A 288,358-nucleotide genomic window follows, 5' to 3' on the forward strand; every position below is an offset into this window, starting at 1 on the left:
ACTTGATTCAAATATTCAAGTTCTTACTTATTTAGTTTGGGTTTTTTTCAACTTCTTCAGCAGTAGTCATACATTTTTGATCTGATGCAGAACAAAGCTTGCTCTTTCTGAGCTGAAGTATGATAATAAAAAAAATGATTAAAAAAAAATCTTTAAAAACCTACCTAATCACAGAATCCCTTGTATCTTTTACCCAGCAGTCAATCAAGCTTTCTTCTCGGCCAGGATTCATTAAGGCTGCTGTTTGCTGGGATTCAGCTTGCACTGCAGGGGACTAATAACTTAGACCAAAATCTTACAGGAAATTTAGAGAAGATAAATTGATATAATAGGTTCAACATTAGATTTTGATTAATATTTCTATTTGTGATGCTGTAAGTTACTCAAGGGTTTAGGTTATTGGTATATTAAATTATCTGTTTATCTAATTCATTCATAAAGCATTCATGCAAACTCTGAATTTACAACATAATTTTAATGAGGTTTTGTGAGTTGAAACTATATTATACTATATTAGTTATTTATGGACCTAACCAAAGTGTACAAAAGACAGAAAAAAAACATTTCGATAACACTCAAGAAGTTTGGCTGCCACGATAAAAGCCTTATTCTCATCAGGCAGCTGTATGATGCAATGTCAGAAGAAAAAGGCTCTGCAAGGATAAGAGAAGACGTCACCCTCTATTTCTCTTTTCCACTATTGCGTTCTTTCTCTGCCGTGATGTTCCCTGCAGCTCTGTGAAGTGGTTTGTCTTTGTTGATGTGATAAAGTTATACACAGATGTTGCAGGAGACGACTGAGACGAATTATAGAGTTACTGTGGGTGTCTTCTGTGGACGGAAAACGGCAAGAGCTATGAACAGAATCCCAATCATAACAAACCAAAACAAATATCCCTTCAATTGAAAGCTAATTATTTACTCTACTTAACTAATTAATATGAAAAAACTAATTTGGGCTGCTTCAAAGTATTTTAATATATTAAACCAAAACTACAAACTATCATGCATCCATCAATTGCAATGTAATTGAGTGCTATAACAATAAAAGATAAAGTGATCTTTGTAAATATCTTATATAAAACATGAAATGTGAATATATTTCATATGGGATTCATTTATCTGTTTTCTGCCAATTCATTTTCTTTCACATTTGACCAAATCATGCATATTAAACCAAAAACACTTCCCATGGTTCCTCTTTTTTGGGATTGTATAAAACACCAATTTTAGTGTTAAAACATATAAACTCCTGCATGTTACTGAGTTCTCACAGCTGTCAAAAGTATCATGGCAGAAGTAAGGTGACCTCCCAAAATGCAATACAGAATAAAAATATCATAAGACTCCTTACTCTCTATAGAAGTCACCGAAAGTAAATTAGACCCTCCAGAAAAATGCGGGCAAAAATCCTTGATTAGGCGGGCTAAAATCCTTGATTATGCGGGCTAAAATCTTTGACTATGCAATGAAATATGCAGGGTTTTTGTATGATTTTATGCAGTGAAATTGCGAAAGTTGCGAAATAGTTGCAAAATATGCGGAAAGTTGTGAAATGTGCGAAAAGTTACGAAATATGCATGTAATAAAGGTGATTGTTCCTGTTCTAACTGGGCTACTACTGAATAAAAGAGATTTTAGTGACTTCCTATAATAAACAAGCATGCTAGAAACCGGCTCTGTGAGGTCCCAACCCACTAAGAGGTTTAGCAATGAAGCTCCACAAAGATAATATAAATTGCGCAGGATGAATCCATCACATCATCACTGTAGGATACGCAGTAGTCGAGTTGTAGATAATTTGTGCTGATTACAAATAATATATTACAAATAATAGCAGTGACCAAAACACCTGCAGAAATACTGCAGGAATGACATAGCAGCAGTTAAATGCAGCCTTCTATAAGCTTTAAATATCCACTGGGCTTACATCAAATACATCAAAACACAACAATAAAAAACAGTTTTCTGAACTTATCAATATGACTCTGTCCTTCACAGGATAAGTAAAATGGATCACTGCAAAAACTCAAAATCTTAACAAGAATATTTGTCTTATTTCTAGTTAAAATGTCTCATTTTAGTAAAAAAATCTCATTACACTTAAAACAAGACTCATCACTGGAAAAAACAACAATTTTCACCTGTTTCAAGTAGATTTTCACTTAAAATAAGTAGAAAAATCTGCCAGTGGAACAAGATTTTTTTTGCTTGTAATAAGAAGATAAATCTTGTCCCACTGGCAGATTTTCCTACTTATTTCAAGTGAAAATTTACTTGAAACAGGTGAAAATTGTCAAATAAGTTATTTTTCTGGTAATGACTCTAAATGTTGAAATAGCAGTAAAACCACATTCATTGATGAAATGACATAAGGGATGGAAAGGAGGGGGGGGGGGGGGGGGTGGCAGTTTTACAGGGGGGATGATTTGGACCGTTTTTATTTCAGTGGGGATGCCATCCCCCCTCATCCCCCTTAAATACTGCCTATGTTAAATCGCTTCGTCCCATTCAGTTACACACAATTCAGTATTAATTGACATAATTGTAAAAGCATATATTTCAATCATGTATTATTTACATTCACGCACGCACGTGCTTAAAACCCTTTCAGGTCTGAGCAGCTTCCACTCACCTCGTTTCTTGCAGCCCTCGCAAGGGTTTTGGAGGTGGAAGCCGCTGAACGTGAGTTGTTTGGCTTTAATCCTTTTCATCAGCTGCAGAACACTTGTGTTTCATGCAAGCAAAGTGGTTTATCACCGTCGATCGAGCCTAAAAGGCTGATTTATGGTTCCGCGTTACACCAACGCAGGACCTACGCCGTACTCTACGTCCCCTACGCCGTAGGCTCTGCGTCGATTCAACGCGGTACCATAAATCAGGCTCGACTTTTGCGCTCCAACACACAGTTGCACGGGGTGCAGGATAGTTTCCCCAAAAATTTCGTGTAAGAGATAAGGATACTGGTTTGCCCGGCCTTTAGCAGAAATGCTTGTTGGTAAGTGAGATGGATTAGGTTTTTCCGTCATGTATCTGTTCCTCTGTCCACACGTTCATGCAAGACGCCACGGTGTTGTTTTATGCCGCGTTCCATTTGTCCTCGGAAGTGGGGATTTCTCAGTTCCCAGTCGGAATTTTCAACTGGCTGTGACATCATTCCCAGTTCCGACTTCCGAGGTAAATGGAACGCAGCCAAAGTTTGTAAATGTAAAGTAAATAAGGGGGCGGAGCTTTGGAACTCTGATGACGACGCGGCTCCTTTGATGATGACGTCAAAGGAGCCGTGTCCATGACGACCTGACAACAGAACATTCCATTTGTTCAGTCAGATGGTTGTAATCGTTCAGAACAGGCACATCTATCATTTTTGTGAGAGAAAAAGAAAAAGCACACAGCTGAAAAACACATTTGTTCAGACATAAAATAGTTTACTTTGAAAAATTACACGAAAATGTCACGTCGACCATCAAGATTACCGTACAGGAGGCACGGGAGGAATGAGCGAAATTGCCAAAATGGCCTGGCGGACAATAATCAAAGGCTCCATGAAGAAATTAACAGACTGGAGTCCGTACTTAACGCTGAGAGATCGCGATGCCAACAGGAGACGTCCAGAGCAAACCAACTATACTCTGATCTGGACCAAACGAGGGCCGAGTGGTCCAGACAGAAGTCCCTGAAGGAGATGTACATCAACAAAGGTAAAGAAACCCAGAGGCAAATAGAGAGACTGCAGAAGTTCGCTGATGGAGTCACTCTCAGCGTTGCTGAAGTATCTTCCCGGGTCCAAAGCTCCGTAAGACAAAAGAAGAAAAAGGTTCTGCAGAAAGACTACGAGCTACTAAAAGTAGCCCAAATCTGTGGCCAGGAAAAGTTCTCCCGTGAGCTCCAGACTGTTCAACAGAAAAACATCACTCTCCAGGAAGAGCTGGACAGAGCCAGGAGTTCACATGAGGAACTCAACATGAAATATGAAACCAATATCTTTACCATTCGCCAGAAGGTTGAGACTCTTAACAAAGAACTGGAAAGAGAAAAGGAGTCTCACGCAGCCCAAACGGCCCAAAACCAGCAGTTTATCAGGGACCTGAGGGCTGAGAAGGACACCATCCGTCTACAGATGGAGCAGGAGATCACCACCCTGCAGCAAACTTCAACACACACACAGATGCAGCTAAAGGCAGAGCTGGAACAGATGGAGCTCTCGTACAGAGACCTGAGCTCCAAGTATGAAACTGATCTTCTTACTTTCAGAAAACAGGCCGACTGTTTTCATGAGCAGCTGCATGGAGAAGTTCAGGCTCACGCACAAACTGTGAAGACGGATGTGGAACGATTTAACACGCCGAAAGCAGAGCAGGAAGCACTCCGACAAACGATGGCTCAGAAAATGGTTCTTTTAAGACAATCCACCGCTGAGAAAGAGAGAGGTTTTCAGACAGAGGTGGAGCGTCTACAAACTCAACTCAAGAGACAAATCTCCATCAACAACGAGCTTTCTGCAAAACTGGAGGACAGAGATGATTTCAGTCCTCCAAAAAGAAAAAGAGCCAGATATGAGGAGCCGGACCAAGAACAAGTGTTCATCCCTGTTTCTTTCCTTGAACCCATGAAGACGATTCAGCTGTGTGAAGAAAACGTCCCAGAGACGAGAAATAATGAACCTGAACCCATGATCATCCCTCAGTCGTCTGGAGAACTCGTCCCTGAGACGAAAGACGATGGACTGGAGACAGTGGATGTGACTCAAGACTCGGATGACGCCGTCGCACAGACGAGCACCAAGAAAGCTTCATTTTGGAAGAGGACACGTCACTTCCTGGGTTTGAGAAAACCAGAGGCATGGAAGAAAAAGAAAACACCTGAGAGTTCCTAAGATCAATTGTTAAGTTATGAATGATTTTGTGCCGGATCATGATGAATGTCAAATAAAATATCAACATAATTTACAGTATTATGTCCTAAAGTCCAGCTGTTTCCGTCATCGATCAGCTGTTTCCTGTTTACACGCTGCTCACACTGTTGTTAGCATTAGCTTACAACTTGACGTTTGAAGTTGCCATAATGCCACCAAAAGGGTCAAAGGTAGATACGAAAGCGGACGAGGAGTATGTATCACTCACTCAGGTATCTGAACTGATGAAGCAGCAGACGGACATGTTCTTGGCTTTACTCCAACAACAGCAGGAGAACTTCAAAGGCTTCGTCCAAATCATTGTGGATTCTACAAACTCCAGACTTGACAGAATAACAAAGGACTTACAAGAAATTAAAATCAGCCTGCAATTCACACAGAAGGATGTGGATGAGTTGAAAGCCGACAACAGCAAACAAGCGGAGCGATGCAACACCATGCAGTCGGATATTTTCAAAGTCTGACAGTAAGCAGACTGTCACAGACAAGATGGATTATCTGGAGGGACACACCAGACGCAACAACCTGGTATTCGACGGGATAGTCAAGACACCGGGAGCAACTTGGGCCGACACGGAAGAGAAAGTTAAAAAACCTCTGTCTGAGAAACTCCAGCTCCAGCGGGAGGTGGAAAGAGCGCACCGAGCAGGAAGGCCCGGGGGCGACAGACCGAGGCCCGTAGTGGTGAAGCTGCTGTTGGACCACCGTCATGTGATCATGTGAACTCTGAACTCTTATCAATGTTTACGAACACTTGTGAATTCGACTTTAAAGCTGGCTCAATTCCCAGTCTGAAATCAGTTTTGAATGGCTCTTAAAATGGCCGCCTTGAAAGATCTTCAAAGGGGGGCACGGTGGCGCAGCAGGTAGTGCAGACGTCTCACAGCAAGAAGGTCCTGGGTTCCATTCCCGCCGGGGACGCTGTGGGCGCTGAAGTGTGTGTTAGTTCCCCCATGACTTCAGCACCCACACCCTGGGTGGGGTTGGCGAAAGGATCTTTCTGTGTGGAGTTTGCATGTTCTCCCCGTGTTCCCCTGGGTAGCTAATGTGAGCTACCCTCACAAAAACATGCACACAGTCCTGGGCTATACATGCCCCCTCTGGCCAACCGGGGCGCCAGATGGGGTGGGGAGAATCCGGCCGGAGAAACCCCACCCTGTCTGGTGAAAAGAAGCGGCCTGCTCACTCCTCAGGTTAAGGAGGAGACCTGAGCTCAGTGTAGGGCCCTCCCGGTTCGTAGAGGATGGCAATGCCCAGGACTGTTAGGTAGGAGCACTGGGTGATAAAATGGGGAAAAAACCGAGATAAAAATATTTTGAAAAAAAAAAAGAAAGTGCTTCAAAGCCCAGCATGCTTTGGAGATGTGAAATAAGGGGGCGCCTGAAGCGGTGTGCATCGAATCACTGGCTGATGACGTCACCGCACCTCGGCGGACGAAACTCTGCGCTCCCCCTCAGCTCACTCTCTCTTTCCCAGCCAGGATAGACCTATCCTGCCGACCAGCGCTTCTGGACCACGTCTCCCCATTTTTCCCAAGAGCTGGGGGGGAAGAGAGCCGCTTCGGACCAGGATTGACCGGCCAAGCGTAAGATCTGATCCGAGTGCTCTCCTATTTATCTAACCTTTTTCCGTTCCGAGCCCTCTCCTGCACCAGGAACTGTGGCGTTCCGAGGACGACCGCCCGCGTGAGCCAGGATCCGCCGCAGAAGCTCCAGTCTTGGACTCGTGAAGCCCACGCAGCCCGGCGACACAGACGGACGAGCCGCAATTCCGACGGACGGAACCGGCCCCCGTGCGCAGCGAGACATCGTGAGAGGCCGTGGCCAGGCGTAAAGAGCCGGTGTGAGGCGCCACTGCAGCAACTGTCCTTTTTCTTTTCAAAGTTAGGAACAGGAGAGAGACCGAGCGGCCGCTCGCTACCGGAGGATCCCCGCCAGGAGCGATCGGCGGTGGGATCATCCCCGAGCCGAACCGAACCGAGGGGCCGTCTCGGACTGAAGAACCCCGGCGGAAATGCTATCAGCACCCGAAAGAGCCCGCAGCCTCCAGATCCAGAACCCGGAAGGCGTGAGGTTATGGTTTTGGGCAATCAGTTTTATTTAGAGCGGTTTAGAGCTAAATTTGTGTTTAATGTTAAGTTACTGTATGCATATTACTGTGTAACGCCGGCAACTACCGGCATTACTGTTGTTTGTTCATTTTGTGGCGCCGTTTCACCAGGGATTCACGGTTTAAACACCGCGACCGCCATTTCCCTTATTGCGCGTGGTGTGACGAGGGTGCCGCCATCTTTACTGAGCCGCGTTGTTTTGAGACACAGATGATAGGAAGATTTGTATCACGTGTTTATTGTTTTTGATTTCTTTTCCTTTATGTAGTTGTTGTTTTTTCTTCATGGTTAGTGTTTTATGTTTTTAATGTAGTGCCATCAGGATTTATCCGAGGTGTCGCTTTTCCACCTGCTTGACACCTACATGTAAATAAATTCTGGTTGATTTTAATGAGATTTGTTGTTTGTGTTGTTTTGCACATATTTTGTCACAATGGCTGATTTGACAGAGCTAGTGCCGAACTATCAACCCCTTTAACTGTTATTCTGTAGAAATATAGTAAATTTACTATTCTGTAGAATAAACCCATACTTTGAGACTGATTTTGCTGTTAAAGTTATCATTTTCCTGGTTAGAGCCCAGGTGGTGCCCCGTTTTGATTAAGTCATCTTGATTATTCAATTTGATAAATAATCTACTTTATTAATGAATAATAATTGTTGAAGGACAATTATTAATAACTCTTGATAACTGAAACAGCACCCCCTATGAGTTGCACAACACTGCTGAGATACAAGGACAGAGAAGCCATACTACAACGCACCAAGTCTCTCAAAGGATCAAATATATATATATATATATATATATATATAATAATATTATATATATAATACATCAATGAGGACTTCACGGACGCAGTAAGACGAAAGAGGAAGGAGCTGATGCCGGACTTGAGAGCTGCGAGAGGGAGGGGGGACGTCGCATATCTACGCCACAAAGAGTTAGGACAGAAGAGTCTATGGTTGCACTTAAAAACGATCTAATAACACATAATTGGGAATTAATATATAAAGAAAATGATATTGATAAAGCATATGATGAATTTTTAAGAACATTTAAATCACTATATGATAAAAATTGTCCAATTAAACAATATAGTAGAAAACTTAATTATAACGATAATCAATGGATGTCAAAGGGATTGCAAAATGCCTGCAAAAAGAAATATACATTATACAGATAATTCCTAGAAATATTCAACTATGGGTATGTATTTATAGGTATGTGTGTGAGTATAATTACAGTATATAACAACAACAATAATAATATTATGTTATTTAGCAGTGTGAGTACAGTGTGTGAGTATACGGGTTAAATGATTAGTGAATGGGGGTATGATTAAATAAGTTAACACTTCTTCCTACTCCTTTTTTGCACATGTAAATTAAGATATCAAGTGTTAAAGGATGAAATTCTTTGTTTTGTTTTCTTAAACTTCTCTTGAAGTGTGGTTTTTTTTTACATGTACAAAAAAAAAAATCAGATCAAAAATAAAATCAAAGTCTTTTCATATCACAGCAATCAAAGTTTTGTGTTTTCAAATGAATGTTAATGTTTGTGTTGTCAAATAAACTAAAAATGTCAATGCTGACATAGTTCATGGCAGATAAATAAAATTCACCTATTTCTGAGTTTATGTCATTCATATTTACTTGAATGACTTTACTCATTCATTCACTTAAACACATCACAGAGACGAGTCTCTTAAGTTTTGCCCAAATACTGAAGTTGCATGATGCGTTTGAAGCTCTACTCCAACTTCAGGGTTTATAAGATAGATAGATAGATAGATAGATAGATAGATGGATACTTTATTGATCCCCAAAGGGAAATTCAAGTTGATAAAGCAACCCTGTTTTTTGATAAATATGTATGAGGCTGTACATTACTTATAACCATTACTTATAGTCCCTTTAGCCTGTCCATAAGATGCATTACTGATAAGTGCTGCATAAAAATCACAAACATTTCAACTTCCAGGTTGAAGCTGCAGTTCCTCAACTGATCACTGGAGGGCTCTAGAAGCAAGTCAATCTCCCTTGATTTTAAAATGTCCAAATTTGCAGTAAAAATGCTTCACAAAACGGTTTTGGTCTCAATAGCTGGATTTAAAATCCATGACAATTACAATACTAATAAAGAGCGTGACTTCTTTCTCATACCGCATGTAAAATTAGAAAAGGAAAAGCTGTAGGTGTAATTAGGGGTGCTGTCTTTTGATTGGCGGCTATCAAAACCACTGATGTCGGCCTTTCGTAGTTGTTTTGTTCAGTTTTGATACTTGCCACTTTCGAGCTTGTAGCTTCTGAGCTGCCAAGAAAAACAGAGCATCATTATTCATATTAATGTTAACTGTACTAACAAACCACAGCGACTGGTTAGGGGTTGGCCATAACTTGTGCACTTGCAGCAGCAGTTAGTTCTGATGTCAACACCAAAATTGCATGTCAAAAAGGAGTTCCTGTTATAAATGTTTACCGGTAGCTGAAGGACCTAGAGGCCATGGTTGATCATTTCAGGAGCCTTCTACTGGAAGTCTGCAGGAACCTGAAATCAACCACCCTGCAGCCGTTTAGCACTCGGCAGATGTCAGTAGGATTGCTTGACTGCAGTTTTCAGTCTTGGCACCACTCCATTTGGATGTTATTTCAGTAGCAATAAAACAAGGATGTTTGAACAGATTTGGTCAAAACAAAAAGGTCATAAGAATTACATTTTTCCGCAAAGCAATAAGAAACCACAAACACAGACAAATGAGAAGAACAGGTTTTGTCTCACAATCAGAATTTTACTGTTTCATAACATACAACAGAAATCATATAAATACAAATACCAATATTGTTATATCTGTTACATGTGTTTACGTAAAAAAGGGGCAAGACAGACATTATTAAATTATAAGTCATATTATGACATCGGATCGCTTTCAGTTCAGTTTCTCAAACAATGCAACACATTTGTTGTAGGAGGGTTTTCTGTTCCCCCCAAGTTTTGTGCAGCTTTGAAAGAAACTGAGCTGAAAGTGAAATTAATCGAGCATCAAATATTGTACAGTAGCAAAATGTCATAAATAAATAAATAAATAAATGTGATTGCCAGTAAATGCAAAACCTTTCTCTATCAGGTGTCAGTGGTTCAAATTCCCATGTGAATCTTTTCATTTGGAAAAGAAAGCTCGGCAGTGCCTGCAAGCCAGTGTAAGAACTCCAAAACAAACACTGCAACCATTGAAGACAGGCACATGTAAGGATGTGCACATAAAAGCAATTTAGCAAAAGATAATCGACAAATAAGCCAACAAATATTCATTTAAATGAGCTTAAAGGACCATATTGAGTTTTTACACTGCCGCCTACAATCTCATAACACTGTCAGTTCAGTAATTGTTCAGGAGCTTTCTGTTCTCACAGTATCTGTCTTCCAGTTGTTCAAAATGAAGAAGACGAGGACTGAAAGCTGCAGGACAGCTTTTTTTATCTGATGTTCCCATAATCAATATATGTTAAATATATGTTAAAGCCACTCTATGTAGTTATACATCATCTGACCACATGGGGGCAAACAGCTGAGGTGGAAGAGGTGACACTTAATCGCATCTTACATCAGGGTCTGAAGTGAAATGCTGCCCCTGTGTGGTCAGTACTGGTACTGCTACAGAGAGCTGCTCAATGACACTTAAGAAAAAAAACCAAAGTATTGATCAAGTACTGTTCTGTGATTAATGTGAAAATTACCTTTACTGCTAAATCAAAAAAAGAAAAACGATTCTACATGGACCCTGTAATGATTTGATTTGGCATTTTCTTTTCTAATTATTTTTGTCTTTCTGGTCAAAAACAGAAACATTGTTCACAGTGATATAAAGCAATACTCGAGTCTCATTGTAGTTTTTAAAACACAACTGATTTGGCTACACTGAAAGGAACAAACTTTAAAGCCAGTCTATGTAGCAATACCGCTTCTGGCATAAGACACAATTCATCCACTAGAGGTGAATTGTGTCTTATGCCAGAAGCTGAGGAATGGTTTTTATTTATATATATTTTTTAAGATGTGCTGCCTCCATGTGTTCATAAGGTGTATTACTACATAGAGTGGCTTTAAAGTATGAATTTAGGGATGCAAAAACACTGGAATAATCCTTTTCACTAGAAAAGTCCTAAAGGGTACGCGTCTTTATTGCAGCTTGTGTTGTTAATTTTAGCCAAATGTAGTTGCGGAGATCTTTAGGAGGACAACAAAAGGAGATGCAGTAAAATTGTATATGATTGTGAGAAAATATATAATCAAGAAAAAAGAAAAGAACAAGAAACAAAACAACATCCGCACTGCTGGGTGCAGACAATTAAGTTAAGATGTCAATACCTCAAACAGTTGTAGGATAAATCTAAAGTTCACAGTGTGCATGGAGGAATGAACCAGCTGTGGTTCGGCGTATCTGGGGCGTAATCCCAGAGAGGACACTTCAGTTTTCTCTCTTTAGTCTTTTTCTACAGCATTCATTATTTACAGTTAAACCATTTCATAGATTTTGTGACATTCATTACAACTTCAGCTCCAGTGCCATGACGCTGCATTCATGCCACGTGGGACAGCTTAACGTTTCAGGGTCCTGGAGGATATTTCCTCTCCTTTCCTTTTTTGACAGCCTCACTTTTACTTTCCCACATGACACAAACGCAATCTCATTTAACTGGAAGTGTTTTCACTTTTCATGGAATAATACAGCTAAGTTTGGGAGTCATCTCATTCACAATCACACATGACAAGACGGACAGTCTGTGCACTGGGGTTTGTATGCTATTGTAGCAAAAATGCTTTTTGTGGCTTTATTCAGGCACAAAAAAAGAGTAAATGAACACTGAAATGTATACACGGAAAAAAAGTTCAGTTAACTGCCGAGTTTGAACTTTAGCATTAATACTATGTAGAAAAATGGCATCTTTTAACAGATGATTAAATCAAGGGTAGTGCAGCTTGTGGACAAGAAAATTGGTGGGTTAAAATCAGACAATTCTTAAAGGAGAACCAAATACTAGTCTTGTTTTTAATATGTTAGGTTGATTTGATTAAAAGTAACTTTTTGAAACTGACTATGCTCTTAAAGTAATTTGCAAGAATCCCCCATAAATGTCTGGAATCACTAAGAGCTTTAGTTTCGGTTATCATTGCCATCTACAGTTACCATGGTTACTAGTCTACACATGCTGGACTAACCTGGTCTGAAATACCCATTGACTTTGCACAAAATAGCTATCATAGCATAGTCATAGCGATTTCGACTGATACAGAACGTACCGGATCAATCACATCGGGGTGGGGTGGGGTTTTCCTGATGACTCATACAACGGTAACCAGGGGTTACCAGCTTCTCCTGCCTCTGGTATCCAGGGGAACCAGCCAGAGATGCTGCAGCACAGCAGAGAGGGACGTGGGGGAACCGGCAATTTCTGTTTTAAATGGGGATATTTGCCTGCTGCTTTTCTGCCTCTTTAAGAAGTGCTAGTTTCATTGATTTAGTAGCTGATCAGTTATTGAACTAATCCTTTATATAATACCCTCTTTTGTGTCTTACATTAAAAAAAAAGTTTAGCAGTGGAGTTAAAGGAAGATTATTTATATAGGCCAACATTTTCTTTTATTCTATTTTATAAAATATTTTGTTTGGAATAATAAGACCAAAAACTCCTATGATGTAAAATATTTGTACCTGTAAAAACTGTTAAATTGAAAAATGTGTTCAAAATTTGATTAAAAAAAAGGGAGGATGAAGGTTGGGGGATGCAAAATATCTTCCAATGACACTGTTGAGAACTCAAACTTTAACTGTCCGAATGTTGTCAGCCTGTGATTGTAAGCAGTGACAGCACACTTCCTGACCACTGAAGCTTCGGCTGGTTCAACAAGGAAGACGAGTATTCATCACGCTGAAGAGAAATGTCCGCACGTTGTTGAGAGGACCCGGCCGCGACCGCACGAGGGGAAGGAAACCCCTCAAACTCTTTAGTCCACTTTTCAAGAATCAACAACCACAGACTCTCTGTCCGGCGGACGATGGCCATGCAGTTCAGAAACTGTACAAATCACTGAATGAAATCCAGCACAAGAACGATGTAAACTTCAAGTCATTAATTAAAAAAGAAAAAAAGAAAAAGTAGACGGTACACCAAAAAACTGGAGATGTGAGGACTCCAAGTGAGCGACAGCAGCAATTATGAGAGCGCCTCTGTTTCACATGCTCCGTGGTCGGCCCCACAGTCACGGACACGTAGCGGAAGAGTTCGGCCCCTGACCCGAGCTCCATCGGGTTTCCATCAAACCCTCCTCGGAGTTAAGAGTCGGGGACAGAACTCGTCCCGACTACGTCTCCGGTCCGGCGGCATCACAAACAGACCACAGGAAAACAGCAGCGCTTACATTATAAATAGTAGAAATTAGAAGATAGAAATGAAAAGGAAAAGCAAACCGAGGGGTGCTGGATCCAGTTCATCCAGATGTTTCCCCTCCTGTGCCATCTGAAACATTGAATCAAGCAGCCCTGGGTCGGTTTAAGGATTTGAAAACGACTCTCAAACACACAGAGTTTATGTACATAATAAAAGTCGTGGGACAGCGAGCTAAAGGTTCTCCATTTTTATTTTTTTGCTGGTGTTATCATTGTTGTGTACGGTAGGTTATCGCACTGCAGACAGCAAAAACACAGCTGCAATCACCAAAAAAACAGCAAGGTTTGTCCAATTTTAGTACACTATTCTACTGCAGATGGATCTGCGTTATGAAAGACAAGCCGGGAATCAAGGCATTAATCATTTTGTCCAACTCGGAGGATATTTCCCACCAGATTTAAGCTCATAAGATGGATGAACAAAGAAAAACTGCTGTAAACTCACTTCAGTGCTGCAGTTGTAAACATCTGCACGAGGAACCATTTCTAATACTAACACTGCACTTATGATTTAAAATGTCTATCCATCACTTTTATGCAACACAGCAAATACTGAGGCTCTTGGATTTGATTTTTTTTAAGAGTTTGTTTCAAGATTGGCTTTAAAACAAAAAAATCTGCCGTGCTGACGTTACTGTGCTAATGAATGGGAACGGTACGGCACGACTTGTAATACCACTTTATACCACTAGAGGGGAACTTCAGAGGATGTCACATAGACTTTCTTACGATATGCTGCCCCCCTGTGGTCAGAAGTAATATTACTAGATAGATGGGTTTAAGAAAGTCCGACAGTCGGCGCAAATTATATCAATTATCTGATTTTAAAGAATAATTTAACTTTTTTACCTTACATACATAATATTAGCTTACACTTGTGAATGTCGATTATATTTACCTCAAATACAGTAAATATACATCTTACATCTTTTAGTATAGAGCCCATGCACGAATATTCAGCTAAACAGTAAGCTAGAGTTTTGGAGTTTAAATCTTCGTGCTTAACTCATATTTACATCACGACACTGACTCTATGATGCATTTTCACCACTGAAGTTTCAGTTAGCATTAAATCGAATGATCTGAAACGTGCAGGGTTTCATCTGAGCAGCAAAACTAGATATTTAAAAGGGAAACATTTTGAGAATTATCTTATATTCACTCTTATTAAAGTCTTAGGCTGATGGGAAATAAGCTAAATCGCAAAATGTTGGCGTATCCCTTTAAATAGAAGTTGACTTCAGTGGTTTTCTCTGGGATTTACAGCATGTTGATCTGTGCAGTGATAGCACTTATACAAATGTTGGAACCTTACAGAATTGCTGATGGTGTAGATAGAAAAGAAAAAAATTAATGTGAAAATGAATAAATAGCTAATTTCCTCCGACTATCATGATGAAATAGTGACACCATCGGTGTGGGCTTGTGTGGAGGCTGTAAGGTCGAGGTCCCACAGGGGTTTCAGTGCTGTGATTAGGACTGGATGTTTGATATCCGTCTCTACCCGTCAAATGACCCTCAAATCCTGCAGTTTGATTGCTGTCCACTTTTAGCTCCCTGTCCCATCACCTTTTCTTTTTTTCTTCACTGTTTTGACAGAGTTGGGGTTATTTTTTGCCGGTCAGAAGGAGAAGTACTGGGAGTACAGCTCCTCTTCTTTAGTGAAATATTCCTTGCGTTTGGCCTGCTCCGACCCCCTCGGGCGCGCCGGTGTCGCAGCGTTGGCTTCAGGAAGGCTGAGGAACCCAAGAAAAAAACAGGACATCTGTTAAACGGAGGAGGAGGGCGGGGCGGGGTGACAGAGAAACGAACAGGCTCGGGAGCTTGACGGTGAGGGAAATAACAGTGATAGCCTCGTGTGACGTAATCACAGACAGGACCGGTGGCAGAGTGAAGGGGATCCAGTGGGTGCACATTAAAATAAAAGAAAAGAAACCACTTTTTCTGTAGAAACCTTCCGATTTCAAGCCAACCTTTAGATTCGGCAGCAGTTTACGCCCTCCGGCATCTAACCTCCCGGTGATTTCTAACCAGCTGCTGCAGGGAGCAACGCCCCTTTAGTTTGCTGAGAGGACAAAGGCTGCAACTGTTTACCGTTTCCCCAGCTACGTTTTTCATTTAAAAGTTGCTGCAGTGCCGCTTTCTACCTTCGCTTTACCCTCAAGTTTCGGGGGTTAGCACCTTTTTTTTTTCCATTAGAAACCAAAAGCAGATGGAAATGACAACGAGGACGTGCAGTAAATGTGAGACTGACCTGTCTGCGACGGTGCGGCGGTGGCAAATGGAAAATGGACGTTATGCTGAAGCACAATGCATCAAAGGATCATATTTTCATTATTTTTGTGTGCTGACCCTGATCTAATGGAGTGGAGCTGCGGAGCTGTGTGAAATTAAGAGATCTGCGTTGGGCTCGGCGATGGCTTCGGGGCTAAATTAAAATTCCAATTTAAAATCCTTTGTGGTGCAGGGAATTTCGTTTTTTTCTGACAGGGAGGGGGTTGAGGATACAAGGAGGTGAAAGTAATAAGTGAGGTAATAGATACGGGGGGGTGTGGGCAGCAGAACCACACAGAACCAGCTCATAGAGCTTCTGAAGGGAAAGCAACTCACATTAGTCCTCACCTCCTAAACCTCTGCAGGCCCTGATGCTGCACGAGGGGGTCCTGGGGAGCATGAGGAAGAGCAAGGCTCGGCATGGGATGATGTGGAGGATGAGGTGGAGGAAGAGGAGGATGCTGAGGAAGAGGAGAAGGAGGAAGAGGTCTGAGCAGTGGCAGGCGGGGGAGGGACCTCTGGAGGGGGCAGTGAGGAGGCACAAAACGGCCTCCTGGTCCTACCTCCTCCACCTCCCGTCCCGCCTCTTCCTGGCCTTCGTGAGTCATGGTGGGAGGGCTGACGAAGCGGAGGGCTGAATGGCTAGGAAAGCTGTTGAGGCGGTGCTCTGATTGGCTGCCTGCTTTCGACTACAGACACACATAGAAAAGCGAGACATGAGTACGAGTAATCCGCTACTAAAACCTGATCACATGACGCAATGCAGACACTGGACTAATTCAGGATTCTGAACCTCCATAGTTCCTTAAGTCACGGTTTTGGTCGATCAGTTTCAGATTGACCAGATTTCATTTCGGGGTCCCTTTTTGCTTCCACCTGTCTGTATGGATGTCTGCCCCCCACCTTCTGACCACCTGCTGTACATCTGTTTATATAGTCATCCCTGCAGTGCACCAGTTAGCCATTGTGTCTGTGTCTCTCCTTTCTCTGTTCTTCATTCTCTCTGTCTGTTCTCTCTTTTAAAAAGGGGAGTATTTCTTGCCACTGTTTGGCTTAAGGTTTTTCTCCCACTAGTGGAGTTTTTACCTGTCACTGTTTATGTTTATGTAATAATTGCTCGGGGGTCATTGTGGCAGGGTGGAGAGGTTGATGGGACACACGCACCTGTGTCCCATCCGCCTGAGTGGCTGCCGCTCTCCACCCTGCCTGCCTTATAAGGCAGAGCTGGACAGCAGCGAGGGTTCCTGGTATGCTGATGTGCTTGTGCACGTGTTGGCGGTGATTTGGGTGAAATAAAAGGGTCTGCACTAAACTCCGTGTCCTCTCCATCCTGTCGGTCGGGCCCCGTGGCACTCACACTGCTACACTGGCGCCCAACGTGGGGCCCGATGGGATGGACAGAGGAGGACACGGAGTTTAGTGCAGAACCCTTTTATTCCCAAACACCGCCACACGTGCACAAGCACAGCTCCAGCAGCTTCAGCTTCAGTCTGACCCCCAGTCTCAGCAGCAGCTTCTCCTCTTATAAGGCTGGCAGGGTGGAGAGGTTGACGGGCCACACCTGTGTCCCGTCAGCCTGAGTGGCTGCAGCTCCTCCACTCTGCCACAGTCATGCTCTGGGTCTCTGGAAAGATCCTAGAGACAACTTCTGTTGTAATTGATGCTGTATAAATAACATTGAATGGAATAGAATTTAACTTTTCATCATTCTTTGCACAATTTTAAGGTTTATCAACTTATTTGTGGAGTGAGCTTTGTCCAACTTTGGAAAGATAGAAATGTATTCCTTTGCCTTTCAGCAAATGCTGAATGTTTAAAAGGGGAGTAAATTAGAGAGAAAACATCCGATGAGACAAAATATTATGAATGAGGTTGGAATATTTCCTCATTTATTAAAAGAACAAGCTGGTATAAAAGGAAGAGACGCGAGGACCATGAAGCACTAGACCACACAGAGGTACCACAGTGTTTGTGCCGAGCTCAACACGACTACAGCCCTAGACGCTAATGAACTTAGTTAATGAAGTGTTATTTGATCTTGCATGGAGCAATCAGCTCCTCATAGGGGGGGTAATTTCCTGCGCACCGAACATGTTCCATCAAACAGACACTTGCACCGTTTCAGTCGGCTGCACACACTTTTGTTCCTGTTTGCGTACGAAAGAAACCAATCAAACTGCTTTTGATAAGTTATCTCTTCCTGCAGCCTCGCGCATGCATGGCTGCTGGAAAACTATCTTTACCGACAGGGGAAAAAAATGCAGAAATTAGCCTAGAAATACTTCTGTGCGTTCCCCTGGGGGGGGAGTCGGGGGGAGGGAGCTGCCACCGCGGCTGTGTTTCCACAAGTTGCCAAAGTCGGGAGTTTTTCTAATCCTTCCCACTCAGCTTAAGGGTGTAATTGAGGGAAAGAAGGATGTATATGTTATGTAATATTGACAGCGCGCAGTGTGCGGCGCGGCAGCGTGGCAGCGTGGCACCGGGGAGGATGAGGGGAGAGGATGAGAAGCTGATGCTGCGATGCTGAAATGAAGCATTATTATTTCTGAGTGACATTCGCTGCAACAGCTGTACATGCATGAAGGAATGAAACTTGAGGTGGAAATATGTGCAGCGCTCACACTGATGGAGGTCTTCAGGCACGAAAGGATCGTTTTGCACATCGGAAATCGACTAAAATGTAATATGAGAAGCTTCATGGAAAGTTAAAACTAAGATGAGAAAAATTGTTTATTGCAGATTAATGTTTCGGTTGTGTTATCCTCGGCTACGGATCAATATAAATAAGGTACAAACACATAGCCAGGGAAGATAAATGATGATGCCAGTTCCCCTGGTTACCTTCAGTAATGATCAATGCTGGATAATTAGTAAAATACATGCAGGACCTCTGCAGAGTTTATGCTCTCTTTTATCACTTGTGTCCAGCTGTGATGGAACGTGTTTGTCTCCATCGATCTTTAGGTTGAAACTCCGTTTTTCAGGGAAAATGGGATCTTTAGATATTAAACTGGAGTCTTTTATATGAGAAGTGAAATTAAAAATGGTGTAAAAATGGATTTTTGTTATATGTGCATCATTTTATGTCATCTAATTTTTAGAAATGTGGTCTTTGAGGTCATGTTGTGCAGAAAATAGACCTCTGTTATTTTGTGGAAATGTGTGCTGGAAGAATTATTCGTGTTTATTATATTTTTACAATAATTCTGTAAATAAATAGCAGAAATTCTAAGTTTTGCTTCCCAAAATGTTTTTTTTTCCCCATTTAGCCCATTACATTACATCACATGAGTGTCTCTGATGCAGTATCCACGGTAGAGAGTTTTTCTTGTTGTAAACAAGATAATTGCCGTTTTATTGGTAATTTTCATCTCTTTCAATGTTGCTTGTGCAGTTTGTAGAACCTTCAGCCCTTCAGGACAGAGTTCACACTTTAACAGAGCTAGCTCTCCTGCCTCAACTGAAATGAGACAAGACTGGGATGGGGAGCGTCTCTGAATAACTTCATCATACAAATAATAAAACAACAACTGCCAGTGTGCACAACCACTGGACAGATGTGGACTGGAACCTGAAAAAAAGTCGTAAGCCTTCCTTTTGAATATGCACTAATATTGGGCTTGTTTAAACCCCAGAAGCAAAGCATCTGCTTGTCGTCCAACAAACACAACTGTTATCTTATCTGTCAGGGTTTCACCCTTCCGGTTTTATTTTGAAGCCCTGTCCTGGTGTTTCAGTTCTGTCTTGGCCTTCCTGTTTCCCATCTGCCCTGATCATCTGCACCGGTGTCTCGTCATCCCCTGTGTATATCTAGTCTTGTCTTTTCCCTGCTCCCTGCTGGTCCATACTGTTCGCTCCCTCCATGTCCTCCTCGTCAGGTTTTCCTAGTTTTCTTATTTACTGTATGTTCATGTTCCGTTTGTTGATCCTGCTCAGCAGCGTTTTTGGTTAAGTTTTTGTGAATAAATCTCCGTTTTTTGGAACTCCTGCCTCCTGCTCTCCTGCATCTGGGTCCTCATAGCTGGGAGGGAATTCATGAAAATCGTGCACTTGGTGACAAGTTTTTGATATTTGGCATGGTGTTAGGTATGGACATAAGGTTTTCAAAAACCACCGCAAACAAATTGGGACGGCCCCCTAGTGGCCGGTTTGCAGAAAACTCAAAATGAATCAATAAGTGAGGCGATAGAGGCAGCATTGTAGGTGTTAAGTGAGTTTAAATATGCACAGCTGATGTTTTTTGTTTGTTATTTTAATAAAATCCTACTCTTTCACTGTGACTTAGTTCTGAGGTTCTGTTCGTTAAGCCTGAATGAAGGCCACTGTTCTCACCCAATCAGATTATTGACACTACAGTGATAGTGACCTGTCCAATAAACAGAAAATTGCATTCCTTGGGGGTGAAAATAGCAGTCTAGAGCCCTAGAGTTTTTTTGGGCAAAGAAATTACCTTGAAAATTAAATTTGACCTTCAACATGACCTTGAAATAGGAAATTTATCTCAGAATTGAATTCCTAGCACCAAAAAAGTAGAAAAAGTGACAATATACAACAATCTAGGACAAAGAGAAGCTGAGATATGACCTTTGCTCTTTTCGGCGGGAGCCATTTTGAATTTTCTGCCAACCGGCCACTAGGGGGCCGTCCCAATTTGTTTGCGGTAGTTTTTGAAAACCTTATGTCCAAACCCTACATGCCAAATATCAAAAACACCAAGTGCACAATCTTCATGATTTTTGACATATTCCCTCCCAGCTATCACTAAAACCTTTCCTGACATTATCACACCAATAACTAATTTCTCTCTGTTTTGGTGTTATATATATAGACATATGTAGTATATAAACCATTCTTTACAGAAATTTAGGCAGCTGAAACAAGTTTTCTCCAAAGTTGGCTGGACTGGAAGCTTTGGGAGGAACTTGGAGCTTCTGCTTCCCCAAATCGAGAGCAGCTACGGTAGTTGAGGTGGTCTGAGCATCCTGGATGAGTTTGTCCCCTGAACACCTCCCTGAATACGTGTTTCAGGACGATCCAACCAAGTGTGCGCCTCAGGCCTCACACTTGGAGAAAAGATGTCTCCCTTCTCCCCGACATCTTTGTGGATATGTGAGGGATTTGTGTGACGTCACTTGTGTGAGTTTTGGTGACTAAGAACATTGAGTGTGCTACATTTCAGCGATGTCCTGGACATCCATGACGCTGGCACCGATGAGGGTTTTTGAGTGTCCTCACCTTGATGAGAGGGTTGATGACACCGACGTTGGCACTGGAATTGAAGACCTTGCTGAAGCCCGTCTCTCTGTTGACCAACTCCAGCTGGTAGAATTTCTTGTCATCCTGTACCGCCAACACAAACATAAAATAGGGATATTTCACCCCAGGTCTTCTGTTAAATGACATATAAACATGTAGGGAGCAATTAAGTGTTTATAAAATGTCTTTCTCTTTTTTTTTTGAGAACAAAAATATCCAGAGCTGATTCTCTGACACCACAGTACGACGGAGTATTAGGGCCAAACAAAAAAAAACAAAAAAAGGAAATTACAAGAATAAAGTCATAATGTAATGAGAATAAAGTCGTAAAATTACGAGAATAAAGTCATAATATTACAAGAATAAAGTCGTAAAATTACGAGAATAAAGTCATAATATTACGAGAATAAAGTCGTAAAATTACGAGAATAAAGTCGTAAAATTACGAGAATAAAGTCATAATATTACGAGAATAAAGTCATAATATTATGAGAATAAAGTCATAATATTACGAGAATAAAGTCGTAAAATTACGAGAATAAAGTCGTAAAATTACGAGAATAAAGTCGTAAAATTACGAGAATAAAGTCATAATATTACGAGAATAAAGTCGTAATATATTATAAATATATAAATATAACTTCACAAGATGCTCAATATTCCTCATTTTAACACAGGGAGAAGACTGCTCTTCCTGTTAGAGTTCTCATAAATTATATTCTCATAATATTACGACTTTATTCTCGCAACATTACGACTTTATTCTAGTAATGTTACGACTTTATTCTCGTAATTTTACGACTTTATTCTCGTAATATTACGACTTTATTCTCATAATATTACGACTTTATTCTATTATGACTTTATTCTCGTAATTTCCAATTTCTTTTGTCTTAGTTTGGCCCTAATACTCCGTCGTACCACAGAGCAACTTTTACTAAAATAACTCAGACATCCAGATGATAAGATCTGTGACGTCAGCCGATATTTACTCATCAGCAGTTGAAAGATTAGACTCACAGCTTGAGCCTCTGAGGTGTTAAAATTAACTTTGTCTTATTTTTCCAGCGGGGCTGAAGTTCGCCATCCAGTGAACTCACCACCAGTTTCTTGACCAGAGCTTCTCTTTCAGTCACCATCTCTCTGAGCTCTGCTATCAGATGCAGGTCTTCTGGTCGGCTCTCTCTGTTCCTTAACTTCTCCTCTGTCCCCTCCAACCTGGACGCAGATGTGAGACGAGCAGAAGGCAGTAAAATAAGGAAAGTTGTACCCAGTACTCGAGTTGTAAAAAAAAAAAATCAGGGGGGATGGTGGATTTTATCATATGGGGACAGATAATTTGTGCTGATTACAAATAATATAATATATTACAAATAATAGCAGTGACCAAAACAGCTGCAGAAATACTGCAGGAATGACATAGCAGCAGTTAAATGCAGCCTTCTGTAAGCTTTAAATATCCACTGGGCTTACATCTAATACATCAAAACACAATAAAAAACAGTTTTCTGAACTTATCAATATGACTCTGTCCTTCACAGGATAAGTAACATGGATCACTGCAAAAACTCAAAATCTTGACAAAAATATTTGTCTTATTTCTAGTTATAATGTCTGATTTTAGTAAAAAAAATTGCACTTAAAACAAGACTCATCAATGGAAAAAACAACAATTTTCACCTGTTTCAAGTAGATTTTCACTTGAAATAAGTAGAAACATCTGCCAGTGGAAAAAGATTTTTTTGCTTGTTATGAGAAGATAAATCCCACTGGCAGATTTTCCTTCATTTCAAGTGAAAATTTACTTGAAACAGGTGAAAATTGTCAAATAAGTCATTTTTCTGGTGTTATTTTTCTGGTGATGACTCTAAATGTTGAAATAGCAGTAAAACCACATTCATTGATGAAATGACATAAGGGATGGAAAGGGGGGATGGCAGTTTTACAGGGGGGATGATTTGGACCGTTTTTATTTCAGGGAGGGATGCCATCCCCCCTCATCCCCCCTCAACTCCAGTACGGCTTATACCAAAGCGTGTGATCAAGGAGAGTGATTACATTGGCCAGCAACTCAGAGTGTGAATAAGATGCTGAAAGCCCTACGGAGCCCCGGAGGAGACGGAGCCATGCATCTGTGTGACTTACAGTATCTGAAGAGCAGAGATCTTGTCCCTGAGCACCTCCTGGGCCTTGTTGAAGTCAGCCAGGATGATGTGCGTTTCTCTGTGATGAACAGCGTTCATCTCCCCCAGGTCCCTCTCATGCCTCTTCGTGAGGTCTTGTTCGTGGACTCTGCAGCAGAGACGGACAAAAAAAGGCAGCATGAGGACAACAGGTAACAAATGCTGGATGCATATTACCCTAAATCTCCAGGCACTGCACGTTTGCACTTTAATAAAAGGAACTTCTGAGCAATTAGGGGCTTTTAGTCTGCCTGAGCCACTTAACTTCCAGGTTGAGATGCAGGACACTGACACAACATGTCACTTAATTGCAGAGGAAGACAACAGCGAGGACGGAGAGTCCAGCTGATGCAGACGAGACGTGGTCCCTCGCTGCTTAACGATTGCTATCAATCGATTGGTCTGTGTGCTATCAAAGACAAAGTAACTTGGAAAGACTGTCGCACCCAAACACGGGCGGTGGATGACCTCAGCGTGCTCGTATCTGTGAAACTGAAGCTTCACGGAGGATTGATCCACCATAATAATGCTTTTACTGCAGGATCGGAGATAAATAACTCACGTCATTGTGATTTAAATCAATAAAGTCTAAGCTGGAGGCTCTGAGGATTGTCATAAACAGCACTTATTCCAAGCCGGGAAGTGGAGTTTAAATGTTGGCGTCTCGAGACGCTGAGGGTTAATTTGGTTTTGGGGAGTAGCTGTGACGCTTTGATTCTGATCATTCTTTATGAAATCTTTAAGTTGCGAGTCCTCCGTCATCACGAGTGGGCTGCACCTACCCAACACATTAAGGGCCTGTCCCAATACTTCCCCTCGCCCTCGTTTTCATCCCTCCCCCTAAATTTTGCGCGTTCCCGTGAGGGTAGTGGTGTCCCAATTCCTCTTTTCACCTAGGGGGAGTGGGCATAACGAGGGCGAGTGGTTATGAATCTGTCCCTTCAGAGCGAGGGATTTCAGATGCTGACTTGGCGACCGAGGGGCTATAAAAATTTCCCAGAATTCTTTTCGTCGTCATTTGCGGACTGAATCCAAAAAAAAAACATGCTGGACATTTCTTATTTTTTAGTGAATAAAATCAATATTTTGAGTTAGTTTCCGCATAAAAATGCGTTTTGATTACATTTCTAGCGAGAAATATATATTTTACTTTCATAATATTCACTCAGTGAATGTACATAATCACTCGTTGCCCGTTTTTTGCAACCTCGCCAGAATAAAGGCTGATTTATGGTTCCGCGTTACACCAACGCAGAGCCTACGGCATAGGTTACGCGGCGACGCGCACCATACGCCGTACCCTACGCCGTATGCTCTGCATCGATTTAACGCAGAACCATAAATCAGCTCACGAAGCCGGCAGGCAGACAGAAATCCCGAAATTTTCGGAGTAAATTTCTTAACGGGCGTAGCTTCAACTGTTAGATTTCATCTATTAAACCAACATTTATCTTCCTAAATGATTTATTTCAGCCAGCGGTAATTCTCCACAGAGCTGCAGGTTTCTCCCCGGGAAGACGGCGCAGGTTGACCTGGCGATCAATCCTGTACGTGAGCTGCTGCTGCGCCCCGGTCTCATCATCGCCAAAAACATCAGATCAAATTTCTTAACAGGCGTTATTTGGATAAACTGAGCCCAGGTTGGAGACCTTAACGGTTACTTTTATGCCTGAAAAAATATTAAAACTTAATAAAGTGCCATATTAACAGCGCTACAGCTGAAATTAAAACAGCTTTTGGCTCTCAGCTTCCTGATTAGGAGTAGGGATGAAAACGAGGGGTAAGGGGAGTATTGGGACAGGGCCCTGGGAAGATTTCAAGTGCCCTAAAATCTGTCCCTTCTTTTTTAGGGGTAGTGAAGAAAAGAAGGGCGAGTGAAAGAAAGTAGGGCTAGTGAAGAAAAGTAGGGGGTGTATTGGGATTGGGCCAAAATGTTGGCGTCTCGAGACACTGAGGGTTAATTTGGTTTTGGGGCATAGCTGTGACGCTTTGATTCTGATCATTCTTTATGAAATCTTTAAGTTGCGAGTCCTCCGTCATCACGAGTGGGCTGCACCTACCCAAACACATTAAGTCCCTGGGTTTCAAGGCATGAATGCTTCCCAGGATGTGTCTTTTAATCAGGGGTTCAGATGGTTGTCCCCATGGGGACTGAGTGTGGGATTAGTCGTCCGCTAACTGGGTCAGCAACTGCTGAGGTTCAGCGGGACGTTTCGTGTGTGAGATGTGAGTGTTTGAGGCTCTGGCGGTGGAATCTATGGCTGCTCCGCCGGCTCTACCTTATCTGATGGTTGGCTTCGCTGCGAACCCGCAGCACCTCTTTGCCCTTGAGCTCCAGCTCTCTGGTCAGAGTGTCGATAGTCTCATTAAGGGAGTGGATCTCGTGGTCCAGATTGGTGATGCGGCTGTTGCGGGAACACACCTCTGCTTCAAGGTCGGAGATGCGAACGAGGAGCTCTTGCTCCTAAAAAGACAAACCGTAAACGTTCAGAACATAGAAACCATTTTAGTGTGAACACTTCAGGGTTAAGTACCAGGGCGTGAGAGCTACCTTTTGGTGGCTGTGCTCCAACGCTTTCTCCAGCTCCCGCTTGGCTGTGCTGTTTTCTTTTATGTGGATCTGCTTCAGATGCTCTATGGCTGTAGCGTGGAGGTGGTTCAGTTCTGCACGAAGAGAAGCTGGCACCCACACACCATACGTTAAGTGAGAGAATGTCTTCAACACTGCAGCGTCAGATGTGGTAGCAATGAATGTATCACAGGAAAAATAACCAGTTCAATCAGTTTCCACCGCCAATAGTGCATGACTTATTTATTTACACATCTGTGTGCTGTTGCAGATGTTGTCTGTGCGCGTGAGAGGGAAGTACAGCGTGTTTACTATCATTTACCCAGCTTAGCTTTCCCCTCGTCCTCCAGCTCGAATCGTAGCGTCTGCAGCTCCTGCTCCGACTGCTGACGGAGGATTTCCAAGGTTCTCCTGTGGGCCTCCTTCAGAGCGTGAACCTCCTCCCTCTGCTCCTGCTTCAGACGCTCCTCCAGGGCCTGAGAGACGGCAGCAGGAGGCATGAAGGTCACAAAGAGCTGCAGGCCAGGTTTTGGTCAGATGGATACTGTTCTCCAGCAGCAAGGTCACTCAAAATACTTTTGTGACCACTTTTAAGATTGCAAGAAAAACAAAGTCTGAGCACAAATGAATACTGTAGCCAAAGCAGTGTCATGTCATGCCAGTAATAAGCAGTGGCGGGTGGTGCATTTTACACTTAAGCCTTCAGTGATGTCCAAATTAGTCAATAAATACCTTTCATTAAGCAGCATTTATAACAGCAGGACTGGAGAGTAGTTAGAAACACACTTAAGCACTACGAGGCATTGCATCACCTCAGTTGGTTACAACATGGGTTGTTATCCAGCGCATTTTAACAATCAACAAGCCCGCATCAGCAATTAAAACATATCTGGTATGTTAATGTCAAAACTTAAAAATAAAAGGGTCTTTAAAATTATCTTTAAAAAAATGAATGAAAACAAAGAATAGGCTTCTGGCCTGATGTTGCTGGTATAAAAAAAAAAAGTTTTATTAAAAGAGTCCACAAAGAGTATGAAAGATTTAACAAGATTGTACAATAAATTGCAGAATCGTAGTTAAAGGAGCTTGAGGCAGGATTTATGAAAAAAATGCGTATACGTTTTAAGTTTTCTAGTAATAATGTCAGATGAAGCGTTCCAAACCAACAAGAATGAGCCCTCTAGCGTATCTCTCCTTTGCCTTGAACAGGCTGTGTGCTGCAAAATGTGCTGCAATTGTGGGGCCGAATTTCCCGCGCTGGGCTGTGGATGTGACGTCACATGACGCTGCATGCACGTTCTCCCCGTTCTCCCGTGCCGGCTTCACTGTTGGCTGCAGTACCCCCAACGGCCGTCGTGGTGAAGGGTGGCGCTATCGAGTCTCATTTCTTCAAAGGAACCTCATGCTCATTTAAATATCAGAAAGACACTAACAAGTCGGCCATACTTTGGCCACAGCGACACAACATATTTTTTTGTGACAAAACTTTTTCATGTCGAGATTTTTTTGTTCCATTTTCAGTATATTTGTCAATCTAGTTCGTTATTATGAACTTCATGTGACGAAATAAATTAAAACATAAAAAAACGTAAAAAAAAACTAAAAACTTTTGCATTCATCAAAACGGCTGTGTCCCCCCCACTGTCGTGACTCAAACTAGTAAGTATCGATATCCAATCACAGGATACGTAAATGTCACGTTCAACGTAAGGCGAGCTAGAGCATAGACATATATACATAGACGCCGCATCCACTGTGGCTGGGCGTGCCTATAGGTCCGCCATCTTGGTACAGACCACTCGCCACGGCAATGCATTACATCTATGGAGGAGCGGCGTTTCTACACACACAAAAGTGATCATAAATGATGTTGTGAAGCTAATTTCACGTGATTTGTTTGTCAAACGTCACACATTACAGACAGACATAGATAAAACAAAAAGAAAAGAAAGAAAAGAACCCAGAAAATGTTCAATGTTCAGGTCTTTATTTACTATACAAGTATTTACTATATAATTGTTTCTATTGCCATTACTATTATTATTAATAAAAGTATACATTATATTTATTATAATCATCTAATGATGATAGTGATATAACAACAATAGAATAGCAATAGTAACAATAATAATTCAATGTTAATATAATGTTAATATATAATATAATATAATATATAATATATATGTATATATAATATATGTTAATATAATATAATATTAATAATAATAGTAATGGCAATAGAAACAATTATATACTAAATACTTGTATAGTAAATAAAGACCTCAACATTGAACGTTTTCTGGGTTCTTTTCTTTCTTTTCTTTTTGTTTTATCTATGTCTGTCTGTAATGTGTGACGTTTGACAAACAAATCACGCGAAATTAGCTTCACAACATCATTTATGATCACTTTTGTGTGCGTAGAAACGCCGCTCCTCCATAGATGTAATGCATTGCCGTGGCGAGTGGTCTGTACCAAGATGGCGGACCTATAGGCACGTCACTTCAGTGGGCGGCGGCATTCGATGCGGCGTCTACGTATATATGTCTATGAGCTAGAGGGCCTTACTGACAACCCGTGATCTGATTGGCTATCGCAACTATCCATCAACTGTATTTGCCCGTTACAGTGCACAGACGCCCGCATTGTTGATTCTGAAGACAGATTTCATACAGCCTGGAAACATTAGATAGCTGAATTCTGATTGGAGAAAAACTCTAACCTAAAAACAAAAAGGACTGGAAGGAGCATAATATGACACAAAGAGAATTATATATTTAATAATTAAATTAACCACTATCATAATTACGATCATGATTTGTGGTTGTTAGGCCAGCAGAGAAGGCCTTGCTGGCCCTGACGCCCCACCACTGGTAATAAGACTCTAAAATCAGACGTATTAGACAGTCTCATCGCTGGAAAGGATGACGAGGAGCTGAAATAACAAATGTCACCTGACACATGTTTAACCATTTTGCCTAATGGTGCGGTAAACGTCATGATGTTTCTGCTCCAGTGTAATTACACGAGCACTTACAACAGATCACAACAATAAACTGCAATCATGCCGATTCATTTTCAATATAATATAACAGGCGGTGAAGCTAAAGGAGCATAGACGAATGGTTCGGCAGGCCAGAACTTTAACGAACGATTTTACTGCTTATGGATTTGTTAACTCGTAATCCTGAAGCAGGATTACGAGGATCATTATCACAGAATCAACAACAGCCTCCTACAGGCTTTGGACTGTCGGAGTTTTAAAGCCCATCACTCACTGAGGCTCATTACTCCCATAATACTGCTCCTTCAAACTCTTTTGGTTGGAAGGAACCAAGTAATCATTAGCGTGCTGGAGATTAAATTGGGAAAAACTCATTTCAGTTGCAACACTGCAAACGGTGGGAGGCTTTCATTTCCTCTCGGGAGGAAGTGGCTTTCTCTTTTGTGTTGCTGATTCAGCCTGACCTCAATGCAGGGTATTCATTTGGATCTCATTATGTTTGAATCATTCGATTTTGAAATATTGGTGACACTTTTTTAGCTTCAGCGGTGACTGCAGCTGTCTGTTTTTTTAATTCATTTTACAAAACAGACAAATTAAGCAGTACAAAAACAAAACAAGAAAGTCAATGTTTTTGCTCATATTTCTTCTTATATGTGGGCGTGTATGGTGTGTATGAGTATGATGGTTTTCTAGAATGATGGTTATTTTAGGAGAGAGACAGCAGCCATAAAAAAAAGCTAAATAAATAAATAGGATAAAAAAAATAAAGTCAGTATTAACACAGGAAGAAATGAGAGAGAAAGGGATGAGGGTGGAGAGAGAAGAAAGGAAAGACAGAGAGAGAGAGAGACAAAGGGAAAAACAACCAAACAAGCAAAAAGTGACCATGGTCTTGGGGGGGCATGTAGCACCCTATAATGTAATAATTTCCTGAAAATGTAATAACGCCTGAAAATTTAATAAAATTTGCATTTAACTCAAAATGTAATAAAGTCCAATAATGTAATAACTTGACCAATAATGTAATAAAATATCCTGACGGATATTGTAATAACATTTTTACCGATAATGTAATACCTTATTACATTATTGGGAATTTATTAAATTTTCAGGTGGGTCTTTTTTTTTTTCCAAAATTGATAATGTAATAAATATGTTCATTTTCAGTCCAGAGTTCTACATTTTGTGTTTTAAGTATCTAAGAATGTTATATACGCTGGATTTGAAACACCAGAATGACTATTGGGTTAAATTGCAGACTTTGGGTACCATGTAATAAATTTCCAATAATGTAATAAGGTATTACATTATTGGAAAAATCTTTATTACAATGTCAGTCAGGATATTCTATTACATTATTGGGGAAGTTATTACATTATTGGGGAAGTTATTACATTATTGGGTTTTATTACATTTTCGATTGAGTTAAATGCAAATTTTATTGCATTTTCAGGCGTTATTACATTTTCAGGAAATTACTACATTATAGGGTGCTACAGGCATCTCCAGCTGTGTTTTGTTTTTGTTTTTTGTTTCTTTTTCCCCTTTAATTTGCTTTTTACTTTGGTATTTTCCTACCAGTCAAGGGCCCGGGACACACTCCCCCATTGACTTGAATGAGAAAGTGTGTCCAAATTCCCGACCGGAAGTGCACATATTTTCACATTTTCCTCTTTTCCTTTTTATTGTAAGTTCTCAATTTTTAAAATTCTTTCCCCCTCTCCTTCCTTCTAGCTTTCCCTTACTTTGGTCCGCCATCAGACCCGTAGGAGGTGGCCGGATGGAATCAGCTCCTCTGTAAACCAGATCCCTCACCTCTGGGCTGTAGAGCAGCTATTCAGGTTGGGGTTATAACTGCATTTAACTGCATAACTTAACAGCTGTCTGTTTTTAATATCAGAGGAAACATGTGAGGGTTTTTGGTTTTAATCCTGCAGATGCAGCGTGCATCTACACCCCTACGAAGGTGCATGTTGTGTGTGTGTGTGTCGTACTCTTATCTGGTGCTGTCTGGCCTCCTCCATGGTGCTGAGGGCGCAGCAGTGAGCCTCCTGTAATCGATGCTCCCTCCTCTGATGTTCCCTCTGCATCTCTGCAGACACAAGCAGAGATGTGATCGTGCACTGTGACACATCACAAGCAGACATGCTTTCACTCCCGTTAACGAGACAGACGATATGACAATCTGTTCCAGGCACAGCAGAGGGAAACAACGCCACTGAACACAATGTGACAACTCCATATTCAAGCCTTTGTGTGTGATCTGAATTGGTACTTTGCACTTGCTTCATAATTACATTTTTTTTAGCATCATGCTGGGAGCAGCCTTGGCGTGTGGGGTCACAACTGGCATCTAACAACTCAATCAATCTTTTTTTTCCCCATTCCTCTCTTGTAAACAACCATGACTATAAAAGAAGCATGTTTTCTTTTACCGCTGCATAACCACAAATGTTCACAACTGATAATCTGCTGCAGAGAGATGACCAGGGAGTTTAATTCAATCCCTAATAATTCCAGATATTTAGTGTAAACTGAAAATAATGGAGATCTATGGAGGATAACCATATTAAAGGAGGTTATTTTAGGTAAGATTCTCCCCGTTTCAGCCTCCCCGTAGAGGAAAAAGACCAGTTTACCTTTAAGCTGCTGGCTCAGCAGCTCCCTCTCCTGGTTGAACTGAGATTGCAGCTGCTGCAGAGCTGACTGGGACTGAGACAGCTGCAGCTCCAGGGACTGCTTCAGCAGAGATATCTGGAATGGGAGGAAACAAGATGCTTAGACCATAATGTGCAGAAACCGAGAGTTTGAACTGGGCAGGACAGGGAGCGAGGACTGTCATTACCCGATGTGAGTCGCTACCCGATTTGAGTCACACATGCGCAGTCGCGTCCAACTGCATAAAAATATAAGAGTGCACATCAAACATCAGATACATCCTGGCCTTTTTTCATTACCAAAACTTTTATAGGAAATCCAAATCCAGCTCTATGAATGTAAAATGATTGTAATGTGTTAGTTTATACCATTCCCAACTGAAAAAATATGAACATATCTATGCATCTCTCTCTATATATGATCATATCTAAACACACACACACTATATATATATATATATATATATATATATATATATATATATATATATATACACACACACACACATACATACATACATACATACATACATACATACTACTCACAATAAGTTAGGGATATTGTGAGAGACTATTTTTATTGTCTACATTTTTGGGGTAATATTAAACTAATGAAAATGGTGTTTCTTCTCATTCATCATTAGTAATATCAAAGGGAATTTTTACTTATTTCATTAAAATTCAGACCAAATAGGAAAAGCAATCATGTAAATAATAATATCCCTAACTTATTGTGAGTAGTGTATATCAAAACAAACTACGCAACTGCGCATGTGCGACTCACATCGGGTAATGACAAGGGCCGGGTTTCCCAGATCAGTTAAGTAGTTCTTAACAGCGAAAGACTTCTTTCAAACCTTCTTAAGGAGCCTGTGAAAGAAAATCGCGTTTCCCAGAGTCGCTCTTAGCTTAAGTATCTCTTTCATTAAGAAGGAAAAGAAAGATGCTGCTGACCCAGTCTTTACAACCATCTTAGTGAACAAAGACTCACAGATCCAGCCACGTCAGGCAAATCAATATTACACCAAGCAATGAGATATTAAAACAATGCACACCGCACAAATTTTGATCTATTTTATACTTTAGATTTATATTGTTTAGCATTTATTGGTGACAGCAAAGGGGGAAAAAAAAGAAAAATAAGGAATAACAAGTGTGTTCCTGTATATGCTTTATGCATTACGCACAAATAAAACGATCATCATGAATATCATTTATTTGATAATTTGGCTGCTATACAGCATGTTCTCGCTGCAAATCAACCGCGTCGCCGTGCGCGAAGCAGAACTGTTTTTATGAACGCATTGGTGCGTCAGCACTTCAGTCCCCTGGACGTGCTGTCGGACCGGGCTGTCAGGCAGCCGGGACACCGATCCTCCTGCCCGAGCCCGAGCCCGAGCACCTATATGTGTGATGACAGGGAAGCAGCAGCTGAACGGGATCCTTTGATGAATCGTTCATTACAGTCTCAAATATAATCAATGGTGTCGGTTTATATTAAAGAATCTTTTTGCCCAGAAGAAAAAAGAGCGAAGACAACGACCCATAACTATTTTCTTCTCTTGAAAAAACCCACCTGCACCGCGGGCTTTAGGATAAAAAGACGCTACAGAGTCGGGATGCAGCGGCATCAGAAGAGCAGTGGAATGCGTGCGTGGCGGGGATGATCTCTGCAATCTGAAGCCCTCTATAATTGTAAAAAGAATTTCACTTATCACAGGTTCTTTTTGGAACATAACCCCTGCGAAAAACGCGGGATTGCTGTAATTCCACGTTGCGATTTGCGAAACTCGCCTTCTCTTGGCTCATGTTTTTGAACACACACAAACGCCCACCCCGTTTCCTCCCGGTTTCTGCGTGTGGGGAAAAAAAGCCTCACTGTAGCCAGAAATAACGGAGTAACGCACCGTTTGGATGAAAAAGGGTCATTGAATTATATTTATCATCTTAATTTTTTATTATAACGCACAGGCAGCAGTGAATTAGTGCGTTAGGCAGCAGTGCTGCATGTGAAAATGCGCTGATAGTGATCGGTGATCGATTTGCCTGGCATCGATTGATTTGGTTTCAGAACCGGACAGCTGCTCCAAAGAGCTTCTGAAAGAGCGAAACTAAAGGACGGTGTTAAGAAGTCATCTGGGAAACACCCGTATCTTAGGATTCTCTCTTAGTTCAAACCTTCTTTGAACCTCTCTTAAATCCTTAAGAGAGGTTGGATCTGGGAAACCCGGCCAAGGACTCCAAATATGTACTCCACATCGGTGTGATCTTCTTTCCAGCAAACCTCCAGGAAACATAAGTCACTCAAAGGGCAGGTCTCTTAAATTATGTCAACTTCATCACTGTCTTTGTTATTCCTCATGCATATGTCTTCATACGACAGCTCGAGCCGGAGACGGCCTAGATTTTGTGACAACGACTCTCTGGTGGTGATACCGACACAGGGAGGGGAGCCAGACACCGAGGGCCGTCTGTGGAAGTTTCAAGGCTCTTCTCAGCGAGCTGACAGCCAGTCACCAACTGAGCGACAGCACAAGAAGCCAAATAACAGAACACCAGCCCGCATTAGTGCAATCAGCGCATACAAAACAGTTTTGTTTTGGGGAGATACTGAAGCTATTAGTGTGTGTGAGTGGCAGGACTCTCTCAAGGGAGCTGGCTCCGGGCCTTCAGCCGCCACTCTTCCTCCCCGTTAAATCCCCGGCAGGATTTGGAGCGGTGGAAGTACGACATTAGGAGCTGTAAGGTAAGATGGATTTAAAATGAGAAGATGAGCAGCAGGGCCGGGATGACGTTTGTGAGCTTTCTATATTGGATACGGATTGAAAAAAGAAAAAAAAGACAGGTGACCTGCTCAAGTTTATCCTCCCGTCCTGTCTGTTACAGCTAATCGTTGATTTTTTAAATATATTTACAGCATAACAGCTGGACACAGGAGACTCACAAAACACCTCAAGCAACCTCCAAGCATTAATTAACCACAACACACACCAGCAGCCGGGGGCTAGACTCTTATTTTGAAAATATCTTAATGAAAAAGTGATTAGATTGTAACGAGACGTCCACCTACGCAAACAGAACTGCACGCTATGTCGTCAAATTTGCATCTGTTTGTCATTTATACATTTTTTTGATGGAGCGCCACAGCACTTCATCGAACCCAACATTTCTTACACATGTTTCACACGAGGTAAACAATTAATTAGGCAAACTGGTCGACTCCAGAGCTTTTGAGGTCCGTCTACAAGTGATTAAATTAGCTGCCATTGGAGTTAATTAGTGATCTCCAACGGCGGTTCTGAGTGATGTTCTGCTGCCAAAGTGTATCTTAAACTGATTTTGTAAATACGCTGGGCAGAAAGCGTGATATGGATCAGAAAAATCAACGTTGGGCCTATTTCAGGTTCATCCACACATCCGTCCTCCAGCACCTCATGTGAGAGAGGCGATCGCTCCGGTGTGTCCTGGGACATAAAAACATCTCCCTAGAGAGGAATCCAGGGACCGGCCCACAGAAAGCCTTCCCTATTGGTTGAATCTCCCGCTCCATCCATCCCACACTTTTCCCACTGTGAACTAGGAATGAGTGATATTTTACCGTTCACTATATACAGTCAGAAAAATTCCTCACGATAAGAATTCGTCATCTTGCGGTAAAAATGATAAATTCCCGTTGAATATGTTTTTGTGTAAACTGATTTTTGGAAGGAAGGAAGGGAGAAAAGAGGACGGGAAGAAGGAAGGAGAGAGCAGGAGGAAAGAAGGAAGGCAGGGGAAAAAAGAAGGAAGGAAGGAAGGAAGGAAGGAAGGAAGGAAGGAAGGAAGGAAGGAAGGAAGGAAGGAAGGAAGGAAGGAAGGAAGGAGAAAAAAGAAGGAAGGAAGGAAAAGGAAGGAAGGAAGGAAAGAAAGGGGAGAAGGAAGGGAGAAAACAAGGAAAGGAGGAAGGAAGGGAGAAAAGAGGAAGGAAACAAGGAAGGAAGGAAGGAAGGAAAAAAAAGAAGGAAGGAAGGAAAAGGAAGGAAGGAAGGAAGGAAGGAAGGAAGAAAACAAGGAAAGGAGGAAGGAAGGGAGAAAGGGGAAGGAAGGAAGGAAGGAAGGAAGGAAGGAAGGAAGGAAGGAAGGAAGGAAGGAAGGAAGGAAGGAAGGAAGGAGAGAGCAGGAGGAAAGAAGGAAGGCAGGGGAAAAAAGAAGGAAGGAAGGAAGGAAGGAAGGAAGGAAGGAAGGAAGGAAGGAAGGAGAAAAAAGAAGGAAGGAAGGAAAAGGAAGGAAGGAAAGAAAGAAAGGGGAGAAGGAAGGGAGAAAACAAGGAAAGGAGGAAGGAAGGGAGAAAAGAGGAAGGAAACAAGGAAGGAAGGAAGGAAGGAAAAAAAAGAAGGAAGGAAGGAAGGAAAAGGAAGGAAGGAAGGAAGGAAGGAAGGAAGGAAGGAGAAAAAAGAAGGAAGGAAGGAAAAGGAAGGAAGGAAAGAAAGAAAGAAAGGGGAGAAGGAAGGGAGAAAACAAGGAAAGGAGGAAGGAAGGGAGAAAAGAGGAAGGAAACAAGGAAGGAAGGAAGGAAGGAAAAAAAAGAAGGAAGGAAGGAAGGAAAAGGAAGGAAGGAAGGAAGGAAGGAAGGAAGGAAGGAAGGAAGGAAGGAAGGAAGGAAGGAAGGAAGGGAGAAAACAAGGAAAGGAGGAAGGAAGGGAGAAAGGGGAAGGAAGGAAGGAAGGAAGGAAGGAAGGAAGGAGAGAGCAGGAGGAAAGAAGGAAGGAAGGGGAAAAAAGAAGGAAGGAAGGAAGGAAGGAGAAAAAAGAAGGAAGGAAGGAAGGAAGGAAGGAAGGAAGGAAGGAAGGAAGGAAGGAAGGAAGGAAGGAAAGAAAGGGGAGAAGGAAGGGAGAAAACAAGGAAAGGAGGAAGGAAGGGGGAAAAGAGGAAGGGAAGAAGGAAGGAGAGAGCAGAAGAAAGAAAGAAAGAAAGAAAGAAAGAAAGAAAGAAAGAAAGAAAGAAAGAAAGAAAGAAAGAAAGAAAGAAAGAAGGATAATTTCCCGTTGATACGTTTTTGTGTAACAAACCTGGCGGATCTGAGAGCGAGATATATTCATAGTTAAAAAGGTGGAGTTGAATTGGTATTTTTTTTAATCGTCATTTTTATCATTATCGGGATAAATAAATTATGGTGATACATTTTTTAGTCCATACCGCCCATCCCTACTGTGAACCCAGATCTCCGACGTGGAGGTGCTGATTTTCCTCCCTGCCGCTTCACATAATCCTCTCAGTTAAAAACTTCTCACGAGTCTTTTTGTCGTCACTTTGACGAATGTTACTTTGAATCACCAATCACCCGCGTCACGTCAGAGCTAGACGCCAAAGACACAACGTGCCATGTTATTTCTTTCCCTGTGCTCTGAGGAGTCTTTGAATCTGCAGTCCTGCTGGTGTTTCAGAGGAGCTGTAAGTAGGTCAATACATTGAAGATCACTGTACTAATACCTGCATCCAAGCACATGAATTATTTATTTCCTGCATATAAACGCGAGGTACAGTAAGTGCGTATGCTTGCGCTGCAGGTTCGACGAGCGCTGAGGGCTTGAAAACAGAAATGCTTCAAGCACAAATGAGCAGTTTTAGATCTCATTTTCTATACCTGTCCTTGTTGTCCTTTCTAGTCTCAAAGTATTTCTACTTGCACAGCAAAATATGACATCATGTGCCAGTTAACAGCATCTCTGTGAAGTAAGATCCTGCTGAGTAAGAAGCCAAAAAAAGTTCAATTTCACATCAGTCGGACGTGATTTTTGTAATAAAACTCCAGCTCTGTTGGGACTTTGTGCAGAAGTACACTGAGACTTTCTCCTTTATGGTTATGGCTGAAGAACGCCGTAAGGAATCAAACTTTCATGTCTTTTATCACAGTAAAATTCATCAGTGTCATACATCTCCACGTCTTTTCATCTTGTGGCGTTAGGACCCGCGGGGAGTGTTGTTGGAGCTACATGGTGGAGCTACATGGTTCCTGGCTCGGTCTCCCACAGAGAAGTTCCTTTAGGGAAGATTCAGACATGGAGACACTCGCCCCTTCATCATGGCTAGAGCGGAGAAGTAGCCGGCAAGCTTTAGAAGCTAAATCCAAACTGGACCTTCCTGGTCCAGAGCAGGGGTCTTAAGCAACGCCTGGTAAATGGCACGCAGAAGCAGTGGGGACTGGTTTCAGTAAGTGGAACTACATGGTAGACTTGTAGTCAAGACAAGACCTGCTAAACTGAGACACTACCAAGACCAGAGAGTATCAAGACCAAGTCAAGACCAAGACTAGTTCAGCTCAAACCCGAGACCAAAAAGAAACCTAGTTATTTCCTCATCTTGTGTGATTGTAGAACATCACCTCCATCCTGGTTCAGCTGCTTAGTTTCCATATGAGCTTGTATTCAACTGCAGCACGATAACACAGAGAAGTGGATGATGATGTTGAACTCACTATAAATGTTTTCATCAATCAGCTGAGATCAGATATGTGTGGCAACTGCACTACCGCTATTTCTACACTATTGGAGGATTGACTCGACTACTAACTAGTCCCAAAGTCATCTAACATAATAACCAGCCTCCAACATCCCCCTCCACCTCAGAAAAGGAATGAATAGTAAATGTTACTGATTTGAATTATACTTCATTTCTAAATGAAACGTGAATTTTAAATATTAAAGATACAACAATTATCGACTTGAAATTGCATTATTTACCATTATAGTAGCCACATTACACCGTAAATCAGCATCACTGAAATGGCATAGACCTCATTCTTAATCAATCACAACAATATGCAAATATTATTCAAAAACCAATGATGCCATATATTTATTCTAACAAGGCTGTTATAAACACAAAACTGTAATTAAATACAGACACACATGCAGATGCACCAAAACATTAAATCAAATGCAAAATACTAATAGTTTACAAAACTGTACATTAACAAGAGGAAGAACTGCTGATACAAGATTCTGTCACCTTGGTGTGCAACGGCATCTCAATTATCCGAGTCCGGGACATGGCGGGACCGAGAGAAGACCGAGACCAAATACTGTCGAGGCCATGACAACACTAAGGGCCTGATTTACTAAGATCCTAAATAAAGAGTACTAAATTGCGTGTGCACTGAAAAAGTTTGCACGTGCTGTTGTTGTGTGTTTTGCAGGTGATCAACTAAGAATGCTTGCGCAATTGATAACAGGTGCAAACAGCAGTATTTAAATGAGGTGTTGCGTGTCTTACGGTTTGCTCCATGGAGAGTTTGGATGGAAAGCAGGATAGTCGCAAGCGCAAAATGAAATTTGACGAGTTGGAGTTAGAGATATTAGTGGAAGAGGCAAATAAACACATTCATGAACTACAGCAAAGACATTTAAACATTACCAAAAGAAACGCAATATGGGAGAAAATCTGCGATAGAATAAATGCAGTTGGTAAGACAAAAGGAACAGCAGATGAGGTTAAAAGAAGGTGGCAAGATATAAGGCGAAGAACTAAACAAAAAGTGGCCTTTAATAAAACTTGTGCAACCATTTTTAAAATAGCATGCAGCAAAATAAAGACTCTCTCTCTGCTATTCTTTGATTTTGGATGTCGCCTCCTTGCCACAATAACAGCAGCAGCAGATTAGCACCTTCCTTTCGAACGTATTAAATACAGACGCAATCACAATACGCGCAATAACTTTCAGGCTTGGTAAATCTCATTGCGCGTGGTAAATGGACCAATTTGCATTTTCCCCTCCCAGTATTTAGCGCGTTCTGGTGGGTACGCCCCATATTCATTATTCATCAGGGCAAAAGTACTAAATGAACAGCGTGTGCTATTTTGCTCATTTGAGAGGCGCAGTCCTCTTTGCACGCTGTTAGTAGATCAGCTTGCACATTGGTTTGCGGGTGATGTCAAGTTTGCACACGTTTTTACACACGCAAACCTTTAGTAAATCAGGCCCTAAGACCTCAAAAAAGTGGTCTGGAGAACTACAATTCTACTACATGGTAGAAATCACTGGAAAAGCTTCAGTTCAGAGGGACAACCCAGATCCAAATCCAGTCTGTGCACAAGCAACACACTTTCAAACACGAGGTGGTCCATATGCACTATCAGTACCCTTGGTAAGTTAATGATTGCCTTTATGTGGCCTTACGCTCTCGACTCTTGAGGTGAGACGAGGAGAGTTTGAAACTCATCACCATCTGGCTGTGAGCGGGATCAGATGGCAGCCAAGACCCGGAGCACCCAAAGGAGTGCGTGAGGGTTGTTGGAAGAGGACTGTCTGACTTTTAAGAGTTTTTCCTGCGTCCCAAACGGGGAGAGGGGTGTGACGTTGAAGGGATTATATTTTCCATCTGTTACGGTTGTGAGGGATTGTTCTGGAGGAGCCGCGGGAGCTGCCGGCGTTGTCACTGCTTCGCTTGTTCATGAACCTGAATGTGACTGAAGTGTCAGTCCCTGAAAAGGTCTGCTCAAACACAATCACTCACCGGTACAAATATAAACAGATGCTTACACAATCAGCAAAGCTCTTTGAAGATAAAAAAAACCTTGCACACTTCCGAGTCACACACGGTGCTACATGTGCACGGCGAGAGTAAGCTGCTCAGACACATGACAACGCTAGATATATTTATTTTCAGCCTGTCTTCATATTCGGTTAAAAAAAGCCACATTTTTCACAGGGACTTAAATTTAATTGGCATCACTGACTAAAACAGTTACTAAATCTGCTATGTGATTGCTGAAAATGTTTAAAAAAAAAAGTATGGTACGTGTAAAAGCAAATCTCCAGCTTGCAGGTGAGTGATTGTTCTTGGGGGTCATTTTTCACTATTTTCTGACAGTTTTCCTAAAAAATTACTTGTAAAATTGGTCTGAAACCCAAACAACAGATGACTTTATTAACACTCCCTCACAGGTGACTAGTCAAAGACACGGAAGGCTGCAGGCTCGCAAGTGACAGAACATGATTAACTGAGGCCGCCGGCGGCTTGGCAACACTAAACCAGCCTCTAAAGAATTCGGGGGCTGATTTACGCAGAAGTATGTTCAGAAAAGAAACTATTTTGCCTGCTTTTCCTGCAGAGTTTTCAGTCCGGCCTGGGGAGGTCTAAGAGATCTACCTCAACTAATCTCCATTCCTCTTAGACAGAAAACTATACACTATCAATGTTTATGTGCAGCATATATATGGATATAAGGTCACAGGGCTGAGGAATATGTCTTAGCCGCTGGCCAACGCCAGAAAAACTTGGCATTTCATTCATTTCAGTGTTCCTGTGGGAAGGATGAGACGTTAAAGCTGTTTATGACATCAAACCTCATCACGTTCAATGAAACATTAACCACCGCCAAGTCTGTGGGAGGGGCTGTTAGAAGTGACTCTTCTGTCTTCTGAGAGAATATTTTGCCTTCAGCCTGTTTGCAGGCTTCAGAATCGAGTGGAGCTGTCACTCAAACAGGTTCCCAGAGTGGTAGTGGGGTCAGAGCCAATTCAATGTTTTCTCACATCCACAGAAGAGATAGAAAGAAAGAAAAATCTCTGTAATAACAGATGTTGAATGCGCCTAAAAAGGCTGCACTGCTGCTCTCTGCAAGATAATTATAATCATTATTATTACTAATGAAGTAATAACGTGATTATTTACCTCAATATCATCACAACAATTAATAATAGTGAGGCAAGTGCACTCTGGATGTTGAAAGTGAATGGGCGATATTTTACCGTTCACGATATACCGTCAAAAAAATTCCTCACGATCAGAATTTATCATCTCACGGTAAAAATGATAAATTCCCGTTGATGTTTTTGTGTAAACTGATTTTTGGAAGGAAGGAAGGAAGGAAGGAAGGAAGGAAGGAAGGAAGGAAGGAAGGAAGGAAGGAAGGAAGGAAGGAAGGAAGGAAGGAAGGGAGAAAACAAGGGAAGAAGGAAGGAAGGGGAAAAAGAAGGAAGAAAGGAAGGAAGGAAGGAAGGAAGGAAGGAAGGGAGGAAAGAAGGAAGGAGGGAAGGAAGGGAGAAAACAAGGAAAGAAGGAAGGAAGGGAGGAAGGAAGGAAGGAAAGGGGAGAAGGAAGGGAGAAAACAAGGAAAGGAGGAAGGAAGGGAAAAAAGAGGAAGGGAAGAAGGAAGGAAGGGGAAAAAAGAAGGAAGAAAGGAAGGAAGGAAAGAAGGAAGGAAGGAAGGAAGGAAGGAAGGAAGGGAGAAAACAAGGAAAGAAGGAAGGAAGGGAGGAAGGAAGGAAGGAAAGGGGAGAAGGAAGGGAGAAAACAAGGAAAGGAGGAAGGAAGGGAGAAAAGAGGAAGGGAAGAAGGAAGGAAAGAGCAGGAGGAAAGGAGGAAGGAAGGGAAAAAAGAAAGAAAGAAAGAAAGAAAGAAAGAAAGAAAGAAAGAAAGAAAGAAAGAAAGAAAGAAAGAAAGAAAGAAAGAAAGAAAGAAAGAAAGAAAGAAAGAAAGAAAGAAAGAAAAAAAGAAAGAAAGAAAGAAAGAAAGGAAGATAAATTCCCGTTGATGACAAACATGGCGGATCTGAGAGCGAGATAGATTCATAGTTAAAAAGGTGGAGTTGAATTGGTATTTTTTTTATCGTCATTTTTTCGTTATCGGGATAAATGCCAGAAATAATCATGATACATTGTGAGGTAAATCAACCTTTGAACTTGTTTTGTCATTGTGAAACTGTCACATGCGTGGCTAACAGAAGCCACATCAGCCACTTCCTGATCTACTAGGTTTTGAACTGACCTGGTGACAGCTCACTACTGTCCTGTGACAGTTGACCACTGTAATGTCAGGACTCAATCAAACGTTATCACTTCCACCCATTGTCCACTACCCAATGTCTACTGTCTACTGTTTACTATGCATTGTCCTTATATGATCAATTCCTGTCAAAGTTTCTTAATAAAAGCATCTTCTAGAGGGAGGATCTTGGGGGAAGCTCAGGAGTTCTCAATGAGGGCTACGTTGCTCTGCACTCCTGTTGCTCTCCCCCCTCCTGCAGGAGTGCGCTAAAAACCCATTCCAAGGTAGTCTTTGTGTCTTTCCTCATTATGAATTTATGTAATGTTGTTTTAAACCTAACAACATTTTTTAGTCCATACCGCCCATCCCTAGTTGAAAGCGTAGAGTACTTGGTACGTCCATGTTAAAGTTGACTGAACAGTCAGCGTTATACTCACGAGGGCTTCACTGCACCACTGCAACAGCGGACTTTTTAATCAACTCATGAAAAATCGGCTTTTTCTACTTCACTCGAGGGCAACGCTTCCATCTTCTCAGTGTGTGAGCAGAGCTACAGCATCATAAGTCCTTCTGGGGTCGGTTTTCTCATAACAACATGTTGTCTCATCGTAGAAGTTCATATATAGAAAACAAGGCTTGTGCCCTCCCGCCGCAGCGGCAGGTAGACGTGAAACTCCACCACTTTACTTTTTACCAGCGTGGAAATAAGTACACATGGAAACTATTGCAAGAAACTGATGTAAGACTACAGCAATCAATACAAAAGCACCTCTCATCCATCATTCTGTCCCTAACGGAAGCCACTCTGTCTCTAAATCTGATTTCTGCACATCCCTCTTTCAAAATGAGAGGACAGCAGAGGAATATCATCTCCTCATCTGTACTTTCTCCAGTCTCCTTACTGTCTCCATGGCGGCCGTTTCCTCCGGCGCCGACTGTCCTTGGACTTGGATGACTTAATCGCTTTGCATCTTTTTCACGTTTAAAAAGCTGTTTAAAAATATTACGACCATTCGGACAACTGACCTGTTCAGCGTTGGTTGTTGCTTTAAGTGTTTTTTCTTGTAAAATACTATTCAGACAGTGTGAGATACATGACCCGTCACAGCCCAACCCGTAGCTACTAACAGTGAATGAAGGCCTGGGAGAGGAAAGTTTGTATAGTGTTATTTTTTATTTCCTTATTTATTAAAGTGTCAGATTCCTCTGAGCAATTGAGCAGAAGACAAATGAACCTCCGCTGCTGTTTGTGTGATTATATTTATCCGTCTGCTGTAGTTCAGACTGGTTGATATTAATGAGCTACCGGGGCCGACCCAGTGAGAATGCCATCGCAATTATTCCCAGACGACAGCAGGACATACAGATGATACCGGGTTATGTGAAATTAACTTATTGTCACCATCCTTTAAAAAAGAAATTGTTGATTGATCACCGAAGGGAAATTAATTAAATCTCTCCTTAATGTTGTTAGGTGCTCCAGTTCAGCATTCATAAGTGGTTTACTAAAGTTTTACTGAATTTAAAGGTCATTCCTGTAAACTTTTTTAAACTTCATCAGTCTGATAGATCAGACCAACATCTAGAAAGATGTAAGGTCAAAGGGCCTCCCACCCAAGGGCCTTTTGTCTGGAAGAGTAAATTCAAACTTTTGCTGTTTTTGCAGCAAAACAGAAAAATACATCTACTTGTGAAGGGATGACTGGAGTTCCATCTTCCGTTCAATTTTGGAGCAGAAGTCAGCGTCTTTAACTATCGGTGCTAAAGCCGATTCAATAGCCTGTTAATCCTCGGCAAGGATAGACTGATTTGATTGGTTCCACATGACCTTTGGAGTTAATGAGCTTGTCGTACCTTCAAAACAAATTTACTAGCCCAACATCTAGATTTCTGGGCTACAGCTTTACAAAGACAGTTATAAATCTTCACTTGTCTATACATTACGAGGTTTAGATATTGACTAGGGGTGTCAAATTAACGCGTTAATTGCGATTAATTAATTATACGATATTTAGTGCATTATGTTTTTTAATCGCTTAATCTATTTTTTAATCTCTAATTTTACTTTTCTGTTTGCCTTTATTTTGAAATCTGTGTTTGTGCGGTGGGCTTGTTGTGCTTGAGTTGTGGGCGGAAAACAACGGCCACAATGGCCATAATGTAATGAATTTAAAGGAAAACACCTCAAGTTGAGGGTTTTTCTCAGCAATTTTTAGGTGAGATTAGGGCTGGGCGATATGGACCAAAAGTCATATCTCGATATTTTCTAGCTGAATGGCGATACTCGATATATATCGATATTTTTTCTGTGCCTTAATTGGGGTTTCCCCCAAAGCATTATAGCATAGCATCTCTGTTAGCTTCATTTTTTTCTGAGGCAAACCCTTAAAAAAACAGTCAGTTTTAATACAATGTCGTGCCAAATGTCACACAGGTTCCTTTATTAACAAAGGTCTGCACAATATCAAAATGTATAAAACAAATGAAATAAAAATAAACTGCCTGCATATATAGAATAAAAATGCTTCTTGAATGAAATAAAACAAATATCCCTTTCCTGCATAACAATTAAATTAAAATACACTGTGCAATTAATACAATGTAGACAGTAACAGGCAGACTTTTCCACTGAGGTTGACAGTTGTGCAAATAACCAAACATTTGTGCAAATCTCAAATAAAACATTCAAGTCAATTTGTCACAAAATAAGCTATATCAAAATCATAAAAAAAAAATATATATATATATATATTTTTGAAATCGATATAAACGATATTGTCTCGTACCATATCGCGTTTGAAAATATATCGATATATATTAAAATCTATATCTATCTATATCGCTCAGCCCTAGGTGATATTAAAAAAAGAGATCAATTAGATTCATTAATAACAGATCTTTTACACAATTTTTTTAAATCGCTTGTCAGCACTAATATTGATGTTTTATCCGATGTAACAACTTGATTGCAGCATGCTCGGCGCGGTGAGCATCATATCTGAGACTGGTTCTCACCTGTTCCAGCAGGTCTTCCACCTTCCTCTGCCAGCCCTCCCTCGCCGCCATCAGCTCCAGCTCCTTCTGCTGAGACACCTGAGTCAGGGCCGCCTGTTTGTCGGCTTCATACTCCTCCGTCAACTCCTCCTTCAGCAAGCGCACTTCTTCCCTACAGAAAAACAGGCACAGTTTCATAAAACCTGTGTGTGTGTGTGCTAAATATTTCATGCCTCCTAAGCTTTTTTTCAGATTTCTCTTTTGTTCTCTTTAATAACCATGAGCACTTCGGTAAAAAGTTGACTTGTACTGATAATAACAAGTGTGACTTTGAAGGGTGGGAGAGAGATGACAGACGAATACGATAACAAATACAAAAAGAAAAACAAAGGAAATGAAGCCGACAGCCTGACAAAAGAGGAGACGTGATGGCTTGTCTTTTTTCTCACCGCAGTGCTTCTCTCCATTTCTGATCCAAGTCATCTGCCATCTTGTCCATCTTCTGCTTCTCCTCCGTTCGGATGGCCATGACTCTGGCCTCATGCTGCTGCTTCTGGGTCTCAATCTCCTCCTACGAACACAAATGGATGCACTAATCTCAGCCATGTAGCGCATCATCCATCACTGCGCCTTCATTTCATCCTTTATTGTCTCTCAGAGAAAACGCAGCCTTGAGATGTAGTTTTAGAAACAACTTATTTAAATTCACTGACGTAGTTCCTGTGGACCGGTTAATTCAAAATTAACGTCTGTGTGACCTCATGGCAAATTTCAGTAGCTGCAGCTGAGTGAGTCATGCTGCTGAGCCCACCTACACATCATTCATCACCGAGGTGCTGCAGAACCTTTATGATGGGCTGGTTTGGAGACAACGCTCCTCAGGTCTGCAGTTTCCAGCAGCTGCAGAGGCTCACCTCTTTCTGTCCTGATGGCCTTGTTGCAAGAACTTAATATCTGTGACAAAATGCTGGCGTGAGTCGTAAAATCCAGACTCCACTGCTCGGGACCAGAGAAATTATGTTTAATAGTAGAAGAATAAACTTTTGAAGGAACATAAAAGAAGAGACGTAGCACAGAAGCTGTCTGACCTGGCACTGTTCAGCTTTTGCTCCTCGTTCTCACATTGTCTTAGGTGCAAGTCTAGATAACCATTATAATGGGTCAGTCAGCCCAGAAAGAACATACATTCTTCTGAAGAGGTACGGCTATCAGCAGACTGGGATGCGGTCTGTTTGCGGTGTGAAAGCTCCACGACCTTGATTCGCCCCAACTAGGAGGTGAACTCTGCATGTTTGAGCTACAAAGGCTCCCGTAGCCAGCTGCCTAGAGCACTGCAGGTTCTGAAGGAGTCCATAAACAAACATGGCAAAGGGAAGCAGCTGTGGAGAAGCCTGAAGCAGTACCAGTATCAAATCCAGATATTTCTTCATAATATTTGGGAAGTGCTCACTCATGTGCAACGTTACTGAAATGTGATCGCTCTGTGATGGCATCATAGTGCAGAACAGCACTGGTGCAAGTTTCTGACAAGTTCCTCTCGGCCTCAAACACTGGACGTGTGTCTATACTGTGTGCCGGTACGACCTGAGAGGCACTGATATATATATTAGAGCCAAAACTAGGATAAATACTAAAGAAAGATGCATATCGGTTTCAGGAGTTAAAATATGGAACAGCCTAAATAATGAATTAAAAAACTGTAGTTCAATAAATACCTTTAAAACGATGTATAAATCTAATATAATCGAAAGATACAGAACATTGGTGTGATACAGAACTATATATATATATATATATATATATATATATATATATATATATATATATATATATATATATATATACATACATTGTTGTTGTAATAATAATATCTATATACCAAAAAATGTAATTATTGGTCTTTGGTTTCCTCTAGTTTTCTGAGATCCGTCTTCTGTTTGGTTTTTTTTTACTAGTTTTTTCTGTCACATTTATATTTGTCTTCCTTCTTGTTTTGCATGTGTGTTTACTTTGCATTTTTTTTTTTGGTAGTACTATGAAGTAAACAAAGTTGAAAAGGGAAGGCACAATAAGCTTAGGCTTCAGCCTACACCTTTTAGTCAGTTTATTCCTTACTTCTTTTTTTATTATTTCTTTCCTACAAAAGGAAATGAAATGCTAAGTATTTATCAATGGAAACTGATCGACCAAATAAACTACTTCATCATCTTCATCATCTTCATCTACTTGTCCTGGTAGGTCTTACTGCTGCACCTCATCCACATTATCACTAAAATTAGAGAATATTGAATGTTTCCTCAGTTGTATGAGTCTTCCTCACAAACCAGTTAGTTGTGGAGTCCTGCAAGGTTCTGTGCTTGGACACTTCTCACTTCATTCAAGCTTCCTACTCTTTCAATTATTTAAGTAGATTATTTAAAACCAGATGAAATATCTTCATTTAGACAAAAGTCTTTTTGAACCAAAACAACTTAAAAACACAATATCTTACCTACTCTGGATGGTATAACGTGTTCTCCAGGACTACTTTGAGGAACCTTGTACTTATTTTTGACCAAGATTCATAATTTATGTCACAAATAGAACAAAAACCAAAAAAAGGATTGAAGTTTCCATCTCTTTCATCTCCATAAAAATTTAGATCCTCTTTATAGGCTCCTTGTTGAATTTACAGTAGAATTTAAAATTCATCTCCTCATATAAAACCCATGAGGCCCAAACTCCATCATGTCCTAAAATAGTTGCAGTTCCATTAGATCTTTCAAACGTACAATGGGATAGAAAGCCTTTGGATATCTTTAACTCGTCTTAAATGAATAACCACAACCACTATGTAGCTGCGAATTGATCAAAATAAAACATTTGAGGGCTTCTTATTGCTGTCCCTTCTGCCTGTGTATAATTTAGAAGCTTAAATCCCTGCAAAACGAGCTGCTCTAAATTTACTTAGAAGCTGGCCTCGGTTGGTTTCGGGCTTTTGTCTAAACTGCAAGCTGAGTGTGAATGCAAGGTACAATCCTATGTTCAGCTTGGCCTTTTTTAAAGTCCAAATCCCTTTTATTTATATAAATGCAGCAGGAGTGAGAAAGCAAAGCAGAAGACTGCAATTTCCTCTAATTATAGCTCTTCGTTCAACCTATTTATGCTTTTTCCCCCTCAAATTTTGTGCTCACTGTTTATTTTAACCTAAAATTGTGTCCATATTATATATGAACCGAGAATGAGAAAGTACTGTCATAAGGAAATCCTTTAAGTCCAAACATTACTATCATGCACAGATCCTGTTCAGGAGCAGAACAGCTCTTCCTGCCTCACTCATCACTGTCACAGCAGGCGGGTTTCTCCCAAACACAGGACCACTCAACTCATAACGACCTCATCAACATTACCTCGCAGCTGGCCTGCAGCACTGCGCTGGTTTCCCTCATTTCCTGCTCTCCTGCTTTCAAAATGCTCCTGGGGGCTCCTTTTATCTCCTTCTCTCACCTTCCTCCCTCACTTCTGTCCGTTACTATATTATCTGCAGACCCGGTGAACTTAGATTCGGTCCTACGACGGGACGACAGTCTATCAGCGGAAGTGTTCGAATTAAATCAAGTGAGTGGAAGAGAGTGCACCAAAGGAAAGACAGAATATGAGTTACATCATTTCACAAGCTGTCAAGCGATAACAGCCAGCTGATGCTGTTATATTTGAAGTGTGCTTTGATACTTGAACCACAGTTACAACTCAATTGATCCCGTTTCTCGTTATTTTTTAGGCTGGACATGACTTCAAACTGAGAGCTGCACATATTTAATGATGCCTGTGGTTTTTTAACTCTGGACTTCAGAACCTCTAAAACCATCTGTGAACTCCTACTGGATCTGAAATGAGGATATCTTGAATTTAGCAGAAATGGCATGTTAGCAAATTTCAGCTCAAGTCTACTGAATTGTTCAACATTTTCAAGCAACACAACGCTGTGCTCCTACTTCTGCATCAGCACCACGGTTACAGTCCAGAGATGAAGGAAACTCTGGAGTACACTTCCCCATGTCATTATTCAACAATATAACTACAATAACAATACATGTCTGAACAACTACAATAACAATACAAACTAGCTCCATAAAGCTTATGCAGATAGTTTTAGAGAGGTGAATCTTGGTTATTGGCGAAAGGTAGAAGCAGATTGGTGCAGTGGGAACGGGTTCATCCGGAGTTCAGCTGAGTGATGCTGTAGAGATAACCAGTAAATGCACACTGAGGTACCAAACCTTGCAACACAAAGTTGTAATATAAGTTGTTCAAAAGTCTAGCTCCCATCCTCTAAGGCAGAGGTTTTCAACTGGTTTTGTCCCAGGGACCACCATTATAACCAAGAAGCAACTCGGGGACCACTGCTTTTGGGGATGTTTGTTTTATTTTGCACCTTGATTTTAAATAAGAGTTTGGGCCTTTACAGGCTATTTATTTGCATCAGTGTCTATTTGTATTTGCACCTTTTGCTATAAAAAAAAAACAAAAAACAAAAAACAGTCAATGAAAAATGAACAATAGGAAGCCAAGAGCGCTTATAAAATTACAACGTTCAGTCTCACTTATTTGACATAGTTTGGATGGGTAAATTATTCACAAAAATGAATAGTACCGTAAATGGAAAATAAATTGAGTCTAAAAAATAAATATATATTTTTTGAATTATTATTGTTTTCCATTTACAATTTCACGGACCACCTGCAATACCGCCACGGACCACCAGGGGGCCGCGGACCACCGGTTGACAATCCCTGCTATAAAGGTGCTGTCCAGTCGCAGGCTTTCCTTAAAGGGATATTCCCGAGATAAAACAACCCGAGATCTATTATTAGATGATAAGGGGGGTAAACCTTCATTAGGAACCAAAACAAGAATCTCTAAACCATTTTGAGAATATGTGTTTCCTGCAAAATGTTAACACTTGGGGCAATTAAAGGAGCTTGAGGCTGTTTTTTTTATTTGCAAAATGTAATGCAAGTCGGTCCCGATTTTCCCGCGCTGGGCTGCGGATGTGACGTCACATGACGCTGCATGCACGTTCTCCCCGTTCTCCTGTGCCGGCTTCACTGTTGGCTGCAGTACCCCCAACGGCCGTCGTGGAAGGGTGGCGATAGAGAGTCTCATTTCTTAAAAGGAGCCGCAAGCTCCTTTAACCTACTTCAAGATTGCTGTTTTAAGTCTCTGACAACATTCAGAAAAAGTCCCTCAGCTGAAGTCATAGTGCAGATGGGGTCCATACGGGCAACGTGGAATCACACTATGTTAGTGTACAGACTGTGGTGGAGGTTAAGTTCCTGTCTAGACCGAAAACATGTGCAACACAATTGTTTTATTTCAGCACCTATCATGGCATCAGCTCAGTCTGCTGTCCAGGTGAACTCTGAGGTATATATACTCCTGCACCACCTCCACTTGCATCATGGGAGAAGAAGTGGAGGTGGTGAAGGGGTTTAAATACTTTGAGATGCAGCACTGATGCTTTTTAAGAAGGGACAGAGCAGACTACGTCTTGAGGAAGCTTATGTCCTTCAGCGTTTGCAGCAAGATGCTGAATATCTGAATATTTTCTAAAGGTCTGTAGTGGAAAGTGCATCACATCTGCAGTCGGCTGTTAGTGGAGCAGCATCAGAGCCAGTGACTTAAAACCTAACAAACTGCTGAAGGATGCTGCTTTTGTTCTGGAGCCCCTGGACATGATTGTGCAACAGAGGATACTTCTTAAACTGAAGACGATCGTGGACTAATCTGAGCATCCTGTTCACAACACAGTGATTCAGCAACAGTGTGTCTTCAGAGGTTTCTTCAGGTCTGCTGCAACACAAACTGCTGCAGTAGATCCTTCAGACCCATCACACCATTCAATCTCCTTATTTTGCGTCTGTTGACAGTAGGTTTTGCAACATTGGAAGACGACTGCAACAGATGTAGCAAAACCTTACATAAATGATCACATAAATGATAATGGTCCACCGTCTGACGTATCACCCACAACTTATCACCACGGTTCATCAGAGAGCTGATGGAGAACGTGATGGTTTTGGAAAAAGAGATGAAAGGAAACTGTTACGATAAGAAAATCAAGAAAGGGCGCGTGCTTGTGCCGAGGAGGACGTTTTTCAATAGATTAGCTTCACTGATCCAGTCATCTATGGTATAATGGTTGAAGGAGGCATCTAAAGAAGCGAATTGAAAGTGATTCATAAATGGAAATCACTTAGAAAACAAGAGATCATGACATCAGTGATCATTATCGCTGAAGCAGCAGTTTGGGAGAAGAAGTGTCTTTAAAAGTGGTTCCTCTGGTTATTATCAGACGAACTGGACTCTTGGCACCTACTTACTCACTTACTTAGGCCCATTGCTCCCAGCGGAGCATAGGCCACCAACCACTCTTCTCCATTTAACAACGTTTTGGCCTGTCCTTTCTGCCTCCCCCCAGCTGATTCCATGGCTCTTGAGTTCTGCCTCAGTGTCCCGTCTCCAGCTGTTTTTGGGCCGTCCTCTCCTTCCCTTCCCCTGGGGGTTCCAAGTCAGGGCCTGGCGTGTAGTAGTAGCTGCCGGTTTCCTCAGGGTGTGTCCGATCCATCCCCACTTTCGCATCAGTATTTGTTTCTCTACTGGCTCCTGTCTTCCTCTCTGCCACAGTTCCTAGTTTCTGATTTTGTCTGGCCACCTGATTCTGAAGATGCGCCTCAGACAGCAGTTGATGAAGGTTTGTATCTTCTGCAACGTCCTTTTTGTCCTTCTCCACGTCTCTGAACCGTAGAGAAGGATGCTTTTCACCTTGGAATTGAAGATACGCACTTTAGTTGTTGTGGTTATTTCTTTGGAGGACCAGATGTTTTTGACTGGGTTGTTGGTTGAGGTGTTTATCCTCATCAGGTTGGTCTTCTTATGGTTTATCCTTAACCCCGTCCCGAGGGATGTGGTTGATAGTTTGGTGGTCTTGTCCAGTGGTGGACAGTAACGGAGTAAATTTACTTGAGTACTGTACTTAAGTACATATCCAGAGGATTTGTACTTTACTTGAGTATTAGATTTCTTTGGTACTTATTACTCTTACTTGAATACATTTCCAAGACAAATATTTTTACTTTTACTCGAGTACATTTCTAGGAAGGCTGAAAAGTACTCGTTACTTTCAGGTCTGCTCTTTTTTCTTCTTCCCTAAAATCCTATTGGACACAAGCTGTTTTTGTCAAAGGAGGAGACCTATCACAGTGCACGCTCTCCACTGGGATGTACGTAAAGCGGAAATACGTCAAGCCTCCCCCTGAGGGGGATCCAGACTTAGTTGGATGGTGCAGGTTCATTTGGTTTCAGTTCATGATTGTTAATAAACTCTGCATCATCTGCTGTCCTCTTATGATCCCATTCATTTGATTTGTTTTTGGTGTTTCTGCAGGTTTTATATAACATTGTGGTTCTAAAAGCAGCACATCAGTGCAGCTGGTTTCAAAGAGTTAATTCTCAGAAACAAGAGTTAAAAGATGCTTAAATTAATTTAGAAAATATATAGTAATTTACTGATGTGGAAAATAAGAAATTTACTCTTACTCTTACTCTTACTTAAAGTAAATTTAAAAGCATTTACTTTTGGATACTTAAGTACCTTTAAAAGCAAGTACTTTTCTACTCTTACTCGAGTAATATTTTGACTGAGTTACTTTTACTTGTAACGGAGTAAATTTTGACCAGTAGTATTTGTACTCTTACTCAAGTACTGGGGTCGAGTACTCTGTCCACCTCTGGTCTTGTCCTGCATCTGGTTGTGGTTGTGCGACAGGAGAGCCAGGTCATCAGCAAAGTCAAGGTCATCGAGTTGTGTCCAGAGGTTCCAGTGTATGCCGTTTTTCCTTCCCGTTGTAGTGGTCTTCATGATCCAGTCAATGACTAGGAGGAGGACTAGGACTCTTGGCACGTACAGCACTCGCATATTTTTCACATAGTTCTGTAATCAATAAGTACTAGTAAAGTGTAGTGTTGCATGTTGTTGTATTCTCTTTGTCCTCTTGGCTTCTTCCTCACCTGTAGGTCGGTCAGAAGGTTGCTGGTTTCTCGGACCCGGGCTCTGGTCGCGTCCAGCTCTATCCGCAGTTTCTCCTGCGTGTCCTTCAGACAACTGATCTGATTCTGGGCCGAGCTCAGGTTCTGCTCCCCTTCTCTCACCAGCTCCTGGAGGTGGGACACCTGAGCAGATGACGACATGGTTGGTATGTATCTCAAACTGACAGACATTAAACATTAATCTTAATTCTCCAGAACCGTTTTGTAAGACTTGCATCTCGATCTGTCTGGGATGCTACAGCTGCTCCTTTATTTAAAAATCTACAGATCCTTACTATTTATGACATCAACAGTTACCAAATATGCATTTTTCTTTACAAAATATTTTCTTCAGAAGGAAATGTTCCTGAGCACTTTAGGTCATACTTTGCCACTAACTCTGAATTTCATTCCTACTCAACTCGGCAGGCCCTAGCCCTACATCCGCCTAAATGTCTGGAATCTAGAAGCCAATTTTTGTATAGATTTAGAGGTGTCAAAGTCTGGAATAGTTGGTACCATATTGCAAACAATTGTAGGTCCCTATCCATTTGCAAAAGTCGCTCAAGAGAGCATTTAATTCAACAATGTAGTCAAGAAAGCTCTTGCTTTTCCCACTGTTAATGTTTCTTTTGTACTTCATATTCTGTGTTGCCATTTGTTCAGCATAATACTCATATTTTCATGATCATGTCTACAGTCATTTTTTTTATTTTCTTTTTTTATTATTTTATTTTCATTCATGTTCTACATGCAATTTTTATGATATATTATTCATTTTTATTTTATGATTTTGTATCCTCATAACTATTTTGTTAAATGTTATTAGGTGGGGGCTCCTCATAAGCCTACTGGCTTGCTCGTTCCTCCCTGCACAGTTTCTTTTAACTGCACTTATTTGTGTAATGTTATTTTCTATGTTATGTGCTAAATAAAACTAAACTAAACTAGATTAAAGATGAGACAACAGAGTTTATAACGTCATACTTCCTGATTGGACATGTTGACTTTGGCCGAGAGCTCCTCTTTCAGGTTGTCCAGCTGCTGCTGCAGACGATCCCTCTGCTCCTCTAATGACAGACGTTTAATGTCGAACTCCTGACTCATTTTCTGTAGAGAAAGAGGGAAGAGAGAGAAGCAAGAAATGTGGACGATGACGGACATAAATATGAAAACATGCAGGCAGACCAAACATAAAACTGAATATTTATCCACCACTGATGCTTGAAATGATCAGCGTTTACAATTCCTGTGTCACATTTCCTCTGAAAGACACTAAAAATATAATCTCTGCTATAAAAGAACAGATTTGAAGAAGAAGAAACTGCATTATAAATCCCATTTATGCAGTCGTATGGAGTCCCAGCTGCCGAGTGTGATTGAGGGCTGCGCAAGAAGGACGGAAACGTGATTCATCATTTACACTTAAAAGGCCATCTCCTCAGACCCAACACTTTCTATAATCCTTCAAAACTAGAGCATCTAATCCTCGCTGGGCCACTCCGAATTTCTCTACAGAAAATCTCCTTTGCGTCTTTGTTCACTTTGTCTGCTGCTTAGACTCTTTTATGCATCCCTTATATCTCTACAGTACGTGCCGCTCTATAAAACCCCAATCCGCTGTTGTAGATACTGCGGCGGTAGTTTGTTGTAGGAACCTCACAGTCGCGTTTCAGGTCAGACCGAGTTCATTCTTCGTGGAAAACATATTGATTAAACTGCAGCTGAAGCTTGAAGTATTTAGCTCTGCGTGTCTCCTCACGACTACCTGTCTCAACAACCTCAGATCAATTTTAGATGCTGAAAATGTGTAATTATGATGCACATTTCGCTTTCCTGTCCATCCTGCAAAGAGTGATTCCAGTGTTGGATTTTTGAGATATATGGTTGCATCAGTTGCACAATTTTACAACTACAAAGTCTGTAATTTCATCCGGATTGCTATTGATTCAAAGCATCATTTGCAAACATTGTTTAGCTTCTAGTTCTCCGACGCAATGACACATAGAAGGTGTATCCAAGAGAACAGCCTGCCATTTAATCTTAACCACATGGGAGCTGAGCAGAGATCAATATCCTCTGTCTGTCACACAATGAACAGGAGAGCCGCTTCCTTCTGCTGCTTCCAGTTGATGCAGCAGCAAGTTTCGGAGGATTTTTGAGTAAACTATTGTACCTCATACGTGACAAACAAACAGAAAATACTGTACAAGTGGCATAAACTATAACTGCGACTGTGTTAATCTGACTTGATTTCATAAATCATTAAAAACTTGATGGCTTAGGTATCTCAAATATGCCATTTATACAGAATATTCTGGTGGTCACGCCCATGAAGGCTCTGTCTGGGTTAAAATTGGACCACTACAGCGTGGGCTTGTGCATGAAATGGTGATTGACGTCGACGTGAATATGATTGGTTCTAAATAGGAAGACTAAATGGGCTCTGATAACAGCAGCAGCAGAAATACTCACTAAATTTGATTTAAAAAAATAAGGGTGCTGGGATTTGTGAGTATACATGTTCATGCATCATCCCAAACAGAATTATTCTTCATTACTCTAACAGCCAACACAGGAAACTGCATCATACTGCCTTAAACTTCCTGGTTTGAGTCAGCAGGCAGAAAAAAACTGACAGGAGAGTTGTTGGACTGAACTATGACTGGTATCAGAGCGATACTCAAAGTAGGCCTTGGCGATAAACTGAAAATTTACTGTTACCGATATTCACTGCGATGACCGACGTCAATTTTCCCAGGTCGGTAAATTTGGTAGTTTGATTAAAAAAAAGAAAATAAACGTAAAAATAAACCCAAGAAAATGGCTGATGGTTCAAACCAAGAAGCGGCTGAAATAACAGGGCTGTCTAGTGTAAGACTTGTGCATTTCAACAACTTCACACACTCTCATACCACACATGGCATTTCTCATGCTGAGACATTAACTTCACCGCACAGTAACTCAGACAGACCATCTTCAGAGGTGGCAGTAACGAGTTACATTTACTCTGTTACATTTACTTGAGTAAGTTTTGAGAAATGTTGTACTTTTAGGAGTAGCTTTGAATCACTATACTTTTTACTTTTACTTGAGTAGATTTGTGAAGAAGAAACTGTTCCTCTTACTCCGCTACATTAGGCTACGTTGAGCTGTTACTTTTCTTTTATCCCTTTTATCCGCGTACGCGTCAATCTCATGACATCACTGGGTGATTCTTTGGGAAAAATGTTTGTTTTTGCATGTTTTGTCACATTTACACAGACTCAAACACACACACAGTTTCTATGAGTTCATGTTTGTTCTAGTTCTGCCGGGTTAAAAAAGAAAAGTACAAAGGCTTGAAATTTTGTGCTACTTGTGCTTAATTTATTTTTTTATTCTGTTTTTTATTTTATTTATTAAAGTACTTGACTTTACCTTAAGATTATTTTAATTTAAGCTATCTTTTATTTTTTATATTTTATTGATTTAATTTTCCTGAAGATGATTATTTTGTACTTTTGTCTGTTTGAATGGTTGTGTTAAAAAAAAAAATCAGATGTTACTCAACAGTTACTCAGTACTTGAGTTGTTTTTTCCCCAAGTACTTTTTTACTTTTACTCAAGTAATGATTTGGATGACTTTTTACTTCTACTTGAGTCATATTATTCTGAAGTAACAGTACTTTTACTTGAGTACAATTTTTGGCTACTCTACCCACCTCTGACCATCTTACAAACCAGTCACGGCACGCTACTGTGCGCTGAGTTACTGACCAATCAGCCGATCCGAAAATAGACGTTTTTTGTTGCCGGTGAAGGGTTATCGTACATTTATCATTATCGAGGTAAAACTGCCCAATTTATGGTGATATAGATTTGAGGTCATATCGCCCAGCCCAGCTCAAAGCCTGAGTAAAAGCGTCAGAATCAGAAAGTAACATCTCTAGATACAAGTGGACTAAATGGACAATTCAAAACCAGGCTGTGTATGTTTACAACTTGTGGTTTGAAGAAGAAAGAAAAGCTGCAGTTTCACGACTGACCACTAGGGTCTGACTCCACAAGCAAGTCCGTCTCTCTTGGACCCCATGTTCAAATGTCCAAAAATGAAGCCTACTGTTCAATTCCAGGAAACTGTGATGGATATTTTTCTTTAATAAACTCAAAACCAAAGAGATAATCCAAAAGAAATGAATGAAAAATGATCTGAACAGTAAACAACACTGAAATAATGTGTTATTGCATCTGCAGGATAAAACGAGCTGCAGAGAGATTAGAAATACAAATGAAACTACCGTCTCTTCCAGGCTTCAGTACATTGTGCTGATGACAAATTAATACAGAACATGTAATTTGTAGAATGAGTCATTCACTGCTTTGGTTGAGAAACTCATTAACATCTTGCTGACAGAGTTGAAGTTAGACGAGGGGAAAAAAAAACAATTCTTCTTCTTCGTCTTGTCTTTGTCTCGTCCCCAACTAAAAACAGACATTGATCTACACGTAACAAGGGAAAACACGGCCTTAGCTTACATAATATTTCCTCTCTCATCATCCTTTGGCTTTGTCTTTCAGGGAATCCATAAACACACGCCCACATGCTCACGAACGGCTGCTGTTTGGCTCGGAGGCAGGATTTAATGTCAGTGAAAATCAACCAATTAGCAGTCCGCTTCAAACAGCATCGCAAGTGTGTGCTCGTGAGGAGAATAAAAGAGAGGGACGTGATGAAATATAAGACAAAGTTCAAAATTATGTGAAGCTCTGGTAATGTTGATTCGGTTCAGAGGCAGAAAGAACATCTTAATCTATAATAACCTGCGATCGCGCGGTTATGAGTTTTCCATTCTGTTTCATTTTATACCCAAGCTGCTTTCGTGCCTTTGAGCTTATTCACTTTGACTGGATGTGAGGAAACGCTAACATAGATGGGATTCTCGGCTGAACTTGGACGCCGCATGCAGCTGGAGCCTCGTGAGAGTCATATGGCGGTGAAATGTACTGGAAACGACGCACACTAGAGAGACGTAAGCCGTCATTACAATGAGTGATTAGCCACTTAATGAACCTTTCTTGAATACTGAGATTACTGAGACGAACCGGAGCATTTTTGTTTATTTCGGTCCCTTATGTGCGAATGCAATAAGCAGTTGTGATGCTCCAGCCAGAACTGGAGGTCCTGCTGATGCAGAGGCGGAAGCTTTAATGGACTCTCATTGAAAATGGCTCAGCTTTTCCAGTGAAGGTCTATAACTGTTCCCTTTACACAGCTGTGCTGTCGTTAACTAGACAAACTCTTTTCCGTTCAGTGCGCTGGTGGTCAACTGGAAAAATAACAACACAATTGATCAGATATGAGGCCCACAAGAAAAGCAGCTTGGCTATGGAGCCAAATCAAGGCCAAAAGTTTTGCTAATTTGAAAATAAAATTTGAACCTGAAAATTGTTTTTTACAGTTTCAATTTTATTTTTTTCAGTATCAGATCTTTTTTTCAGTTTCAAATCTTTTTATTTCAGTTTCAAATCTTTTTTTCAGTTTCAAATCTTTTTTTTTCAGTTTCACGTCTTTTTTTTCAGTTTCACGTCTTTTTTTTTCAGTTTCAAATTTTTTGACAACATGGAGGCTCAAATCCTCCATGGCAGGACCCTTCCATACCGCATTCTCACCGACACAGACATACAATCACGCACCGTTTCCCCCTCCCCGGGGGGGTCCAGCACCACCAGAAGGCACCCCAGGCTGCACGGCGGGCCCCGCCAGGCCCGGGTAACCCGACCCACCCGTCCGAGGCCCAGGCCGGTGAGGGAACGCGGGTGATGTGGGACCCCCTCCCGCCCCTTGTGTTGAGTGCATGTGATTAATGCCATAAAAACAGGGAGGAGGGAGGGCCAAGTATCGATTGACACCGACCCCCCCCCCTCCCGAACTACGTGTCCTTGTCAAGTGTATTTATAAAGTGTTGAATGTGCAGTGTCTAATTTGCTGTTAAAACCGTGAGGCGGGGAGTGCCGGGCCACGCGGGACAGTGCCCCCCACGACCCGGACCCCCCGCCTTTCGCCTATGTGCGTATGAATCGTGTAGGGGGGGCAAGAGGGGGAGCGGAGGCCGAAGCCAGGAGGCAGGACCAGCAAAGCTGGCCCTGATAAGACACCCGCGTCCCCCCACCGGCCATCCAGTAGACGGGGGCCGGCCCCCCGAGCCGGGCCAGGGCCCCACCGTACCTCCACGGGCGCCCCCGGAGCCGCCGGAGCCCCCAGACGGAGGGGGAAACGGTCCAACATCCTCCCATTCATACTGACAACATAAGACATAGATACCTGGGAATGGCGCCACCCCGCCGCCGCGCCCGCCCGTGCACCCCCCGGTCAGGGGAGGCCCGATCTCCGGACCCGGCCCCACCCCCCCCCGAGGCCACCCCGGCGGACACCCCAAGGGTCACGGAGTCCCCACATCCGCAGGGGCACTTGTGACACATTTCTGCTTAAAAAGCTGTTTTAGACCGTACTTGGTAGTATGTGGGAGTGGGAAATGTCAAACTTTAAAGTGTGGCTGTTGAACTGTACAGTCTGGCATAGTTTATTGCTTTTATACTGCGATTTGTGTGGATACTAGTGACACATTTCTGTTTAAAAAGCTGTTTTAGACCGTACTTGGCAGATTTGAAACTGAAAAAAGATCTGATACTGAAAAAAATAAAATTGAAACTGTAAAAAACAATTTTCAGGTTCAAATTTTATTTTCAAATTAGCAAAACTTTTGGCCTTGATTTGGCTCCATACTTGGCATGGCTCCGCCTACATCACAGTTATACAGGATACCCCTCAACATTTATCTCAACGCCACAAACACAAGAGTAATTCTGGGTTTTGAAGAGGGAAAGAATTAGAGCGGTCAGGCTTGAACGCCAGTCATGACTGCGGCAATAACAGCTGGATCACGTTTGACAGAATAGCGCTTGATAGTCAGCTCATTTGAGCTAGTTTTTGCACCTGACAGCTCATCTTGTTGAAAAAGTCGAGCAGCTTTCACATTACAGACGGAACAGCTTGGTTATGTTTGTGTTGCATCATAATGCCTGCAACAAATTGATTTTCCGTTTTTGTAACTGCACACTTCTCTCTCACACCCTCTCTCCTTTACTTCTAAAAACATGAACACTACACATCATCTTATCATCGGATCTCTGATCATCAAAAAGATAAAAGTAGGTTCTATGTTGCTTTAAATGCTCAGACCCTAAGGTTGTGAATACTTTGGAATTCATGGTGCATTTCCTTTGGTATAGTCTGTGAGACGGAACTTACCGCTCCTCTCATGTCCACATACTGTTTTATATAACAGCTCTGCAGGTATTTGGTGAGAAACTAAGATATTGGACAAACATTGATCTGAACATGATGTCTGAATAAATGATGTGGATCACCACACAACTTTAGTATGAAAAGGAGAGACAACATTAACCAGATGCATGAAACTACAGTTTCATAACTAAACATTTACCAGATTTATGAAGCCATCCCCACATTTGGATGCCAGTCATCGTGGAACTGTGTTCAATGACACTGATTTTAACGCCCTATTTTAGCCACGAGTGCGTGGAGGCCCTCCCTATCCTAAAATCTGCATTAAAGCTACAATAGTCGGTCAACATAATCAGTGTGGTCAATTATGAACCTACAACCTTACAACCTGCATGTAGCTCACTGAAGTAAAAGAAAAACAACACATATATGGCGAGGGGTGTGGCTATCCGATATGACGGAACATTGATGAACATTCTGTTTACGCTTGAGGTTTTACGACTTTATGCCTCTATTGCAACCCAATTGGTTCTACACATTTGCAACTTCATAAATGACACATTTGTGATTAAAGAAGCTTATTACAAACAAATAAAATGAAAGTATGTGGCCAAATATTTATGCATATTGTGATGCTTAAATTTGAGTGATGAGAGAATATCATTTTCCCAACTCATTATATAAGCACAATTAATGCAGATATTTTGCTTAACATTTAGATTTAAAATCTGGTGTTTAAAAAAAAAAAGAAACACATACTTTTCTTGGGAACATAAACTTTTCTCTAAAAAAAAACTAACTTCTGCTGAAAAAGAGGCATCAATTACTCCGGCAGAAAGTCATGTTTTTATTGTGCATGCAAGAACGGATCGCGTGCACGATTTAAATTGAGTTAACAACAAAGGGCATCTGCTACACCCAAGTTTTCTCGTTATTGAGAACCAGAAAGTGCAGTTCCTTCAATGACCACTAGAGGCTGACTCCAAACATGAGTCAACTGACAATGATCGGTCAACCACCAAAATAATATTTGCAACCCTCATTTTCATATAAGATTGTTTGTTCTATAGTTAAACAAACACAATACTTAAAATAAATATAGCTGCACACACTCTCACCTTACATTTTTCCTTTATAAATTCTGGTTTGTCCACTGTAAAAGTAAGCCTGGTTTTTGTTTGTACCCATTGGTAAAGCATCGTATCCCGTGAACAGTTGCACCAGTACGGCAGCACCGACAGCCAGCCAGGTCTGATTTACTTTGTTCCACATGCACCTCCGCTTCTTATTTGAAAGAAGTAGGAGACGGCCAAGTGCATGCTGTTTTAAAGAATTGTTAGTAAAGGGTCACTGTTATGGTAAATGGATCAGGTTAAAATCATTTAACCTGTATAATGTGATCAGTTATCCCTCTTTCGGCCCCGAGGACATTTGTATTCCCTTCACGCAACCACTTTAAAATCTGAGATGGAGGGAGACGCATGTGGAGCACGAAAAAAAGACAAATTGGTGACAGAATGAAAGATGCAGAGGGAACACATTCAGAGCGGTGTTTTTTTTAGGCTAACTCTAATGTTGACCTAATTAAATGCTTGCAGTCAACTAAGGGTGCTGCTCATTTCTAACAGATACATATTTCTTTAATAACTCAGCCTGTTTTCTCTGTGGAGAAAATTTAATTGGTTCTTTTTTCTGTGCAGAGAGAGACAGATGAACGCCTTGAGAGCCAGCAGCCGTCTGTGTGGGTTCTATCTAATTAGTTCTTTAACCCCATTAGAACTTATTTCTCACTTGCTGGTGTTCAGTGTCTTATTAGTACACAAACAATGGTGGTTAAGAGGTCAATAAGCATTCAAACAAAGGACAACGTTAAATATTGTTAATATAATTAGTAAAAAGCCATCATAATGCTTTACTTTTACCTCTTCATTTTTACATTTCTTGTACTCATACTGGAGCGTTTTACCATTATTACTGCCAAACTGCACATTAGAAATGAATAAATGCAGTGTTTATAAGGTGACATTTTTCACATTTAAATAATAAAATAACAGCTTGAGGTGATGTTATGAATCACATGTTCTTGGGCGTTATAATAAATCATCACGAGCTCTCTTGGAAATCTACAACAGCTCAGATATTTTTGATTTGTTCAATTATCATCTAAAGAAAGTGTTCAACATGTTGTAAATGAGACTAAGAATGGAATGAAAACCCACTGTAATGAGCAGTTCCCTCTCCTCCTCCTTCTCCTGCTCGGCATCCTCCCTCATGGACCGATGCTTGTCCTCCAACTCCTCCAGCGCTCGGACCTGCGCCTCCCTGAAGCGAAGCGTCTCCTCCTCGTAGTGTGCTCTCAGCCTGGAGAGCTCCTTCTCGTAGCCTTGGTGCTCCTCCCGCAGGGACTGAGGGAGAGAGCAAACATTAGAGAAGCTACACGACCTCAGGACTTAGTAAGCTGGTGAGAGAAGTACCTGCTCCAGCTTGAGCACTTGCTGTTTGTGCTGGTCGTTGGCTGCCTGGCTCTGGTTGAGCAGAGCCTCCCTCTCCTCCTCCAGCCTGCCGATCTTCTCTTTAAGGCGATTCTGTTCCAGGTCCAGGTTTCTGATGGTGGCTTCGTGAGCCATCTGAGTGGCCTGCAAGGACCCGATCTGACCTGAAAGCAGCACAGTTAAAACCAGCAGTGTCTAAAACCGGCTCCATGGACAGATATCTGAACAGCTGGAACCAGTTAAACCGCATGAACTCAGCTCTTCATCACATACCGTATTTTCCGCACTAAGGCGCACCTTCAATGAATTACGTATTTTAAAATGTTTTCCGTATATAAGGCGCACCGCATTATAAGGCGCACTAAATATATGGTAAAATACCGTACTATAGTGGCTGGGGTTGAGTTGCATATCTACCTGATGGAGCTGTGCTACAGGAAATGCTACAAAATCCTACAGCAAATGCAAAAAAAAAAACAAGAAGAAAAGTACCGTATGTCAGACTTTATTAACAAAATAAAAACCAGCTTTGCTCCGTCTCGTCAAAGTCGCCATTATGCGAGTTAGTGTCACTGCTGTTGTCTTGAACGTCTGTGATGATTCCTGACATTTTTAGCGCCATTACTTCAGCGACAACAACTACATTACCCACAATCCCTCTGACTACAGTAACAGAAATTACCGTAATGATCATATATAAGGCGCACTACCGGTTTTTGAGAAAATTAGAGGCTTTTAGGTGCACCTTATAGTGCGGAAAATACGGTAGGATACAGGCTTTTAAAATCAACAAAAATTTGTAGTGGAGCCCCTCTAGGGTCCATTTCCGCCCCTTTATTTACAGTCAGTATGCTACTTCTAAGGCAAATCATGCTTGACCACACTGATTTCCATCGCTCTTTGACAATGTCAAACCTATGTGGTAAGGATGTTGACAGCTGCCTGGAAGACTCATCGATCCCATCAGCAAGGCACGGAGCCATTATGTATATGTCTCAGTTCAGAGGCATTGCCCTTCCTGATGTGGAGCGAAAGATTTTATTCAACGTGGTAGCAAAAAGCAGACCAACTATGTCCTGTCTAATAATTACATCGACTCTAATGGTCAGAAGACAGGTGTACAGGGGTATGCTGGTTATGTTGAACATTTAACTGACCTGGAAACAAATCCAGACAGCTAAACACGTCATGTAGCTTAGCTGGATCTGACAAATGCATATAGCTCTTCTACACCAGCTTCAACTTCTTTCACGTTAAAACCTGCATCCAGAACTTGATGTCCATCTACTTTGGCACTTTTATGTCGGTTTCACATCTCAAGAAGCCACATCTGACAGGCAGCGACTTCTAAAAAGGTGTAGCGATGGGTTGTTCAATCCAACCCATCCTTTTTATGGCAGCCTTTGAAATCAACTTGATCAGAAACAATTACGTCCAAAAAACGCTAAGTTTTCTCTTGTCTGTCTCAACACCAACACTCTTTAGAAGAAACACACTCCAGCTGCCAGTAAAATCACTGAACTTGTGCTACAAACAGGCAGCACTTGATGACACTCCGCTGGAAATGCTACCAGTGAGCATCAGAACTTGTGACAGCAGGATCAACTGGGACAGACGGCTCCAATTCTCTAATAAAACAAGCCCAATATCATCTACAAGAACAGTGATCGTGGACGTACTCACTGTTTCATGTGAACAAAGAATGGAAACCTCTTCTGAGAGGAAGACCAAAAAGCACTGAGAGCTATAATATCTGCTGCAGGAAAATCAATACAGCAACTCCTGAAGACTCTTGGAATAGTGATTCCAAACAGAGGAAGACTCTTAAAGTCTTCCTCTGTTCCTCTCTTAGAGGTCTGGCAGAGGAGGTGGAGCGAGGAAGATCTTGGCTTCGGCTCAGAAGAAACATCGCAAAGTGGCAAAAGGACCTTAGCGGCAGCTGCTGGGAGCAGTGGGGAGTCCCCGCTACCGCTGCCCCGCCACCCGCAGATGTTCTGGGATCAAAGGGGCAAAACATCTGCCAGCCGATGACCCTGCAGCTGACCAGACGAGACTGAAGAGCTGCGAGGGGCAGAAATGCCCTGCAGGTAGGCACACTTCTGCTTCAGACTGTTGTTAAAGCCTGAAATATCCTGTGCTGTGTCAATATAAGGAATTATATTGTTATAATTGCCCCCCTGTGCTCTTATATCTCTAGGTTTCTTATCAAATTATGACAGGAAAAAAGAACAATCACACAATATAGATGTTATTTGTGACTGTTACAACCAGGGCCGCCGCAAGGGGTGTGCGAACCGTGCGACCGCACGGGGCCTCGTGCTATGGGCCGGTTTTTTTTTTTCAAATTTTTTTCAAATTCTTTTTTTTTTTCCTTTTTTTTTCCTTTTTTCCCTTATAAATATCAACAGTCACATTCTATTACAGACCTAAATGTGTACTAGTCTGTGCATATCAATAAATATATGTGCAATGATGCGCGTGTCTGTTGTTCAATACAACTGCGACTGCAACTCAGACCAAGCGCAGACACAAGCTGCTCTGATCCAGACGGGTGGAGTGTGGAACAAACTGTCACATAATGTCGAGAGAACGAAACAGATTCAGGAAATTTCCATCAGGGGATGGAAAAAGAAAAAAACTAAAGAAAATGGAAGAGTTTAATGCCTCTCTGAAAAGCTCGTTTGATAAATTTGTTACAAAAGTCACCGAAAGAATCGACCGGGTCTCAAGCAGCCGTGGGGCCCCGCGTCGAGGCAAGCCGAGATGATGATAAGGCGGGGGAAGGTATCCAGTATTTTGCTAATTGGAGAATTAAAATTGCGTATATAGACACCCGATCCGACCCAATAAACCCAAAAATTTCACGCACGCTCGCTACGCTCACGCGCGAGGACCCGCCCCGGCCATTTCGCACATGGCCTTGCAAATCTCCCAGACGGCTCTGGTTACAACTGACAGCTTGTTTTTCGAGCTGATTAAAATGTCCTTAAAACCAAACATGGGACTAATTTTCATATGACGGTAATTTCTGATAACTTTTTATTCTCTTTTTATACATTATAATAAGAACAAGTAGAAGGTTTTCCCTCGACAGAGCACATGTAGAAGCGGGTCTTACTGGCTTTGTGGAGGATTTCCGTGGCCTGCTGCTGAACTCGCTCCCTGCTGCCCTCCAGCTCGTACTCCGTATCCTTCAGCTGCATCACCCAGATCTCCCCGTCCTGGATGGCTTCCTCCAGCTGCTTGTGAAGGTTCTGGAGCACATGTAAGCACAGCCACACCGCAGCAACGCAATGCAGGTCTATTAGCAAACAACACACAACCTTCCCCAGTACACTGGGATTCCTGCAAACAGATTTCACCCCCAGGCACTTTGCTCTCAAGAACTGTTTCTAATATACTTTAGCCCACTTGCTTCCCTTTTTGAAGTAAAAACAGACTTTTCATATTTGCACCTTTTAAGAAACACTGTAAATAAACATTGTGTGCAGTACGAGGCACAGCTAGCACGCTCAATAGAGTTCCTGCTCACTGAAATGAAGCATAAATCACTGCGTTTGAGTGTACGTCAGGTACAAACACACCTGAATGGTTCCCTCGGCGTTGGCCAGCGACGTCTGGAGTCTGTTGGTCTTGTCTCGATTCTCACGCGCCTCCTCCTGAGCTTTCTGAAGTTCACTCCTCAGCTTGGACAGTGAACGCTGCAGCGCTGCTTCCTGGGCCTGGAACTCTTTCCGCAGTTCCACCTTCACGTGAGCAGAAACACAAAGAGCTTCATGTTTTCTGGGTTTTGTTTCAGTGTAGGGCTGGGTGATATGGACCAAAAGTCATATCTCGATATTTAGCTGAATGGCGATACTCGATATATATCGATATTTTTTCTGTGCCATAATTCGGGTTTCCCCCAAAGCATTATAGCATAGCATCTCTGTTAGCATCTCTGTTAGCTTCATTTTTTTCTAAAGCAAACCCTTAAAAAAACAGTCAGTTTTAATACAAAGCCTCTGGCCAAATGTCTCACAGGTTCCTTTATTAACAGAGGTCTGCACAATATCAAAATGTATAAAACAAATGAAATAAAAATAAACTGCCTGCATATATAGAATAAAAATGCTTCTTGAAAAAAAAATAAAACAAATATCCCTTTCCTGCATAACAATTAAATTAAAATACACTGTGCAATTAATACAATGTAGACAGTAACAGGCAGACTTTTCCACTGAGGTTGACAGTTGTGCAAATAACAAAACATCTGTGCAAATCTCAAATAAAACATTCAAGTCAATGTGTAAGCTATATCAAAATCATAAAAAAAAAAAATTTTTAAATATATATATTTTTTTAAATCGATATAAACGATATTTTCTCGTACCATATCGCGTTTGAAAATATATCGATATATATCAAAATCTCGATATATCGCCCAGCCCTATTTCAGTGCTGTCAGGTGAAGCCCTAAAGCGGGACACGGAGCCCGACAGATCGTGGTTGCTCCGTCTTTGCTGGTACGGTCTGGAGGTTTTACCTCAGTCCTCTTCCAGGCCAGCAGGTTCTCAGTGGTGAGCTGGTGTGTTCTCCTCATGGCCTCCAGCTCTCTCTCGTAGTACTCCTGGGCCTTGGCCAGCTTGGCCTCGTACTCCTCCACCAAGCGGACCTTATCCTTCGTCAGCTCTTCCAGCCGGTCCATCAGAGCCTCCACCTGCGTAGAGACAGATATATGGACTGAACGTCTTTGCGTTGTTCCTCACAATGAAAGACATTCAAAGCTGCCAGGAATTATATTCGTATTACCGTATTGGCTCGAATATAAGACGGTGGTTTTTGCATTGAAATAAGACTGAAACAGTGGGGGTCGTCTTACATTCGGGGTCTAGACATTATACCCATTCACAACGCTAGATGGCGCCAGATATCTTTAAAGCGAATGCAAACTTAACTCCCCAGGCCAAAGCGAACCCCTGTCACGAAGAAGAAAAATAAAAATAGCGGTAAGAAAGAAAAGAGAAGAAAATAAGAGAAGAGATAACAGGAAATGGAGAAACGTAGCGACAATCTGGAGAAAAGTGGGTCGGAACCGGCAGCTGAGAATTTATGATGCAAACTTCAACATGAGGATTTGAATGAGGCCGAATAACATGCTTTTTCACTCGAATATATTGTTATAATAATTTGTTTCAGATGTACTGTAATTATTTTCTGTATACAAATTTAATTTGGTGTTCAAAAAAGTATTTTTTCAAACTTGAGTCTTGAAAAAGAGGGGGTCGTCTTATAATGAGGGTCGTCTTATATTCGGGCCAATACGGTATTAGTATTTAGGAAAGAAACCACTGACTTGGATATTACCAGTTTAGTCTTCACTATATTGTTGGATAATAGTTGAGTTGAAAGAAAGAAAAAAATGGTAGAAAATTAAGTTGATGACATGCAGGACATGCTATGGCCAGATTATTACCACTGAGTTTAATAATGCTCATAAAACCAACCGGACCCATAAAAAGCCTCCAAAACAGCAATTACCCCATTGAGTAACTTGCCGTGTGACCTTTTCACAAAAGCCCCTAAAAGACATGCAAACCAATCCAAAGTTTAGCTCTGCGGCAAAACACCTCTAGCGTCCTGTCCCTCGTACTTGGAGCCCACCTCTTGTCTATGAAGCTCTGCCATTTTCTCCTGGTCTTCACTGGAGTTGGCGCTGTGGTTCTGCTGGTTGTCGCGGAGTTCCTCCACCTCCTGGCGGTGGGTGGCCCTCAGCTCCTCCAGCGCCCGCCGTTTTTCTGCCTCAAACTGGGCCTGAGCCTGGCTGAACGCTCGCAGCTTCTCCTCAAAATCCCGACGCATCTCTTCCACCTATTGAAACCACCAAACATAATCTATTCTGTTGGAGCGTTCGGGTGTTATTGGAAACCTCGGTCTCTACCCGCCAAGTCAAATCCTGTCACAGATCAAGCTCAGATCAAGTTGGAAGAGAAACATCATTTATTCTAGAAACTCATCAGTACATGTTTGAGATGTTTTCCTCACGTCACAATAAAAATGGGCGACTCTTTCGCGACTTTTAATGATGCAAATGGCAACGACAGAATATACCGTTACATAAAGATATGTGAACATAGGGCTGGGCGATACATCGAGATTTTAATATATATCGATATATTTTCAAACGCGATATGGTACAAGACAATATCGTTTATATCGATTTAAAAAAATTAATAAATTAGGATTTTGATATAGCTTATTTTGTGACAAATTGACTTGAATGTTTTATTTGAGATTTGCACAAATGTTTTGTTATTTGCACAACTGTCAACCTCAGTGGAAAAGTCTGCCTGTTACTGTCTACATTGTATTAATTGCACAGTGTATTTTAAATTAATTGTTATGCAGGAAAGGGATATTTGTTTTATTTTATTCAAGAAGCATTTTTATTCTATATATGCAGGCATTATTATTATATTATTTTACCTCTGTTAACCTCTGTGTGACATTTGGCACGAGGCTTTGTATTAAAACTGACTGTTTTTTTAAGGGTTTGCCTCAGAAAAAAATGAAGCTAACAGAGATGCTAACAGAGATGCTAACAGAGATGCTAACAGAGATGCTATGCTATAATGCTTTGGAGGAAACCCCAATTATGGCACAGAAAAAATATCGATATATATCGAGTATCGCCATTCAGCTAGAAAATATCGAGATATGACTTTTGGTCCATATCGCCCAGCCCTATGTGAACATATAACATGGCGTGTGATGTCATGTGACCGCTCAGATTTACGAAGAGGAGAAATCTATTTGGTCACGCTGGAAGCAGACACTGGCAAAGCAGGGAATAAGAGGAAGACGAGGGACAAAACCTGTGCTAGATTAAACCAACCCCAACATGAAAAAGGTGACGCGCAGAGCTCGTTTCACCACATCTAAATATAGATCAGTTAAGGCCACTGTCGAAAAATGAGACGAAAAAATATGAGGTTGTGCCATGATAGTATGAATGACCCATGATATGATATGGAATATACATCTCCTGTTCACACTCTTCACCTAACTGGATGTGTGTAAAAGGATCTGGTCGAGGCAAAACTTTTACTTCCCCTTGCAAGTATTATAGAAAACACTCTCCCACCTTCTCTCCAGAACATTATGCAACTCCGTACGAGCAGCACTTCATTTTTTGGGGTCATATTAAGGAGGAACCCAGCTGTGAGGGATAAGAGATCAAAGCCAGCTGATGGTATCCAAACTTGTTTTTGGAACACGTTTCCACCGGCCTCTGGCACTTATATCCTAATTAAAACATTTCTGTAAGGACTACAGAAAGGACTGCAAGAACTTTGAGGGTATTCAAATGCATATATGTGTATATAATAATTACAAAGCATTAGGGGCAGGGTAATTATAAATCAAATTATACAATTTAAGTTGCATATTTATCAAAAAAAGATAGTGTGTCTGCACAAATGGACTAACTTTATCCTCTGTAACTGGATTAAGCTTGATTTGTAGCCAGAGATGCGGCAGAGGGAACATAAAACAGGGCGTCCACCTCAACACAACGAACCGTGCAGAACTGCAGGCGAGCGTTGACATGGATGCACTCAAAAAGCTAAAAAGTCCAGATGTCCCAGAAACAAAAAGAAGCTGATGTCAGGTTGCAGCTGTGTTGCTCTATTGAAGTCTCGGTCAATGAGAAAAGACTGGTAAATAAATCATGACCAGATCTAGCCTTCGTGCTACCTGGAGCGGAGAAAACTGTAGCTACATATTTCTCCACAGTCCAAGAGTAAAGCCTCAGACGAGCTACCAAAACAACATACTTTTTCATTTAATGTAATATACCAAGAGTATATTACTGCAATATAAAAAAATATGAAATTAATTAGGTGCACTGCACCACATATATTGCCTTTATTCACCAGAGGAGACTGTGTAGATCAGGGGTGTCAAATGTGCGGCCCGCGGGCCACATGTGGCCCGAGAGAGATTTTCATGCGGCCTGCGAGAAGTTTCCAACGCAAAAAACCAAAATGTTAATTTACTAAAAAGGAAGGCATAAATAATTGCCATGAATCGCAGCATATCCGATAATATATTTCTTTTACAAATCCATCGTTATTCCACAAATGGAGCAGTTTGACATTGTTTTTTAGTTTCCTAGAATGCATTTGCCGATTTTATTTCTTTGTAGACGGTCGTTTATTTTTATTAACTGACTACTATTATATATTTTCGCAGGAAAAATATCACTGCTAAAAAAGATGATAGAAGTTATTATTCTGAGAATTTCAGTTTTGAATACGAGGATAGTGACAAAGTAAAACAGTTAAAAAAGAAGTGCTGACTTTTTCGGCACACTGGCGTAAATATCCGCGCCAATTTTTAAAAATAAATACACTTAATTGTATTGGAAAAATCTCTAAATCACAAAGAAACACTCTCGGATGTAATAAGAAAGATTTTGCTTTTAATTAAATTTCCTATAAAAAAGCGAAATATAAAAAAAACATACTTGTTTCTGTTTATCTTTGTAAAAGTATCTTACATAATTTGAAAAAAAAAACGAGAAATTTCAAGAAAAGATCCTGAAGAAATATATTTTACACAATTAGAGTGTAAACAAAGTGCATATTTCCTTTAAAATTAACTAAACTGATATTGGATTAGATAACAATAGTAAAAAAAAAGAATTAGAACATTTTTTTTTTGCACCGTTCTTGTTATTTTGAGCGTACGGCCCGCGAGAAAAAAATTGGTTAAATCCGGCCCGCCAAGCAAAATGAGTTTGACACCCCTGGTGTAGATGCCCATATTGAAGCACTGGAGAGTTCCCACTGGGAAGGACCTGACCTGGAGCGCTAATACCCCTAATCAAGGATTTTACTGCCCGAGGAACCTCACAAAGAACTCTTTTAGAGCTGATTTTTCCCATTTCGCCTGCCAGCTGCAAAGAAAGCACCAGCTTTGAACTAGTGACAGCCCAGAACCAGGTTCAAGCTCATCAATACGGTGTGGGAAAGAGCATAAACTGCTCCAGGAGGTGATCAGCTGCCCTCTCTCCCACCTCTATACAGTCTCAAAGCAGCCAGTACCATCCTCAAACACACCTTCATACAACAAAAACGCTTTTAAACCAGAGCCATAGTTGAAATAAACACTGATCAAATTTGAATTTATATGTACGATACCCAGTATGTGTTATGACATAAGTGGAAAGAATAATGTTTTGAATAATCAGGTATAAATGTCCCACTTTTAGATGTTTTTTATTATTCTTTTGTACAAAAAGGAAATGCATTCAGTCTTTGGTTGTACATGCACGATACAGTGAGTGTTGTGAGTGCAGCCTCACCTCTCTGCTCATGGAAACCACTCTCTGCGTGTGCTGGGCCTCGGTGCAGAGCTGCGAGTCCTCCATTCTCTGTCTGTACATCTCGAATTCTGCTAAAGCCTGATGGTAACAAAACATCAGCTGCATTTACGCTGCAAGGTGATACGGTCAGGCAGAAGGTACAATTCATTCACTTTCTAAATGGGTTCTGGACAACTGCGAGGCAGAAGAAATTAGCATTAAGAAAAGAGAGAGAGCGTGTATAATTGTGCATTTGGGAGGTTTTTAAGTCCACCACCACCAAGGCCTTGCTGGTGCCAGAACCTCGCTGGATAAGCTGCAAGAAGCAGTAACGTCTTGAGCGAGGGGCGGGACTACCCACGAGCCCACGGTCAGTACTCGAGTTTTAAAAGAAAATCAGGGGGGATGGTGGATTTTATCATATGGGGACAGATAATTTGTGCTGATTACAAATAATAAAATATATATTACAAATGAGTCACTGACCAAAACACCTGCAGAAATACTGCAGGAATGACATAGCAGCAGTTAAATGCAGCCTTCTGTAAGCTTTAAATATCCACTGGGCTTACATCAAATACATCAAAACACAACAATAAAAAACACTTTTCTGAACTTATCAATATGACTCTGTCCTTCACAGGATAAGTAAAATGGATCACTGCAAAAACTCAAAATCTTAACAAGAATATATTTCTTATTTCTAGTTAAAATGTCTCATTTTAGTAAAAAAAATCTCATTACACTTAAAACAAGACTCATCACTGGAAAAAACAACAATTTTCACCTGTTTCAGGTAGATTTTCACTTTTTTTGCTTGTAATGAGAAGATAAATCTTGTCCCACTGGCAGATTTTCCTACTTATTTCAAGTGAAAATTTACTTGAAACAGGTGAAAATTGTCAAATAAGTTATTTTTCTGGTGTTATTTTTCTGGTGATGACTCTAAATGTTGAAACAGCAGTAAAACCACATTCATGAATGAAATGACATAAGGGATGGAAAGGGGGGTGGCAGTTTTACAGGAGGGATGATTTTGACTGTTTTTATTTCGCGGGGGATGCCATCCCCCCTCATCCCCCTCAACTCCAGTACTGCCCACGGTGCCCAGCAGCAGTGAACGACCTGTCTCTTCATGTGTTCGTGCAGCTCCACGGACTCCTCCAGGCTCGCCAGGCGCCGCCGCAGGTCCGCCTCGTCCGCCATCTTGCTCTTGTACTGCATGATCTTGTCCCTGGTTTCTGTCACGATGTGTTGCACCTGAGCGACATGAGACAAACCGGCCGCTATCTCAGACGAGGTAAACGTACTGAGGCAAAAAAACAAACTTCAAGCTCAGACTGAAGGATATAAGATAAATCAAACCGGGCATGAGCACAACGCTGCTGCCTCTAGGAAAAGCTGCCGGGGGAAAAAAGTCTTGAAAGAAGGATTAATTAATTCAACACATCTTCCATGGTGCAGTATTTTAAAGCTGCTCTATGAAAACAACCCAAATGACACTGACTACATTTAAGCCAGTTTCATAACACCTTAGTCCGTGTTTTATAGAAATAACAGCTTTTGATATGCCGCTGAAATAAAACCCTGCAGGCTTTATTTTACGGGGTATTAATGTGTGTCTGACCCTGTTTTCCAATTATCTGAGTGACTAAAGTGAACGAGCTAAAGGGACGTGTTAGCTGCGCGGCGGGCTCGGGCAGATTTCTTCCTCCTCCGCAGCGTCGTGTTTGAGGTAATCATCAACCAGATGATTCATCACACTTTGTCGGTGTTTACCACTCAAATTACAGACTGCAGATGGAGAGCATGCTCACCTGAGAGTCATTATGGAAAGAAGCTGAATTAATGATCAGGGAAGCATAATGAAGGTACACTCTTCTTTATACTGCGGTAAAGAAAACGAGTGAAGTACTTCTCATAACAAGTATGTGAGACTTGGCAGCGCTGTGGTTGATGGTGCTCTTCATGGTTGGGATTTATGGTGATCATCTCTTTACGGATTATCTGAAACATAATCAACTGATGCCATGAAAGAATCTGGAAAGGGAGCTGAATGCTGGAGCTGAAAAGCGTCATAGACCTCATCCCTTTAGATTAATGGCGTTATCTGAGTTTATCTGAGTTTTTTTGAGAAGAATTGTTTGGATTGACTGTATAAACTGGTCATTTTGGCAGATTTAGGCACATTTAGGCGTATCTGTGCCAGTGAGGCTTTTCAGTTACCAAACTACATTCAGTGTGGAAAGGTTTCCATCCATGTGAAGTTATTCTCTCCCGAAATATTCCTCTTCCTATTCCTGCTCTTATTAACTCTTCCGGACCAGCGCTACCACTTTTTACTCATATTTTTTATGTGTTGTGTGTTTTTTATATATCGTGTTTGATTGTTTGTTTCACTGTGATTATACAGGACTGTCTCAGAAAATTAGAATATTGTGATAAAGTCCTTTATTTTCTGTAATGCAAAAATGTCATACATTCTGGATTCATTACAAATCAACTGAAATATTGCAAGCCTTTTATTATTTTAATATTGCTGATCATGGCTTACAGCTTAAGAAAACTCAAATATCCTATCTCAAAAAATTAGAATATTCTGGGAATCTTAATCTTAAACTGTAAACCATAATCAGCAATATTAAAATAATAAAAGGCTTGCAATATTTCAGTTGATTTGTAATGAATCCAGAATGTATGACATTTTTGTTTTTTTAATTGCATTACAGAAAATAAAGAACTTTATCACAATATTCCAATTTTCTGAGACAGTCCTGTATGTGTTTGACTCTTTGTGCTGCCTCTAGCCCAGGTCGTCAATGTAAATGAGAAACTGTTCTCAACTGACTTACCTGGTTAAATAAAGGTTAAATAAAAATAAAAAATAAATATTCCTGATAACAGAGACAGATGCCAACAGCTGAGTCCCTGAACTACCTGAAACATGAACATTCAGAAATTCAGAATGAAATTCAGAGTTGGGTTGGTGAAGGCAAACTTGTTTTTCTGCTGTTCTTCGACAGCTGGCTCACTTTTTGTCACAGACTGTTGCAAACTTAGCTTCAAAATGATATACATGTAGCAGCTGGGCGCTACAAGTTTTTATGGCATGGCTTTTTCCTCGTTTGTTTGGTGTATCGTATTTTTATATTGCATCATTATTTATGAGACTAAAAATGGCTTGAATGATCTCCGTTGCATCTGCCCCGGGTACCGACAGAGCAGGTTAGGAGGAGATTAATGGGCCTGATATAGCGATGTTCATTCATTACCTTTTATATGATGGAGATGACCAGTATCACAAAACTGTCAAGCTCCTTCACCTGAAAAAGACACAAATCTGTATCCTGCTTGGAATAGTAGTTAAATACCTGGAAGATGCTAAACAAAAGGTCGCATTGACACATAAATGTCCCCCATCCCCCTCAATGTTGCTGGTATTTATTATAAATATAAGTTAACCGTTTATTATAAATATAAGTTAACGGTTAACTATAAATATTACTATATATATTGTTCCTGGATTTGCGCGCATTGTGGCCATGAAATGCATCTGCATTTCGCAGCCACAATGTGTGTGAATTTAGGTGAGGTGAACTGTAGAATCATTTTTATTATAATTTGATATAGGTCTTTTGTTCATTGTTTTGGTTCAAATGTTGAGACTTAAAAAAAAAAAATCTGTCAAGTTGTTAATGAGAAACAGGGGTGGGATTAATACGTTTTCTTCTTCCCACTCCCTTTCGAGTGTTAACGAGTTAATTTGTATTTTGAACCTGCACCTGATAAACCTGATAAAAGGTATTTGTTTAATTTTATGTTGCACCAGGTCACTTATGTTATGTTTTATTGCTCGAAATAAATATGAATTGATTGATTGATTGAATGTGGACACATCAGAGTACTGAAACATGGAGTATAGCCAAGTAGTGTTTCTATTCGTAGTGAAACTTCTGATACGCCAGTTACACCGCACTTGTATCCATGTAATTTCTAATGCTCTGTGGTGCCAGTACCTCGTCTTCGTGGGCCTCTTTCAGAGATTCAATTTCCTCCTCGTGCTCATCGTTCTTGGTGTTGAGAGCATAAATCACCTGGAGACAGGAGGAGATGACAGAATGAATAGAGGGGATGGAAAACAGCTCTTATTAACGGGTTCAATACAGGATCGAAAGTTATACGGTGAATTCAAACTGCTACAAAATCAATACCAGCAACAACAAAAGGTTTTGCACTATGATGAAAGTCAGACAACGCTTTGCATCAATCCCAACATAGAAAACTGAGCCTTAATTATCACTAACATACAAAGGGTAACAAAAAAGAGACTTTTCCATTTATCTGTAAACAGAAAAACAAATGATGTGCTGCTGTCGTCCAGTCCTGCATGAACCTGCGGTGTGGATCTACAGCAGGAGGGGCCTCTACCTCGTTGGTCATGCTTGCACTCTTGAAGGAATATAAACATGCTTTATAAGTGCTGGAGGTAAATCATATGCAGGAGCTTTAAATAGCTGAAGCTTCCACAAATTGAAGCTCCTGGTGAGCAGCTAATATTCAGTCATGGCCAATTGAACTCATATTTATATGGGACCCGGCCGTTTAGTCCATTTAAAAGGTGAGGTAACAAGGTTATACGCACACAAATGGCCTGTAACGGACATGGTGAATATTTTGCTTTATGCAGGAATTATTCTGTTTAGCAGTGGCTGCAAATCGGTTTTTCCTTGAAGGCCTCCTGCTTGTATCCACAAATGTACAGACTATTCAAAACTGTAAGTATTCGGATACAGTCACAATTTCAAAGAAGAATAACTCCTCGCCTACTTAGGGGCTTTGAATCACGCTTCAAACTCGCAGCTGCATTTTCTCTGAACCACTGCTGGGAAGCTCAAAGCTTTGGTGTGGGAAAAGTCACGTGACTGACGACACCTGAAGCAGTTCTCCTGTGTGAATCATTGTTCAAACCAGTCCACGACTCGCAAGATGCTTTATAACACAAGAGCATGTAGTTGTCTTTGTATTTACTTGTGAAGCAGTACCCTTACATCCCAGCCCCTGCTGTGCCGTGTGGGTGGGTGTTTTCAAAAGCTGGAAATAAACCAACTAATCCCCAAAACTGTGGAAAAAATATATTGTTGTTCAATAAAAATCTTCGAATCACCTTTCCCAGAGCAAAATCATATCCCAGTTACGCATCATCATACCAAACACCACCCCCCCATACGACATCGCTTCATTTACAAAATCAACCGGTTCATGATCTTTACAAAGAGATATTTATCGGATTCGCATACGTTTCAGTTACTTATTCTCATGATACGTCGTCGTGCTTTTTTCTCTTTCATCACTAGATGTAACTAAAGCGAAGCATTAAATAAACAAACCAATATTTGATATGCTTCATTTGAACATCGCTACTTTCTCCTCTTTGCTGACCTCACTTTTAAACTCTACCTCTGGAAATACAAAATTAAATACAAAACATTATTCCCCTTATAGTGTCAGTTAAATACAGTTAAATAAGTCTTTGAATGTTTCAATGTTAGGGATACAGAGCTTCACGTAATATTAGAGCTGCCGCCATTAGTCGACATAATCGACACATCGACATAATTGTCGATGTGTCGACAGCCTTTAATTTCATGGGGGTTACCAGTCTCAAACGGCTCATCTGTGTTCAGATAATTCACTTATTCCTGATTTTGCAACCAATACAACATCTGAAATGGAATAATCTGCTGTAAATATCCAATGTAGATATGTCTGTGTATCTTATGACTGGTATTAGAGTTGTGTCATACAACTCGCGTGGCCTGCGCTTGGACATGGGGCAGGGGACAAAGCGCAGCGAATTGTAATGGACAAGCTCTTGGAGAACACTGACATTTTGTGCATACAAGAAATGTTTCTAGCGAAGCAGGACCTAGATCAACTAAACTCTGTTAATAATGACTTCCATGGGGCAGGGGAGTCTACAACAGACCTTAGCATTGGTATCCTGAGGGCAGAATTCCTGGGGGAGTGGCCACACTTTGGCACAAGAAATACAATCCACTGATCTCAGTGATTAGGTTTGAGATATACTGGGGCATTGCCATCAAAGTGGTACATAATGATAAAGCTTCTGTTATTTTAAATGTGTATACTCCTTATGAATGTAATACAAATTAGGATGAATATATTAACAGGCTTGGTTTTATAAGCTCGTTTATTAAGGAAAATGCATGTACTTGTATATTTATTGTGGGCGACATAAATGCTGATATCTCAGACAAGAAATCCCTGTTTGGCCGACACTTAGTGCAATTCTGTGAAGATAGCAAGCTGGTTCTTTCCAGTAAGGTGCTCTTGCCTGTAGATAGCTACACATTCACAAGTGAAGCATGGCATACAGTACAACATCCTGGCTGGATCACTGTGTATGTACAGCTGACGTCATGACTGTTTAGAGATGGAAATAATGTATGAGATGGCTACAACTGATCACATACTGTACCTGTTTCTTTTATGTTAGATGTTGAGAGGCCACCTGAACTGTCCAGCTTGGATAGCCATGATCCAAGTGAGAAAATAGACTGGGCAAGGATGTCAGTAAAGGAGCTCTGGCATTACAAGTCATTGGCTGATAAGGGTCTTAGTAATATTGATATACCACCTGCTGTCCTATGTGATGACATTGACTTTAAGGACCAGAATCATGTGAGCATCATATGAGAAGATTGTAAACTGTCTTATCAGTAGTGGTAAGCTTTTTTGCAACAAAAGATGCTAACAACATAAAGTCAGACCAGGATGGAATGAATATAATGCTGAGCTCCGTGCAGACGCCAAAGAAGCTTTTAAAACCTGGGTGTTATCTGGGAGAGCTAGACATGGTCCTGAGGTTGAGCGTAAAAAACAGGCAAATGCACGATTCAAGTATGCTGTACGCTTCATCAAAAGAAACGAGCAGGCTATGAGGGCTAATGCCATGGCCAAAAAGCTTCAGCAGAATAATGCCAATGATTTCTGGAAGGAGTTAAGGTTATTAATAACAGTAAGACACCTTTGCCATCTAGTATTGCTGGGGTCACTGGACCTGAAAATATAGCAGAACATTATAGTAACATTTTTAATTGTTTTAAGAGTGATAAATGTTATGCAGGAAATGTTCCTTTTAACGACGGTGTGATTATTAGACCTGATGATGTGTACTATGCCATTGAGAAATTGTCCATGAACAAAGCATGTGGTCTTGATCAGATAAGAGCAGAACGTCTGAAACATGCCTGTCATAGATTACATGTCTTGCTTGCTATGTGTTTTACTGGGTTATTAATGCATGGCATGCTGCCCGACTCTATGCTGTCTGTACTGTTAGTGCCTGTGATTAAAGACAAAACTGGAAAAATCTCCAGCATAGATAACTACAGGCCTATTGCTCTAGCTAGCATCATTTCTAAAGTGTTAGAAAAACATATTTTAGACAGGCTTAGTGAGTATATGGGAACTACGGACAACCAGTTTGGTTTGAAAAGCAAGCTTGGGACAGATCAGTGTGTATATGCATTAAAAGAAATTATTAGTAAATACAGATGGCAGAATTCCACCATGTTTATGTGCTTCCTAGAGGCGTCAAAAGCATTTGATAGGGTCAACCATGGTAAACTGTTGTCCAAACTTCAAGAGCGTGGTGTCCCACTTTACCTGATAAGGATCCTGCAGTTCTGGTACAACAACAGACCATGCAGGTCATGCAGGTCTGTCCTCTTCAATATTTACATGGATAATCTTTCCATGAAGCTTAGTCAGTGCAAGACCGGATGTATGATAGGTGATAGTCTTATTAATCACCTCATATATGCTGATGACCTGGTCATCATGTCTCCATACAGTGCTGGGCTACAGAAACTGCTTAAAGTGCTCTAGCTATGAGTCCAGTATGACATTGTGTTTAACCCTAAGAAGACTGTTACTCTGATACTTAAAGCTAAGGAGGATCAGAAACAAAAGTTTCCCCCATTCTTACTGTCTGACCGCCCCTTAGATGTTGTTAAGAGAGTACGGTATTTGGGTCACATCATAAATGAGGATCTATGTGATGATGATGACGTCAGCGTCAGTGCTGTAAGCTCTATGCTCAGGCCAATATGCTGCCCGTAGATTCCATATGTGCACAGCTGTTAAAGTAAATCTATTCAGAGCCTATTGGTGTAATTATACCATCAAAGCCAAGCTAAAGAAGTTGCGTTATGATGCGTTCAGGATCTTCCTTAAGCTTCCAAGATGGACAAGTGCAAGCACTTTATTTGTTAATTGTTGTGCCCCCACCTTCCATGCTCCATGATGTTTAAATGTATGTGTCGACTCCATGAGTCAGAAAATGGTCTAATAACTGCACTCACTGACATCAAACCGAGTGATTCAAGGTATAAACATCTGGAATATGGAAACATTGGAACAGATGTTTGCATTTATTTTAATGTGTGACCTGTAATTTGTATGTATTTTATATGGAACCTTTTGAGTCTGTAATAACTGAAATATCGATAGTTCCGATACCAGATCTGCATGCTCTAAAATCAATTCTCAGATTAAAATATTGATACTTTTGTGGTAATGTATATCGTTAATAGGAATACGGTGGAAAGTAACTAATCTATTCAGGTTTTGTCTAAATGACACGCTGCTGGTAGGAACTACTTTTTTCTTTTTCATTTTTATAGTAGTTCTTATTTTTGTTTATTAGTCTCTTATTTATTTTAATGACTTTATTATTTTACTTGGGATTTTTTTTTGTTATGGAAACAACTTTTTCAAACACTCTTTTTTTTTGTTTTTCTGTTGTTGTAATTAGCTCAGCTACTTTGTGAATGAGACCAACCTCAGTATACCTCTGACTTTAAAATAAATAGCTAAATAAGTGACTCTGGTGTTTTTTTTATCCTTAAAGCTATCTAAAATACACCAATTTTTTTTTAGATTTTCCGGGCACATTAGGTATTAGGTATTTGCACAATGTAACTGTATCGAATCAGTATCGCCGACACCCGAATTTTATTCAATATCAGATGGGAAAGGAAATCGGTGGTATGGAACATCACTAAGTGGCAGCTCTGCAGCTATTTTGGAGGGGATTGGCTGAGGGTGCTGGTAGCCAGAGCTAACTTTGATTGATATACAGTACAGAGGGCGTGTTCCCATTGACTTCCTGGTCAACCAGACCACACAGGCTCCGCCCCAGCACAACTTAACCCCTAACCTCTGCTAGTTTTGATATTTCATTAAAACTTTACCGTAAACAGCAATAAATACCCCCAAAAAATGGAAATACCCCTTTAATTATCTCCCTAATTTTAATTATTAAGTGTAAATGATAATTTTGTTTACATAGAGCCTCCTTACTCCAGGGGTCTTGTCTTCATTAAAATGCAGTTTGAGTTTTATTCAAAGATAGTCTTTTAGATCAGTCTCAACAATGTGCTCTCAAGTTGCTCCATACGTATGCGCAGCAGAAAGAAATGTTGTCCCAGCTGGATCAAACAATTCTGCTTGTAACTTAGACCCCAGTAAATCACAACTATGAATTCAACTTAATCTGACAGCATCTTCCTTGCGTTTAAGCTGAGATAATGCCAGATTTAGTCTTAAAACACTACAGACCAGAAGAGAAAGTAAACGTTTTGGACGATGTGATGTTAGAGGAGATTAAAGCCAGGCTGCATGTTAATCTGTGGGCTAAAAAGTGGATTGACAATAAAGACCAAGTACTGCAGAGAGCAATGGCTGAAATTCTAACAAATGCCCTTACTCTAAATTATAAAGAGATCAATAAATAGTCATGCAAAGTCATGCATTAACTCAAAAGTATTGATGTGATTGGATTGGATCATCTTTAACATCCCCAAGGGCCCTTTTGGTTCATAATAGTTTTCAAAGTACACTTTCACAGATCAACAGTTACATCATAAATAAGTACACATACTTCATTTTCTTTCAGTTTTATCCCTTTGTTTAAACACAAACACAACATAACAAATGTGGTTTATCTCAGATACGTTTTCTTTCACAACACTGCAATCTGATCGTGAGCTGCATAAAAAGAACTGGACAAACCATCTGGGATGTCATTCAAATAAGATTTCTGAAGAGTCCGTATGAAGCCTTTTTTTCTGCGCCAAATTGGGAGAAGATGACTTCAACCGCCTCTGGTTAATCCAAATATAAGCTAACGGACTGAGAGATGAAACTTAGCAAATGGATGAAGCCAAGCGTCGACCATCTCACTTCCAGACTGGATCTCATATAGAACTGAGGGTGCTTTCACACCTGTCCCGTTTGGAGCAGTTGTTCCGAAACAGGGAGCGTTTCCCCCTAAAGATCGATTTGTTTGGTATATATGAACACAGCAATCGCGCTCGGATGCGGGACAAAACAAGCGAGCCGAGATCTCCTAGGAGAGGTGGTCTCGGCTCGATTCCATTCCAGACCTGGAGCCGTGCGTTTGTAGTGAGAACATAATCGACACAGCAACCGATACAACTCCATTCATTGTGTATGTGCGACCGCGGCACAAGGAGAAGAGTCGGCGCAGCTTCCACCACCTTTTCTCCTATTGGACACAACTTTCTCTCTTCTCCCTTCTCTTCTATTGGACGTGCCGCGATGTCATCACTTGAAATTAAAAAATGTTCAATCGGGCAGGCAGGCGCGGCACAAACGCCGCGGCAGGCGCCCTCTCCCGCGCCGCTGAGCTCGGCGACCGCGGTAGCACATACACATTGAATGGGATCTCAGGCAGTGGTCTGCCCTTTGCGCCCTCTCTGTGAAAGGGGCTTTATAACCATTGTTGTTTTTACCGGGGTACGGAAGAGGAAACTCCTTCCGCGGTTATTTCAGACCAATAAGATAACAGTTGCTTCGCGCATGGCATTTGTTAACAGCTTTGAAGCGCTACAGACGGTTGCCTTGTGAACACAAACGCCACAAATGAAAAACGAAACAACTGTATCGATTTAGCCCCTGAATCGGAACAAAACAAACGGGACACAGGTCTGAAAGCACCCTAAGATTCATTGCAGATTCTTCCAATCTCCACTGACCCCCATGTTAAAATGAGAGATAAAAATATTTACAGCCTGTTTTAAAAAAAAAACAAAAAAACATTCCATTCACGTGACCTACAGTAAAGGTTCGTCCATTGTTTTATACAGTCAATTGATGAAGCATGACCAGATGACCTAATTTTCTCCAAGCTTGCTATTTTAGCTCGGCTTAGATAACTAGTAGTAACCCTAACTAGTGTTAGTTTACATTCCTTCTAAACAAATCTGGCCATCCATCCTGTAAGATTGATAAATCTGGAAGGTTCCAGGTTTCAACTTTGAAGGTGGTTCAGCTGGATCAGCTACTGGTTCCAACCGCTGCCAGGGATGGCCTTGAGTTTGAAGCTCCAGGTAGCTTCAGAAGCAGCCTTCAGTGGTGTAGAAAGGTATAAAAGCAGCCTGTTTTTTATATGTGTGTGTATATACACTAACGGGCCACTTGATTAGGTACACCTGTCCAACTGCTCGTTAACGCAAATTTCTAACCAGCCAATCACATGGCAGCAACTCAATGCATGTAGGCATGTAGACGTGGTCAAGACGATCTGCTGCAGTTCAAACCAGCATCAGAGTGGGGAAGAAAGGTGATTTAAACAACTTTGAACTTGGCATGATTATTGGTAGCGGGCTGGTCTGAGTATTTCAGAAACTGCTGATCTACTGGGATTTTCACGCACAACCATCTCTAGGGTTTACAGAGAACGGTCCGAAAAAGAGAAAATATTCAGTGAGCAGTTCTGTGGGCGTAAATGCCTCGTTGATGCCAGAGGTCAGAGGACGATGGGCAGACTGGTTGGAGCTGATAGAAAGGCAACAGAAACTCAAACAACCACTGGTTACAACCGAGTTATGCAGAAGAGCATCAGCAGAAAATCACACGGGTGCCTTTCCTGTCAGCTAGGAACAGGAAACTGAGGCTACAATTCGCACAGGCTCACCAAAACTGGACAACATAAGATGGAAAAACGTTGCCTGGTCTGACGAGTCTCTATTTCTGCAGCGTCATTCAGATGGTAGGGTCAGAATTTGGTTTCAACAACATGAAAGCATGGATCCATCCTGCCTTGTATCAACGGTTCAGGCTGGTGGTGGTGATGAGATTGTGGGGGGGATATTTTCCTGGCACACTTTGGGTCCATTAGTACCAACTGAGCGTTGTGTCAACCCCACAGCCTACCTGAGTATTGGTGCTGACCATGTCCATCCCTTTATGACCACAGTGTACCATCTTCTGATGGCTTCTTCCAGCAGGATAACATGTCATAAAAAATCATCTCAAACTGGTTTCTTTAACAAAACAATGAGTTCACTACTCAAATGTCCTCCACAGTCACCAGATCTCAGCCCAATAGAGCACCTTTGGGATGTGGTGGGACGGGAGATTCTCATCATGGATGTGCAGCCGACAAATCTGCAACTGTGTGATGCTATCATGTCAATATGGACCAAACTCTCTGAGGAATGTTTCCAGAACCTTGTTGAATCTATGCCACGAAAGATTAAGGGAGTTCTGAAGGGAAAAGGGGGTCCAACCCGGTACTAGCAAGGTGTACCTAATAAAGTGGCTGGTGAGTGTATCTATCTATAGTTAATGGGCTGCCCCTAGTGGTCAGTCACGGACCAGCCTACTTCTGGAATTGTGTCAAACTACCGAGTCAGACATAACCCCAGTTAGTTCAAAAACCCGCCAGCTAATGAGACGAATAATCGCAAACATCTGTAAGACTTGGCTCGCTTAAGAAAAGTAGATCTCCTCCCCGAAGGCAGGAGACAGAACTCTGAAAGGAGTGGATGTTTAATGTCAGCCAAAGTGGCCTCTGTCTTTTAGTGTCTCATCTTGTTCATGTTGCTGGGCTGCGTACGCATCACTGGCTGCAAATCCCTGACACGGACCAGCGGGAAAATCATTTAGATCACATGCTTTTTTCATTTCTTTCTTTTTTTGCTCGGAGATAAGATCATCTCTACACGAAAGTGAAAATTTACAAGTAATAACTCGTTCCAGTTCCTCTGCTTGAATCACACAGTGTTTGATTTCTAAATTAATTGTGAATCAGTCAGCTCCATGCTAGTGACAATACACTAACATCTTTTTCTCTGTGGACGTTTCCGTCACAATGAGCCTCTTTAGTCACATCTCGGATGGCTTTGTTAGCAGTTTTTGATAGAAACATGTGAATATTATCTTTTGGAAAGAGGATCATAAAAGAACTTCTTCTTCGATGATGTCATGAATGAGATCCTGGAGCTCATTTGTGGACAGTTTTAGAGCTAATTGCAGCCCGATGGGAACAGAGTGGCACAATCAAGTCAGAGCTAAACCGATCTGGACTCCTAACCCTGGTAGGGAGACGGATTCTGATGGTTCTGTTTGCCTGGTGGAAATCACAACTTAGTAGCGCAGAGGAGACGGCTTTTCAGCCTTTCCGTGTACAGTAAAAGAACTGACGAGAAGGTCGCTTTTTTGGACTCTTCTCTCGTTGCATGCGAGCTTCGGTTCTTGGCATTAAACCCGCCATGGAAATGTTCTTTCAATTATACATGATTATTTTAATGATGCTGGTGTGCCTGCTGCTTTCATCTCCATCCCTCCACTCTCCCTTTGCTTTCATCCTTTTATCTCTCAGCTTTTTTTGTTCTTTATCTCATCTCCAGTCTCTCTTTCTACTTTGTTTCACCATCTCTGAGGAATTAAGATACCTCTCATTGCTATTTGGGGCAAAGTCAGCTTTCCATAAATAATCTTTCAAAGCTATTTCTTTCCATCTCAAAACAGTTCGCAATTAAATTGCGCACTAATAAAAATCTTTATTGATTATTAGATAGTATTACAGACTCCGGACAGTTAATTTATTAAATACTGGCTGACAAAAACTAATTAGTATTAATAATTTAAAACAGCCCAACAATCTCTGGTAACGAATGTAGATATTCACTAAAACTATTAGTCTTAAGCCAGATAATATTAGTAATATGAAGACACTACCTGGGCTTTGGGTAACTATGACAAGCTTTTTTTATTATTTTCCTACAAAGGCGGGTAGATGACAAAAATAATCCTTCATACTTCCAACCGGAAAGACTGACTCTTGCAGTTAAAGCAGAACAAAGGGGTATTTTCATGTAAAAATGTGTAGATTTTCTTGCAAATGAAATGGTAATTCTAGCCTGATAATTATATTGCGGTGTTTCTGCTGATAACACACAAAAGACTTAATGTTAAGGTATCAGTTTCAATTTCAATCGAAAGAATATTTGATTATTTTTAGCAGTTACCCATCCCTACCATCAGCAAAAACCAGCCAACATAACTATCTCTAGTTGTCTCTAGCAGCATATCACTTTATTTAATTATTTAAAACATCAACAACGATGAAACTCACAGAGCTACATTTGACATCACGGCAGAGGCAACAATGGGACGAGGGCTTCAAAATAAAAATAAGTTGCATTGTCATTGTAATAACATGAACATCAATGTCACATAAAACAAAGAATCATATGGGAATAAATGGTAGACTGTTATGCGAGGCATTTACATGCTGAATGTCAATAATATATTTGACCAGATGAAAACTCACTGTCTGAGTAAGCAGTTTAGATGCTAACAGTTGCGAGCATTGTATTGGCAGAAGATAAAAGACAAAAGGAAAACCTTGGGCAAAGAAATTAAGAGCTCAATTTTAGCTGCAAAGCAGAAAGACTCCAAATACTCAAGTAGTTTATATTACAAGTGATATTGCAATTTTGAAACTACGATATTGCATGTTTTTTTAATATTGTTCAGCACTGTAGCCGCAGACTCTCATGGCAGCATCAAGTTAACGCTCAACAGGAAGTACTTCCGAAGTAGCTTCATCATACCATAAGCAACCAAACAAATGTTTTTCTACTGGATTCACAAATAGGGTACATGCTTTGAAAGGGTCCCGGACCGGTCCCATGTACCATTTCACTGGCTAGCTTTAGCTGCATAGCTGTAATTTGATTGGCAGAGTACTTGCCACCGACGCATGAAAAGTAGGGGTGTGCAAACAAGGGAACCTCACGATTCGATTTCGATTATTGGAGCTTCGATTCTTCGATTATAACGATTGTCAATTCGATTATTGGTGCCACGATTCTTCGATTATTGTGATTTTTAATGCTTTTTTCCATACAAGATTGATTTTGTCTTCATCTGTGGCTACATTTGTAAATAAATAGCCAATCAATTAACTCAGTTCCTCTAACAACACTCATTAAGTAAATAACAAGGTTTTTTGAACATTTGACATGTATTTTTCAAAGACACAAAATAATTTATTTTATGACTATGTAAACATTTGATCTTTGACTTACTTAACTTTGACCAGGGAAAGCTGCACTTGCATGAGAGCGCCCTCTATTGGCAGAAAACACTGAAAACGGTCAAGCCCTGGATTTAATGAGTTCATTAATTCAAGTAAACAAGATATGTACTTAGTGTAAACATATCTGCCATATTTCAAGTGAACAATAAGAAATGTGCATTCTTGAAAATGAAATGATTCAGCAGCTTATTCAGTCTGGAATCTGGATAGGATAACTTAAAAAAAAAAAAAAAAAAAATGTAATGAATCGATTCCAAATCGTCACGTGACGCATCGCGATGCATCGACACATCGATGAATTGCACCCACCTCTAATGAAAAGTTTAAATTCTACAACTATTGATGGCAGCAACGCTGCTACTGCGACGTATGAACCCCAACATTCAGTCCGACAGCAACGCTTGATGTCACCCCATTCAAAGTGAGTGGAAAACACTTCCAGTATCTACATATGAACGGGATTAAGGCCCAATCCCATTTCTACCCCTAGGGCCTTCACTAAACCCAACTAATACCCCTTAAGACTAAAGACTAAAAATGTTCTAAGAAATGGTACAACTCTACAACTTTGTTTTACCTTTGTTTACAAAAAAATGAGTGACTGCAACCTCTAAAGCGCCAACTTTCACCTTGCTTGAACTGACTTGAATTTGTCAATAGGAAGATGTCAGAGGAGAATATGTATTTGATGCCTAGAAATACTGGCGGATTTGTTTATAGTGAGAGAACAACTAAATGGATAATATAGCATGCAGTCTTTTAATCAGGGTATTAACCCCAATCCCACAATGTACAATGGCCATTCTAGTCAACAAGCGTGACAACGGTCTCACAGACGGGGCCATGGAGCCGTTTAGAAGCGTCACAAGAGGGAGCGTCTGCTCTGCTCTTCCACAAATATGCATCAAGTCTGTCTCGGTGGTCAACCATGGACAAGCCACACACAGCAAGAGTCAGGCATTAAAATGGCACGATTAATTTGGGGAATTTTCAAAATAAAAGCCTCCCAAATACACTCCAACTTGTACAACGACATTAGATCAACCTGAGAGTTTTAGAAGAGATTTGAGTTTAGAAGTCAAAAAGCGAATTCTATTTGATACCGCTCATGCTTTTTATACCAATGATCCCAGAAAGAAGACAACCTGGTTAGATGTAGATCTTAAAACAAGGCGAAAACCTTGCAATTCTCATGTGATGTTCAAACCTTCATGAAAACCCAGAGCCTCACTCCTAGCCCCATGAAAATATGCAAGACTAGAAGATGTAAACCACAAAAACGCAATTTTAAGTAGAAAAAAAACTTGTTTCAAGAAATTAGAGGACTATTTTAGACTACTTTTCTAGTTTTAAGCATTCTAGTCAAAAGAAATGTTCTCAACCCATTCATATTTTTGGGGTATTTTGCTTTAAAAAAAAAAAAGACAATATTGACTAGATTAATGGAATATTATGCTTATTTCTAGAGGGGCTGTTTTGCAGTGTAATGTTGGTATTTCCAAACTAGGAGGCTCACCCACATAGACAAGACCAAATTTAACGTAAAATAATGATTTTCACAATATTATGAACTGTACTTGAAGTGTGGAAGCTACTCCGGTCGGAGGACTGTGCAGCCTATGGCGCTTGCCCTTCCCATTCATGCAAGAATGAACTGGGACTCCACGACACTTTATGTGAACTCTTAAAAAGGGCAGAGGTGAGCGTGAGAGCTATGTGGTTAGAAATGGGACTGGGGCTAAATGTGCATGAGTTGCTTTAAGGCATTCCTGAATAAATCCAACCTGAAGAAGTAAACGCCTGAGTAAATACTGGACTCATAACTTAAACAAAATGTAAATCTTTCTTTATTTTGTTGCTTGAATACGATAAAACAGGTGTGATGAGCGACTGCTCTGAGGTGCCACAAATTTAGACTTTAATCTGCAGCAACAGACTGTTCATTTACTTTGTTCCCCCTTTGGTTCAGAAACAGAATTGTGAAGTCTGACAAAAAACACTTCCAACAGCAAAAAATTAATAGGATGTGTACAATAACTGTGTTGTTCTGATTGAACACAGCACCTGGTCCGATCTGAAAGACTTTATTGTTATGCGTCAGACAGGTGAAACACGTCCAGCTGTGACAAGGTAATCCCAGTGGGAGGAAAGACGAGCATCCAGCCAAGATGAATCTAGCAAGGTCGTGTTTTTGTAGTGCATGAGAGTTGATGTCTATATGTTTAACCACATTTGGTGGCTGTCTGTACTTCTGGTGGGCTCCTGGAGCTACAACGCGAGTCTGTGCAACGGTATTTGTTCAGACTGAGCTCCCTTCCAGAGAGGAACACATGAAAGCCGAGCGGTGCGGGCACAGATCCACCGCCTGTTATGTCACGCTTTTCAATGGCAAAAAGCGTAAAGAGAGTGACAGCCAACAGTTTCTTCTCTCACAGGAAATGTTTGCAGTCTGCAGCTGCTGCTGTAACACAGTCCTTCAGTGCGGGCGGAACAACAGTAAGACATCGTGAAAACAGACTGTGCTTCTGCTCTCTTTTGCAAAAATCAAAACAACGTCTGCGTCAACAATAGAAGCAGATTGTGGGCTCTTATTTTTTTCATGCTTCGATGTGCTTTCTTGGCTGCTCCCAAGCAGCCAACAAAAGGGCAATTATGAGCCAGATTTACAGCACGAGTCCTTTAATCATCAAGATGTCAAATACAAAGCTGCTCCGTGAAGGACGAATGGGCAAAGATGGGAAAAATGACAATAGGGCAGCGAGGAGGGACATCGGGGAGGCTGAAGTCAATAGCCATCGATCGAGGTGCAGGAACAGAGCCACTAATCTCTGGAGGAGAACTGCCTCCTTTGACTCGGAACAAAATTTGTTGCTCTGCTCTCATTATTTTCAAAGGATTATAATATTCAGTAATTAAAGGATTAATGAAAGCCTGACTCTAAGAGGTGCTGAGGTCTTAATGGGATCCCTCGACGTTGGGAGCTTCTAGTCCCGCGTTGTTCTCCAGAACAGCCGTGACGTGTCGTCTCTGTTACCAGTGAGCAAAGCTCGCGCCGTGTTTACATCGACCTCTTTTAAAGGCGCTTTGTGTCGGTTCTTTGCTCTCTTTCAATGCTCCGCTGCTCCGGTGACACTCAGACCACACTCTCCTCCCTGAGCATCACTACATCACAAGCTCAGAAGCACAAAGAGCAAGAACAAGCGCACTCAAGAGTGACTCTGACAGAGAATAGCAAATAAATGGTTTCTATGATATTCATCAGGGTTCTTATCTGAGGACGAGTGTCCTTTGATTTGGAATAACAAAAACTGGATGGATCGCTGTCACAAAGGGCATGCAACAAGCTTCATCTCAACTCCTGTCTCAAGTGTCTTTGAGAAGTGCTGAAGTGTCTGACCCAGTATGCAGAACAGATACTGTACATGCATCATCAGTTCAGAAAAGGGATGTTTGCATGAAGTACTCAGAAATACCAGTGAACAGTAAATACATCATAATGACACTGTTGTCTTTGATGAGGAAGGTTTTTTCCAACTGTGACTTCAGGGTAAGTAACAGTAGAGAAAAACCTGTAGAGAAACAGCAAAATAAACTTAATCTGACACTTTATACCAGGAAAATAAAGTTAGTAGAGCCTGTAGCCCCTCTGATTCATTCCTATATTTGGCTGATTATTGTTCTCAGGAAGAAAATAGGAGTCTGGTGATGATGAGGATCATCATCAATCATCATCATCATCACTGGCAGTCAGCTGTGACCACAAAAGTATTCTTGCATCCACTCAAACAACCACAAGGCTGTCTGAGCATCAAAGACACAAACATGACAGTTGCGTCAGCAGATTTATCACTATTGTCTGATATTAAAGGCTTAAACAACTTCTTTTTCTGTTTGCAGCTTTGTCCTTTAGGAGGTCACCACTGTGGAGCCTTCGTTTCCATCTAATCCACCCTCATCTTCCTCCTCAGTTCTGTCCTTTTATCCTCTCTGCAGTCATGTTAATGCACCTTATCAGGTCTTTATTGTACTATTTGATGATTAAACTGAACTAGTTATTTGTTTACACCAACAAAAATGCTTTGAAATTATTATATTAACTACTCAGTTCCTCGTAGGGCTGCAAGAGCTTCCCAATCCAGGATTCCTGTATTTTAATTCTTCGTCTCATCAGCAACTCACCTTCTCGCCAGCAACCACCTCGCTAACGACGGCAGGGGGATGGAAGTGGTAAAAATGTATGCAAAGTGAAAAATGGAGCAGTTAAGATGGAGGTGAAATAACATAAAAATGGAGTTATAAATTGTCAAGTCATGTGAATTTAAAAGTGGCCCGATTAAAACTGTAATGGCGGGATAAAAAGGGAGCAGGGTTTTACGATTCTCCTCTCTCCTCCGTCTGGAAAGCCACAACAGAAAGTTGTCATTTCACCCCTCCGGGGTGCAAGTAGGGATAAACGATGAAAATATATCAGAGAGAATATGTGAAATATATGTATTATATGAAAGTATATGTGAATTGAAAAAGGAGATTTAATATATTGCAAAGCAACAATTCTGCCTACTGGTTTGAGGAAGCAGCTCTGGACCGACTCTGGAGGCAAACTCCTCCCAAGTTTATACAAGTCACTATAATGTTGTGGCTTGAGATGAAATGACAAAAGTTTATATATATATATATATATATATATATATATATATATATTGAAGGATCTTATGGACAGAAATCCAACATGGAGACACACGGAAATGGAAATGTTTTATTTTTTTGTTGTTCTTTTATTTTCATTAATGCATTTTTATATAAATGTTCCAACTACTATCATGAAATATTATAATTGTCAACAAGAAGAAGTAATTTTTTTGTTGTTTTCTTTTGTCACTGAAAACCCATTTTCTTAATGTTTTTTCGGACTTCACTGTAATTTCTGCCATGTTACTATAAAGTTATACAATACACAATCTAAGGCCAGTAGCAATCTTTAATGCATATTACTTGAATGAAAATAAACCTCTCTCGGGTCTTTTGTTTTTCATGATTAAATTGATCATGAGAAGACTGAATGAAATATAAGAGATAAGTGTTAATTTGTGTTTTGGGTTAATTTATGATGATATGAAATAAAGTGTTCAAATTAAGCATAATGAACTGTTGACTAGTCTACCAGCTCCATTTACTGAATAATCAAATAAAAGTCATCCTTTCCATCAGAAGACGATTAAATAATTGTTACTCTCAGAAAAATGAATAACAGTACCTCAGAGATTCTGGTTTTACCCAAAAACACAAATACGTTGAAATAAAGGTCAATCCCAACAACTAAGATAAACCTAAGGAGCCTTGAACAAGTACCTGTAGAAGATGGATGGATTTTATGTTTATAAATGACATTTACTGAAGAAAATCAGATTTTCTCTGGTGTTGATGGGAGGATGATCTTAGGAACTCTCAGGTGTTTTCTTTTTCTTCCATGCCTCTGGTTTTTTCAGACCCAGGAAGTGACGTGTCCTCTTCCAAAATGAAGGTTTCTTGGTGCTCGTCTGTAAGACGGCATCATCTGAGTCTTGAGTCACATCCATTATCTCCGGTTCTTTCATTTCAGGGACGAGTTCTCCAGACGACTGAGGGATGATCTTGGGTTCAGGTTTATTATTTCTCGTCTCTGGGACGTTTTCTTCAGACAGCTGAATCGTCTTCATGGGTTCAAGGAAAGAAACAGGGATAAACACTTGTTCCTGGTCCGGCTCCTCATATCTGGCTCTTTTTCTTTCTGGAGGACTGAAATCAGTTGATGGACATTTGTCTCTTGAGTTGAGTTTTTAGACGCTCCACCTCTGTCTGAAAACCTCTCTCTTTCTCAGCGGTGGATTGTCTTAAAAGAACCATTTTCTGAGCCATCGTTTGTCGGAGTGCTTCCTGCTCTGCTTTCGTCGTGTTAAATCGTTCCACATCCGTCTTCACAGTTTGCGCGTGAGCCTGAACTTCTCCGTGCAGCTGCTGATGAAAACAGTCGGCCTGTTTTCTGAAAGTAAGAAGATCAGTTTCATACTTGGAGCTCAGGTCTCTGTACGAGAGCTCCATCTGTTCCAGCTCTGCCTTTAGCTGCATCTGTGTGTGTGTTGAAGTTTGCTGCAGGGTGGTGATCTCCTGCTCCATCTGTAGACGGATGGTGTCCTTCTCAGCCCTCAGGTCCCTGATAAACTGCTGGTTTTGGGCCGTTTGGGCTGCGTGAGACTCCTTTTCTCTTTCCACTTCTTTGTTAAGAGTCTCAACCTTCTGGCGAATGGGAAAGATATTGGTTTCATATTTCATGTTGAGTTCCTCATGTGAACTCCTGGCTCTGTCCAGCTCTTCCTGGAGAGTGATGTTTTTCTGTTGAACAGTCTGGAGCTCACGGGAGAACTTTTCCTGGCCACAGATTTGGGCTACTTTTAGAAGCTCGTAGTCTTTCTGCAGAACCTTTTTCTTCTTTTGTCTTACGGAGCTTTGGACCCGGGAAGATACTTCAGCAACGCTGAGAGTGACTCCATCAGCGAACTTCTGCAGTCTCTCTATTTGCCTCTGGGTTTCTTTACCTTTGTTGATGTACATCTCCTTCAGGGACTTCTGTCTGGACCACTCGGCCCTTGTTTGGTCCAGATCAGAGTATAGGTTGATTGGTTTTTTTTATTTAATATTTTAATGAATTTTCCTAGAATTCCTGCAATTCTCAGAGAATCATAGGCTATAATTAACTTTTTTGTGGTAGTATCTTTATACCATTTAAATCAAATTATAGAGCCCATATTATTCTCAGTTATCAGTGCATGATAGTTTGGAGTTTGGAGTTTTAATATCCAAATTTCAATGTCATTTGAAGGAATATATGATAATAATACATTTTATTTGTAATGCACTTTTCATTAAAATAAATCTCAATAATTATAGAAAAATATGATTCATTTTAGGAACTGTTTAATAGCACTGGCAGTCGTCAGCCTGTTTTACCCGCAGTATCTCTAGACCTCCACATCATCGCCTGCAACAACTGTGTATCACTTTATGGCATTATGTCACACATCAGCAAAGAATCCGCTATATTACTCCATAAACTAACTGATATAACTCTTCACAACATCTGCTATTGTTTTCCTTTGCTACCTCAAAATTCTCAAAGCTGCAGGTCCGTCTTCCCTCCCCGAGCATACGTTCACCGTGATGCCTGGTGTGTGGTCATAAGAGGATGTTAACTTGAATGGGGATCACGATGCTGTTGTGTGGGTGGGGTGCCCACCTTTAATATATTTGGTGTTTTAATAAAAAAGAAAGTAAATGTCTTTTTGTCTGTTTTGACTGTGTGCTGATAGGCTAGTTTAATTCCCCTTTAAGACGGTGTACGTCTGTAATCACGTGACTCCACCCATCCAGCCTGAACGGGAAGGGAAACCCAAGAAAAATGGCTGATGGTTCAAACCAAGATGCGGCTGACATAACAGGGCTGTCTGGTGTGAGACTCCTGCATTTCAACAAGTTCACAAACTCTCACGCCACACGTGGCATTTCTTATGCTGAGAAATTAACTTAAGCGCACAGTAACTCAGGTACTCTATTGTACGCTGCGCTCTCAACTCAGAGCAGCCGTCTGGAGTTACCGACCAATTAGAAAATAGAATGTTTTGTTGCCGGGTGATGTCCATGAATGCGTAGCGGAGGTAACCTAAGGCCACGTTTACACATAGCTGGGTATTTACAAAAACGGATATTTCCCCCTCTACGTTTTGAAAAATACCATCATTTACATGAACCTGCATAAATACGCTGTTAAAGTGCTATGAGCATCCAAACCTACAGGGGGCAGTGTAAGAGAAGATAAAGTCATGTTAGCCAATCAGAATCCTGGAAAAAAACAACAAATGACACGAGTAACTTCCAGTTACTTCCAAGATGAACGAGAGTCTTTGGTTTGGAGTGACAGAGAAGTGGAGTTACTTTTAAGTGTGACTTTAGAATATAAAACAAATACAACACAAGAAAGTATTGACCGTGGCCAAACAAATTGTAAACACAGGTCGCACACATGAACGCTGGTTACGTTTCTGTTGCATAATGTGAAGTTCTGAAGCCTAAATCTCCGTTTCTCTCGGTTTAGACGCAAACGTGAAGACGGAGTTTTTAAAAATCTCCACTTTGGCCGGAGTTTTCAGAAATGATGGTTTTTGGTGACTTTGAGCTTCGTTTTCGTGTAAACGAACAGCCAAAACGCATGAAAACACCACCGTTTTTGCTACGTGTAAACGGGGCCTAAGTTACATGACAACACATGCATTTATCGTTAGAGATTAAACTGCCCAATCTATCGTGACATTGGTTTGAGGTCGTATCACTCAGCCCTGAATTGAACAAGATTCTTGTTACCTTATAACTCAATCAGTAAAATGGGCCCCAAATATATTTCTGATCTCTTTGCAGAACATGAACTGAGTAGGACTCAAAGATCCAACCCCAGCAACATTGGAAGGTGTGTACCTTTCAAACTTCGGCATTGATCATTGATTGATATTTGGTGCAAAGTGTCGTGTAGCAATTCACAGCCAAAAGGGAGTGCCAAGATTAGGAAGGATCTTTCCTGAAATCACATGAAACTCGTTGGCTGAGTGTTTACCATCCTTTTCTTTGAGAGGAGTTGTGTGAGAATTTGGTCCCTACGCCCTTTGAGCCAGTCTAGCAGAAGGGACAAAGTGGAGAGGGTGGACCATCTTTCCACACCATTGTGGAAGAATGTTACTGGGGTGTGACATTTTTAAATAGCCCGCAGCTTTAACAAAAGCTAACATTAACATCCAGATTAATTCAGTCACATTATGTACATAGAGCGGTAGAGCTGTATTTGCATGCAGCACGTTCACATGACTGCGTAGTGCAGCTAGAATTTCCCCGGCACTTCTGCTCTGCCTTACATCACCACTGGACCACAATCACTGAAGTGAAATATGCATGAATTTAACAAGGCAGCACAAGCTGTGAAGCCGAAACAACGTTTCTGTGGACAGGCATGTGTGCTACCATTAAGACCTCCACACAGAATAACACAATGTGTATTCAGGAGCAGGGATGTGGGATTTACTCATTCGGGGGGGAAAAAAATGTGAAAATTGACTAGAAATTCTAAGAAAAAAAAAACAACGAACAAACAGAAAGCTGCAGCCTGAAGATACAAACACATAAAAGCAAAACACAGATATAAAGCTGCCACCATGTTTACATTTTTAAAAAGCATCTCGATGCAGCACATAAAAAGTTATCTTCTCTATTTGTACAGCAGCAGAAATTGGATAAAATACAGTCAAATCATTGAAATCACATGTAAAGTTCATCTTTACAGTAAAAATCTGTAAATATAACTACATTTAACTGCCTGTAGAGTAAAATCTAGTTAAAGATAATCAGTTTGCATTGAGAAACTCATTAAAGCTTCACACTGGAGAAGCTGGTACTAAAAAAGTGTTAGTGAGCCAAAAGATGAAGGTATAATTGACATTACTGATTCAAAAATACACTGAAAAGGTCAGTGATACACATCCTTCCTCTAGGAAGCAGGAACAGTTGCAGTTCATCATCTGACCACTAGAGGCTGGCTCTAAAAGCAAGTCCATCCCCATTAACATCCAAGTTAAAATGTTCTAATTTGCAGCAGAAATAAACATATTGACAGGCCTGAATTAAAAACAATAAACGAAACAAACAAAAAAGGTGGAGGGGTCAGAGCTTAAAATAAACTAAATCAGCCAAGCTAAAATATGCACGTTCCAGTTAGCCTCCCAGAACTGGTCCATTTGCAACATGGTACTGCGCACTGCAAGTAAAAAAAGGCTTTGATGGGTGATGTCATGGAGGCTTTGTCCAGTATCATACGGTCTATGGATGCGCACATAATCTAATTCTATTTAATAAATAAAGCTTTAATATCTCGGGTTGATTTGTGAAGTGAGACACACCTGTCTTTGCAGTCGGTGAGGTAAAATTTTCATTTTCCTGAGGAGCAGGGATTGTGGCATTCAGCCCAATAACTAAAATGGAGTTTCCATAATGACCACAGTCCAGCAGGCCAGAGGAAATGACTCAGTCGTGGGAAAAACACACCGTTCCTTGGCACGCTACCTTAAATCTGTTGCCTTATACCTTCCAATTCGGGGTGCATCATCATATGTCTTGCCCAAATTTGGATAAAAAAAAACAAACATGAGCCTCAGTCAACGCAGTTTCGTGAGGAACATGCCACCATCAACACCACCAAAACAGGCTCAAAACTATAACATTTAAGTAAAAACAGACCATTTTTAGTGTATAACAGACTTCTCTTAATATGTCATTACATTTTATTGTGGCGGGGGAGAAAAACAGGACAGAAAGCTGGGAAAACAAATGCTTATACTGTCATCAGTGGCAGATCTCTTTGTTGTGAGTATTTTTGTGCCAATATGTTAATTCGTCGCTGAAACACAACACACTAATCCACAATTTCCATCTATCTTTGATATTTTGGTCACATTATCTTTAGCCTTTTCTAGAATAGTATCACTGATTATGTAAAATCGCCGGTCTTATACTCCTGCTTTTGTCTCCTAGTGTGCAGCATGACTGCCTTATTTACACATAATCCACCATTCCACTGGCACAGAAGCGTATAGCTGCTCTAGAAAAGGAGCTGCCACCTTAAATCTCTTACTACTGCACACAGTAGTACCCCTGTGCACTGGTGGCAGGTAGACTACAAAGAAGCAGCTCTGCTGAACCCCCTGCATCCCTCCAAGATTACATAATTTCTCCCGGTCCTTAAGGCCGTGGCAACTCGGCGTTTGGCAGAAAAACCACACAAAAAGGTTAAGCAGCGGGCTGGCTGAGGGTGACGAGACTCAAACAGATTCCTCGGGGGCATCTAGGAAAAACCCTTAATGTTAAGCGATCGCTCACGAATGCAGCCTGGCCACAGACTTTCCTGCAAAGCTGGAGCGTGATGTACTACCAGCATACAGGGAGCATCCCAGGAGAGGAGAACTCTTTCCGAGCAAACCCTGAAGAAGCACTGATTTATGACTCTCAGTGCCTGTTAGTACCAGGACTAAATAATTACCAGTGACCCCTGAACCCTGCAGCAAAATGAGCAATTTGCATCATTCAGTTGCATCAAATCTGCTGACCTGCATGAGAGTAAATGTAAACAATAATAATAACAATATAAAATGGGATGTTTACAAATGCCATCCCATGCTGCATGCAGCACTACTCCATCCCCTCCAGATGACAAAAACAAGCCCAGACCTTGGTCAGCTGGGCGATCTTCTTGCTCATCTTCAGATGCAGGTCCTGGGTGTATTCCAGCGTTAAGCTGCCGTCGTAAAACATGCTGGCCATGGAAGAGGGGGTGTATTTGGTGCTGCTGCTGCTGCTGGAGGAGCTGCTGTACGGAGGCTGCCAGCCGGCCCCCGTCGCCATCTTCGCCGGGAATAAACCCGAGCGCGGACCGCGGGGCGGAGGCGGAGGAAAATGGAGCAGGGGATTGCTACGCGTTCAGTCCTGCCATCGCTGGCTCGGTGGTTAATCTGCGGTGTGGGTGAAGAGAGAGACGGGATGAGGGTGGGGGGGTGTGAGGGGGATGAGGGGGGGCTGGGATCAGCAGCGGAGCAGCCACTACGGGAGGAGTGGGAGTGATGAGAGAGGCGGAGACGCGCAACAGACGCTCCTCCAATAGCGCTCTGGTCCAGCTGAGCCACGTTATGATGCAGAGTCTGTCCATCTATCTATACATCTATCCATCCATCCATCCATCCATCTATATATCCATCCATCCATCCATCTATATATCCATCCATCCATCCATCCATCTATATATCCACCCATCCATCCATCTATATATCCATCCATCCATCCATCCATCTATATATCCATCCATCCATCCATCTATCCATCTATCCATCCAACTATCTATCCATCTATCCATCCAACTATCTATCCATCCATCCATCCAACTATCTATCCATCCATCCATCCATATATCCATCCATCCATCCAACTATCTATCCATCCATCCATCCATATATCCATCCATCCATCCAACTATCTATCCATCCATCCATCCAACTATCTATCCATCCATCCATCCATATATCCATCCATCCATCCAACTATCTATCCATCCATCCATCCAACTATCTATCCATCCATCCATCCAACTATATATCCATCCATCCATCCAACTATATATCCATCCATCCATCCAACTATCTATCCATCCATCCATATATCCATCTATCCATCCATCCATCCATATATCCATCTATCCATCCAACTATCTATCCATCCATCCATTCATCCATCCATCCATCTATCCAGGGTCGTTTTTAGCTTTTTTAAGGTCCAGGGCAAGATTCTCTTTAGGGACCCCTATTTTATACGTTATAGTTTTATGGGGGCATGAAAATACCTTTTAATGCCTTTTAGATGTGACTGGACAATTAATCGTCTCAAACTAGGTTTTTTTTCTCCTATGTGTCATTGCACCAAGTCTTTTTTTTTATTTAGTTGAACATAACGTAAGAAGGATCTGATCTTAAACGCAGGCTTATTGTACGTAGAGACTTTCCTCAAGTCCTTTATGATAATCCCTGATGGTATATTAATATTAAGAAGAAAAAGGATCCGATCTTTGATTCAAAAGTTCAAAATTTAGATTGGGATTTTGAATCAGGAATCGCAAGTCCCAGTTCTCCGTTAACCTGGATCTTATGGGCCCTTTGACCCCTGCGAAATGAACAAGGCGAGTTAGCAGACTCGGTTTACTGACTCTGATGTATAAACTATCAACTTTGCGAGAAAACAAAAAACAGAAAATTGAGACTGAAACTCACAAATTTGAAAGAACAGAATAAGACATTCATATTTTTTGCATCCAATCTGTGCATCCACCCATGCTTACTACTTATTGGGGTTCACGGGGTTTGGTAGCACTGACACAAATTGTTTCTTATTCAGAAAGTTAGGAAACAGCTTACACTTTTCATTTTTATCATTACACATGGTTAGGGTTTGGGATTAAGAGAAAAAATGAAGGTACTTAAGTGTTTTTATTTAGGTAGGGACAAATGAAAAGGATATTGTGGCTTTGGCGCCCTCTAGTGGCTACGAGTGTCCAATGCAGCAATATGGTCTGAATACGGTAAAAAACTGTTTTGTTATTACCCATCTTTTAGACTTTTTATCTGCTAATACCAACCTACTTTTACATAAGTGATTTTTTTACAGCAGGGTGAGTATTTTAAAAGCCTGATCGTGTATCTTTGGCCAAAGTAAAATGTACAAATAGGCTGGTGTACTAGAAAAATAAAGGCCTTCTTACTGTATATCCTCAGCTGTTGCATCAGACAGTGCATCAAACCATTTGCATATTTAACTCGAAAGGCATTTTGACCAATAATAAATAAGACTGCTTAACATCGTGCAGCCACCACATACTTGGAAAACCTCTTGATTTCCTAAAATGTATTCAGGTGGGCTCATGAAAGGAAACATAATTCCCTGCAGTTTCCTCTAAGGTCATAAACTAGACAATGCAAGAGTTTTAGACAACATTGCTATCAATATTGGATACTTTTCCCATCATATTCTCAATTCAAATTCATATCTAAAAATTTAAAATGGTTTCTGTTCAGTTATTTTATGTTTTAATTGCTGAGTGACCGTTTCAGCAACAACGTATTTGTCACGTTATGCTGGAAATCACTGTGGAAAGACTGATCCTGTACTGACATCTAGTGGTGATCTGCCTTAACAACATAACTGTTATATTTCCATAAATACGTTTAAACACACACAGAGAAAACAAAGCATAGATAAATAAATTAGACACTTATTCAGCTGCATTGCTGACATTAATTTTTGATGGCAATTTTTCCACGGTGGGATCCAATCTATCAGTTTAATTGATCACAAGACAGAAATCACAGGTACAATGTTACATACCTGGGATTTGTGCTTTTCCTGCACTCAATGATGCATTACATATAAAATATTTCACGTTTTCCTCTATAAACACATCTAATTCGGACACTTTTAGACAACATTTGACAAAGTCATCTCTGGAATCTGGGCATTATTTTAACATTTTGTTATAAATTATCCACCAACAGGTCAGTTTGTTGACATTTTTAGAGTCCAAAGAAAGGAATCATCCCAAATAAGACATGTTTAAAAATGTGACAAAAACAAGTGAAATCGAACCCATTATTCAGTACTGTAGTCATGTGAAAGAGGTGCCGGTAAACAGCTTAAAGACATCATTTCACTTCATATTAATGCGAATACGGATTCTATTCTTACAGAAAATTGCTTCAATTCACGAAATTTGACACTTCTAACCATCTAATAATAGACTTAAGGTTATTTTAACCCTAGAATGGTCCGTTATGTCTTAGAAATAAGTAAGTCTCTTTAAATATCAAAGAACAGCAAGCCATCAAATGCAGGTAAACTGTCGATCGTTGTAGTCAAACTCAGTTTTCAGAAGAATATTATTTTTCTCCATTATTTTTTCTCAGCCAGTCAAGTTGTTTTAAGCTTTTTAGTCTACAAACCTACAATATTTGAAAACAGACCACAACTACAGGAGTTTGAAAACATGAGCTAATCGATAGGAAAGTGTTTATTTGTTACTCCGTCAGGTCCAGAGCATTAAACTAATAATTATTTTCAGTCAAGAAGAAAAAAGCAAAACAAGCTTAAATGGATTCTGAGAGCACATTTAACTTATATTTCATGTAATCTGCCTGTATGGTAGTCACGTGGTAAATCCAAGGTTTATCTAAATTAGATTTAAACTAATTCTGACAATGCTGTCATAAAAGTCCTGAAAAATGAATTGGAGCGACCTGACCACTCATATTTGTATTGTAATCTTGACTTTTGGTGGAGACTGCAGGATGAGTTTTCACATCGTTGATCAAGACATATCCGTCCAGAAACTCTCCACCGTGTAACTGGCTTTATTAAATCACAGCTTACTTTGAAGGCAGCCGTGAATTTCAAATGAGTGATATTACAGAGGGGGATGCTGGGTATTGCATCTGCTTGAGGATGTGTCAAGTCTTATTATCTCACTGATATCTGACTTGGCTCCAGCTGCGTTTAGGATTGAGACTAAATTGTCAGGAGCCAGCGAGGGCCAAGCCAGCAGGTCAGGGGTCAGATCGCTCCAAACAGAGGGCTGCAGGGTCCACCCACTCACACGGATAGTCTCTGCCAGAGCTCTGTTTGCAGATAAAGCAGCTTTAGATCTAAAAAAAAGAAAAAGAAAAAGATCCACTTCTGTCAGGGGAAAACATGCCCTGCTTTCTAGACGACGAGGAAAGAGATTCCTTAAACTCGAGGGTATGAAACCGCATGTACAGAGTCAAATTGTGCGGTGTGGTTGGCCAACAAAGATCACACGAAGAGCTAGATGTTTGAAAGTCTCGAAGGATCCCAGGGTTACTTCAAGGCCAATAAAGCTCACACTAACTAAGACTGTTATGACACCACTTTGCATGTGAACTCTGAAATGAAAACCATATTCTATCTGTGAAACACGGCGGTGGAGGTATCATAATTTGAGCCTGTTTTGCTGCATTTGAAGTAGGGTGGCCTGTCATTGATGGAACAATTCATTTTGAATTCTGCAAAGTTAAACAAGAGCATCTATTCTATGCAATTCAATTAAATTATATTTATGTAGCGTCTATTACTCAGAGGTGGACAGAGTACTCGACCCCAGTACTTGAGTAAGAGTACAAATACTACTTTTCAAAATTTACTCCGTTACAAGTAAAAGTAGCTCAGTCAAAATATTACTCGAGTAAGAGTAGAAAAGTACTTGCTTTTAAAGGTACTTAAGTATCCAAAAGTAAATGCTTTTAAATTTACTTTAAGTAAAAGTAAGAGTAAGAGTACATTTCTTATTTTCCACATCAGTAAATTACTATATTTTTTCTAAATTCATTTAAGTTGTAAAGTTTAAGTTGTAAATGTCTGTGGTTTTTCTGTGCCCTCGTTTTTTACTCGGTCGACTCAAACATTGAGTTAAGATACGGCCAACGATTTTGTGAAAGTCCCTGCTCCGAGTCCGGCTCATTATCAGACTCAGACGACTCAGCGGACTGTCTTTCTTCTCCTGACGCAGGCGTAGCCGTTGTTGCGGCTCTGTCTTGACTTGTTGCGGCTCTGTCTTGACAAACGCAGGCTACTTTGGCGGTATCGTTTTGAGGAGGCTTGACGTATTTCCGCTTTACGTACATCCCGGTGGAGAGCGTGCACTGTGATAGGTCTCCTCCTTTGACAAAAACAGCTTGTGTCCAATAGGATTTTAGGGAAGAAGAAAAAAGAGCAGACCTGAAAGTAACGAGTACTTTTCAGCCTTTCTAGAAATTTACTCGAGTAAAAGTAAAAATATTTGTCTTGGAAATGTATTCAAGTAAGAGTAATAAGTACCAAATAAATCTAATACTCAAGTAAAGTACAAATCCTCTGGATATGTACTTAAGTACAGTACTCAAGTAAATTTACTCCATTACTGTCCACCACTGCTATTACTACAGAATGTGTCTCTATGATTTTTCCAGAGACCCAGAACATGCTCCCCGAGCAACTATTACATAAACATAAAAAACAGTGGACAGAAAAACTCCCCTTTAGGAGTGAAGAAACCTGTACCAGGATCATAAGAGGGGACCCTCCTGCTGAAGACCAGCTGGGCAGAGCAGGAAAAGATAGAAGAGACAGAGAGAATGAAGAACAGAGAAAGGAGAGACACAGACACAATGGTTACCTGGTGCACTACAGGGATGACTATACAAATAGATTTATATATGAGGTGGTAAGAGGGGGGGGGGGTGGGGGGGGGGGGGGGGGGGGGGGACACTGCAGGTCAGCATGCAGCTCCTGAGGCTCTGGCCTGCAAACATGCACAGAACAAAAAGGGGGGGCGGGCAGACCAGCCCCAGACCAGCACAACAAACTACAAGAACAATGGAGAACAATGATGGCTATGAGATACCTATAATTAATTACTGAGAAAGGAAGAGAAGAAGAGGAGAGAAGCAATGGTTCCTGATATCAGAAGGCCCGTCCTCCAGATCTACATTTGGATCCTCTAGGAACTAGGAGTAAACCTGCACTCTGAGAACGGAGAGCTCTGTTAGGAACATAAGGTACTATCAGGTCTTGCAAATATCACAGAGCTAGGCCCTTTTGGATTTTATAAGCAAGTAATACAATTTTTAATTGGATTCTGAGTTTACGGGGAGCCAATGGAGTGAGACTAACACTGGAGGGACGTGATCTCTCGTTGATTCCTGTCAGCACTCGCTGATTCTGAATGACATCTGAATAATAAGGCTACCCTCTTCCAGAGATAATCAGTTCATTTCATAAACTCATGATAATGAGTTCACACCGTTTTCCATTAGATCTGTCCACCGTTGGGGAAAAAACAAACATGGCCTGTCAGCAATAAAAGCAGATCCCTGTAATTAATCATGTCTGGATTGATGACTCATCTCCAGGACATCTGCCAGGTTGATCCTGAATTCGCCCGTTTAAACTTAATTGAATTCCTCTTATTCAGAGAAAAGGATGCAAATCTTCAAATCTTAAACAAGGTTTAAGTGTGCAGCAGTTTCTACTTCCTTCAGTTGGGCCTGTTTTCCTGCAGATGTCACCATCTCCCTGTGGAAATGTCTCAGAGTTGTAATGTTCATGAACAGGACCCAAACATATACTAGTGCAGTCATGGTCTGATAAGGCAAAGCGATGGAGTCATTTTTTTGCTAGGACTGGGTAGAAGTCAATTTTCCTCACCACTGCTCCTCTCTCCACCTCACCCCTCATTTCTCCATCTCGTCTACCCTCATTTCAGAGTCATCTGCTGCTGCAGTGGCTCACCTCTACGCTCAGGGTGCCGTTATTTTGTGTGCCAGTGACTCCTCTGCCTTTGTCCTCGTGGGGATTTTGGACACTGGCAGGTGCAGATGGTCTGATTTAGCATCTCCAGACTTTAGTTCTGCGTTTCCTCCCCCCCTCCGTCTCCATCTTACCTTGTTAAAAGCACCAACATTGTGTAACGTGCAGCTCTTGACCTCATTCGATGTTTTTCTCTTCAAACCATCTGATTAAATTTTCATTTTTTAGTTTTTTTAAAGAGATTATTTTTTTATTTAACCAAAAAAGTACATTATGACTGAGTGCCTCAGTGTTCAAACTATTGTGGATAATTATTAAACATGCATTACTTTTTCATTTCAATCCCTGGGCTAGTGGAGCTGCAACAAACCGGCTCATTTCAGTGCATCACGGATCGATGGCTGATGTTTGGATATTCTGGTATTTGTTGCAAATTCCTCTTTGAGACGCATCAAAACTGAGTTTCTTGCACTTCATCCTGATCTGAGGACTCTTGAAGGCTATAGACCAGGGGTCGGCAACCCGCGGCTCCAGAGCCGCATGCAGCTCTTTAGCACCGCCCTAGTGGCTCCTGGAGCTTTTAAAAAAATGTTTGACCTTTTTTCCCTTTTTTTTCCTCTTTTTTACTTTTCTTTCTTCTTTTTTCTATTTTTTTCTTTTTTTCCTTTTTTTCTTACTTTTCCTTTCCTATTTAATCTCGATATTTCGACTTTTTAATCAAAATTTTGACTTTTTTTCTCGACATTTTGACTTTTTTTCTCGATATTTTGCCTTTTTTCTCGACATTTCGACTTTTGTCTCAAGATTGTACTTCAACATTAATCTTGACATTTCTACTTTTTTCTCGAAATTACGACTTTTTTCTCAATATTTTGACTTTTTTCTCAACATTTTGACTTTTTTCTCAACATTTCGACTTTTTTCTCGACATTTCGACTTTTGTCTCAAGCTTGTACTTCAACATTAATCTTGACATTTCGACTTTTTTCTTGAAATTTCGACTTTTTTCTCGACATTTCGACTTTTTTCTCGAAGTGCATAATGAAAAAAAAATCTCCCCCCAGTTATAATTAATATAGAAACATGCAGCATGTGTTGTCTTCATTCTAAGGTTTATACAAGACTTTTCATTTTTTGCAGCTCCAGACATATTTTGACATGTTTTTTGTTTTTGGTCCAACATGGCTCTTTCAATATTTTGGGTTGCCGACCCCTGCTATAGACGGTCACATGACTACCACATGGTTCACCCCTCAGCCTAAGTTTCAACCTGTTTTGTACTGTTTATGGGTTTCATACTTGCCATAGCCTCAGCCAGATTTAAGCACCCACCTTGGTAAAAGGTCTTGGTCCCCTTGTCTGAGGCACACTGAGGTTTGTGTGACATCATTCACTCATGTTCAGGTGAACTACATGAATAAAACAACCGTGCCAGGGTTACAATTGAACAAAACATGCCAAGAGCTTCTACTGTGGTTTTATCGAGATCAAAGATGATAAAAACAGAATTGGAGGAACTCTGCGGTGACGTCAGCCACAGGTTTCTGAAATGTGGTTTCAAAGGATAACCGTGTGAGCTGTACTGGGTGCCATCTTGGCAGGAGTTGAATTAACCATCCCTGGTTAATTAAAAAATTGGCAAACAGGTGGGATGAACAAGCCAACTGGTTGGAGCAAAGCCACCTTCCCTCACGTTGCTCCAACTTGATATTTAAGCTTCATTTTTGGCTCATGTTAACTACCATGGTAATAAATATTCATTTCTGACCGAATCCTTCCTTCCATCTATTCATTCAGATTTTGAAAGCAAAACATCTGAAATAAGGAGTGGTGCCATCTGAAAGGAGGATTACCAGCTTCACTGGAGCTCCACCTGGAGCTGCAGCTGAGCCTCCTCGCCCCCGGATCCCTCCAGGCCAACCTGGAGCCGGCGGTGGTGGTGGTCCGTTACAGCTGACTAACATAAAGTCATACATTATTCTCTCTGTAAAATAAGCCAATTATAGTCTGCTGGGTCTTTAATCAGAGCTCAGAAGTCCAGTTCAGTCCAGTAAAATTGCAAAGTAGCTGAAGTGCTGACAGAAGTCCTTCAAAAACACAGACTGCAATTCAAATGTCACTGGAAAAAGAATATAATTTAAATATATTTAGCTGTACAGTTCTGTTAAAAAGTAGTTGTCTCCTGAAAAATCCAGCAAAAACACCAGATATGGTTTAAGGCATCATTTTAAATGATAAATTGTACAAAAATATACCTGTGATGTGGTGGTCACGTATATGTAATCTAGCTGTTTTGCTTTTGCAAAACTAAGATTTGTTTTACGAGTTTTGAAGCTGGACATTTAACATGTAAACATAAAGTGTGTTTCCATTAGTGGGGATTCAGGATGAAACAGGAACCTTTCACAGAACCGACCACCTCCTCAGCCCGTCCCATCGACGTCTTTATGACACTTTAACACTGCAGCGCCACACACAAACTGTTGACTGAACAAATAACACTATTGACCAGTCAAATCAAGTTTATTTCTATTGCACGTTTCGAAACAACCTCAGTTCACCACAGCAAGTGAGATAAAAGGGGGGGTCTTTTCTTCGCTACATTGGTATATTATGCAACTCGTCACCCCATATGTTTTGTTTTTTTTGTTTCCTCCATCTTTATCAAATAGAGATCAGCAGAGACCCTCCACAATGTAGTTCCTCCAGGCCAATCTGAGTAATAATAATAACGATAATAATTTCTTGCACTTATATAGCGGCTTTCAAGGAACCCAATGTCGCTTTACAGGAAAAGAAAATAGGAAAAAAACAAACAAAACAAAAACACAACCGGGACAAAACAACAGGGGAGGGAACCACTTAAGGGGGAAAGGCCAGGGTGAAAAGGTGAGTTTTTTTTTACGGCAGGGAGAGAGTTCCAGAGGGGGCAGCAACACTGAAGGCTCTGTCCCCAAAGGTCAGTCTGGTCCGGGGGATGGAAAGCAGACCAGCGTCTGAAGACCGCAGGTTCCGGGAGGGAGAGTGGTGATGAAGAAGGTCAGACAGGTACTGGGGGGCCAAAGTGTGAAGGGATTTGTAGGTGAGAAGCAGGAGTTTGTACCGTATACGGAACTCAACAGGTAGCCAGTGGAGGTGGATGAGGGTGGGGGTGATGTGCTGCCAGGGCTTGGTGTGGGTGAACCCTGGCAGCTGAGTTCTGCACGTACTGGAGCCTGTCCAGGGTTTTACTGGGAACCCGGACAGGACTCCATTACAATAGTCCAGTCAGGAGGTGATGAAGACGTGAATGAGTGTTTCTGCCACAGAGTACCTGGAACGTTTTACTCCCCGTAAAGGTTCTTGAAGGCCGGGCCGCTCGGTGGCGCCGTGGGTTAAGCGGCGGCTCATATACTGAGGCTACAGTCCTCCTCCTGCAGCGGTCGCGGGTTCAAATCCAGCCCGCACACCTTTGCTGCGTGTCTTCCCCGTTCTCTCTCTCTACCCCTTTCCAGTCTGCATCTCAATAAAGGGCCACTAGAGCCCAAAAAAATCTTTAAAAAAAAAAAAGGTTCCTGAAGGCCACTGTTGTAGGGCTGTCCCTAGTAATGCAGAGACACATCAATGATCCACCTTAAAAATCTACCTGGAAAACACACCTATAGATTGACTCACTGTTGGAAACAATTCTAGTGGCCGTCCAAGGAACTGCACTTCCACGTTGGGTTGAAAAAGCCTCTAACCCCCCCCCCCCCCCCCCCCCAAAAAAAAAACCCGGAGTTTCATCCTTGGTATGAGCGCAAAATAATTAAAGTGTTAAGATTTGTTTTATCAAAACATTAAATATGCAAAGAGACATCCTGATGAAATTACTCAAACTGGCAGAGCTCCATGGATCAATAACCATAACGACTGATGCAAAACTGATGTAAGACCTTTTGAACTTGTAAAGTTTCTCAGAGAAGTCTACATTTTACTGACCCTCTGAAAAATGCCCATCCATCCATCCATCCATCCATCTCATAGTGACGCATGGCACAGTTTTTCTGAATTAATTTTGTGTAAACATTCACAGATGCTCAGCCACTTTTTATTTGGTAAATATTTCAAAACTTTATCAGGCTGCATCCATGAAAGATGATGGGATATGATTCACATGCTAATCACCATAATATTGACAGTGATAGATTTGTTTTTAATTCCCTTGCCTCTCCTGACTGAAGTATTCACTTCATCCGTGGAGTGACAGATTTAGCAGCTTCAGGTGTGCAAAAAGACCCATATTGCCGGTAATATTTTATGATAATAGATTTCGGTCTAATGCCCATCAAAAGAAGCCTTGGCCACTTTAATTTGCATGATTTAAAAAGGCATTCATCAGAACATCAAACGATGCGAGGGGAAGAGCCTGATGGGGTTTCAAAGAGAGAGGGAGAGAGAGAGAGAAGGAGTGGGGGGGGGGGGCTTTGACGGAGGGAAATGAGGAAAGACAGAAAGAAAAAAAAGTGTAAAAAAAATAAGTGTTTGGGTGAGAGAGGGAGAGAGAAAGAGCAGCAAAGAGGGGAGGAGAGAGGGATTGCATTGCAGCACATGCGTGCGTAATTGCGAGCATCCTCGCCGGTCTCTCCATCCTTCACCTGCCGTTCCTCCCCTCTCCTCTCTCCGGGACCACCTGCGCGGTGGTCGCTGCTAAGTTTGGGACCGTGGAGTCCCGGTTGTCCCGGCTCGGCGGCCTCCTCCAGGGGTTAGGGGGAGCGTCGGCCAGCACCACCAGGTTCCTGCCGGGCTTCGTGTCCACCGCGGCGGAGAGCCATGGCTCCGAGCGCCGGGAGAGACGCGGCTCGGCGCGCTCCCGCATGCCGGTGATGCGCGGGCTCATCGCGCCCCAGAACACCTTCCTGGACACCATCGCCACCCGCTTTGATGGGACCCGTGAGTACACTTGGTCTGCGTGTGGATTATTCCCACACCGTCGATATTCAACTGCGCAATTGTCCTTTGAACCATTTCGCTTACTTTGAGTTGTTATCTGAGTCAAGACAGTTTATTTTTGCAAAAACAATGTATGAACTATGCACTGTCCACTCCCAGCCCCCTCAGACGACTTGCAACATGGAAACTGATAATTTGATGAATGGATTATGATGAATGAATTATGATGAATGAAAGCCAGCGTCTTAAATATGCATGAAGCACCGAATCTGTTAAAGAATGAAGAGACATCACAGAGCCTCGTGACAGAAGGGTTTGTTTCACCACTCCCTCGTCTTATTTCATAAAAACATGAAAATGAAAAATGAGATGCACAAGATTTGTAAATAAAGATGTAATACGACAAAGGGATAAAATGGGTTCAGACATGTTACATGATCAAAATAAGACATAAATTGTTATAAAAGACACAAAACCGTTACATTTAGACATAATGTTTGACCCTTTTAAGATTTAAACAGATCAACCCAAGACATGAGGCAGAAAACCGTGATGATGATTCCCTCCTGCAAGATACAACACACACACACACACACACACACACACACACACACACACACACACACACACACACACACACACACACACACACACACACACACACACACACACACACACACACACACACACACACACACACACACACACACACACACACAGTATAACCTGTTCTCATAAACCACCCATTCACAAATGTATTGATTAAGGTAATCTTTAGATTTTAATTATATGCATTATTGTATTTTTCATTAGGCACCTATATATTTAATTCAGTTTGGAAAAAAAAATGGGTTTATCTCTTTTATGATGTGGTTTCCTGACGGAGGATAAGCTGTGCTGTATAATGTTCTGAATACCTGTGAATGGAGTGTTAATTAATGCAATGACTGAGTGTTCAAAGATTTTACTCTTTGGTGCCAGATTGCATCTAAAAATGGTTAATCAATTCAAAAAGGCACACTTCACTATCTAACAGCCTTTACTTTAGATTCAAATGTGTAATGCATCTCATCATGGCAGGATTAACCTGTTAAGAGGACCTCATTAACACATTGTTCCCCCACTTCCCACTTCACTGCAGGATGGAACACTGGCTTGTAATTAATTAAGATTATTGATAGGATGCAAACTTAGAAGTGGTTCCCATTCTTAAACGACTTTAAGATCAAATGAATCAGGAGTCAGATGATGGTCCTAATGTTGTCAATTGATTCATTGATTGTCCAAATCGATTTTGACTAATTGGCAGTTATAAACGAGCGACTGCAGCTGCACAGCACCTAAAGTGCCTCAACCTCTTTGGATATAAAACATTTCAACTTGTTACATCATCTGCTGAAGACAAAAGAGGTCTTTCCACTGAGCAAAGTGGTACCTGAGCTCCTTTGGTTTGGTTGGACGATTGGTTTTTTAACTTTTATCAATCGCCAAAAACAGCATTTTGATATATAGGAGAAAAACTAAAGATGAAGATTTTAGTTAGACAGAGGAGTATCTTCGCATCGTTCAACAGCGCTGTCTAACTTTAGCCAGACCTTTAATTATTACTCACCCGACTCACTGCAGAACCATACATCAGTCTAGAGAAGCTGCTGTCAATCAATACTTAAACTGCTATTATTACAGCTTGAGAGTGTTACATAACATAGTCGCATATTAGCAGCCATTCCGGGCACATGCAGGCACCGGGCAAGCAATCAGTGTGGGATCTGTCTATCTTCTGAAACAGAGCTATGCATTACATCTACAGGTTGCCGTTCCAGTTGCAAATACAGAATAACCTAAACATGATTATTGGCACCTGCATTCATGTGATGCTCTGGAAATGCAAACATTTCAAAGAGAATTTTATGTCGGCAGCTTTAAATTTGAGTGTGCAGGTTGCACTTCTGTGAATGATTGCTCCCTGTAATTGCTGGTGGCAAGCAGCGCTGGCAGGAAAAGGTCCATGCAGTGCAGAGTGTTTGAATAAGCGTGGATTTCACTCGCATCATAGAGCCCTGAGGAGTTGCTTCTCCTGCTTTTTTTCCTCTTTACTTTTCATGTTATTATGTAAAGCACCTTGAATTGCCTTTTTGCTTAAATGTGCTACACGGATAAACTTAGTATGCCTCGCCTTGCCTTTCATAGATGTAAAAGCAAAGAAGAAGGCCACTCAAAGGGTCCCTTTTAAGGCCAGTGTTGTCTCCTCCTCGTCTCCTCTTTATCCTTTATGTTTAAAAATAAATGGGATATGAGAATAAAATAAGCTGCAATGAGAAGTCCTCGTGTTTTTTTGTGGAATAAGTAACCGTTGACACAAATGATTGACAGGTGCCATCATTCTGTGAGGATATGAAAAAAAGTAATCCTAGTAGGACAGAGAAACGACAGAAGAAACAGCAGAAGAAAGAAAGTCAAAGGATAAAATAAGGCATATCTTTGTGATGTGGGGTGGATAAGGGAGTTTTTAAAAGTTTTTTTTTTCCTAATTTGTCCTGCTAGTTAGCTCAGGATGTATTTAAAATCAGCTGTAAAATTTACTTTGTGAAAGATGGCTCAAATAAAATTGGGAAAGACTGTTCTGTTCTCTGAACTGATGAATATCAGACCAGTTGTGGCAGATTTTAGCAGGTTGTTGTTGCTCAGACATCTGCTACGTCATCGTCTCGTGGAAGTTGTTCTTCAGATATTTTCCATTAAACTTTATGGGTTACATATTTTTTATGGGTTACATATTACTAATTTAATTAGCCTAGTACTGTATATGTTTTATAGAGCTCCAGTTAGAAGTGTACTCCTACTTTATCAATAACACTAGTTATTCATGAAGTGACTAATCATTTCATGCCTATTTTTGATTGTTTTAGACTATTGTGGCAGTAGATTTTTACTCCGAGTGGATTATTTAAAACAGAAGTGATACACAAGTCTACTACTACTAACCTGGTTGTACTTCGTTGTTGAAGTTTTCTTTAAAAATACAACATAACTGTCGTTGTTGGTGTTGGTTTGTTTACATTGTTATACTAGATGTATTTTCTTTTTTCCTTCTATTTTCATCTGGATCTTCAGTGCTCAGCCATATACTTGTGTGAACTGTAGTGTGCTTGCGTCTGTGTGTGTGTGTGTGTGTGTGTGTGTGTGTGTGTGTGTGTGTGTGTGTGTATGGGGGGGGGGCATTATTATTATTAAGTTTTATGTTTTATGTAAAGCGCTTTGCATGGCATTTTTTATTTGTATTAAAAGCGCTATACAAATAAAGATTGATTTGATTTATTGATGCTATGGCCAGACAAACGGTAATACATCCCAAACTCCATTATTATACTATAACAAGCTTTTTTAGCATTTATTGTTTGCACATTGATGCATAGCAACAGACTAATTAAATTTTGGTCGATCTCGAGCATGGCCCACTTAATTCACAAATTGTTTTGGTGTAACTCTCTGGGTGACAGCTTTTATTTTATGATTTGGTGATGACTAATAAAGCTGTCATTTAAAACATAATTTAAAACATAATTCAAAACCATATCATGAGAAGAAATCTGTTTAAATCCCATCATTTGAAAGTACAAGGCAAAGATGCATCTGTGAATTGTGATGGATCAAATTATAATATTTTCTCATGCTGTCATGCATCGTTGAGTTTTCATTCAAAATAACATGACTGAGGAATTGTGGGTCAGAGCAAAAATGGATGCAAAAGTTAGACCAATGCAAGGTTTATCCTAAGGTCTTCAAGGTGCTCACGGTAAATGCTATTTGTGAAAATGTTATTGAAATAATACCTTCATGTAGCTCATTTGTTAGTTTTTCTGTCTGTACTACGTTTAAAGTGTAAGGAAGTATTGTGTGATTTTGTAGTTTTTGTGGTTCTTGCTTTCAAAATTTACAGCAAGCTTTTTTAAAGACCCTCAATATCCATTTCATTTATTGACATGTAGAGTATTGATGTTTCTTCTATTATAATTTTTTTTCTACAGTTACTACAGTTACAGCTTGAGTGGCTCAACTCAAGATGTTTAATTTAAATATGTGAGGATATCATGGCTGCAGCCTGTTTTGCTTGTGAAGCGTATTGTGGCATGTCTGTGGCTCAGATCGGGAATCTCTGCATCGTAGGGGCCCCCAAATAGTTGTGCATAAGGTCCCCACTAAGCTAGAAACGGCACTGCAATGGGAAGGTTTTCTTCCCAACTGACTGACTACGTCCAGCTAACAGAAAAACTTGCACAACTCTAATAGGCAGTGGCTTTAAATCTGGGATGGTGTTTTGCTCCTTGATTTCCAAATTTGGAAACATCCCAAAGGGAAGAGGTGATAAGCTGTTTTGGAGCCCAATTTCCACCAAGAAAGCTTAGTTGTGACTCTGATTAAACAGTAATAAAGCCCCAGGTAAGCACCAGCACATGCTGGACAGAACAAGCTCCAGACTTCCAGCAGGAACGAGCAGAGGTTGCTGTTCCACAGCAAAGCTGTCCTTACTAAAGTCAGGGTCGACAGGTCGTCACAGCCTCCTGTCCCGTATCTGGGAATAGGTTTTACATACGTAGGAAAAGAGGGCTCCGCAGAATTATCTCCTGAATACTAATGATCACCCTCTTGCTCCCCTTTATCAACCCCTCACATTCTGCCGTCCCCACAAGTCTCTGAAAATGTTAAAATAATAAAAAGATAAAACCTGAGAAAGATGAGAGACTTTACAATATATTAGCAAGAGCCATAGGCTCTGCGTTGGTTTAACGCGGAACCATAAATCAGCCTTTAGTTCCCTGACCGCGTCACCTTGTCTTCACACAGGAAGATTTAATTGAATTTTAAACAGTTACACCACAGTTATTTACTCCAATTCCTCATCATTTCATTTCATATGTTACAAGACAAATGAATCATGTTAACTGTAAAGAAATCACAACACTGAATGTTAATAAATGGCAACTTTATTGTTAAAAAATAAAAACATAAGTTGTATATAAATAACATTTATGCACTACTGCTGGCTCAAGGAAGGGCTGCGTGTCTTCTGAAGGTGTCGTTGAAGCTTCAGGTGCTTGGAAGATCTGAAACCATGAACAGAAAAAAATGTATTACGGTACTAATAGAGCTCCGTAACACGGGGTAACACTGGAGCTAAGCTAAATACTTAGCCCATGCAAAGATCATACTTGTAAACAAATATAAATAATATAAAAAATTAACGTCACTTACCGCTGACTCGTGTGCAGTTGCCGGGTCCGTACTGTTGGTACTGATCCTTTTATGAGGGTAAATGTCGATGCAAAACCTAATGTCTAATGTCCCTCGTTGTGGAAACAGCCACCGCTTCTAAACAACGGCGGACACTCTGCCCGGCGGAGTTGGTTGTGGGCGTGGTTTCAGCAGCGGAGGAGACCGAGGCGTGGTTTGCATTTTGCTTACGTAACGAAAATGCACAAATCTGAACGGCTCGTAAAAGTCACATGACACTGGAAGGATCCTCCGGGCGGGGTGACCAGACCCTGCAGAATTTAGTTGCTTTCCTCAGATTCTGTGTTGGCAGGCTGAGGGGAGACCACTTTATATAGGTTAAAGCAAGAAAAAACATATTTTTCATAATAGGTCCCCTTTAAACAAGATCCGTCACTTTAACTACAAACAGGCTGAGAATAAAAACCTGAAAACAGAAACAGAAAAAACAAAAGTCCTTCATAACAATATCCTGAGCCATCACGGTTTCATGTGAGCTGAAGACATTGGTGGTCTCAGTTCAGCATTAGGAAGAGGGTAGGAGGGGGGGTCACTGAATGCCCTTTTGGTTCTTGAAGATGTTCCTCCTCCATAAGAGATTTATCAGTGAAGCTCTATAGCTTCTCAAAGTTGCTCCTCATCCTCTTTAGGTTCCGTTCTCTTCATTTTATTGGGCACTAACAGATTGGTCAGTACAGTAAATTAATTCAGTAAAACAAAGGATCAAACCATCAAAAAAAAAAAACCACACTTTCGGTTTTTGCTATTTAATTGAATCTGTAGTTTCTAATTTAAATCTGTAGTTGAGGACAGTTGTCAACATCCATATTGAACATCCTTCTGGTGTGTAATTGAAGCAGTGAGGTGACCAGCTGTTTTTAACTGTTTGAGTAAGAAATCACCAGTCACAGAAAATAAAATTAGCTTTGTTTACAGCTGATGATAAATGGTTTAGTATTTTTTTTTTAGTCTTTATTCACTTTTCCCATGAGAACACTCATCTAAAAGAAAACAAATACTCGTGAATTAATGTCACAAGCTTGTGTTTGCTTCATAAATGATGCCACCTCCTAAAGGACAGTGATGATAGCAGTTCATAGAGAGAATTTTAAAGGAAGACATCAAGTCCTGTTTAAAGATTGTAACCCAAATTGCCTAAAATTAGTTTCTCAGTCACAGTGAATGGATGCAAACAGAGATGAAGGAAGACCACCTGCCTGGCCGGCCGTCTGTGAGGGTCCGGCCTGATCTCCGTTATGAACTCTCCTCTCATGACTTTACTTTAGTGCCAAATGTCCACCAGCAGGGACATTTTAATGAAGGACGTCCTTACAAAGTTGCCTACGGGGTGCTGCAGAAAAAAAGTTAAGTCATTGAAGTTTAAAGATGTGAATTAATGAAATGACGGGAAAGAGCAGATTCAGTCAGTTCTCCAGTATTTACAAGTCAAACGCTGAGATTGCCTGTTCTCATTAGGTTAATGCAGCTAAGAAAGACAAAACATTACTTTGGTTTACTTTACCTACCTTTTAACCCAAAAGCTCAAGTAATTTCAGATAAACCTATGGGATCAAATGTTTACAATTTCTACTAAGTAGTTATTTCAGTTCCATCATGTTTGTTGTCTGCTTGACCTTCAGTGTCACCAGTTTATTTACAGTGGTTCGATTTGCCATTTTTTAGTGAAAAACAAACATTTTATTTGCATAGCGCTCCATCTTTTTCACTTTATAAATGACTCCCATTTCCCTCATGGAGGATTGTTTATTCAGTGTTCGTTTAATATGGCTGATGCTCAGATAAAGATGTGTTTGTCTAAAACAATGAACTATAAATTGGGTGTTTGCAGCGGCGATTAACGGGTCCTCTGCATGGGATTGTGGTGCAGATCATAAATAACTATTGTAATGTGGGTGTAAACGTGGGGAGAATACGAGGGGATAAAAACGATCAGATCAGCCTGCATGTCAGGCTCACGTTGGATTGGGATCTCAGCCAGGTGTGTGTGTCATCTCTCCTGTGTGACATCAGTCCCGGAAGTTCGAAGGTCATTATTTAGCATTTAACTAATGCTTCAAACAATATTAAAACCATTAAATATCCATTAAATGTCCTGTATAGAGAGCAGCTTCAGTCCCATTCAGCCTCACAGTCTTTGCATGCTCAAAGGCTGAGGTTCAGAGGTTGCTGGTCCCCACACCCCATCTAAAACTAGGGGAGTGTCCATTTCAAACAGTTGCACTTCAGAAGTTTTAACTGCCAGCTTTTGAAAGAAAAAATAAGAAAGAAAAATGTGACAATGAGGCTGATTAGTGATTTTAGTGGTGGAGTTTTCAATTTCAGTAAGTGAAACAGACTTTGGAAATAAAGCCACGGGCTGTAAGGTTGAGGAACAAAGTGAATGAAACTGTTTTCATTTTAAATCCACCAAATCCCCCAGAGAACAGCTAATTTAATTATTGTTTACCAGCATTCAATGTTATTTTTTATGCATGGGCTGTCACGTTCTCTATGGTATATGTTAGAAATGAGAGATGCAAGATAGCACAAGCCTTTTTTTTCTCAATAAAAAGGTGTATAAACAAAAGCGGTGTATGTTTGGCTTAAGCTCAGCCGGCTGGTGAATGTGTTGCGGCGGGCTGTCGCTGCCAGTGTTATCAGCAGCCAGATTTATCGGGGATCCCTAAGCCACTCAGGGGCTGATCCTGAGTGGTTGTGTTGTGCGTTGAGGATGCGCCGCGGCCAGCCTGGAGCCTGGGCAATGTGCAAAACAAAGGAAAATATGATTGCATAAAGCCAGAGGTAAAATGAGAGGAAATAGAACCAGATCCTTGTTTTGTGGGAACATGTCAGTGCAGCTGAGGTTGATGGCTGTGTGTGTAGAAGCAGAACAGGTTACACATTCAGGTGTAAAGATGAATATTATAATTGGAACTGTTCTATATATTGTTTGTTGCACAACCTATCATTAGTATAGACATAAGTAGAAAAATCTGTAAACTTGACCAATGTCATATGAATATTGGTTTATGGTGTCCCCATATGATCTGATGGTTTGGGCTCAGCTCGTTTGTTTCCATTTAATAAAACGTTCGGCTTTGAGAACTAAGCTGAAGGTTTTGACAGTGGTATCAGTAGCTCTAGTGCAGGGATCAGCAACCCGCAGCTCTTTAGCGCCGCCCTAGTGGCTCCTGGAGCTTTTTCAAAAATGTTTGACCTTTTTCTTCTTCTTTTTTTTCCTCCTTTTTTCCTTCTTTTTTTTCTTTTTTCCTTTTTCTTGCCTTATTTCCTCTTTTTCTTCCTTTTTCCTTTCCTTTTTCATCTCAACATTTCTACTTTTTCTTGAAATTTTGACTTTTTTCTCAACATTTCAACTTTTTCACGAAATTGCGACTATTTCCTCAACATTTCGACTTTTTTCCTTAACATTTCGACTTTTTTCTCGACATTTCGACTTTTTTCTCGAAGTGCATAATGAAAAAAAAATCTTCCCCCAGTTATAACTAATATAGAAACATGCAGCATGTGTTGTCTTCATTCTAAGGCTAATACAAGACTTTTCATTACATATTTGTTTTTTGTATTTTGGTCCAATACGGCTCTTTCAACATTTTGGGTGACCGACCGCTGCTCTAGTGCGTCTACTGCAGTTTCTGCATTAGTTGATGTTTGGTCCATCAAATGATTTAAGGTCAAAAGTAAAACCAAACAACCTAACCCCTTAGTCAAATCAGTGTGTTGGCAAGTACACCAAAGGCATTCTCATTCCCCTCCATGTCAACTACATAAATTTTATGATGCCACGTACAATACTGATAATGTCTAGAAGCTCTGAGGCCAGACGGTGTGTCATACTTTTAAGAACCCTGCTGGCAGAGACTCAAGGCAGCAAGTGGGGGAGTTCAGGTGGTGGATGATCATCCAGGTTCTTATGAGCGATTTTAAAACCAACCTCAAAACCCACTTTTACTCATTGGCTCTTAACCCAGTATGAGACCTAGCTCTGTTTTTAGTGGTTTTATGTAATTTTATTTGTTTATTTAATTGTTTTTATTGTCTTTTGCCGTTTGTCCTCTTATGTACAGCACTTTGTTTCAGCTGTGGTTGTTTTAAAGCGCTTTATAAATAAAGTTGAGTTGAGTTGATGGACAAAATTGTATCAAGGTTTCTGTCAGTGGACACACAGATCCTATAGCAGAGTAACACTGACTGACTTTTGTCGGGAAAGAAACTCCACAAAAGATGGTTTTGAAACATAAACAATCATATATAAGCAAACATCTTAGTTCTTTCACATCAGTGGTTGAGTTTTCTTTAGCGTTCATCTTAAGAGTATCCTTAACTATTTCTGCCTCCTATGAAAGCAGTGCCTGTTAAATATTAAAATATTCTTCCATTTTGCCAGTTAATCACCTTAAAAGAACCAAGCTTTTTTTTTTTTTCCAAGCGGAGTGATTAATCAAATCCTGTTATATTCTGTCACACTCCTTAAGTCAGCAGCTGCCGCATACTCGTGCTCAAAATCAGGAAGCGCCTTCCTTCGCTGCGTCTCACAGCAGCTGGAAGACTCAGCTGTTGTAACAGCTGTTTCTGAATCTGCCCAACACCTGGTAAGAAATGAAAACAAGAAGGAGATTCTGCTGTTGCTGATGTAAGAGAGCCTCACGTAGTGGCCTGTTGCTTTAGGCTCTCACTGTAGCTGTATTTGAAGGACCTGAGCAGCGAGAACAAGTTCCCAAAAAAGAATATTAACCTTGTCTTTAACATGCACTTTTATAGGGACAAAGAGCATTTTTCTCACACAGCAATAAAACGTCACCCACAATATCATCTTTTTTCTTTTTAACTGTTAATATGCGAGCTGGTGTGGAGACTGCAGGTAATCAGGTCATTTCAAACTTTTGCCTTCAGGCTGGTTAATGAGCTCGCTATTTACAATCTGTTCTCAGTGAAAAGAAAAAAGATCACGTGTGGCACAAACTATTTCATTATTTTGCCAAGAGTTATCCATTTTGGCGTTGTGCGAGGCCGGTCGAAGGTTAGTTCACCCTTCCAGATCAGGCGTGCCTCGAACAAGGGCTACATAAGTTTGATGCCAACTACAAAATGAGTTTAGTTGCAGTTCCTAGACTGACCACATGGGGGCTGACTCCAATAGTAACTCAATCCCATTGACACCCACGTTAACATGTACTCTTTTACAGCCTGGGGAGAAAAAGGTTCAGGTCTCCATGGCTAAATTTCTTATCCATGATAACTGTTTGGGGAGTTAATTTTTTGTGGCTAAAATTTTACAAGACACCAAAATGTATGTATAAGTATTGGCACAGAGTTTAGTATGTATTTATGTATGTATTTATATATTTAAATAAATATGTCTAGTTCTTTTCAGGGACATGTAGCAGTCCTACATCCTGACCATCTTCCCCAACCAATGGTGTATCATCTTCATAATGTACGCCTCTGTAAATACACCTCATTCCATTTCATATACATTAACAAACGAGTGAAAACCGAGTTGGATGCATCTGATTTGTCACATCATAACAGAGCTGGAAAACAATGGATTGTCAATCTGAGCCGCTCTTCTGCAGTATTATGCAGCATTTTCATGCATGCCGCCATAGACTGTAGTCTTTGTGTATATTCCTGACTAAATTTGGCACAAAAAATTGTTAAAAGGGCATTAGATAACTTTTACGCAGTTACCAGTGTACCTCACAAGTGAATCCCACATTACAATATGTGACCATAGCATTGGTCACAACAACGGTAGTAATATTTACTTCTGTCGTCCAAATCTGAAAGACCATCATGATTCCTGCAGCTTATCACAAATTACATAAACTTTAGGGCGCCTTGCTATGTACTAACCATAAACGCAGCATGCAGTGCCCACTGTTTACTGCGTAAAGGCAGCTCGGACTGCAGCACCTCTTTTCAAAATAGTCTACAGCATAATATATGATGAGTCAGTTTTCATTTGAAGTTATATTCAGCTAATTATGTATCCTGATATGTAAAACATGAAAACAGAGGACATGTTTTCTTTTCCGCTTGTCTGAGTTCAGTATTCTCTATTAATGTGCAAATCCTGAAATATAATTGTTCCCAGTTCATCTTCTTGCAGTTCCACATTTTACTGGCTCAACTAATCCGCTCTCCCGTTCTCTCTTTTATCGCCTGTTCTCTTGTCTTACATTGCTCGCATTTGTCAGAGTGAGTGCTCCAGTGCTTCATGTTTATTTTTATACAGACTTTAATGAAATCGTTGTAATGAACGTCTTGGCTGTGAGTCCCACCAATCATACCTGACTCAATTACAGTGTGGCTTCTTTGAGATGGTTCCTCGAGCTTTGTGTTCCTGTTTGTCAGCGCTGCAGCTCCCATCATCCCCTGACAATCAGCTTATGAATAAATACATGCGTGCTGTTTTTTCGCTTTGATTCACCAACTTCATGGACAGACAGGAAGGTCTTAATTCTGCTAATTAGTTTGTGTCGGAGTAACAGGACAGGTGAGAGGGTCAACATGCTGAACAGGCCAAGCAAGGGCTTTAAAGGTTCTTCTGTCACTAATTTCATTTTAGCAACCCACTTATTTGCTTTTTGAGCCAATTAAAGAGAATAATAACTAAATAAATAAATAAAACTCAAACTGTGTGTACGAGGTTTATAATTATTGTGTAAATTACACTTAATTTTGACTGATTCATCCTAAAATAAGATCCAGGGTATAATTAATCAAAATCAGAGATGCAATTTGTGATCAGTTATTTCACCCAACAACTTTAATTTCACATAAGTCAAAAAAATATTTCTTAGACCAATAATCAGAAACTTGAGTAATTTTCTTTCTTTATTTCATGTGTAATTGTTATTTTTTCTGTTTGCCAAGTTGATTACCCCCTGATTACCCCCCTGCTGTCCAGACCAGTTGTAATTAGTTATTACCGTCTCTCTCTTCTTCTGTTGTCTCAGTTCCTTTGTGACGAGCTCTTCAGCTGCTTGTTTTCATGAAACTGTGATGGCTGTTGGACTTTAGCTTTATCCCAGTTCTCGCCTCGCGTCTCATTTTTACCTGTACGGTGAAAACTTGCTTGTGCTTTGTATGCAGGTTCGCCTCATGGACTAATTACCTCTGCTTGACCTTTGCTCCATTTAATTAACCTATTTTTTAGATTTAAAATAAAGATAAGGGTCACAAATGTTGCATCTTGTTGAAAGATAAAATCTGCATCCCTGAGGACACAGACACAGCTCTTTTGATAAACTTAAAATACGGAGGTCCAATGCACTTCCAATTAAGAAGTTTCATCTTATCTCCTGAACAGCTGAGTAAGTGTATTTAGTATTTTTCCTATGGTTGAAGTCTCTCACTTATAGTTTCCTAATTAAAAAGCAATCAGGCTTCAGTGTATATTTGTATGTATATTTCTGCCCATTTTCACGTCAGCCTGTTAACTTCCAGCTCCAACATCTCATCCAAATCTAAATGCAGACTTAAGTCTTCCACACACGAGCTCACAGCCTGATGGCTTATGTCACGGTGGCTTCAAATCTAAGAGTCGCTAAATTATAGATGCAAGATTGAAGATAAATGACATCACCACTTTCAGTATCACTCCAATGTTTTTTGAGTGAGATGAATTTATCAGTTCTGTCAGGGTGGCAGAAAGTCTTACACCATATTATTTTTATCTAAACAATCTAAATAATTATACAACACTATCATTACTGATATAAATTATATTTATTTCTAAGAATTAATTTGGGGACTGAACAAAAGCTAAATATTTAGAAAATGATCAGTTTTAGAGAATAATGTTATCTTTCTGGAGCTAGACAGGGTTTATTTGCATCTTACAGTACGGTATGTCCCATTGGTATACAGTAAAAGATGCACATAGAAGGCACATTATTAGAGTGTAAACTTTGCAAAGCCGGATTAAAAGGGCTGATTTTGTCCTTAAGTAAATATGAAAGTAGCCTGAAGTAGCCTACAGCTACGTAAAATATGTTTCCATAGAGCCGACTTCTAAAACATCTCTTTCTAGAAGTCTTGTAGAACTGTGTTACTTTGATGCTAAACGATGTGGACAGGAACATATTTTTTGGTCTATCCACGTCTTTTTAAGTCAAGTATATTTACTGTATGTACCTCGAACTCACAATTACTTTTTTTTTTTTCCAAAAAAGCTGCTTTAGATCAAAGTATAACAGGAACTAGAAGCAGTGGGAGGGTGGGAGGGAGGACAGCGCATGTGATGAACAAAGAAAAAGATTTAATTATTTAAGGGGAACAATAGAAAGAAAAAAAACTATGCTAAGAAGTTCATTGAAACACAGCAAGCGTGTAAAATTGTCCCCTAGGACGTTTCCTCAGAGAGGAATTACTTTGTAGTGCGCTGAGCCAAAGTGGAGTGAAAGTGAACACCGTGTATAAATTATGAATTAACATCGGACCTTAAGGAAAGTGTAGGTCATGATCTCTTGCTTCTGCAACTGAGATCATCACAGAAGTCCTCCATTAAGGCTACAACTGCATCATGTTCTTCCAGCTGGCTTTGTTTCCCAACAACTAACGGACAAGCAAAGTCATCTTTTCTTAATGGATGTTTGTGATTCCTCCGACTTCTTAACATGTTTCCTAAGCTCCATCTGTTTCTCTCTCCCGTTTTTTTCCCCCGATCCTTCCTTCGCACAGACAGCAACTTTGTTCTGGGGAATGCTCAAGTCCAGTCCCTGTATCCCATAGTCTACTGCTCCGATGGCTTCTGCGAGCTGACGGGCTTCGCTCGGGGCGAGCTGATGCAGAAGAGCTGCATGTGTCACTTCTTGTATGGCAGCGAGACCAGTGAACGCCTCACCTCACAAATGCAAAAAGCTCTGGATGAACGCCGGGAGTTCAAGACGGAGATCGTTCTGTACAAGAAGACTGGTAGGACCGAGTTGCTTGAGGACGCTGTCAAAGTCAATCACGCTCATGACATAAATAGTAGTTAAGTAAAACTTGACATGTTTTTATTCTGTCCTCTCTGAAAAGGCTCCATGTTCTGGTGTCTGCTGGACATAGTTCCCATCAAGAATGAGAAGGGGGAGGTGGTTCTTTTCCTGGTCTCGCACAAGGATATCACAGAAAATAAGGACCTGGACCACGGCAATGAACCTGACGCTGGTGAGAACCAACACGAGGAAGAGGGTTGGACATCCAGCTTCTCTGTAATCAGGAGAAATGATTCAGTAGAGCCTCTGCAGAAGAGGTTTCATTCTTAGGAGTCTAAGTGCTGTAGTCAATCAAAAAAACCTTTTTCACTGTTTAGTACAATGTTCTCCAGACTAATATCATAAAATTAACCACTTGTAGGGCATTCAAAGGCTGAGTCATCTGTTTAAACCGTCCATCCAGCAGTAAGAGGGATGATAAAGTACAGATGATTGATTAAAAAGGAGGGAAAATGAGAACATTTACACTCATGAGGTTAATGCAGACTTCCATATTGTTCAGCGCTTTACGGATGGCTCGACAATTGAACGTCAACTCTCTCCTGTGGAGGCATCTGGGAGAGCCTGTTCTAGTTGTGTGTAATATGCACGGGGAGGAATTGCATAACTAAAAAAGAAGAAATAATGCATGGTGACAACTTAGTGAAGATACATGTAACCTGCTTTGTGGAATATTATGATAAAAGAAGCATGAATTTTTACTGTATTACACACAGTGGCAAACACTATATATTTAATACCCTGCAGAGGAAGAAGAACAATGCATAAACTCTCTACAATCCACTGCACAACTTAAAAACTATCCTCCGAAAAATAACACTGGCAAGAGGAGTTTTGCATCTGTACATGAGAGATCAGTCAAAATGAACACACTTGCATGTTGCATAAATGTACAGATAAAAACAAGGTGTCACATGAACTGCTGCAACCTACTAAATGAATTTGGTTTGGTAGTTTTTTGCACAAGCAATTGTACAAGGATTTAGAGATCCAGTTTTAGTATATAAATATTTAAGCTTATGGGAACAAAGTGTATTTGATGACAGCTCTGTACTAAACTACAAGCAGCTTTGCTTTGTTATTCTTCATAAACATAAACTCTGTCTCACTTGCAAATGGCAATGAAGAAACTGCACATACATGGAGTACTGTATGTCATCAGACCTGGCTGAATGTTTGCCGTCAGGTCTTTTCTTGACTATATGTGGTTGAGAGGACGGTAAAGCTGAGCTATGCCTATTATTACATTCACTGCATCAACATAACTCAGAACAGCAGGCTGGGCAGTCAAAGAAGATTTACTGTATGGCTCCAGGGATATAATGTTCTTGTAAATTTAGATTTCTTTTCTTTAGCATTGCCTCACGCTGCTATCAATGAATTTCTGCGGTTGCAGCATACAGCAGTGGTACAGCCGCTTGGTTATGATCCAGTACAAGGCTGACGGTTTTAGAAATACTTAGTAAAAACCTTCTGCCGACACTCAGCAGCAGAACGTTCCTCAGCATTCCTCAAAACTTTGATCGGCTTGCTACAGATGCTAAGACAAACACGCTCGGCTCAATATTTTGCATCATGAGTTTACAGATGAACATTTTAATAAACAACTCTACTTCAGTTTTCAATGATGGAAACATGGACTTATGAAGTTAAATTATAGCCTTTCAGACACAACATATGTATATTATGCAGGAAAATGACAGAGAATTTACTGAAAAGCTCAGATGTCCAACTGTTCACCATGAGGAGGAATCAGTCACATCTTAAACAACGGATGCCAGAACAGATTGTTTGAGCAGGTACGCCCAAACTTTTGCGTGGCAAATTAAAACATGAGGAAGATCAATATCAGTAAATATAGTCTTCAATTTGGCCTTTATTTATGACCTACGATAATATATACAGGACTGTCTCAGAAAATTAGAATATTGTGATTTTCTGTAATGCAATTACAAAAACGTCATACACTTTGGATTCATTACAAATAAACTGAAATATTGCAAGCCTTTTATTATTTTAATATTGCTGATTATGGCTTACAGTTTAAGATTCCCAGAATATTTTAATTTTTTTAGATAGGATATTTGAGTTTTCTTAAACTGTAAACCATGATCAGCAATATTAAAATAATAAAAGGCTTGCAATATTTCATTTGATTTGTAATGAATCCAGAATGTATGACATTTTTGTTTTTGTAATTGCATTATAGAAAATCACAATATTCTTATTTTCTGAGACAGTCCTGTACACACACATATACATATATATAAAATTATTTGATAGATGTAAGAATCTGGATTTGATGTGGGTAAGCGATGCTGAGAGACTCAAATGGATTTTTGATCATAAAGTATTTGCACTTGCTGACTATTTGGAGAAAGCGTGGGATAAACGAAGAAAAGTAACATATATTTAAAAATATCCATTCTGGTTTTTGATTTATTTATGTATTTTTGTTTTTCCGGTGTTCATTGTGCAGCTCCCAATTAAGTGTGTGTGATATTGTGTATTTGATGATTTTCTGTTTGTGGTGTCTTATAATCCCGTAAAGGGATGGGTCTTCGGACATGACACAAAAATAAAAATTCACACACACACACACACACACACACACACACACACACACACACACACACACACACACACACACACACACACACACACACACACACACACACACACACACACACACACACACACACACACACACACACACACACACACACACACACACACACACACACACACACACAGTTTCCATGGATCCGTTCTAGTTTCTCAGCTTCCCAGTGTTCTGTGTGTTTGTGGTTTCAGATGAGGAAAATGGTGTTGAGATCCAGCCGGTCAGTCGTCCTCCAGGGTGCAACATGGAGCGGCGGCGCAGTCGGGCCGTCCTCTACCAGTTGTCTGGACATCTCCAGAGACAGGACAAGAGCAAGAGCAAGCTAAAGCTCAACAACGTGAGACATGTTGGGACTTCTGAAGTGTCTAAGAAAGAAATGATCATTTTCTGTCCCACTCCCCTGATGGCTGTAACGCTCCTGTTTCCAGAGCGTTCTTGGAGCCAACGCCAACCCCGTCCCAGAGTATAAGGTGGCCGATGTCCAAAGGTCCCGCTTCATCCTCCTTCACTACGGTGCATTCAAGGCCGGCTGGGATTGGCTGATCCTGCTGGCCACCTTCTACGTAGCCATCACTGTTCCCTACAACGTCTGCTTCACTGCCGTGGAAACACGGGACGATGGCGACTCCACCGCTCGAAACCCTCCGAGTCACAGCGACATCTTGGTTGAGATACTTTTCATTATCGGTAAGACAACAGAAGATGTTTGTTTATCCCCTTTTTTTTGCTGGGTCTCAGAAAAAAATTCATTTATTTCTTGCCTGTTCTTCACATTTGGTCTTTGAGGGAGTTCTCGATATTTGAATTAAAAGAGCTTTAAAAACTCTTTGTCCCCTGATTGGATCTTTAAGCTGAACTGTGATCAGCATTCCCTGCAGCTGAAGCTGAACACCTCTATCTGTATCAGCTCTACTTTGGTAACCAAATCAAAGAAATCCCATGAACAGTATTAATTGAGGTATTAAAGAAATTGCTGTCATATTTCTGTATGTCAGTAGATTAGTGTAATCTAGTGTTCACTTTGAAAGAGTTATTTTCAACACTAATGAAACCTGAACAAAATATGCAAATAATACTTAATTTTCTTATTTGTACTGTTATTATTCTGTAGGAAATTGAACTTTATTTGCTGTTCACGCTTTGACTCGTTTAAGACGATACAGAATTTCTGTTCGCCTGAATTATTTCCCTCCTATTCAGTGTAATATGGGTACTTTTTATAATTACTTCTCTATAAGGACAAGAAATACAATGTAAAAAGTTTGTAGATGTTTACTCAGAGCAGCAGAAAGGAACTTTGGCAGCTCAGTGGATTTACTCTGGTTCGGTCTCTTTAGTCAGTTTTTCTCTCCAGTTAGATATCACTGCCTCAAAGTAGTTAAATATCCCCTCAAATCAAGCTGAAACTGACATTTACACATATAAAAATGGCTTTTAAAATCAGCTTTGTTACATGATTTGTGACCTCCATTTCTGGTCCACATTATCAACTGTCCTTGAATTTATATGACGTATGGACCCAAATAAGGCCCTTCTGTAAAGCCCCCCCTGTGTGTGACTTCTCATTTTCCTGTACGATTGTACTAACCAGGCCAGACTTGCATCCCTTCTGTAACAAAACCTGAGGCCTGGATGAAGTTTGTCCTTGTTTGTAGGTAATCGGGGTCGAGCCGAGTTCACTAAGCTCTTACAGCCTCATGATTGTCAGACAAGGTCATCCGAGCAACTGCATGTCCCAAGATGGAGTAACAAGTTCTCTGAAGTGCCAAAGTGAATGTCATCACTCAGATGTTCCTGTGTGTGTGCGCTAGATATTGTTTTGAACTTCCGGACGACCTACGTAAGCACATCTGGACAGGTGGTGTACGACGCCCGCTCTATATGCATTCACTACGTCACCTCCTGGCTGTTCGTGGACCTGATTGCTGCCTTGCCCTTTGACCTGCTCTACGCCTTCAATATCAGCGTGGTGAGTCCAACAGACACAACATTGAGTTTTGATTTTGTCAAGTTTCAACGTGCAAACATCTTGTATGAGTGCACGAATCCTTCATGCTCCACTCTTCCTGTACTTTTTGTGTACCGTAATCAGGAGTGACGCAAATTTAACAGACGTCATTCTTTTATCAGCCGTACTCTCCTGGTGTTCAACTCTCAACAGGAAACGATTTAATTAAGACCATAAAGAGCCAACAAATGCATGGCGGTCACCATAGCAACAGCCCTCTCGCATACACTTGAATGGACTGAAGATCACTTTTTGCTGCATATTTCATTGAAATCCTGCTCTTTGTCAGAGCAGTGTTTACTGTGGTGGCTGCAAGGGAGGAAAGCTCAGTCCTGGCTTCACTAAATAGCTCATTATTAGCTGGTAACTAGTAATTAAGTTGATGGGCATGATGAGTACAAAGTTTAAGAGCAGCAGTTTAGCAAGATGACGTGCAGGGCCTCCTGGCAGCTGATACGGATCGTGATGAGAATCATCATCACAACACGATAGGTGGTGCCTTTCATTGTTCTGAACTCTTGTTGCAGTCAAATTCAAGTTGTGATTTGGGCCCTCCTCACAGATAATGGTGCATGCAGATTTGTTTAACCACTTGAGGAGCAGTTTATCTGACAAAGAAGCTGGAGCTTGTGGAAGCAACAAAGACTAGGTGAAAGGAGCAGGTGGTGAAATCCCAGCTTTCAGTGCAGCAACATAGCTGTCATTAAGATTATGTGGCATATATCTACATCTAAACATGCTGTAATGGACTTGATTCTGGGTGTATGGGGTCTTTTTGGGTACTCTTTAAATTTTAACCTTGGTTTGCTTATGCTCTTGTTGTTTGGACTTCTGTTTTGCGTCTAGTTTTATTTTGAAAGCATTTCCCTGTGTCTGTGACTTCCTCTGTTCTCTTCTGTTGTAATTGAGCACACCTGTGTCTTAGGGCTGTGCGATTAATCGATTTTAAATCTAAATCGGATTTATTAATCACAATCGATGTTAAAAAAAGGAAAATCGGAAAATCGATTTTCCTTTTTTGCAGCTGGCTGCATGTGTCTAGTCATCTTTGTTTGGTCAAGAAAATTGTAAATGTTGTCACTTTACTAAACTCAAGGAGGATTTACAGTATATTTCAATTGCACTTAATTCCCAATAGGGACATTTGTTAGCTATTTTTCTTTAAAAATAAAGATAAAATATTTGAAACAACTTATTCCATTGTCTTTTGTAATTTTACCAAAAAAAAAGAAAATCGGGTTTTCAGAGAAAAAAAAAAAAATCGGGATTTTATTTTTGTCCAAAATCGCCCAGCCCTACTGTGTCTCTTTAGCTCTTTCATCACTTTTGGTTTTACTTTGTTCTGATTGCTCCCGTTTCCATGGTCTTGTGCATTTGGGACCTTCCCCTGCAACCCTGACACACATCTTCTCATAATAGCATCCAAAAACAATCAAAGAAAAGTCAGCAAGTAAATACCTGAACAACAACTATAAAATCTGAACCACATACTGATACAAAGACACATTGGTTATATTATTACTGCAAGCTGACACCAGGATGTCAAATAAAAAGGCCAAAATTACAAAGTTTATTGCCAGATCAAACCTTAACTTGCAAGTTAAGCAAGAAGATGGCGACGTCAGGGTCCATTTTGCACGTTTTTTACCAGAACGATCTGGGCTGGACCAGAGTTTGGTGTTTTGTAAATTATGAAGATGAAAAAGTTGTGTTGCTTCGAAATCTGTATTTTATAAAGTATTGCAATATAGAGAGCCAAGTGCATGGACTTCAGTGCATGTGATCATCTGTGCTGTGAGCTAAAGGTGTTGTAATGTGTTGTAATGGAGACTTCTGGTTGCTGTAAGCATTTGTTAGTCAGTTGTTGAATGCAGCAAAGCATGCATGTCTTATAACCGCAGCCCAAAGGGGCGGTGCTGTATTTCCCCACCTGAAAGATCGTACCTGTCTCACCTGGTTCTGAGCTGGAGTCTGACTTTAAAAATACCTACCAGCGCTACGTTATAGCAGTCAATTTGTAATATTACCACAATTTCAGCAGATCGTTGTGTTAAATCAGGGCAGAGTCACATATTATTGAGATAATTCTGTGCAGAATCACAGAATGATATCAGTAGAGGATGATAGTGGACTTCTTCTGTTTCCACCAGAATGTATTCATCTTTTTCTGATAAAGTGTAATTATTTTTAATAGTCTGCGTTCCCGGTGCCAGGAGGCACTCTCATGGTTTTCAGCATCAAGGAAAAAACTCCTGAGACGTTGCTTGTTATCAGGACGACTGATTAAATTCCTCAGTATCCATGGGCACTAATTCTAATTACTCAACTTATTTCACTGCAGAAACTTTCAAAAGTCACAGGAAATGCTCTCCACTACCTATCCAAGCGGTAACTAATCAAAGACTAATGAAGTGCAGTTCTGACATTTTCATGTGAGAAGTGTTCATACTCCATGTCCATCCCTCTCCCAGAACTTTGGGGTTCACATGCTGAAGACGGTGCGTCTGCTCCGCCTGCTGCGCCTGCTGCAGAAGCTGGATCGTTACTCCCAGTACAGCGCCGTGGTGCTCACGCTGCTCATGTCCACCTTCGCCCTGCTGGCACACTGGATGGCCTGTGTCTGGTACTTCATCGGCCGCAGCGAGATCGAAATTAATGACCCTGCGTCCTGGGATATAGGTTTGTGCTTCCAATTTAAATGTCTAAAATGATTTATTTAGTGAAAATCATAGATCCAGGACTGGTAAAGTAAAGCCCAGGTAGCTGGATATATAATTTCTATGACCGATTTCTCACTGGATGTTGAAATAGACACACCTGTAACGAAAACAAAACCATATATCTATAGAGATACAGAACAAAGCAAGAAGACATGACTTTATGAGCAATGTTTGCTTGTTTTTTCGCTGAGAAAACACTTCTAATTTCAGCGATCCATCCCCTCCCCTACTGTGCTCACTGGTGCCAACAACAACAATACTGGGAGGTGCGTGTGGTCGGTGGCATTTGTCCTGTTCAAGTGATTCTAAATCAGAAAAGTGGCAACGAAGGATGAAAATGAACAGAAAAGGTCTTCTTTATAAGGGTGGATGAGACCGTACACAGATAAAGGCTGTGGAGCAGGTGGAGGAACGGGTCGGCCAGTAATAGTCAGCTCGTAATTTAGCAGGAACAGACTGTGTCCAATAATCAGGGCAGCACTCGGTTGTTGATGGTTAATGAGTCCGTGAGCGAGGCTTTCAGACGATCTCTCATACTCGGCTTGAAATGCTTTTTATTAGTGTTGCTTATTTGCAGTCGCAAAGCAAATATCCTTTGCTGCTTTTCCACAGCTGCTTTCACACGTTACCCTGAAGGTGATGCAAAAGAAGACGAGTGCCACACTTAAAAAATACAAGATTTAAGAGCCAACTTCCTGACATGAGGACAAAAAGGACATCATCTTTCACTGCATCAAGAAATTTGTAAGAATACTTTTCAGAGGGCAATATTGAAGTGCATAAAAAAACAATCCATCCCAAAACACCAGAAACGGTCAAAACTACTTCTATATCATTTGTTTGCTTCCTCCTTATTTTGAGAGCAGAGCTGCAACAGATAAAACCAAGAGCTACAGATGATCCAAGTCCCTCACCAACACCTGAGCCTTCACATTTGTGGATGAGCTTTGATTCAAAGCTGTTTTTTTTCTGAACTTGACTTCAAAAATATCCGACAGCCACCTTTGAATCATAGCGAGCTTCTGCGAACCCAGGGAGCAGATGGCATTTATTTTTAAATTGAAATCCCTGTTCTGAACATGTTGAGGGTCCTGACACCGTCAGTTCAACCGAAATAATGTGCCATTTCCAGTATTTCTGTTTGCTGTGCTGAAGTAGCATCAAATAATTTTACCTTCCAGAGACAAATGTGTTGATTTATTCCCATATATAAACACTAGGGTATGTGGAGCGTTGATGGCATCCAACATGCAGTCACAATGAAAAGGCTTACAAGAGGATAAGTTGCTGTCCTGAAAGGTGGGATTTTACGCTCTTAAAACTACCAGTGCAAATTAAACTCTGGCTTTCAATAGTGATCTCCCAGTGCAACATCTTAAAATTAAAATAAAAAAATAAATGAATAAAAAAGCTGAAATATGGGGCTTTATATCGGCTTTATGTAAATTACACTCTTGGGTTCACTTGTCCGGTTGGCCCAGGTGGGATCCAGGTGGGACGCCCATTTTGGGCCATTTCTCATCCAAACATTACAGAAATTCAGGTGCCAACTCATTTTTTTTTGTATGTAATAACCAGTCCAGGTACAGAAGTCAGTATGTTGTTACATAAGCGGTCATTACTGGAAAGTCTTTACAGAAGTCTCTCCAACATCAAGTTCAGTGTAATAGCTTTTTATCCGACTAAACAATCTTAAATCTCTCATGTACAAACTTAGGGGTGATCTGTTTGAGGAAAAACAAGACTATTATGAAAAATTACTTCATGATGAACAGATTAGAAGTCCAATGGAGAATTTAATCTTTAACTGCCTTTGTTTTTTCAGCTCGTCTCAAAAATCCATCATTTAAGTTATCTTTGTCATTCTAATAATCACAGAATCAATTGGTAACAGATATTAAAATCAGAGGTGGATAGTAACGAGTTACATTTACTTGAGTAAGTTTTGAGAAATGTTGTACTTTTAGGAGTAGTTTTGAATCCCTATACTTTTTACTTGAGTAGATTTGTGAAGAAGAAACTGTTACTCTTACTCCGCTACATTAGGCTACGTTGAGCTGTTACTTTTCTTTTATCCCTTTTATCCGCGTATGCGTCAATCTGATGACATCACTGAGTGATTCTTTGGGAAAAATGTTTGTTTTTGCATGTTTTGTCACATATACACAGACTCGAACACTGAGTTCATGGGCTTGTTCTAGTTCTGCCCGGTTAAAAAAAGAAAAGTACAAAGGGTTGAAATTGTGCTATTTGTGCTTAATTTCTTAAGTTATTATTTTATTTATTTTATTATTTATTAAAGTACTTGAATTTACTTTAAGATTATTTTAATTTAAGCTATTTTCTATGTTTTATTAATTTTAATTTATTATTTTATTGATTTAATTTGACTGAAGATGATTATTTTGTACTTTTGTCTGTTTGAATGGTTGTGTTAAAAAAAAAAATAGCCATTACAACAGTTACTCAGTACTTGAGTAGTTTTTTCACCAAGTACTTTTTTACTTTTACTCAAGTAATTATTTGGATGACTACTTTTTACTTCTACTTGAGTCATATTATTCTGAAGAAACAGTACTTTTACTTGAGTACAATTTTTGGCTCCTCTACCCACCTCTGATTAAAATATTCCTATTGATTTGATACCATGTTTTCCTTGTTCTATCTTAAGGTTCCTTAATTTAATTTTTCAATATAAAACAATCCTCCTCTGAGGCTAAACCCAGGTTTTTCAAGTTTATCCTTGCAAAAGGTTACGGATTCATTGTTGTCCATCCCTGTTAGACAGCATGAGTCACTCTGTTAATGATGTGAATGAATTTAACATTTAAGTGTTACGTAAAGGTGTATTTGTACTGCGTTGGTGTTAAAGGTCCTCAACATTAAACTGATGCTAGAATATATACAGCCTAATTGTAAAAGATAACGTATTATTTGCACTGTGCATAAATAGAATGGAGGCTGACAAACTGAAATGTTAGGGTGCAGCCCCTGTCTTCTCACACTCATCCCAAACACAAATATGCCGGCGCTGAGGTGATTGCTTTGCCCTTCCAGTGTTGTTAGCACCTCTAATGAAGCCTCCCAGTAAAGGTCACCTAACAAGCGTAGATATGGTCTGAGTGAGCTGACAAATCTTCTGGACTTTGTTCCCCACCAGGCTGGCTCCATGAACTGGCCAAGCGCTTGGGAACGCCTTACTTCTCGACCCCGCTGACCTCCCTGCTGGGAGTCCCCACGTTGCCCCGAGGCCCCGTGGCAGCAGGACTGGCCAACTACAGCCAGTCCAACGGTTCTGGGTTGGGATCTCTGACTGGAATGAGCGGAGCAGGTTTGATGGGCTCGGGGCAGTGGAACGGCAGCAGGACGAGAGCGAGGAACGGTTCGGGGATGGCGCTGAGCGGAGGCCCGTCTGTCAGGAGCTCCTACGTGACGTCGCTGTACTTCGCTCTGAGCAGCTTGACGAGCGTTGGCTTCGGGAACGTTTCGGCCAACACAGACTCCGAGAAGATCTTCTCCATTATTACCATGCTGATCGGAGGTGGGCCGAACCTCAACATCAGAGACATGCACACTTTTATGTCTTAAAGGGGACCTATTATGGCATCTAATGTCTATTTTAAACAGGCCTTGAATGTCTTAAAAACAAGCTTTTGATTGTTTTTGCTAAATAAATTAGAAATTCAGCCTCTAAACCATGTCTTTATCTTCCCATTCTCTAACCTCATTATCTATGCGGGATTCTGAGTGGGCGGGGCTATGATAATGAGGCCCTGTGCTGATTGGCTGCCTGAATGACGCGAATGACCTGATACACCGCTACGAAAAAATGGCAGAAGCTCCGGCCGGCGGAGTTACCGTGTCATTACTGCATGCGATGCAAGCGAACGTCAGCGACAAAATCAATTCCATTGCTTTATTTTCTATTGGACTGTCCTAACTGGTCACAGCGATGCGCCGTTTTGAGCTGAACATTTGTCGGACGCCCTGCCTATTTTCTTCCTGTCGCTTGCGTTGAAAGCCGGTTGAAAGCGCTGTAGGAAAAAGTCACGGATGAGGAACGGCTGATCCAGTTAGTTGAAATGAGAAGCTATCTCTATGATTCCTCCTCATTTCACTACAAAAACCTCAATAAAGTGGCAGCTGCTGGAGGGAGATGGACAGAGAGCGTCCCATGTCACGCAGTGCTACGATAGTCGGACGCTCGCATGCAGTTACACGGTTTTATAGTTGTGGCCGTGGTTTGCATTTTGGTTACGTAACGAAAATCAGCAGAATCTGAACGGCTCGTAGATCCACATCACACTGGACGGCTCATCCGGGCGGCTGTACAGACACTGCAGGATTTGGTTTCTTTCCTCCTTCTCTGAGTTGGCAGGCTGAGGGGAGACCACTTTATATATGTTAAAGCAAGAGAAAACCTGTTTTTCATAATAGGTCCCCTTAAAAATAAGATTGCTTATAAATGTTTGGGGAAAACCATTTACTGCCCATTAAAGTCATACAAGATCTCATCTCCTTTCTGTTCCAACGCAGCGTTAATGCACGCTGTGGTCTTTGGTAACGTCACTGCCATCATCCAGAGGATGTACTCCCGCCGCTCCCTCTATCACACCCGCACCAAGGACCTGAAGGACTTCATCCGAGTGCACCGGCTACCCAAGGCTATAGAGCAGCGCATGATGGAGTGTTTTCAGACCACCTGGTCTGTCAACAACGGTATCGATGTCAGCGAGGTAGGAGCATCCATCTGCATCAGGCACATTTGTAATTAACTACTTTACCCACCAGGGAACCAGAGCCCTCGAGGTTTTTATCCCCTTTATCTTCTCAGCAGTAACATGAAACATTTGCGTATGTATTGTCTACGTCCAGATACCTTTTTAACTCACTCAAAGTCTGGAACATGTGACTTTTATGGTCTGGATTGACCTCGTCTCTTACAACGGGATCAACCGGATTGAAAGTGTAAATCCAGCGACTTCCCTCCAGGGAGACTGAGCAAATGTCACTGAGAGGATTTTAGGTTTGTTCTCATCACAATGAAGCAGCTCTTTTAATTTAACAGATTAATGGCCTTATAGACTTTAAACTTTCTCTTGGTTGTGTTTCACAAAGACTTCAAATCTAGACGATCTGTTTTAAGATTCAGTACTTTGAAATAGTAACCCTTAGCCTTTCTTTGCAAAGCTACTCTTTTACTTAGGTCAGTCATTCCCAGACACACTGAGTTTGCTTTAAATGTCGAAAAATGTTATATTTTGAGAACCTGATTAACTGTTCTCTGGTTATGGATGCAGCAGTTGGTTGCTACTACTGTACATGGGAAGGTGAAAGGTCTTATTGTGTCTGTTGCCTTTATCCTCCTTCATAGCCAGACAACGAAGTGGAAAGACACTTCTAAATATTACAGCTAAGACAACAAAACAACCATTTGGCTTGGGTTAACATTCACAAAGATGCATTTGCTTTTGCAGCTCCTGAAAGACTTCCCGGACGAGCTCCGAGCCGACATCGCCATGCACCTGAACAGTGAGCTGCTGCAGCTACCGCTGTTCGAGTCGGCCAGCAGGGGGTGTCTGCGTTCCCTCTCCCTCATCATCAAGACCTCCTTTTGTGCTCCAGGAGAGTTTCTCATTCGCCAGGGGGACGCGCTCCAGGCAATCTACTTCGTGTGCTCCGGCTCTATGGAGGTGCTGAAGGACAGCACCGTGTTGGCCATTCTGGGTAAAGAAAACTGTTTTTCAGCCAACTCAGAACACAAAAGTCCTCCAAAACCCAGCATGAGCTCATCTTAATGAAATATAAGTCACTACTGAGGTTTAACACTCACATTAACATCTGTGGGAGGGTCGGCTCCTAACCAGATTGATTGAAACCTTTATTGTCCCCTCTGGGGAAAATCAGTTGTCAAACAGCTCATGACATTTAAAAAGAGGAAGAGAAACAGAAAAACAGAGTTGACAATGCAATAAGACATAAACACCCTGCTGGTCCAATAAATATGAAGTGCTGGTAGTTGTTTGTTAAAGTGCAACATGTGCAGATAAAAGTCCAACTCAGTTACCTATCAGCTCCAGCTCCAGGTCTGCAGGGCCTGGTTATAGAGTCGGAGTGCAGCTGGAATAAATGACTGTCCAAATCTCTTTGTGCTCTGACGGGGGAGGACAAATCTGTCGCTGAATTTGCTCCTCATCCAAAGACAAACGGACTGAGCACAGCTCGATGTGCAGTGGATGGGAGGGATATGCCAACATGGCCGCCAGTTTTTCCAGGACTAAAAAGTAAGCCTCCCGAAGAACCTGCAGTCGGAGCAAGTCATTTTTCTACCCAAATCTTGAAGGTCTTCTCTGTTGTAGACTCCAAACCAAAGAAGCCCTCCTCGATTCTGACAGCAAAAAGTAGATGTTTGCAAAAAGAGCATTGTTACCGTGCTGAAATATCCTTTTTGAGAGGTTATCTCTGGAGCTCAGTTACCAAACCTTCCCTCAGATGAGCCGTCATGAACATAGAAGAGCTTCCCTTTAAGTAAAGCTGCTAGTTTACAAATGGATGGACGTACCAAAGGGTTTGCTAGTTTGACTAATTCCAAGAAGTTAAGATAACTGCAGTTCATCAACTGACCACTGGGGGGCTTGCTCCACAAGTGAGCCAATCTCCACTGACTCCCATGTTAAAATATTCAACACTGCAGCAGAAATAAACATATTTACTGCCTGGTTCAAAGCATAGTTTTGGTGGAACTTTCCTTTCTAGTGTGAGATCAAATATTTACCAAAATAAAATAAAAAAAGAGAATAATCAGCAAACAAAAACTGTATTAGCCACCTTTCTGAAAAATTTGTGAAATTCTTTTTGCGAGGGAATGAGCAGCATTGAAAAGAAAGCGAGTTGTGTTCCTGAATAAAAAGTGTGTCCCAGTTTTTACAAATAGTGTACTTTGTTTTGCCGTATTTCCCTCTTGATTTGCACTATATACTATGCAGTGTAGTGAGAAGATGATTGAAACAATAAGACAATAATCATAGTCGGTGGCATCAGAGCTGAGTGCCATGACAGTCTGGAGACACAAACTGTTTCTCAGTCCGTTTGTCTTTGATTTAACAGCCGTGTATCGTCTGCCTGATGGCAGCAGAATAAACAGGCTCCTCCAGCATGAGACGGGTCCTTTAAGATGTTGTTAGCCCTCATGAGACAAGTGGAGCTGTAAATGTCTTTTAGGGAGGAAAGAGGGCATCCAACGATTTTCTGGCCAGTGGAGACGGCTAAGTGGAGCGCTTTCCGTTCTGCAGAGGTGCAGCTGGTGAACCGTGTTGAAATGCAGTAGGTCAGTGCACTCTCTCTGGTGCAGCGATAGAGGACCACCAGCAGCTTTTCCACCATGTTGTTCTTCAGGGGGATCTCAAAGTCTGATCGGTTTGCAGATGGGTTGTTCGAAACGCGAGTCCAGTTGATTTTGTACCAGTCTGCTCGGGATGAGGGTCTTGATTGCAGAACCTCAGAAAGCTGTCCTGCACAGTGACCCTGTCTGCCCTCAGCATGCTTCCCGCCCCGAGTTCCTGCAACATGAGGGTGAGGTTGCTGTGGGTCTCCGTGTTATCCACCTCACAGCGAGGAAAGAAACAATTAAGCTCCTCATCCAGCGAAGCGTCACCTTCAGCTGATGAGTGATGTTGCTGGGTTTATAATTGGTAACATATTGGTCTTCTTGCCAGCTCCACTGGGTATAATTGCTTGTGAATTGTCCTTCAATCTTTTCCTTTCATTTGTTTTGGCTTCTGGTGCCTCTTTTTAATTTGGCTCTGGCAGTGATGTTGTGTGGCTCTTCGATGGTTTCACGGTCCGTCAGCTTTTCAAAAAGCACAAATAAGGTGTCAAAAGGCTAGCTGTCACTTCAGCTACTTCCAGTGAAATTGATTTCTGTGCTGTAGATAAAGACTCAGCATAATAATTCATATTTTAGAGATAATATGACCTGCTATGCTGTTAGCTGCAGACTAGAGACCACTGTGAGCTGTTTTGTTTTGGCCTGGAAGGGTTTGTAGGCGTGTCTTAGCAAAGCTACCTAGTACTCCTGCAACAGTGGGTCCTCTGAGAGACTTTTTCCTCCGATTATTTCAGGACCTTTCCAAGTTGACCTACCAGGTCGCTACATCATTGCAGGCTGCTGAGCTTAGGAGATACACGGGCGGAGGAAAATGGCCCAGGCCCACAGGCAGTAGACTGAGTGATGGACGGTCCCAGCTACAGTTTGTTTCAGCTCTGAGAGCATTCCTTCTCTGCAGTTGTTGCTGTAGTGACATCTGGGTTTAGGAGGGCAACTGGGGCAATTATACCAACTCCAGTGTACCGAAAAACAGACAAATTACACTTAATGGGACCATTACATCATATAAGTTCACATCATCTGTCCATATGAACTTTAAGCCAAGATTATGTCAAATGTGTTGTTTTAGTTGAAAGTTAATTTTAACCTAAAACAAATTTGACAGTCCTGGTTTAAAGTTAATAGAGTATCATTAAAAAAATGAAGTCGTTTCCTTAGAGGAAAGGATGCATGTGGAGATGTTTTTAGGAGATATGAGTGTATGCTTGTTTATACACGAATCCAGCAAAAACCGGAAGTCGAGCGGCCGCCATTACTGCGGTGGCGGCTCCCTGCCAGGCTCTCTTAATGTATTTGTATTTCAGCACTTTCGAATGAAAAGGTCCCCAAAAGTGGAGTGCTTTAAGTTTAAAAATTACAAATCTGGAAAAGAACGTTATGCAAAACACACAGTCCATTACCAAACGAAGACTGTCCTTGTGCCAGACCGTACGGATTACACAGATTTCCTGGGCGTGCCGAGGACCAAGGTGTTTGCCAGAGGTGGATACAAAACCTACAAAAAGAATACAATACAGATACAAAAATGAATTTGCCCGACCCATCCGGAGCTGAGATAGTTCTGCCCTTCAATTAGAGACCTGTAATTGCAGTTTTTTTGGTCATCGGACACCAGGCGATCAATAAAATATTCTTGGATACCTAAAATAAAACAAAACATAAACAGGTGCTGTTGTTTTTTTTAAAATCACGTAGCCTTTCCATAATGATTAAATGTCGCGCTGCTAGCTTGCTAACGTCAGCACACGTAACGTATGCTATATTACAGTGTTTAATCATACACTCCCTTATCTCCCTATTCCTCTATTCTTTCCTGCTTATCGCTCAAACAAATCATTATTTATAAATTAACATCAGCATTAATTTAAGATACCTTCATTAGTTATGGGAGGCCACTGTCTAACATCATCAATCCAGCTATTTATGATGCTGTGTAGAGCGTCAGGTTACAATAACAGCTCCATTAATTGATTGACACCTGTCACCGCAGCAATGGCGCTGCCGCAAGATGGCGGCATACACAAACCGGTCGCCGGATTAGCGTATAGAGGCATGAGGTTCTGAAAATACCAGGACCAAAATGTACTCGTTATTAAAGAAAATGAATAAAAAAAGAACCCTGAAAAACAGCTGGGTAATCAACGATGAATGAAAGTAAAGGCGAGACAGCAGAGGTCACAGCACATCAGTGCTTTAGTGAATCTGGTTTGCAGGGTTATGAGTAGGAGCAGCATATCGCTAAGAAAGTTATTAGACATCCAACATTTAATAAAGGCCTGCGCTGCTGTTATGAACGAGAACATAATGAAGAAAGTCCCAGGGCAGAGAAAAGTCAAATTATGTCCATATTAAAATACCCCTGTGGACAAACAGTTCACGCCCCATCGGGTGGAAGATGGCCCAGAAGTTGATGAGACAGTTTAGGGAGCACCCAAACCTTCAAGGAAATCCACTAACAGCATAAATCCCTGAATTAATGAATGCAGTCATTAAGTTTTGTCACTGAGCAACTGCAGGGTAAGCCATAAGCACGTCTGGATGTTGTCTCTTTACTTCATGATGTTGTTAGGATTGTAAACTATTACAAACCAAAATGAAACGTATAAGATGGCAAACAAAACAACTGAAACAAGTCCCATTTCAAATCCATACGTAACAGCAGCTTCACCTTTTAACCTGCACTTTAAAACTGCATGTCCTGAACGGCAGGCTGGTGAACTGTCTAGAGCGAAACGCAAACGCTTCTCCGCGTTTCCCCAGATGTTTAATGACATCCATCGGTTCGTCCAAACACGGATGAAACAGAATCCAGAAGCACAAACAGACTTGCAAACAACTGGAATCACATCAGACAGAAATTAGCAGCTGTCTGCTGTAAATAATGAAAGGTTTGCCGCCTGCAGTTGATATTAATCGTATAACCATCGTGCTCATGCACGTGTATGTGGACAGTGCAACACGTAGAATGACATGCATACGTAACCACTGACGCATCTCTCCTACAGTATATGCAACACTCACGTGCCTGAACACACAGCAGGAACATGAAATGATCATGCGCTACTTTCCCTCTTACATGTTCCTGCCATCTCTTTCGCTCCGTCTGTCATGTACACATTAAACTGTTTTGGCATTGCCACTTCAGATTTATAGTTGTGGTGGAAGCTCTGAGACGGGAGAGAAGCAGAAATACTGTCGACCAACACATACAGGTTATACCTTTACATTTCTGATCCTTGATGAATCCTATAAGATATTAATCTCATTGTCTGACCACTAATTCTGTCCTTTTTACTCAAAAGTGTATAATAAGTGTATGTGCATTAAGAGAGTTATCCTATAAGTAAACTACCCATTTACTTCTGCTCTAAGCTCAGCAGCACATGTATTATTGTGTAAGGTTAAGAAGTGAAGTTAATTTATATTTGACAGCTGTAAGGCGCAGATGGTGATATAATTTATATTCGAGTTAAAAATGCATTTACAATATTATGTTATAATATACATCAGTTAAATATTAACATGTTACACATTTATTGACATATTTATATGTTTAAATATTTGCAAGTGCATCTTTAAGACCATTAAGATAGTCTGTTGAATCTGCCTGCTTGATTCTTTCAAGTTTAACTTAAAGGGGACCTATTATGGCATCTAATACCTATTTTAAAACAGGCCTTGAATGTCTTAAAAACAAGCTTTTGATTTTTTTTTGCTAAATAAATGAGAAATTCAGCCTCTGAGCCATGTCTTTATCTTCCCATTCTCTAACCTCATTATCTATGCAGGATTCTGAGTGGGCGGGGCTATGATAATGAGGCTCTGTGCTGATTGGCTGCCTGAATGACGCGATACACCGCTACGAAAAAATGGCGGAAGCTCCGGCCGTTAGTTGTGGGCGTGGTTTCAGGCATCGAAGGCCAACCTATGTAAATCGCGCCCGTCGTTACGTAACGACATGAGCAGAATCTGAACGGCTCGTAGATCCACATCACACTGGACGGCTCATCCGGGCGGCTGTACAGACACTGCAGAATTTGGTTGCTTTCCTCCTTCTCTGAGTTGTCAGGCTGAGGGGAGACCACTTTATATATGTTAAAGCAAGAAAAAACCTGCTTTTCATAATAGGTCCCCTTTAACTGAAGTGCTCGCTTCTGATTGGTTAGTTCAGTCACGTGAGAAGTGCGAACCAGGAAGTAAAGAATGTCATGAAGTGTGGAATCGAGTCAAGTACTGCTTGAGAAAGTTGTCTGTCTCCATTCTGCTGTTTATTCTGTTAAAGAGTGATCCAACCACAACTGATCGAATCCTCACGTTACAATTGCATTAATGTTTTTTGGGCTGTGGTCTTTAAATCAGCTAAACGTACCTGAAAGTATCAAATTTAAAGTCTTACGGAGCCATGTACTGTATATAAGCCATTATTAAACTGTTGATACTCCTGTGGTCACTGAACTTAACCTCCCCAGCCGTCCTAATCCTTTCCTCGTCAATACAGAGAATTACTTTGGTTGCTCTGGATTCGACTCTGATTTTCCAGGGTATCATAATCAGACGTGAGGACGTGATGCTGATCAGCTTCCTGTGTCTCTGCTCTCCAGGAAGGGGGGACCTGATTGGCTCTGACTGCCTGACGCAGGAGGAAGTGATTAAGACCAATGCCTGCGTGAAGGCCCTCACCTACTGTGACCTGCAGTACATCAGCCTCAAAGGGCTGCGCGAGGTGCTCTGCCTCTATCCAGACTACGCCCACAAGTTCGTCACCGAGATCCAGCACGACCTGACGTACAACCTGCGAGAAGGACACAACGCCGAGGTACAGCTGCTTTCTGCTCAGTTCACCGGCAGCTCAAGGCCGACATCAAGCAGAAGCCAATTTATGTGTTTTTAAGTGTTAACAACAAAGTAACTGCTTAATAACAGTTTATTTATACCCAACAGACAAGTTGAAGTAGGACAAGGCTGCCTTGGATGCTTACAGCTTCCTCCTCCACTTGTGTGTGGCTCGATAACAGATTAAAGTGACTGACTGACTTCTCCCATACTTAGTAGAGCAAAACTAACCCACAACTCAACCCTGTGCGGTAGTTTTAATTATATTTCACACATCCTTGCTGTGTATTGGCTTTAATGCAATTTATAAAGTTTCTTATGAAAGTTGTGACCGTTGAAGTATTCAAACCTTTTACCTGAAGTCACCAGAAGTATCAGGAGATGCTGCCAAATACTTACGTTTGTGGTTGTACATGGCGTTTCTCTTTTCATATTTACAGTCATATTGACCCCTAATCTTTTGATCCGATGTTATTTTGTGTTAAAAACAGGATGAAAAGAATATTTTAATTGGTCTTAGTATTAGGCAAATACAAGCTCACACAATGAGGCTAAAAAGATAAAGTGATGTGGACGATACCAAGTACCTTCATGAGTCATTAGATTTGAGTTCCATCTTCTAAAGCAATAACCTGAAGTAGTAATTTCCTGTTATTTAACTTTCTCACATTTTTGCTCACTTCTTTGTGACATTGCTTCAGTTCGCTTTGACTGGATAATTTCAAAACAGTGATTCTGTCCTTGGCTGAATTCTATATCGTTCAGCTTCTTCATTCAAAGTTTAGCTGTCGGACAGAAGTTTCAGCATTCGGCTGCAGAACAATCCCAAATCATCATCACCTCCACCACTTTGCTTGGCAGCGTGTAAGGGATGTTTCTGCTGAAAGGCTGTGTTTGTTAAACATGACTCCCGGCATTAAGGCTGAATAACTGTTGTGTTTTTTAAAGATGCATTCTTTACAAGCAGAAGAGGTTTTTTCCCGATAAGACTTTCATACAAACCACAGTTCCTCAGTCTTGTTGTAACGGTACTGTCATGGATCATGCTCAGTGAGGCTTGAAGGTTCTAGGTGTAGTTGGTTTGTTTGTTTTCCTGTGAGCATTGCACAGTAGATTTGCTGACTTGTCCAATCAGGGGAAGATTTTAATTGTTTGGCAATGGTTTTACAATCCTTTCCAAATTGTTATTTGTCTGTTACTAAAAGCTTCCATGTTTAGATCCTTTTCACTTCGATTTTACACACATAAAGTTAAATTAAAAGAATGGGTGCTAAATTTAGCAAATTATATACATTATTCAATTGAAATGTCAATCTTTTTGCTGAGTGGTGGAGCTGCAGATGACTGAGCCACATCAGGGTAGCACAAACTGGCATGTCCCTCCCAGCTGCATCTCCAGCTGCTCCAGGGGGAATACCAGCCTGTTCCCAGCCAGATGGGATATGCCGTCTCTGGGTCTGCTCGGGGCTCACTCCCAGCCCAACATCCTCGTCAGATGTCAAACAACCTCAGCTGGCTCCAAGAGCTTGACTGGACGTCAAAGGGAAAGTGATTTTGCACTCAGTAAAACTAATGAGCATCAGCAAAGGTTGTTATGCAGATCAAGAACTTCATCTTCAGGCTGAACTTTGTTTACGACAATTAACACTTCTATTCTGCTGATCGTGTGCTTCCAATCCACCTGTTTCATATTGAGGGCTAAAACAACTCAGTATTACTACAGATACCTGCCCCTCCCACGTCCTCTGGGGTTTAGACTCGTCTCAGCTGTGACTTCCTCGTCCCAAATTTTATTACGCAATAATGGCTTTGCACTTGAGAAGGATTAACCATCTGGACCGGGAGCCGGGAGGAGTCCATGGCTTCTGTTTGAGATGGAGCCAACAGATAAAGACATGAGCTGAATGCGCCTGATTCACACACTCAGGTTTACGGAGGGATCTCAGCTGCAGTGTACACATGAATAACCAGCTTATGTGAAAAATTGTTAAGTCACATTTTCTCTGTGAGTAAGTTTGTAAATTAGAGCAGCGATCCAGGAGAAAAACCCATGGAGGTGAAACCCTTGTTGATAAAAATTGGCTTGGATGCATTAATGTCACCCTCTCTCTCTCGATGACAAAAATAGCTTCTCATTCATAAACACAGGATATTAAATTTTAAAGTTAAAAAAACATGTTATCAAACGATGTACAGTACATGCTAGTATTATTTACTAAGAACTTCATTTTCAAAATATAAATCTTTTTTTGTCTGGAAAATAAGCCGATTTATTGCTTTAATCCTGCAGGTTGGTCCAATTACTTTAATAACACTCATAACTATAAAATGTGTAACATAAAAATAAACTTACAGCTGTCAAACCTCATTTTAAGCTTTACAATAGCATACTTTTAAAGCAATTTTAAAAACAAACCAACTCTAGAAGGTTATTGCACGTAATTAAAGAACTTTGTTTACTTTACATAAAAACAAAAAAGTTTCTATGAATGAATGTCCAATTAAGGAGCTGCAGAGCTGCTGGCGGATGTTTACAGCAGAATATCCAGCGTCACGTGTGTCGTGGCCTAATCAGAAATTCCGGCTACGTTAAACCGATGCTGGGTCAGTAAAAACTGCAGCTTGTGAAGGGAGGATGGCCACTGGCTGAGCCAACTGTCAATCAAAAGGCTACGCAAAAGGCCCCATACTATAAATAAATGCATATCTTGATATAAATTCACCCGATGGGACTCAGAGTTGTCATGGATTTGAAATGTAACAATACAGACCAAAGCAGTTTTTTTAACCAGGCTGTAAATGATTAATTAGTATTATTAACGCGGATGTTTAAGTGGGCATCATTCTGATTTACTCACATCAGCATCAGTTGTTGGACCGATATTTGCATCCTCTTGACTTTCAGGACATGTTTCTGATCTAATAATGCAGCAACAACCATTTGTTTAATGCAAGGATAATTGTCTGCTCATGTCTCATTGCAATTTGAAACATACCTTTTTATGGTACATTAAAAAAAAAAAAATGTGTGTGTGCAATTAGTCACAAGCTAACTATGAAAATATTTCAATTTTCAAAAAAAATGTAAATCAATTGACAGCTGTAGTTTATGTCCCTGCTAAAACGGGATAAAAATCACACACACACCCCATCTGTTCCAAGCAGAGATCACAAAATTAGATCAAAGTTGCATCACTGCAGACTTGTTAACTCATTAAATTTAATAAATCATTCTTCTGGAGTTTGAGTTAAATAGCCGTTAAATATGAAAATCGTGAGGATGACAAGGACAAACAAAAGTAAATAGCACTGTCTCATTTGTATTAAAGTCAAAAACTAGATCATTGTCGTGCACATAAACATGGTCTGTTACATTTTAATTGCAGTTCTGAGACATAATTGATATTGCGTTTGTTAAAATTAAAATGAAATCGGGGCTTTTTATGTCAGGTATAAATGATTATTTCGGCTGTGATTTATTGAGCACTGCGTGGGTAGCACCCTTTTGGTGAATCCCAGGCTTTTTTTAAGCGAAACAGCCCTAAAAAGGCTCCAGTGCTGTTTTTTATATAAAAAAAGAGCAAAAACAAAGACGCAATGGTCAAGAATCCATCATGGGGATAACGAAAAACTCAAGAAATTTCAGATACTAGTACTTCTAATGACATTTAGTCTTAAATGTCAGAAGTGTGTATGAGGAGCCAGGTGGAGGTTTTAAACTGATGCTCTTTCTGCTCTTTCCTCGTGTTGACGCAGCTGAGCCGGTTTCACCTTTACATCCACCAGTGAGCGGTATCCTCATCTGGCTCCCTCTGTGTGCAGCATCATCGCCAAACGAGGCTTCATGCATTTGCTGTTGACTCCCGAGTCAGAAATGCTGGTTTAGATTTAGACTCATGAATTATGTCAGAACAATAACCTTCAAAGTAAAACCTTGAGATTGTTTCAGAAATCCCAGGAGAAGCCATGAGTGCACATCACCCTCACTCCAGCCTACTTCACCACTGTTTCATGAACCCGATAACGACCTTATGAAACAGTTTTACGGCCATTATTTTAACATCATAAAGAAATACTCTAATAGTAGTATTGAAGGACAAGAACTGAAGCTTATTCCCTGTTGTCTAAACTGCAACAATGCCGCAGGCAAACAAGCCAAAACTGAAATGTGGATCCTGATGTCATCGTCTTTGACAGCTGCTGCGTGTCTTAAAAGAAACAATCCAGAGTTAAAACAACCCCAGGTCTACTACTCCATGGTAAGAAAATGGAAACTTTCATTTGGGACCAAAACAATGTGAATCAAAGTAGTTTGCAATGTGTGTTAACAGCTTAATGGCAATTAAAGTTAACACTTGGGTCACAACCACCCATCTAAAAATAAATAGCCGTTTTAAGCCTCTGACAATGAGAATGCATGACTTCTGCTTCAGTACGATTGGATCACTAGATATTTATGGCAAAAAATGGCAACTGTTTTTATCCCTTTTGTCTTGACTCTAAAGCTTTCTTTTAAAAAAGGTACATTTTATTACTTCATGATGAGTTTATGAATCATTTTAGTTGCTAGATGCCAAGTGCTTGAAGTTGTTTCACAGGCGCTTTTACTCTTGTGAAAGGATTTTAAATCTAGATTTTCTGATCCATCACTTTAACAGGTCAACTTCTGTGCTACATTGTGCAGAACGTTGTGTAAAGACACTGCAACTCTTGGAAAACCTTGAACTTTTTAGTTCCCCTAAAGTTTAGGGAACATTAGGCTGCTGCATAATCTTGTGGGAACGTTCTCTAAATCTTGAAAAGCACAGGCTAACATTTCTTTTGTGGTATCTAGGAAGCAAATATAAATATATAGGAAAATTAGAGTTAAGTTTAATTCTCATCTGGAATATTTGTGAGAAACTTTTATAGGTCTCAGGGAAAAAGAAATTGAAAATAAGACCCAGATGCATGTTACACACAAAATACATGCACATGCATCAAAAGCTGTTGTACAACCTCAGGCGACCGTTGTGGGAGACTAAAAATAGCCCTGTGAGATGGAGGAGGGAGGGGCAGGGTCATCCCTGCCTGGATAAATATAGAGCAATAACCAGATGGAGACGAGCCGAGGAAACATCAGGATGAAGGGAATCAGCAGGGGAGTGAATAACTGATATTAGCATTCACGTGCCACTACACACATTTACATTCTTCCATAAAGTGTGAAGACATTCTTTTCCTCTAGATTTAACCCAACCCCAACCTTAAACCAAGTCTCCCTCAGTGTATTTGTCCTTGCTGTAAGAGTTAACACAAATAAGTGACAGAACTGCTGCTGGCCATGCTGCATCCACGTGCATTACACACAGATAGTGTCGACATGCATTTACACCTGCAAACACAACACACCTTATTTGATCATGATCTTTTGGTGGTATGTTGCACGCAGACATGGCATGTGCTGCTTTTAGACACAAATCAAAACAGCCCCTTCTCTGCTCAGTTCCCTCTGGGAAAACCTCTGCCAAATTTAAACCTCTGTGATCTAAAAATACCATCCAGGCACGTGAGCTAAAGACTGGATGGAGAAGACAACATACACACGGAAAAGAGGGAAGGGTGGTGGAGGTGGGGTGGGGAGAAGATGAGGAAGAGGGAAGAATGGAGCCGTTTGCCAGTATTTTAATCAGCTTTGAGCTGCAGCCAAAAGAGATAAGGAAAGGCCCACGTGTCATCGCTGCTGACTGCAGGAATTTTACTTGGAAATGTTTGTTTTCATGCATAAATAATCAACAGAGGCCATTCACACTTTTCCACATTCGCTCGCACTTAATTCAGTCTTTCCTTTGAACGAGAACAGGCTTTTGGAGAGCTGTTGATGAACTGAATGGGCATGAGCGCGAAGGCAGCTCTTGTGAATGGTAACTTTTACCTCTGTGTTGCATTTGATGAATCAGCAGCTCCCCCATGTGATCAGAGAGTGAAGTGAGAGGATCTCAGAGCCAGCGCTCAAGCTGCACAACATACCTGTCCAGCAAACTCATTAACAGTTACTCTGGTGATCCTAGTTTATATATACACACACACTAATATATATATATATATATATATATATATATATATATATATATATATATATATATATATATATATATATATATATATATGCGCTAAATTAAGGTGCCAAAATGTGAAGTTCCTCAAATGACCACTAGGAGCCGGCTCTGCAAGTAAATCAATCTACATTGGCTTCCACGTTAAAATGTCCAATATTATGTAAAGCCACAAATTTGTCATCACATGTGCTTTGTAATACGATGCTTCTTCATGCTGTACTTTTCATCCCCAAATACCTGCTGGATTTTTGGGAGACGTTTCTCATTAGGACATTTTGATACCATTTCCTTCCCCCGTCATAATGCAGTGGGATGCCAACAAAAGTCAGTTTTACCTCTAAAAATGTATTCTTACAATCAGATCATTAGCTTATTTAGAACTGAACTGGTTAATGATGCCAGCCATTGTGAATCTGACAGCCAACTTGTTTACTTGGAAGTACAGCTTGCACCGCTGAAGAACTGAAAATGGTTGGAGAGCCTGATGGAGCTGGCGCGTTTGCAGATGGAAATGGGGAAAAGTCTGAGAGAGCAGCAGCAATGGACTGACTACCGAGTAGCAAATATCTGCTGGTCTGTTCGGCTGTGAAGTGGGAGAAGTCTCCATTTAAAAAAGGGTCTTGACATTGCAGTATGCAAATGACATGCTGAGCTTTGAAAAGGTTGCAGCTGTTGGGATTTTGCTCCTGTGGTCTCACAGGGACGGAGGGACTGAGTGGGCAGTCAAGACAAAAATGTTATGTACTATAGTTTATTTTTATAATAATAATGATAAGAAGCCACATTTTGTAATGATTTCTACCCCTCAGGCAGACTGTGAGAGTAATGGAGGAATCAAGACGCTACCTTCAATAAAGGAAGACGAGGAGGGTTCCGGCTCTGAGGGGGAGCACTCTCCTCTCCCCAAAGTGTCTTCCTTCAGCAGGCTGAGTCGAGGCCTGCGATCCCCTCTGCGTTCCCCCCTGCGTTCCCCCCTGCGTTCCCCGCTGCTGCCCCCGAGACCGTTCAGACCGGCCAGCGATCATTCCCGGCCCTCCAGCCTGCAGATCCCTGTGGTGAGCTTCAGCTGCCTGCAGCCGGACCTCAGCCCTCGGTATGGAGACACTGAATTATTCACTGGGTACTTAGAGATAGTCACACCTGGAGGAGTTGATTAGGATACAAGTGGGCTTGAGTGGGAATTTGACATTAATTCCTTTTGACTTGTGACACTATTCATAAACATGAGAGGACGAAGCAGATGCTGCTTCAGAGAATCGTTTTATTTTCGCACAGAATGTGGTTTTGAAGTACACATTTGCAAAGGCTAATTTTTGTGTCTAACAACTTCCTCCTTGCTTATACACATTAACATAATAAAAAGGTGCTTCATATTATTGTTTACAGCAGAAATGTTCTTTGAATTCAGCTGTTTCGCAGGTGATTTCTTATTGTGGGTGAGTGGATATAAGCGCGATCACAGCCAGAAACACTGGATGTGAGTCTGGCTGGTGATTGTTATGCAGGTGTGTGCAGCTCCTCTCCAATAGTGCATCATTTTCTGTCAGCCAGTGCGACCCTGGACATGCCGTCTGTTCACAGCTGAGTAAAAAGCCTTTTCTGTAATCATGCATTCACAGCCGGGAGCGGGGAGCATTGGATATGTTTGTAGGGTTTATGAAACAGAGGGAGGTCGAAGAGCAGCGGTAGTTTGAGAAAACAAACAATACATTTATGTTTTCGTGTTGGGGCTGTGGGTTTCTTTGAGTCATCTGATGAATTGCAAATCACATGCGTCCAGTTTAGGCTTGCTGGGTTCACTCTTGCCTTTATGCATTAAAATTACTTAACATTCTTTGAATTTCTCCCTAGTTTTCCTTTGAAAACCTTTTTTTATAATTATTTCTAATACTATCTACCCCATCCCAACTTTTTGTGCTCTCCTGAATATAGAGATATACTGTACTAATAAATGGAATTAAGTTGTAAAAAAGGCAGGAAAAGAAATGTATATAAATTACCCTTTTCTTTGGGGGTTTTGTCTTTTACATTTCCCATACTGTTCCAGCTGTGCCAGTAGATATGTGAATTATTAGATTTGTACATTTTTGCTTGGACTAGTCGTGTTTGACCATATAAACAGCTGTTCTTTAAAAAGTGACCTATTGTGGGGACAATTATCTGGCCCTCTGGCATAAGTCAGTTGCAGGCACCATAAAATCAGCTAATAAAGAGTAATAAGATCTAACACACTCAAACTGCCAGGATGAAGTATCCTATATTTGTTGTGTGCTGTGTGACCACAGTAATCTAATTGACAATTAAAATTTCCAGATATGCATCGGGTCACTTTAACCTAATAGTGTAAACGTGGCTTGTGTACTACGAGAGGAAATATATATTCAACACGCTTTCTTATTGAGAACTGACTTGACCAAATGTAAAGTCTTTTTAATCAATGTAACTGCAACTAATTACAGTTTTGCTACGTAGTCACACGGCACTTGTTCTATGTAACTAGTTATCTCTGCAGCTTTTTCCTTTTTATGATACGGTTTTTGAGTTTTTGTTTGTTCTGCTTTGGTGGCTAAACCATGTTAGATTGTCTGATTAAATAATGCAAAGTCACATGGGGTGTGTTCATCTTGTATGTTGTCTTAAACAAGAAAATACCATTTGTACCTGCCAGGATGTGGAGCTGTCGGGGCTCTGAAACATTCAGCTCAGTTTCCGTTGGTTCAGCAGCCCGGCTAATCTCTATAGTGTCTAAGGCCCCGTTTACACGGGGCAAAAACGGAGGCGTTTTCATGCGTTTTGGCCGTTCGTTTACACGAAAACGGAGGTCAAAGCCCCCAAAAACGATCATTTCTGAAAACTCCGGCCAAAGTGGAGATTTTCAAAAACTCTGTTTTCACGTTTGCGTTTAAACAGAGAAAACGGAGGAAAACAGAGATTTACGTCACATTATCCGACAGAAACGTCACCAGCAGCGTCATGAGTGCGACCTGTGTTTACAATTTGTTTGGCCACCGTCAATATTTTCTTTTATTTTACCTGTTTTAAATTATCTCAGACTCTCGTTCCGTCTTGGAAGTAAATGAATTATGGTCCCGCGTTAAATCGACGCAGAGCCTACGGCGTAAGGTACGCGGCGATGCGCGCAGTACGGGGTGCGTCGCCGCGTACCTTACGCCGTAGGCTCTGCGTTGGTGTAACGCGGAACCATAAATCAGCCTTAACTGGAAGTTACACGTGTCATTTGTTGATGTTTTTTCCAGGATTCTGATTGGCTGGCATGACGTTAACAGCGTTTTCATGCGGGTCCGTGTAAACGAGGATATTTTTGAAAACGGAGAGGGAAAATATCAGTTTTTGTAAATACCCGGCTATGTGTAAACAGGGCCTAAGGACTAACGTCCTCATGGCCTCCCCACAGAGGTGCCCCCAGGCTCAGTGCTTGGGCCCTTTTTCTTTACATATGCACCACCTCCGTCGGCTAGATTATCTTCTCACATCACTTCTCATGTCGCTGCCATACAAATTAAACAACATTACTTGTCATTCCTACCAGCTGACCCCACAATCTAAAATAATCTCAGTTTGACTTTTCCAACCCGTCTACCTGGATGAAGGAACTCTACCTTCAACTTTTACCCATCATTTCATCACCCAAATATGTACATTAACATGGCGCCTGCTACTGTTGCTCCAAGCAAGGTTACAAAAAATCTGGTTGTCATGACCATCGCCTCTTACTCTCGGTCATGCAGCTTTGCGCTTTTACGACGTAGAAAAAAAAACAAAAAACACAACAAGCCTTACCCAATTCCATAAACCACTCAACTCCTGGGAATATCCCACCTCAACTCTTGCAATTCCCTCCTAGCTTGCTCAATGAAACCTCTAAGGTCCAGAATACGGTAGATTATCTAGTCTTTAATCACCCCAAAAGATCATGTCACACCTCTGTTCATCTCTGGCAGCTTGTGGCTGCTCAAATCCAAACAGATCTCGTTGACACTCGTCTAAAAAGTGACTTTGGGGTCTGAACCTGCTTATTTGCACTCAGTTGTAAAGGTTTCTGCCTATGCAGGTGTTCTGCTTACACACTCACAAGGAGATCTCTGAGACCGTTCCCCTACGTGGTTCCTCAATGGTGGAACAAGCTACTAGTTGCTACAAGAGCAGGGCCGCCCCGCTCGTGAAAACTCTCCTAATCCAAGAGCTCTGGACTGGATTCACTCTGGAATTTACTGTTGACTGTGGCTTGATTGTTTCCCTGGGTTATAAGTAGCTTTGGACTAATGCGTCTGCTAAATGTAACAGTGTATGTGGACATTCAGTCCTAATGTTAGTGAATAGTCAGTAAGCAAATCATGTCAGTGCCACGTGTTATAGTCAAAGCTCCCTAAACTCGATTTAGACAATAAATATCCAACATTTGTAAATTAAAGGACTTGCTTTACACGAATACGATAACATCATTGTCTTTACTTTGACATCTTGTTTACTTTGTATTGAATTGAGTGAAACTACAACCCTGTGTCTTCCTGTATGTCCGCAGGTTTGTGGATGGGATTGAAGCAGAAAGCCACTGCAGTTCGGCCCCGAAGTTTGATTTCTCTCCCAGTGCAACCAAGAGTTTCACCCCCAGCCCTGAATTATCCACCGCAGGTCAACAAGCAGACACACCTACATTTCAGGAGTACTTTGCAAAAACACTGATCTCAAAGCAAGAGATAAATCCAGCTTATATGACATTTGTTTTTCATAATGTAAATAAACCATTAGAAATCTGAATATTAGACAAGATCACATTTTTGGATGGAAAATTGAGCCTACTTTCTTATTCACAGCTCATTGTGTGTACACAGGAACCCGTGATGAAGGTGACACCTTGCAGACTATTGCAAAGTTAAAACATGAGGTAAGGCATCTACTACTGCACTTCTGTGATATAAACATTCACAAAATACAGATCAGGAAGATTAAAGATTCACCCTTGTCAATCCTCATTGAGTGATATTTTATAACAACCTTATTTAATAAGTGATTTCATGGTTGCAGGTGAATTTTAATAGCTGGGAGAAAATCATCAAGTCTTGCTTGAGTTATAACACTCTTGTGAGCTTAGTCGTTAAGTATAAGTAACTAGTCGTTAGGTATACGTATAGTCGTTAAGTAATTACTCGTTAGATATAAGTAATAAGGTTCAAGTTGGAGCCAACCAGAGGAAGTCTTTCTACGCGCTGGATCTTACAACAAAATCAAACATGTTTAACAGGCTGATCTTTAGCATCTCTGCCTTGCCAACCACCGCACAACTGCCGACCTTCCTGCCTCTCAGAAACCTCAGAAACCCCAGCCCCACCTCAGAAACCCCAGCCCCACCTCAGAAACCCCAGCCCCACCTCAGAAACCCCAGCCCCACCTCAGAAACCCCAGCCCCACCTCAGAAACCCCAGCCCCACCTCAGAAACCCCAGCCCCACCTCAGAAACCCCAGCCCCACCTCAGAAACCCCAGCCCCACCTCAGCATCAGCCTTCGGGCTCCAACTAGAAGGATGTCCACTCACTAAACAGCTTAACATATATGTCTTATAGAGACGTGCACCAGACATGTTTCTTTCAAAACTTCAAGTCACAGATACATCTGGGGTTTATATCTGCTTTTTTTGGGGGGGGGGGGGTAATGCATACATTTAAAAGAACACATTTAACAAGATAAACATGGCAAACTTAACGACCCTCACTGTGCCAATATACACAGTGGCTCATTAAATATGAATTAGTTTTTTTTTTTTTTGAAAAGGAAGGGAAATGACTTAAGTTACAAGAAAACTACCTTGTAACTGGTTTTCATTTTCATATATATATATATATATATATATATATATATATATATATATATATATATATATATATATATATATATGAAGAGAAAGAGAGAGGGTGGGGATTTGGAACTCCACCCACTTAATTTCTCACCAGTGAGAAATAAGTTAATCCTGAAAGCAATAGTTTCCATGAAAACTGGATAAGACTATATTTTGAGGTAATTTACTACACTTTAGTCATGTCATTCTCAAACTATACTTTTCCTTGAAAGACTCTTCAATTTCTTAAAAATTACACATCAACCATTGATATTCCCGTACATGAGGCCAGTGAGGAGTGAGGGGAAATCACCAACATTGTTTGGATCACAACAATCAAATGCTCCATAAGAAATGAACAGCTTGATTGTCTTGATAAATCAAACAAGAGCAAATGCGAAGAGCAATCGTTCATAGCCAATTAACTTTACAACCAAATGACGGGCTAAGAGCAGCATATAGACAGTCAGGTAAAGTTTTCAAGTGAGCTCCAGACTCCAGAACAGAAAAATAAAGACTTTGCAAGAAGAACTGGAAGGAGGCAGCACCTCATGAGGAACTCAACATGAAATACCAAACCGATGTCCTCGCTGAGAGGCAGAAGGCTGAGACACTAACGAGAAAGCCAAGAGTTCATCAGCAGTCTGAGAGCTAAGCAGGACACTATCCGTCAACATATGAAGCGGTCCTGATCACGGCCCTGCAACAAACCGCAAAGGACACGGACATGCACTTGAAGGGAGAGGTGAAACGGATGAAGCTCTCACATGGAGCCCTGGGCTCCAAGTATGAAACTGATCTTCTTTCAGTCAGAAAACAGGCCGACTCTTATCAGCAACAACTACACGAAGTTCAGGCTCACGTACAGACTGAAGATGGATGTGGAGCAATTCAACACATTGATAGAGCAGGAGACACTCACACTTTTAAGACAAACATCCGCTAAACAGGAGAGTTTTTCAAACAGAGGTTCAAGGTCTGAAACTTAACTCGGAGAAATCTCTGTCTGACGAGCTCTCCGCTGAACTTCAGGACAGAGATGATTTCAGTCCAAGAAGAAAAAGAGCAGAACCAGGAGCAAGTTTCATCCCCGTCTTCTTCCCTGAACCTGAACCGTGAAGAAGATTCAGCTGTCTGAAGAAATGTCTTCTTTTGATTCTGTTTGTAATTGTCAACATTTGGAAAAAAATACTACAAGATGAAATATTTTGGGTTTCAAAGAACATATCTAATGTTTTAGTTGTGTAAAGACTGAAGAAGCAGTAAAGAGCTTGGGATTGTGATGGATGGATTTAAAATGTTGCTTTGACACATTGATTTTTATGCACCTCTGTCTTAAAATGTAAATCTGGCAAATTAAGAGGTTAATTCAGATAAATTAGTTTGAAAGTGCAAGTCAATCAAAATATGTTATTCTCAAACAAGGGACCAGTCTGTGCATGAGTTCATTGGCTCGGCTCTCACTGTGTGGCCCAACATGATGCGTTTAACTTTTGACAGAGGCAACACAAACATGGACTGTAAAAATAATGGACAAAGCATTGCAGACATTTAAAACTGCATAGACTTTTATCCACATAAAACTGGACATACGAATGTGCTTTTAGAGATGTGCCAATTCATTCATTCAACTCGTGTTTCTTTTTAGTCTATAAATCAAGGTGATATGCATGTAATGATGTGATTTCACTTTTTAATATACTTGCATAAACTCTATAATAATTGTAGGTAGGTCTTATGTCAACTCTTGCAATGAAAACATTGAATATTGTCTTCATCATCCAACACTTGAATTCTGGCTTCTCGGTCCTGACAATCCAGTACCGTTTCTCTGACAAATGTGAGGTGACATAACTTAACCTTCCTCCACCGACTCAGAGCTTCCAGGTGGAATCTGGGGGGAGAAGTGGGAAGCGGTCCCGGTGGGCGAGAGACCTCAGAAGGCATGAGCGAGAGAGAGAGAGAGAGATGAGTGCTTTCTTAAAACAGACCTATAAATGACATGACTGAATGTGGCAGAGTGGTGAAAGTGAGCATCAAAGTGCTGCCCGAGGCTCCTGCCAGCACCAGCTCTCGGGGTCACCTCCCTGAAATGATGCTGGTGCTTAAACAGCCACTGACACTCGTTCTTTCCTCTCCCCCAGATGTGCGTCCTCTCCCGCCAGGTGAGCGCTGTGAGTCAGGAGCTGCAGGAAATGACGCGTCTCCTCAAACCGCTCTTTCACAACCCCTGCACGCTGGTGACCCCCAGCACTGTGACTCCTCCTCCCAGTGTGTCCTCGCACGGCTGCTCCCCGGCCCCGCCCTCTCTGACCCACAATGCACCTGTAGGCCAGTCAGACGAACAAAGCTCCCCATCGAACAAGGCGTTTCAGGGGGAATTTGATCCACTTCACTGCTCCCGGGGCGTCGCCCCTCCCAGCGATCCTCACACCCATCCTCCTCCGCCCGTCTCTCATTGCTCCGCCCCTCCTTCACTCAACAGCTCTCCTCACGAACACACACTCGTGTCACATCCCTGCTCGTCCTCCTCCATTCCTTCTCTGTCTTCATCTGACCATCCGTCATCCATCACTCCCCTCCTGGTGGACTTATCAGAACCGGAGTCACAAACACGACCTCCACCCCGTCTCTCACTTGCATCCCAGCTTGGGTTCACATCCCAGTCTCAAGTGCAGCCCCTCCTCCAGACCTCCAGCATGACACCCAGCCCCCGAATGCCCCTCCTGAACTCTGAAGAGGCAGAGGGAGCAGAGCACCGCACCCAGCTCAGCTTCATCGATGAAGGAAAGCCGTCGCTGTGAGGGGACGTGGAGACGAGGACTCGGGACAGGAACACGCATGAAACACCAGTAATGCATGACTAACAGCTGCCCGACGTTTGGCTGCCAGTTTACGTGTAAATATGCTATTTTTTATCTGTTCTGAGCACTATAAAGACGATCTGATAATAAATATATTAACAGCTTCATGTGCTTTTTCATTTTCATCTGGCTTTTTTGGGGAAGTAGTTTTTTAACTGTTCAAATATTTGAGGTGTGGACTTGAGGTGACACACATCAACAATCAATAGTATTGACCATTAAAAGGAATTTCTTGTTGAAATATGTCTTTCTAAAGTAGATGAGTGAGTTTGTGCAGGACAGACAGTAAGAAAGGTATTTGTTTCAGCTAAACTTCAATTATTTTTCTTTCCAAAATCAGTGAAAAACTTATCAGTACTTTTCAAAAAGCATGAAGACTCTGCAGCTCAATAAAGTCAAACACGCAAAATACAAAACAGGAAATACAACGTGGGTTCAGATATTTCACAAAAAATAAAAACAGGAAAAAGACAAAAACAAAGAATGTAATATTTCACTTCTGTTTTACTCTTTTCTGAAGTGTTTTCTGTGTGTGTTCCCTGAAATATTTTCTCTTTTGTTGCTGTGCTTTTGAAGTTTTGTTGTAATTTTGGTTTTGCTGCACCATCTCCCACCTTTTATGTCACATGTCATCCAATATTTGTCACCTTCTGTTTACAGCAATATCTGACTCAAGAGAGAGAAAAACTTTCCTGGGAAGCAATCAACAGTATTGATTAGTCATCCTGAGGGTCACATCACTAGTTCTGTGTTCTGTCACACTCGTCCTTGAACTTTCCTCCTTGTTCAGGTCACTGGAGCGGACCAACCAGAGAAAACTGGACTTTTCAGAAGTGGGTTATGACTCTAGCTCCTGGTTCAGTCAGGAAACGTATAAAGATGAAGACACAAACGGCTTTTTACAGAATTTCCTGAGAAATTCAAATATGAACATCAATAGGAACCAACACCACAACAATTTCATACCTGCTGTCACACCTGCGGGAACATCCATCTGCTGAACTGTGGCAACACATGCAGTTCTGTGAATGACCACGTGGTGGTGCTAAAGCCATTAAATCTCCATTGACCTCTTGTCAATAACAGCAGTATTAAACATGTTTTCAGGTTAAAGATTACAATGCATATATGCTTTAAGTTTTACCAAACTTGGTATTAACCATTAATATATACGCAGACAAGGGAAATAAAAAAAAATAATCCAGAAACATGTTTCAGTCTGCTACAAAAATCTGGCTTCGCTAAATTAGATTTCAAGTATACAAGGGGATTTTTTATTTATGCATCCCTTATATGGAGCCACAAAATAAGATATAATTAGGGGTCTTTGACTGGAAGATACATCGATGTCATGTCATCACAGTTGACTAACTTAGTATTTTTGGTGTGCTTGATGTGTAAATTAAGAGCTACGAGAACACAATCACTGTTATTTTAAAGACAATATGGGTTGTTTTGCTGCTAATTGTAACAACAGATGACCACAACCAACTTCGGGTTGGTCTGAAAGGGTTCAGAGACAAAGATGGATCATCTGAACGACACGACCAGCGTCCAGCTGCAGCCAGAGGGAAAGCAATGTTTGGTCTCAGGTGAAGGTCTGGTCTCAGGTGAAGGTCTGGTCCCAGGTGAAGGTCTGGTCCCAGTAAAGGTCTGGTCCCAGGTGAAGGTCTGGTCTCAGGTGAAGGTCTGGTCCCAGGTGAAGGTCTGGTCCCAGTAAAGGTCTGGTCCCAGGTGAAGGTCTGGTCCCAGGTGAAGGTCTGGTCCCAGTAAAGGTCTGGTCCCAGGTGAAGGTCTGGTCCCAGGTGAAGGTCTGGTCCCAGGTGAAGGTCTGGTCCCAGGTGAAGGTCTGGTCCCAGGTGAAGGTCTGGTCCCAGGTGAAGGTCTGGTCCCAGGTGAAGGTCTGGTCCCAGGTGAAGGTCTGGTCCCAGGTGAAGGTCTGGTCCCAGGTGAAGGTCTGGTCCCAGGTGAAGGTCTGGTCCCAGGTGAAGGTCTGGTCCCAGGTGAAGGTCTGGTCCCAGGTGAAGGTCTGGTCCCAGGTGAAGGTCTGGTCCCAGGTGAAGGTCTGGTCCCAGGTGAAGGTTTGGTTCCAGGTGAAGGTCTGGTCCCAGGTGAAGGTCTGGTCCCAGGTGAAGGTCTGGTCACAGGTGAAGGTCAGCAACCCCCTGCAGTCCAACCGCTGCTCTGGTGGAGCTAACTAACCACAGCCGTCGGTTGAAGGTCAGATGGTGCTGGAGCTCCATCAGTCTCCACTGGCTCTGGCAGGTTTTATTTCAGATGTTGATACTGAAACGTGGATGGATGGACACATTTGACCAAAACTAACATAAAAGGCAACATTAGTTAGTATGAGTTAAGCTAAACTAACTAGTTTGTAACAATTGTAATGTGGGCGACTATAACTTGTTCATTTCACCCATCCTCCCATCTTTTAATCAACCAGTAAAGTTCAGAACAAGCTCGTCTCAGGATGATGTCCCTCACAGTCCAAAGAAATAAATAATAAATGAAAATAACAGGCTTAAAATCCACTCCTCATGCACCTGTAAGTGATGTTGTAGAGAGTTTGCCTGGATGAGTCAATAACTTGTGCAGCCGTATTTGTGACCTGCTCTCTCCACTCTCTGAAAACTATCATGTGGATGAGCAGCAGGACTGATGGATGAGATGAATGTCAGCCATCAGTCTGCAGCATGTTGCACTAAAACCACTCAGAAATCCACACAACTCTTTATTCTCTCATGCTGAAGTTTTCCACATCCACAGATAAAGATTATCACTTCCCCTCAGTATTTTACAAACAGACATAACTGTTCCCAGAACCAATGTTTGGACCAGACTCTCTTGATTTGACTGAATCATTTTCATCAAACAAGTTTATTTATGTAAACATCAAAGTACCCTTTAATTCCATGTGAGTACATTTTAAACTGTGAAGATGCTGAGTAACTCGAGGACCGTCGTCTGTCCTCATCCTGCCCGTCTGTGGACTGATGCTCCACCGTGCGGTGTCCCTAGATGTATAAATATGTTCTGTGTAGTAAATATTACACGTGCACGTACAGCTCTTTTATTCCTGCAGAACCCTAGATAACTGACAACTGCCTCGTCATGAGAACCAGAACCAGAACTTGACTCAGTGCTTCCACGACTACTCATGTTTCCCAGAAAGAGGCCGTGGGATTACACGGCACAAAGACCTGCCGCTGACCGACTCTCAGCTGTAAACACGCTCCACAACGGGCCGACCACAGACACACATGTAAATACAAATGCAGCTCCATTTGATGATTGTCTACGTTAAACTGAGCTGGTTGTTTAATCTGTTGCTGCAAAAGTTCTCATGCACCGAGGGAGGGAAAGATCCCCGTCAGCTCTCTGCGGTCACCAGCCTTTGATCGTCCGCAGCGGCTCCAAGATGGACCTGCAGCCACAAGCTGACAAATACTCAAAATTAAACTAATGTGTTGTTTTTCATCTGTTTTGTCTCTCCCAGTTTGTAAAAGCATCACACCAGGTGAGGATAACAACCTCACAACCTCACTTTCTGCTAAAACAATCAACCTTCTCTGTTGGGATTTCATCAGGTGTTTGGGTTTTTCTTCTCCTTCATACAGGATTTACTCCAATTTAACTTTCACTTGTTTCAAATATCCTCCAGCGGGAAAAGGTCCTCCAAAATGTATAAGAGCTGCATAAAAGTACTTACAAATGCTATATTAAGTCTATAAAAATGTAAAAGGAAAACACAAAATAAGGACAGAAGTTACATTCAGTATTTTTTAAATATAATTTAACTTTGACTTTAGTACAATTCAAGCAGGTTTGAGTCTGTCTTTGGGATCATTTGGATACGTCATCCTCACTGGAATCCGTGTCATTACCACAGTCGCCACAGCGAGGCAGCATCGCCACAGCGAATGAACTGCAGATTCAGTCTCCTTTAAAGATGTTGGGAAAACCCTTAAGAGAGAGATTTTGAAAGAAAAACAATAGTACAACCTCCTTCTTCCAGACTTTCCTCTGAAGCAACATAAATATCCAACATTTGTTTACTGGAGTCAAAAGAGAATTTTACAGACAAACCAACAATTCCATGACTTTCTGGGGTCACATGTGGCGATTCAACGTTGTTTTAGAGCCTGCAGCTTCCTAAGCTCAATAATTATGTTTTTTTTGACAGCAGAGCATGTCATTAATTTATTAAGTATAAAAAGAAATTCAGGTAAAATTGCAAAAATGCTTCAGAAAGCAATATATTACACAACCTTTAACTTTCAGGTTTTTCTGTTGTACAGTATGTTCATGTCATTAACGCCTTCGGTCACCCAAATGTTCAAGTCCCAAAGGAATCATATCGCTCTTTGATTGATTTAAAGGTATTGTGACATAATTTTTAACATGCTTTTAACACTATTAAAAGTCTTGGCCAATATCCCTCAAATGTGTCTAAAAAGGTGTAACAAGAAAAACTTCACTCCAGTACTCCATGCCTGGCTTTTTTATGACGGTGTTTTTTGCACAGTGAAAAACACGTCCTTTTCCACCTTTCCTGTCAATCATTGCCCCGCAGAAAGCACACAATACACTGAATGTTAAAAGTTCATTTTTTTTTGTGTAATTGATGTCAAGACACCCAACAAAACACACAAAAATCAAGAAAAATTTGTTTTTCATGTCACAATCCCTTTAAAGCATAAATTCATGTGTAACGTTGACATTGGCTGGAAGAGTTCATAAGAGCAGGATGGTTTTCACTCAAGCCTCATGAAGGCACTCGTACCATCACACACTTACACACCTCATGGTGAGCGAGCGGTGGCGAGCTGTCAAAGCCGTTTAAGATGATGCAGGACAGAGACGTGTTGGCAGCAAAAACACACACACACAAACCACAGACGAGGAGCGACAGGAAGGAAAACCGGCTGAGAAGTAATGATAGTAAGACTAATCTCCAGTCTAGAATAAAGTTAGAAAATCTGACCACACCGTTGGTGAATCTGCCGTCTAGAAAAACAAACATAACTGGTGGATGGAGTGAATATGGCGAGGACAAAAACAGAAATCTTTACCAACATGCACGTGTCAAACCAATAAATAATCCAAGTCCGTTAGCAAACAGTTCATTAAAACACTGAACTTTCCAATTACTGTTTCTGCAACTAATGTGGCTCAGAATCCACAAAGTTGGTATCAATATTTGAGGATTCTCACTCTCGTGTTCACAGCATCAAAAAACAAACAGCAAAAACATTAATTAAAAGGATGTAAACGTGTAAGGAAAATGAAAGCCATCTACACAATGTATAGAGTTGTATATTGTTGTAATTACAGTTTTTGCCTGTAGGGGGCAGAATCCTGTCAAAGTCGTTCTGACACACATGACACTTCAAATTTCCAAATATTGGCAGAGCATCTCTTAGAGTGGTCTACCTTTGTTTATACGGTACAACAAGTGACATTGTTATCTCACCGAACTTTTGACTTTGATCACTTTTCTCCAACCTCTTGTTCCACACACTTTTTAGTTCATTATAAATCTGTGATTACATTAGACCTTATTCATTTACTGCGCGTCTAAAAGACTTTTAAATAGCATCTTTCAAACCTGCACTGATATGAAGTGATATGTATGCTACATTATTGTTATTTAAATTTCATGAACAGTAATAAATACATATTTGGTACGCATGTCAGTGACTCCAGGACAGGTTTCCCTCCCAAACTACTTCCCTCCCTCCCTCCTTACCTCCTCCTCTCTGTCTCTCTCTCTCCCTCTCTCTCTGTGCATGTGTCATTTTTCTGCTCTTTCCTCACCAGCAGCAGCAGCAGTCCGTCTTCATCACTCCACGTCCGTACATCTCCTCGCTCCTTGTGTGCTGCACGTTGTTGTCAAGACAGGAAACGTTGGGAAATTCATTCTCTCTCAGGCTGGATTCACTCATTTTCACCAATGGATGGAGTTTATACCCCAGAGCGCACAGGGACTTCTTGAAAAGTGAGTGAACCTTTACTGGAAGCTTCTTCACCTCCAGGTGGCCTGTGCAGGGAATAAAGCGTGAGATTGTCATATGAAGCTGCAGGATGAAGTGACAAACAGTGATAGTCATGAAAACTGTCAAGACAACCTGCAAATGCAGCTGTTTATTACACATTTGTGGAGATTAAGACAAACTTTATGGCTTTATGGTCTCAAGCCATGTGGAAAAACGTAAATATTAGTATAAATATTAATACTGGATATCATTTTTTCATATAAATGCTAGTTTATTTTATGGGATACAATATGCTGGTGTAGGAAGTTTCCAAAACCTTCGTTTAACAGTTACTGTACTTGTGTCAGCGCATCCAAAATGTGCACATTTAAAGTTGAGTTTTAAATGTAAAATTAAACATAGTGACTTACTTTTCAAAAGACAAAGTTTTGAATTTCTTGACTTTAAAAAGGATCCAGAGTGAAAGTTATTTCACAATGTTGCATTTTAAAATCATATACAGTAAAGCAATTTATCTTTGACAGCTCCAAAGTTGATGCTTAGTACCAAGGTTGTGATTTTCTTAAAAAAAAAAAAAAAAAGACACTAAGTTATCTTTTGATGACACAATTAATCTAATTTAGTAACACTTTGATTTTTTTTTCTTGTCAACTCAGTACAGTAAAATCACAAATCAACTTCTGTGATCTAAAGTGTCATACTCAAGGTGTTAAGATAATGATGTATTGATTCTGTGAACTTATTTTGGTTGACTTATGTAATGTGAGATGATATTAGGACAATACTACCTAATAACTTGTTGATAAATAAGGGGAATTTACTTTTTAAACTACATTTGCAACGAGTTGTAAATTAGTGTCACGTGCTGTCAAGACAGAGAAATCTAAACCAAAGTTTACTTACTTGAATTTAGGTCCAGTTGTGCTCCCTTAAAGCCAAATCGTGCGTTAACTTTTAAAGAAAAAGTTTAAAAAAAGACAGACATTCTTCAGTTTGGCTCAAGCCTCCGATTACTTCTTTTTTTTATATGTTCATTTGTGCAGCTGTCCCGTTTCACAGTTGTAAAACAGCTGCAACTAATAAAATTAATAACACCACCGATTAAGTGGGCAACTGAGCATTAATAATAGTCTGTTTTGTCCGTGTTCAATGACATTATGTTTTCGGTTTAGGGCTTCACTTGGCACACCTGGATCTGAAGGAGCCATTATTAGTTTAATTTTATTAGCTGCAGCTGGACGTGTGCTGCGTTCACGGGGCTCCGTTTTTAGCGCTGTTAATAACTGCGGCTCTGGGTAAAAGTTGAAGCTTGACAGTGTTGTGTTGAATACTTATTAGCATATATGTAAGCCGAATTGAACACAGTATTTAAGAATGTTGAGTAAAACCTAAATATTGTCCATTTGCTGATATAAACCTGTAAGTATTGAACATATTACTAAAAATGTGCTGTATTTGAATGAAATTCTCAGCGGGTGTGAGAGACTGGAGAGAGTCCTCACATCAGCAAAGCTACTTCATGAATTGATTAAATAAAAATAAAACGAATACATATATAAATAAAACTAATAAATATAATCATCTTATTCATCAAAGTATACTTAAATGACAGTCTATTCACATATAAGCACTGGCAGTCTCTTGATATCCTGGAACCTGAAGTCCTCTTCTACTATTAAAAGTAGAAAATGAAGAAGATTTCAATCATATTTCCAGAAAAACAGTGAAAACATAATTTAAATCTTTTCAATTGGTCACCTTCATCCCTCCAGGGCACCGGACATCAGCCTAAATCAGAAAAATCTGTGATTTTTGTAAGGATCCTCACCACATTCACACAAACATCTAAAAATAAGTTTTACCTGTCTACTGGTGCCACACAACTGTAAGTTGTGATAATTATATAAACCTGATAGAAAAAAAATGTTTAACTCAAACATCATCCATTTTAAGCACAAAACAGGAGTTTGATAAACATTTTAAGGACCATATTTTCCTCAAAGTGGGTAAATATATAATTTTAATGTTTTTATATTATAACTTGCAGCCTATCCGCTGACAGCTGAGGTCTCACTCATAGAAGAATACCTAGAAAAACAGAGTTTGCATGCTTTTTATGGGACCAGATATCTGTGTCCTGTGAGAATCTCTTCACATTGTTGTGAATCTTCATCATTGTCTGAGTTCATTTGGTTACAAGTTAATGCATGGTTGTTTGTTGCCGGCGTATTCCCTCAGAAGCTCCTGAACACTCTTAGACCCTGTGAATCCTCCCCACAAACCTTTAGGTGTCACCAGATCACAGTAATTTCTAATAAATTAAATTAAAGCTAAAACTAGGAATGTCACAAGAGTGTCTTAACCTCAGAAGCTCCATGGAGCATCTGAGGGACAATTAATCCATTTATTTCTCGGGATAAATACCATAAAAATATACATTTACAGTAACTCAGTCATGAATGATCTTTAAAACCCTCCACATATAAACTTGTAGTTGGACCCTGCAGATGAATCTGCCGTTCTGGAGCCAGACTGTGTTTCTGCATGATTTGTCAGACGGAGGCTACTGATTGTGGCATTTGGCCTACATGTGCGCTTGTAAAGTGAACAGATTTTGTGCTGGGACTGTGCGGTGTCTTGGTTGCACACCCACCGCCCGTGCTGCTCCGAGTGGTTTTATGTGTGTGTTTGGGAAAACACAGCACCCAGTGTAGCAATGTAATATCAATGAGTGAATTTTCTTTTTTTAATTCACTTTCTGATAAGTGAACTCAGAGTTCCTGCAGAATGGTAACAGCTGCGGTCAGATAATTCACAAATGTCCCTAAAGCTCTGGTAATACATGTTACAGAAACCGGAGCTCTTAAAGGAGCAGAGGATATTTAAAGTCTCACTTTCTTCTTGATTGGTCCACTGTTGGTCTGTAGTGCCTTTTTCTGTATGTCTGGTATCATTCTCCTGTTATTACTCAGTTATCTTCAGTTAGGAAATTGTTTTTCTCCACGTACAAGTACAAACAAGCAACAGTCCTGATCAGTATCAGTTGTTTTGGCTCATTTTGTCCGTTACTGTTACTTGAAATCTTGAACAACATAGAAATCAAGGTTATTACATCAGTTGCACGCTGCCTTTTTTAATTGACCTCTTTCTGATTAAAACACAGTTAAATGACCCCAATATTTGCAGCTGCAAGTCACACGGGGGGCGGGACGGTGCCATCTGCTGGTGGTCATGTTTTCTTTTTCCGTAAAAACCGACATCTGCAGGAGATTCAGCTACTGCTGCCTTGGTGGAATTAGACGGGATCAGATGGCATAAAAAAAGGGGAAAAAATGTCTTTCTAAGTTCACAATCTGAGTCATGTCATCTGAAGATGATTTTGAATCTGCCCCTTTAATCGAAGTCACAGATTCTGCGGCTTTCGTTGTGTTTTCTGTGTTTTTTTTTTCTCAATTTCTTCAGACACCACAACCATTTTTTTCTTTTTTCCTCACACATTTTATGTCGCCTCATTAATGGCTTGATAATTGCTCTGGTTAGAGGAGGAAATATGAAGGAGGAAAGGGGGCTTATTATAATCCATTACCCCAAATATGCCAAAAATGTGTTTATTAGAAGCAGACCAAGCTGAGAGAGCACTTTGTTTGTCAAGTTTACATGCAATCTAATAAGGACAGTTTAAAAAAAAAAAAAAAATGGGTCTAAACTAGATTCAAACTCTTGTACGAAAATCTAATCAATGAGAAAATTTGATTGTCACTCTGCGTGTATCTTGTATTTATTTGTCAGCTGGGCTTCATTCCACACATGACTGATATAATCGAAAACACACACACATTCTAGAGATTTGAGATGTTTTAGGTTTTGGTGGACTGGGTTAGAGCGCTGTAACTCGGGGAACTAAGAGTGATGGACGAATTAGCAAAAGCAGCTTGGGATGGACAGTTACACCCATCATCTTTCCGTCAGAAACTGATTATGCTGTCAGCATCATTGTCTAATGGCTTCTTAGTGGTGTAATGTTAGAAGCATTTTTGTAAGCACCCACAAATTTGGCTATAATCTGTTAATTAATCATAATACCCCAAAAGATGCATGTCTTGCTCTACATCCACTCAGTAAACAAGAGATAAATCCTGTGTTTCTCAGAGTGAATAACTCCAGCATCAGATCATTTTATTGTATTATTGTCTTATTATTTGTGTCAAGAATCAAAACAGAAAGGCAACATTGAAGGGTCAGTACTTCTCCTGAAACATCCGGGTTTTAAGTTTTGACTGCACTTTCAGTTCAGCATATGGATTAGAGGAGCAGAAGTGGGAGCATTCGTTCCTGTGCAGTAGGAATGGGCGATATTTTACCGTTCCCGATATACCGTCAAAAAAATTCCCCACGGTAAGAATTTGTCATCTTGCGGTAAAAATGATAAATTCCCGTTGATGATGTTTTTGTGTAAAACTGATTTAAGGAAGCAAGGAAGGAAGGAAGAAAGGAAGGAAGGAAGATGGAGGAAGGAAGGAAATGAGCCTGAAAGAAAGAAAGACAGAAAGAAAGAAAGAAAGACAGAAAGAAAGAAAGAAAGAAAGAAAGAAAGAAAGAAAGACAGAAAGAAAGAAAGAAAGAAAGAAAGACAGAAAGAAAGAAAGAAAGAAAGAAAGAAAGAAAGAAAGAAAGAAAGAAAGAAAGAAAGAAAGAAAGAAAGAAAGAAAGAAAGAAAGAAATGAGCCTGAAAGAAAGAAAGAAAGAAAGAAAGAAAGAAAGAAATGAGCCAGAAAGAAATGAGCAAGAAAGAAAGAAATGAGCCTGAAAGAAAGAAAGAAAGAAAGAAAGAAAGAAAGAAATGAGCAAGAAAGAAAGAAATGAGCCAGAAAGAAAGAAAGAAAGAAAGAAAGAAAGAAAGAAAGAAAGAAATGAGCAAGAAAGAAAGAAATGAGCAAGAAAGAAAGAAATGAGCCTGAAAGAAAGAAATGAGCCTGAAAGAAAGAAAGACAGAAAGAAAGAAAGAAAGACAGAAAGAAAGAAAGAAAGAAAGAAAGAAAGAAAGAAAGAAAGAAAGACAGAAAGAAAGAAAGAAAGAAAGAAAGACAGAAAGAAAGAAAGAAAGAAAGAAAGAAAGAAAGAAAGAAAGAAAGAAAGAAAGAAAGAAAGAAAGAAAGAAAGAAAGAAAGAAAGAAAGAAAGAAAGAAAGAAAGAAATGAGCCTGAAAGAAAGAAAGAAAGAAAGAAAGAAAGAAAGAAATGAGCCAGAAAGAAATGAGCAAGAAAGAAAGAAATGAGCCTGAAAGAAAGAAAGAAAGAAAGAAAGAAAGAAAGAAATGAGCAAGAAAGAAAGAAATGAGCCAGAAAGAAAGAAAGAAAGAAAGAAAGAAAGAAAGAAAGAAAGAAATGAGCAAGAAAGAAAGAAATGAGCAAGAAAGAAAGAAATGAGCCTGAAAGAAAGAAATGAGCCTGAAAGAAAGAAAGAAATTAGCCTGAAAGAAAGAAAGAAAGAAATGAGCCAGAAAGAAAGAAAGAAATGAGCCAGAAAGAAAGAAAGAAATGAGCCAGAAAGAAAGAAAGAAATGAGCCTGAAAGAAAGAAAGAAAGAAAGAAAGAAAGAAAGAAAGAAAGAAAGAAAGAAAGAAAGAAAGAAAGAAAGAAAGAAAGAAAGAAAGAAAGAAAGAAAGAAAGAAAGAAAGAGAAAGAAAGATAAATTCCCGTTTATGACACTTGGTATTTTTTTATCGTTATTGGGTTAAATGCCAGAAATGATCATGATACATTTTTTAGTCCATACCGCCCATCCCTACTGTGCAGCATCTCCCTCTTCTTGTGAGGGTTGTTTTTTGTTGGTAGAATAGAAACTGGGAGGATGAGAAGCTGCTTTTGCTCCCCGATATTGCAGTGGGAAAAAAGTTTAATTCAGCAAGCGCACCAGCAGATCTGTGACATTTTTTCTGACAGTTCTGATACTCATCCTCTGCTGTTTTGGGGGAGAAATACCCAACTATCTCCATCAAGTGAGAAGTTTTTGAAACACATTCAAACTTCAAACAGCTTTTTGTTGTTCACTGAGTGGCTCATAAGTTTCTCCACATCTCTACAATGTGCTTATGTCACCAGACATCCATCCATATTCACAGAAGGCAGAAAGTTATCCCTGCTGTCTTTAGGTGACGGGCAGGGTCTCTCACGAGGACTGAGAGTTGATGTTCTCATGTAATGAGATGTTCTGTACACTGTGGACCTGTGTGGTTATTACAGTAGTGAGACCAGGCTGGGTACAGATGTACACTTGTAAGTGGAGGAATTCCTCATTAACATTAGGTGCATGACTGTCGTCCATATCAGAATGATGTCCATTAAATTATGTCTATGTCCGATTGGGGACTCAGTTAATTTGGGATTGCAATATTCAGCTGGTCCGAGTTTCACACCTCTTTATAAAAGGAACCAAAGCTTTAGAATGTGTTCCCCTCCTCGCCTGTGGTGGCGCTGCAGCGAGAATTACTGACGGCGGTAAAACAAACAACAAAGAAGAAAACTCAAATATTAGTAATATCTGTCACTACCTGATGTGAGTCGCTACCCAATTTGAGTCACACATGCGCAGTCGCGTCCAACAACAGGGAATGTTGTGCTATATAAGGGTATTGATGCAAAAAATCTTTATAGCCTATTATTTTTAGCAAAAAATATTTATATTATTTTTAGCAAGCATAGCTAAGCATGATAGCCAAATTACCTTTCAAGATGTAATTACTCATAGAACGAGTAATCTTCCATTTGTCAGCTTTTCCCAAACTGGGATGGAACTTTCCGGATTCCATGTAGGCATGGAGATGATGGAAAACATTAAAGTCACTCATTTTAATCAATAATCGGGTAATGACAACACTACTTCTCCACTGAAATGCACATGTTGGACGCGACTGCGCATGCGTGACTCAAATCGGGTAGCGGACTCACATCAGGTAGTGACAGTATCAATCAATCTTTATTTATATAGCACTTTTAAAACAACCACTGTTGACCAAAGTGCTTTACATTTAAAATCAAATAAAAACACAAACTACAAAAATAATCATATGACGCATACATGTAGATATGAGGGAGTAAGGCCGTTTATGGCACTAAAAACAGACAAACAAGGGCTTAAAATGACTTATAAAGCCAACAGGGAGCCAGTGTAAAGAAGAGGACAGGTGTGATGTGGTTTTGCTTGCAGGTATTTGTCAACAGGCGTTTTGAACGAGCTACAAACGACGCATTAGTTTGGTTGATACCAAGGTAAAGGGCATTAAAATAATCAAGCTGGAAACTGAAGTCAAAGTTGCCAGAAGCTCGTCCTGAAGTTTGCAAACTCAATTTTTCTTGTGAGAACTTACCACCAATTATGATATATTTTAGTCTGACTATATTTCTATCTGAGGTTTCAACTCGTCCTCACTCCACGTTTGACCGCGAAACATTCTCGCGGGAATTGCGCTACTCTCGCGTTTGTTTAGGTTTTATTTACCCACAACATCCCGCGTTGTAGTCCTAACCATCTAACTTCCGGGTTGAGGCTCATGCAGAACTAAGATTCGTTGCAGTTCCTCGACTGGCCGCTAGACGCTGGTTCCTAAAGTGAGTCCATAAAGGCTGCATCCAAAATCCCATACTTCCACCCTAATGAGTAGCAAAAACAGTATGTGAGATTTTTTAGTGCGTCCGAAACTTTAGTACGTACTCAATAATATGCTCTATCCATACTCATTCTGGAGAAATGTATTAGTGTGGATTGATGGACACTAGCTGAGCAGAAACTTCCCACAATGCAATGCAGCGGTGTTTGGTTGCTAAAGAATACGTATATGTCATTAGTATAATATTAAGTATAATAGTATTATTATATAATATTAATATTATAATATTCGTATATAATAATATTATATAATGTCATCTTGTTTCGGCCAGGATAAACGGGAAATAGCGGAGCGGTGCTGCTACTGCTGCTGTGACACGTCACTTCCTCCCAACGGCAGGAAGTGACATGTGGCTCTGAGTAGTACGTCTGAATGAATGCATACTACTGATATTTACTCAAAAGAGTGCCGAACTTAAGTATACTTTTTAGTATACTGTTTAGTATGGCATTTCGGACGCACCGCATCTCTATGGACTCCCATGTTAAAATAAACATATTTACCGCCTGGTTCAAAAACAGTTTGGTCTCAATCATTTAATTTCACACCCATGACAACTCTGAGTTTTTGTACTATGCCAGGAGAGTTTTTATAAAGCATTACATTTTTTTCTAAAACGATTGATTGACAGTCGGCTCAGTCAATGGCGAGCCACTATCACTTCCTCATATATAATCGTCATGGTACAGTACCACGCTTATCAGTAATTTGTACTAACGCAGCTAAACAGAAGAGTAATTATTTTATTTTTCATCGAGTCAACACGTTAGATGGTATTTTCCGTTGTAAATGTGTGCAGGAGCTCTGCAGGATTTCAGTGGGATCTGCTGAAGGAGCCACAGCTAGTTCTGATTGACAGACAGTGGACGTGTTGAAGTCTTCAGAAACCACTGGCTCACATTTTACGGTCTTTGACTTAGACCTATGTTTTTAGGTGGACCAGAGTTTGCTTCTTTGACCCACATAACAGTTCACACTGACCCAAACGGACTGGACATTCCAACACAACCCAGCTCTAAACTCGGACCAAAGAGAGCTGAGAGATTGAAATGAGCATTTAAGTCTTCCTGTCTGTCACCACTCCATTTTACTTGTTTGCATTGGACAAGCTTTCCAACAGCAGCTATGAATTATGCCTGTAAATTTTATTGTAATCGTGTGTAACTTCTGGGCTCAGATTCGTCTGCCGCCCTAATCTTTACAGCCACAATACTGGAAACCACACAGTGTGGGGGGAAAAAGTGCAAAGCCAGACTGGTGCACGCTTTGTACAATTTGCTGAATTTTAAATGTGAAAATGTTGAGAGGTTTTTGTAGATCATACTTAAAAAAAAGGATGTTTTATGTGGTTCAGTGAGAAGGTGACGCAATCAAGTTCAATCTTTATCACGTCTGTTTCTTTACTAACGAGCCTCAGCAGTAATTGAATGGTCTGTTTAGGATGATGAACTGATTCAGTTCAGATTAAATGCCTTTCTCCATTCATATCATGTACGTAGTGGCTTCCTGTGATGTGAGCATGTTTAATTTGCATTATGGTCTAAGTTACACGAGTAGACAAATTCTATGATAAATATAAGAAGCTACAAAATTCTCCATTGTCTGCTAAACAACATTTCATACATATGCATCCCTGATGTCATTGTCAGCTACAGACCTATACAGTATCACGTATTGTAATGGAATACTATTTTTTTGTGATGTCATTTACTGTGTTATTTCCTTCTGGGACAAGAAGTAAAAAAAAGTTGACACTTAAACACTTTACTCTTTCATCACGGCGCTGAGTGACACAAACATCCCGTTTTACACCGCAGGTTTTTCTCCATAAAGCAAAATGATTATATATTAGACCAACCTGCTGCATATTTTTGCATTTCAATGAAGGGAATAAAAACAAATGTTCCTCCTTGATACTTGCAGGAAGCCAATAATGAGCAAATCCTGCTCGATACAGGGTTTTTTATTGAAAATGATGGACGCACGAATGATACAGCTGAAGATCTTACTGTATATGAACAACACAAATCAGATCTTTCAGACTGGGGGAGACAAGATGAATGCAGACGTTTGAACAGAGCAGGCTTTTATTTATCTGTATCCATAAGTACAGCACAGTGTCATTGTTGCAGGGCTTCATACATGCCTTAAACACCTCCCCATCTTTCATTATAACCTGTTGTGTACTCCCGTGTGTCTAAACAGAGGATGATAAACAGGTCTGTGTTTAGTCTGGTGTGGCCGTCCGTCCCTCCTCTCTGTGTAAATAACAGAGATGTGTTAGCTGAATTGACTGGGGAGGGAACGAACCGAGTCATAGTTGTTGATGGAGCAGAATATAATGGCTCTGAACTGTCAACTCTGGCAAAATAAGGAGGATGATGGATCATAGAGGCAAACTGAGGGCCAGGAGGCGACACTGTACATCACTGTACAGTAGGGGTGGGCAAAAATATCGATATGGCAATATATCGCGATACTTTTCCAGCCGATTCAATATCGATATTCAAAATTTAAATATGGATTTTTTTTTTTTTTTATCCCAAATCTTTTTCCCATTATATCACCCAGTGCTCCTACCTAAGTGACCTCTCTACCAACCCTGGGAGGGCCCTGCACTGAGCTCAGGTTTTATTTCATTTTATAATTTATTTTTTATATAACACAATTGCCTGTCCTTAAAAAATGAGAAATAATGGACAGAGGTTTATTTATTTATGGATTTATATCTATACTGACTGATCACTGTGCCTGTCCTTGGTTTTAGTACCCATCTTTCTTGTGTTTATTATCATTTGCCACATAATTAAAGCAACCTCATACTAAATTTAATGTTAATTTCATATGATGTAAATAATATGAAAAAACATATACAAATAAGTTGTAACTTTAGCTTGTATAGTTATAATAAAACATTGTTTTGACTCAGTTTGTCCCATGAATTGTCACTATAATCTGATGAACGTGCAACTCGGATTTTAAGATCCATCACTATCATCTGATGTACATATATACAACTTGGATTTTAAGATGTGTAATGCATTTTAAAATTTTTCGGTGAACTATGTAGAATATAATAATCGGGATATCGCATAATCGGGATATCGCAATGTGTATCGTATCGTGGCTCAAGTATCGTGATGCGTATCGTATCGCGAGGTCCTTCCCAATACCCACCCCTACCGTACAGTACCAGGAGTTGTCCTGGACGACCAGGGTTGTAATGGTTTTGGTGTGACACAGATTAAATGACAAGATCTACTGAATTAAAAGTAAGTTCTTGTGTTTTCCCAGCTCCTCACACTGTGCTGGGAGCTCCTCCGAGGGTCTGTAGGGGGATGGAGGATGGAGGAGGGGGAACGGAGAGCCCCCGGCTTCAGGACAGCTCCAGCCCGGAGGAGAGAGGGGAGAAAGGGGAAAGTCCAACCTCCAGCGGCCCCCTGCAGTTCAAGATGAGCCGCGCGGAGGTGAACGGCAGCCCGGCGAACCCACAAAACCCACAGAATGGCTCACCGCTGAGACCACTCGGAGGTTCGGGGTTGGCACACATGACAGACTCACATGTTTGTGTTTGGTGATGACATTCAGTACTGAATTACTGGAGTCACGGTTCTGATGCTTCATATTTGGTGAACTGTACGTATGTGATAACGTACACAGACTGCTCTTCATGTCTTTATTTCAACACATAGCTGTTTCTCTTTTAATAACGTAGGAAAAACTAAAATCCAACTTCCATAATACGTTTTAATGCATTATTTTCCGTCATGTCAGATGATGCAACACTTATTTCTTCCCTGTTAAACTGAACAACGGTCAAAAACTGGAAGATAATCAGATCACCTGAGAAGGGAGCGGCTGCAGTGTCGTGGACAGACTTGGTCGACCTCTAACGGATTAATACCCAGCTCCATCACGTGTCCATCGTGTTGTTGGGCTGGTTTGTTGCCCCCCCCTGCTCCTGCCACTCACGGTCCTGGTCTCACACCCACATATAGCCAAATAAATCAGCAGAACGCAGAGAAAAGCTGACAAACGTTAGTTATCAAACTGACTTGAGTTTTTCATTTCAATTTGATGACTTTTGATCTGATAAATAGAAAATAAGCAGATCTTAGAGCTCAGTTTAAATGCTTTTCATACAGCTTTTAAGCTTTTCTGGACAGAAATGTGTCAAAAAGCAAAAGAAAACTATTACTTTAGCTTTCCAAGCGGATCAGCTGATGGTTTGTGTAAAATAACCCACTGATCTTCCTCTGAATGATGAAGATTTAACGGTAGAAGTCTATAATGAGGCATTTAGCCGGTAGATGCCCATTATTGTCTCATGCTGAAGAGATCATGAAGGAATCATCCACACCCGCTCCCACACAGACACTCCGCTGTGCTCCCTCCACCCTCCCACCAGGCCATCGCTTTATTGGCCGATAGCGTGCCTGGTGCTGCTGTGGTTTGGCTCGGGCTGATCTGTCCCGGCCTCGTCAGGAGCAGGATTGATAGCTTGCTAATTAACAGCACTTGTGGGACGGACCGGTGTGGACTGGATGGGTGTGAACGCTTCCACACTCTGAAGGAGCGCTCGGTACTTGCCCCAAATACTCGTCCAAACCGATGCGCCACTGGAATCGTGGCATTGCTCGTGAACGCGAGACGGAGCGCTTTAATAGCGGTTCTGGAACCGAGTCTTATTCCATGTGGGTTTTAATATGCGGTTCAAACACAAATACAGTTGTACAATCCTACAACAACTTACATTCACACTGGCAGCTGACCAGTTTAACCAGAGACCACCCGGCAGCTCCACTCGCTCTGGGGAAAAAAACAAAAAACACCTCCCATTTATTCAAAACACTTTGATCCCATCTTTCCCCAACTGATGCAAATAAATACATTTGAGGCACAAACTTAGCAGTCTTGACTGGGAACGCTCCTGAGACTCAACATGTCCTCAAACAGGACTAATCGTAGGGAGAGATACACAAGTACCACAGTTTACAAGGCGAACAAAGTGACTGACAGTCCAAAGAAAACACACCGTGATTAGGATTTGAACATCTGTGGAAGTTTGTACACTTTGATAAGACAAGAGGCAAATATGAGCATGGATATGTGACCCCAACGTCCAGCGTGTGACCCTGACGGTGTGTTTGCCCCGGCCAGGTCTGATGATCCCAGTCTTCTGCGTGGTGGAGCACGCAGACGCCGCCGGCGACTGCCAGGGCCGCAGCGACCGGCACGCCGAGTTCGTGCTGGTCCGGAAGGATGTCCTCTTCACGCAGCTGGTGGAGACGGCTCTGGTCGCCCTCGGCTACGCACACAGCTCAGCTGTACAGGCACGTGGTGAGTAGTGTGTGAACGTGGGAAGCCACATCATTCCCAGATATTCCCAAATGCGGCTGTTTATGACAGCAGAAGGGTGGAAAACACTCTGAAGGTCCCACATCTGCAGTGATGGATACTCCTAACTAGAGCTGGGGATCGATTCAAATGTCAAGAATCGATTCGATTCCGATTCTTAAGATTCAGAATTGATTATCACCATTTGATTCGATCCGATTCGATTCGTTTTTAATTTGGGTTAGTGTTGCCTGGATTATATGACTGTAAAATAACTATTGAAATAATAATTTCATAATAATTATTGTGAAATAACTAAGAAATAAATAACTCAAATAGGCATTTCAATATCCATTTAAAGTGAAAAAAAAGAAAGAAATTGCAAAAGCTCAAGCAGTAAACTAATTATTTTAGCTTGTCTGATTTATTCTGTCACCAGACACACAGCTTGACATGAAGCACCTGGCATTTTTCAGGTATTTCATGACAAACCGTGTGATAACAGAGAAACCAAACAAGCTATAGTAATTGAACTAATACAACATTTAGAAATTTAAGCTGAAATGTCCAGCATTTTCGCTAAAGAAAAGTTCATTTAGTCGAGGAGTTTTCAAAACTACTGGGACTACTGAGATTAAAGTTCACCAGGCAAAAATGTAATGATGGAAAAAAAAAAAAAAAATTAATAAAAAAAAGAATAAAAAAAATTGATCTATAGACATACAAATCGATTTTTAGGAATTAATATGAGAATCGATTTAGAATCAGAAAGTCGATTTTTTCAACACAGGCCTACTCCTAACTGATGGTATGAAGTTTGAGGTGATGCTTGGATGATGCACCACTTCACCAGCGATTGTCTGGTGGTTTCAGCTTCCTGCTCAGCTACACCCGAGCTTCCTCCAACTTCACAAACTGCATCAATCTGAGCTTTCTCATCTTCCAGAAGTTATAAGTATCGAGAAGAAAATCACAATTGAGAAGTTGAATCTACTTTCTGGTGTTAAAACTCTTCCATTGTTGCATTCTGAAGGAAAACCTTTTTTTTCCCTTCTCACCACCGAGTTGTAATTGATGAGTAATTATTTACAGCAGCAGCTGAATAGAAGCGGGCTGGTTCCCAGATGTGTGGGCTCTGCCACGCGGGTACAGTCAGTGCTGTTAGTCAGCTGCAGGAAAGGTATTTCACAGATAAGAGCTGGAGGGAGCAGATAGGTTTATCTCCTCTGATTCGGCCGACAGAACCGTGGTGAAACCATACAATACGTCGGTATCGGAGCATCTCGGGGCCAGCACCAAAACTTTCCCTCATCAGTCTGTGATCAGACGTAGAAGTCAGGAGCATGCAGTTCACGGGAAACAACAGCCTCCACACACACACACACACACACACACGTGCCTGTACACACATGAAGCAGGGCCGTTTGACATTCCTGGTGTGTCCCGTAAACACAGGGCACACAAACCGAGCTGCCAACGCCCAGCGACCCCCCTCGCCTTTCCCAAATAGCTAGGTTTTGTTCTGAGAAATAAGCCTTTTCTTTTCAAATAAATAATTTTTGGCTGGAGTCATGCATTTTTCCTCCAGTGTGGTCACGACCAAAATTATACAGAGTCCCTTCTATTTTCCTCCGCCATCGAATTGCTGCTCGCATAGCTTCGACTGGATGAGTATTTTTAATCTCTTAACAGACTCACAACGGGCTTTTTTTTTTTTTTGTTGTGTATTTTTTTCTTTAATTGCACATTATGGCTGATTAAAAAGCAGCTATTTCTCGTAGGAGCTGGAGGATAGTGCTCTGGTTTCAGCGAGGGCTTAGGAGATCTGCAGAGCAAATTGATCAAACTAACTTTAACTTTTTTTTTTCTTTTTTGGACATAAAAGTTGATTAATCACTTTAAAATAAACATATACCCTATTTTTCAGGCTTGAAAATCACTAGCGATCCCACGAAGAACCAAGCCTCTCTGAAAATATGAAATGTGTAGATTTGTGCAACTCCTGGCAGTAAAGTGAGCACACGAGCCCCGGAAGCAGATATACGATCCCATCTGTAACGCTGACGGATGCAGGCTGAGGCGGTTGATGAGGCTCCTGTTTGCTGCCGTTTCCGGCAGGTTCTTTGATCATTTGAATTAGTTTCAGGCTTGTAACCATGACCAAACAAAACCTGAGTTTACAGATCTCTGACAGGTTCTTTTTTAGTTGTGTGGACCAGTTTAAACCAAGTTGGCGTTGCACCAAACCTGCTGTGGCATCTATTGAAAATAAAATCAAATTCTATGTGGTGATACAACACTTGTTCAGCTCTTTTTTAAATAAAACTCTTTAGCAATATATCCAAAAAGTGACTTTATATCAGCTGAAATACTTTTAAATTAAAGAAACATGTAAGTTTGGAACTTTTTGTCCTAAAAAAATGATTATTAAATGACTAAAACTGGACTTGTCTGCATTGTCACATTCAAACACTCACTGAAACATTTTATCCAACATTTTAAAGCAAATCTTATTGATTTTCTTTTTTGTTTTGTTATCATAATGTGATTTTAAAAAGGTTCCCGCAATGTTCGAACTGTCTCTCCAAGATGCCAACTTAGACCTTCTCACATTTCCAAGCTGCTGGAATCTTCATCGTGGAGCTGATTTTGCATATCTGCTCTGATTAATCAACTGTAGAGTCCAAAAAGAGCGGCCTTTGTTCTTTTACCCCTATTACCACCATCCCTACACACACACACTCATGATTGAGGCTGGCAGGCTAAGGCTCGACAGAGTCTGTGTTTGATTTAGAAGATCCTAATGTGATTAGGTCTGTTTAGATTTGCACTTCCAGTCAAGGGTCGCGTGAAGGCCAGGAGAGCGTTCGGCTCAGGATGACGTTCAAGGCCGAAACAGTTTAAGCGGCTGCACAAACATGTCAAACTTGTATTGATTAGAAAACAAAAGCATGCGAAGGTTGTGGATCCAGTGATGTGTGTGTGTGTGTGTGTTTCGTAGGAATCATAAAAGTGGGACGGTGGAAGCCGATGCCCATCCACTACCTGACGGATGCTCCGGAGGCCACGGTGGCCGACATGCTGCTGGACGTGTACCACATGGTCACGCTGCAGATCCTCCTGCACAGGTCAGCACAAATCTTCTGAAAGTTACATTCAGAGCATCGTATTTGCAGACGAGGAAGTCAAGTTTCAATGTGCGGAAGCAGTTTCCGGTGCTTTACGTCTTGCAGGAGTTCATCCCAAGCTGATTTTACACAGAGGTGTCAAGTAAGGAAGTACAAATACTTCGTTACCTTACTTAAGTAGAAATTTTGGTTATCTTTACTTCACTGGAGTAATTATTTTTCAGATGACTTTTTACTTTTACTCCTTACATTTTCACACAATTATCTGTACTTTTTCTCCTTACATTTTAAAAAAAGCCTTGTTACTCTATTTCATTTCGGCCTTTAAAAAAAAAACTATCCAGTTAAAATGCTCCATCTGGATAGAGTGAATTTGGTTGTGGTTGTTTCAGATGTTCTTGTCCAGTTTTGTTCTTACATCCGTTCCCTCAGATTCCTGCAACTAAACTTGGATGTACATTCCAATAAAGGTTAGGATAAATGATAACATGCCTCTGAAGTTTGACTTTTTGCACCATTACAATACTTATAGGCAACTAGTCATCATATCTCCTGCTCTCTGAAACACATGTTAATGCTCAATAGTACACATATATGCTTCTTTAATATATTTTTTCCCCTTACATTACTTTTACTTTTACACTTTAAGTAGTTTTGAAACCAGTACTTTTTTACTTTTACTTGAGTAAAAAACTTGAGTTGATACTTCAACTTCTACAGGAGTATTTTTAAACTCTAGTATCTATACTTCTACCTGAGTAATAAATGTGAATACTTTTGGCACCTCTGGATTTACAGGCCGACAAACAGAGACTAATAAGATGTAAAAGCCAAATGTCTACTGGTGCTGGATGCAGGTTACATTTGGTCTTTTGTGTGAGTGATTTTGAGAGTTTTTTTTCTCTAATTTTGCTTCACTGTAGCTTTGCTCGCCTGGAGGAGCTGCCGTCGGAGCAGTGGACCCACGCCACGGTGAGAAGCGCCCTCAAGGAGCTGCTCAGGGACACCAACCAGAGCGCTTTGGCAAAGGAGTGTCCTCTCTCGCAGGTGACTTCTCCACCAATACCCACCATGTGGAGCTTAGATCAGGCAGACCAGTATTTTAGAGTTTAAAGTACTGAATAATTTTTTCATTTCATTTCATTTATTCCATTCATGGTATATATTCTTAATAATGTTGTACAAAATTCCATGAAGTAAAACATTATCACCATGAAAGAAAAGGAGCAGGAAGAAGAAAACTTATGATACCTGCCCCTCTCTGTTAATACAATTATGTTGACTTACTGAACACCAATCTATCTATACACATATTTATAACATGAAAACAAACAAAAATACCACTCTTCTATCTATTTTTTTCTCTTTCTCCTTCTTTTTTGTAGGCACTTTTTTAAACATTTTTTAAACATTTTCTTAAGCTGATACAAACTTGTGCAACTTTTCAGTTCCTTGCTTTGTCCATGCCATAATTTTACACCTGTAACAGAAATACACATTTGTTTTAAGTTTAGCCTTGCAAAAGTATGTTTGAAATCAAGTTTAAGTCTGTTGTCCTCATCCTCCAATCTGAACAAATTTTGTAACTGTTCTGGTAACGATCTATTTTTTGCTTTAAACATTATTTTTAAAGTTTGATCCCCTGCTGAGGACCTCATGAGAGAATCTTTTATCATTTTACATTAAAATCAACTGGTGCTGCGTGTTTTCCCGAGGCGCATTCAGCTTCTGCATCACACACGACAGGGAGATGCTGAGTATCCCCTCTAAACACACGTTTCATCATCAGTTCACCGCACGCCCGCTGCAGCGTGTAATCTGACTCCCTCACACGCACAAATATTGATACCATCCCATGGGAAAGGATGCAAGCACACACACCTCAATTATCCTGCTCACACACACCCTGCAGTCATTAGACCCGAGTGTGTCATTTGGACTTGTGATTTATACACAAGACTTAGTCATGATGTAATTAGTGATTAGGGGAAGTGTGTGGGTGGTGTGCATTTACAGCCCGGCTCATGTGAGCTCTCATCCTCAGCGTTTCCCATGTTGACTCTGTGCATCTTCTGCTCAGTGGAAGTGACCACAGCTCATGTCGGGAACCGGTGGGCGTGCGATGGGTTTTAATAAATCAGCAACGAGTTGCTGGTATTTTAGTTTCTTCTTAAAAGTCTTCCAAAGTATTATCACAGAGATCTATTAATTTATTCCTCTGTCTTCTTTCATGACATGAAATGACACACATATTGTTTTAATTAGATCATCCTTAACTGTCTAAGTTGTAGTTATTGTTTAAAATGATCATTCTCCATCTGTGTGTCTGCAGAGCATGATCTCGGCGATAGTGAACAGTTCCTACTACGCCAACGTCTCCACCTCAAAGTGCCAGGAGTTTGGACGCTGGTACAAGAGGTTCAAACGCTTCAAAGGTGATTATTACATCTCACACTCACATTATGGTGCAAGCTGAGGATTAAATACAGAGAGCTCAGTGAGTCACAAAGGGAGTCAATGATACTTGAAATCCAAGACAAAATAAGGGCTGAGGAAAAGCGGTCCATATTTTTATCATTATTGAGTGATGTTGCATATATTTGCTGGCGGTCGCAGAAACCAGCAGAAACCAGCATGCACAATCTTATCAGACCGCAGAGTTGTTAATGAGCAGCAGTGCGTGTTATTGCATTAAATGTCTGCTAAATTCCTGCCTGAGTTACAGTTTGAAGCTGTTTTTAGTTAAACCCATTTCAGCAAGTAAAATTGTGATATTTTACCAGTTAAATAAGCTTTTGACATTTTCAGTAAAGCCAGCGTGAAAGTGTTTTTCAGCGTAAAAAACTGTTTTGGACCACCAGACACTTTTTTTCTGTTTTACTTGTAATATATATTAATGCATACCGGCCACTTTCAATATTTTGTGTATTTTATCAAAGCAAATTGTATTCAAGCACAATTCCTTAGGCAAATGAGACGTTTTAGTTTTATAAGATAAAAAGCAAAGGGTCATCCCTTTTTCACGTTTGTGTCCATCATTTCCACAGACAGTTTCCTCAACATTAATGTCCCACTTATATAGAAATAAACTTGATTGTCTCCAAACTTCAGATCTTTTTTTTGAGCAGTAAAGTTTAAAAACACTTATTACATTTGTTTCCTCTGGGGTTTTTGTCTTTTAATTTCTGCTTTATTAATAAAAACACAGCTCTTCGTGTTTTTTTAATTGGACCCAGGATGCAAGTCTCCATTGTGGAAAGTTTAAAAAAAAAAAAATCTTTAATTATTGATCTTATTGTTTTACATTCCCACCACAGCGGCTGGTAAGCTGAGCAAATCCACCCGCAGCCACACAAAATAACCCACACTTGGCAGGTGGCGGGTGCTAATTAACGCCCCTGAAACCAAGTAAAGGTGATGGTGTTGGCTCTGATCTGGGAAACACACACAGAAGTGAAGTTAGAGCCAGTGACGGACACAAAAAGGCTCCAGTATGGCCATTCAAACCAGTTATGAAAACCCTCTGTCTGGTACCTTAACCCCTCCCACTCCGGTACAAAACGTACCGGGCCAGTAAAACCAACGTCAGTCACCTCTGGGCCTGTTTAGACTGAATCTGCTCTCTTGTTTGAGACTTTTAGCCCATCTGTCCCACTTCCCTGCTGCTCATTTAGCCCTTCAGCTGCTTCTACTTTATTATTCTCGTGTTAATTTGAAGCCGGACAGTTTTGAAACCTATATTTACTCTTACAAGTTAATGAATCACCTGGCCAATAGCTTTTGTTTTCTGGTGTTTTTTTTCCTCCTGTAAAGGGTGCCCTCGTCTGTCAGCATTTTTGTGTCTAATCTGCTGCATGAGACGTCTGTCAGTGTCAGCTCTCGGTAGGAGCTGTCACACATGGTTCACATTAACGTCACCCTTAATACACATGACAAAACTAAATGCTCTTAACTCCTAATGGAAAACAGCAGTAACTCCCAAAACACACACACACACACGCCACCACCAGCTAGAAATAAGAGATCCTGTTGCACTTTGTGTACACGCATATATACAGAGAATGTCAAATCTGTTGACCTGCCAAACCACACGGCAATTTTTATTTCCTTAATAGCAGAAAGTTTCGACTCTGCCAAAGCCAGGAGAAGCACAGGAGGCAGGTTTACGTAGAGACGGGTACATGTTCTGTTAAAGTTCAGCAGAACAGGAACACTGGGACCGGCTCCCCACACTCTCCTGCTAAGAACCTGTTTTTAATTTTTTAAGGCCACATCATAGACTACATATTCCTAAAATGACAGAAATAAAAAAAAACAAAAACCATATAATTTTTGGGGGAAATAAGATGTTCTGATGTGTGTCCCTCAGGTGAATACGTGGAGAAGATGTGGTCATCACAGGCCAAATCAGATATAAAAGGTACGTCCAGCTCCAATGATGCTTTTCAAGTGACGTCACGTGCCTTTTTGGAGGCCGTGCTGCATTCAGGAACCACACCAAAGGATAGGAAATTGATAATACGGAGGTTGATGAGGTTATAATTCATATACGAATGTGATGCAGTGGCGAGTGAATGTTCGCTGCTTCACATCTGCAGCTGCAAAACTCTTCAGAGGTGGGAACTTTGCATTTGGATTAACAGAAATTTGGGAATTAATCAGAATGAAGAAGAAAATTGCAAGTTGGCTTATAACAGGGAACTAAAGTTTAGGTTGGGTGAAAAAATGAAAAGAATTAAATCAGCATGATTTTGTTCAGATTTACTGCAAATTAATTTGAATTATGACCCTGCACATTCCTCAGGCACGCTATAACCAGGCTAGTCACGCTTTTGATGATATCTGTGGTATTAAAGTTTAGCTCACAAATAAATAACCTGTTAACGGTCTCTAGGCAGTAAATCAGTTCAGTGTAAACTGCTTCTAACTGACTCATTACTGTGAGGTTTTTCTGTTTGCCAGTTTTCAGTCATCAAACAAACATTTTTAGCATTTTTTTTCTGGTTGAGGAGTGCAAATCTGTTAATTGAGCCTTTTTTCATTGTTAATTGTAAATAACCATATTTTTATCATACAAATCCAGAATATAATAATCTGTAACTACACTGCAAGAACAGCCCCGTTAGAATTAAGTCAGAATTCCATAAATCTGGTCAAAAGTGTCTTATTTTAAGCAAAATATCTTTGACAAAGCAGTAAGAAAAATATTTTTTCTGAATTTACCAGCTTAATTTACCATGGAAAGTTTCTGGACCTTCTCCACCCGTCATAACCCTAAATCACAATGATTTTTAAAAAAATTTTTATTATTATTTATAATTTTTATTTTTCAAAATGAAGACAGGGACAATAAATTAAAAAAAAAGGTTAACAACACCAAATTTTACATAATCAAAAAAAAGAAACATTACAATAACACCAAAAAAAAAAAGACAAGGGGGTGGGGGGAAGGGTTGGTACAGATAAACTTTAGGAATGATGGAGCCTCTAGCGTCAGTTCAGGTCCAGCTCTAAAAGAAGAATAAGTAAAATAAAATAAGAAGCATGTGACCAACACAACAGGTCATGTTATTATTACATTATTCTCAACTGTTGTCTAATGACAGTCCATGGGGCAAATTGGTCATTTTCATTATCTTTGAGGATTGCGGTTGCCTTTTCCATTGATAATAAATCCAAAAAGTCCTTCAGCCAATTGTATTTGTGAAAGCAGTTTGGTTTGTGAATCTTCCAGTTCATAAGTATTGACCTCTTCACAGACAGAAAGGCGAGAGCAATGATACGTTGTATAATCTTCCCATGCACGTTCTCCACTGCACTCCCCAATAAACACACAACAGGACATTGAGGAACACGAATGTTCAAAATAGCTTCCAAAATGTCAATGACCTCAGACCAGAATTGTTGGACCACTGGGCAGAACCATAGCAGATGTACAAATGTACCAATCTCACCACAGCCATGCCATGATTTTTTCTTGTATTTAAAACGTCACCGAGTCGTAGGTGTTCTAATCATAACGTTGTGCAGCTTCAGACCCACGAGTTTACACTTGATTATTAGACCTTGACTAAACCTTTGGCCTGTTCTTTGATCCTAAAGTACGAAGGAGGCGAGGTTAATAAAGTAAATGTGTGTTTCCAGTGGAGCGGGACGTGGACTTGAGCATCCTCAACCATCGCCCTGCGTCTCTCCTGCCCTCCCCCGGCCTCCTGGGCACCCTGGGCGGTGCTGGAGGCCTCCCCATCAAGAGCAGCCTGGGGGACACCCCGACCCCCACACAGCCTCACACTCTGCCTCACCAGAACCAGAACCGCCCCAGTCCTCCTCTGCATCCACAGGGCCACCCGCTCATGGGCCACGCCGGCCTGCTGTCCCCCCAGCTCTCCCCTCAGCTGGTCCGCCAGCAGCTCGCCATGGCCCACCTCATCAACCAGCAGCTGGCCGTCAGCCGCCTGCTCGCCCACCAGCACCCGCAGGGAGTCAACCAGCAGTTCCTCAACCACCCTCCCATCTCACGGACCTGTAAGCTCTCGGGGCCGGCCGGCGAGCCCAACATCAGCTGCTCGGGCGCTGAAGTCTCCTCCGACATTTACCAGCAGGTCAGGAACGAATTAAAAAGGGCCAGCGTCTCACAGGCTGTGTTCGCCCGCGTGGCTTTCAACCGCACTCAGGTAAACATTTAGCTGAAATTCAGATCTGGAGACTCTCCCTGTGTCGTTTCTGTAAACGATAACGTCTCCGTCCTGCAGGGATTGCTGTCGGAGATCCTTCGTAAGGAGGAGGATCCTCGCTCGGCCTCCCAGTCGCTGCTGGTCAACCTGAAGGCCATGCAGAACTTCCTCATCCTGCCGGAGGCCGAGCGAGACCGCATCTACCAGGAGGAGAGAGAGCGGAGTACGAGCACCAACCACAACCACGCCCCCAACCACATCCCCAGCAGCAACACACTCAGACTCACACAGGTACACACACACACACACACACACACACACACGAACTCTGAAGGCTAGAATAACAAAGCACCTACAAAAGGGAGATTTGAAGCAGGGGCGTAAATTGGGTATGAAGGTACGGCAGCCGCCACACCTCGGCTTCAAGGGTTAAATGTAAATGTTTGTTTTTTTAAATACATTTATGGAATTACTCTGTGTCTATTTGTATTGATTATTCTATTACTTAATACATATAGAATAACTACAAATGCAAATCAGAACAACATGATCGATTTCACTAGTTATTACGCTGCAAAAACTCAAAATCTTAACAAGAATATTTGTCTTATTTATAGTTAAAATGTCTAATTTTTAGTAAAAAAAAAAAAAGTAGATTTTCACTTAAAATAAGTAGACAAATCTCCCAGTGGAACAAGATTGTGTTGCTTGTAATGAGAAGATAAATCTTGTCCCACTGGCAGATTTTTCTACTTATTTCAAGTTAAAATTAACTTGAAACAGGTGAAAATGGTCAAATAACAAGTTATTTTTCTGGTAATGACTCTTGTTTTAAGTGTAATGAGATTTTTTGACTAAAAATGAGACATTTTAACTAGAAATAAGACAAATATTCCTGGTAAGATTTTGAGTTTTTGCAGTGAGCGAGACTGCATTTGAAAAAGTTCCAATTTTCTTGACCACACAGATAAGCTACATAAACTTCTGTGATGAGTATTTGCTGGACGTGTTGATTGATACTCTAGTTAAGTGCTGTGACTCGTAACCTTGCCATACCTTAGCTTTGACTGAATTGACGCCACTGTTTTGAAGAAAAAGAAGTTGATAAATTAGGATATTTTGTCCGTTTTATTAGCTGTCATTAGTATTAATTATTATTATGCTTATTATTATTATAATTATTATTCAGCCGACAAAGTGCAGCGTATCTGGCCCGGAGCTGCACCTGAAGCTGGATTCGCTGGCGAACATCACGTCAGGAATCTACGAGGAGATCCAACAGGAGATGAAGCGGGCCAAGGTCTCCCAGGCGCTCTTCGCTAAGGTGGCTGCTAATAAGAGTCAGGTCAGTCACACACACACACACAAAAAAAACATCACAAAAACAGTTTTTCCAGAGATTACTATGACAACATAACCACGCTCACGCTCCAGACTGTCCTCGCAGCTCCCGGCTGAAAGAAACAGAACAAAACTCAAGCCTCGGCTTGCATTCAGATGGGAGATAAAAAAAACAAATGTCCTTCTCCCAGACGCTTCAGATAAAAAACCTTTCGACCTCAGTCAGAAATGTTTGATTTGAAAACGTACAGCTTCTTGGACGGGATTTTTTTCAAAAAAAGAAAAAAAAGAAGAGGTTTACGTGCTCATTTAGGACTGCTAGTGTAGTTTATAGTGTTTGGAGGAGCTGATGAGGTGTGTGACTGTGTGTGTGGGCATGTGGGGGTATCTGATTACCCGCCGCGGCATACCATCATGACTCCAAGCTCAGATAAACAATGCGGGTGTTCGAGATCAAAGCCGAGTCTGGCCCTAGATGGAGAGAGAAGAGAAAACATACAAGTACAAACAACTTAAATGTCTTTTGACTCGTCTTTATTGACCTCATGCAACATTTTTCTAAGCAGATACACCTTTAAAATAAAAAAAAACAAAAACTGTGAGATGCAGTGAACGGATGAGGACTCAGAAGATGGAGGAGATGACAGAGGGCCGATCTGATTATTACCATTAATTTGCAGGCTGGAGGCTGCATATAAACAGCTGGTACCGGGTTCTGGGTCAGCCTAGCAGAGATAATGCAATCTTCACACACACTCGCTCCTCTTCTCACATTTTCCTTATGTCCCCTCTTCCTACTAAGGGAATAACTTTATGCAGTTGTGTTGAGAGATCAGAGATGATGTATCAGTTAATATCGATGTAGATCTGTAGATATGCCGAGGACCCGACCTGTTCAACTGTGCTTAGAAACCTTGCAGCCCGTGGAATTGTTCAATTTCTGCAGAAGCTGAGTAGATAAAAGAGTCAAATTCAGCCAGCGAGGGTCAAATGGTCCACAGGAGCGGTGTGAACCGAGACGTCTCGCTCCGATTACAAGATTTGTAGTTTTCTGCAAGGTTTCCAAGGATCTAAGAGTGACTTCTAACAACGCCAGGATGCTTCCACATTAAGCGCGTAGATGGGAAGACGACAAGGAGAGGAAAAACACAAAACAACCCTGCCCTTTTGGAGTTTGCTGGAAAACAAACTGAACCGAGCATCAACAGGAAAATGGCCAGGTCGTTGTACCTGGTAGTCAAAGAGAAATAAAGTTCATGCTCAAAGTCTCTGTCCTCATCCAAAACAAGTGCCGTGGATTAACGATTTTCAAAGTGAAAACAAGTGTTTTCCACTTGTTGAACTGTTCCAGTGGATTATTTTCCTTCACAATACACAGAAAATCATATTCTTTTAATTTGATTGTGTTTATTATGTATTTGGGTTAGAAAGACTCCAAAATGGGCCATTATAAGTTTCTAAATAATCATTTGAAGTATATTTTTGGATGTTCTTTTAATTGTAATGTATTGTGTATTTCATGAATGACATATGATACATTTGGGATTTTTGGGTTCAGAATAAAGGACCTGTTCTTGTTAAGATCGCTCGTGGGTTCACAGTAGGGCTGGGCGGTATGGACTAAAAAATGTATCACGATAATTTCTGGCATTTATCCCGATAACAATAAAAATGACGATAAAAAAAATACCAATTCAACTCCACTTTTTTAACTATAAATCTATTAGATCCACCATGTTTGTTTTTCTTTCTTTCTTTCTTTCTTTCTTTCTTTCTTTCTTTCTTTCTTTCTTTCTTTCTTTCTTTCTTTCTTTCTTTCTTTCTTTCTTTCTTTCTTTCTTTCTTTCAGGCTCATTTCTTTCTTTCTTTCTTTCATTCTTTCTTTCTTTCTTTCAGACTCATTTATTTCTTTCTTTCTTTCAGGCTCATTTCTTTCTTTCTTTCTTTCTTTCTTTCTTTCTTTCTTTCTTTCTTTCTTTCTTTCTTTCTTTCAGGCTCATTTCTTTCTTTCTTTCTTTCATTCTTTCTTTCTTTCTTTCAGACTCATTTATTTCTTTCTTTCTTTCAGGCTCATTTCTTTCTTTCTTTCTTTCTTTCTTTCTTTCTTTCTTTCTTTCTTTCTTTCTTTCTTTCTTTCTTTCTTTCTTTCTTTCTTTCTTTCTTTCAGGCTCATTTCTTTCTTTCTTTCTTTCTTTCTTTCAGACTCATTTCTTTCTTTCTTTCTTTCTTTCTTTCTTTCTTTCAGTCTCATTTCTTTCTTTCTTTCATTCTTTCTTTCTTTCTTTCAGACTCATTTATTTCTTTCTTTCTTTCTTTCTTTCTTTCTTTCAGGCTCATTTCTTTCTTTCTTTCTTTCTTTCTTTCTTTCAGGCTCATTTCTTTCTTTCTTTCTTTCTTTCAGACTCATTTCTTTCTTTCTTTCTTTCTTTCTTTCTTTCTTTCTTTCTTTCTTTCAGGCTCATTTCCTTCCTTCCTTCCTTCCTTCCTTCCTTCCTTCCTTCCTCCCTTCCTTCCTTCCTTCCTTCCTTCCTTCCTTCCTTCCTTCCTTCCTTCCTTCCTTCCTTCCTTCCTTCCTTAAATCCGGTTTTACACAAAAACATCATCAACGGGAATTTATCATTTTTACCGCGAGATGTCAAATTCTTACCGTGGGGAATTTTTTTGACGGTATATCGTGAACGGTAAAATATCACCCATTCCTAGTTCACAAAGTTCTGTTCATGCACAAACGCACTAATGTCTAATGAGTTTAAAAGCTATAAAGCCTCACATCAGCCTGTTAAACAGGAAGCTTATTTACAGCTGGGGGCCGGAGCAAGGGGATCGCCTCGGCCCGTTTTAATAGTGGACTGTTCTCGGAGTTCTCGGTGATTGCAAATCAATAAAGATGCTTCCTGCATGCACGTTCCAGGGCTGGCTGTGTGAGCTGCTCAGGTGGAAAGAGAGTCCGAGCCCTGAAAACCGCACGCTGTGGGAGAACCTGTGCACCATCCGGAGGTTCCTGGGCCTGGCCCAGGCCGAGCGCGACCACGTCTACGAGGAGGAGTCCCGGCAGCAGCACAACGAACGGCTCCACACCATCCTGCACATCCCAGAGCAGCAGGTGAATGCACCGCAACGGGATCCCAGGGGGACGGCGTTGACTTTCTGTGTAACAGTGAAAACATCTGAAACACACAACCACAGCAACTGTGTATAAATCAAAGCTTTTTGCAAGTGAGAAAATGGGAAAACCAGCATGTGATTTGCCGTGTCGGCGATTTGCCGGCGTCTCCGTCTGATCCCGCCACCTGCTGCTCCCAGAAGCCTCCGCCTCCTTGTCATGTTCGTGTCCCATAAGTCATTGAAAATAGAAGTGGTAAATGACCAGCCCACACATTTCCTGCTCGACACTCCTCCATCCCACCCTCTCTCCCCCAAAACCCAAAATGCTCTCCAGTCTGGCCCTAACCTCAATATTATTCAGAACACAGCCTGTAATTATTGGAGCAGAGAAAAAAGGAATTGCCATTATCTTTATTTAGGTCCTTTAATTTTGATGGACCACAGATTTATGGTGTCGGATTCCTGTGTTTGGGTGTGCTGGCCACCCCACCCTGTTAATAAGCTCTAGTAGTGCGGTTGTTTGGATGATGAATCTGGGAGTTTAGCGTGCATGTCGGCGGGTGATGGAAGCGGGTCAATCACGCTTCCTTTTGTAGTACTTTTTTGTTTTGGCTCAGCAGAGGGGCCCCGACAAACGAGCTGAATCGCTCACTTATGACTGCGGCGGGAAGGAGCTTGAGGTTTTTTTAAGCACTCGGGATGAAAAAAAATCCTCAGATAGACTGAATAAAACAAATAAAATACAGTTTAAAATAAAAGAAAAATATCAAAATCTTATTTATAAAGCCAGCAGGTTGTGTTGCTGTGCAGTTTTATATATTTTGGTTAATAATACAGATATTTGTCATTAATTATGGAAGTTGAACTGGTTCCAGCCTGCACAAAAGTCCCTATCGAGGGCCGAAGAACATAACCTCCTATCTGGAAATTTCTCTTTTTTGGGAAAACACAAAAAACTGTGTTGTTTTGTTGTAGAATGCTATTTTTTTTTAAGGATACCTCGATACATATGGGTGGAAATAACGTACAGACAGGCTGATTAGGTGAAGCCCACCTTGTGATGTCATCTAAAGTGAAAAACACCAGTCAGACAATTTTGCAGATAGGAGGTTATGTTCTTCGGCCCTCACTATCTTATGCTATGTAAGTAAAGATTTGTCATTTTTGTAAACTTTAAACACAATATAAAGATGCATATCAATAGCATAATGAAGCCTGCAGGGGATGGTGAGGAGGGAGGAAGACAAGGAGATGTGGGACTGTTTGGAGGGAAAGTTCGTAAGTGGAAGTTCCACTGAACGTTTCAACAGAAGAGTTAAACATTTTATTTTATCTTTTCAACCTAATTTCCTTTCATATTCATGCTTTCTGCATTTCAGGCCGGCAATTAGTTCCAAAAGTCTGAGCAGTAAAGCTTTGTGAGGGGTGTAAGGGGTCATCCGTGTACCGGTCCGGTACCGTCTTCTCCCTCAGCTCTATCTTTCCCCCGTGTGCAGAATGTGGTTTTAGTACTGACCTGGATCCCTGTTTTATCGTCCTAACAGACCCTGCACAGACAGCCCCTCCCTCTCCTGACGACCCCATCCCCGGTGCACGAGGACCCGCAGCCCGTCCCCCAGGAGCTGGTGCGGCAGGGCTCGGAGGACGGACCCCACCCCGGCCTCAGCCCCGGCCTCGGAGGCGGGGGGACCAAAAAGGCCAGATCCCGGACGAGGATTTCCCTGGAGGCCTTGGGAATCCTGCAGAGCTTCATCGGGGACGTGGGACTCTACCCGGACCAGGAGGCCATCCACACCCTGTCGGCCCAGCTGGACCTGCCCAAGCACACCATCGTCAAGTTCTTCCAGAACCAGCGCTACAACGTCAAGCACCACAGCCAGGCCAGAGAAGCCGCCCCCGAGGACGACGACCGGGAGAGCCTGAGTCCCAGCGAGGGAGGCGGCTGCACCGGCGAGGCCAGGAGGGACGAGGGCCTCTCCGTGTCTGAGGAGTCCAGCGAGAACGGCACAGCTCCTGTGGAGGTGTTCAGGACGGAAGAAGACAGAGGAGGAGAAGAAGAGATGGAAATGGAGGTAGAAAAGGAGGAAGGGGATGATGGGAAAGCCTCAGGGCCGGCTGGTTCCTCTCCGTCCCCCAACAGCAGCCTGGACAGTCCTCCGTCTGCAGAGCAGAGATAACAGCAGAGAAACCAGAGAAGAGAGACACTAGATACGAGCAGAAGACACGCACACACACACACACACACACACACACCACCACTGTCTCCATCAACGTTACCACAGCCGACGATCAGATCGTTAATATCTGACTCAAACCCACCAACTGTGTGTAAATCCACAGGTACGACTACCTTTAAAGGCTGCCAGTCTTTCTGGTTTGATGGATTCAATGCAAGTTAAAAAAACAAAGAAGATTAAGATCTCCCTCATTATATTAGCTTTACACCTCCTCGTGGTTCTGGGTGGACGGAAGAGGACAACAGCTTTATGTCGCCACCAAGCGCTGCTTTTCAAATGTGAACAGTTGATTTGAAGAATATAAACACCAAAACCCATAAAACCCTTTTTAAATCACAAAATATTAACAAACTTGGACTCCCGAACTGTTTTTTAAGAGCAAACGCTCTGAAAACTATTTACATATGTTTCTATGGAAATATTCGGCCTCCTTCAAAATCAACGTTTAGATGCAGCTGTGAAACACGGAAGCATCATTATTATATTTTTGCATACATGCATATGGATTATATGCATGATGTTAGTACGTCATTCCCCACACCTCTCAGAGTGGATGTTCCTGATCAATAATTCAAAATAAATGCATATCAGGTCAAAGGTGGAGAGATGCACTTGTGTTGAGGATGAACGGCTCACAGCAGCTCACGTGACAGGCATTGATCATTTAAACATAAAAGCATTTATTTATACTTCATTATCTCGGTGTCCTTCCTATGACGCCTCAGAGGACCACGCATTGATTTATCTGTACGTGATACTGTCACATAAACTTTTGTTAATAAAACTTTTCCACCCTACCATCCCATCAATATTCATTGTTTTTTGTATTTTAAATGTGGTTTAATTTCCATGGCAAAGAGGACAAGACAAGTTTTAACTTGATACTTATTTGTCAAATATACACCTTTTAGGGATGAAAAAGTTAATTTTGGAGGACATTTATGTAAATGATTCACCTGTACGCTGCAAAAACTCAAGTCTAAGAAAGTCAAAACGTTTGTTTCCAGAAAATTAGAGGAATATTTTGCTAGTTTTAAGAATTCTCGTTGAGAAAAAACATTTCTTACCATATTGGCAGTTATTATTGCTTAATATAAAACAATTTGACTAGATTTCAACAGTTTTTATAGTGTAAAAGACAAAGTCTCTGCTCCTGCATGGATTTAACACTGTAACTAATATGAACAGTGACTGTTAGGTCAGAAAGGCATATTTGACCCCTGGTAAGAGGATTTCCAGACCTCGTCTGTCAGAGACTTACTAATTCTGGCTTTACGCTTCACAATCTTAAAGATTTAAGGGTCAAACATGTTTATTATCTTGCTTTTACTAAAATTTTGTTGCGTGAATAATGACACGAAACCAATAGGAACATTTGTTTAGTGATTGTAGTCGTCCAAAAAGTGGCCCTGCAATTTAGCAAAATCCTCTATCTGCAATTTAAAACTGACTTCTACTCTTTAAATGTGAGGGAGCACATTTTTAACTGCACTGCAATACAAGCTTCTCCAGAAATAAGCCTTACATGTAATGTCATCAATATTCTTTGCCAATGGGGTAAGAAATAAGCCTTCGACTAGAATTCTTCAAACTAGCAAAATAGTCTAAATATTCTTTTGATTTTCTTGAAACAAGGTGTTTTTACTTTCTCAGAAATGAGTTTTTGCACGTTATCTGATACGTGTTTGGTGTAATTTTGCTCTTGATTACCATTCAAAGATTTACTGACCTGAGGCGTTAGCATAGATGTCTTATTGAGATGTGAAACTCTGATCTTCAAACTCTCCAGAGACCTGCGGGGTGTGTGGTCAAAAAGCCCTTTTTCCAGGGAAAAGGTTGCAAAAGAGAGAGAAAAAAGCGTGAAATATAATTTGTGCGTTTGTTTCATGTAGCTTTTCCCCGTGTTCATCAGTAGTTTGAAGTGTGATGAAAACTAATTGGAGATCACAGTCAACTCACATCTAATATTACAACTGCATCAGTGAGTGTCAGTGCGCTCCAGCGCGCTCCTGCGCACACAGCTGGCTATTAGAGCCGTATGGCAGGCCGATATGGGGCCATTAGAGGTGCGTTAGCGCGTGTTTGTGTGTGCGCGTGGGTTTATGTGTGAACAGGGGGAAAAGGGACGCAGGTGCTCCGTGGGTTGATATTACCCAGGATGCCCGAGGTGGGAGGCGCAGGGGTTATAGGAGGAAGGAGGCTCTCTATGGAGCTCGTAATCACACCTGTGATCCCAAGCTGACACGCTTACACACTCAAACACACTCCGTCCCTTCAGCCCCGGCGCTGCAGCGCGTTAATACACACTCTGATAAACAGGCTAATACAGCACTTTACACGCCATTGGGCTCAACTGGCGGTAATGAGCGAGGCCTACACGTGACGCCGGCCGCGTTCCCGTCTGGAGACATTTATGTGCATTTCATTGCATACATACATACAGCAAACGCAGTATCTGCTCAGGCAGATTTGTTGCAGAAATGTGGGAAAGTGACATCTTTGACAAGTTTACGTCAATGTTTGGATTTGAATCTGTTCATATTTGAGAATTGGATTAATTTTACTGGTTTCAGCGGGCGGTAAGATGTGAAAATGTGTTTGTTTTTATTCATCCCGGAAGGATTTAGGTTGACCAGACACCCGACTATGTCACAGAGAAACTTTTTCTATCACAGAGGATTCAAAGTTAGCAGTTCGGTTCTGCAGCAGTATGTGACTCCACGAGGATGATCCAACTTTTTGTCAAGAAGAAGGTCCATAAATCACTGTGTCCTTCTCCGATTGTTGTAGATGACAGAAGTAAACAAGTGCACCCTTCCAAGCCTCTAAATCATGTTGCTGGTATTCATTCTGGGCAAAGTAAGCAAGCAAGATTGATATGGATATATAATCTAATCTAATATCAGGTTGTGTGTCCACTTTAACACACAGGAACTTATTTTCAGACAGAGGGATTTCTTTCAACTTTAACTTCAAAGATTTCACTAAATTATCATGTACCGTTTACAGTAGGTATTACAGCCATTTTTAGCTAAGTTTGTCCATTTTCAGGGGACAGTTTACTGACATAAAGGGGATAAAATGAATAAAATAACAATCAAAGTCTTGTTAGCATTATATCTCTATTAGAGACATCAATACATTTTGCACATGATACTTTAAACGTAGCAAGTATCGTTAGGTAACGTTAACGTTAGTTACCTACCTACTGTTAAATTAGGCATAACAGTGGCTAACAACAAGACTAACGTTTTCTTACCTTCGTAGTTGTGTATATATGATGCAGCATATAATTTGAATCCTTTGTCTAATTTGCTGGTTGGTGCTGCTGTTGTCCTGCAAATCCGATGAACATCGGTGATGTTTAGTTTTGGTAGCTTGTGTAGACAGCGGGTGTAGAACGTCGCCATCGTTGAACCGGAAACAGTCAAGCCGGGGTAAGTAGAGATTTCAAAGATCTCAAAGAAGCCATAAAAAAACATGTAAATCTATAAGAATCTATAAGAGAGAGCGAAACACTGAGGTGGGGTTCAAACGAAAGTTTTGCACAGTCTTAAAAGAGACAAAAAGTGAGCTTAATAACATGAAGCCTTGAAGACCAATGACAACGTTCAAAAAGTGGATGATTGCAAGAATGAACAATTGCAGAATCATGTCCTCTAAGAAGAAAAAGAAGAAACCCTCTCACAACATCAACATAAGTTAAGAATAATTCAGAAAATAAAGGTTTATGATTATTATTATTTCACCGGTGTTTGTGGATGATGTGACTGATACAAGAAGGAAGATGAATTGTGTGGCTGTGCCTTCTGAACACAATCCTGCCAAGTGTTAAAGTCTGGCTTTATTTACGATTACGTCACAGTGTCCACGTGTCTTTGGTCCCCTGAAAGTGGAGGTACTTTGCTTAAAATGGTTGTAACTGACTGAAATGGTAAATACCAGACTTTTGTCAATAATAAAAGCCACCAACAGAGATTTTTAGTTTCTGTAAGATGTGTGTTTTATCATTATTTTTATTAAATAAAATACAATTTCCAATGTATCATTCAGATGAAATGATTACACTTTTAAAACCTCTTAATACATTCTTCAAATCAAAATACAACATAATTTCACTTACACACAATATTCAAACTTCCTAAAGTTAACAGACGATATACAAACTGATTTTTTTGTTATCTAAGACTTTTCATCTAAGAATACTTAAAGTCTATACTGGTTCACTACGAGACAGAAGGAGTCTGTGAGGAGGAAAAATGAATAGAAATTTGCCTCTAACCTGTCTCTGTGTCAGTTTTCACTCCACAGGCATCCATTCATTACTGAAATGAAGGAATATGTGTTATAGATATTGGAAAACTCCACTATGGAAGCAATTTTGAAAATCCAAGCAGGATATCACTTGTAACCAACGCTTTCCTCCCAGTTCTGGACACCAGTGCAATCCTGACAACATGTTTCTCTCATAATTAGAATTTCACAATAACTCAGCTCTATATTCTTATTCAAAGATGATTCACAGTTCAGAAATATTTATTTTCCAGGACATTCACAACACAACAACGACCTGAGATTAGCCAGTTCACTTTACAAACACCTCATATGAACTGGGTCTGGTACCGCTCTCATTCAGGGGCTGTCACATAGTGGACAGAGGCAAATATTCAAAAAAAAAGCTGATCAAATTTACTCAAGAGTTAAGAAAACTCAATTTTCTAAGCACATTGTCCAAAATGAAAGCATTTCAGTCAATAGTGTTAAAGTCTTTTTGAATCTAAACTCCACAAGATAAATATTGTCAGGGAAAATAAAGACAAATCATCACTTCAGAGATTACTTCAACACAATATGGAATTCAAACCTCTGACTATTCAATAAAACTGTTCACAATACAGTCATTTCACCTGGTACACAATGTACCAAACCATCTGCAGGCAGGGGTTTATATGGTGACTAATGGTGGAGTGTCCAAGAGCCACTAATCAAACCTACTGTACCAAGACGGCTGCACAACCGAGAACACACATCTTAAAAAAGAACACCTTTATTACATTTTAAATCAGATAAGTGACATCAGTCATTCACCAACACTCCTACTCCACTCTGGGCTGCTCTGGTTGTATTTGTATCATATACCTGAGCTTAACCACTGGCTGTTGGCTGGGAAGCCTTTCTCTCTTTTATCACTCAGAAATATCTTATGACTCATCAGTGATGAGTGAAGACATATCAGAAGCATCATTTCTCACTGTTGATTGCAAAAGGCAACGGCTCAGATAGATCCAGTTGTGTTGAATCTAAACAGAAATATGAGAGTGGAGGGCTGGATGTTAAACTCCTTACCTGCTTATTGTGAGAGTTCCTTCTTACAGTCACACTCACATCATCATCAGCTACACATGGTGCCGTTAAACATCACAACTTTCAGTCCATGACACACACACACACGCACACACAGATGGCGAAAACACCCAAAGATGAAACGAGTCAGAAAACAACCACATCACATCTCTTTCAAAAACAAACATTTAATTATGGCAGCTCTGCTGCATTAGCGGCGGGCCTGAGAGTTTTGATGTGCGCCTCTAAAGAGCATAACTTTGAGCTAGTAACATTTTTGCTGCCCACAAAAAGACAATCAAAGCACATCACATTGAAGGGGTAAACGAAAAACAACCCAAGATTAATAAGGCTTTAACTTCAGAAAGTCTGGAATTGGATCATTTAATGTTCCATTTCAAGGAGGAAAAATATAAATTTGTTGTAAAAGTAAAAACTTGCTAGAAATGTAAAGCTAAAGTAGGTTGCTCCATGGAAAAAAGGTAAGAAATGGGATTTTATTTCTGGATCAGTCATCGTTGCATGTGGTTTCTGTGCAACATTTTAGTTCATTTTCACCACACTTGTCTGTTGGATACAGACACAACAGGTGGTTGTTGACTTTTTAACACACAAAATATTCAAAAGATAGAATAATTTATGCCAAAGTTTCTTATGATAGTTTTAGTGACATCTTTTTTCCTCCAAAACACTCAGTACCGAGAAATCCTATACATGCGTGGGAAGAGAATCTAATTATTGACTGAGGTGCGTTCGACTCCGCGATGCTAGGTGGCGCCACATGGCATTCTTCCAGTTAGTTGGAACAATTAGTAAACAAACGCAGCAGATTGGAAGCAGATGTGAAGATATGGACGCCAACAATGCAGCAGCAACATTTCGTACATATTAAGCCCTGATCATGTTGCAGGTAAGATGCACGCAAAGTCTTGCTACTGTGTTGTTGTCATGCCGGGACCGTTCCACCGTCGCGTCACCTACGGAAGGGGGAGTCCCTGGCCAGTCAATAGCTGTTCAATAGCCCGGCTAACTGTGGTTTGTGCATACAGGGTACATGCTATAATAGCTTGAATTAGAACTGCATCATCTGGCACTCAGTTACTTGCATGTATGCACTAACAGAAAGTCCAATTGTTGCCTTAATCTGACCGATTTCGAATTTTTAAAAACCATGTTCAGTATACACCTTAGCCGGTTGGCTTAACCTTGGCCTGTAGTCAAACCCAACTGAAGCTGTTGAGATGGATCTATTAGTGCCAGATAATACGTCCTAAACCAAGTTATTTCGGCATGTTTACGCAACCCACGCTTAGCAGAGCAGAAATAAATCAGAATAAAAACAGTCACGGCATCACAACAACACTGTAACAGAACAAGAAGACGGAGACTTTGCTCCATCTTACCTGCAACATTATCAAACTTAGTATGTACGACATTTACAGAGCTGCTGCATCGTTAGCATCCATTTATTCGCATGCCATTGTCCTCATGTCGAGTACCGGAAGAACGCCAACGCAAAAGTGCGTGTGGCGCCACCTAGCATTGCGGAGTCCAACGCACCTCTCTCAATAATCGATTGTCTTCTTGTGCATGTATACTTGGATTTCTCAGAAACTCCAGTTTGATCCTTAACTAGATTGTTTCCAATAGCTGGATTTAGATGTGCATGGAACCACACTGACTAATAGCTTGATTTCAGGAGCTCTAGCTCAGTTCCACTACAGCCCGACTAATGTGTATACATTAGTTTAAAACTTCGATATCAGTCAGACTAAGGGAATAATTCGACTTTCTGTTAGTGTAAACTTACAGACTGATTACTTTCTATTGAAGCTACAGCTATCAGAAAGGTGATTCTGGGGTTCTACAGGGGAATATCTGCGGCTCCCTGTCGTTTGCAACACAAGTGAATGATAATAGCATGTGGTGATGATTAACATGATGGCTTTTCATAACCAAGAAGAAGTAAGGTGAGAAAGTGATGTGTCTGATGAGAGAATAATTCACAGTATGAGGGCGGGGTCTATTGTCTGCAGACCAATAGTGTCCTGTAAGCAGTTATAGGAGTGGTTATGATATGGCTTATTGAACTGTCTTAGACGGCCTCAAACGGTCCTGTGGCGAAGGCTGACCTGCTTGCAGCTTGCGATCTTTGGCTTGAGACAAAGCAGCTGGGAGCAGCTACTTTCTACCCCATTGAAGCTAACCAAAGGACATCTGGCCAAACAGCCTCCAGCTTGTTGGCTGCTTCCTAGTGTTAACCTAACCCAAAGTGGTTCTGGCTGCACCTCGGACCATTCCAGTCCAAGCTGCCAGTCCAGGCCGACTAAACAGACCACAAGACAATGGGTAGACAATCGCACTCCACCGCAGTGACCGTAGGGCCACGGGGCGACCAGGCCACTGCGGGTCTCAACAGAGCTCTACCAGTCCAGCAGTAACTGTTCCAGATGTTGTTTTGGTAGCAATATCTGAAATGAGAATAGATCGGCAGATTTGGTCAGAACGAATCGTGCAAGGTCACAGCAGTGACCTTGTTATAAGCTGTGGTTGCCTTGTTACTGCTCACTTCCAGGCCTGCTTGTTCTGCCCATTTCCCCATAGGGTAAGTACAGGAAAACAGCAAATTAATTCAAAATTCATATCTCAAGGAAAAGTCCAACCAGCAGAACTTGAGCAGGACATCGATGTGTACCATCACACACACGCCTTCTGACCTATGCTGTTTCCCGTCTGTTAAACTGCTTTGGAAAGAATTTCCTTGTATGCTTTGACAAAGTGTTCCTCCTTGTCGTTTGTCTAATACAAGATATCATTTTTTCATGACAAATTTGACATGTTCCTGGTTGGACCAAATTATTCATTGTTAATATTCTCTTGATCATTCTGAGTGATCAATAATGTTTGAGCTGACAAATATTTGACTATAGGATACCGTCTTGATGTAGACATCTTGAACAACCAAGAAAAAGCCGTCCTGTTCTTGATTCAAGCCTTTGAGGACTGGTTCTGCTGCACATCCAACAGATTATCAGTGTTCATCACTTTACAAGTCCCCGGGCTTCATGCTGAAGCTGATGAAGCATCGCTGCACCCCTCAGCATCTGTTGATAGACTAAAACAAAAGCACTGATCTATTAAGGTCCTCTGTACTTACGTAAGCCAGGAGTGGCTTAATTCACGCTCTATAAATAATTGTGTCACTGCACAGTGAGCTCACTTCACCACACTGGATTTCACACCACCTTTACCAGCTTTAGTGATGATCACATAAAAGAAAGCGGGTAAAGAAGTCTTGTCACCTACATGATGTAATTTGTTATTATTTTAAAAGCTTCATTTATAATTTATAACGCAACTTATTGATTTAAATCTGTATTTTTTTAGTTTTACGGGAAGAAATGAGCATTTTTGTTGTTGTGTTTAACTATACATGTTCAGTGAAGTTCACCAAGGCAACAAATTTAAAGCTAACCTTGTTTTTCACTGAAGCATCAGAACTCCACGGTAGACTTGGTCGTGTACCAAATCCGATATTCGTTCCCCAGCAGCGTTTTGTTTTGCTCACAGGGAGGTCAATCAAACACAAATCATCAAGAAGCAAGAGACTCCGGAGCGCAGCTCCATCCTCGCTGGTCAAAGCCAGAGGAGCCGTGGAGGAAGCCCAGCTGGCCGGGTGGCTGCCGGCTCTCAACACCAGCTGCAGACTCTGCTGCAGAGAAGGAGCCACCAGGTGTCTGGGATTTCACGCTCCTTCCCTCCTCCGCTGGTTCCCACTGCAGCCTGCTGAACCATTACTGGGTTGGATTGGCACCGGCTGTTACTCCGCAGCGCTGCCATGGGCCCACAGCTCAGCACGCTTTATCACCGTCTCCATCACACAGGACAGGAAAAAGAACACTGTTTTATAACCTTTATCTGGTGAGGGGTGATAACTGTTTGCAGAAAAGCCCAAAATGTTGTTTTGTTAATCCTCTGAGTACTGTTGGAAAACTCTCTGAAGGCAGTTTTATTGAAAAAGTTTGGACTCAGACAAGAAGTTGTGCTGCCTAAGCCAAAACTTGTATTTAGAGCTTAAAATTAACCAATTTTCCTGCATTAAACTCACCAAAACACAGAGTTAGAACGAAAGTTTAAAGGAGACAAAGTATCTCCTTTTTTGCATAAGCTGACATAAGTTTTTCAGGTCATCATAAACATTTCTATGACATGATTTTCTCATAATAGTGTTGAAATACTTTAGAAAAATGTGTTTTCAACTACACATTTACACCTTTGGTTTACAGCTGGTTTAAGGGGGTGGAGTCAGCATTTCAACTCTTTTCTGGGGGTTGAAAATGATGTGACAGTTAACATCTGCCCCCTCCACAGCTACTGCACATGAGACATAATATAATGTTAAGTGGAGATTAAAACCACAAAGCTGGATAGTTGTACTGATCTGGGTCTGTGATGTCACAATGCCCTGAAAACTTGAACAAATCATTGAATTAAATGTGTTCAGACTTTGATGGGTTGGCAAAATGGTCTGGGGTTGAAGCTAGAGGCACCCCGCACATAGACATATACACGTATACGCCCCATCCAGCGCTGAGTCGTACGTCAAAGTCGCCGCCATATTTGATGTTCCAGACTGCGCTGTAAACTAATACAAGTAAATAGACTTATTTTCATAAAGCGCCTTTCTACAAAAAAAATTACGTTTTACGTCTCATTTATTCATTCACACACGCACTAATATACTTGGGAAACAGTTAGGCACCAAATATAATGTATTTAATTTTCTCAGATGGCAAAAATAAGAACTTTATTGATCCCACATAGGAGTAATTCATGTTATATCAGCTATAGAGAACAAGGTTGTGCCGAAAAACAATATATATCCCCCTCACAAAAATAAGAAAAATGGAGAAACATATTTTCTCATCAACAATACAAATTTAAAAATTTTCAAATAACAAAATAACATATTTGAACCATTTTTCAGACAATAAAATAACATGGTAAAATAAATGAAAAATAGTTCAAATATGTTATTTTGTTACTTGAAATTTTTAAAATATGTTTATGTAAAATATGCTTTGTTGATGAGAAAATATGTTTCTCTATTTTTCTTATTTTTGTGATTTTTCTTTATTTTTTGTGAGCTGATATAACATTAATTACTCCTATGTGGGATCAATAAAGTCTTTATTTTTGCCGTCTGAGAAAATTAAATATATTATATTTGGTGCCTAACTGTTTCCCAAGTATATCAGTGCGTGTGTGAATGAATAAATAAATGAGACGTAAAACTTACATTTCTTTGTAGAAAGGCGCTTTATGAAAATAAGTCAATTTACTTGTATTAGTTTACAGCGCAGTCTTGCCACATCCAATATGGCGGTGACTTTGACATATCGCACCAGCGGGCAAAACCACTCGATGGGGCATCTACGTAAATATGTCTATGACCCGGCAACCTCTACCTTTGCACTTTGACCTTAACCGGAGAACATCCAATCAGACAGTCTCTTAACTCTGGGGCATCTATCCACCGTCCAGTCCGGCCTTGACCCTTGGCTTTGACTTCCAGACTGTATTCCAGTGGTTGCTCAGAGCTACAGCATTCCCTGTTACCATAGCAACATCAGTCATGAGGATGAATGGGCCCGTTTTTGGCTTAACTGAAGTTCAGTTGAGTCATTTTACGCCAGGATGGTGCCGTCGAGAACCCAGACAAAGCAGTTTTCAAAATCACCCCTCATAAAACCTGACGATGACATCACGGCGGGGTTGTCCAGTTCTTTTTGTACAGTCTATGCCGCTATAATTCATCTTAAGTGATCCAATGACTAGTGGTCAGCCGCACTGCAAATTGTTCCTTTCCTGCCAACATTTACAATCTTACATCTGGAAAATTGAGATTATTTATCTTGTTTTGAAGCTAATTTACTCACTGAGTCTATGGTACGCTCTAAAATTGATCATGAATCTTATTTTATGCCTTAATTGTCTAGGCAATCATAGAATGTTATAATTTATTGTTAAAACAAGCAACAGCACCCAGAGCTGCTGTTTTTACTTGTTGTCTTGCACTATAAAAATATCTTCTTTTAAGTAACCATGTAAACATATTCTCTAGCATTAAGTTATATGCACTTATTTTTTTGTTCTTTGGTCTTCACTTTTTCTCAGGGATTTTTGACAAAAAAAAAAGAATTGACTCATTTTCTGTGTCTTTTTGTCTTTCACTTGTTATTGTGCTTTCAAGTAATTTGAACAAACATTAAGTTCTTTTTTGTGTTTCTTTCAAATCCTTGATTTCTTTAAACTGTAAACTGTAAACAAGATCTCTCATCAAGTAAAACTCCCGAGTGGACAGATAACGTCACCGGCCTTGAGTCATTTTCTGCTACAATTGAAGTGTTTCTTTGTTGTGTGTTTTCAAAAGTGTTATTTTGCAGTGTTTATGTGCATCAGATCACATCTGGTATCACAATGTTTCTGCACATTCCTCTTGAGTAACCGTTGTAATTAGATGTCACGTTCTTGCTTCATCACACAGTCATGCATCACCTGGGAAACAGACAGTAGTGGATTATTAATGTTTCCACAAAATCCCACTTTGTTTTTGATCATTTGAAATATTGCACTTGCTAAACTGAGATTGTATTGATCGCTGATAAGACACAAGAACTTATATTCCTTTAAATTCAAACAGTCTTCATATTTTCAACAAAAATGCAGCAGCCTTAATCACTTCTTATTTCAAATATTCTTGCCTTCTTCTCCCCTCATCTTTCCCTCATTATCTGTATCTTCCATGCTTCCTCTCTGTTTCTCTTCTAACTAATCAAGAGTGTTTGGCACTAGCACGCAGAGAAAACAGGTAGTGCACGTTGTTTGGATGGCAGGCGGAGATACTGTAGATCTGTATGCAACGAAACAATACAGCACACATACTTGTGAGCATGTTCGCATAAGTACACATGTAGGCCTCAGCCCAGACAGCTAAAGCAACTGCTAACAATTACAACAATTAGTGGTTTGGCATTGCCATCCAGCAACACTGCCTGTTTTTAATGCGATGGATCACAAATGTCATAACAGAGAAGTTTTGAGACAAACAAGATGCACTATCAGTACGATGAATTGAAGTCCAGACTGCACACTCACTACTACAGAACGGTGAAAGCCGTTGATCAAGATATGTGATATATAAGACTCTGAAAAAATCTTAATCTTCACTGTAAAAATAGCTGATCGAGAAATAAGGTCAATTAAAGCTGCAAGCAGCGATGAACGGGCCCTCGCACTCACGGCCACCGCCCCCCATAAGCATATCAGAAATGACACCTCCTACGACTTCATATGTCAAACCATTCAAAAGTTATAGCAGAAAAAAGGGACAACCAATCAGAAGAAGGGGCGGGGCTAATTCAGGCCAATGAAGGTCAAGGACTCCATACAGAATCTGATGACAACACCCACGACTCTCTGTCAAACCATTCTAAAGTTATAGTAGAAAATCGGGACAACCAATCAGAAGAAGGGGCGGGGCTAATTCAGGCCAAAGAAGGTCAAGGACTCAATACAGCGTCCAATAACACCACCCACGACTCTCTATGTCAAACCATTCAAAAGTTATAACAGAAAATAGGGAGAACCAATCAGAAGAAGAGGCGGGGCTAATTCAGGCCAATGAAGCTCAAGGACACAATACTGATTCAGATGACATCACCCACGACTCTGTATGTCAAAACATTCAAAATTTATAGCAGGAAATATGGACAACCAATCAGAAGAAGGGGTGGAGCTAATTTTCACCAATTATGGTCAAGGACTCAATATCGAGTCCCATGACACCTCTCACAACTCTCTATGTCAAACCATTCAAAAGTTATGGCAGAGAATAGTATTCTAGGGGGCGCTGTTGAGCCGTTAGGCCACGCTCATTAATGCAAACCATGAAATATCAAATGTATCGCCAAGCCTGGCTTGCGAGCAAAATTTGGTGACTATCAAATATGGACCAATCACATGAAGGGGGGGCGCGTCTTTTGGCGTCTAGCGTCGCCACGGTAACACTTTTGAAAGAGAAAAGTAATGCGCGTAGTCGCAGGATGGAGACACACATATTGATGTATAACACACCTGGGTGCACATTACGGTTCGGTCCGTATTAATTGCCGAAGGAATGGCATAAATTGCGCCAAAATTATACAATTAATTCAAAATGGCCGACTTCCTGTCCGGTTTCGGCCATGGCTCCAAGAGACTTTTCTTTAAGTTGTGCCATGATAGAGGTGTGTAGCGATTTTCGTGCATGTACGTCAAACCGTATTGTGGGGCTTGAGGCACAAAGTTTTCCGGGGGGCGCTGTTGAGCCATTTTGCCACGCCCGTTAATGCAAACCATGAAATATCACATTTATCACCAGGCCTGGCTTGCGTGCCAAATTTGGGGCCTTTTGGGGAACTATCAAATATGGACCAATCAGATGAAGGGGGGGTGCGCTTGTTGGCCTCTAGCGTCGCCACGGTAACACTTTTGAAAGAGAAAAGTAATGCGCGTAGTCGCAGGGTGGAGACGCACATTTTGATGTATAACACATCTGGGTTCATGATACGGTTCGGGCCGTATTAATTCTCGAAGGAATGGCATATATTGCTCCAAAATTACGCGATTAATTCAGAATGTTCAAAATGGCCGACTTCCTGTTCGGTTTCGGCCATGGCGCCAAGAGACTTTTCCTTAAGTTGCGACATGATACAGGTGTGTACCGATTTTCGTTCATGTACATCAAACCGTATTATGGGGCTTGAGGCTCAAAGATTTTTCTGTCTGAACCAATCAGATGAAGGGTGGGCGCGCTTTTTGGCGTCTAGCGTCGCGACAGTAACGCTTTTGAAAGAGAAAAGTAATGCGTGGTGTCAGAGGATGGAGACGCATATTTTGATGTATAACACACCTGGGTGCACGTTAAGGTTCGGGCCGTATTAACTTCCGAAGGAAGGCATAAATTTCGCCAAAATGACACGATTAATTCAAAATGGCCGACTTCCTGTTCGGTTTCTCGACATGACGCCCAGAGACTTTTCTTTAAGTTGGGCCATGATACAGGTGTGTACCGATTTTCGTGCATGTACGACAAACCGCATTGTGGGGCTTGAGGCACAAAGTTTTCCGGGGGGCGCTGTTGAGCCATTAGGCCACGCCCATTAATGTAAACCATTAAATATCAAATTTTTCGCCAGGCCTGACTTGCATGCAAAATTTGGTGACTTTTTGGGCACGTTTAGGGGGGCAAAAAGGCCTTCCTTTTGTCAGAACAATAAGAAGAAGAAGAATAATTCCTACAGATACAATAGGGCCTTCGCACTGCAAGTGCTCGGGCCCTAATAATATTCCTAAATCTAGTCAAAATTGTCTTATTTTAAGCTAGTGGGGTAAATTGGCTAAACTTATTAAAACTGGCAAAATAGTGTAAACTGCCTATCTCATTTAATGTTAATTTCTTCTAATGTTCTTACCTCTGCTGTTTTTAAATGTTTTTAAATGTTTTTTAAATGTATTCTGCTGGTTCTATTTTTTTAACGTGTTGTGTACGACGACCTTGAGTGCCAAGAAAGGCGCCTTAAAAATACATTTATTATTAAACTAGTCTTCCAGTTGTCTTGAAACATTTTCATTTTTTACTTTCTTAGAAATAAGTTAATTTACCAATATTAATAGCCTATTACTTAATAGTTTTTCTGCAATAATGCAGTGTTTAAATGCTTTGGGGGGGGGTTTGTGTGATTAAACCTCCATCGTCAGAAGAAGTGCGTAACATCCGCAGCACTGTGTTTCCATCCAGTAACTACCAATACCACCTTAAGGCCATGACTACATGAGGGGGGTGTAATTCCACCTTAAACTGTAGGATTTTATAGTTTCTGAAAAGCATTTTCTTCTGAGAACATCAGGCGTGTTATTTATGAATGTATTTATTTATTTATTTGACTGGATTCCAGATGTTCGCCCCCACAACTGGAGCTGCAGACATATTAATTAGCCCTTCTTCTTTTTATCAACAAGTCGCTGCAGTTGCATTCAGAGCCTCCGTGGGAAATATCGTCGTCAGTAAAGGAAAAGTCGCTCATGCACGCGGGTATTGTGTTGTCATCAGTACCAGTCAAAGGCCAATCCACTAAGTACTTGTCCTGATCCAGGGCTTTAGCGGGTTTGGGTTTTTGCGTGCTCTTTCCTTTGTAATGTCAGCTTTGTGTCGTGTTGTTTTGCTGCTGTGGTTTCGGGGGGTTTGTTTTATTCTTCTTCTGGGTTTTTGTAAATTGGTCATGATTTTCTTATAATAATACTGTTCTTCAGTTTAGTTTCAATCCTTGCCTTATCTGCTTTCATTGTGCTTTGGTTTATAGTTTGACTTCATCTTATTGTGTCAAGGCAACAAGATTTATTTTATTTTAACTGCATTTTCAACGCTTTCTGATGCTTTCAGGATCCTGAATGCATGATGGGGTCGAAGGTGAAACATGATGTCTTGATTCAAGCTTTTAGCAGCAGTTTTTATGTCTGTTGACTTGTTTGAATTCCTGTTTGACCAGTGTTTTACCAATAGAAGGTATAACGCGAGCTTTCAGACATGCACAGATCCTGGAAATTCTGATGATGCCCAAACGGAGACGGAGGATCTTGTGAAGCAATCAATGACTAAAATCCTAAAGAAATGCTTAAGAACGACAAAAAGCTTTGATAAAGTGACAACAGAAAGGGGTCAAAATATACAACAAGGAGACACAAACAGCTCCAGACACAAAAAACATCCAAAAAATAAGAACAAAAATATTGAAAAACACATTTCTCTGACATAACCACATATAAATGTAAACCAAAAGGGCAAAAAATAACTTTAAGAGACTTCAGTGCCTCTATATGTCTGTGCTCAGGTGATCCGTTTTGTCCTTATCAATAAACATACTGACCCCCTTAGTTTCAGGGAAACTGTTGGATTTTTTATAATAAAACTAAATAAATCGTTTTTTCAGGATCAACAGAGTGCTCGTGAAGTGGACGTGGTATCATTTCACGTTGAAGTGGATTTAGGACTGGACTGCATCAGGACGCAGCAGGAGAGTTTTAATGGCTGCTGATGGATCGAGCAGCTCTAACTGGATTAGGACAAGAGCTTGAAATTGACTAAAATAAGGTTAGTTGGGCTGATTTGAAGAGTGTGTGTGTGTGTGTGAGTGTGTGTATTTTCATCATGGGGACATTAATTTGTTTACACAGTCACATCAGGGGCCCACCTTCCTTTTGCGGGCAAAAAGAAAGACCCCTAACTCTTTCGAATTTAGGTAAAGGACGTGGTTTTGGGTCTTAAAAAAAAAACTAAAAAAATGTCACCTATTTGTGTTTTATTATCAATGTTTTTACAGTGAAAAAAAACACAAAAGTGGCCATTTTGGGATGATACAGATGGAAAAATGATGAGCATAAATCAAAAAAGTCATAATCTTTGTGTCAAAATGTTTCATGTCAGAAAAAAAGAAAGAAAAAAAGCTGAGTTGGTTCTTTACTTGAGTTTTTGTCAGACGTCTCACATCTCCTACACGTGTTCAGACAGAGACAGCTGGATCAATTATTTTCACGACTTATAGTCCCGGACTTCAGCTGATTAATGTTGTGTAAGCTGTGCAAAACAGTAGTAAATATTTGATGAAAAACGTACCAAATTATTTATTAAGTATCAATATTTAATATGCATTGGTATGTGTACAGCATGACAATTTAATCCGATGGACCAGTCCGCAGGGCATTCCTGTTTTTCTTGTTGGACTTCTGGTTATTTTCTAAATCTCCAGTATCAAGTATTATAAAATTATTATTTACTCAGTAAAGAGATGCAATTATCAACTGAAATGCACAAGAGGAACATTTCTATTCTAAATATGTTACTTAAGTTGAACTGAAATCATTCAAGAAGTTTTATTTTGAAGGGTTGTCAGCAGAAAGTCTCATCTCTCAGGACTTAAGTTTGACCACAGTTGCAGTGCTCCCTGTCAGCATTAACACCCTATACCCAACTGTAAAGCACAGTAGTGGAGTAATCATGATTTAAGCTCTGCATAAATTGAGTCAAATGTGAGGTCATCTGTTTAATAGCTAAGGCTTGGGAAATAAAATAAAAGCATCAGGGATTCATGGCGCCATTAATGATGATACAGGACTAGATAGTCATTTCCTTCTTTTAAAATCTTTACTAGCTCTAAAATGCTCCCATACCAACTTGTTTTTTTGAATTTGTTGCACACCTGAGACATCAGAAATGGACGTATATCGTTGAATATCTGGATTCTGGTGCTGTGATGTCATTTTAACACATTACCTGCCTCTATCCTGTAACTTTGTTAACCCTGAGAGCAAGCTGGACGCGAGCATCAACATACAAGGCCCTTACAGTGAATTGACATATACTATTGAATCCAACAGTATTTGTCTCTTTCTGTTTTGTCCTTCTGAATCACTCCAGTCGTCTGTCTTCCTGGCAGGCAGCAGTCTATCCTACACTGGGACCCAAGCCTCCTCAACAGACAGCGGCTCTAATTTCATTAATTATAAACCAATATGCTGCTGGCAGTCCCTCTGGAGAGGACTTTACCCAGCACTGGCATCTGTTCAGCTCGAGCACAGCGAGGGACGCGGGGATGGAGGGAGGAGAAAACAAGGACATTTCTTACTTCCATCATAGGTGAGGCACGGTGCTGTGCAGGAGAATGGAGGGAGGGTGAAGGAGGAGGTCTAAAAGTATGTTGATACGGACACAGAGCGGCTATCCGAGGCCTTATAGGGCCTGATGAGGGACCGGGCGGGAGGTGGGATTTGCTGTAGACACCTATTCATATAAATGAACTTTACTGGGGGAATCTTTGAAAGTCATAGGATTCAGTTCTGTGCCGGGAAATGTAAACATCTGACATGAGGGTTTCCATGACTTGTGAGGATGTTTTTCTTTATATTTGCATTTAAATCCTCAGAAAAATAGCACGTGCTGGATTTTGTGCATTACATTTGCAAGAGTTTCTATTTTTCGTCCTTCTTTTCCCACTTCTGATTCCACCTCCTCGTAGCTTATGTGAAGCGTTGATAAAAGTTTCATACTGTTTTTATGTTGTCCTTGAGGTAACTGGATGAAACATGCTTCCAAAGTTGCCCAAAATGCTGCACATTAACTCAATCAACATGAAATTGAACAGAAAATCAACAGATTTCACAATATTCCCTGAATTATATCATGCATAATATTGTAAAGTGCATATGTAAGGATTAAGTGAAAAACTGTCTTGTGAAAGGGTTTACTTAAATCCTGAATGGCTCATCCTCATGATAATAATAACAATAACCACCAGAGCACGTGCAGCTCCTCCAGGAGGATACGGAGGTGTTTCCAGGCCGGCCTTTACATGTAATCTCTCTGCAGTGTCTTGGATTGGCCTTGCAGCCTCCTGCCAGTTGGAAGTGCTAGAATCCCTTGCACATGGAGGCCTCTTAACCAAACTAACCTCCTCTGGTGGCTCTCGATGCGGAGAAGCAGCAGGTCTAGGAGTCCTTCCCAAACTTTCACAGCTACCTCGCGAAGGAAACTCATTTCAGTCGCTTGTAGCCGTCGAGATCACCCAGCACGTAAAAGAGAGAAGGCTTTTTCACCCCTTTCCAACTTCCCAGTCAGATCAGATCATTGCAGCTCGATAATACCAACACACAATGCCATATCATCTGCTTCTTGCAGATAATGTATAAAATACATAAGGTTTTTCAGGTCAATCACTGTCTCAACTGCAGCTCCTGGTCTTATCAAAAAAGAAAAAAAACAGACAAGCATGGAAACAATGAAAAAATAATACCTATAAACTGGTTGTTAATTCATTCACACCAGCCTTGCGCATATTTACACGCATGCATTCAAAGTGCAAAATCATGTCAGCGGGGTGAAGCTGTTTACTCCCTCAACATCCATAAATTATACTCATAAACACCGGAAACGCAGCACCACCAAACCAGAGAGCTGCCTTTTTTATTTGCAGCTTGTGTAAGCGCCACATATTGGGAGGAATCGTTATATATCTGTGCCATTGAGCCCAATCAGATAACTGACATTATAAGAACAGAAAAGAGAGAAAAAAAACGATTTATGCTTGAGAGAAATAAAACCTGAAATACACAACTTAGGGAAAATAAAAAACCCATCCTGAAGCTTCAGCTGTGTTGCTTGTTTGTTCATTTACTCTGTGAACCGTTCATTTAATTCTGACACGTTTTATCTTTATATCCCTGCTGATGTGGAGGTAAAGCCCCCATACGTTGGTGGGAAAAAGGTGAGCCACTTCCTGTATCACAGAGCAGCTTTAATGTGATTTTCAGCTCTAATTAGAGTTAAGTCACTTAGTGTGTTGTAATGATGTTTGGCTCGCAGAGCAGCAGACGCCGTCCATCAGCCAAATGAAATATTAAACTGGCCTACAGCTGGATCGTGCGTGCATGTGTGCGTGTTATTTATATTTGTAGGTACGTCAAGAGAACGCCGTGTGTCCGTTGTGACTGCATACAGTAAGCACACACACACATTTCTGACCTACATTCACTTTACACAAACAACAGGACGTCAGGAGAGGCAGACCAGTGTGTGTGTGTGTGTGTGTGTGTGTGTGTGTTAAAAATCTGCAGGTGCACTGGGCCGTGAATCTAATGCAAAATTAGTGTTATCTTCTCGCCAAATAATTCATGATACCGCATCCAAAATGATTTCAGGATGGCTCTGCTCGTCATCCCCTCCGTCTTTGTCACTCTCCCTCATGAACGATGTTTTATTCAAAATGTCACATGGAGCGAAAAACTTGTAAATAAGTGCAGCTACAGCTGGTGATCGTCAGCATCGTCAGGCTTTTGATCGTCAAGAGATAGTCAAAGGTTTTTTTATCATTGCACTCTACCCTGCGTGTAGCATCACTGGCTTGAATCAGGCTTTTGAGCCTTCGGTCACGTGACTGCCCAAGAAAGAACCTACGAAGTCGAGTTTGAGAGAATCACGTCCTTCAGGTGCAACAGCAATAAAAGCTACAATAAAAAAGGCTGATACAAGCCTTCAGAGTAACTTAAAGTTGACATATTGTGAAAAATATACTTCCTCTGAGATGGAGAGAACAAATGTGAATCACAGAAGCGACAACTAGAGCTAAACATTGGACATAACACAACCCTGTCAACTAATTATGGGCATTTTAAGTATGAAAACCCCGTTTACACGGAGCAAAAACGGTGGCGTTTTCATGCGTTTTGGCCGTTCGTTTACACGAAAACGGAGCTCAAAGTCACCAAAAATGATCATTTCTGAAAACTCCGGCCAAAGTGGAGATTTTCAAAAACTCTGTTTTCATGTTTGCTTGTAAACGGAGGGAAACGGAGATTTAGGCTACAGAACGTCACATTATGCAACAGAAACGTCACCAGCGTCATTTGTGCGACCTGTGTTTACAGTTTGTTTGGCCACCGTCAATATCTTCTTGTATTTTATCTGTTTTATATTCTAAAGTCACACTTAAAAGTAACTCCACTTCTCTGTGACTCCAAACGAAAGACTCTCGTTCCGTCTTGGAAGTAAAGCCTGAATTATGGTCCCGCGTTAAATCGACGCAGAGCCTACGCCGTACGGTGTGCGTCGCCACGTACCCTACGCGTAGGCTCTGCGTTGGTGTAACGCGGGACCATAAATCAGCCTTAACTGGAAGTTACACGTGTCATTTGTTGATGTTTTTCCAGGATTCTGATTGGCTCATAGCACCTTAACAGCGTATTTATGCAGATTCGTGTAAATGAAGAGATTTTGAAAACAATCTTGCGTAAATTATGGAATTTTTCAAAACGTAGAGGGGGAAATATCCGTTTTTGTAAATACCCGGCTATGTGTAAACGTGGCCTAAGTCTGAAAACCTGAATTTCAGTGACCTGACTCCCCCCCATTCATTTTTCCTCTATAACAGGTAGCCTAAAAGCTGTGACGCGACTTTCAAAAGAAGCAAAAACTGCAGAAGAAAGGGGTGGAGTCAGCCACACACTGGACTTGACTCTGCCCACTAAACCCAGCTTCTTCTGTAAAAGCATCTTACATTTACATGAACTCATTTAGCAGATGCTTTTATTCAAAGCCACTTACAAATGAAGGAGTGCACTCAAGCTAGAGAGTGAAAGGAGAGCTTGTTGTAGACATCAAGCGCTAAATCGAGGGGAGTTTTAGGGGACAAAGCAAAGGCAGAAAAGATCATCCGAAAAGTGCAAAAAAACTAAAGTGCTGAAGTGTTCAAGAGTGTTGAAAAAGGGAATATGTGTGTGAGTGTTAACCGAAGCTTGTCACAGATGTTTCATAATATTCACTGGCGTCTATTTTACAGCTCTGCATTTTTATTATCCATCTTGACGAAGGTCAAAACAAAGAGATGAAGCGGCAACACTGAAAACACAGTCGACCTACGATGTGCAGAGGAAAAAGCAGCCGTAAACACGACGTGACAACAATCTGAACATGCATCCTCTGACTGATTGCAACTTCCAATCACAAAAGGTCAATAAAAAGATGTTTTTCTGCTCGCTGCTACTGTAAGTCTCTCATGCGCCACTCGGATTGACAGTGATTGTAGGTTTGTGCTGCTGGTCAATGGAGACGTGACTTTACTGCCGCAGAAGTGAGCAGGGGCTGCAGATTTTAAAAACAACTGCTACCAACGATCAAATAATCTACCAGGGGTGAGAGTGGCAAGAGATTACAATATACTCATGTCAGGAAACTTCACTCGATCTGCAGCTTCTTGGATTTCTGCAGTTATTTACCTGTGATGTCCAAAAAGGAGAATAACAAGAGAAAAACAGGAAAAAGCAACAGTGACAAGACTTGGCTTCACTTTCAGTTCACTGGCCAGAGCTGAGTTGACTGTGTTTACTTTATTATAGGTCAGTGTGTGCACACCCACTAACTACAGCCAGGGCCCCAGCACATAAAACCCTAAATAATATGTCTACATTTAGAGAAATCATCGGGTGTCGCTGTGGAATTCAACACCATTGTGGCGAAGCGTTTTCACAAAGGAGCAAACAACCGCTAAAGAAAAGCCAGAACAGGGTCAATATCCTTGAGTTAATCCGATGCAATTGGATCGACACATTATGGAGGTGTTTTAATTTCCAATCTGACTCTAAATGTCTTTGAACACAACTTTAAAAGAGGAAAATTCATCCAGCAGTTTGATAATAAAAAATAGCATGTGTAAATGATAAAAAATACTCTTTATTATGGTTATTTGTGACACATAATTCAAATTTCCTTCAAGAAAATGTATGTAATATTCAAGATTTGTCTCTTTTTTACTCAAAAACGCAGTCCGAACATCTTCATCTAAGTGACAAGCACAAACAGTTTTCATATCTACATCAAACACGCAGAAAAAAATACAGATTTGGAAGACGTTTCCTGTTGTTGGACCATAAAAACTATTTTTTTTCAATATTTCAGGTGGTCTACTTTAAAATACATCTGCAGGATCTTTATGAAGTATGTAAAAAGAAAAATATATATCTATACATATAAATGTATATTTCTCTGTAATCACTTTCAAAACTCATTTCCTTTTTTATTTTCGTTGTGACTGACATTGTCCTGTAAAATCTATGTAAAAGTAATAATTACAAGCATTAGAATGATAACAGAGACACTGATTACTACCATCAGTAATTAATAGAATACTTTTGATCGCTCCGTCTCACCGGTTAAAGCAGCAAATCAAGATGTTTCCTCCACCATGCTGCACCGACGGACCTGTATATCTTTTCCTAAATAAGTTTTGGCACATTCTCCCATTATTAATTCGTATTATTCATTTTTTCCCCACAAAGCACGAATGAAGCATTTTACCAGCGCACTTCAGTTACACTGTATAATATGTGATCTTTGCAGACTAAAATGATAAACTTATTTAGTCTAAAGTTGCATATCTGCTCCATCTGTCCAAAGGACAGTGTCCCAGATCAGATTCTCAGATTAAATCATTTTCCAAACCTAAACTATGCTGCTACTTTCTTTTAAAAGAGAATAAACTTGGTGTCATGGTGGAAGGATTTTGCGTTTGGCTTTGTTTCATTGTTGCTGTTCACCTCTTGAGTCTCGGTCCTGGATTTATGCTTGAATTTTTTCACGAATGTGGATTATTTGTTTTATTCTCCAAGTGCTTTCACTGTTGTGTGCCACCGAGTGTCTGCTCAAGCTTGTGTGTCTTTTGTCTCACTGTGTTTCCCTCCTTGTGTTTGTTCTCGTGATATTCCCTTTCACCCTTCTGTTTTGGATTGTTCTTGTTTTCTTCTTTCTTGTGGATCGCCTGCTTGAGGTAGCGTTTTTTTTTGGTTGAATAAAGGACTTTGGTATGTACTCCTGCCTGCGTGGCTTCCTGAATTCGGGTTCTCCTTAAAAATCCCCTCATAACAGTCGGCAACGCTTCAAACAAGCCACACTTGCGCAGCCTTTTTTCTGAGTTCACTTTCTCAAACTTGACATGATAACTAAGGCCTTTGCAGTTTTCACTGTGGAGTTATAATAAACTCTACTTTCTTTGGAAATGACCTTATAACCCGTCCACTGGAGGAGCAGTTGCTTCTCTGAGGTCATTAGTGATGTCCTTCCTCTTTGGTATTGTGTTAACACATATTTGGGCACTCCAGACCATAATACTGCCAAAACGTCGACTTTTATAGAGTTTAGCGCCCTCACTGATGATCCATGGACGCAGTGAGGATTTCAACGTTCAGTGTTTGTTAAATAATAACAGCGTATCGTCACCTGTTGTCGTTCGTGAGACTGTATTTACTAGGGCTGTTCGATTAATCGATTTTAAATCGTAATTGCGATTATGTAATTAGAACGATGTTAAAACGTGAAAATCGTAAAATCGATTTTTCACTTTTTTTTTTTTTTTTTTTTTTTTTTTTTTTACATTGTCTGCGCAAATTGGAAATATAACTTACTGTATGTTTGCATGTGCTGATTTGCTATTTTTTTTTTCAGAGATAAAACTTTATATTTTATTATATTTTTTAAAACTTTTTTTCAACTTATTTTAGAGAGTTTTGCACTTTATTCATTCATTTTTGGTTTAATAAGAGCAAAGTTTGCACTTAAAGCCCAATGGGGCAAATGTTCAATAAAAAAACAGCATATTTGAAATCATTTCTTTGCCTTTTGTCAATTCACAAAATAATCGTAATCGTAATCGAAAATCGGATTTTGAGAGAAAAAAATCGAGATTTTATTTTTGGGCAAAATCGAACAGCCCTAGTATTTACCCGATTGTAAGACCTGGTAGAGGTTTTTTTTTTTATCATTTCCTGATAAGTGAACCCCCTTTGAATGGAAGGAGAGTGGGTTTTCAGTTTCACGACTATGTTTGGGATAAATGAAGGTACGAGGAAGACGAGAAACAGACAAAAAAAGAAGAAAAATGCCGGTTTGCTGAACCAGCATTGAGAAAATGGAGAAAAATAAACTGGACATGAAATCTGCATGCTTAGCGGGTATAGAATTTTTTTTCCCCCCCTAAAAATAAAAAGTTTGACAAGAAACACAGCCGGTAGTAAATCCTTCCCTCGCTGATAACTTAAACAGAGGACATGCATGCACACACATACACACGGTTGCACGACTCGCACTCAAAGCCACATGTCTAAGTCGATCATATTTGCTAGTGAGGCCGTATGATTGTAACATAAACAACGAGGGAGGTCTGGACTCTTTAGTCCCCTGAGTGTTTGCAGATCTGAAATTGCGTGTTCATACGAGGGGCTGCAGTTTCTTTTACCCCCCCCCCCTTTGCTCTGCCCTGCTGCAAAGTGGTCTCAGTCGAGCTCTTTTGTTGAACCATCACATCTTTTTCAACCGCCGCCTCCCCCCTGGCGAACCCACTGCCGTTTAGAATAACAGATGAATAAATGGACGAGGGGGGAAAAACAGTTGACTGAAACCACAGTGGAACTCAGCGATGGTCAGCCAGGCCCACCACGCCTCAGCAAATGTTTGTCCAAACCTGTTATTTCTGGCATTGTACTGTCTCAAAGAGATCATTTAATTCTCCAAGAGGAATGCAGCACCTATAAATAGCCTGAAGATGAAGGAGGGGAAATCAGAGATTTGTAGAGTAATTACAGAGTCAGACTTGAACCCTTCTGTTATGGCTCATTTTTCATCAACCTCTGTCTCCATGACTGTCTGCCTGAGTGACTGACTGAATGACTGAATGACTGAATGACTGACTGACTGACTGACCGATTGAGGAAAAATGGACACCTTCTCAATGTCTGACCTGATATCCCTCTATTGTCATCCAGTTTTTCAGTTTTCAGCACTGATCAAACGCTCGTCTGCCATAAATCTTAAAAAGTAGGCAATGGAAAAATACAAAAAAAAAATGTTAATCACGCCACCCTAACAACTTGTCTACTAAATGATCTTTATGGAGCACAAAGAGACATTTAGCTTGTAAATAGCTGTAATTATCAAACATGTCTTTCTCATTTTGCTCAATCAGACCATGTTGGTAACTTCACCCAGCAATTAAGAAAAGCTGTAAATGAGTGACAAGTAATGGTGTGGCCCACATTACTCGCATGAGGGCATGAAATATGGTGGAAGGAGATGGTAATGGTGGGAAATGTGCAAGAAAGGCTAAAAAGAATGACACATTTAAAGTGCCATGAGATTTTTTTGTAAAGCGCTACAGTAGTGGGGACATGTGAAGTGAAATCTACTGCTTCTGTTACGGGATGCTCCTTTGTTTCTGCTGTCACTAGCTTTGAATCAGACGCTTTTCCTGCAGTTGGAGACACTTTGTAGCTATGAACAGTCACTTTGTTGTGGTCTGAAGGAGGAGAGGGAAAAGGAGGGGGGCGCAGGATGAAAATGACTGTTTCTCTGTCGCCAATCACAGACAAATTATAGCTTGAATCAGGCTTGAATGAAACATCAAAAGTGGCTCCTTCAGGATCAAGAGAGGAAAAAGAGGACGTGTTGAAGTCGTGATTCCATTATATTAATCACCCTGTTGAACCTTCTGCTGCTATAAACCTCTTTTATTAATCATTAGTTCAGCATGAAGAGCCTCTGATGAATGTTTCCAAAGGTAGTAAATAAGTGCTTATAATTATGACAGGAAGAAAGCGACTTCTCATTTATGTAGAAATGGCGCCCCCGTGTGGTATAATTATAGTATTGCTTTAACGTTTAAAGATTGGATTTTGGGCATAGAGGAGAACGATCATACTTTTTCACTCTTATTTTTCAATATTTCATTAGTGTGATTGATATTTTATATATATCAGGCTGGATTTGTAAATAAGAATTTGTTCTTAAATTGCTTGCCTGGGTAAATAAAGGTTAAATAAAAAAAAAAGTTATATATATACATATATACATATATATATACTAATATATACATATATATATATATGTTTATACTGTAGATAGTAATACCACATTTGTTTATTGTTTATTTGTTTATTGTTTATTTTTTTTTACTACCAAAGAGCGAAATAACCGAATCAAATTCCTTGTTGGACAATGTTCGAACCTGGCCAATAAAGCTGATTCTGATTCTGATTCTGATATATATATATATATATATATATATATATATATATATATATATATATATATATATATATATATATATATATATATATATATATATATACACATATATACATATATATGCTTACAGTTTAAGATTAAGATTCCCAGAATATTCAATTTTTTTTAGATAGGATATTTGAGTTTTCTTAAACTGTAAGCCATGATCTTCAATTTGTAATGAACCCAGAATGTATAACATTTTTGTTTTTGTAATTACATTACAGAAACTACTACTACTACTTTTTGTTGTTTTTTTATTTTACTAGTAATAGTAGTAGTAATTGTAATAGTAATAGTAATAGTAGTAATAGTAGTAGTAGTAATAGTAATAGTAGTAATAGTAGTAGTAATAGTAGTAGTAGTAGTAGTAGTAGTAATAGTAATAGTAGTAGTAACAGTAATATTAATGGTAGTAATATTAGTAGTAGTATTAATAGTAATAGTAGTAGTAATAGTAATACTAGTAATAGTATTAATAGTAACAGTAGTAACAGTAATAATAGTAACAGTATTAATAGTAATAGTAATAATAGTAATAGTAGTAGTAATAGTAATATTAATGGTAGTAATATTAGTAGTAGTATTAATAGTAATAGTAACAGTAGTAACAGTAATAATAGTAATAGTATTAATAGTAATAGTAATAACAGTAACAGTAGTAACAGTAATAATAGTAATAGTAATAATAGTAATAGTATTAATAGTAATAGTAATAACAGTAACAGTATAACAGTGTTATTATGGTGAACCTGATTGACGTGAGGCGGCTCCTTTGAACTCACCTCCAGGTCCAGCCCGTTGACATGAATCAGCCGTTACTGACCCGTTACTCATAATTATACAGATAAACCGCTACATCAGTTCAGAAACGAACCCGACACCCGCCAGCATGGACGTGGAGAACCAGAACAGGGAGGTGAGTGAAACACTTTACCTGGATAACACAGTGCTAATCACTTAGCCGCTTAGCATCGTCCTTTAAGCAAAAATAACAAACAAAAAACGCTTTTATTTGACTAAAACGGCTGTTAACTCCTTATATCAGTGATGTGATTGATATAACCGAGGGAGTTGTTCATGTTATCCGTTTGATCGTTTTTTAACTAAAGTTTTACTAGTTTAAGCGGCTACTTTGTTAAAAGGTGCTAAAACTTGAACAAAGCTGTGATTTATTGTAGTTTAGATGCTTTTTGGTCATTAAATATTTGCAATACTACTAATTTGCTTCATCGGGCTTTCATAAACTAAAAAGGTGCAAAAATGTCGATTAAAAAACTTAAATTAAAAAAAACTAAACTAAAAAACTTATTTGACCACGTGTTGATAACTGGTCACGTGACCGCTGCCTTTGATGTTTTCATTTATTGGCTGCAAGTGTATAAACTTAGTTTCACTTCAAAGCCTCTGATTATCTGTTTGCTGGACTTCAATCAGCTCAAAGCATTCATTGGTGCTGCTTATAGGAAAAATGGCATAGATCAAGCGTTTTTTTTAGTTTTTTTGGTGTTTTTTTGTGTTTTTTTTCCCTTTCTCAGCATTGTGGTTTGCTTGCCAGTCAAACAAAAGATGTAAAATTATATGAGTACATGTTGGGAATGATTGGTGCTGCTGAAGGGCTTTTGATCTGGTCTGGAGTAAGACTTCAGTGTCATCACATCCATACCCACACAAATATTTAAACTTCTTGCATGAGTCAAAATGGATTTAAGCTTTACCAGTGAGAAATTCCATAACTCTGCTTTTTTTTTTTTTTTTTTTTTTTTTTGTGGGAAATAAAATCGCTGTCCAGCAATGTTTCCCACTGCGACAGGGTTAAACCATAATTCGTTGTAATTTTCTTTGTTTTTTTTCCCCCAAGTTCATGGCGTGCCCTTCATCTTTCAACCTCAGCCGCTCCTCGCCACCTTTTGATGTGTTTCCTGCAGAAAGCCAGGCCCATGTTCTGATCCCCCACGCCCCCAGCACAATTATCCCTAACCGGATTTTTGTCGGGGGAATCGACTTCAAGGTGAGATCTGCAAATTTGCACCATTTTTTTTTCTGAATTTTGGCCGTACACACCGTCACAGAGAAGTGGGGAAAAGAAGTGAAGTGTGTTAAAATGTTATCGGTAGTCTGCAGTTACCTTTAGTTTGTATGTGTGTGTTTTAAGGTCAATGAAAATGACCTGCGAACTGTCTTCTCACAACACGGTGAAGTGAAGGAGGTTAAAATTGTCATAGATCGCTCAGGAATGTCAAAGGGGTGAGCTATTTGCATCCTTTCTCTCATACACAGATATTTCAATAGCTTTACCCATCAGATTTTAAGCTTTATTCACAGGTTTACTGTTAGCCTGCTGAAGTTTGACTCTCTTGGACAGATACGGGTTTGTTACATTTGAAACGCAAGAAGATGTGCTGAAAATCCTAAATAATGTGAGTGGAAAACGTCGTTAAGGCATGTTGTAGCTGAAGTACATATGAAATGCATGACATCTGGTCTTGTAATAACTTTTGCTTCAAATTATTTATTGAAGGTTAATGGAATCTTTTTCAAAGACAAGAAGCTCTGCATTGGCCAGGCTGTCCGAAAGCACCAAACTTCAAGACGTGAGTCAAAAATAAGAGCTGGAGACCAAGATTTTCCAATTTCCCAAAAGAAAACCTGCTTTTCTGATGATTTTGAAATGAGTAAATGTCACATTTTTGTGATGAATGGTTTCCTTCTATTTCCAGGCAAAGATTTTCCCATGCTCTCCCCTGAGCCCGTCATGTCTCATCAGATGTCCCATGGGGGTTTGCACCTGACCACCTCCACAGGCTACCCCTACACCTACCATAACGGAGTGGCCTACTTCAGCTACCCCAGCGTGAACGCCCCGGCCCATCGCTGGTCTGTGAGTGCTGATAGTTGTACTCATTTAACACTTTTTGTTCTGCAGTTGAATCTTTAATAATGTGCTTAAGAATTAACAGCATGAAGTAAAGAAAAAAGCAGCAATATAGATTATATAAAACAGATTCAAGGACTTTGCCCTTGTGTGATGTCCCTTCCCTTTTTATGAAAATAACTACCACATTTGATGAGCGGTTAGTACAACTTTTGAGTGTTTACTAGTATAAAGGTGTTAAAAAGGCCTACAGTGTTGCTTTGTATCTATTTGGTGCTGAAATCATAATGACTTTTAGGTAAACAAGTATACCATGTTCCTGCTAAACCATCATTACCAGCCATAAAAGAAATGGGGGGAAAAAATCCTTTATTGTGAAGGAGGAATGTACATTCTCCTGGCTTTTGACTACTATGATGTTTAACATCATTACCGGCAGTGTTGCCACAGTTACTTTAAAAAAAGTAATCTGATTAGTGATTACTGATTACTCCTTTAAAAAGTAACTTAGTTACTTTACAGATTACTTGATTTTAAAAGTAACTAAGTTAGATTACAAGTTACTTTATTAGTTACATTCAGGAGCTGCCGCCCCCGCCGCCTCAACATAAAAATGACAACCGGTTTTGCCAACACTCACTTTATTAGAAGTGCATTTTTAACAGTAATGTACACAAAAACAATGTACCATGTATCTAAATAAAATAATAAAACTAAAATAAAAAAACTAAAACGTCGTGTTTTTGTAACTAGATAGAATTTTGCTGCCACCAGCACATAGGGCCCGATTTACTAAAGGTTTGCGTGTGTTAAAACCTGTGCAAACTTGACAGCACCCGCAAACCAAAGTGCCAGCTGATCTACTAACAGCGTGCAAAGAGGATTGCGTCTCTGAAATGCGCTAAATTGCACACGCAATCCATTTAGTACTTTTGCCCTGATGAATAATCAATATGGGGCGTAAATACTGGGAGGGGAAGATGCAAATTGCTCCATTTACCACGCGCAATGAGATTTACCAAACCTGAAAGTAATTGCGCGTATTGTGATTGCGTCTGTATTTAATACGTTCGAAAGGAAGGTGCTAATCTGCTGCTGCTGTTATTGTGGCAAGGAGGCGACATCCAAAATCAAAGAATACGCAGAGAGAGAGTCTTTATTCTGCTGCATGCTATTTTAAAAATGGTTGCACAAGTTTTATTAAAATGTATTTTATTATTTATTAATGTGCCCCCCTCCACTCGCCCACAAGCAGGTCAAGCCTTTGTGCCAAAACTTTGTATTTTATTGATTACTTATCTTATTGAATGTGAAATCATCCATCGTAAATTACATTTAATTAAAACCCGTGCTTATTAATCACAAAACACAGGTTAAACATCATGACCAAATCCGCTCCGACCCGCTGTGTCAGGATCAGCGCAGAGACTGCAGCTTCGCCTGAATTATGCTTCTGCGTTAAATCGACGGCCATATGATGGTCCCGTCTGTCACACATTTACTGTCAGTGTTTGCTATATAATATATAATATTTGCAATATACTGTGGACATCTGAATAAAAACTTAACTCATAAATAGATTGAATCAAAGCGCTCTCCAGCTCTGTGTCTGATGTCTTTTTCTCCTCAGATCATGCCGAGCACCGCCGGGTCACGCAAACCCGACCAATTCAATATTAAAATCAAATTCGGTCCTGTGGCCCGTTTTTCTATTTCGTATTTTTGATCTGTGCCTAAAATTGAAATATGAAAAACCAGACGTTTTTCCGTTTTTTGTGTTACCAACTGCATTTATTCTATCGCAGATTTTCTCCGATATTGCGTCTTTTGGTAATGTTTAAATGTCTTTGCTGTAGTTCATGAATGTGTTTATTTGCCTCTTCCACTAATATCTCTAACTCCAACTCGTCAAATTTCATTTTGCGCTTGTGACTTGTGACTGTGCATTCCATCCAGACTCTCCATGGCGCAGAGTTTGGGCTCGCAAACCTTAAGACACGCAACACCTCATTTAAATACTGCTGTTTGCACCTGTTATCAATTGCGCACGCAATCTTAGTTGATCACCCGCAAACCACACGCAAACAGCACGCGCAAACTTTTTCAGTGCACACGCAATTTAGTACTCTTTATTTAGGATCTTAGTAAATCGGGCCCATAGTGTACAGCGAACTTTAATATAACATCTTTAGCTGACAAAAAGTCAAATTAGTGTCTGTATTTCCAGCTCGAAAAAGCGCAACTCTCTCCCCCCTCCTCCATTATTGTTTGTGTCGGCTGGCTGTCGCAACCTGACTTGTCACATAGTTCTGACTTCTGTTACCACCCAGCCCTGTCCATTTAAGGCGGTGGCTGTGTTTTTGTGTCTGTGCGCGTGGAAGACCGTTACAAGTTTTCAGTTACTTTCAGTGTCCACTGTTAGTATTAAGTTTTGTTTTGCTCTTTGCGAGGATTTAATAAATGTGTGGTGTCGCACGGACAGTATTTTTCCTTCGTCCCTTTTCCTTCACTTTCCCCGGAGCTCTCCCAACTACGGTTCGGAGATAGAGACGCAAGAAGAAAGTAAATATATATTTTTTACTATTAATGACAAAAAATAACGCACCGTGACTTGGATAAATAACTTTAATCTGATTACTGGTTTGGAAATAGTAACGCGTTAGTTTACTCGTTACAGAAAAATGCAATCAGATTAGAGTAACGCGTTACCGGCATCACTGATTACCGGTGACTTTTTTGAATTACTTGTGATGAGGCGATGACCAAAATGAACACAGATCTGGCTTTAAGGCCTGATACCACTCTTCTTTCCAACTTTCTGCCAGTAGTTTGACAGTGTTTTTCACCTGAAAGGGGGTGTGGTCATCCTGAGGGCAGGGAGGTGATGTAGAAGTATGCTGAGATTCGTGCAGAGATTCTGGGGCCATCCGGTAGGAGTGATATGAAAAGCTGTGTGAATAAATAATCTGCTCCAGAATGGTGGTGTGTATGGCAAAGAGAAGGGGCCCATGTACCAAGCCTTGGGGAACCCCTGTGGAGAGTACAGGTTCCCCTGCCATGACTCTAATGAGGAACGTCCGGTAAGGTGGGAACAGAACCAAGAATGCTCTGATCCTGGGAGGCCAAGGTTTGAGAGTATTGATAGCAGCATGTTGTGGTTGACTGTATCGAAGGCAGCACGTAGGTCAAGAAGGATAAGCACACAGGATTGGCCCACTGCTCTCACTGATCTTAGGGCTTCTCTCACAGAGAGAAGAGCAGTTTCAATGCAGTGGCCCTTTTTGAAACCACACTGCAAAAACTCAAAATCTTACCAGGAAAAATCTGCCAGCAGGACAAGATTTATCTTCTCATTACAAGTAAAAAAAATCTTGTTCCACTGGCAGATTTTTCTACTTATTTTAAGTGAAAATCTACTTGAAACAGGTGAAAATTGTTGTTTTTTCCAGTGATGAGTCTTGTTTTAAGTGTAATGACATTTTTTTTTACTAAAAATGAGACATTTTAACTAGAAATAAGACAAATATTCTTGTTAAGATTTTGAGTTTTTGCAGTGCAGACTGATTTATATCAAGATTATTTAGCGTAAGGAAGTCCATGACTTCTTTAGAAACTGCTTGTTTTCAATCCTGTTTCTATTATATTATAATGTGTTATGATACATTTATAACACATTAAAAAAAAGGAAGAAAAACTACTAAACTGTCGAATAACTCACTTGGTTGAACAAGAAAATTGAAACTGAACACTGAATTATCATTTTCCGTAGCCTGGATCCCAGCTGATGTGTCCTCAGTCCAATCAGCCTGTTCAGCACCAGCAACCAGCGTATCACTACTACCAGGTCAGTCACGTTTCCTCAGCAGCTCACCAGTTAATCAGCACTTAGGGGAGGGAGTTCAGTAAACCACTCTTTTTCTTTCGTCCTACTAGAATGCTGCAAGCAATAGTCAGTGGAATGTCCTTCAGGTAGGTGACAAAACAGTATCATTTAGTTTGATTTTGGATTTTTCTCGCCTGCTGACCCCCTTCCAACATTGGCTGTCCAGATGCCGATGTCCTCCAGTGCAGTCGGGTACTCGCAGCAGTCAGAATATCTGTACCAGCCTGCGGATGGAGGTTATTTCCAGCATCCCGTGCCTGTCATGGAGGAGACCACGCCAGAGGTACAGATTATTCAGGGATTCAGATTCCTCTGGGGAAAGTCTTTAACTTTGCTGGACTTTGCAAGCTGAGTGTATCTTTTCAGCTCTGTGCCACAAAAACAGAAGCTGGTTTAACAGATGATTCAAATTCATGATGATTCAATTCATCGCACATGTGTAACGGAGCCTCAACCTGCGTGAGAAAGGTATACGTGAGCACGAGACATCACATCTCTAAAATATGTGGCTGTAGTAGTCCATCATTTTGTTTTCCACCTTAGATTGCATCATAGGAACACATTTTGTCGAGAACCTTCATATCAACTTTCCTATGAAATTTGAGGAGATTTGATTGCAGTTCTCATCAAGTTTTCATCAACTCAATTATAATTTTTTATTCTACAGTTAGGTAGTTTGTTGGAGTTTTGTGGGTTTTATGCAACGTAAATATCTGTATCCAGCAACAACCTTGTTCAAATGATAAAAGTGCACAATTTGTAGCTGTTAAAGTAATTTAAAGGATGTTTTATATCTATAGGAACATTGATCTTTTGTAGGACCAATACTAGACAAACGCTACAAATAGGGGATTTTTTGTGCCAAAATTAAATAAATAAATACATCATTAATTAATTAAAATGGGAATGAAATATATCATTAATTAATTAAATGTGTCATTAATTAATTAGAATTAGAATTAAATATGTCATTAATTAATTAAAATACAATTCATTTTAAGTAAAAAAATATATTTATTATTTCAGCATTTAATTAATTAATGACACATTTAAACTGACAGTTTTACATTTCATGATTCACATGCAGCAACACAAAATAATTAATTAAATGTGTCATTAATTAATTAAATGCTGAAATAATAAATATATTTTTTTACTTAAAATGAATTGTATTTTAATTAATTAATGACATATTTAATTCTAATTTTAATTAATTAATGACACGTTTAATTAATTAATGAGATATTTCATTCCCATTTTAATTAATTAATGATGTATTTACTTATTTAATTTTGGCACAAAAAATCCTCCATAGACAAAGGCCTGACTTCTGCATTTTAATTCATTACAACAGTCCACATCTGACTGACTAATGCAGTACTGGTGGCTTTATAAGTGTTTAGGAGGCTGTTTGTTTTCAGCTAATCCTCATTTTCTGCCCACTTCTAGTTTGTAGAGCCGGTGAATATGACCACAGACACACGTAACCATCTTGGCCCTGAATGTTTGAGCTTGTCAGCTGACCAATAGTTACCAAATACACCAATACATTGCACACTTATTCCGATGAGATCTGTCTTCTTTCTGCTGCATGATGCTGCACCTCTTGTGGTCAGATCTGGCTTCATCGCAATGGCCAGGCTCTGCCAGCTCCTTTTTTTATATAATCCCTTTTGCAGTAAAAGGTCCTCTAATTCTCTCCTTGGTTTTCTAAAAGCCACGTTGGTTGGAAAACTTGAGATGCAAACCCTCTGTGCCAGCCCTTCACGTGATATTTTGTGATTCTCGGGTTGACCGCACTGTCGATATCGGCCCTGAACTCAAACTGTCTCTTCTTTCTTGTTTATTGGATTTGTCTCTCTTCATCATTGGATCCCCCTTCTCTTTGCAGAGCCTGACGTTTCCACCCCTGCCTGTCCATCTGAAGCCAAAGTACCACCCCTACATGCACCACAAGGACTACTACTATGTGCCAGAACCAACAGGCTCACCAGAGACCGCAGTATTTCACACTTCCCAGCCTCCCATGTAGGGTAAACACTGACAGCTTCTGCAGGGAAACCTGCACCGTCACGTCATTTCAATCAATAAACTAAATGATTTCAGCTGGATCTCAGAACCGTATAAAATAATGCAGATAAGCTCTCTCAGTCAGTGATGACTGATGTTGAGTTTGATGCGCTTACTTTTATCTTACACTGCAAATTATCTCACTGAGGATCCTCATCATTAATTTTCTTTTCTTAATTGACATGCAATTATCCATTTTATCAAACTGTAAGTGCGTCGTCTTGTCATCACCGGGCCTTGTTGGCTGTATCTTCAAATATTAAAGTTATTCTGAAGGGGGAAGGCGCTCCATCAAACGTTTTTTACTTCTTAAAAAGCAAAGAAAAAGGGTCATTTAGAAACCTGACGGAGGGCTTGTTGAAGTACTCATGGAGCTAAAGCTTTAAACGTCTACTTTGAAGTTCAGTGTTGGCTGGAATTAAGCTTTTTTTCATCACTGTTTTAAAAAGAAAAAAAGGTTTTACTTGTAGTACTGCAGGAATATCTTAGCCAAAGTCACACAACTTATTACAACATGTTTTTGTACTTGTTACCATGCGAGCTCCTCTCACTAAGCAACATTAGGGAGCCATGCTGAAGATGATTGATGATTCAGTTCAATGAGAAGGATAAGAAAAACGCTCCACAGGTGATTTTTACGTTCCAGGATAAGAGTGCGAAGCTCACAAAGCTGATAAGTGACTCCCCACAGTATCAGGATGCTTTGAATGAGCAGCCGCAGCTTGACTGGATCAGTGTCATGGACCTTCGCCGTCCTGGAGCATTCTGATTGGTTCTGGAGCAGTTACTTAGAGTTTCATGTTTCTCCCGTTTCTTGAGGGGACAGCGTGCAGAAAAGTTTCTGCCGCCGTCGGAAGGTCGTGTTGCTGAAAAAGTACAGATATCACACCAGATCAATTCTTATATTTCATATAAACAGTGCTGTTAAGAGCATAATGGAGTGCATATTTAGTGGCGTGATGGCATAATTCCACCCATGTAAGTGGTGTGGATAATTAACAGTTTAACATTTCAGGGATCTTTTTCTAAACAGTTTTGTATTTGTTCATATTTAGATGATATTTCGTAAAACATGAGGAATAGCACTGATAAATCTTAATAACCAGAATCTTGCATGTGAAATTCACAGGATCTAAGCTGGATCTTTTGAGGTTATATATGTTGTAAATGTGTCGAGATCCATCTGAAATCTCAGGAATAGATAAGAGCTCCACAAGTATCCAAGTTACTTGTTTGATTAAAGCTTTATATATTTCTTTATTTGTTGAAGATGCATTAGCACGTAATTGAGTGCAAGCGAGGTTTCTGTAGATTGGTTTGTTACTTTTCTTAAAGTTTGCTTGTGGTCGAGATGCTTCTGTTTCATGGTTCAAACAGCTTTTTATCCAAATAATCTGGTAAACAAGCCTGTTCATTTCTTATTGTAACAGATTTCAACTCCAATGCTTCAATTCAACTCTCAGGCTTATTTAGTTTGTGCTTTTTTGCTTTTAAAAACATAGTCATTTGTCTTGTTTTTCTTTTTATTTGGTTTATCGCTCCTTTGGGATTTAAGCACAAAGCCACTTGTTTACCATCAAATGGACCAAGTATTTGGCTCATTTAAAGTAATTGAGTGATCATTTAAAGCTGTTAAGACGTGTAATGTATAACTGGAGAACTTGCTCACCACAGCATCACTTGTGTTGTTAAACATTGTTTTGGACGTTTGTGTTAAGTAGAAATAAACTTTTCCCTCAGTTCACTGGCTTTGTTTTGCATAATTACGCAGCAGATTTGCTGACTCGGTAAATGTACATGTATAGTATTGTCACGAGTTGGTATATGAGGACCCAAGTGCAGGAGAGACCCAGGAGGCAGGAGTTCCAAAATATGTGATTTAGTGACAAAAATAAACCAAAAGTGCTGAAGGGCAGGGTTAACAAAAAACACAATAGCAAGAATCCAAAACCATGACAGGACACAAGTTGGGAGGAAACAGGAGCAAGGGAAAGACAAGACCAGATATACAGAAGGGTTGACGAGACACAGGTGTAGACAATCAGGGCTGATGGGAACCAGGGAAGTCAAGACGGAACTGAAACACAAAGACACGGGTTTCAAAATAAAACAGGAACCAAAACAAACCGTGACACGCAAAGGAGATGGATTCACCAAATGATTATTTAGTCCCTGGTGTGGAAGATCCCCATGAGGAAAAAGCACTGGAGTTAACATATAAAAAAGTAAAAACAACATTAAAATGAACCTAAGAACAAAATAAAAAAAGTTAATATAAAAGAATAATTACATAATAAAAAAAATAAGTAGTTAAAATAATAAGAAATAACTAAATAACAATAAACTAAACCACACTAATAAAATAAATAAAATTCAGTTATAAGCTAAACTAAAAAGGAAGGTCTTAAGCCTCTTTTTCAAAAATGTCAACAGTCTCTGCGGCCCTGAGTCGTTCATAAGAAGACCAATTAAGACACTTATAAACTAATAAAAGAACCTTAAAGTCAATCCTGAAACGCACAGGGAGCCAGTGCAGTGATTTTAAGACTGGTGTCTGGGTGGCCACGGGTCCTTGAAAAGTCTTAAATTCCATTTGCCTAAAATAAGGCCTTAAAGGAGCATGAGGCTCCTTTTAAGAAATGAGACTCATTAGCGCCACCCTTCGCCACGACGGCCGTTGGGGGTACTGCAGCCAACAGTGAAGCCGGCACGGGAGAACGGGGAGAAGGCGCATGCAGCGTCATGTGACGTCACATCCGCAGGACAGCGCAGGAAACTCGGCCCCAGAATTGCAGCACATTTTGCAGCACACAGCCTGTTCAAGGCAACGGAGAGATACACTAGAGGGCTCATTCTTTTTGGTTTGGAATGCTTCATCTGACATTATTACTAGAAAACTTAAAACGTATACGAATTTTTTTCATAAATCCTGCATCAATCCTGCCTCATGCTCCTATTTTGTCTTAAATCTCCATCCAATGGTCTTAATTTTTTAATCTTAATTTTAGAGGAAATTTATCCAGTCGTCATTAAAAAAGTTTTCTTACACTTTGAAAAGGAAAAGTTTATTTAATCGTTTTGAGGAGAAATAAACCGTTTTACCAGTTGTTAGACATGTGCTTGCTTGACAACGACTCAGCCAGGTTGAGCGGGTTTCCCCGGGATTAAATTTGGGCTGCGTTTTGACAAAATATTTAGGAGAAATGATTGACAAAAAAGCTGCTATTACGGCAGAGAAAAGTAGAAACATACACAATAAACTCACTGATATTTTATTTGCTTTAATCTACTCAATTAAATCGTAAATTGTTTGGAGCCTGAACTTTTTTTGGCTATTTAGTGGTGTTGTGAAGCTTCATTTGCTTATGACTTGAAATGTATTACGCATTTGATAATTTACGGTTTTAACATAGAGAATGTATGATTTGGGCTGGTTTTTCGTTTTCGTTATTTCGGTGGGTTATGCATCGCGTTTGGGCAGGAACCATATCAGGCAACCTCGACCTCCGAGCTGGATTTCTTAGTTGGCGTATTCTCGAGACAAGGCAAGCAAATATGGGTAAATGTAAATTTAGCTACAAATGGTACAATGCAATGAGAGTATTGTATTGTGTGTGTGTGTGTGTGTGTGTGTGTGTGCGTGTGTGCGTGCGTGCGTGCGTGCGTGCGTGCGTGCGTGCGTGCGTGCGTGCGTGCGTGCGTGCGTGTGCATGAGAGTGAGAGTTTTGTATCAGTCTTCAAGTAACATAGGTGAGCTTACGTTTCAAGTGTTTGTGCATTCACATTGTTACACTGTCACATTAGGTTCAAAGTGTGTGACTTGTCTTTGGTCTTAAATTTTGTTTGAAAATGGTATTAAAAAGTCTTAAATTTAACTTGGTCAAACCTGTAGACACCCTGAATAAATTAAATAAAATTCAGTAATAAGCTAAACTAAAAAGGAAGGTCTTCTTGAGCCTCATTTTAAAAAAGGCCAACAGTCCCTCAGGTTCTCTGGTAGGCTGTTCCGCAGAGCTCCATAGTAGTGGAACGAGGTCTCACCAAAAGTTTTTGTTCTAACTTTAGGAACCTAGATAAATAAGAAGGCCAAAGACCATTAAGACAATTATAAACTAATGAAAGAACCGTAAAATCAATCCTGAAACGTACAGGGAGCCAGTGCAGTGATTTTAAGACTGGCTGCAGCTGAATTCTGTTGTAATTGTAAACTTGAAATACCATTTGAAGGAAGACCAGAGAGCAGGGCACCAACCAAAACCAGACTCCACCACTGTAGGTGGCGACGACGCTCACTTTTATACGTAGACGCCACATCGAGCGCTGAGCCGTACGTCAACGTCGCCGCACATATTGGATGTGGCAAGACTGCACTGTAAACTAATACAACTAAATTGACTTATTTTCATAAAGCACCTTTCTACAAAGAATTGTACGTTTTACGTCTCATTTATTCATTCACACACGCACTAATATACTTGGGAAACAGTTAGGCACCAAATATAATATATTTAATTTTCTCAGATGACAAAAATAAGAACTTTATTATGATTTGTTGTCTGAAAAATGGTTCAAATGTTATTTTATTGTCTGAAAAATGGTTCAAATATGTTATTTTGTTACTTGAAAAATTTAAAATATGTTTTGTTGATGAGAAAATATGTTTCTCTAGTTTTCTTATTTTTGTGAGGGGGGATATATATTGTTTTTCGGCACTACCTTGTTCTCTATAGTATAGCTGATAGAACATGAATTACTCCTATGCGGGATTAATAAAGTTCTTATTTTTGCCATCTGAGAAAATTCAATATATTATATTTGGTGCCTAACTGTTTCCCAAGTATATTAGTGCGTGTGTGAATGAATAAATGAGACGTAAAGCGTACATTTCTTTGTAGAAAGGCGCTTTATGAAAATAAGTCAATTTACTTGTATTAGTTTACAGCGCAGTCTTGCCTCATCCAACATGGCGGCGGCGTTGACGTATCGCACAGCGCTTGATGTGGCGTCTTCTTATATATGTCTATGGCTGGACCCACATAAACAGATCCTGGAAACTTAAAGATGGACAAACAAAAATTACACATTCATTTACAGTAAATTCACTGAACATACCACTAACTTTTTACGTTTTTACGTGTTCAGGTGTAGCTGTGTCCAGGGTGAATGATGTTTCAGTGCAGACCGCTGGCAGTGATGAATCAGGGTTTTCATCCGTATGAATGGAATAAAGACCCGGCTCCAGCAGCAGCACCACACAGTTCATTACAATAACAAAAGGTCAAATCTTGTGACCTTACACTGAGATTTATAAAAGCAGTCGCATGTTTTTCTCAGCTCGCTGCCAACATTGTGATTAATCTAATTTCCCATTTTTAATCAACAACATCAAGCAAAAGTTTCCTCCACATAATCAGCCTGTGCTGTAAAACAAAAAAAACACAAATAAATATCCCAACTGTTACGCTGATTTGTGTCCAAAAGCAGAACACGGCAAACAAAAACAAGTCAAGTCTTGTCCAATTGAACATTTTCAATATAAATGACAGTTTTCAAGCTGCTGAACGAGTCATTTTTAGCATTTATGGGCCTCCACAGCAGCTAATAGTTCATGGATATCATAAACATGATTCTAAAAATGACTGCATCACTTTGATTTGATGGAATTAGCATTTTAAGGAGCTGAACATGATATCCAACTGATTTCAGCACAAAGTTTATTATGGATGCATTTCTGGGTACATGAGATTTATTTTTTTTATTCCAACCACGGTAACCATGAAGGCATTTGCCTTTAGCAGCTCTGGGATCACATCTTTGCTCACTTACAGAACAGTTTAGGTTGTGATTGTAGTGATAAAAGGCGGTACTCTGGGCTTTTAGGTCTCCATAGAAACACATTTCAAGTATTCTTGCACCTCTGAGGTATTGTGGCCTTTTTCCTCGAGTAATATTTGAATGCAATCAAACCAAATGTAGAATCTAAATCTGCAGAGCTTCAAATTGAAGCGAGCATCCTCACAATATGCTTGATCCTGGAACTTTTAATCAAATACTGAATGTATTGGACCAATTAAACACTAATAATTGTCACTAGTGATGCACCGATTGTTCGGTAACCGAAATTGTTCGGCCGAAAATGGCAAAAAAACACTTTCAGTGTTTGGTGGAATAAGTGGGGAAAAAACCGAACAATTAATAACAGCGTTGTAAAATAAGGAAATAGACTGGACGCTCCGTCCCGTAACGTTGCGCACTACATAAATCGTTGGCCAACCAAAAACTAACCCCATAAGAATTTTACCTAACATTCACCAGGAGGTGGAACCAAAACAACATAATGCTGGGAAATTTGAAAAATTAAATTTTTTTATGTTCAATAAATATTTTCTACCTTGTAATTTTGTAAAAGATTTTTTTCTTTGAAAAGCCTAAATCAAAATTATTTGATTTATGCAATGGTGAAAAAATTGGCAAAATAAATGAAAAACTGCTGAAGAACCATGTTCGGTATTGTTCGGTATTCGGCCAAGTGTTTATTATTAGTTTCAGTTTCGGCCACAAATTTTCATTTCGGTGCATCACTAATTGTCACAGATGTGTTTCACTTCAATGTGTCAGTCTTTCGGACGATGGTTGATTTAAACTAGCAGCCAATTTATTATAGAAATAAAAATGTGTAAAAAACGTTAGTCAATCTGCAACATTTGCCAGAAGACCCTCGCCTAAAAAGACCCTTTAATCTCCATTATCTTGATGTTGTTGGTAACGTGACTGATTTGTGCTCGTATAGTGTTAGGAATCTTTGAATAACACATATGCAAAAAAAACAAACAAGCTGCAGTTGTTTTGTTTGGCTGATAATGTGCGAGGTGACCCCTGGGCCACCGGCCCACCGTTGTGTTTTAATCAATTGAGATTGAACGTGAACACCTGACAACAATAAGTCATCGCGCTGGCTTACATCGCTATACATAACCAGATTTGTATTATAAAACCTATTTGGATGACAATACTTTATGCTGTGCCATCACACAGCTACTTTATATAAAAGGGCAGCAGCGCGGAGAGCGTTCTGAGTGTCAGTCGGGCCGCCACAAATATAACAATGGGAAAGGTAAGTTCTTTAATGAGAAATAAAACCGTAAAGCCGGAGATGGAGGTTTTAACTCTGCGACAAACTTTTTGCAGATCATTTTCTATGAGGACAGGAATTTCCAGGGTCGGCACCATGAGTGCATGAGCGACTGTGCCGACCTCCACCCGTACTTCAACCGCTGCAACTCCGTCAGGGTGGAGAGCGGCTGCTTCATGATCTACGAGAGGCCCCACTATCTGGGCCACCAGTACTTCCTGCGCAGGGGCGAGTACTCCGACAACCAGCGCCAGATCGGCATCAACGACTGCATTCGCTCCTGCCGCATGATTCCCATGGTAAGACTGAGAACAGAGGTGTCTTCAGTATTCACATTCATTCAGGTAGAAGTATAGATGCTAGAGTTTAAAAATACTCCTGTAGAAGTTGAAGTATCAACTCAAGTTTTTTACTCAAGTAGAAGTATAAAAGTACTGGCTTCAAAACTACTTAAAGTATAAAAGTAAAAGTAATGTAAGGGGGAAAAAGCCATTAAGGACAAAAGCCATTGAAAATGAATGCATCTTAGTATAATGCAAATATATTAAAGAACCATATATGTGTACTATTGAGCATTAACATGTGTTTCAGAGAGCAGCAGATATGATGCCTAGTTGCCTATAAGTATTGTAATGGTGCAAAAAGTCAAACTTCAGAGGCATGTTATCATTTATCCTAACCTTTATTGGAATGTACATCCAAGTTTAGTTGCAGGAATCTGAGGGAACGGATGTAAGAACAAAACTGGACAAGAACATCTGAAACAACCGCAACCAAATTCACTCTATCCGGATGGAGCAATTTAACTGGATAGTTTTTTTTTAAAGGCCGAAATGAAATAGAGTAACGAGGCTGTTTTTAAAATGTAAGGAGTAAAAAGTACAGATCATTGTGTGAAAATGTAAGGAGTAAAAGTAAAAAGTCGTCTGAGAAATAATTACTCCAGTGAAGTATAGATAACCAAAATTTCTACTTAAGTAAGGGAACAAAGTATTTGTACTTCATTACTTGACACCTCTGACTGAGAATAATGTAAAAAAGGTTGAAGCGATGGCAGGAAGAGTAGAAAGTGACTGTAAACTGTCTCCGCAGTACCGGGGGAACTACAAGATCAAACTGTACGAGCGTCAGGACCTGGGCGGCCAGATGCAAGAGATCAGCGACGATTGCCCCAACGTCCAGGAGCGCTTCCGCTCGCCCGACGTCAACTCCTGCAACGTGATGGACGGCCACTGGCTGCTGTACGACCAGCCCAACTACAAGGGCAGGACCTACTACCTGCGGCCCGGCGAGTACCGCCGCTACAGCGACTGGGGCGGCGCCAGTCCCAGGATCGGCTCCCTCAGGCGGATCACCGATTTTAACTAAACCTCATTCCTCTGCCTGTTTTCAATAAAGACGTTGGTCTTAAAACTGCGTGTTTGCTTGTGTTTGTATCCGAAGGGGCTCGAAAATGACCCGTTTCCATCTTGTCGTTTGGGCTCAAGCCCCTTTCCTGTAAGCAAAGAGAGGTATTTATTGCATCTTCTGGGTAAATCTTCGCCCTCAAGCAATGACAAAAGAGAGAAAAAAAAGAAAACACTTCACCATGCACTTGTTTTAAATTGTATTTATTGATTTCATGGATTAGTTAACGTACAGCTTTTCTCACATGGTGATACGTTTGATGGATCCCACCCTGGGACTCATGCTGCCCCACTCGTGGAACCGGCGGTATTCCCCGGGGCTCATCAGGTACTGGCGGCCCCTGAAGTGGGGGTGCTCGTAGAAGATCCAGCAGCCGTCCGTCACGTTGGAGGAGTAGATGTCGTTCTGATGGAAGCGTTCGTAGAGGGACGGGCAGTCGTCGGTCAGCTCCATCTTCTGTCCTCCGAACTCCGGGCGCTCGTAGATGGTCATCTTGTGAGAGCCTTGGTGCTGCACAGAAGAGGAGGCCGTGATTGATCCACCTCTAGAGCGGTGACGCGTTTATGCTAAAGGTTTTAACCTTACCATGGGGATCATACGGCAGGATCGCACACAGTCGTTGAATCCCATCCAGCGCTGGTAGTCTGAGTAGTCTCCCTTCCTCAGGAAGTACTGGTAGCCGGAGTAGTTGGGTCTCTCGTAGACCATCCAGTCCCCGGTGTCCACTCTGATGGAGTTGCAGCGGCTGAAGTGGGAGTGCAGGTCCGAGCACTCGCTGCTGCACTCATAGGAGCGGCCCTGGAAGTTCTTGTCCTCGTAGAAAATGATCTGAAAGAAAAATCAATCAAGAATAATTGGATCAATGTACCAAAAAGGAAGAAAATAAGAGTCCGACTTCACTGGATTTTGCTTGAATACTCCACACAGCTAAAGCACAAAAGAGAAACCGGCGAAAACAGGCGGCCTTACCTTCCCCATTGTGTCGGCTTGCTTTTGTAACGCTGCAGCGGGCAGCCGTGGGCTCCAAGCTGCCTTTATAACCCACCCATGACCTGTGTCATTGTGACTCGGAACAATGAGCGGGCTCGTCAGCTTTTTCTCGCCGAAAACCTTTTTTTTTTGTTTTGTGTTCTCCACAATGCAAATCAGCTATTTCCTTTGAGCGGCAGTTGCCTGTTGCGTCGGTCTGACGAGGGAACGCTCATGAAATTTACAGTAAAAATATAAATACACACAAATACACCTTAGGAAAAGTTCAAGTTTATTTTTCCAACACCATATTTTGTACAATAGAACACATTTTAAAGCAATTAAGGACAGATCATTGTTACATTCGAGTCTACAATGCGTCTGCAGTTATGACGCTATACCCACAGCTTTATTTCATTTTGACTTTAATGTTGTAAAAGCTGCTGTAAAAGCTTGGACTTGATGCTACTGTACAAAACCCACATGGACCACTGCCTCAGTTCCCAGCAGCAGACGGCTTTTATAAGACTAACAACTGCCACGGTGTTTTTGTTTTCGTGTCAGCGTGTCAACAACTTGTTTCGGATAGCCTGCACTTTATCCAGTTTGGCTTTTGTTTGATTGCAATCCCCCCATATTGTGATGGTAACTGTACTGAACGGGCTCTAGAATAAGTTTCAGCACAGTCTGGGCTCATTTAATGCAGAAGAGAAGCTTAACTCGAAGCAACATCAGCACCTTTATGTGATGGTAACATGGCCTTATTTCAATTTCCACTTAAAACGGTCGGTAAGGAGATTGATGAGCCATGCTCATTCATAAGTACTATCTTGTGAAATGGGTCTGGTACCCCTCCCAGACACAGCCATTTCCACCGGTGCTAAACGTACCGAGCCAATCACTGGCCGTGGAGACGGGCCTGGCTTTGTGTGATGATTTACAAGAGCGTGCAACAGTCACATTTTAGTAACCAAGATGCCTGCAGAACCGTTGATGACACTTAACTGCAAAATCATCCACAGTCATCTGATGCTGGACGTGTTTTGTTGAAAGTACTCTGATACTTGGCTCGGCTTCGTCACTTTCCTCATACCTCTGATTGGTTGTATGCCTATCCAGACACAGTGACCACTGCACCCTCATCCTCATGATAACAGTGGAACGTGCAGGAACACTTGGTCTCATCTACCTCGGGCTAATTCCAATGATATGATAGTCATCATTCATAAGAATATATGTTTTTATTAAAAAGATCAATAAACTTATTGTGTTCTGCAAAATATTGATTGTCTTTCGTACATTCATATCCTGTCATCATCCTGTAGAGCAGTGGTTCCCGACCTTTTTTCCTTGGAGCCCCCCCCTACTTGTGTCTAAGACCACCCAGGCCCCCCGACCCGTACGTACTAGCAGCAAAAGACTAAAGTGATTCGTTACAAATCTTTAATTGAAAAAAATAACATTAATTGTGTTTTTTTTTTATACATTTCTCTTTGGTTTACCCTGTATACAGATGACTTTGTTTTTCTCGCCTTCATTTTGTGTCACCAATGTATAAAATACGCACAAAAAATAATTGCAAGGACATAAAATAATTTCTGAAAAATGTCTCTTAATATGAGAGCAAAAATAAAAAAAAAAAGTCCTTTAACAACCTGTCGGAGTAGTAGTATGATTAAATGTTGAATAATGATATAATAATACGTTTTTAAGTTTGTATCCTGCTAAATAATTTAGAAATATATTTTGGTCATTTTAAAATACTAAGTGGGTTTATTATTATATAAACAGACTTGGACTACATTATTCCATTAGGTGTGTTATAATGATTTTTTTTATTTATTTAACATGCGCAAATATATATAATATAATTTTTGCAACTGCATATCCTCAAAGCAGACAAAGTTTCGCGACCCCCCCAGAGATCTCTGGCGCCCCCCCCCCCCCCAGGGGGGCCCGGACCCCAAGTTGGGGGACACTGCTGTAGAGGGTTCAGTAAACACATTTTCAACTTTACATCTGTACACAGTCTACCAGGACTTTTTTTTTCCCCCAGGTAAGCATGTTTGATTGTGCAGCATGATTTTTATACAGGTATCGTGTACTGTCAAAGAAGGATAAGGTGATGGGGATGGTGTAAATCTGGAGCCTTGCTCCCTGGCAGAGGCTTTATCATGTACATGCAAACCTTTACCACTTAAAGGCAGCATTCTGCAGTTTTGTCTGGCCATCAACCCACAAGGATTTGATCCAGAGCTCATATAAAGTACGGTATATTAATGTGAGAGTTATATTTTCTCTAATGAGATTTAATGGCAGGTTTGCCCTTTTATTTGTATTTTTCAGAAAATCTTATTTTTCATTCATGCATTTCACACATTTTGGCCCACTTGTACCTCTTCTGTCAAAAATTTTAAAAATGACTCCCGCCAGTTTGCTACCAGTCAATTTATTGTGCACATCACTAATTAAAAGACACAAATTCACAATCAGTTATAAGATCATGCTGAAACAACACGCAAACAATGTACATGTCACAGTTTCAGAGTTAAGACAAGAGGCCTAATTTGTCCCGTTTGGACATTGTATTATAATTAACAAAACAAATCTGCAGAATATCAATCACCAGATGATTAAGACTCTGTGATGCGTTTGAATGATTTGAATTTCATGTCATTGCTGCCGACTTCTCTAACGTTTCTGTATTCTCCTGGCCGCAGATAAAACATCCTGCCCTTGTAGTTGGGCTGCTCAAACATCAGCCAGTAGCCGTCCATCACGTTACAGGACTGCATGTCCGACATGTGGAAGCTGTCCTGGATGGAGTCGCAGTCGTCCGTCAGCTCGTGCATTTGACCTTCGAAGTTGGCATTCTCATAGATTCTCATCTTAAATGGCCCCTTGTGCTGTTGAAGCGCAGAATAAAACAGGAAATGAGTCAGGCAAAGTCATGTCCAGTTAATGTGATGCTTATACAAGCTGTCTACTTATAGATCAATGAGGATTAGGAACCTTTCCTGAGGACTAAACTCATCAGAAAGGTAATTGAGATATCACTAAGCTTTAAGACATATCAAATTATTATTACAGTATTTTCTGGACTATAAGCCGCTACTTTTTTCATAGGTTTTGAACCATGCAGCTTATACAAAGGTGCAGCTGTTCTGTGGATTTTTCTTCCACCGCTCGGGCGCTCTAACCGGAATTAGAATCAAAACTAAGACAAAATAAATGCAAAGAAGAATACGCTACTTCTTCTTTAGCAGATAGAAGTAGGTAGAAGCAGATTTCAAACAGATAAATAGATAAATAAATACTTATTTATTTTATTTTCTCTTGGTTCTGTCCCGTTTTATCAGCAAAGTTGCTGCCGTGTTAAAAGACACTGTTAGGAAAGGATCTATTTAGGTACAAACATGTACATCACTTACAGTTAAAAATCGTTCTGTACATGTAGTAAATATCTAATCTAACAACATAAATATCTGCGGCTTGCATATCTTTTTTTTTTTTTTAAATAGAGCGGATGCGGCTTGTATATCTTTTTTAAATTATTTTTTTAAAAATGGAGCGGATGCGGCTTGTATGCAGGTGCGGCTTATAGTCCAGAAAATACGGTAGTTTGACCAAAATATCCTCTTTCCTACTTGACTTAAGATCATTTTATGTCATATTTGCAACTGAAACATTCCAAATCCATAATAGTTGTAGTTTTATTTCAACAAGCTGTCTAAGTTTGGAGAATTTGGAGAAGTTCAGATACAATCAAGAACTGAAATCTTTAACAAAAAGGATAAAATGTTCACTTTCCACAGTAATTTTTCTCTTGAAACATGTAAATGTCATTAACGTTGAACTTTTCTGCCAGATCACACTCATAATTACCACGGGGACGAGGCGGCAGGACTGAATGCAGTCTCTGAAGCCGATGGTGTTCTGGTACTCGGGGTACTCTCCCCGGGTCAGCAGGTACTGCTGGCCCGTGTAGTGAGGCTGCTCATACACCATGAAGCAGCCGGTCTCCACCCTGCAGGAGCTGCATCGGCTCAGGTGGGACGAGATCTCCGAGCAGTCGCTGCTGCACTCGTAAGAGTGGCCCTGGAAGTTTCTGTCCTCGAAGAAGATAATCTGGACAGAAAGACGCAGATTGGGTCATCAGAGTGACACAAATCTCACTGTGTTGAATATGCAGTATAAAATCATTATTGAGTTAGTGGCCTGCACCGACGGCAGCACAGATCCAACGTTACCTTTCCGCTCATGATTCCTGTTGTTCTTCTCACTGGCGCTCTGCCTTTTATGCATCATGTGACATCAAAACATCTGCCTCTCAATTGTATTAAAAAAAACTGTGTCAGCTCAGCATGGAAGTCTCTACTACTCTATACATCAACGCTGTGAACGTGACGAGCACCTCGATTAAACTGTAGTGAGGCAGATTTCATGCCAAACGAAGCACAATGGATTTATTGCACATTTATTGTCTTCATTGTGGAACACTTTAGTTTGTTGGATGGCGCTAGATGCTAAATATTAACTATCGTAGAGGCATATGGGGCAAAAAGGTATTTAGTCAGACACCAGTTGTTTAGGTTCTGCCACTTAAAAAGATAAGAGAGGCCTGTAATTTTCATCACATGTATATCTCAACTATCAGTACGTGCACATGCAGCGATTCAAGGTGGTTGGAGATCTGATCAGATAATGACATGCAGAAGATTGGATCAACTTATCTGATCACACATGCTGTTCTGAGATCAGACTGAATCAGATTGAATAAACCACTGTAACCAGAGCATGGCTGACTCCGTGACGCTAGGTGGCGCTGTACCCGAGGTAACCATGGTAACCATTTCAACAAAGAGCCACTTCCGGTTGACCTCCGCTTAACAACAAGGAAAAAGTGCATTCTAAGGGCCAATCCCAATTCTCCTTCACTCGCCCTTCTTTTCTCCACTCGCACTTCTTTTCTTCCCTAACCCCTAAAAAAGAAGGGGGAGATTTTAGGGCACTTGAGATCTAGGGCACTTGGCCCAGGTGCCTGTCCCATTTCTCCTACTCCCCCTCGTTTTCATCCCTAACCTGATCAGGAAGCAGAGAGCCAAAAGCTGTTTTAATTTCAGCTGTAGCGCTGTTAATATTGCACTTTATTAAGTTTTAATATTTTTTCAGGTATAAAGGTAACCTTAAGATCCGCAACCGGGGCTCAGTTTATCCAAATAACGCCTGTTAAGAAATTTGACCCGATGTTTTCGGAGATGAGAAGAGCCGCCGCCCCCGGGGAGCAACCTCAGCTCACAGCCCGAGAAGAGACGTGTCCGCCGGGTCAGGCTGCTGCGTCAGCCCCGGGAGAGAAACTCTCTCTGGGACGCTGCTCTGTTGAGAATCACGCCGGCAGAAATAAATCATTTAGGAAGATGTTGGTTTAATAGATGAAATCTAACAGTTGTAGCTACGCCTGTTAAGAAATTTGCTCCGAAATTTAGAGATTTCTTTCTGCCGGCTCCGGAGTTTATGCCGCGTTCCATTTACCTCAGAAATCGGAAGTGGGAACTGGGAATGGCAGCCATCTTGGAATGGTAACTCGGGGGCGGTGAAGACTCTCCCACTTTCCCAGTGGGAAACCCCACTTCGAGGGGCGTTCCAGTTGAAAATTCCGACTGGGGACTGGGAAATCCCCACTTCCGAGGATAAATGGAACGCGGCATTAGGTCCGCGTTAAATAGACGCAGCCTACGGCGTAGGGTACGGCGTATTTTGTTTTTTTTTATGCCACAGTTTGCAGATTGATTGTTGATGCGTGGGCTAACGTGTCTGCTGGGATTATTTTGCGAGCTTTTGCAAAAGCGTGCATTTCCGAGGCACCGCACGGCACGGAACGTGACTCTGACAGCGAGTAATTCGGACTGGCACAGCTGATTTAGCGGAGCTCTTTAATGCAGAAACAGAGGATGAGACTTAATGGGTTTGATTAATGTAAAAACTGAAATAAAGTAGCCTACAATCAAACAAAGTTTTGCTCCCGCTGTATTTTTAAATACGCACACTCCTGTGCTTGTGTGTGTGTGTGTGTGTGTGTGTGTGTGTGTTCTTGTGTGTGTGCCGTTTCGGTCGGTGCGCCGTGTGTGTTTTAAATACAGAAATATGACAAGACTGAGGCTATGCCTTTTCACACGGCGCCCGTATGGTCGCGAAAATACAGTATTTATATATGAAATGTCAGAATAGGAAATATTTTGACGACACCCCTGAAGCAGTCACACGACACCCCAGGGAGCTACTACTGAGCAGCGTTGCGTCCTGCGTCGTCTCCTTTCACTTCCAGGTGAATCCCCTCCCCCGGGGGAAAACCCCACCCGGGGGAAATTCTCGAGCATGCGCAGACTGTAATATCCATGTCTCCGTACACATGGCATTAACAAGGCGGTTGCGACTGGCTTATCTAGGTGCTGCAAGCGGGTTGATGAATCCAGTCTGATCAGATTACTTGACTGACTTAAGGTGTTCACATGCAGTTTAAAAGTCAGTACGATGTGTGCAAATGATCTCCAACCAGTTTGAATCGCTGCATGTGCACGTACTGTATGAGAGACTAAATGAAAAAAAAAAATCACAATGTCTGATTTTTTAAAGAATATGTTTGCAAATTGTTGCAAAAATGTTGCAAAATGTTTGCCCTGCGATAGACTGGTGACCTGTCCAGGGTAAACCCCTGCCTCTCGCCTGAAAATAGCTGGGATAGACTCCAGCAGACCCCGTGACCCTGCAAAGGATAAAGCGGGTATAGAAAATGGATGGATGTTTGCAAATTATAGTGGAAAATAAGTATTTGGTCAATAACAAAAGTTCATCTTAATACTTTGTTATATACCCTTTGTTGGCAATGACAGAGGTCAAACGTTTTCTGTAAGTCTTCACAAGGTTTTCACACACTGTTGCTGGTATTTTGGCCCATTCCTCCATGCAGATCTCCTGTGATGTTTTGGGGTTGAGATCTGGAGACTGGCTAGGCCACTCCAGGACCTTGAAATGTTTCTTATGAAGCCACTCCTTCATTGCCCGGGTGGTGTGTTTGGATCATTGTCCTGCTGAAAGACCCAGCCACGTTTCATCTTCAATGCCCTGCTGATGGAAGGAGGTTTTCACTCAAAATCTCACGATACATGGCCCCATTCATTCTTTCCCTCACATGGATCAGTCGTCCTGGTCCCTTTGCAGAAAAACATTCCTAAAGCATGATGTTTCCCCCCCCATGCTGCACAGTAGGTACTGTATGGTGTTCTTTGGATGCAACTCGGGGCGGCAGTAGCTCAGGTGGTAGAGCGGGTCGTCCAATGATCCGAAGGTCGGCGGTTCGAATCCCGCTCTGTCCCAGTTTGCTGTCGTAGTGTCCTTGGGCAAGACACCTTACCCACCTTGCCCCGTGTGAATGTGTATGAATGTGTGTGAATGTTGGTGGTGGTCGGAGGGGCCGTTAGGCGCGATATGGCAGCCACGCTTCTGTCAGTCTGCCCCAGGGCAGCTGTGGCTACAAACGTAGCTACCACCACCAGTGAGGATGTGTATGAATGAATAATGATCTCTGTAAAGCGCTCTGGGTGCCTAGAAGGGTGCTATATAAATCCAAGTCATTATTATTATTATTATAACTCACCTTTCTTTCTCCAAACACGACAAGTTGTGCTTCTACCAAAAAGTTCTATTTTGGTTTCATCTGACCATATAACATTCTCCCAATCCTCTTCTGCATCATCCAAATGCTCTCTAGCAAACTTCAGACCTGGACATGTACTGTCTTCAGCAGGGGAAACGTCTGGCCCTGCAGGATCTGAGTCCCTGATCGTAGTGTGTTACTGATGGTTCCTTTGTTACTTTGGTCCCAGCTCTCTGCAGGTCATTCACTAGCTCCCCATGTGGTTCTGGGATCTTTACTCACCGTTCTTATGATCATTTTTACCCTACGGGGTGAGATCTTGGAGCCCCAGATGGAGGGAGATTATCAGTGTCTTGTATGTCTTCCATTTTCTAATAATTGCTCCCATAGTTGATTTCTTCACACCAAGCTGCTTACCTATTGCATATTCAGTCTTCCCAGCCTGGTGCAGGTCTACAATTTAGTTTCTCACGTCCTTTGACAGCTCTCTGGTCTTGGCCATAGTGGAGTTTGGAGTGAGACTGTTTGAGGTTGTGGACAGGTGTCTTTTATACTGATAACCATTTAAAACAGGTGTATTTTATACTGATAACCAGTTAAAACAGGTGTCTTTTATACTGATAAGCAGTTAAAACAGGTGCCATTAATACAGGTAATGAGTGGAGGACAGAGGAGCCTCTCAAAGAAGAAGTTACAGGTCTGTGAAAGCCAGAAATCTTGCTTGTTTGTAGGTGACCAAATACTTATTAACCGAGGAATTTACCAATTCATTCAGTAAAAATCCTACAATGTGATTTCCTGGGATTCTTTCCACCCATTTTGTCTCTCATAGTTGAAGTTACCTATGATGAAAATTACAGGGCTCTCTCATCATCTCTCTTGAAGTGGGAGAACTTGCACAATTGGCTGCTGACTAAATACTTTTTTGCCCCACAGAAGTACCACGGGTTGAAGGAAGAGATGGAAAAGATGTGGAAGATGTGTGAAGAAAACAATAGTAGTAGTTGGGGCACTTGGAGCAAGATCCCCGGAGCAACATCTCAGTCCCAGGAACATCAAAAATACTGCGTAGAACCATCAAGCCTCAAGCTTGAAGAGGAACCTCCCACAGAGGAATGTATAAGCAACTGCATACATTTATGATTCAGGCTGAACGTAATCACAACCTGCAGGCACGAAAAACTGAGTTTTGAGGGGACGGGAGAAAATAAAGAAAAGAAATGAGTAAATATAACTAGGAAAAGTAACAGCAACAGCTGGTTGATATTGGCAGTCAAATAGTGGTTATCATTCATAACATCTTAACGGGCTCTGTGGATAAGGCTTTTCATTTCACGCATCTTTCTAACAGAATGTGTGCGATTCTCCTGTAACGCAACCCTCAACATTTTGTTATTGCAGCTGCACGTAAAGAGCGAGCCGTGTTTGGCAGCTGCAGTATTGGTTCTGGTGATCGACCCAGCAGTGAACCGGAATTATCCCAACCTCTCTCACTGCCACGCAAACGGTAAATTCTACCATTATTACTGAAAAAAAACAAGTCTTTCTCCATCTTAAAAGGTCATATTAGGGTACTTGAATCCCTTTAAATCAATTTATCAAGTCAGTTTACATTATTTGCATATTTGTTATTGTAGTTTGGTAAAGCCTTGGGTATTTGGGTATATCTTTAAGACCTTAACCCAGTGTTGCAGGACATATCATCATAAGAAAACAGAGAAGAGACTTGCTGGGGAAGAAGAAGAAATCTCTCCTCCAAAATAGGGTAAAGTTTTTCTTCAGCTAATGTCTAATACTTCTGAACCTCAGGTGTAGCTGGTGAATACCCAAAGAACCACTATCCCATCAATAACTTCCTGCTGGATATGCCGGTCATTGCTTGAATGCAGGTCATATTTTTAAAGTGCAAATAAATAATCTAATCATAGACAACAGTTGATGTTTCTTTTTGAGGCTCTGGAATGATCTCCTGCCGTCTCTACGTTCTCTGGAATCTATCAACGCTTTTAAGAGCAAATTTAAAACCCACGTGTTTCTCCATCATGTTGATTTTATGTACTTTTATTCTAGGAGTTTTCTATCTGTATCATCTTGTTTTTATTGTATTTTTACTTTTATCAATCAATCAATCAATTACTTTATTTGTCAAGGGGGCGATTAGTTTCGCTACAGGAGAAGCACACAATGTTAAATATACATAAAATATATATAATAAGTTACAGTAGGTTACACATCGTAGTATAGACCTAAGCTTGAGAGTGAAGGCTTTTTCACCTACTACCTTTTCCTTCCGGCATTTAAAAGAACAATAGCGGAGGAACAAAGGAGTGTTTGTATCTGTTTGTCTTTGCAAAAGGGAGTCTAAGCAGTAACTGATGGTAGAAACTGAAACATGGAGTTTGCCTTCTTGATCAGCTGTTTTTTATAAAGTTCTTGTAAAGTTTGTTGAGCCGACCCAATGATTTTACTGCTTAGACTGACAACCTTATTGAGCAAATTTCTGTCTTTGACCTTCAAGAATTGAAACCGACAAATGAAAGAAAAAGTGATGACAGATTCGATAAAAGAATGATAAAACATAGACATCAGGGAAGAATCGACCTGGTATTTAGAACGTTTTCGGAGACAAAAAAGGTGCTGCTGGCTTTTCTTATATATTGAGTCTGAATTTTTTTCCAAATGACAGTTTGTTGTCAATAATAGTGCCTAAATATTTGTAAGACTCAACTATTTCAACTTCTTGACCCTCAATCACTTTACTTACAGGAGAGGGCTGCACGCGCCATCAATACACATATCCTTTGTCTTTAAGATATTCAAAGATAAAAAAGATTCCTCGCACCATTTTAAAAAGGACCATGTGAAGTCTCAGTACTTTTCAGCAGGCTTACTATAACAGTGTCATCTGCGAACTTCAGTATATGACAGTTTTCAAAAGTGCTACAGAAGTCATTTGTATACAGTATGTACAGTATTGTATTGTTTTATTCTTTGTGAAGCACCTTGTGACATGTCCTTGTCTGTGAAAGGTGCTATGGAAATAAACTTTACTTACTTACTTACTTTTTTCTTGCTCATGTGTCCTGAAAGAGCATCACATTGGGAGGTTTTCTGGAGAGTTTTGACTCTTAATTTCTCTCTTGTTGTCAATACATAATAATATCAGTAATTCATGCAAAACATGGCACAGCTTGAGAAAACTTAAAGGAGCATGAGGCTCCTTTAAGAAATGAGACTCTCTAGCGCCACCCTTCACCACGACGGCCGTCGGGGGTACTGCAGCCAACAGCAAAGCCGGCACGGGAGAACGGGGAGAACGCACATGCAGCGTCATGTAACGTCACATCCACAGGACAGCGCGGGAAATTCCGGCCCGGAATTGCAGCACATTTTGCAGCACACAGCCTGTTCAAGGCAAAGGACAGATACGCTAGAGGGCTCATTCTTTTTGGTTTGGAACGCTTCATCTGACATTATTACTAGAAAAGTTAAAACGTATACACATTTTTTTTCATAAATCCTGCCTCAATCCTGCCTCATGCTCCTTTAAGAAAGGGAATATAGACAGCTGAGTCGTTCATCCATGCTCACGTCTCAATTATTCAAATAAAAGAAGGTAAGAGATACTTCAAAATGTGTTTTTTATTATAATTATTGTGGTTTTTCTATACTTTTACTACGACATGAACTACAGTCAGCACATGTCCATGATGCGTCTGATGGAGCTGATTCTCATGATGTTGCTGGTTCCCATGTCCCGCAGGTTCCTGTACTCGCCGGGCCTCACGTACATCATGCGGCCTCTGTAGTTGGGCTGCTCGAACATCAGCCAGTGGCCGTCCATCACGTTGCAGGACTGGCAGTCGGACATGCTGTAGCGATCCTGGAGGGACTCGCAGTCCTCCATCAGCTCGTGCATCTGCCCTCCGAAGTTCTCCCTCTCGTAGATCCTCATCCTGAACTGTCCCCGGTGCTGTTGGAAGAAAGAACACACAGAAAGGTGATGAGTCTTTGAACGCAAAAGCACCTGCGAGACGAGTAAAGAAATGTCCTACCATTGGGACCATACGACAGGAGCGGATGTTGTCCATCATTGCCATCCCCATCATACCCATAATGCTTCCCATCCTCTGGAAATCAGAGTACTCGCCCCTCCTCAGGAACACCTGGTTGCCCATGAAGTTGGGGCGGTCGTACACCACGAAGCAGCCATTGTCAACCCTGCAGGAGTTGCAGCGGTTCAGGTGCATCTGGATGTCGGAGCAGTCGCTGCTGCACTCATAGGAACGACCCTGGAAGTTCTTCTCCTCGTAGAAAATGATCTGCACACACAATAGAAAGGGGGGTTACCATGGAAACCCAGGATGGGGTTTCCTCTTCCTACTTCATGAGAACATCCTATTAAATTATCAGCTTTCTAAGCTGACAAACATATATTTGATATATTATTACCCTGCCCATGGTGACGATGTTTGTTTATCCAAATGAAGCCAAGCGGCACCACTTTTATACAGACCGCCGGCCGCAGACCACCTTGCGTACCTTTGTTTGAAACATCATGACTCATCATGAGATTCACGTGGCTCTGTTTTGTTGATTTTTTTTTTTTATTATTTTCGTTTCAATGCACCTGAACAGTTATTATTGTATGTTCAACGTAGTTCAGGAGGGAGGTCATGTCAGGTCACAGCAGAAACACAACTCATGACTTCATATTTATTACATTTCATTACAAATGTTTTGTTCCTTTGAACAATCCACATAGTTTCTTGCAGTTTATTGCTGTTAGTATTACCATAACATTGACATTAAGTAAGTCCATACACAATCACTGGAGTATTCCAGATTCTGATGTACAGTAAAGTCTGCCACCCTATAGTGCTGCAGTGGGCCAAAATATAGAGTGATGACTCAAAGGTTTCAGCACAAGCCACGTGGAAGTACTACGGCAGTGCAATGTATAAAAAGGGAAAAGGGTCGATGTTGATGGTGTACATCTGCATTAGCTCACAATAATCATGACCATGGGGAGGGTGAGTCAAGCTTGTAACATTAAAGAGATTTACACAGTAGTATTACTGCCTATCTCAGTGGGCTTCACAAAGACCAACTACTAGCTGCGACATGTTCCTCCAGGGTAAAGCTTGTGTTTTTCTCTGCTGCAGATCATCTTCTATGAGGACAGGAACTTCCAGGGTCGTTCCTATGAGACCAGCAGCGACTGCCCAGAGCTCACCTCCTACCTGAGCAGGTGCAACTCCTGCAGGGTGGAGAGCGGCCTCTTCATGGTCTACGAGAAGCCCAACTTCATGGGCCACCAGATGCTGGTGAGAAGGGGCGAGTATCCCGACAACCAGCGCCTGATGGGGATGAGCACTAGCGACTGCATCCGATCCAGTCGCATGATCCCCATGGTAGGTGGAGAGCTTCACGCACTCGGTCAAACCACTAAGTACACTTGCTTCCCTTCCATCTTACGTTTGCATTGTAAAAATGTTAACAACAGCACAACTTTGAGATCATCTGGGCTTAAACCTTGGAAATATACCCACACTAGTCTTAACTCAGACTTTACAAGCATAATTTTAATCTAAACTTGGATATATTCACCTGAATGGGTCACATGTGTAGAAGCAGATTGTATGATACTTTTGGCTTCAATTACTTTCCCGCAGATTTTAACAGCAGTCAGATCTACAACTACAACTGCATGAGTGCATTTCATCACTGTAGCTAAAAAGAGATAAAAACACAAGATTTAAACATGATCACGTTGTTTAAATGCCTTTAGTCTTGCTTTAAGAATCTTATCTCCTTAAGAGTTTCCTTTATAGACAGTCACGTGTGACCTCTTTCCTGCTGCGCTCCTGATTATGCAGAATCACTTAAATACAACTTAATTCTCCTTCTGAAACCATCTTCATCTTCTACTTTCTGCTTTAGAAACGGTTTCTTAAAACCATGTCTGTTCCATGAAAACTAAAAATTACCCAATTGAAATATTTAAAGATGTGCAAAATACTTCCTGGTACTTGTCCCTCCGCAGCACCGCGGGCCCTTCAGGATGAGGATCTACGAGAGGGAGAACTTCGGCGGCCAGATGCACGAGCTCATGGAGGACTGCGACAACATGATGGACCGCTTCCGCATGTCCGACTGCCAGTCCTGCAACGTGATGGACGGCCACTGGCTGATGTTCGAGCAGCCCAACTACAGAGGCCGCATGCTGTACCTGAGGCCCGGCGAGTACAGGAACCTCAGGGAGATGGAGATGGACGGCATGACGAGGTTCAGCTCCATCAGACGCATCATGGACGCCTGTTAATTCACAGTCTATACAAGTGAAAAAATAAAGAAAGCTGAAATCTAATGTGTGTCGAGCCATTGTGTTGAAAACGAGGTGAACCAGTGGTTCATCAGCCAAAGCAAGACACGTTACACACGGACACGGACACACTCAGACACACGCCCACCCGTGCACAACCAGTGTTCAGTGCTTTGGATATTTCAGCTTAAATTTCAAAATGTTATATTAGTTCAATGAAGTTCATATTATTTATATTTATTATAGCTTGTTTGGTTTCTTCTGTTATCGGATACAGTTTGTCATGACATAAGTGAAACATGCCTGATGCTTCATGGCAATATGTGTGTGTGGTGACAGAATAAATTAGACAGACTAAAAGGATATTGGAAAAGAAGGGATATTGAAAAGCATATTTGAGTTATTTATTTCTTAGTTATTTCACAATAATTATTTGTGAAATTATTATTTCACTAGTTATTTTACAGTCATATAATTCAGGCAACAGCGCAAAAATCTTTTTTAATAACACTAATACACATCAATATCGGATCAAATCGAATCAAATGGTGATACTCGATTCTGAATCTTAAGAATCGGATCAATTCTTGACATTTGAATAGATACCCAGGCCTAGGAGGCAGTGAGGTACTGTGCAAAATTAAGTTGCTTACTGACTTGTCAGTATTAGAAACAAAGCAGTTTACTGTCCTGGTTTATATAAAACATGTTATTAATATTCATGCACTTTAATTTGTCCAGCTGTACAGTGTTTACATTTACAAGCCTATGAGACAGTGAGGAAATATACAAATGCCCTTTCTTGTATGAAGTTTTGGCATTGAATAAATGCATAACTACAGACGTGTATTTTTTCTTTTTCAGTCCCATATATCGTGATATATCGCTCTTACCGATATATCGATATATCGAATATCGAATATCGAAAATATCGTGATATTATCGATATCCTGGGCCACATATCGCCAAAGTATCGAATCGGGGCTTATCCGTATCGTCCCACCCCTAAATGGATCTGTGTGTATTTCCATGTAAAACTTTGTCATGAATGAGTGTCCTGAAAGGACATGTTGACATTTTAAATTAAACCAAGAAATACCAACCAAACTATTCTGCCTGTGTGATATGAACTGAACACCCAAACACTCCCCTCATCCTTGAATCTTTTCACGTATCCACTGATGATGTAAAATCATGACACAGCAAAGTCACCAAAAGTCACACTTGACACAAGCCCAAAACTCCATGTAAACAATGAAGCAAGAATGATGAAGATATAATAGATCCAATTCAATATCTGTAACAATAAAATTCAAAATGTACTTCTGCAAGAGCCGTACTTGTCTTCCTCTGAAACATTGCTGTTTTAACGTACTTGAAAGTTTGCACAGAGAAGACATTTTACGTGTTTATTTCTACCATTTTACCACTTTTGTTGCAAATATTAATCTTAAAAACAACAACCCTTCTTTGATATATGAATAAATGCTGATTATCACGTGATTTACTTCAGAATTGAATCAGAATTTCACAAAAACTGTGATTACTTCATCTCGAGTTACAATATAAAAGCAGCAAAGCAACATTAAATACATTTTGTTTAATTGAGAGCATCACATCACATAACTGCTCTCTTTGAGGACGTTTATTCTGTATAACATTAATATAATATAATAACAATATAATAATATTCCACATCTAAATTTGATATATAAACATTTAGATTATGAACTACAGATGCCTTACCTTTAAAACTGAAACAATCTCCTCACTCAGATGACAACGCTTGCATCAATGTTCCCTTATTAGGCTGTAAATCCACTTTTTAACTCTGAAAAGAAAGTTTTCTGACTCTATCAGATGTAAACATTTAACAAAGTCGAAAACAAATCCCTGTTATTTAATTTTTTACTTCACTTTTGCCCCATTAAGTGTTTTGTTATGCAGGATTAGACACGATAAAACTGTAAAAGAGTGAACGTTATTCAGTTAAGTGATCATTCGGGTCATTTGCAGCTGACTCTGATCCTGTGCCGTCACTGTTCCAGCATGTGTTTGATACAGAGTCATCATCAGATCGGAACAAAGGCAAATCAAACTGCACCACGCCGTTTTGCTGATATGTAAATCTACCTCATTTGGGTATCAAAGAGTTGCCTCACTCTGCACTTTTTGTTTATCGATAAATACTTAGATGGGGCTGCAGCAAAGACTGAGGTCTACAGTGCATCCAAATGGGGAAGGTGAGATCAAAAAAAGGCTGCTCTAACAAGTGTTCGCTTGGAAATCCAGGTTTATCTAACGCTTGCACTTGTTTTTTTTTTCCACAGATAACTTTTTTTGAGGAGAAGAAATTCCAGGGTCGCTGCTACAACTGCAGCAGCGACTGTGCCGACCTGCACACATACTTCAGCCGCTGCAACTCCGTCCGGGTGGAGAGCGGTGTGTGGGTGGTCTACGAGAGGCCCAACTACAAGGGTTTCCAGTATGTTCTCTGCCCAGGGGAGTACACCGACAACCAGCAGTGGATGGCCTTCAACGAGAGCGTCAAATCCTGCCGCGTTGTGAAGAATGTAAGAGTACACGCGCAGTCTTGAGATTGAAGGTTTCAGGGCATGAATACAATATTTAGTCTCAAATGCAACAATTTCTCTCTGCATTGCCATCTTTAAATCAATCAGATAATCAGTTTGTCTCTAGCCAGGAGTTTTGAAGAGTTTTGCTGTGTTTTTGCAGGTCTATGGCAGCGCATGGAAGCTGAAGCTGTATGAGAGGGCAGACTTCGGAGGGCAGGTGGTGGAGTGCTCCGAGGACTGTCCTTCCGTCTACGACACCTACAAGATGCGTGAAGCCTACTCCTGTGTGGTGACGGATGGCGCCTGGGTGTTCTACGACCTCCCGAACTACAGGGGGCACCAGTTCATGCTGGAGCGCGGCGAATACCGGCAGCACAGCGACTGGGGGGCAACCTCTCCTGGCATCGGCTCCTTCCGCAGGATCACAGAGTTTTAATTATGACAGTCTGTCATTACCTGAACTTCAAAGTCAATAAATGAGAAGCAAACACTGTCTTGTGTCCCTGTAGTTTCTGAAACATGTCTCATGGTAGAACTGTGATCGTAGATCGGAAATAGGATTTTATTGTTGGACCTGGGTGTAAGAGCCACTCTATGGTGCAATACCGCTTCTGACCACAAGGGAGCATATAGATCTGTGTTGACTAAAGCCTGAATTATGGTTCTGCGTCAAACCAACGCAGAGCACACGCCGTCACCGTGACGCTGTTGTGAACCCTTCGGACTTCTCCGTCACTCCATTTCTCTCTGGTGCAGTATCCCCCGCGACCGCTAGTTAGCAATCTTTTCCTGAATGGTTTATCCGACTTTTTCCGGTTACAGTAAATCAAAGAGATAAGGAAAACTATTGTGCAAAAAACCAAAACAAAAAAAATCACACATACACGAAGAAAAGAGCGCTGAAAGTTCACGACTGCTTCAAACCGGAAACCGGAAATGTGTTGCTACCAAGCGACCCAATCACAGCCCTCTCGGTCTGCGTGTGGTCTGCGTCGCCTCGACGCGTAGTTACAATTTTCGGGAGGTGCACCTCAGTGACGGCGTGTGGTCTGCGTCGACGCGTACCACACGCCGTAGGCACGGCGTCGTTTTGACGCAGAACCATAACTCAAGCTTAAAGAGCCACTTACAATACAGTGCTAAGGAGTAAAAGCAATCTGGCACGTTGTGTCATACGACTTTGTCCCACTAGAGATGCACTTTCTTGTGCTATGCTGCCCCCATGTGGTCAGAATTGGTGTTGCTACATGGAGTTACTTTAAGTCCCTCAGTGATAACAGAGGCTTCACATATGCCATTTGATAAGATCAGTCGAGTTATTTTAGTAAATTGCTTCAGCTATTTTTACAGGTTTTTACAGCCTGAGTAGCGTTACTAAAACTAATTGTCATATAAGTTTCCATTAAAGTTTTTCCACATTATGAAATGACGGCGTGTACATTAATTTTTATTATGAGCCAAAGATGTGATTTCTCCTCCAAGGAACTAAGATCTACATTGTAATCTAGAATTACAAAAAAAGATGCTTTCAGAAAGCATCCGTTTGTCGAATCACCAGAAAAATCATCTCACGTGAGCACAAAAGCTACCGTATTTTACGCACTATAAGGCGCACCTAAAAGCCTTTAATTTTCTCAAAAACCGGCAGTGCGCCTTATAATGCAGTGCGCCTTATATATGATCATTACGGTAATTTCTGTTACTGTAGTCAGTAGGATTGTAGCTACTGTAGTTGGTGACGGCGAAGTAACGGCGCTAAAAACGTCAGGAATCGTCACAGACGTTCAAGACAACATAATGGCGACTGATGAGACGGAGCAAAGCATATTTTTATTTTGTTAATAAAGTTTGACATACAGTACTTTTCTTCTTGTTTTTTTTTTTTTTGCATTTGCTGTAGGATTTTGTAGCATTTCCTGTAGCGCAGCTCCATCAGGTAGATACGTAACTCAACCCCAGTCACTATAGTACGGTATTTTACCATATATTTAGTGCGCCTTATATATGGAAAATGTTCTAAAATACGTCATTCATTGAAGGTGCGTCTTATAATGCGGAAAATACGGTAGTTCAATCAATCAATCAATCAATCAACTTTATTGTCACATCATATTACTCAGTAACATGGGTAAAAAACTTGTTTGTGCAGGCTCATCATCATTTGCAGTTTAAAAGATAGACATACAAACAAGGTGCATAGTGCATGAATAAAAGCATAAAAACAGTATGTGGAATAAGAGGATAGAAAAACAAATAAATAATCTTGGGCTTCTATATATGATATAAAAAATCTTCAGTTCAGTCTTTCACAAGAACTAGGTCTTGTTCATGGTTCATAGTTTGCGAAACTGTTCTCATCTAATGTAATTTTTTTTATTTCCAATTCAAATAAGCTTAACACTCCTGTAATTTCACTTTTAAGAACCAAGTGAAAAAATGACAACAACAAAAATAAAAGTAGGTTTTTTAAAAGAGCAATGCGTTGGATTTATTGACACTTAAAGGGGACATATTATGAAAAACACGTTTTATCTTGTTTTAACATATATAAAGTGGTCTCCCCTCACCCTGCCGGCAGAGGGGAGACACAATCCCATGAATTTCTGCAAGGTCTGTGACCCCCGCCCTACAGAATCCCCCAGTGTCACGTGATTTTTTTTGAGCCGATGAGAATCTGCGCCTAGGGTGACGTCACCCGAGGCGCAGAGGTTCGGCCTCCGCTGCTGAAACCACGCCCACAACCAGCTCTCTCCGTCGGCTCGAGCGTCCGCCATTGTTTAGAAGCGGTGGCTGTTTGAACAGCGAGGGAGAGTAGAAATGAGATTTTGCATCGACATTTACCCTCATAAAAGGATCAGTTCCCACAGCACGGACCCGGCAACTGCACACGAGTCAGCGGTAAGTTACGTTTTTTTTTATGTTATTTATATTTGTATGATCTTTGCATGGGCTAAGTATTTAGCTTAGCTCCGGAGCCCCGGCGCCACATACGGAGCTGCGGGGGCTGCTCACGGACCGGACCGTCGAGGAGCTCCGGGCTCGGGGCTCTATTAGTACCGTAATCCATTTTTATTCTGTGGTTTCAGATCTTTCAAGCACCTGGAGCTGTTCACATTCAGAAGACGCGCGGCCCTTCCTGAGCCAGCAACAGTGCATACATTTTATTTATATATTTTAACAATAAAGTTGCCATTTGTGAAAATTCAGTGTTGTGATTTCTTTACAGTTAACATGATTCATTTGTCTTGTAACATAAGAAGTGAAATGATGAGGAATTGGAGTAAATAACTGTGGTGTAACTGTTTAGAATTAAATTCAATCTTCCTGTTTGAAGACGAGGTGACTAAAGGCTGATTTATGGTTCCGCGTTACACCAACGCAGAGCCTACGGCGTAGGGTACGTGATGATTTAACGCAGAACCGCGGACACGCTTTGCTACGCAGCCGCTGCTCTTCTGCCCGGAGCGACGCTTTGTCTCCTCCCCTGCTACACGTCATTCAAGCAGCCAATCAGCGCAGAGCCTCATTATCATAGCCCCCCCCCGCCCTGAAAATGAATCACAGAAAAAGGCTTTAGAAGCGGAAAAAATAAAAACATGGCCCAGAGACTGAATTTCTGATTTATGTAGAAAAAACAAGCTTTAGATTGTTTTTAAGACATTCAAGGCCTGTTTAAAATATACATTAAATGAAATAATATGTCCCCTTTAAGTTAAAAATGTAATCGAGTCGGTCTCTCGTCACCCTCAAAAGCACATTGGACACTAAAAATCTGCTAGAAACATGGGAGTGCAAAAAGACAACAATTCTGACGTTCAAGTGACTCTGCACTTGTGAAAACATACAGTAGCTGTCAATTTTGTTATCTATCTTAGACTAGTGATACTTGAATGTTGAAGGGAAGAATTTCAAAGACAAATTAGTCGTAAATGTTGAGTTTAAAGGACGGTCGTGTCAGTGAACACTGTATGTTGGCAATAACTTTTGTTAGGAGCACTAATTAAAATGTCTCCTCCGATTTTTGTAAACCCATAAAGCTGTATTTGTACAAGGAGAGCAACTGAATATTAGAATAATCTGTTTGTAATCTGTTCTGTCTTTATCACATCAGATCTCTTGAATCTTTTACGATAACACATAAACCAGTAAAAGCAACCAAAGGAAAAATCATTACTCTTCCTTCATAGTTGCAAAAGGAATTTTCTTTTCTCTCTTTATCATCCACACCCTATGTAGTAATACCACTTCTGACCACATGGGGGCCCAGAAGGAAGTTGATGGGTCATTCCCAAGCATCAACCTTCTAACTTCCAGGTTAAGGATCATGCAGAACTAATTTTTGTTGCAGTTCCTCGGCTGAGAAAGAGGCTGGCTCCAAAAGCGAATCAATCTCCCCTGAATCCAATGTTTAAATTTTTATTTTTATTTAGCCTTTATTTCACCAGGAAACAAAAACTCGTTGAGATTAAAAATCTCTTTACAAGAGGGTCCTGGCCAAAAGAGGCAGCAACACAGTAACATGACATATGACACGACACATAACAAAACAAAACACTGTTGACATTACTCATAGCATTTGCAGGCAGAATTGGACATCTCAAGATCTGTCAGGAGCGATTTAAAAGCATTAAGTGAGACCAGCTCTCTGAGATTCAAGGTGTTTTGCAGCTGGTTCCAGGAGGAAGGCGCAGCATACCTGAAGGCCTTCTTTCCCAGCTCAGTATGCACTCTAGGGACAGATAGTAGCAGACGCTCCTGAGAGCGTAGATGGTAGCCTCCTGATTTTTTACGGTCAATGTATGACTGTAAATATATTGGAATCAGACCAAGTGTTGTAAATGTTCAGCTTTCAAGCAAAAAAAACAAAACGTTTGGGTCTCAATTGTTTGATTTCACACCCATGACAACTCTGAGGGGGGGTGAACTTTTTTGGACCAAACCAGCAGAGTCTATACCAAGCATTACATTTATTTGTAGACTTTCAAAGTGGTTAAGATTCATCCACTATAGAGCATAAACGTTTCATAGCAATTGGAGTGTTCTCTTACTAGATTATGTTGCTGTATTTTTTTAAAGATGCAGTTGGAAATGTTGCAGATGGTGAAATAAGCACTGATTCTCTTCAATAAATGCTCAATGATATTCTCCTATGAATGAAAAGGATAAAAAAGTAATCAAATGTTGCAGATGGAGCTGTCAAAACATAAAATACTTGTTTTGTTGTGTGCTTTTGTGAAACACGACCCATCATTTTGTGGAACTGTGTCTCTAGTTGACCAAAGGAACCGCGTTTGATGTAAACCGGCCATGCAGCGTGCAAAATGGCAGCAGATTATCTGTGAAGTCTCTCGTGCCTTCCTACCTTCCTGCTGCATCAGTGACTCAGCTGTAAGCAATTCATTTCAGCTCAAATGTCCTGCAGTGCCCTTGTTTTTGTCAGCACACTCTGCTACATCCACCGGCTTTTGGGTGCTCGGCACTTTGCATTTGTATTGTTCGGAGAGTCACTGCTTCGGAACAATGTGATCGGCCTGGATAAATATTTGAATCGCCGATTGAATAATCCAATCCACACAAAGCAAACCATGTGCTTAGTTTGATTGTTCTCATACTGTATAAAGAGAATATTGGAGGTGGCAGCTTTAATATTTTATTCAGCACACATTGATGTGAATGATGGACAAGGTACCGTGTGTGTTTAATAAAAAAAACATTCTGTACAAGTCAGTGCAGGATGTTGCAGACTTCACAGGCTTAAGATTTATATTTGTGTTCTCTTTCCAGATCATCTTCTACGAGGAAAAGAACTTTAAAGGTCAATTCCATGAGTGCAATAATGACTCCAGCGACCTGCACACATACTTCCGCCACTGCAACTCCATCAAGGTGGAGGTGGGATTCTGGGTCGTCTACGAGAGACCGAACTACATGGGCTACCAGTATGTGCTGAGCCCGGGAGAATATCCGGACTACCAGTACTGGCTGGGGATCAATGATGCCGTCCGGTCCTGTCGCATCATCAGACATGTAAGTTCAAACTGATCAATCAAGTCAAATCAGTCCACATTCTATAATCACTATTGCCCTTTTTTTTAAATTTCTTCCATCCAGGTGGGAGAATCGTGGAGGATGAAGTTTTGGGAGAAGCCCAACTTTGAGGGCGATTCCATGGAGCTGGCAGACAACATGCCGGCCTTCCAGGAGCGCTGGCAGAGCCGCGACGTCCACTCTTGCAAAGTGTTTGAAGGTGCCTGGATCTTCTACGAGCAAGCCAACTACAGGGGGCGCCAGTACCTGCTGGAGAAGGGCGAGTACAGGCGCTTCTCTGAGTGGGGGGGCATGCAGCCCACCGTCGGATCCATCCGCCGGGTTAGGAACCAATAGCAGTTCAAAGATCTAAAAATCCTCAATATGCTTTTTGAGAAATAAAATCTCTACACAAAATGATGCACTGTTGATCATCCATTACTGTGTTGTGGTGTTCCTTTTGAAGTCATAATCAGTGAATAAGATAAATAATACAATTATAAACAAGTCTTAAGTCATGGAAAGCCAATGAAAGTGAAGACACAGGTGTACTGGACATTTAAAAATGTCCATGCTTTCTTGTTTCAAGTCTTTGAGAGCCACTGTCACCTGGATCCATACCATGCACATTATGGCATGAAGATTTTTCAGCAAAAATGATAACATCATCCTAATCTAATCTTTTTCTACAGTTTAAGAGGCATATTCTAGCCCATATTTCTGCATCAACACTTATAAAAGCCATCCGCTGAAGCAGTTGCAGAATCAGCTAACATGTTAATGTGGAGCTCATCTGAATGACAATGACTGTGCTGGTAATGCATTTCATCAGCCTTTATATAAAAGTGGAGCTTCGGCGATGCAGTGTGCATGACAGGCTTTTAATTTGATTGGCGGAGGAGGAACATTAAAGGATTATGGAGCGCACAGGGAAGGTGAGTGCTTTAACCAGACTGTAATAGTGCTGGAGTGTGTCTTATACTGAGGATGAGATTGTTTTGTAAAAGATGTCCCTCAGGAGTTTATCTGTTTTTATTATTTTTAATCAAATGATAGTTGTTAACAAAATACTTTGTATATAAATGACATATCTTGGGAGCAAACCGCCCAGTGCGTCGTCGGTGGCCCTGACTGACATGGATGGATGGATGATAGGACAGATAGATGTCTGGAGGAGCTGACCTTAGTGGGCCAGAGCCTATTTTTGTCCAATTTCATCTGTTCATTCAGATTATAAAGAATTCAATCATATCATTTTGACAAAAATTGATACATTTGGGATTTTTTTTCCAATCTATTTGTAATTTCTGTGCAGCAAAATGAACCAGTGGCAACAACATAAAGTCTGTTAATGGAAAACCTGCTAAGTTCACATTAGTTCTTTATTTTGTATTGAAACATTTGGAATATACTTCAAAATTATATACATTTGGGAAATCCCAACAAAAAACAAGTCATTAACTCCATGTCATTTTATTTTCGGCCACTTGGGGGTGACAGAGCAAACTGGTAACAGTCTTGGACTTTTTGAAGGATATATTTTAAAAGCTCCTAGCTCTTTAAGACAGACTAGAATCCACTAATTTAGCAGTAAGACGTTTTTCTGAACGTGTCCAACAAGCTACAGTCAGCACGTTACTCGAACTGTTGGCCCACTTAGTATGATTGGCTGTAATCTTTTAAACCATGTTGAGTGTACATCACAGCCAGGAGCATTTACCTCGCCATGGCCTTACAGATGTAATAAAAGTTGCTGTGAGACGTCATCGTCATAAAACAATACTCCCCACGGTTCATCAGGGCACTCATTCAGGAAAAAATATTGAAAAAATCAGATTAAAGAAAATTGGAACGACAATGAAATCCTTGAACCGCTTGCTGCAAATGCTGAGGAAGAAATTTCCCTGCAGATTAGCGAGACTGATGCAATCATCTAGAATTGTTGAAACACTCCAGGGGGGTGTCTATAAACGCAAATCACTGTGATTAAAAAAATGTGTGCCTGAAAACAGCATTAGTAACAGTAACTGTTACAGAGAAATAAAAAGCAAACACAAGAAGTATTGTTTGATCCATCTGATGAATATTATATTTTTTACCTTTTCAGCTTTGAGTCAGTATCTAAAAAAAGCTGATAAAATCAAATGTACAACTGTTTTAGCACATGCTGTTAGGGTGAAGTAGAAATGTTCAAGTCATTTTGAAGAGCAAATTTCACTTTGTAGCTAGAAAGCAATGATATTAATAAAGATCCCTGCTTGTAGATCTTCTTTTACGAGGACAAGAACTTCCAGGGTCATAGCTACGAATGTAGCAGCGATTGTCCTGAGCTCAGCTCCCACTTCAGTCGCTGTAACTCCATCCGAGTGGAGAGCGGGACCTGGGTCGTCTATGAGAGACCCCAATATGTGGGCTATCAGTATGTCCTCATGAGAGGGGAGTACCCCACCTACCAGAACTGGAACGGCTTCAACGACACCATCCGCTCCTGTCGTCTCGTCAGATATGTAAGTCCTGGTAATTTACTCAGAAAATATAGTTTGTGCTTTCTTTCCTCATGATTCATGTTGGTTTCTGCCTTTTTTTTATAGTTTGATATGAAACTGGATGTGAGATATGATTAGCCTTGTTTAAAACGCCAACTTAACGCGTCTGCCATCACCTCTAAAGCTCAGCTATTAACAGATATCTTGATTGCTCAAAGCCAACCAGCAGGCACAGGCTCCGCATCTATGAGCGTCCAGACTTCACCGGCCAGATGATCGAGTTAAACGAAGACCTGGCCAACCTGCAGGACCGCTGGGGCTACCGAGACGTCCACTCGGCTCACGTCCAGGACGGTATCTGGATCTTCTACGAGAATCCAAACTACAGGGGACGCCAGTACCTGCTGGAAAAAGGCGAATACAGACGACACTCAGATTGGGGCGCCCTCCAGCCGTCTGTGGGCTCCATTCGGCGCGCTGTGGACTATTAGTCACAACTAAGACCTCTCTTTAAACCTTTTCTCAACTTTCTGCCCTCTTTCATTCAAACTCAACCACTAATAAACACAGAAGTGTTGAAAAAGTGCAAGAAAACGTGTGTTTCTTCTCTTTCTAATAACAAAACTGATGAAAAAGAAGAAGGATCCTGAGTACAGTATAAACGACACATTCATCTTCATTGTTCTGGCTCAGTGGTTGGTGCCAACACCTGGTAGATCGTGGCAAAGTCCAGAAACAAAAGGAGAGAGCGAGAGAAAAAGCCACATGTTGATTCAAAGGGGTTCACCAACGCTTGCAGCTATTATTGTCAGACCGACCCCGCCAGAGACCGTGGAAAAATACAGTGGCACAACCCAGCTGGCGCGCAGACACAACAACCCAGACTCCTCGGTGTTGCACGGCCGTGGCAGTTTACAGATAATTCTAGAGGACACAGAAGTAGAGGATCCTAATTAATAACTGTTTTTATGGTTTAAGAATCCTATTTAAAAGATTACTTATTCCCAAATATTCTATTAAAGAGAAAAGAAAACAATCAAGGTTTGTCAGGTGTGAATAATCCAGCAAGTGTTGATCGTCCAAACACTGGGACTTTTGTTTGTCTTTTTTTTTAGGCTTTTGTTCATTTTGCAGGTTGGTCACAACGACCTTCGACCATCTGGGAAAAATTAAAGTTCCCACCAAGTGCTATTTGTGCACATCCTGTAAACATTTAGAACTCTGATACCAAATCCCCAACGTTAATGTCTCGCTGACACTTGGTAACATTTGAGAACAGCAGGCATCCCACTGCGGAGGGTGGTGACTAATGCACTCAGATTAAACGAAAAGAAATTATACAATTAAAGATAATTTGACATTTGATCAAAATGATTAAAACTATCAAAGATAAATATGTGAAATAAACCTGTTAAATTTGTTGTATAATACTTTTATTAATGTGTATTGCAGTGCCGTAGGTCCCATTTTAACCGCTTCATATATTATCATGCAGTTTAAAATTAGATTATATACAAATTAATGAATATCTTTAAAGCATTATCTGAATTATAGTATTGGAATTGTAATCTGTCTGTAATTTGTAAACATGGCAAAGTTAAACTGAATAAGAACCTTAGATGGAAATACTGGAGTTCCTATTTAGTGACAATCATTTTTTTATTTAAATTCTGCAAAATAAGTCTATAAAAGAATTATATAAATGAGGAGATTTACTTGTGGAAAAAAAGAAAAATAGATAAACGAATGATGGGGTGAAACATGATTTAAAAGTGTAACTACTGTATAAGCAAAACCAGTTCCAGTCCTAGAACTATCTCCGTCTCAGTTGTGCTTTTTCTTTTTATCGTCGAAATTCTGAGGCCCCGTTTACACGTAGCAAAAACAGTGTTGTTTTCATGCGTCACCAAAAACGATCATTTCTGAAAACTCCGGCCAAAGTGGAGATTTGCAAAAACTCCGTCTTCACGTTTGCTTGTAAACGGAGGGAAACGGACATTTAGGCTTCAGAACGTCACATTATGCAACAGAAACGTCCCCATACTGCAAAAATCTTAACAAGAATATTTGTCTTATTTCTAGTTAAAATGTTTCATTTTTAGTCAAAAAAATCTCATTACACTTAAAACAAGACTCATCACTGGAAAAAACTGAAAAATTTACTTGAAACAGGTTAAAATTGTCAAATAACAAGTTATTTATCTGGTGATGAGTCTTGTTTTAAGTGTAATGAGATTTTTTGACTAAAAATGAGACATTTTAACTAGAAATAAGACAAATATTCCTGGTAAGATTTTGAGTTTTTGCAGTGCAGCGTCATGTGTGCGACCTGTGTTTACAAATTGTTTGGCCACCGTCAATATTTTCTTGTATTTTACCTGTTTTATATTCTAAAGTCACACTTAAAAGTAACTCCACTTCTCTGTCACTCCAAACGAAAGACTCTCGTTCATCTTGGAAGTAACTGGAAGTTACTCGTGTCATTTGTTGATGTTTTTTTCCAGGATTCTGATTGGCTAGCATGACTTTATCTTCTCGTTACACTGCCCCCTGTAGGTTTGGCTGCTCATAGCACCTTAACAGCGTATTTATGCAGGTTTGTGTAAATGATGGTATTTTTCAAAACGTAGATGGGGAAATATCCGTTTTTGTAAATACCCGGCTATGTGGAAACGTGGCCTGAATCGAGTCTCAAATCAACACGATGTCAATCTACCGCAGGGAGGCGGGACATAGGCGAGATCTAGCAGCATTGGCTACTGAATGACTCACGTCGATGACAACAGAGGTAGGTTGTTCTTGTCATTAATGGCATGAACAACTTTATCACATATGATAAAGAAGGGAGAGACAATAACAACTTACAGAGATGGTTTTAGAACTAATGGAAACCGAGAAAGATGATGCATTCATCGGTAAAAAGATTTAATTTTGCTGGAAAGGTCCTGGAGCTTCAGCGCTGCTGGCAAATATTTGTGACTGGATCTCTTGTTTCAATTGTCGTTTTTGTGGTGAATTCAGAAATGCATTTAGACAACACTCAGTTAGCACAAGCTGCCTGCTTTCAGCTAAGCTTTGTGCTTGGACAGCACAACAAATTGTAAGTTTCTCTAAAATATGCTTGAGTGTCCTCTGCTTGGTATTTATTCACAGCTCAGATGATATGCTGAGAAGTCAATACGGTGCAAAGCTAGCTATGGAGAGCAAAACCATTTCTTGAACCAGGCTGAAAGTATGTTTATCTTAGCTGCACAGTTGGAGCCAGCCCCCAGTGGCCAGTCAACGAACTGTAATTTGGCCCACTTCCTCATTGGCATCAGCCCTGAAATTAGAGCAGGGGTAGGGAACCCTAGTCCGAGAGAGCCATAGTCCTGCATGTTTTGGATGTCTCCTTGCATCAACACACCTGATTCTAATGAATGATCGTCACCAGCTTCTCATTCAGGTCTGCACAAGCGTGTTAGTGACACAGTCCTTTGTATCAGGGTGTAAAGAAGCAGGGAAACATCTAAAACATGCAGGACTGCTGCTCTCTAGGACCAGGGTTCCCTACCCCTGAATTAGAACCTTAGGGCTTAAAAACCCACCATAAAATAACGTTTTTCACACAAAAAGCAGCTAAAGGTGGTGTATCAATGTTCAGCATGAGAAAAGTAAAGCTTTGAAAGATTAAAGCTCATTTACTTGTACTAGTATAACCAGAAAATAAATCATCAACTTATAGATGACTCTTCTATTGTAAATGATAATTTTGGAGAGTAGATTCTGTAAAAAACATGTTAAAAAGTCAGAGGGGTCCTCCAAACTACTGTAGCATTCAAGCAATAATATTGCAGCCTAGAGGGCTGGATGGTCGGCCTAGTAGTGTATAAAGTTAAAGTGTCCTTGAGCAAGACTCTGAACTCCATGTCGCCTCTGATGCATTCATAGCTGATTATCCATGTATCATAGAAAAAACCAAGGCCTAGACTTGTTAGATGCAACTGCATAGATCACTATAATCTAATGTGACTTGTATAAACTCCAGGACACTCCTCAGATTCATCAAGTCTGTGAAGAAAAGCATAAGAAGTTAGAAATGATACGACCCTGGGAGTTATTTCAGGCAGGAAATCTCTGCAGCGCCTGCACCTGCTTATTGTCGCCTCTGAATGGTTCGTTCCAATTACTCAATTTGTTCCTTGACCTATTTAAGGAGCATGAAGTATGCATTCTTAGATGCCTTTGGATGTCTCAACCTAGCTTGCTGTCAATCAGCTCCACCCTGGGGGGATGGGGGGGCAGTTCTACACCCCTGTATTTATGTATAAGCCTGATCAATTTTACTATAGACCCTAAACGCCAAAGCAAAATATGTGTTACAATAAAGTGTTTTAAACTTACAGCGAGAGTTGTCTGACTGAAACGTTTTATTTTTTTTTATTTTTTGAGTGAGTGGAAAAATCTTGCTGCGATGAAGATGACAAGGATGCAACTGTAAGAGCAATCCAGTGGTTTACATCACACATTACGGGAAATATGTTTTTTCATGCTTTATCGTAAAAGATGTTATATGATTCAATAATAACTGAATTCATTTAATCTGTGGAATGAGGCCAAAACACTGTGAGATCTATTGTGAATTATATAATAAAACTCAAGTGTGAGTATCTTTTGACTTTACGAGCCATATAATGTATTTACATCCGTGGATTATTATATTATGCCTCATAAATAGTAGCTGCTGCCACCCCTGTAGTTAATCTGGTGTGCAGGGGAACAGTTATTACATAGTTTGAAGAATCATAAAGTTGTAACAGTGTGAAACACCAACTAAAAACAATAGAATTCAGATTATTTTAAAAGTTTCTGTTTTTCTTAATCTGAGAAACAGTGAGGAGTTGGTAGATCTACTATAACAGGGGCAGGAAAGTCTAACTTCAACACGTTTGATAAGAAGCTATATGACGACGGAGTAATTTCCTGTCACAGGATATGTTCTATTATATCATGCTTGTCAATCTGCCAGAACGGAAGAATAAAAATCAGTGATGTGCTATTGTACATACGAGTAGACGTGTGCTGGCCAAGTAAACAGGAGACGTTGCAAATCAGTAACAGAGGTGCTGAGCTGGGTGTTTGAACGGGAACTTTTATCACACACAGATCCGTTCTGGCATCTCCCGACGCTGACCAAGCAGTTTGTAAGAAGAACACAAACAATGTGTGCAGACCTGCACAAATAAATCCACCTGGGCACTCCAGTCAACCTGAAGTCGGTCACAAACTGGAACTTTTACTTTGGACAGTTAGAATAAAAATACGTGCAACACAAGTTGACTTATAGAAGTCAGCATGCTCAGACCAGACATCAGATAAGACGTGAAGAAATATAGATTTGTTGCATAGTATCAGCACTGAAGGTGACTTTTAATCTTTTTATGGGCATATTTTGGATTAAAGTCTTGATAAGTGCAGTTTTTGTATCAGAAGGTTTGATATGAGCTTGCACAAATAATCACGTGGGATATTTGGTGATCTCTCTGCAGCTGCTGCTAATGAAGTGGAACAAGATCAAAGTGGGATTAGAGGTTCTGCCACCCACATGACATGAACAGTCATGTGTGATGTTGGATTAAACGAATACAAAAAAACCTAACAGTTACAGCTATTATTCGATTTCCCTCAGCAGGTTCTTTTATATCAAATATGTGAAATACATTCCAGTCCAGAGCACTTCTCCGAGATAAATTCTCGGGGCTGAAACCTTTTCCCTGAAGGCAGGAGGCAGAAGTGGGAGTGTGAGGGGCCTGATGGATCCTCAACAATCCCAATGGCTCTACCTGTAGGTGAGGCAGGTATGGAAAATGTCTGCAAAGGAGGGGGGTGGGACACCTTCACTTTGCGTTGCAGGGTCTTTTTGCAGGAGGTGATCCAGCTTCCGTACCGCACAGTGATGCAGACAGTGACTGTGTTTACATGCAGTCAATAACCCTTTTCTAACCAGAATATTAGCAATAACCCGGTTTTGCACGGCCATGTAAACACCAATAACGCCTTTGAATAACCCGAATTTGCTCATATTCGGGTTTTTAAAAACCTGAATATGACCCCTGGGTTACTCCTTTTAAAACCCGAATATTCGGTCATGTAAACGCCAAACGGAATATCCCCATCAAACGGAACATGAATTTGTTTTCTGCAAATGCTCTGTTCACAAGGAATACTGGTCTTTTGAGTTCAGGAAGTTCTTATAAACACGGAGAAACACAAGACCAGGAGGAGACTAATCACTTCATAAATGTAATGAAGGATATGAACATTTCTGCATTTGTAGACGGTAGAAAGTACCAGGAAAGCGAGATTTACAAGAAGGTGAGCGAAAAGTTGCGCGAAGCAGCATTTGTTTTGAATTTGGATACAGGAAGAAGAAGCGGAAATTACGGTAATTGCGTCATCACGTTCTCCGCGCGTCGCTGGTTTGATCCAGATATCCCAAATGATTAATCACCATGTATACAGGGATAACCCTGTTTGCTCACGCATGTAAACGGAATATTCCGAATGTTTCAGTAACCGGAATATTAGCAATAACCCGAATTTTGACTGCCTGTAAACGTAGTCAGTGATGACGCTCTCAATGGTACCGCGGTAGATGAAAGGCATTATGGGAGGCTTCAGGAGAGGTCCTCAGAGATGTGCATCCCCAGAAACTTGGTACTGCTCACCCTCTCCACATTTCCACTGTCAATGGTCAGTGGATACTGCAAGCTCCTTCTCAAAAAGTTGATGACCATTTCCTTAGTCTTCCCCACATTGAGAAAGAGGTTGTTGTCATCGCACCACTGCTCCAGCTGGCTCACCTCGGTCCTGTAGTTACCCTTGTCGTTGTTGGTGATGAGGCCCAACACAGTCCTGTCGTCAGCAAACGTAATAATGTGGTTGGTGTTGTAGCTGTCCATGCAGTCGTGAGTGACGGGGAAGAGCAGAGGGCTGAGCATGCACCCTTGTGCTCAGCGTGATGGTCCTGGAAGTGTTGTTTCCAGCTGAATTATTATCTAGCTGAACAAATAATGCATTTGTTTTTGATGAATTGACCATTATGTCCTAAAGCATGTCAGAAAAGTCATGTTGTATCCCAGCCAATATCTGTATGTGGGCCTATGTAAGATATAATTCAGCTTCCCATATGGGATTGTATGTGAGGTTAATATGGAGCAGACTATCCCACGTGAGACCCAATTTTTCCTTCTATTTATACTTTAGATTCCACTTGCAAGATGGGATTTCATTAATTCATTGTTAATTCATCCGGCACATCTATTATTTATTATTTTAGAGAGTTCAGATTAAGATTCTGAGTTTAAAATGCTTTAACTATTTGTTGTGGCTAGTGTGAAAGTCGATACAATAAATACAACAATGTGATTATGATTATGGTTACTTTTATTAATTTCAACATTACTTTACTTATTTATGAAGATTAACAAGTGAAAGATCATTTTTCACATATTTATTGCTGTTTTATCACCCGACTGTTGGCCCTGGCCCTTTTAGAGAGCGATGTCTCCATGAATGAAACGCAACCATTCATAAAAAACACTGCGGCCGGACGTCAGAGCAGCCTCGAATGTGATTGGCTCTCCCTTTGAATGACTTCCTGCTCCAGCCAATAGGAGAGCAGCCCACTGGTCGTTCCAGCGCCAGCTCTTCATTGAGAAAATCCACAGCAGACTGTTTATTCGAGGAGCTGCAGGGGATGTAGCGGAGGACCTCTGCTTCGACTTGTCTTATTCACTCTGCCAAGAAACCTTTCTTACCAAGGTAACCCCGGCATTATTACTCTTTAGTCATTTAAAAAAAAAAAAAAAAAACGACTGCGGGGCCCGCTTATGTCGCTTGCGGTTGAAATCAAAGCAAAAGCGCGACGTCGAGGTTGTGTTTGCTCGCAGATACGGGGTTAAGAGGCGAACGCCATTTTCTGTGGATCAAAGGCATCGCTGCATCCATTTCCAGGGAGCTCGCAGGTCCGCGGGACGGGGCTCCTGTTTGCAGCAGCCGCTTAAAACACCATTGCAGTGTGAATCTTTCCGTGTTCACTATGATAAATTTCTCAATGGTGATCCCCCCCCCCCCCCCCTCCTCCTCCCCCCGCTGCTGCTGGAGGATCAAGTTTCACTTCATTGAGAAAAACACCAAGGTCCTCCGTGCGTCCTCCCTGCGTCACACCAAACTCTATTTAAGCTTCTATTAATAACTAATTTAAGATTTTTTATTTACGTGATATGTTTACAACACGACATTTATAATGAGAAGCTTTAATACAAACGTTTTTACTCGTTAATAACGCTACAGTCCCGAGACATAAACAGTGCAGAGGTGCAGCCGCGGAGGATCGCGGAAGGACACACACTTTCACGCTGTTATAACATTGAAATGACGTATTTATGGCTCACTGTTTTGCAATTATCCACCTATGTCTTATGAGAAGTAATAATAAATAAATAAAAATAAGGTTTTTGATATATTTTTTTCCAAGCAGGGCTGTTTGTATGTTTTCTGGGGCCCTTGCCAGGATTCTGTTGGGGTTGGAGGGGGCCCTATTTGCTAAACTAAAATGGTAGTGATGGGGCGTCAAAGATGATCTTTACTGATGCGTTAATCTGCCTTGTAATCAAGAGTTTTTGAGGCTCGCTGAGCTGGTATGACATGTTTTGGGGCATTTGAGGGGACTGCGCAACACAGAAATTCCCTGAAAAAAAAAACTGACATTATAAGTTAATAAATTAATTAGGTTGTCTCCTTGTCTTTGTAGCTCCAGTGGCAATAATTTCCAAAAGGAAAAAAAAAAGTACATTGGGCTCATTGATGGAGAACATATTAAGAGCTTCATGGTTCATTAAAAAAAAAAAGACGGACAGACTTCATGTTTTATTGCTTTGTGCTTATCACAACGTCTTCGCGTAGCCATTCATCCTGGTGCTTGTAACTCACGTAACTTTCTGCTGGGTCCATAACACTTTCATTGCCAACAAGGCTGTTAAACCACTGTAAAACCTCCCTTCAGGTCAGTGAGGGCAAAAAAAAACGTGCTGGGTTCATGCTTAGGTCAATTTAAATATGAGTAGAAAAAGTAATTGCTTTCATCAAGTTGTCCCTAATATATTTTCCAAAAGATACCAAATTTGAATATTTAAAGAGCATTTAATAAAACAAGGAAATTGCTTATCTCATGAACTATGAATACAAGATACATAATGATCACAATCAACTGTAACTGCAATGTTTTCAACGTTTAAAGTTATCATTTTAGTTATCACAACCTTAGTTTTCTCAGACCACGTCTTGAGTAACCGAGCAGATAGGCCACTAATTGAAGAAAAAAAATCCCCAGCTTGTCAGATAGGACACTGACTCACACATTCTCCCAATAACGACAGTTTAGATAAAGATGTGAAGCTCTACGTGAGCCTTGCTATGGTGAACAAGTTCTGTGAAAGTGAAACATGTTAGGCATGTATCAGTCACACTTTAGGCCTTGAAGACTATCTGGACCTTGTATTATAAACGCGTCCTCCTCGGAAGAGATGCCAAGTGGCAAATACTAAAGCGACGTCTGAAGATATTCCGATATGCAATCATTTAAAACACATTTCAAGGTGATCTGTGGCACTTGTGTCCATATTCTCTTCGTAGTCTGAACACAAACACAGGGACTGCCTACTAAACAAACACTGTCAGTGCAGGCGATGACTCGTTTTATTATGAATGACAGCAGTAACGCTCTGTCATTCAGTTTCTTCTTCATGTTGGTTTATAGTATACGCCATCATTTGTACTGTACACATCCTTTGCTTGGTAAAGTTTGCTCGACCACCACAGATGTGGGTGTTTATTTGCATATGAAGCGGTATGTAAAATCCCGTCACCCAAGATGCATTTTAATGCCAGGTGTGAACACACACGCTAAGCACTGGCCGCTTCTGCTCAGATTCCTCAGGACAGATGTCGGTGCAGGGTCTGAATGGGGCTGTTTAAAAGGGGGAAAAAAAGGCTATCATGTTATATTAAAGTAATTTTTAAGTAAAGAAAAACCAAAAGGAAAATGGGTCACAAATTAAGTGACAAATAGTCATTTCCTTATATGCTACAATCCTTCTTTGCAGCTATAGGTCTCAGTCCATCCTAGAAAATACAATACAGAGAATACAGACACAGCGACATTGGCTTCACCCTTTTGATCTGGAGGTTACATTGACTTTTCTTAAGATACTATCTTTTTTTCAAGTGACTACAACTTTTCAGTTGGGTTCTTTGACAATTTAACATTTCCAAACAAACATTTGGTTCTTATCTTGGCTGTAATTGATTGGTATGAACCTAGAACGACAATCTTCTGGTAGATGTTGGGGAATACTGACAGACATATGTTATTCTTCTTTCCTTCCTCCTGTGACTCCAGGGTGACGACAGCTGCAACATGGACAGCTTTTATGACCAGCAGGTCCCCTTTGTGGTGCCCGAGAGTGTAAGTTTGAAGCATTGTCATTATATTTTGTGTATTTCTTTTGGATAAGCAGATTAAGGATAGATTTTAGCCGCACTGAATTGTCCTTTTTCACTTGTAATTGTAGAAATGTCACACAGAGGAGACAGAGAGAGGTCTCGGTGATAGACGGAGGAAACTCGTGGACACAGATCTGGCTCATGACACAGAAGGTACATCAGCTTTGGACTTTTAACTATCTCAGTTTGGGAAATGTGAAATAATGATGATAAATGGACGGCAGAAGGCTTCAACTGCCAAAGTAAAAACACAATGTTAGCAGCTTGTTTAACTCGAAAACAGGAAGTATCCCAGCATTTAACCGCACTTCATGACTGTCTTTCAGAGCTTTTTCAAGATCTGAGCCAGCTCCAGGAAATATGGATTGCAGAAGGTGAGCTCATTAAAAATATCACTAAAAAAGGGGAAGAGTAAAGTTTGAGGCCGAATATTAAACGAAACGAGTCTTCTAACATCCTGTCGTCTCCCTTTAACAGCTCAGGTTCCTGAAGACGAGCAGTTCGTCCCAGATTTCCAGTCCAGTAACTGTAAGTAGCTTCTCCTCTCATATTTATGGAGAGCACCCAGAGTGCTGCAGCACAAGCAGGCATTTTGTAGAATTATGCAATCTTTATTCATACATCTTGATGTGATTTTTGAGCTGAAATAATACGTCCCATGAACCAACCACAACCAGGAATAAATGAACCCACAAACAATTAGTGTTTTTGTAAGCAAGGCCTTATGTTGCATGTCTCATTTGAGATGAATAAACCCAGTTGACCCATCTGTTTCTGCTCAAGTATCACTCGTGCCAATAAACTTTATTGACAATAGTTTACCCTGATGGCATAGACAAGGGTTGCATCCTCTGACCCTCAGACTCACACATGTTGGACCTTTGCCAAAGAAGTGATATTAATCACGTGGACAGGAAATAAGGGAGCAATAAAAACGGCTTCCATGGACTGCACTGTCAGGACCGAGATGTTACGATGAGATAGGCGAGAGGTTCGAGTGGTGCATTTAGACCTGCCTCCAAACACGTCGTATTTATGGCCGTTGTAAAGACAACTGATTTAGCAGAACAAGTCCAGGTTCAGACAATGACGGTGACGGCGGATGTGTTGCAGGTGGAGACGTTAGGGGCTTGTCTGACAGAGGTAGGTGCTCACTATGCACTTGATGGGAAATGTAAGATCAGATTTCTTTTTTAATCTCTCCCATGAGTGAAGAGCAATACTAAATTGCATGAATTCCTTTGAATGAAGGTGTTAGATGTTAACTGTATATTTTGAAGAAGCAGCACAGTGAAAGACTGAAAGGGATTGTCAAGACATGAATGTTGCTCTGGTTTTCGAGACCCTCGAGTTTGGCATTCATTTAGATTTGGACATTGAAGTAGAGCTATACAGTTAAACTTGACACTAGATTGGACAAAAATGCTTTTAAGGGTTATATCTGGTTAATCTTGTAATTATATTGTAATTAGCTGTGACTTGAGAAGTTTGGTTGAATATTAATTAATCTGCAGGAAAAAAGTGTCCAAATTTTATATTTGCTGTTATACCGTATATGCACCGAATTGAGTCAGTTGTTACAAAAGTTCATGAATCATATGAGTTATGACATGAGTTGTGGAAGAATTAGTGCCCTTTATAGGCGGGCTGAGCAAGATACAGAAAGTTGGCTCCCCCCTCTCCCTGAGAAAACACGCCCCTTCAGGGGTGCAAGCCCTCCCCTTGATTGTGATTGGCTGGATCAGGCTCTTTTTATTACTCCTTTTTGAAGACTAGAGATACATTTGGAGTATTTATTTAGCTTCTAAAATTACACATGTTGACACTAAATTGCTTTTGTATACAGGGTTAATAAGTGTGTTTATTTGTGTGTGTTTGCAGTGATGTTTCATGGACTTCCTGTCAGCAAAGTGAAGCGAGAGCCCAGTCCGTCCAAAGACTTGTCTCCATGCAGAACACCTCAAGCTGACATGTGCCTTTACAGTTACAGGTACGGACACGGCGATGTAAATGTTATTACCCCAGATGAACACTGCAAAAACTCAAAATCTTAATAAGAATATTTATCTTATTTCTAGTTAAAATGTCTCATTTTTAATCAAAAGAAAATCTCATTACAATTAAAACAAGACTTATCACTGGAAAAAACAACAATTTTCACCTGTTTCAAGTAGATTTTCACTTAAAATAAGTAGAAAATCTGCCAGTGGAACAAGATTTTTTTTGCTTGTAATGAGAAGATAAATCTTGTCCCACTGGCAGATTTTTCTACTTATTTCAAGTGGAAAATTTACTTGAAACAGATGGAAATTGTCAAATAACAAGTTATTTTTCTGGTAATCACTCTTGTTTTTAGTGTAATGAGATTTTTTGTCTAAAAATTAGACATTTTTACTAGAAATAAGACAAATATTCCTGGTAATATTTTGAGTTTTTGCAGTGCAGCGTCATGTGTGCGACCTGTGCTTACAATTTGTTTGGCCACCGTCAATATTTTCTTGTATTTTACCTGTTTTATATTCTAAAGTCACACTTAAAAGTAACTCCAATTCTCTGTCACTCCAAACGAAAGACTCTCGTTCATCTTGGAAGTAACTGGAAGTTACTCGTGTCATTTGTTGACATTTTTTTCCAGGATTCTGATTGGCTAGCATGACTTTATGCTTCTTGTTACAATGCCCCCATGTAGGTTTGGCTGCTCATAGCACCTTAACAGCGTATTTATGCGGGTTCGTGTAAATAATGGTATTTTTCAAAACGTAGATGGGGAAATATCCGTTTTTGTAAATAAAATAAAAAACATTTGACTAAAAATTTGACATTTTAACTAGAAATAAGACAAATATTCCTGGTAAGATTTTGAGTTTTTGCAGTGAAGCGGTGCGTTTACTAATCCCTGTGCCGCGTTGACTCCTCAGTGCCTGTAACAGCAAGCCAGGTCCGACCGCAGCCTCCCCGCCTGCAGCAGGTGGTTCCCTCCACCCCGCCGGACCCCCACCTTTACAGAGGCAGCTACAGCCATCTCCCTCCCACCTGACCGGCCACTGCTCCCCGAGCCCGTCCCACCGCGCCAGCCTCCCGCCGGCCGACCAAAGCCAGCGCTTCGCTCTGCCCCGCCCCCCCATCAGCTGCTCGGAGCCATCGTTCAACACAGAACAGAGGTGAGTCCTGCTGGCTCTCTGGAGCCATGCGTGCTAGAGGATAAAATCACAGAAAGCCGTCAAACCCGTCTCCTCTCTGCTTCAGGTTCCAGAGGCAACTTTCAGACCCCTGCCTGCCCTTCCTGCCGTCAGAGAAACCCACAAACACAGCTTACCACCCGGCGGGCTGCGACGGCCGGCCGCTGTACCAGCGCCACCTGTCAGACCCGCTAGTCCCCCGCGGCCCCCGAGTCTTCAAGCAGGAGCTGGTGGATCCCCGGTATCCAGAGGCTGCTCCGGGTTTGCCCCGACCCCAGGCCGCTTTCAACCACGTGACAATCAAACAAGAGCCCAGAGACTTCGGCTTTGACCCAGGTGGGTGTTTGTTTGACTTTTTTGATTTCATTTTTTATTCATTATTCTTTTTTTTTCACATTTTCTATCCCTCAGTGCACCTACCTAAGTCAGTCCTGGGCATTTTTTTCTTAATTGAGCATTTTCCTCGAGTAACAGACTCAACTGTTTGTGTTTTTTATAGAAGTTCAAACCTGTCAGTCATCTTCATTTGGAAAATCCTCAGTTTTGCTGCAGAAAAACAGTGCAGGTGAGTTGTAACTGTACATGACAACAAAATGTTCCTGTTGTTTAAGCAACTCCGACATGTTTAACTTATGTATTTATCGTCTCCCCACAGGCTTTGGTCTGGACAGAGACCCTCTCCTGTACTATGACGACACTTGCGTTGTCCCAGAAAGAATCGAAGGTGGGATGCTTACATTTACCAGCGTGCTTTTACTGCACTTGTCCCCTGAACGATGAGCTGAATGTGTGTTGTTGTGGTCCGTTAGCAGGTAAAGTAAAGCAGGAGGGTTTGCCGTACCAGCGCCGCGGCTCCCTGCAGCTCTGGCAGTTCCTGCTCACGCTGCTGGAAAACCCAGCCAACGGACATCTGATCGTGTGGACGGGCCGCAACATGGAGTTCAAACTGATTGACCCAGAGGAGGTGCGACTTTAGGGGGGAAATATTCTACGACCTGATTAAAAAGACCCAATCAGGATGGTTGATGATGCTTTTCTTCTTCTGTGTTGTGTCCAGGTGGCTCGGCTGTGGGGGATCCAGAAAAATCGGCCAGCCATGAACTACGACAAGCTCAGCCGCTCGCTGCGGTACTACTATGAAAAGGGCATCATGCAGAAGGTAAAGGCGAGTCATCGTTCATTTCTATGTTTTTTTGTCATAATCAAACTACACACTCCTGGAAATAGACGTGCATGATTCTACTAAAGCCATCCTCGAACCTCTCTAAAAACTCTAAAACGTCCTCCTCACAGGTGGCGGGAGAAAGGTACGTTTACAAGTTCGTCTGCAGCCCCGATGCACTTTTCTCCATGGCATTCCCTGAAAACCAGAGGCCCAGCCTGAAGGCCGAGCTGGACACCATCCTGCCCCCCAGCGAGGAGGAGGGCCTCCCCCTGCCAGGATACGACGAGGAGGGGCCCTTCCTGGTGGAAGGAGCCGAGCAGTGCATGCAGGGGCTGGCCTTCCCCGACAGCTACTCGTACTGAAACTTCAATCGCTGAGCAGTGTTTGTAAATGTTCACACGTTATCCATCAAAAAAAGACATTCCAAGTGTTGTTTTTTTTTTTGTAAAACTGACTCAACCAGAGGCTGAATATCAGTGAAGCACTAAGACTGTTAAACTCTCCCTTTGAGAAAATGCAAGTCTCCATCCGAAACTTTTGTTGTGCTCATTTGGATCGAACGTCATCTCTTAATCTCTACTTTTTTTTAGTCGACAGTCTCGTTGTGTGTAACGGCCATTGCTGCAGTCCTCATGTTTGTCAACTCTGGGATCTGTTTTGCAACCAAAAAGTATCTCAAAGCCATGACACTCCTTTTATTAATTTACTCATAATAGCTTTGAGGGACACACTTGTATTTTCCAGACCTTTGTACCTTGTAATCTCAAATAATCTACTCGGAAATGTCTGTGCTGTACTTTATCTTGGATTCAAAGCTAATATTTTTTTGGCTTTATATGGATGTTTTTTCCTATAACGGTTTATGACAAAGGTACTGCTTCTATTTTTGATCCAGTAATACTGCCTCTCTGATGCTAAACACAAGCATGACCTTTCTTCCAAAATGGCTCGCGAGTTAAATGTACTGAACTAGTTTTCTGCATTTTTGTATAACGAGTTTGCTTCAGTGTGTAGACAAAGTGTATAATTATTATATGGATATATTTTTGCTAAAGGCTATGTTTGCTTTCTAATGTATTGCATCAGCTCTAAAAAGGAGGAGTGTCAGTCCTGCAGGCAGAAGATGGACGCAGTGGTATATTTTACTATATGACGACATAGTTGTAAAAGACACTGACACTGGTGTGACTTGTACCCTCAGATACTGTATGTGTGCCTTCTGTTGATCTTTACTGATACAATAAACTATTTTAATCTTTTCTTTCGCCTTCCTGCACAAACTACGTGACTTCATACGAAACCACAGTTACTTGTGATGACTAGTGATTCGAGGATCAATACTGAAATATCAATACTTCCGATACAAGATCTGTATGCTCTAAAATCAATTCTCAAATGAAAATATCGATACTTTTGACACTTTGATCATTTGTGGTAATGTATATAATTTATTAGTAACTAAACTATTCAGATTTTGTCTAAATGACACGCTGCTGGTAGGAACTACTTTTTTTCATTTTCATTTTTATAGTAGTTCTTATTTTTGTTTCTTATTCTCTTATTTATTTTAATGGTTTTATTATTTTACTTAGGATTTTTCTGTGATGGAAACAACTTTTTCAAACACTTTTTTTTTTGTTTTTCTGTTGGTGTAATTGCTCAGCCTCTCTGACTTTAAAATAAATAGTTAAATAAGTGACTGATTTATTTTATCCTTAATTTATCTAAAATACAGCAATTTTTTAAGATTTACCAGGCAGATTAAGTGTATTTGCACATGGTATCTATATCGAATCAGGATCACGATACCAACCTGAATTTTACTTAATATCGGATCGGAAAGGAAATCAGTGGTATCGAACATCACTAGTGATGACAATTAAACAGGAACATTTTTTGATGCATGTGGCTGTTTTAATGTGAAAGCATCTTCCGCTGACTGAACAACAGCGCCCTCTGCTGTCTGAAAAGACGCATAAACGCCACCCGCAAAGGATCTATTGCAACAAGGAAACATTTCCTAAATGAGAGTGTACAATTATTTTATGATGTTTAGCTGAAGATATAAACGAACGTATAAACGTGACAGCAGACGTGGTAAGTGTATTTATAAAACACAATATGAAGACTAAGCTTTAAGCGGTTAGTTACGGTCATGCCGCCGCATCTCGGACGCTCATTGGCCGCTTGGGCATCACGTGGTCTAAACTTTGTCTTAAACAGCTCAGGTCAGGACATTGTTTCTCAGTCGTTGGAGACATTTTTGAACATGTGCACATTTATAGAAACACAGACGACCGCTATTATAAGGCTTCCCCCCTCATAAATAACATTGCCACATTTAACTAGGCTGCAGCGTTTGGATTTCAGTTTGAACAGCAGAGGGCGCTGTTGCCATAGCAACAACCATCACAACTCATCAATCCTATTTTTCTATCTATAAACCACAGTTTCGAATTCATAACAAGCATAATTGAGTGTACATCAATATTGCAGCTAGAATGCATCCATACAACATCTAAAGGGTACAAGCCACATCAGTGTCAGTGTCACAAACACGTCATAATATCATAACAAACCTAAAAGTATATCCATCCTCTGACTGCAGGATAACCCTTCTTGTAATGTTCCTCTTTATAGTAGTATATAGTAGTATAGTATTTTAATAAAAATCTGAGAAATTTAACAAAATAATTGCCAAATAAAGAGATTCTCTGCCCCCTACAGGCGGAAACAATAAACAACTCTCATTGTCCATACAATCTAGATGGCTTTCATTTTTCCTCACACATTTACATGTTTTAAGCTTTTTTTTTTTGCTATTTGTTTTTGATGCTGTGAACACAACAGTGATCATCCTAAAATACTGATACCAGCTTTGTAGATTCTGAGCCACATTAGTTGCATCAACAACGTTCAATCACCACATGTGACCCCAGTAAAGTCATGGGGTCGTTGGTTTGTCTGTCAAACTCTCTTTTGAGTCCAGTAAACAGACGTTGGACATCTATGTTGCTTCAAAGGAAAGTCTGGAAGAAGTGAGGTTGAACCATTTAATTGTTTTTCAAAATCTCACTCTCATACGGGTTTTTCCCAACATCTTTAAAGGAGACTGAAGCTCCCATTTGCTGTGGCGACTCTGTGGTAATGACATGGATTCCAGTGAGGATGACGTATCAAAATGATCCCAAAGACAGACTCAAACCTGCTTGAATTGTACTAAAGTCGAAGTTAATTTACATAATTATATTTAAAACATACCGAATGTAACTTCTGTCCTTTTTTATGTTTTCCTTTTACATTTTTATAGACTTAATATAGCATTTGTAAGTACTTTTATGCAGTTCTTATACATTTTGGAGGACCTTTTCTTGCTGGAGGATATTTGAAACAAGTGAAAGTTAAATTGGAGTAAATCCTGTATGAAGGAGAAGAAAAACCCAAACACCTGATGAAATCCCAACAGAGAAGGTTGTGATTGTTTTAGCAGAAAGTGAGATGGTGAGGTTGTTATCCTCACCTGGTGTGATGCTTTTACAAACTGGGAGAGACAAAACAGATGAAAAACAACACATTAGTTTAATTTTGAGTATTTGTCAGCTTGTGGCTGCAGGTCCATCTTGGAGCCGCTGTGGACGATCAAAGGCTGGTGACCGCAGAGAGCTGACGGGGATCTTTCCCTCCCTCGGTGCATGAGAACTTTTGCAGCAACAGATTAAACAACCAGCTCAGTTTAACGTAGACAATCATCAAATGGGGCTGCATTTGTATTTACATGTGTGTCTGTGGTCGGCCCGTTGTGGAGCGTGTTTACAGCTGAGAGTCGGTCAGCGGCAGGTCTTTGTGTCGTGTAATCCCACGGCCTCTTTCTGGGAAACATGAGTAGTCGTGGAAGCACTGAGTCAAGTTCTGGTTCTGGTTCTCATGACGAGGCAGTTGTCAGTTATCTAGGGTTCTGCAGGAATAAAAGAGCTGTACGTGCACGTGTAATATTTACTACACAGAACATATTTATACATCTAGGGACACCGCACGGTGGAGCATCAGTCCACAGACGACGATCCTCGAGTTACTCAGCATCTTCACAGTTTAAAATTTACTCACATGGAATTAAAGGGTACTTTGATGTTTACATAAATAAACTTGTTTGATGAAAATGATTCAGTCAAATCAAGAGAGTCTGGTCCAAACATTGGTTCTGGGAACGGTTATGTCTGTTTGTAAAATACTGAGGGGAAGTGATAATCTTTATCTGTGGATGTGGAAAACTTCAGCATGAGAGAATAAAGAGTTGTGTGGATTTCTGAGTGGTTTTAGTGCAACATGCTGCAGACTGATGGCTGACATTCATCTCATCCATCAGTCCTGCTGCTCATCCACATGATAGTTTTCAGAGAGTGGAGAGAGCAGGTCACAAATACGGCTGCACAAGTTATTGACTCATCCAGGGAAGAGAGGCAAACTCTCTACAACATCACTTACAGGTGCGTGAGGAGTTGATTTTAAGCCTGTTATTTTCATTTATTATTTATTTCTTTGGACTGTGAGGGACATCATCCTGAGACGAGCTCACTCTGAACATCCCTGGTTGATCAAAAGATGGGAGGATGGGTGAAACAAACAAGTTATAGTCGCCCACATTACATCTGTTACAAACTAGTTATTTTAGCTTAACTCATACTAACTAATGTTGCCTTTTATTTTAGTTTTGGTCAAATGTGTCCATCCATCCACGTTTCAGTATCAACATCTGAAATAAAACCTGCCAGAAGAGCCAGTGGAGACTGACGGAGCTCCAGCACCATCTGACCTTCAGCCGACGGCTGTGGTTGCTGCATACCTGCCAACATTGGGCTGTGAAAAAGAGGGAGATTTTCTGGGGTAGCGGTTGGAATGCTCGACTCACAACATCCCCGCCCTGATATAAACAAGGCGACTTTTAATGAGCTTTAAATCCATAGCTACAATGAAATGTGCTAAAATGTACCTCCCAAAATGATTCTACAGCCTTCCTGGAGCCAAATAAGTTTAGTATTAATAGCAATAAAATACAATATTTGTAGAATTTTCCAGGTTCCCTTTGTCACCCAAGGACCTGTTGTAATTGTAGGTGTCAGACTTTGCAGCTTCAATCACTTTCTTGGAGGGAACATACTTGTGGCCAAGGCTGCTATGGTTTATCCTGCAAGAAAGGAATGCACAAAGAGTAGAATTATCCATACTCATTGTGTTTCCTGTGAGGATCTTTTCCACCATGCTGAATGACCTCTCTGAGCTTCATTGCTGTGAGGGATGCAGAGCATTGCCTTCATCAGTGATGCCAGATTTGTAAAGCTCTCCTCTTTCCCTAGAAGAACCAGAACCTTCAACTCTCTCTTCCTGTGGGAGATCATGCTTGCTATGACTTGATTCTCCACCAACTCTTCCCTCAGCTTTTTTTCAAAGCATTTTCTCAAACAAAACAAATTTTCAAATAACAAAATAACATATTTGAACCATTTTCCAAACAATAAAATAACTGAAAAAATTGAAAAATGGTTCAAATATGTTATTTTGTAACTTGACATTTTTAAAATATGTTTATGTAATGCTTTGCTGATGAGAGAATATATTTCTCTATTTTTCTTGTTTTTGTGAGGGGGGATATATTGTTTTTCGGCACTACCTTGTTCTCTATAGCTGATATAACATGAATTACTGTGGGATCAATAAAGTTCTTATTTTTGCCATCTGAGAAAATTAAATATATTATATTTGGTGCCTAACTGTTTCCCAAGTATATTAGTGTGTGTGTGAATGAATAAATGAGACGTAAAACGTACATTTCTTTGTAGAAAGGCGCTTTTTGAAAATAAGTCCATTCACTTGTATTAGTTTACAGCGCAGTCTTGAACATCCAATATGGCGGCAACGTTGACGTTTCGCAGCAGCTCCATGGGGCGGAGCTTGGACGTAGGCAGTGCTTTTGGGTTTGGTTGCCAGGTTTGTCAGGAACCCGTTAATATAATACATCCATGCAGGAACCCCGACAGGTGAAACACCATTGACTAATTTCACTTTAAAATCGGGAGATAAGCGGGAGAAATTACAAATCGGGAGCAGGGCGGGAGAAATGGTTGAAAATCGGGAGACTCCCGCTTAAATCGGGAGTGTTGGCAGGTATGGGTTGCTGTAATTAATAATTAATCATTTGTGGCTCCATATAAGAGATGCATAAAAAAAATCACCTTGTATATGGTTTTCATTGATATTCAATCAGCAGACTGATGTTTTATATGTTTAATACTGCTGTTATTGACAAGAGGTCAGTGGAGATTTAATGGCTTTAGCACCACCACGTGGTCATTCACAGAACTGCATGTGTTACCACAGTTCAGCAGATGGATGTCCCCGCAGGTGTGACAGCAGGCAGAGGTGGACAGAGTACTCGATCCCAGTACTTGAGTAAGAGTACAAATACTACTGGTCAAAATTTACTCCATTACAAGTAAAAGTAGCTCAGTCAAAATATTACTCGAGTAAGAGTAGAAAAGTACTTGCTTTTAAAGGTACTTAAGTATCCAAAAGTAAATGCTTTTAAATTTACTTTAAGTAAAAGTAAGAGTAAATTTCTTATTTTCCACATCAGTAAATTACTATATTTTTTCTAAATTAATTTAAGGATCTTTTAACTCTTGTTTCTGAGAATTAACTCTTTGAAACCAGCTGCACTGATGTGCTGCTTTTAGAACCACAATGTTATATAAAACCTGCAGAAACACCAAAAACAAATCAAATGAATGGGATCATAAGAGGACAGCTGATGATGCAGAGTTTATTAACAATCATGAACTGAAACCAAATGAACCTGCACCATCCAACTAAGTCTGGATCCCCCTCAGAGACCACTGCTTTACAAAAAAAGCAGGCGTAGCCATTGTTGCGGCTATTATATGTCTTGACAAACGCAGGCTACTTTGGCGGTATCGTTTTGAGGAGGCTTGACGTATTTCCGCTTTACGTACATCCCAGTGGAGAGCGTGCACTGTGATAGGTCTCCTCCTTTGACAAAAACAGCTTGTGTCCAATAGGATTTTAGGGAAGAAGAAAAAAGAGCAGACCTGAAAGTAACGAGTACTTTTCAGCCTTCCTAGAAATTTACTCGAGTAAAAGTAAAAATATTTGTCTTGGAAATGTATTCAAGTAAGAGTAATAAGTACCAAAGAAATCTAATACTCAAGTAAAGTACAAATCCTCTGGATATGTACTTAAGTACAGTACTCAAGTAAATTTACTCCGTTACTGTCCACCACTGACAGCAGGTATGAAATTGTTGTGGTGTTGGTTCCTATTGATGTTCATATTTGAAGTTCTCATGAAATTCAGTAAAGAGCTATTTGTATCCTCATCTTTAGCTCCTGTTTTAGTCAGGAAACGCATAGAGTCATAACCCACTTCAGAAAAGTCCAGGTTTCTCTGGTTGGTCAGCTCCAGTGACCTGAACAAGGAGGAAAGTTCAAGGACGAGTGTGACTGAACACAGAACTAGTGATGTAACCCTCAGGATGACTAATCAATACTGTTGATTGCTTCCCAGGAAAGTTTTTCTCTCTCTCTTGACTGAGATATCGCTGTAAACAGAAGGTGACAAATGCAGGATGACATGTGACATAAAAGGTGGGAGATGGTGCAGCAAAACCAAAATTACAACAAAACTTCAAAAGCACAGCAACAAAAGAGAAAATATTTCAGGGAACACCGTGAAACAGAAAACACTTCAGAAAAGACTAAAACAAACATGAAATATTACATTCTTTGTTTTTGTCTTTTTTCCTGTTTTTTTGCCATCTGTTTTTATTTTTTGTGAAATATCTGAACCCACGTTGTTTTTCCGTTATCTTGTATTTTGCGTGTTTGAGTTTATTGGGTTGATTTTATTTCGACTGTATTTTAAACCTCAGAGCTGCAGAGTCTTCATGCTTTTTGGAAAGTTATGATAAGTTTTTCACTTTTTTTGGAGACAAATACAGTTCTTACTGTCTTTTGTGCACAAACTCACTCATCTACTTTAGAAAGACATTTTTGAACAGTAAATTCATTTTAAAGGTCGATACTACAGTTGATGTATATTTGTAAGTAGTTATATGTCACTTCAAGTCCACACACCTCCTTGAATATTTGAACAGTTACAAAAAACTCTCCCAAAAAAGCCAGATGTGCTGACAGCTTCAGCCAG

The 288,358-nt window shown here is 40.7% G+C and overlaps 11 protein-coding genes across 23 annotated transcripts; 7 read left to right on the top strand and 4 right to left on the bottom strand.

The window, feature by feature from the left end:
• Nucleotides 1-9,817: 9,817 nt before the first annotated feature.
• Nucleotides 9,818-99,354, bottom strand: LOC133425014 (protein FAM184A-like). Of its 7 annotated transcripts, none has more exons than XM_061715657.1 (24): nt 99,087-99,354; nt 76,369-76,446; nt 73,478-73,612; nt 72,353-72,451; nt 68,650-68,856; nt 67,532-67,705; nt 66,591-66,752; nt 66,125-66,260; nt 62,989-63,170; nt 62,734-62,919; nt 54,214-54,336; nt 53,209-53,370; nt 45,609-45,730; nt 45,181-45,331; nt 31,400-31,514; nt 30,755-30,852; nt 26,076-26,229; nt 25,736-25,863; nt 25,464-25,648; nt 23,147-23,293; nt 22,102-22,219; nt 20,981-21,085; nt 16,309-16,434; nt 9,818-15,207 (listed from the first exon to the last, which is right to left on the bottom strand). In XM_061715657.1, exons 1-24 carry the CDS (start codon nt 99,258-99,260, stop codon nt 15,199-15,201), a joined length of 3,276 nt encoding a protein of 1,091 aa, XP_061571641.1. In that variant the 5' UTR covers nt 99,261-99,354; the 3' UTR covers nt 9,818-15,198. The 7 variants fall into 7 exon arrangements, with proteins under 7 accessions (XP_061571641.1, XP_061571644.1, XP_061571640.1 ...); XM_061715660.1 differs by having other exon boundaries at nt 16,094-16,434; XM_061715656.1 differs by having other exon boundaries at nt 20,981-21,093; nt 22,101-22,219.
• An 11,010-nt stretch (nt 99,355-110,364) lies between these two features.
• LOC133425423 (potassium voltage-gated channel subfamily H member 3-like) lies at nt 110,365-159,400 on the top strand. 2 transcript variants are annotated; one of them, XM_061716274.1, is made up of 15 exons: nt 110,365-110,663; nt 124,641-124,874; nt 124,980-125,111; nt 127,754-127,899; nt 127,991-128,249; nt 129,374-129,531; nt 132,042-132,249; nt 135,451-135,831; nt 136,827-137,026; nt 137,768-138,017; nt 144,279-144,493; nt 151,418-151,701; nt 155,152-155,261; nt 155,444-155,514; nt 158,608-159,400. In XM_061716274.1, exons 1-15 carry the CDS (start codon nt 110,588-110,590, stop codon nt 159,265-159,267), a joined length of 3,384 nt encoding a protein of 1,127 aa, XP_061572258.1. In that variant the 5' UTR covers nt 110,365-110,587; the 3' UTR covers nt 159,268-159,400. The 2 variants fall into 2 exon arrangements, with proteins under 2 accessions (XP_061572258.1, XP_061572259.1); XM_061716275.1 differs by having other exon boundaries at nt 155,462-155,514.
• A 5,764-nt stretch (nt 159,401-165,164) lies between these two features.
• LOC133425212 (DNA-binding protein SATB2-like) lies at nt 165,165-195,600 on the top strand. Of its 2 annotated transcripts, XM_061715929.1 has the most exons (12): nt 165,165-165,325; nt 176,284-176,520; nt 178,150-178,329; nt 181,328-181,454; nt 182,378-182,501; nt 183,787-183,889; nt 185,824-185,874; nt 187,599-188,128; nt 188,207-188,419; nt 189,318-189,473; nt 192,381-192,572; nt 194,119-195,600. In XM_061715929.1, the coding sequence occupies exons 2-12, from the start codon at nt 176,328-176,330 to the stop codon at nt 194,749-194,751; spliced, it is 2,502 nt and encodes an 833-aa protein (XP_061571913.1). In that variant the 5' UTR covers nt 165,165-165,325; nt 176,284-176,327; the 3' UTR covers nt 194,752-195,600. The 2 variants fall into 2 exon arrangements, with proteins under 2 accessions (XP_061571913.1, XP_061571912.1); XM_061715928.1 differs by lacking the exon at nt 165,165-165,325 and having other exon boundaries at nt 176,350-176,456.
• A 27,143-nt stretch (nt 195,601-222,743) lies between these two features.
• LOC133424822 (protein boule-like) lies at nt 222,744-230,641 on the top strand. Its single transcript, XM_061715347.1, has 9 exons — nt 222,744-222,770; nt 223,713-223,862; nt 224,007-224,098; nt 224,217-224,271; nt 224,373-224,445; nt 224,572-224,732; nt 228,496-228,570; nt 228,776-228,892; nt 230,501-230,641. The coding sequence occupies exons 1-9, from the start codon at nt 222,744-222,746 to the stop codon at nt 230,639-230,641; spliced, it is 891 nt and encodes a 296-aa protein (XP_061571331.1).
• Nucleotides 230,642-237,645: 7,004 nt separating this feature from the next.
• Nucleotides 237,646-239,224, top strand: LOC133425333 (gamma-crystallin M2-like). The gene is made up of 3 exons (XM_061716125.1): nt 237,646-237,793; nt 237,868-238,110; nt 238,904-239,224. Exons 1-3 carry the CDS (start codon nt 237,785-237,787, stop codon nt 239,177-239,179), a joined length of 528 nt encoding a protein of 175 aa, XP_061572109.1. The 5' UTR covers nt 237,646-237,784; the 3' UTR covers nt 239,180-239,224.
• A 181-nt stretch (nt 239,225-239,405) lies between these two features.
• LOC133425336 (gamma-crystallin M2-like) lies at nt 239,406-240,339 on the bottom strand. The gene is made up of 3 exons (XM_061716128.1): nt 240,188-240,339; nt 239,804-240,046; nt 239,406-239,728 (listed from the first exon to the last, which is right to left on the bottom strand). Exons 1-3 carry the CDS (start codon nt 240,194-240,196, stop codon nt 239,459-239,461), a joined length of 522 nt encoding a protein of 173 aa, XP_061572112.1. The 5' UTR covers nt 240,197-240,339; the 3' UTR covers nt 239,406-239,458.
• A 2,281-nt stretch (nt 240,340-242,620) lies between these two features.
• On the bottom strand, nt 242,621-244,564 carry LOC133425334 (gamma-crystallin M3-like). The gene is made up of 3 exons (XM_061716126.1): nt 244,438-244,564; nt 244,073-244,315; nt 242,621-243,093 (listed from the first exon to the last, which is right to left on the bottom strand). Exons 1-3 carry the CDS (start codon nt 244,447-244,449, stop codon nt 242,821-242,823), a joined length of 528 nt encoding a protein of 175 aa, XP_061572110.1. The 5' UTR covers nt 244,450-244,564; the 3' UTR covers nt 242,621-242,820.
• A 6,901-nt stretch (nt 244,565-251,465) lies between these two features.
• Nucleotides 251,466-252,413, bottom strand: LOC133425331 (gamma-crystallin M3-like). Its single transcript, XM_061716123.1, has 3 exons — nt 252,294-252,413; nt 251,897-252,163; nt 251,466-251,814 (listed from the first exon to the last, which is right to left on the bottom strand). The coding sequence occupies exons 1-3, from the start codon at nt 252,300-252,302 to the stop codon at nt 251,536-251,538; spliced, it is 555 nt and encodes a 184-aa protein (XP_061572107.1). The 5' UTR covers nt 252,303-252,413; the 3' UTR covers nt 251,466-251,535.
• Nucleotides 252,414-252,776: 363 nt separating this feature from the next.
• On the top strand, nt 252,777-254,211 carry LOC133425332 (gamma-crystallin M3-like). The gene is made up of 3 exons (XM_061716124.1): nt 252,777-252,874; nt 253,007-253,255; nt 253,888-254,211. Exons 1-3 carry the CDS (start codon nt 252,860-252,862, stop codon nt 254,164-254,166), a joined length of 543 nt encoding a protein of 180 aa, XP_061572108.1. The 5' UTR covers nt 252,777-252,859; the 3' UTR covers nt 254,167-254,211.
• A 2,100-nt stretch (nt 254,212-256,311) lies between these two features.
• LOC133424823 (beta/gamma crystallin domain-containing protein 2-like) lies at nt 256,312-266,015 on the top strand. The gene is made up of 9 exons (XM_061715348.1): nt 256,312-256,409; nt 256,497-256,739; nt 256,903-257,171; nt 261,411-261,462; nt 262,527-262,769; nt 262,854-263,125; nt 264,877-264,886; nt 265,034-265,276; nt 265,474-266,015. The coding sequence occupies exons 1-9, from the start codon at nt 256,401-256,403 to the stop codon at nt 265,744-265,746; spliced, it is 1,614 nt and encodes a 537-aa protein (XP_061571332.1). The 5' UTR covers nt 256,312-256,400; the 3' UTR covers nt 265,747-266,015.
• Nucleotides 266,016-272,948: 6,933 nt separating this feature from the next.
• Nucleotides 272,949-281,404, top strand: LOC133425054 (ETS translocation variant 5-like). Of its 5 annotated transcripts, none has more exons than XM_061715710.1 (13): nt 272,949-273,058; nt 275,697-275,762; nt 275,869-275,953; nt 276,127-276,174; nt 276,278-276,328; nt 277,682-277,790; nt 278,719-278,961; nt 279,047-279,315; nt 279,479-279,544; nt 279,635-279,703; nt 279,789-279,943; nt 280,037-280,144; nt 280,273-281,404. In XM_061715710.1, the coding sequence occupies exons 2-13, from the start codon at nt 275,715-275,717 to the stop codon at nt 280,504-280,506; spliced, it is 1,485 nt and encodes a 494-aa protein (XP_061571694.1). In that variant the 5' UTR covers nt 272,949-273,058; nt 275,697-275,714; the 3' UTR covers nt 280,507-281,404. The 5 variants fall into 5 exon arrangements, with proteins under 5 accessions (XP_061571694.1, XP_061571696.1, XP_061571695.1 ...); XM_061715712.1 differs by having other exon boundaries at nt 280,037-280,138; XM_061715711.1 differs by having other exon boundaries at nt 279,792-279,943.
• The last annotated feature ends 6,954 nt before the right edge of the window (nt 281,405-288,358 follow it).

This window comes from Cololabis saira, chromosome 24 (genome assembly GCF_033807715.1).
Source record: "Cololabis saira isolate AMF1-May2022 chromosome 24, fColSai1.1, whole genome shotgun sequence".
Classification (NCBI taxonomy): domain Eukaryota; kingdom Metazoa; phylum Chordata; class Actinopteri; order Beloniformes; family Belonidae; genus Cololabis; species Cololabis saira.

Excerpts from the sequence above, each read along its gene's own strand:
- LOC133425332 (XM_061716124.1), top strand. Across the intron at positions 253,256-253,887 it reads CCAGTCGCATGATCCCCATG|CACCGCGGGCCCTTCAGGAT; the intron begins GTAGGTGGAGAG and ends GTCCCTCCGCAG.
- LOC133425333 (XM_061716125.1), top strand. Across the intron at positions 238,111-238,903 it reads CCTGCCGCATGATTCCCATG|TACCGGGGGAACTACAAGAT; the intron begins GTAAGACTGAGA and ends CTGTCTCCGCAG.
- LOC133424822 (XM_061715347.1), top strand. The coding sequence starts at position 222,744 with ATGGACGTGGAGAACCAGAACAGGGAG. Across the intron at positions 224,272-224,372 it reads TGCTGAAAATCCTAAATAAT|GTTAATGGAATCTTTTTCAA; the intron begins GTGAGTGGAAAA and ends TATTTATTGAAG. Across the intron at positions 228,893-230,500 it reads TGGAGGAGACCACGCCAGAG|AGCCTGACGTTTCCACCCCT; the intron begins GTACAGATTATT and ends TTCTCTTTGCAG.
- LOC133424823 (XM_061715348.1), top strand. Across the intron at positions 256,740-256,902 it reads CCTGCCGCGTTGTGAAGAAT|GTCTATGGCAGCGCATGGAA; the intron begins GTAAGAGTACAC and ends GTGTTTTTGCAG. Across the intron at positions 261,463-262,526 it reads AGGCCTTCTTTCCCAGCTCA|ATCATCTTCTACGAGGAAAA; the intron begins GTATGCACTCTA and ends TTCTCTTTCCAG.
- LOC133425334 (XM_061716126.1), bottom strand. Across the intron at positions 243,094-244,072 it reads CCTGCCGCCTCGTCCCCGTG|CACAAGGGGCCATTTAAGAT; the intron begins GTAATTATGAGT and ends GCGCTTCAACAG.
- LOC133425423 (XM_061716274.1), top strand. The coding sequence starts at position 110,588 with ATGCCGGTGATGCGCGGGCTCATCGCGCCCCAGAACACCTTCCTGGAC. Across the intron at positions 124,875-124,979 it reads CGTTCTGTACAAGAAGACTG|GCTCCATGTTCTGGTGTCTG; the intron begins GTAGGACCGAGT and ends CTCTCTGAAAAG. Across the intron at positions 155,515-158,607 it reads TTGCAAAGTTAAAACATGAG|ATGTGCGTCCTCTCCCGCCA; the intron begins GTAAGGCATCTA and ends CCTCTCCCCCAG.
- LOC133425212 (XM_061715929.1), top strand. The coding sequence starts at position 176,328 with ATGGAGGATGGAGGAGGGGGAACGGAGAGCCCCCGGCTTCAGGACAGC. Across the intron at positions 183,890-185,823 it reads GAGGTTCAAACGCTTCAAAG|GTGAATACGTGGAGAAGATG; the intron begins GTGATTATTACA and ends TGTGTCCCTCAG. Across the intron at positions 188,420-189,317 it reads ACACACTCAGACTCACACAG|CCGACAAAGTGCAGCGTATC; the intron begins GTACACACACAC and ends ATTATTATTCAG.
- LOC133425331 (XM_061716123.1), bottom strand. Across the intron at positions 251,815-251,896 it reads CCTGTCGTATGGTCCCAATG|CACCGGGGACAGTTCAGGAT; the intron begins GTAGGACATTTC and ends TTCTTCCAACAG.
- LOC133425014 (XM_061715660.1), bottom strand. The coding sequence starts at position 99,260 with ATGGCGACGGGGGCCGGCTGGCAGCCTCCGTACAGCAGCTCCTCCAGC. Across the intron at positions 66,261-66,590 it reads ACGCCGAGGGAACCATTCAG|AACCTTCACAAGCAGCTGGA; the intron begins GTGTGTTTGTAC and ends CATGTGCTCCAG. Across the intron at positions 23,294-25,463 it reads GAAGCCAACCATCAGATAAG|AGTCCACGAACAAGACCTCA; the intron begins GTAGAGCCGGCG and ends TCTCTGCTGCAG.
- LOC133425336 (XM_061716128.1), bottom strand. Across the intron at positions 239,729-239,803 it reads CCTGCCGTATGATCCCCATG|CACCAAGGCTCTCACAAGAT; the intron begins GTAAGGTTAAAA and ends TCTTCTGTGCAG.
- LOC133425054 (XM_061715710.1), top strand. The coding sequence starts at position 275,715 with ATGGACAGCTTTTATGACCAGCAGGTCCCCTTTGTGGTGCCCGAGAGT. Across the intron at positions 275,763-275,868 it reads CCTTTGTGGTGCCCGAGAGT|AAATGTCACACAGAGGAGAC; the intron begins GTAAGTTTGAAG and ends TTGTAATTGTAG. Across the intron at positions 279,545-279,634 it reads GCTGCAGAAAAACAGTGCAG|GCTTTGGTCTGGACAGAGAC; the intron begins GTGAGTTGTAAC and ends GTCTCCCCACAG.